This window comes from Python bivittatus, unplaced genomic scaffold, assembly GCF_059951505.1.
Source record: "Python bivittatus isolate LINGU-HERP-01145 unplaced genomic scaffold, Pbiv_v1 ctg000530_np1212, whole genome shotgun sequence".
Lineage (NCBI taxonomy): Eukaryota > Metazoa > Chordata > Lepidosauria > Squamata > Pythonidae > Python > Python bivittatus.
The window spans coordinates 6,663,082-6,939,004 of record NW_028277085.1 but is presented as its reverse complement, the minus strand read 5'-3'; the positions used below and the strand labels follow the sequence as shown (position 1 = coordinate 6,939,004).

The 275,923-nt window shown below is 40.6% G+C and overlaps 6 protein-coding genes and 1 long non-coding RNA gene across 24 annotated transcripts; 3 read left to right on the top strand and 4 right to left on the bottom strand.

Moving 5' to 3' along the window:
- Positions 1-1,090: 1,090 nt before the first annotated feature.
- Positions 1,091-39,163, bottom strand: ATOSA (atos homolog A). 3 transcript variants are annotated; one of them, XM_025176614.2, is made up of 12 exons: positions 37,621-39,163; positions 17,433-17,617; positions 16,431-16,633; positions 15,059-15,184; positions 12,980-14,816; positions 11,879-12,013; positions 10,030-10,109; positions 8,861-8,969; positions 8,075-8,233; positions 5,576-5,644; positions 3,318-3,517; positions 1,091-2,080 (listed from the first exon to the last, which is right to left on the bottom strand). In XM_025176614.2, exons 1-12 carry the CDS (start codon positions 37,634-37,636, stop codon positions 1,927-1,929), a joined length of 3,273 nt encoding a protein of 1,090 aa, XP_025032382.1. In that variant the 5' UTR covers positions 37,637-39,163; the 3' UTR covers positions 1,091-1,926. The 3 variants fall into 3 exon arrangements, with proteins under 3 accessions (XP_025032382.1, XP_025032377.2, XP_007422230.3); XM_025176609.2 differs by lacking the exon at positions 37,621-39,163 and adding an exon at positions 26,572-26,742; XM_007422168.4 differs by lacking the exon at positions 37,621-39,163 and adding an exon at positions 26,572-26,740 and having other exon boundaries at positions 11,879-11,989.
- A 26,445-nt stretch (positions 39,164-65,608) lies between these two features.
- On the top strand, positions 65,609-84,662 carry PKM (pyruvate kinase M1/2). Of its 3 annotated transcripts, none has more exons than XM_007428447.3 (11): positions 65,609-65,760; positions 70,950-71,107; positions 71,420-71,511; positions 73,862-73,993; positions 74,687-74,873; positions 75,163-75,433; positions 75,816-75,966; positions 76,905-77,057; positions 80,474-80,640; positions 82,412-82,593; positions 83,563-84,662. In XM_007428447.3, exons 2-11 carry the CDS (start codon positions 70,969-70,971, stop codon positions 83,667-83,669), a joined length of 1,581 nt encoding a protein of 526 aa, XP_007428509.1. In that variant the 5' UTR covers positions 65,609-65,760; positions 70,950-70,968; the 3' UTR covers positions 83,670-84,662. The 3 variants fall into 3 exon arrangements, with proteins under 3 accessions (XP_007428509.1, XP_007428510.1, XP_025022568.1); XM_007428448.3 differs by lacking the exon at positions 80,474-80,640 and adding an exon at positions 79,827-79,993; XM_025166800.2 differs by having other exon boundaries at positions 65,655-65,764.
- On the bottom strand, positions 84,510-89,822 carry LOC148214788 (uncharacterized). Its single transcript, XR_015797489.1, has 2 exons — positions 89,460-89,822; positions 84,510-89,341 (listed from the first exon to the last, which is right to left on the bottom strand). It is a non-coding gene; the product is annotated as an uncharacterized LOC148214788 (long non-coding RNA).
- A 21-nt stretch (positions 89,823-89,843) lies between these two features.
- GRAMD2A (GRAM domain containing 2A) lies at positions 89,844-133,401 on the top strand. 8 transcript variants are annotated; one of them, XM_088148515.1, is made up of 12 exons: positions 89,844-90,293; positions 117,541-117,636; positions 118,647-118,707; positions 119,827-119,899; positions 120,173-120,276; positions 121,492-121,590; positions 124,480-124,551; positions 127,155-127,217; positions 128,139-128,295; positions 128,533-128,662; positions 128,763-128,870; positions 130,395-133,401. In XM_088148515.1, exons 2-12 carry the CDS (start codon positions 117,551-117,553, stop codon positions 130,396-130,398), a joined length of 957 nt encoding a protein of 318 aa, XP_088004641.1. In that variant the 5' UTR covers positions 89,844-90,293; positions 117,541-117,550; the 3' UTR covers positions 130,399-133,401. The 8 variants fall into 8 exon arrangements, with proteins under 8 accessions (XP_088004641.1, XP_088004640.1, XP_088004639.1 ...); XM_088148514.1 differs by lacking the exon at positions 89,844-90,293 and adding an exon at positions 90,615-90,714; XM_025166808.2 differs by lacking the exon at positions 89,844-90,293 and adding an exon at positions 90,755-90,913.
- An 8,616-nt stretch (positions 133,402-142,017) lies between these two features.
- SENP8 (SUMO peptidase family member, NEDD8 specific) lies at positions 142,018-149,777 on the bottom strand. Of its 3 annotated transcripts, none has more exons than XM_088148519.1 (2): positions 149,528-149,777; positions 142,018-144,308 (listed from the first exon to the last, which is right to left on the bottom strand). In XM_088148519.1, exon 2 carries the CDS (start codon positions 144,261-144,263, stop codon positions 143,628-143,630), a length of 636 nt encoding a protein of 211 aa, XP_088004645.1. In that variant the 5' UTR covers positions 144,264-144,308; positions 149,528-149,777; the 3' UTR covers positions 142,018-143,627. The 3 variants fall into 3 exon arrangements, with proteins under 3 accessions (XP_088004645.1, XP_025022574.1, XP_025022575.1); XM_025166806.2 differs by lacking the exon at positions 149,528-149,777 and adding an exon at positions 149,051-149,519 and having other exon boundaries at positions 142,018-148,503; XM_025166807.2 differs by lacking the exon at positions 149,528-149,777 and adding an exon at positions 149,051-149,519.
- A 115-nt stretch (positions 149,778-149,892) lies between these two features.
- Positions 149,893-258,441, top strand: MYO9A (myosin IXA). Of its 5 annotated transcripts, none has more exons than XM_088148509.1 (43): positions 149,893-150,050; positions 176,020-176,933; positions 185,189-185,283; positions 187,508-187,570; positions 188,365-188,464; positions 190,014-190,070; positions 194,588-194,685; positions 195,052-195,178; positions 199,813-199,902; positions 204,093-204,209; positions 206,650-206,784; positions 209,662-209,783; positions 211,166-211,307; positions 212,333-212,528; positions 217,279-217,386; positions 221,568-221,643; positions 221,799-221,939; positions 222,924-222,963; positions 223,453-223,575; positions 224,259-224,339; positions 224,467-224,577; positions 225,784-225,906; positions 226,223-226,372; positions 226,944-227,263; positions 228,481-230,103; positions 230,854-230,941; positions 231,590-231,805; positions 237,279-237,391; positions 239,354-239,511; positions 240,189-240,397; positions 241,178-241,294; positions 242,125-242,313; positions 243,162-243,209; positions 243,657-243,768; positions 244,509-244,570; positions 245,303-245,495; positions 246,807-246,935; positions 247,645-247,750; positions 248,835-248,966; positions 249,236-249,359; positions 252,246-252,448; positions 252,657-252,799; positions 253,948-258,441. In XM_088148509.1, the coding sequence occupies exons 2-43, from the start codon at positions 176,091-176,093 to the stop codon at positions 254,427-254,429; spliced, it is 7,905 nt and encodes a 2,634-aa protein (XP_088004635.1). In that variant the 5' UTR covers positions 149,893-150,050; positions 176,020-176,090; the 3' UTR covers positions 254,430-258,441. The 5 variants fall into 5 exon arrangements, with proteins under 5 accessions (XP_088004635.1, XP_088004634.1, XP_088004633.1 ...); XM_088148508.1 differs by having other exon boundaries at positions 231,593-231,805; positions 239,351-239,511; positions 253,948-258,440; XM_088148507.1 differs by having other exon boundaries at positions 239,351-239,511; positions 253,948-258,440.
- A 1,486-nt stretch (positions 258,442-259,927) lies between these two features.
- NR2E3 (nuclear receptor subfamily 2 group E member 3) lies at positions 259,928-267,469 on the bottom strand. The gene is made up of 8 exons (XM_007428456.1): positions 267,412-267,469; positions 266,493-266,643; positions 265,305-265,408; positions 263,902-264,168; positions 262,709-262,890; positions 261,967-262,207; positions 261,417-261,522; positions 259,928-260,060 (listed from the first exon to the last, which is right to left on the bottom strand). Exons 1-8 carry the CDS (start codon positions 267,467-267,469, stop codon positions 259,928-259,930), a joined length of 1,242 nt encoding a protein of 413 aa, XP_007428518.1.
- Positions 267,470-275,923: the final 8,454 nt, after the last annotated feature.

The following is a 275,923-nucleotide window of genomic DNA, read 5'->3' as shown; positions in this document are numbered from 1 at the left end:
GAGCCATGTCTTTCTAGAATTTCAGAAAGACTGCGTAGGTCTAACAATGTAGTTTATGTCTGCATTCCTGGAAATGTTCGATTCTGTAAACTAAGGATTAGACCATGGGAAATCTGCAAAGGATTGTAGTCTTAAACTGTGGTGATGGTGTAAATCGGATTGCTAGCTGGCCTTGCTTTTAAATAAACCTGCCTAAAATTGGGTAATACTTACAAGTGACCTTAATTTGTAAGGCAATTCTCTCTGCTTACTCATGTTAGCTTTTTATGACTGAGTGAATCTGACTGAGGTCTTTCTAGTTTCAGTACCCAAAGGGACTTAAGACTTGATTTGAAGCATACATTTTAGCCTTTTTATAACCCCCTTTCCATTGTTTAGTGCCCAAAGTGGCTTATCAAGAATTAATTTAAGGCACCAAATCTTAGCCCTTTCCGTCTCTTAGATGCTTCAGGAAACAACTTTTAACTTTAGATCTGCTTGATAATTCAAATGCATGCCATGAAAAGAAAGTTTCAGTAATTATTTAATTACTCTTATTAAAATATTCTCTTCATCTCATTAGGAATGTTAAGATTTGTCAAAATGAACAGTAAATAAGCTGAATAGTTTGTTTTGTTACCTGCTTTTTGGAAAAGGATTTTATACCCAATTAAAGAAGGGAAATCCAGAACTTTGGCTGAGATAGAGATAACGGATCTCTGGCCTCCGAGCCACCCTTTCCTTTTCTGTATTGCGCTTTTGGGTCAGCTGTTGAGATAAACCTTTGCTTAACCAAGTTTTTTACTTTTCTTAACACGGCATTTTGGGATTGAATAGCAAAACAGAAATAGAATTATGAGCAGTAGCAGAATAATGCTTTTCTTAATACTAATTCTTTCAAAAATTAACCACATTAAGAGAATACTCTAAATAGCATTCTTCTATTAGAGCAGCTGCGCTAACATATGGCATGGGCAGTTCTTTTGCAATTATTTCCTACTGCAATAAAAGAATTAACTTTCTAGAGACACCCATGGAACAAAAAAGAGCCCCATCCATCCACTGAGCACAAAGACCATCTCAAAATAAAACCAGAATTCAAATATTGCTGTTTTCACATATATTTACGATATAAATACTACTTTGTTTTCACAGTACATCTTTAAAAAAAAACTACAGTCTGAGAAAGTCAGGTATGGGACAGCAGTGTAATGTCAAATGTGGATATCTATTAGGATAAAGTGAAATGCTTTGAGGAGAGACCTTTAAAGGGGAAAGGAGGTGCTAATTATGAGTTGAATCATGAGTAATCAAAATGTTTTTCTTTTGGTATGGTTTTATGTTTATCATGGGAACTAAGTGTGGGAAGAAATGAGCAATATAAAAGACATACATGACCCTCTCCTGTTCCCACATCCTTGCATAGTATGATAATGTAATGGAAGTTCAAAATCCCATCCTTATTCTAAGTGACTTAAGAATCACTGAAAAACACATCACACATCAAAGTAAAGGGTTCTGTATATATTTCAAGATTTCAATATTAATGTCAAAAATACGTAGTATGATTTTACATCAGATTTGTGCTACATTAGAACAGTAAAGACAAACATCACTTAAGTGAAAGGAACATTAAATATTAAATAGCCAAAAAATAAAATAAAATAAGGTGTAAACACTAAACTAATTTGGGAATCTGCTATTGCAACACATCCAATGAAGTGGTTTAAAACGAGTATAAAAAGTTTAGGACTAAGTGTGTTCCAGTCTATTCAAAATACACAAAGTTCATTCTAGAAGCCTTTTTGAACTGGTCCAAGAGCTCTGACTCCCATTTGACCATCCTTCTCACTACCTCCGTTATTCAACTTTTACACAGGATATTTTATTGTTTCGTCTTGAATAATAATCTGGTCATTGAGGAAATATTCTCACTGTTGTGTTTTGCTAACACCGGGGTGAAAACTGAGGATTCATTGGAGATTCAGTGTAAGATTTGAGTTCATATGCAGCGCCACTGTCCACTTCCATGGATTTTCGGGAAAACAGAAGTCTTACATCTCTGTAGAGGTAGATCTTTCCAGACTTGGAACTCTGGAACCTGGGAAGGGAACAGGTATCAAGAGCGGTCACTGATGAATGATCACATAACAACAGAACACCTCACAAGATGGGCCTCAGTAAGATTTAGCAATGTTTCTGCCTAGAAATCTAGTGAGCCTTCCCAGAATAACATTTTGTAAGGTCTCCAAGTTTCAGCCATTTTTAAAAGTAAATTATTTTTATTTCATATTACAGTTCTGCCAATATCCTTGGGTTTCATGAATTCTTTCGCATCACACAGGTAGTTCCTGTTTGCAACAATGACAATGTAAACTAGTACAAAAGGGACTGTTTTTCAGTTTGTCTGATGCTTGTTCCCCAAGGTTCACAGTTGAAATAAGAGCAAATTTTAAAAACTGATTGCAAACTTGCAATTATATATTCAGGCAAAGCACCATAGCATAGCACTAATTTGAAACAGTGGCCTTATTTTTTTCTACTTTGTCTCTCTCTCTCTCTGGACCGTCTTCTGCAATTCTAAAGAACAAGCTGGACTTTTAGTCCAGATGCAAGTACACCCATAAATTAATGTTTGGATATTACCTTATTTGAATTAGCTTTACAGAAGCTGGTTTAGTCATTGAAGAGGTCTAATGAGTTCAGATGAAAAGTTGCATTATTGACCTCTTAGGTTTTACAAGGCAACTTTTGTAAAAAGTAAATGTCAACTTTAGTCTGGTTCAAATGTTTTTGCTGACCACCACTTTCTAAGGTAGCTTTGCCATGGAAGTGTGACCCATCCTTAATTAGGGCCTCCCAAGGAGATTCAGCCATTAAACAACTGACCATTCTAAGACTTAATTTCTTTTGGAGAGGATGTCTATGATTTCAGCAGCTAAACTTGAGTCACTAATACCAAATCTATTGTTACAATAAGGAGAAAAAAATAGCTTCTTAAAGGTAGGGGATTTCTAAATGATGTGGAAAAGGGCTGGGTAATGGGTACCCAGGGACATATACAGTCCCTAAATTCCCTTTATATATCCCTTAAAGGCCCCTTTTGACCATTACTGATGACAAGTGACAGCACATTTCCTATTAATTGGGGAAAAGTATAGTGCAAGCGTAGTGCTGTAATAAGTGTATCACCACTGAAAACCAAGGAACCTAATGCCAGCTCTGCACACTTTGTGACCCTCAGTACAGCCCCCTGGCACGTCAAGTGCAACCCTTGGACCCCCAGAGGTCACGCCAGGGAGCACCTCAGAACTTTGTTTCCTTAGCCGGTGTCTCACCTCAGATGAATGAGGTAGCGTAATAGTCTCTCTTCAGTATGTCGAGTATTTTCTTTAATAATGCTTTTTTTTGTTTCTCGCTTCACAGGGACAGAAAAAGTTCTTTGCCGCAGGAATGTTTGATGATTGGCAGGCATCTCTCTTAAGTCATATATCACCACAAACATCTTCACCACAGTCTTGTTAGGATTAAATAAGGTCTAGAGGAAGAAAGAACGGCCAGGTGTTTGAGAATGGTATGAGTTCAATGAAATCACTGAAGCAGATAAAAAGAATTAAATATATTTATAGAGGTGGATCCCCTCCAGAAAACTTTTTCATCCAATGGAATGGAGGAAACTGTGGTTCTGGCCAACCCTAATCTAACACCAGACTCAATTTTCTCACTGGTGCTTCTTAAGTTGCAAAAATTAATTTTAACATATTTTCCCCACTTCCTAGTGCTTCTTTGGACGGACAAATACAGTTAGCAATCTTTATTTTAAGCCACTGGTCAACATTTCTCTTAAGTACATTTTAATTTTATCAGTTACTATTCCAAATTAGAAATCAATTTAAACAACCTCTGAGAGAGAGAGGGAAAAAAACCTCATTACAATGTCCAAGCTTGGTTTTATGCCTTTCTGTTCATAATTTCTTGTAGCAATATACTTTCATTTGTTCAGGGATGGTATTCCAAAGAATTACTAAATATTTTGATTAGAGAGCTAGGTATGTTAGTGTATTGCGGCAAAACAATATATTCCTTAGCACCTAAAACTAATAAACGTATTGTAACATCAGCTTTCATGAACTACAAATTATCTATGGAGTTGTAGCCTGAACAAAATTGACTAACAGACAGACACACATCCCTGTGGCTGGGGGAATGACAAAACTGAGGTTCAAAAGGAAATGAAATACTGAAGATGCAGACCCCTGATACTTGCATATTGATTACTGCCTTTCACAAAACAGTTATAGGTGTGACATAGACACTCTTGCATTAATGAGCTGATTAACTCAGTGTGATAAAAACCTTTGCCTTGACTTAATCATTGCTTAATAGAACTGATTCTATTAGGAATCACACTCTGCAAAATCTCTGTATTTTGCAAAAGGTTTAATTTCTCAACAGGAAACAAACCAGCTCCTTTGAACATTCAACTTATCTTTAGCTGACTTGTAGTAAGAACCAAAAGCAAACATTTAGACTTTGTCACCAAGCAGGATTCCAGGTTTCATAGAAATGAGCCCTGTCCTCAGTGGAAAAAAATAATGAAGAGTAAGTTTCCTTCTTACTCTTCTCAACCTAAAGCAACATGACTTCTGCAATTAACCATGTATCTTCACAAACACTATCTCCCTATTTCTCAGTTAGCCTAAATTGACTTGGTATGGTCAGAAGTGTACTCCTTCACCCAAAACAATAAAACCCAGCAACAGATTATTTTCACTTTCCTTGTCTTGGCCAAGATGGGCAACTAAGAATATCCTCGTAAGTCTAATGTCAAGCTTTCTTCAGAAGCAAATGTTTAGCTGTATATTAGAATAAGGCTTTACCAAAGCATTTCTATAGCTTACTGATTAGCAAGCTAGTTAAGTGTGGGTGTGAAAATTCAGGGGATGTATAGCTGACTCGAAAGAGATTTCATGAATGGTGCCTCATCAAATTGGAGAGTAGTATCATGTGAGGTGCCACAAGAATTTGTCCTGGGTCCTCTACTCTTCAATATTTTTTATTAATGAGAAGTTTAATGAAAAATGAATACATTAAAAGCAGTTTTATTAATGAGAGAAACTGGAAGAGCACTAAGAAGGCAATTAAGATCAGAGCAGTAGAAACTAAGTCCCAGAAAGAGAGACTGAAGGATCTTGTAAGTTTAGCCTTAAGCAAAGATGCTTAAGGAGGGATAGGACAGAAGTCTTCAACTACTGAAAAGCATGTCACACTACAAGAAGGACGAGACTTATCTTCTCTCTTTCCAATATGCAAGATGCAAAATACTGGATTTCTGTTACAGGAAAGCAAATTCCAACTGAATATTAAAAGAAGCCTCCTAATAGTATGAGCAATTCAGTGGTGGAACCCTTTACACAAAGAGGTGGTATCCTCCCTTTATTAGCTGTATTCAAGCAAAGACTAGACAGCCCTCCATCTGAGATACTTCAATTTGGATTCCTGCACTGAGCAGGGAGTTGGGCTTCAGGGCCCAAATGGTTCCTTCCAACTCTACGATACCATGGAGTTAACGTAATATCTGCCACACAGTACGTACCACTTGTATTGTTCCTGAAGGAGGTACCCGATAACCCCTTTTACCAAGGGACTCTAAAGCAATTACACCCTGAGAGGGAAGGAACAGAAAACAAGAAGCATAAGATTACAACTAGGCTTATGGACATAAGCATTAGCACATCAAAGTAATTAATTCACAAAATTACACTCAAGAGAAACTGATAAGTATTTTTGCATAGTCGCAACATTCAAGATTGTAATTAGTAAGAAGCATTACAGTCCTGTCTACTGTCTCTATTGGGGCTATGCAGCAATATTGGATTTAAAGGGGAAAATGTGGCTCAGACCAAATGCATCTTTTCTCAAAATCATGTGGCAGCCACATGAAACTAGAAGATGTAAGATGCTACGTATGTGCCCTTGCACACTTGGAATCATCCTTTGCCCTTCAAATCCAGAACTCTGCACAACCCCAATCCCCATAAGATAAATATTAGGTGAATGTTTAGTTTACAAATTGCATTTGCATTATTAGTTGCCAATGATAGTCACATATTTTTAATACTGAATGGCAGTTGCAACCCACTGAGAAAATAACAGCATATTAATGGCTGTGCTTATAAGGGAAGAAAAGCAACCTGACTCAACAGTACACTTTAAATGACTGTGTCAACACTCTTATTTAATCCAAAGGAGGTAATGTCCCAGGGTAGTCCCAGTAAAGGTATACAGGTAGTCCTTGGTTAATGACCACTCGTTCAGCAACCATTCAAAGTTATGACAGTGCTGAACAAGGAGGTCTGATGACCGGTCCTGAAGTTCCAGCTGTCCCAGCCTCCTCTCAGTCAATGTCATTGCAATCTGGACACTTGGAACCTGCTCACACTGACGACGGTTGCAGCGTCCTGTGGTCACCATTTGTAATCTTCCCTGCCGGCTTCCCACAAGCAAAGTCAATCGGGAAGCCAGCAGGGAATGTCACAAGTCGCTCTGGTAAGTCCCTCGCACCTTCCCTTGCCCGGCAGCAGCAACCCCCTGCCCTGCCACGCTCACACTGCACCCTGCCTGCTTGTGAGCCACCTGGGACTTGCTTAACTTGCAATCCTCACTTAATGATGGCAACAGGGACTGCCTGGATTGCCATTGCTAAGCAATGCAGTCCCATGATATTGCACTTTATGACTGCATCACTTAGCGACAGAAATTCCAGTCCCAATTATGGTTGTTAAGTGAGGACTACCTGTACTGAGGTTTTGTCAGCTCTTGGGGATGGAATCTACCTTCCAGTAATTATTTTATAAATACCTTTAAACATGCATATTTTTCCTTTCGAGAACAAACAAAATGGCTAATAGGTAAAAAAAAACACAAATCCTCTCATTTTGATTAACCAATGGCCATTACAGAGTACCTATTTATGTACTGTCTATCCTAGGATACGGGTAGAAGATCTGTCACTCAAACCACACTGATATATGAATTTATGTGACTCCCATTAATAAGAGTAATAGTTTCACTGGATTAGGAATTGGCAAGAATATAATACTTTTAATTATTACTTGTAATTCTATATGTCACAAGGATTCTCAAGCTTTGCAGTACTGTAACTGCCCCCTGGCACTTTTTCAGGCAAATTGAGGAGCAAAGCCTGCATGTTTTCAGTTGCGTTTGAACACTTCCACACTGCCTGTGGAAGGCTGATTAGGTTTTTTCTTAAAAAAAACTGTGCCCCCCAAAAGGTGCTCATGAAACCCCTGGGCATCCAGACCCACACTTTGAGAACTCCTGATATTTGTTCATATGTGGGCTGCTCATTTCTTCATGAAAATTAAAATGTGCAATGTATGAGACAGCTTCTAAGAAACTGCATTAATTTCCCATCAATCTAAAAGGAGTCACAGCTGATTCATAATGTCTATTTTGGAGCCTGGAACTTTTGGAGTTTGAATGACAAGACAAAGAAGAGCTGTAATCATCATAAATATGTTTGCTCATTCACTCTGCAGAGATGCCAGGAAGGAATGAGTATGTACTTCCATGTCAACTGCAGACAAAGCTAGCAATATAAATGTGTGCTTTTTAAAGCTGATGGCATGACTGATATTTTTCCATTTTAAGTGGTGTACTTTGACACTTAAATACAAACATGTACCAGAAAAAGGACAGCAAGGGATATCTGTATACATTAGGACTGTGCATACATTGAGAAGGATTGGGAATTAGTGTTACACACCTTGTACAAGTTGCAGCATTCTTCTATTTATTAAAGTAGCCCAGTGTTTTTCAAGCTTCTGAGCAAGCATGAAAAAAATGTCTAAGGAACAGACTTCTTAAAGTTAATCTCAGATCATATGGAAGCCTGAAAACAGGCAAGTTGCTTTAATGAATAGCAAGGAGGAGCTGTGCTAGGGCAGTCTCTTTTTCTGTACCATTTTTGAGGCATGAAAAGCCCAGGGATTTGTTTACAAAAAACCACTTTTTTTCAAAACAGGAAAAAACCACCAAACAGAACAAATGCACAGAAAGCTCAGATATCTACCATATAGGGAGAGGGTGCATTGTCCTCAGAAACGCTGTAAAAAGAAACTTCAACGGGAAGAGTCATGTGAGTTGGACAGAAAATTCCACTTGCTCCCACTTCAGCTGTGAAGCCGTCTACAATACCCAGGGGATCTAAACGATAGTTCAGTACAGATTCCTAAAAGGACAAATGCAACTTTAAAAAATGCATGAACAGTTATGATTTTATTGGTCAATATAACCATCTGGAAGATCAAGGAGCTTAACCACCCAAACACAGAGGCAAAATCACTAAAATACATGCATCACTGTTAAAAGCATCTTAAACCCTGAAAATATGATCCGAAGAAACGAGTTTTGATTTGCCTTCAAAAATGGAAAGAGAGGAGCCAAGGCAACTCTTGAAGAACAGGTAGCAGCACTTTGGGAAGAACAGAAGTCTAGATCAGTGTTTCTCAACCTTGAAAGTTTTAAAATGTGTGGACTTCAACTCCCAAAATTCCCATGCTGGCATGCTTAAAGTTGCCAAGGTTGAGAAACGCTGGTCTAGATAATGGCTCAAAAGGAAGTTCCCCGATTAAGTCAGATGACTAATTCTTCTGGCCCAGGGCTGGCCAATCCAACTGGCAACGGCTTCCAAAATCTCAGGAAGAAGCCATGGATATTACTGCATTCCTTTAACTGAAGATCAGCTGCCTGAACTCAGAACCTCCTTCATGCAGACAAACGGATCATGTTACACATAACATAGGAAAGAGTCAGTTTGTCAGTTACAAAAAGGAAGTTTTTGGAATATGTAAGTTACCTCAAAGTTTCCAAGAAGGCTAAGACTTGTAACAGATGGTGCACTGGAACTTAGAAGTGCTTTCTCATGGATGTCAGAATCGTTCTCTTTGCTTATACATCGTTGTGGACTAGTTAAAAAAAAAATACAGAGGTCTAACTTTCTTCCTCCGGTTCATGTGCATTCCAGTAATTTGTTTTTAAGACACAGGCTTCAAATACTTAGGCTTTGAAGTAAAAGGAATGTACACAATTTCAGTACTATAATACTGATAAGGCTGTCTCAAAAGAAACGTAACTCACTGCACAGATAGTACTTTGAAAAAAATGCTAGCATGAATAACACAAGGCATCTTTCTCTGCAGTCCTCAAGAACTTCTAGATGTTAGATTCACCAGCATTTTATAGCATTTCGTAGCTCTTCAAGCCAGACACAACTAAGCTGCCAATCTGCTTTGTCTCACTGGTTAGATAACAATTACCTCAGGTCAAATTATGGAATCCGGGCACTGCAACATTTATTTAGTTTATTTATCGTATTTATTTAGCTGCCCACCTCACATAAAAGTGACTCTTATTATTTATCAATAATAAATCAAAAAGTTATGAAAGCAATTTCTTCTGCTATTATATTTAGGTGTTTGTAACATGATATATGAATTCGAGAAAAACATACACTGATGACTGAACATTTGTGAACCTTTTAGAACAGTGCTTTTTAAACTTGGCAACTTTAAGATGTGTGGACTTCAGCTTCCAGAACTCCCCAGCTAGCATCCTGACTGGGGAATTCTGGGAGGTGTCCACACATCTTAAAGTTGCCAAGTTTGGAAAACACTATTTTAGAACTATGTGTAATCATGCATTATTGAGACCTACAGCGTGATCTGATTTTCATAAACAAACACCCAATTTAATGTGCCATGTCATATTTTATTGAACACACTGAGCCAACATTCACTGTCTTTTTTGGAAAGTATATGAACTTTAAATTTAGTAGCAAGTGGCATTTCCTTTAGCAGCAATTTCAAAGTTTTCCTGGGCTCATTGATCAACCGCACACGTCTATCTGAAAGTATTCTCCTCTTTTCAGAACTGCTTCAACTCATTCATCCTTTATTCCAAAATACTAATTTGCTCCAAAGTATATTTTAGAATACACAAACATTAGAAAAAAAAATTAATAAATACCTTTTGGAGGAGAAACATTTCAGATGCAATAATGATGCATCAAGATCAAAGCATCCTGTTTGTGTTTTTCTTTCAGGAGCCTGAAAAGGCAGAAACACAGCATGTTTTTGCACTGCAAGAGAGTCTGGAATTTTAGTGCATACAATATTTATGGTAATAATTGAAATTAAACAATTGAGACTACCACCAATTGGCCAGATGAGACATCTGTCCCAGGTACCAGAACTGGAGTTTTCAAACAGATAACTTGAAGGCCAAATATGCTGGCTTGCTTCATCACCATCTCTACTGCCACTATCACGATTTGATACAGTGGTACATTTGTCACGATGCAGTGATTTCTTTTATTGAATTTAATTGGAATCAATATACATAAGATAAGCATATCCAGAAATATACATAAGCACAAATGTATTTCCACCTCAGTTTGTACAATAATTACTTAGTTTAATGAACAGCACTTATGCATCATGCAACCGCAAACTAATTCAAAAAGGGGTCTGCATGAAATGATGAAAAAAGGTGGCATGCGGTGGCAGGAAAAAACAAAGTCTTCCACATATAATGCTAGAGTATCCACAGTTGTCACAGTATATTTAGAGCCAGAGAGAGGTTCACATTCTAGCCAGCTGGACATTCCTCCATTCTCACTTAAGAGAACCAGCCTCTTCACCAGTTCATCCAGGATCCATGAGTAAGGTGGAGAAAGTCTCTGCCTTAAGAACCTGGGAGATAAATTGAATTCTAAAGGGGGAAACCAATCCAGCTGCTGAGATTTCTGTAACCTTATCCTATCCTCTTTCAATACATCTTGGTAAAGAAACCCTGAAAGAATCTTGCTTTCTGTGGAGGTGGCGCAGCCGAGAACTTGACAAAAGTACTTCTAAGCTTATGGGAATGTCATTTTGATCACTCAAACTGGTTATCAAACTAAGCATTCTTTTTTCAAAACTAATGTTTTGTTTATATTTGTAAAAAGCAGTAAAACATTTGTACCAACCCCTAGTTATTTATTTGCCTGCATTCTTTATATACTACCAAATAACCTCTGGGTGTTTTGCAGTATAAAAAAATGAATGCACAAACAAAACACAACATCTAAACCCAATTATGAAATTAGTTATATAAAGTGTTTATAGGCTACTAGACAACCCGTGACCCGTTGGGTCATCGTTTCAGATATACTTCCTTACCTAAACAGAGAAACAGAAGGACCACAGGTGGGCAAAAAAGCAGTGGGAGCAGGAACAAATTCTGACTTCCTGCAGACTTCCCCATTGACTTTCCTCATGGAAAATCGGCAGGGAACACCAGAAATCTTCCTTCCTTCCTTCCTTCCTTCCTTCCTTCCTTCCTTCCTTCCTTCCTTCCTTCCTTCCTTCCTTCCTTCCTTCCTTCCTTCCTTCCTTCCTTCCTTCCTTCCTTCCTTCCTTCCTTCCTTCCTCCCTCCCTCCCTCCCTCCCTCCCTCAGGTTTAGACTTCTTGCCAGCTTCCCCACTGATTTGTGGGAAGCTGTCAAGGAGCACTGGAAAAGAGGGTCACTTAACCGCAGTTGACTGCGGCAGCATGGTGGCAGTGCTGAAGCAGCAGTAGCATCGTGGCACTGAAGTGGTAACAACTTTTCCAAATTTAAATAGCATGGGAGTCATGGGTCCTGGATTTTGGACATTCTGTAAGTTAGCCCATCTGAAGTTCCTTGGTTGAAAAACTGTGGCCTTACAGTGCACGGTTTCACTCAATTGAAGGTTACAAACAATCAAACAGATACAAGAGTTTAGTAGTACATAGATTATTGAAAAACCTGGAAAACAAAGGAAGGATGGAGCATGGCTCTAAAATAGCAACTTACCGGACTTGAAAGGAGAGGCAATCCAGTTCGGGGGTGGAAGGCCTTAGTAGAAGTCCCATCCAAGTGGTGAAAATTACTTTTGCGCCACACATGTTTAAGTGGTATTGTTTTCTGTCCAAACAAGACGACAACATCCTGTTATAAAGAGTGCAATTATGACTCCATTTTCCTAAGTTCTTTTGGATGATAGCTGGGCACGGGTTCCTCATGGACAATCCCCATCCTACAGATATTTAATCTTTAAAACAAATTAAGAGGTAACTTATTCCTATTCCTCCAGTGATGGAACTATAGAACAAGGAAACTCAGGAAATGTTGTCCTACCAAAACACCTGCTGCATCTCCCTTGTAGATGTGCTTTCAATGGTAACTTCTTTTAAAAGGTGGCAGTTGGTTTCAGAGGGCTAAAGGGCCACAGAATTTATAAGGGAACTAATTTATATTTTGATTCAAATATAAAGGACATGCTGGCTGGCTCACTTTCTATTTTCATTACCACAGAAATAGGTTTTATTTTATGTTTTATTTGTAAAATCCAGTATCCATTTTATAGCAGTTTTTAGGACTGCCAAGTAAAGATGGAAAAATTCCATGGGCCAAGATGCTTTTCCTTGAGAACTGAAGCACCTTTATTTTATAATAATTTTTGACTTAATACAATAATCTTTCAGTAGCACAGTAGCCAAGTCATAACTTTCCTACATATACTGTACTCTACATGTATTATTACTAAACCCATAAAGCATTTATGGATATTCAGCTTCACGTACAAGAAAAATTTATAAGGTATAAGGATTTCAGACACCCACTTTACAGAATTATGTATGGTTAAAAATCAAGCCAAAAGGAAGAAAAATGCCCTCCAGCAAACAATTAACACTGCTTTGGCCAGAAAAGGGTGCCAAATGTCTGCATACATCTTTCTTGTTCCTCATGCTGCAATGGTTTGTTCTTCTGGGTGTTGATATATAGATACACACACACACACACACACACACACACACACACACGGCAGAAATTAACTTTTTTCTAAGTCACTTTCAGTGCTTCAGGGAGGAACATACAACAGAACTGAAGGCATGCAAATTAAGTATCACCCACCAGCACCTCTGCATTCTTCTTTTGTTCAAACGAAGCAGCCAAGGAATCTTCTACGGGCTTCTTCTGACAATGCTTCTGTACTTCATAGTATGTTGGCTCTTCATTCTCATCATTTGTATTTTTCACTTTGTCTTGTTTACTTTTGCATTTGAAAATTTCATGGTCTTTATGTAAATAGTTTTCAATACTAGTGAGCTGGGAGTTTTGTTCACAAATATTTGATTGTTTTGATTCTTTATTTAAGTGCTGAGGCTCATATTTGTACCAGCTGTCAGATGTCTGCATTGTAGTCACTTTAACATTTTCAAGTATTCTGTACTGACCCAATTGGGGATTATTTGAACAGTGTGGGTTACTATTTTCACAAGAAATCGTTCTGTCCTTAAATTTACTTCTACAAACCAGTTCATTACTACAACTGAAATGTGAACACTGCTTGGCAATGCCTCTCTTTGCTACTTGAGGTTTATGGGGACAACCAGAAAGCACAGACTCCAATTTATCTGTCAGTTCTGATTTATAACCTTCTTTGCTACATGATTGGGTCATGCAAGTTAGAGGACTTTTACTTCTACTGGAAGGAGACTGACGAAATGTGTTTTGGACTACTTCACTGGTCTCTACTAGCAGCGGTTTTTTTCTAAACTGAGAGTTGGGGGATACCTTCTGGTCTCCATCATCATATCTAAGTAAATGCAGCGGGGTTGTTGATGTTTTAATTTTTGTTTTGGGGTTATCTACTGATAAAGCCAATCTAGAACTAGAGAAGGAATTGGGAGAGACTTCCTTGTTTTTCTTCAGCAGGTTGTCCTCTTCACAGGAGCCATGAAAAGCCTTTGGATTCGCTGCACTAATGTCATGAAAACTGAACGCAGGCCGTGCAACTTGTGATATTGGTGGATCACAGTGAGTCAAATGTTGGGCAATCCTTGTTATAACCTCCTGCCTCTCTTGAAGTAAAGAGCTTATGAGAGGGTTTGTTTCCTCTCTTGCCTGCTGGGAGCATTGGGTCACGGGAACGTAAGAGTGAGACAAGGGTGTTTCTGGTATTATTTGGGCTTTTCCAACATTTTCTGAAGAACTGTGTTCCAAGTTAGCAGCAGAAGAGGACAATTCTCTTCCTTTCTTCAGCAAGCTTTTCTCTTCATGTGCATGATGTAGGGCCTTGGAGTTCGCCACACCTATTTCATTTGTACTAAAAGCCTTCGTGACAGGTGATGCTGCTGGATCACAGTGGATGAGATGCTGGGCGATCCTTGCTATAACTTCATGCCGCTCTTGGAGTAAAGAGCCTATCAAAGGAATAGAATCTCCCAATGACTGGCGGGAAGAGTAGCCATTACGTACATGGATATCAGTCAAGCAAGAGGACTTTAAAGCTCTCTCTGATGTTTCTTGCAATAGTGTCCTACTGTCCACAGCGGCTGTGTAGCACTGAACTTTAGATTCTAATGATCCAAAGTCAGATCCAAGGCCAGTTAATGGATAAAGCTTCAGGTTTCTGACGGCAGTACTAAACTCAGGGCCTTGTTTTATTCCAAGCACACTTTCAGCCCACATCAGTTTGCCACAAGAACGCTGTGAGATGGGCACACTGGATGGTTCGGTCTTAACAGAATCACAGTGCTGATGTACATTATCCTCTTCTCTTCTCTTTTCATAGAAGCCAAAGTTGGTATGAATACTACAAGTCAGGACTGGGTAGTTAGATTGTCTAGGCAAAGATTGGACACTGACTTTCAAGGCCACATTGTGAGAAACATTTGGGACAGGGAAAAGATGTTCTGTTGGTGTCTGCGAAAATGTCCACTGCAGATCCACGTGAGCCGCACTTACTCTGAAACATTAAAAGCAAGATACAATGTCAAAGCAGTTTGTGACTAAATTTAGTGCAATTAATGTTCTAGTTCCTGAGTCTTTGGGCACACAATCTAAAATAATTTTTTAAAAATAAAACAAAATCTCTCCTAAATGGGATCATGCAGACTAAATAAATCAAAAGTAGTATGTAAAAACATACTTATCATCATCACAGGCCTGCTAAGAATGAACAGAGGGTGCTTTTTGCTGAAAGCCTACCTGTAGAGAATATTACGAGGCGCTGCTCCATGTGAAACACTCAGCCAAGCACTTAACTGAGAAAAGAACACAAAAGAGCGGACAGCCAATAAGAGGGTCTTCTCTTCAATAAATCGATCACCACTTCTAAAAATATATCAAAAAGAAACATATACATATTGGTGAAAAATACACAGAAAGGGCAGAACAATGTAGTTGAATGCAATTATCCTCCCAAAATAATAGTAGTAGTATATTCCCCATAACCAAATCATTCATGACCATTTTCCCTTTCATATTATTGCCAACGAAACTGCATGGATGCATTTATGTAGTCTCTGAGAGTCCACCTTGACTCAAAGGAAACAATTTTAATCCAGAATATGTACTACTGACTTTTTTCCTTATGTGGCAATTGGCTTCTAGCAATTTCAAGACATGAATACATATTGCTGGAAAGTGGAAAGCACTATTTGCCATTCATGAATATACACAATTGTAGGGGGAAAAAAGATTCTGCCTTAGTAGTGCCTATTACATAGTTGATATGATTTGAATTCAGGTAACTGATGATTATTGATTTATATTCATTCATTAATCAACTTTCTAGGCTCCCTAATTCCAAAACGATTTTGGGAGGCTTCACAATAAAAACCTATAGAGATATTATCATAGAGGGAGCAAATCCAAAAAAATACTTGTGCTATCTCCAAACCACACATTAATCAAAGCCTGAAGGAAGAGTCAGGTCTTCAAAGCTTATTTAAAGGCAGGCAGAATGGGGGCCATCTGACTCTCTGAAGGGAAGCTATTCCAGAGGACAGGGGCAACAACAGAGGAGGCTCCCTTCGTGGATCCTGCTAAGGGATAAGTTGACAGAGTTGGATGATATGGGATGGGAGACAGGCAGTCCCTCAGATGACTAAGCCCTATACTATCTTGGGCTTTAAAGATAATAACTAGCATCCAGAATTTTATCCAGAAGTTTACTGGTAACCAGTACAGCTCAAAAAGCAGAGGAGTTACATAGGCATAGCAAGGCCAGCCCATCACTGATCGTGCCACTGTTTCTGGCCCAGAGACACCTTCATGGCAGCCCCATGAAGAAGACATTGTAATAGTCCATCTGTGTGATAATTTTTAACTTGCACCTGAATTTAAATGTTGAAGTTTTCATTCTATTCTGTTAGTAAAAAACGGGGAAAAAAAGAAAAACAGTTTTTATATCACTGTTACCCTCCAAATCCTTGCTTTAACCCCAATAAAAATCAACTTGCCTTGAAAATCAGTATCTTCTTTGCATGTAAGTAGTAAGAAATGTTACAAAACAGAAATTTCTGAAAGCCTGCAGTGAACTTCAGTCCAGACCAACTCTCATAATAAAAAAACTTACTGTCGTGGAACTGGCTCTAAAATCCACCTTTCCAACAACAGGGCGTCTTGCTTGATTGCAGGATCATTTAAGTCATTCCCTTCAGTGGTGGGTCCTTCATCACTATAGCAACAGTCTGGAAGTAGCATCACTTCTATCATAATAGGAATATTGTTCTTCCACAGCAATGCAACTTCAGATCGGGTATGCCTAGCTTGACGGCACTTGAACAAAAGAATCAAACAATCCAATATTATGTTTACATCAGCCTGCGTATAAACCACATAGATCTTTCCCAACTGGAAGTGGCAAAAAAAAGTCTATAATGCATTTTTGAGAGGTAACTCCATTTATCAAACCCTGTGGTTTCGAGTTAATCCAGCTGGCACCGTTATACTGTACAAGAACTTAATCTGGCAGACCCATGATCAAATGTACTTACTTTCTAAATACGATTGCTTGCCTAACATAAACAGGAGATTAAATATTGTTGGCCAAGCAGTGAGAGACTGAACCATGAATAACAGGGATTCAATCATTTTTTTATTAACAACACGGTATATCTTTATTTTTATAATACTGCCCTTTCTGTCTTATTTCCAATTCTACATTCTGCTGTTCTACACCCTATGCTCAGAAAGGGGGGATATAAATTGAAATAATCGTTACGGTTTTATTATTACTGAATGTTAGAGGATAAAATACAGCCCAGCCTAATCTAGAGATTTGAACCTGAATAAATCATTCAGGTTTTGTTGCTGGTGGCTTTCTATTTTTCTACAAGTTAGAGAATTCTTGTGGGCTGAAACCTCCTATCACATAACATCCATCCTTTTGACCAATGGGTACAACAAGGTTTTGAGAAGGTTAGCAAGTTTCTCAGTTTTATAGGGTTGTAATACATTCTCAGACAACAAGCACCAAAAGCATTTCAGCTAAATGCGTCAGTGATGATATGTTATAGTATTTAATGTTGATTTGCAGAAGATCCAACTTGCCAACAATCATAAGCATGGATCATACCTGAACCAATTTGTCACTGCATTCATGCTTAGTTGTTATTGGTTGACTTGACTGTGCTGGAGGGCAGTGGAAACCTTCAGTCCTGCCCTTAATCGAGTATTCTGGTGTTCTACCTTCAGTAATCAGCAAGGCCAAGTTGACGAGGAATTCCTCAGCTTCATATTCAAAGTATTCATCTAAGGTGTCTTAACAGAGAAAACAAAGGATCCAATTATATAAACACCAGTATAAATAGCTTGAAGTGTGTGTGTGTGTGTGTGTGTGTGTGTGTGTGTGTACTCATACATTTAATTTTCTTTGACAAACCCATGTTTTTTTTAAAGTTTATACTCCTACACGTTCTTTTTATCTCATAATAAATAAATTCTTGGTGACCACATGGACACATCTAGATAACAACAACAGTCTTAACAACAATAAGGAAGTAACCTAACCTGCTTAGCTTTCGAGATCAGCTAAGGTCAGCTAGGTGCTGCCTAGAGGTGACCTCAGGGATACAACCATGTAGATTTCTTGACAGTATATGGAAGTGATTGGCTCCTTCCTTCTTTCGGAATTTTTCTTCTTGACTTTTCAGGCTAGCCTACAATCCTGGGCTTTCTTGGCGGTTTCCCATCCATGTATTAAGCAGGTATGACCTTTTTCAAGATCAGGCAGGGTAGGCTAGGTCCTTTTATCTACTAAACCAGCTTAAACTATTTTCAGCATTGTTAATTAAAAGTTTACCTAATTGAATCCTCTGGTTTACTGCTGATCAAGGGATATATATTATCTCACAAAAGGATAAAGGTATCAGTTTTAAAAACCAGATTTGTATTCTTTCAAATGGATAAACTCTGCACTGTTTCAAAAAGAAACATGCCAACATTATTACCTGTCAATATGGGACCCTTAGATATACGAAACAGTCTAGCTCAAAGGTTCATAGAGCTCAGTATTCCTAATTAGCAGGACTGTTCTAAAATTATGTTTTTCCTCTGGTTTTTTTAAGATGGAACTTTCATTGTTAGAACACATGTGAATAATAAATTCTGCATTAAGTTTTGGTGCCCTGTTAAATTCAGAACATGTAAGAATGTAGAAATTGAAGTATTTTTTAGATAAGGTATATTTTCTTTATAAATATCATTTTAGGTAAGTTTTAGAGAACTTGCTCGCCTACCATTTCAATGATTTTTAAAAGCTTTGAATAATGGGCATCTTCTTTCCCAAGCTAGCTTTGCAAGGAACATAGCATTAACTGTTACAGCATAAGTCTAGTCTAAATTAGTACTAAGAAATAAAATTCAGCAATTCTCAGTAGATAAAACAGCAGCTGGCAGTGGCCTTCAAAAATTATGCATCTGCTGGAATTATGTAACGAATTCTGTTGTTTATCTTTTATGACAATCACCCCACTATGTAACACTGAAGATTACATTTGCATCCTGCTTTAGTGTCTAAGCATTTTTAATTATTATAAGTTTATGGTTTGTAGTGATTTAGTTACAGAAGAACACAATCTTTTAGGGCCTGCTTCTAGAACTAATTAAATTTGATTTCTAAGACTGTAAACCAAGGGACAGTATTGTGATAAGGGAATCTGCTTGGCAGGAGATTAAGAATCTAAAATGCTAGTATGCGAATCCACAACTATGTTAGAAGACCAAATAAATAGCCTTTATATTTCCCTTACATTATTTGATATTAACTTATTGCCTTGCAGGTGTAAAACTATGGACTGCATCCATATTTTGTTATATGTTTCTGAGTGGATCTACTGTAACCAATTGGATTTCAATCATATCTAACGCTTCCCATTGATTTTTATGGTTTTATTCCATAAAACTTTTATTCCATCTGACTAACTCTGGATTCCTCCATGTAGGAAAAATGGATTTCTAAATGATTCAGTTCTATTTCCCAGAGTACACAAAGTGTCTTACAAAACATTGGTTTAGTAACAAAGACACTCAGAATATAACAATCTGGAAACATTATCAACATGCTGGAGAAACAGCTGCAGAACTCTTGTTAAAAATAATGTTCTGAAGAGTGTCCTCTAAATAAAATGAGTTCTGCCACTCCTTAAAAGTCAGCAAGAGGCCAGGCATACCTTTCTTATAATGACAATTTCAAATCCTGTGTGTCATTCCTGATAATGCTGCCTATCATCTTGATCTTAGATAGGAAAGAGATTTAAGGGGATGGGAGGAAGGGAGAGGAATGAGAGGCTGTTAATGAATTCTGCTTCTAGCCAATCTCACACTTTTAAAAGGTCACAACCAGCATTCAGATCATACACAAATCCAAAAGTGACACAGATATCAGGCAGATCCTTCTTAGGATTCAAAATAAGATTGCATTGTGATGGTAATTCAAATCCAAACTTTGTATATCTACAGCACAATCCAATGCATGTTTACTCCTATTCCACAGGATTTCCTTTATTATCTAGTATATGTTTTAGAGTGCAGTTTTAAACAATACTGTTCTAAATTACAGAGAATAGAGCACAGATTTTGCATAGATGTTTAAAAAAACAGTGAAGTATGGAATATTTCTATTTAACACATGATGAAGGCTAGGAAAATCTGGAACAGCAATTTTGAACTGAGTAATCTGAATAGCCCTTTTTTAAAACTGGACATTGCTTCTTTGTTTAAAAATGTTTCAGAATTTACAATATTTCAAACTATTTCATTAGATTAAGAAATTCTGAATTTCACTCTAAGGCCTATTATATAAAATCAGAATCATAATATAATCCTTTCCCATCTAGACAAATTCATGCAACTGCCCAGAATCAGTTTTCACATAGTGGGACGTAACCAGGAGTAAACCTTGGTGTCATACAATACCTTCCAAATACATGGCAATCACTGTATATATGTGTTCGTGCAAATGCCTTCAAAGGGCAATCCATTTGACACAGAAAAATAAAGCAGACTCTCTTCAGTGAAGCTTGATATGGGAAATGTCCCTGTACGGGTAGTCCTCAACTTACGACCACAATTGGGACCGGAACTTCCGTTGTTAAGCAATGCAGTAATTAAGTGAGTCATGCCCAGTTTTCTCAGCACCATCATAACTTCAAACGATCATTAAACATCATAAGTCGAGGACTACCTGTAATAATATACATTCATGTAATTTTCTTGGAAGCAATATGCAAGTATTTTGCCATTGCTTTTGGGTATGTTTTGCTTTCTTCCAGCAAGTTTTGTTTTTCAACTTTCCAGTCTAGCTTGCTGCCCTGGTGTCTTCCCATCCAAGTATTAACCTGGTCTGCTTAGCATTTTGAGAACACACATGTTCCATTAGGTAGCAGCATAAATCCACCACCTTTATTTGTCAAGAATATAGAGTTTTTAGTTTTAGTTTTAAGAAATTCTGTTATTTATATTAACTGTGAAACCAGAAAACTATGGTCAAAAATTTATCATCTTATTCACTGAGCCAGTTAATAGAATAATGAATTCTATTTACAGATCACACTAAGCCATAATATGATCTGGTTTTACTCAATAAATCATGGTTAAATAAACCATAAATTAATGTGATACACAAACCAGTTACTATCATGAAAAAAGTAATGTATCTTCAAACTTAGACAGACAAGAACAAAATCTTTATGAACAGCGCACACAATATAGAGGAAACATCTACAAGAGACATTTAAGCTGCTTCCAAGGAATGCTTTCTTGCACTCTGTGGTGTGCAATAATTGAGGTATAAACCAGAAGAACAGGAAGATGAAACTGAAAAAGGAGGTACATCCCAAGTTGTGTAAGTGCTTTCTCAACAGTTTGGACAGTGTTGGTTCTATTGATCTCTTGCCTCACAGGGTCACATCAATCCTCATGTTGGTTACAATCATCACAAGAAAGCCATTACACGTAATAGATTATCTCCTCTGAACCAAGCCCCGGAAGGACGGAAACATACGTTCAGGTTTGTTTTCTGTTTAGACTGATCAACAAAGGCAGTAAATGATAAATCTTCTTTAAAAAAAGAATATTTCAAAGAATGTTCCACAAATCTCTTCAAATTTGGAAAGAACCTGAGATTTCAGAAATATGAACATTTAAGTAAGCAATACTGGCAGGATTTGGCCATTCTTATTTAAGGTGCCATTTCTTTTGTTTCATTAATAATTCCATAAAGTTTCACGTCTACATGTTATAGAATAATTTAAGATAATTTTCCAAAGTTCTTTAGAAAAAGAGGCTAGAAGACATGTACAAGAAATATGTATCTATCATGTATAAATGCATAATGAGAAAACCTTCTGTTTCCTTAAACAATAATGCTTATTTCTTGCACAAGCCCTCAGATAATCTGGGGCTCCCTATCAGGAAATCATACTATTATACTCTCATGATCAATATTCAACTAAAACAGGATAAAATTCCAAAACACAAGCTTTGACCTCATTAACGCTTTCTTCCTTCTCACTCTACTCATATCTGTGTGTCAATCAGGATTACATTGCATTGCATGATAAAGTAAACTCTGGTCCAGAAAAGTTTGTTGTTTTTTGTTACAAAAGTCTAGCATGACTACTTCTTTGGAATAACCTCCATAATGTCTGCTATCTGAGGCTTGCACAATTTGCAACTGACCAAGCTAAATCCATGCACTGTGCCCAGACATCTGCTTGGGGAATCTCTTCTTATCACCCATTTTTGGACACACATACATACATGCTTCTCAAGCTATGCAGGCTTAATCTAATAATACATATTCCCATTCCTGTCCCATCCATGATGAATCAAATTAAATATTACTTTACTATTGAAACACTGGAATTAAAAAACTTAACAAAGTTTCTCCAGGAGACATACCTTAAACATTCATTGGCCATATGTAGATCTTGTCTGATTTTTTTTAATTATCCCAAGGTAGTAAGAAAATATGTAGATACTATACTTCTTGGTTCTTCATACAACCCCCTATCCTATCAGAATAACCCTACCTTCTTGGCTATTATTCCTTCTAATAATAGTTGGTAGGAAGAGGACGATGTAAATGAAAATATTTGCATATTCTTCATTGCCTCTAGGTTTCAATAGGAAAGGCAAGTGGTGGTAAGTGGGAAACTATGGAATGTACTAATATTTTTAACAAAGGAACCAACCTGATGCAGACCTAATTCATACAATATACTTAATTCTAATGTGATTTGTTGATTTTTAGAGTGCAAATGAACCAATTAAATAAACCATGGTTTTATGTGATTTGAAGCCAATCTGCTAATACCAACATCTTCATAAAATAACAAGCACTGAATCTCTAGGATTTCTGACAAATTCTAATTCATATCTTATTTTTGGAATAATGCATTAATGCCAAAAACAGGAGGCTTTCATCAAAGTGGGAAGGGAGGAGAGCCAAACCATATTAATACAATTGGACAAACTGGAATTGAATTTCTTTGGCCAAGCATGGTTTTCTATCTAGCCTTTTGTTGCTGAATATTATATCAAACATTAAATGGACATTTTTAAGATAACATGCATACAGTATTTAAAATTATTACTGTATAACCTATCATATATAACATATCATGATTCAAATCACAGACTTCCATGAAATAATGGTTTATTTTCCCTCTCATTTTTTTGGACTATGAAAAATCCAGATGTAATTTTGAGTTCAGTAATCCAGCTTTGTTCTATTATCAGGGGCACAGGTAACTTGAGTTGGTGCAATCAGTTGGATGTAACAAAACTTGAGAGTCTATTTCAAATTCTGCAATGCTGTTAACACTAAACACAGACTTCTATGCAGCTTAAGCTCTTGTTCAACATCTTCACTGTGACACAAAGAAAATTCCTATAAGACATTATGTATTCACACAACATACTAAGCAATAGCTTCTTTAATCATGGTTTACTGAAAAAGTCACAACAGATGGATTCAGAAAATACTCTGAGGCACAAACAAATACTTACTAAGCATGTTGTGTAAATACAACCTAGATGTAGAACAAGCCCTACAGCATATACTAATATCACTTCAACATCTCATACCTTTGATGGATCTTTAAAAACAATGAATGCTAAGGTAAAAAAGAAAAAAGAAATTATTCCTTTTATGAAAGTTGATCTCTGAAGCCACAAAGTGCAGGATGATCTGCAAGAGGATCTTTGCATGGCTCTGACCTAGTTTCACCCTTCTTATCCCAGAGAGTTATCCCAGTTGCAAACCTTTCCTGCATGAAGGTTATTACTGAATATGAGTTTTGTAACAGCCAGGGCAGTATATTCTTAGAACACGTTTTCTGAGAGAAAGGATTCACAGCTCAAAATAAGCTTCTCCACTGTCTTTAGGCCCAGTAGCCTCTGAACCTACTATCATAACAGACTCACAGCTGCATGGCTTTTTCTAAACAACAGCTGCATTCTTCTAGTCCTGAACAAGGAAAAGGAAAGGAGACCCAGTTATAGTGTTAACATTAAATATAGTAAGAAATTACTAATGTTCAGAAAAATTCTATGAAGAGTTCAAGTAATGTGTTTCTTATTTACAGAGGATTAGGGAAAAAAACTTTAAGCTGGTTACTCTTTCAGATTTTGCTGCCAATGAATGAATCTTTTTCCAGCATATTCATGGACATGAATGGTTGTACAGTACTACTCAATCCTGATAAATGTTTTAGTCATTTCTTTTATCCAAACTGCTCATCATATTCTGATACCAAAGTCACTAAAGCGTGTCAAGAAATACAATTAAGAGGGGAATATTATAATCTTTTTTAGATTCTGTGACTGCTTCTCTTCCCTCCAGGTTATGCTTGTTTATTAAAGCCTCTTCTGAAAAAAAAAAAAAAGGCACTCCCTAAAGTTAAACTGGTTTTAAAACTTAAAAAAAAAAAAAGCCCTTGTATCTTGTCCCAAGCTTTATAGACCTATCATCAATATTCTGCCTGTATTGCATACCTGTGACTAGAAGACACATAACTGCTGTATTAGCATGACAGTCAACTAACCATCAATTAATGAACATATTGGGTTTGTACAACACACTGACCCACCAACTAACTTCATCAACCTCCATTCACTATTCTGCATCTCCAAAGCCATCCACTCCCAACTCCAGGCTGCTATAAAATGGTTGCAGATCCTTGTCTTCACAAAAGACACATTTAGACACCATGATGATAAAGAAGAGCACTGATCAATTACTCATGTTTGACATCTCCAGCTCTCCTGGAGAGCTCTATCTCTGGTTTACTCTTACAAACAAACCAAGAACTTTGGTTTGTTTTTTTTACAACTCTGGGTCAGAAGTCATGATTGCTCTCTGGTTTAGACTGAGTTTACCCATCATGCTCAACCATGCATTTCAAAGTTTAGATACCATGTTATGTGAATTAATTCACTTAAATTCACTGAACTATGGTTAAACAAATCACAGTTTAGTGTGTAAACACAGTCATTTTGACTGAAATTCAAACTGAATCAACATTACAAAGAAGAAATCTAACAAAGGTACTTTACACACAAAATATACTTATTTATATATAGTATATATATAATAAACATTTGGTTTTAAGACAAGATAGCATAACAGAAATATCTAGTGTAAGTAGTGCATATGAAAACACCTTAACTCAGCCTAGCAATATGGGCAAGCAATATGTATGTAGAAATAATTCTTATTCCAGTCTACTTCAACTCATTTATACAGAAGCAGCAGCTCTATCCATGGAGAAGAAAAAGTACACAGAGTTGCAACATCCAAATGAACCAAGAATGTTGCTACACTGGTACGTATAGGAATAATATTTGGCCTCCAAATGTTATTGAACTACAACTCCCAGCATCCTTGACTACTGACTATGCCAATGACATCCGGACGGTGACTAATTTCTCACCATTGTATTACTGAATCTTTACATTGCACTAGAAAGATTTCAGTAATGTGATACTACCTACAATGACCAAAGTTAAGCATTCTCAAGTTTTCCATAGCTTATCTCCCCACCAACTGTAATTAAATGTTTGGTATGTTTGCAAAGCTTCCTGACTGCTAAAATTGAGAAATTCAAGCCCATGAATTTGTTTCTACAACAAAGACATGTAGATTTAAATTTTCTAAACGTGAAATACAAGAGTCCAATAGAAATACTCCCACACTCTCTCCATGAAGAATGTAAACAGAGAGTACAATGATTGTTTAAATCAGATGTCTGCACCTTCTGAGCTACTAAGATATTGAATCTGCAGTGAAAATTAGCTAATTGTTATTTTTTCTATTTCTTTGAAAACCTTAAGTCTCCCACACAGTGCAACAGTGAACGGTGAAGTGTTAGTTTTTTATTTCTCTACCTCCCCCACCCTTTGTTGAGTAGTAGCTTAAAAAAAAAAAGATACATATCACCAGTCTGATTTCAAGTCATGACTGTTAATGTTTTAAATAATTGTATTTTCTTGCTTTAATACCAAACTGTGAATTCACCACTATGACACATGATTTTCAGGAATCAGTAATAATTTCTCCAAGCTTTGAAAGAAATTTTACCTATACACACAAAAGAATACAGTCAGTTAACCTTACATTTTAACAGTGAATAATAAGGCAAGCACGGCTATTACCTGCTCTGTACCATAAATCCGTATTGCAAAAAAGGAGGTTTGATATTCCAAAGCCTGTGTATTTGAACAGGTATATCTCTAGAACACCACAGGAATAGAGAACGTGAAGCAATGCAAAATTTCAACTTGGTATGTGATGCTATCGTTTCAGCGGTGTTCAAACAACTGTAGGCTTTGAGATCAATAATGAGGCTGTTCAATAATCAAAACACACAGTTCAACTTCACCAAAGTGTTTTATTCCTTTGTGAAATGCTACTTCTAGAAGAATTTGACCACATCTTTGCCCTCTTATCATTCCTCCTTCTTCCTTTGTTCAGAATCAACAATATTTAACTCTTTTCAATACTCTTTGTCCTCAGAAGTGAGCTTAAAAACTGTTAAAATCATCCATGTGTATTATTTTCACGTAGACAAAGAAACGGCAGCCTATGGTTAACACCAGTTCACTGAAGAAGAAACACACATACACACACACACACACACACACACGTTCGGGCTCATAAACAACCTAAGAGCATTTAAGCATTTAGAATTATTTCCCTTTTGATTACACACCTTCTCTGTGCAGCCCTTTGTTTCCACTGTAAACCATACTGGAATCGTGGTGGAAAAGAAGTGCCCTGGCCGCAAAAGGGGCTACACTGTCAGTATCACGAGGATCCAGATGTCTGCAGTAGCGAACACAAAAATGTTCAGCTTTGGGTACATATTCAGCCTTTCTGGGCAAGACATTTTTTCCACAAAGAAGGCAGAGTAAAGAGTGCACATAGCAACAGAACTCGCAGCTGATTGGCCGGCAGGCGTGCTTCAACCCTTCACTGCTCACAAGGGCTACTACAGTTTCCTGTCTGTTTGGCAGAAGTATCATGTTTTCTTTTCGCCTCTTGTGAACCCAGCTGTGTTTGGGCAAGAGGAGAGGAAAGGAAAGCAGAACAACAAGGAGCAGGACACCCTCAATGTGGCGCTGAGGGTTGCTATTATTACCCTACCCCTTTAAAAAAAAAAGGCATCTTCCTCTTGAACATATAACATAGTCATGCAAGGCCACTTAGCTTGAAAAACTGTTTTGCTGGCAATCGGCGTCATTTTACAGGCTTTATTAAAGAACAGAAACCACCGAGAAAGGCCAGCTGATACTTCGGCTACTATTTCTGTGTCTACATAAACAGAATCAAGCATAACCCGAAGACGGGCAGGAAGCCACCCGTTCCAGGCATTCGCAGCCAGAAGGTATGAGGGGAGAAAATATTCAGCATGCAGGAAAGTTCTGAAGCCAAGTGCAAAAAAGGAGTTTGAAGAAAAAGGAATTAAGAAGCCAATGACGGTGCTCATCTTTATTGAGAAGAAATGGACTGGAATTCTTCTGCTTTTATGAAGCGGGTTTCTTTCTGGTGCAATGAAATATGTAGACATTACACGACATTGCATAACACCTAAGATACAGTTTGCTTAACCATGACTCATTGAATAAGCTGCAATTGGTATGGCTCACACAACACACTGAACCACCAACCATAGTTAATCAGCTGCAGTAGTAAGGGTCACACAACATGTGAAGCCATGACTAAAGAAAGGCACACTAAGAGTTAGGATCTTTATGTCACTTAGTTACTTTCTTGTAACCTCACTTTCATACTGCATTTTTTTTTCAGTCAAGAGAGTTTAACAGGCTTTAAAAATGTAGGTATCTATTAATGATTTTTTACCATATAGGTTCTTTAAAACAATTTCCTTAAAGAGAAATGTGTTATTTGTCCTTAACCCCCTAAGTTTTTACCTCTACCTCTATCTGTATTTTAGAGAATCTAAAATATATCTATTGATTACTTGCCATCAAGTCAGTGTCAACTCTTAGCAACCACGTATTTTTTCCCCAAGGTCCTTCAGCTGGTGATCTTCTTTTCCTTCCACCTTCCTAGCATCAGAGGCTTCTCCAGAGAACTAGGTCTTCCCATAATATATGCAAAGTAGGATAATTTGAGCCTGGTCATTTATAACTCGAGTAAGAACTCTGGGTTGATTTGTTGGATGATCCATTTGTTTGTTTTCTTGGCTGTCCATGGTATTCTCAGTAGTAAATATTTCTGTACTGAAGTTATGTATGTTCGTTCGGGCCTTGAAACTGTCATCACTTTCCCATCTAATTCCAATTCTTTTGGATTCTGCAAAAAGAATCCTCAGACACATATGGCCAAAATATGGCATGTGATCCTCTCTTCTTCAGTCCCAATGCCACATGTGAATGGCAAGATGGAATTCTCTGCAGAATTCAGGCTGGCCTCCAACTCAGCCTTTGGCCCGATCCCACCCCCACTGCATTCACTGCCTAGATCCTCTGAAACATGGAGACTGGGCTTCCCCAGTCACTGCAATCACCTCTGCTGAGCAGAAGAACAGAGTCCCCAAAATATCAATCACATCTGCGTTTCACATCACTAAAACCTAAACAAAACTCAACTCCAGCTGCTGATTGACAGGATCTGTAGCACAGCACTAAGTGCCTCCACTGCCGTCAAACAGTGCTGTTACTGCTCTACCGCTAACTCCTTGGTTGGCCCAGGCTATTGGACTATCTTGTCCAGCTCCCAAATCCTTCTTGGTTGCAAGTCTAGCAGGAAATACCTTCTGTCCAGAAGACCCTGCATGTCCTCGCCTCCAGCAGCCCTTGCATACTACCTCCACACCTACTAATAGTACAAAAGGATGCAGAGATCTTCTGCCCCTTCCTCAGCCCACCACGTCCACACACAGCCTACCACATGCTTCAGGAACAAACTCCTGTGGCCCATCATCAACACTTATTCCACTCCATTGTTATTACAGGGGGAAGAAAAAGATGGCATCAAGTCAAATTGTTACAAACACCTAATTAAGGAATCCTGCTTCCTTTGCATACTCATTTCAAACTGTTTTATATTTCACATATCAATAAAGCAATGGTAAGGGATGCTGCTCTGGCAGATAAATGCTTTTATTAATTGTATTAATTGCCATATGAGCAAAGTTTTGTTATAACTGATGTTACAGGGATATTGCAAGCAGACAAATTAGCAAGAACAGTTACAAATGGAAAGTAACAAGAGTTTAGGATTTTTTTCATTCCAAGGAGTCCAAAGAGCATATCTGAGCAGCTACAAATCTTTCACGGTATGCATGCATCTGCAATTTGTCAGTCTTATCCTGGAATAGTCTGAGCATTATACTAAAGCAGATAGCAGTTACTCTGCTCCACTTTCCCTAAATATAATTCTGTAGTCACGTTCAGTGTTCATTTCTGCTCCATTAAGAACCATCACTGGCAAATAATTGGGGTTTTATTTATTTAATTATGGGAAACCCTATTTCAAGCCAGAAATGCTGGAAACAGAGATGGCCCATCTGCAAGTTTCACTGTAGAGAATACCAAAATGTTTGTTAATACTAAGTACTGTACAAAAGGCATAATTTGGAAGGCTAGATAGTTAACATTTAAGGTTTTCTAAGATTCTGAAAACAGACAAAAATGGTTGGAGACTAAATGTCTGAAATTGGAGCCAACATCATTTGATTCATGTTCCACTTGATCTCAATATTCCTTGATCAAAGGACTGCATTATGCCAAAACCATGATGTTAGTTAATAATTTCATTCACAATTATTTAAAAAAACACACCACAAAAACCACAATTGGATGGGTTCATACAGTATATTAAGCCATAAACTGTGTTTAACACTCAGTATGTTTTACAAAACAAAATTAAATGATGGCTTAACACAGTGCATGAAGCAACCATACAGATCTAAAGGCTTGACACATTACAAAAAACAAATTACTGAAGCACATTTATCAACAAAACTCCTCAAAGGAATGTAATGATACAGCTGGGAAACATGGAAAATTGAGATGCTTAAATCTTTGGAAGAAAGCAAGCTATGAATCTCCACAGTATCTTAATCCAATATATATATATCCACAGCTCTCTTCAATCTTGGACTGATTATTGATAGACAATTTATTTAACACAGTTCTATACTAAGCTATTATTTTCAGTGACTCAAACCAACTCTGGCTTCACTCTCCTTTCTGTAACAGTTACGTGCTAAAAGTGTATCCAATCACATCCTGAAAACCATGAATTTCTCCTGCCTCACTCAATTTACTTCTCTCCCATTACAAATTGGCATATGCCATCGGGACTGGGCATCAATGTTTCATTCTTCACTTGTATTAGGACACTTTCAAAATACATCAGAACCGATTGTGAGAGAAACCTTCAGAGGAAGAAATACTTGCCATTCAAAACAGGCTTCTTTAACAATATTGCTTTAGTTCAACTTTGCCAACCTAAGACTCTCTAGGTACGTTCATCTATAGCGGACTACACTGGCAGCAAACCCTGAGTATAATACCCCAAAACATCTTACTGGAGGATATTGGATTCAGGAAAGCTGCAAAAAATAAACAAACCTTAAATATAGTGCTTGCCATCTTATTCTTGAGCATGCCTGACTTCAAACTTTACGGTAAATCTTGTCTTTTCTCCTCTCCCTTCCATACTGAAACTGGCTTCCAATGCCCACAGTACAGCACTAAGTTTAGATTTTCTACACTCCGTTAAAAAAAAACCCTGTCGTTTATACTACACATTAAAAAAACCCAATCAGAACTCATTTTTATGTAAATTATATACTAAAAGCTATCGTTTAAGAGACTGATGGTGAACCTATGACACACATGTCAAAGGTGACACGGCACAACATTTTGGGTGACACGCCAGCATTCACCAACACCCGACAATAACTCTTCTCCCTGGTTGAGTTACCAAAGAAACTGTGTTTGTTTTACTCATATTTCATTTTTGTAATTATTCGACATTTTTTTATACATGGAACATAGCACCACATGTAATTGGACTGTATTTTTTTTAAATGAATGAGTATGTAAAGAATTGTTTCTCTTTTGTTCGGGGGGATGACACGCCAGCAGAGTAAAGTTAGGCATTTTCCGAATTTTTGACACGAGAAGCCCAAAACGTTAGCCATCACCGATTTAAGATCTTTAAAAATGAGAAGCGCTGTGACACTCTATAGAGTTAACATCTATGCTGTAAATTCAAGAACATTTATTTGAAGTTAATAGGTATTTATATTAGAACCCATCATATGATATCAGAAAGAAGACAACTGTTTTTGAAATACATTTTTATCAAAGGCAATAGAGTTTAAATAATTTAAAAAATGAATCAGAAGACAAACATCCAGCTTACCAACACGACATGCAGGGAGTGACTTACAATATTTGGTAATAGTAAGTAAAATGAGAAAGATAGTGCATCATACTGCAAAACATTTTTTTTAACCTTAGTACAGGGTTACAGTGACCCCACAAAAAGGGCAAAACTGAACAGGAAATGCAAATAAGCAGGGAAAAAAATTATCAGATAAGACAACATCGTTCTCAAAACTTGACACCAGTGCTCAATTTAATCAACCATTTTTAATGGTAACTGCTTCCTTTCATATACAGCACAAATTCAGGGGTCAGTACATATTCTGTCAATTTATTTGATTAGGAAAATAGACCAGTTGCCCATTGAGTGAAAAAGCTAATTCACAGTAGGCAATACAGTGCAGAGTGTACATTAGTCCTTACCTAATCCAGGAAAAAATGCAACACCATGTCAAGGTCAAAGAGGCATAGATAACAATGGCAGATGCTTGTGCCTATGTGAAGGCACAAGTTAAGCAACAAGGTTACATTATTGGCTGGAAAGCTTATCATGGGGGCTTAATAGTTTAAAATCTCGCCTGTGTAATCCATCTCACTTCATATAGAAGTAAGCATACATCACAGATCTCTCCTCTATATTTATTTCTCAGTACAATTCCACAGCCAGACAAACAGTCAAAACAGCTTCCCTATACAACAGGAAACAGCATCACTTCCAGTCTTATGTCTCCTCCTTGCATTTACCTGAGGCATCTCTAACTAGAAGCACAAGTCTTTGCAGAAGTGTTGCCTGCTCAACAGGAAGTACATCATCTCCGACTCATGCACTTGTGTTTATTATTCATCTCCCAGCATCAAATCTAGCATCCCTTTCTGTGAAAATTAACCTCGCTGGCCTGCACTGGGAAATACATTCCCTTAGCTGCCTTCTCACACACATCGTGGCATACCAGAACCAAAACAAATTCTATTAAATAAGCAGGATTGGCCCACTTTTCTCTGGGAGCACAGGCAGGAAAACAGATGAGGCCTGTTCTATCCATGGTTTATTCAGCAGTGTGTGCAAAGCCAGGAATACTGATTTCTAGTAAGTCAAGAACAAACATAACCTTTTAGCTTACCTTGAAATCTGAATGGGGCTGCTGGATTTAGAATCTCTTACTCCCTGCTAAGAAAGTAAGGAGTGGCAAGTGTTTCATCTCTCTGTATCTCGGCACATTTTGTATCCCAATATTTTGTAATCTGTATTTTCCCAATATGGAATTTATGCTCCTAAGCATGAATAGGATAACCATATTATTCTGACAGCAAAACACTCTTAAATTGGCACTTTAAAAACGATGCATTTTAAGTATTAGACAAAATAAATCAGTACACTTCAGCAGGGAAATTCTAGTTAGTAATACAGAATAGTCACAGTTTGAAAATCATTGGGAAGAAGTGCTTTGGACCAAGTGCAAGCAGAGTTATTCAATAAAGCAGCCACATATTTTCTCCAGCTCACAAGGATTTCTTCCAAACCATTTTTAAGCATGCATATCATAACACTAACAGCTCATCTTTTGGGATGTCCAATTCTAAATGCATTTTCTTTAAAATCAATTGAAAGTACTATTAAGGAAGAAGCTGCAAAATCTATACATTTCTGTAACATACTAAACAGTGTTTTTTCTGCAACACTTAGAAAGAAATCATCTCAGAACCACAGTTCCCAGATGTGTATATTTACATTTTCTGCCCTTTAAATATTACAGTGTCATGGTTAATACAATGGGAAAATGCTGGATCTCATTTTCAGAGAATCAGAGTGCAATAATATTTATTTTTACTCAACCTTTAAACATCTGGTGATAGTTCTACTTACTGAAATCTAAGGGAAACTTAGAAATACTCAGCATTGGCAGGACCTGCCTTAGCACATATCCACACAAGGGCTCTGCCCAGTTTGACTTCACTTTTATATCTACCTAATCACCCATCATCAGCTGGTTTGCTGAGTTGATTTTTTTTTCCTGGATCCAGACTAGTTCATCTGAAAACCTATCAAAGCTAGTTTATTATTGTTTTGACAAGCTATGCATTTGTGGAACTTATGGACAGTCTTTTTTCTGACTGACACAGATATTGCCTCACCCTCCCTCTGGGGTCCTGGGCTAAACCCATCCCTAGAGCTTCAGAGGCCAGTGTTCCTAGTTCCTGCAGTTTAGCATGAATTCCTCCCCACCTTCTAACTGCTACAACTACTGGAAAAAGTGTCTCACTATAAAGATGTTGCTATATTGTTATTTCACCATCACGATTCACAGTGGATTTTACATACAATGGAATGATAGAATTTGGAGCTATACAGCTTCCCATTATATCAACGGGTCCAATTTTTCAATAAATGGCCCGACAAATGCACTGAAAACATGGATAGGAATTTAGGAGAATACTGACCATTGATTTTGTTCCCTTTCTGTGGGGACTAGAGAGAATCTCTGTGTAATCTGCAGTGGCTGGGGGTGGGCACTGATTTTTTTAATGTTTTTGCTAGCTGAAGAAATCCATATGGATCATGGTATTCTGACTTTTCAGAATTTTGAAGCTGGCAGAATGAAAATATCAGTTATTCAACCATTTAGTCACTTCCAACTCTTCATCATCTGATGGACATCACGTTGCTGGGACAATATGCCAATAACTGATTCTCTCAATTCTTGTAAGCTTATGTTTGTGCCATCAGGGGCACTATCTAGCCACCATATCTTCAGTTGGTTATTTGCAACTGCCAATTTTCCAAACATCAGTTTTTCCCAATGACTTTCCTTCACATAGTGTGTCCAAAATATTTAAGATTCACCTGCATTATTACTGCCTCCAGTAAGCCAATTAGTTGCACTTCATCTAATATTGAAATCTGTTGTTCCATCTGTTGGTGGACAAAAGTATTCTCAACCATTTTTCCAGCACCACAATTCAAAGGCATACCTTTTCCTTCATACGGCCTTTCTGGTGGTCCATATGTTATAACTGGGGAAACCATGACCTTGATGTATGTACTGCTGTCGTCAGCCTGATGCACATCTTTCTCCTAAGTAGCATAACTCTTTATTTTGAGCCATTTAATTATTCCATATTCCATTCAAACTGCTTCTTTTGCACCTTTTTCATTATCAAATGTTACCTATATGATATCAGGTGCATAAGCTTGCAGCTTTGTTAGAAATGTTTTCATTCACATTATGCCTGGATCTAGTTAGTGCATTAATTTGGAGAACCTTTTTGTATAGTTCTTCCATATTGTGCCATCTCTTCTTTATACCTTCTTCCTTCTGTAGATATTTGCCTTCTGTTGTACACATCTTTGCATGAAAGGGTCCCATGATTCTTGTAATTTTCTTAATTAAATCTCCCCTTCCCATTGATTGTTATCCTCATTTTGTTTGCATTGCTTATTAGATATAACTCATCTCTTCTTCCTCTCTTCTGGAACTCACCAATTAATTGGGCAAAATTTCCTGACTGTTTATTGCCTTTTGCTTTCCTTTTCCCCCCCCAGCTGTTTCCAATGTATTGGACAGCCATTTTTCCTTCTTGTTGTTCACTTTATCTTCAGTGATGTCACACATTTCAGAATTCTTCAGGCACTCTATTAATGAAATCTAATCCATTAAATCTAGTCTCTACCTTCCTCAGATAATCATATGGAACACTGCTACAATTGTATCTTGTTGGTCTGATTATTTTACTTTCTTTAGTGTAACTCACCAATTTAATTAAGATTACTAGTGAGCTACAAACCATTTTGTGAAGGATCTATGAGTGGAAACTAAATGAAAAGGTGCAGAAATGCTATTAGCTTTTACTTCAAAATTAAAATATATAGTGGCAATACTATATAACAAATAAAATGTATGTCACCAGAAAGTTTTCACCCATATATTTATATAATAATTGCATTAATGCACACATTAATGCAATTATTACATAATTTGTATTCCTCATACAAACTGAACATTTAAATTAATGCTTTTAATTTCATAACCATTATTTTGTTATACTCTAGCCCATCCATCTTTTACTGTTACCAAGTCTGAATCTTAATATGATTACCAATTTTCTATGATGACCAATAAACATTTCTCTCCACTTCAAAACAGGAAATCATTATATTCTCTCTCAAACTTAAAACCAAGAATTTGGCTCTACTATTTCTTCATTTTCTACCTAAAATCCTATTTGAAATAATCACTATGCCTGTACATTCAGATTTTTTTTTTTAGAATATTTATTATATTCGGGGAAGAAAGCAAAAAAGGAAATCCAGTGCCACTTCTACTTTAAAAGAAATGCTGAATTCAATTTAACTTAAGTTAGTCCTAATTAGTATTAAATCTGGGTCTAATCCAATGCAGATATTAATCACTAAGGTCTCCTTTATTAACACAGACAACAACAAAAACTTCATTTACAGTCTGATACTGCTTATTCCTGTTAGTCTGATATTAAACAGATTATACTGCAGTTTAGTTAAAAGCCCTGCTCATCCAGCATCCTTCACTATTAATTTGCAACTAATGAAAGCACTTGATGGCACACTTGACTGGTTGCCTGTAGTGCAGCTGCCTTGTAGAAAACAGGGCAAACATTTGCATGATTGTGCCTTCATAAGAGCATCTGTAGATTAAACGTGGCACTAAGGCCACACTTTTAACCCCTTGTGGTTGATGTGCAGCAGCAACATTGTTAAATTAAATAAACACAGTTCTTAATATAGCTGAACTTGCTTTTGAAAAAAGTAAATTAAAATACATTTTACATTTATTAACTCTTTGAACATCTTAGACATACTAAAGTTTCAATATGCTAAATATTGATTTTCCACAGGAAATGCTAACTTATACTTACTGCTTTACATGGACTACTTTAGAGATATCTAATTATAAAAGGTCATTTGCCTCACAGCTGCACATTATCAAAACTTCAAATATGCATCAAGCTTCTGGACTATGAAAGGAACTAGATGTCTAGCCTCCATTTATATATCAGTATATTTTATAATTTATTTTGTTCCTATGGGAAGCTTAGGCTGCAATACTAAGGGACACTGGAGGCTACAGAACTGGGGTGCAAAACTCCATATGACCACCAGCTGGCAGCAAAGAGACAGATACCATCTAGTAGCTGCCCAAGATGTCTGCACCTCAGATGGGTAGCCCTAAACATTCTTAGGGTATAAATCAGATTAACCTGAGTATATATTTAAAAAATGTAATGTTCATTTGTGCCCCATCAATGTCTCTTCATTTAAATTTCAAGGAACCTTAAAACAGTAAAATGTTTTTACTTGTATCCTGTCTCCTTAAGCAATTGTATATATACTTTAACTTATACATTTTTTTAAAAAAGCACTTTTTATACAAACACTATATTAAGCCAAGGTTTGCTTAACCAGGATTATTGAACAAACCATAATTAGTTAGCTTGACACAACATGATAATCCATAAATCATACTTTACAAACCATAAGGGCTAACTTCACACAAACAAGCACATAACAGCTTATGTGAACCTTGCCACAGATAGCTTAAATGCTCAAAATTACAAATGTACATTATAGCAAAAAAAACCCAGCCCATTGCTCCAATGTGGGGTATTATTAAATTGACAATGTAATCCTATTCAACAGGATGTCTGAGTTCTGAGAATTAAGTACTGTATGTTTTACCTGAAAATATCTTTCAGCTTGGTTAAAACAGTAAAATAGATTTCCAGCAGGAAATCCTTAACAGCTTATTTTTTACATTAGCAGTCATGATTTAGTTAATGATAAGGAATTTCTTAGAACAACTATATGAATTCTGAATTGGTGCATGTTTATCTTACTGAGCTTATACCTCTAAACACAATTAGAGATGAAACTGGAAAAGATCCTACCAGAATTCCTTACAGTAATTTAAATAGGTTTTAGCTGTTTGCATTAGTTTCAGGCTATTATATTTGTGTGTATTATGTAGAGATTGTTTTGCTACTTAATTCCTGATTATAATAAATATTGTTTATTTTCTAACTGTATGGTAACAGCTTAAGAAAAATACTTTTTAACAAGTAAAAAGTACACTCTCTCAGAAGGCAAAAGGTGTTTTCCACAATGAGTTCCCATACCCCAGCTCCTGACTGATGAAATAAACCAAGTTTATTCAACAGCCCTAAATAAAAACATGTTAGAACAATATCCTAATTATCAGCTCCAGGTTTTAATCCTTCCTGATCAATTCCAAATTCCTCCCTCTATTTCTTTTTAGGCTTAGGACCGCGACCCAACCGCTCCCCACCAACACTGCTGTTCCTGACAAAGCCACTTGCCCAATAATGAAACACCAGAAAGGGACATGCTTTTCAAACTCGTTTACCTCGATCCGGCTTCATTTTCACGCCAATCTGTTCTTCCTGGCAAGTCCCAGCAAAAGAGGCCTTGGGGTTGGTTCACCGGCTGTTTTCCTTCCCTCGCCTGGGTGCTCTCCCTGATGTTGCTTCCCACCAGGTTCCTCCTCCTCCTCCTTCCTTCCCGCTGGTGCAGTCGGAGTCCCCAAAATGAAAAACCCTTGGTCGCTCACGAAAGTCGGCAGCAGGCAGGCCGCCTCCTGGCATTCATTGTGGTGCCAACAAGAGTTTGATGGAGAGGGAGAAGCTCAAGGCAGTCCGTCTCTCCCTCGCGCGCCCTCCCGCCCTCCGGAACTCCCTCGCCAGTGTGTCCTCCTTTGACACCGCGTCTGAACCGATCTATTTATAACCTGCCGGGGCAAAAACTTAAGACGACAGAAGCCACCCCGTCCCCTCCGCACCCGCACCCAAATCAAAGGCTCCGAGCCCAGAGCCTCCGGGCAGTGTCACCCCAGCCTGGCGTCCATGGCGTTTTACCTGTTCTACCGCCCGCCGGGAGGAGGCTTCCCAGGCGCCCGACCTCCTCCTCCTCCTCCTCCTCCCCCCCCCGATTCCCTACTCGCGTCTAGCCGAAATCATCCTTTTTCAACAGGGCAGTCTAGCAAGAGCGGCGGCTCGTCATCAAAGGAAGGAGGGGGAGCTCCCGAGAAACCCAACGCCGCCCCGGCCGCGTCGCCACTTAATCCCGGCGGGAGGAAAACATCCCCGGCCAGTCGCGACGCGACGCGGCCCGGCTCGCGGCGGCGCAGCCCAACCCGCGTCCGAACGGAGCTCCCCGCGAAGTCGGGGCTGGAGCGGACCCGCGCCCCCGACACCGACCCGGCGGGCAGGGGGTGGAAAGGGACGGGGAGGCTCACGGCCTCATTCCTGCCCGGCCGCGGACGCCGCTCCGCTCCGCCCCGCCGCCTTCCCCGCGAGGGGCCCGAGGAGCTGCCTGCCCGCCCGCCTGCCCGGCAGCGCCCCCCGCGAGCGCCTGCGCCTGGAACCGTCCCTTTCCCCGCCGCCGCCGCCGCCGCCGCTTCTGCCCTCCCGGGAGGCGTCACAGCCGCGCCGCGCCGCCCGCCCGCCTCCTGCTTCTCCTGCTCCTCGGCGGCGGCGACTCCCCTCCCTCGGCCGGGTCGGGGCGAGACGGCGCGGCGATGGGCCTCCGTCCTCGGCAGGAGCCGCGCGGGGGCTTCAGCCGCGCCACGCCGCCCCTCGCCGCCCGTCGGGCTGGGGGAGCTCCCGCGGCGGCCGCAGGGGGTTCGCCATGGCTCCGCCGGGCCCGCCTCCCCCTCCTCCGCCGCGGCGCCTGACTAGCTCTCCTCCTCCTGACGCGCTTCGGGCTGCAGCCCAGTGGGCGCACGCATCCCAGCCCGCGGACCCCGCAGCGGCCGGCGCAGGGTCTCCGCCCCGCCTCTCATGCAGCGCCGCCGAGCCCCTCGCGGAACGCCGCCCCACCGCCCGGCTTGGCCGCCATCCCGCCTCCCGCCCCCCGCGCGCGCGGCGCCCCCGAGGCGGGTCGGTTGGGCTCTGTCAAGCGGGCTCACGCGACCGCGGTCACGTGGCGCGGCCGGGTCCAATCGCGGCCCCGCTCGCGCCGGAGCCCGGAGAGGCGCTCCGTTGCCACAGCAACCGGTGCCCCGGTCAGTTAGGCCCGGGTGAGGCGTCGACCGGACCGCGAGGTCCGTCGGGGCAGGCCGGGCGAGGCGAAGAGAGGCGCGCCCCCGGTTCTCTTGCGGCTTGGGCGGCAGCCGTCACAGCGCGGCAATCGGGGGCTGTTTCTCGGCCTCCGACGGCACTGGTGCTGAACTCCTGTTCTCCTCGGGCGTCTGTGGAAGTCGCCTCCAACGTCCTGTGCGAGCCGGGCTTGCGAATGCAGGTTTCCTGACGGGAGGCAGGTGCTCTTTTATTGATTCCTTTGTTTGCAAGATTTACCTCCCTCCTTTTCGCCAGGAAGTCAAGACATGGCGCACAGGCACTCTTGGTTTTCACCCACGGCAACCACCCCCCTGTGAGGTAGACTGAGTTGAAAGAGAAGGACCGGGCCGAAGGCACTCCGTGAGCTTTCCTATCCGAGGTTGAACTTGAACGTGGGTCTCCCCATTTTCGGCCTGACGCTTAAATCACTGCCCACTGTCTATTATTGTTGTTGTTATACATAACAACGTGAAGTCACAGCTGCCAGTTCTTTAGCTGGTGTTGGCTTTAATTCACATCGAGTTCTTCCCAAGAACCTAGGATGTTGTAATGTATCAACATAGTATATGTGCAGATCCAAGCAGTGTGGCCTTTTGTAACTGACAGATGGAAATTTTGTCAAAGTGCAGGTTTTTAGGTGCTGCCCAACGTTTTTGGAATGGCACCCAGTGTGCAGATAACCATGGGGACCACCACTGCCAGTTTATGCCATCCATAATCTTTCAGCCTCGATTTTCAGATCTTGATACTTTGTGATCTTCTCCTATTCTTTGTCTTCTCTTCTACTAACCCCTGGTATTGCCACATCAATTATCCACACTTTGTTCTTTTCAACCACAGTTAAATCTGGTGGATTATGCGTCAAGACTTTATCAGTTTGCATTTGGAAATGCCACAATGTTTTAACCTGCTCATATTTTTTCAACTATATGTGCCCACCAATTTTTCATTACTGGCAGATGATAATTTTACAGATGTTCCAGTGAATCATTTTGGTGACTGTGTTATGTCATTATTTATACTCTGTGAGATCTTCTTGCATGAGCTGAGTATATGATCGATTGTTTCTTCTGCTTCTTTGCACAATCTGTACTTTGAATCATTTGATGATTTTTCAGTTCTGGCCTTGATTGTATTAGTTCGAATACCTAGCTCTTTAGCAGCCAATATCAAGCCTTCTGTTTCTTTTTTTAATGTTCCAGTTGTAAGCCATTGCCAGGTTTTATCTTTATCCACTTTCCCCTCAATCTTTTGTGGAAATTGACCATGTAATGCTTTTCCTTGCCAGTATTCTGTTTGTGTTTTTATTACATTATTTTGATATTCATGTTTTGTTTCCAGTACATTAAGTTCCAATTTTTAACTTGCATCATTGCTTGTTCTTGACTTTTACATAATCAGCCAATACATACTTTTTATTATTTTATTTTATTTTATTTTTTATTATTTTATTATTTTTATATTATTATTATTTATTAAATTTATATGCTGCCTGACTCTCAGCTACCTTTGGAAGTTTACAAATTGTTAAATTATATTTATGCGTAATTATAAATTACAAATACAATTATATTTATATGTCACCTTTCCTCCAGGAGTTTGCATGCCCTCCTATTTTTCCTCACAACAACCCTAGGAGTTAGGTTGGGCTGAGAAAGCATGACAGGCTCAAAGCCACCTAGTGAGTTTTCATGGCTGAGGGTGGACTTGGCGTTCCCTGGTCCTAATCCACTCCCCCAACACACTTGCCTTCACAATAGGAGGCCGAGGACGCCATGAGCAGGCTGGCAACTGTAGTGGAGCAAAGGGCCTAATGAGTTACACTACCTTTAATTTCCTTGCTTTTATAAGAGGGCTAAGTTGATTCCAATTTCCCATTTCCATCCCAATGTTAGAGTTCTTTAGCTTTTTTTTACAGATACTGCCAGAATCTTGGCAAATATACAAGGACTTTTGTTAACTGCCAGAATGGCAATTGTCACATTCTTAGACATGTCATGATCGGTGCTTGTACTAGCTGTAGAAGCAGGTCTGTGAAAACACATTTTAAAAAATCTCCAAATCAAACTGGTGATTTTGTGGACACGTCCATGTGGTTTTCTTTCTGCCATTGTCTTCTGATGGATCTTTTTACAAGTTCCCAGTCCAGCCTGTAACTCTGTGATTTCCTTGTGGTCTCCTGTTCAATAATAACCAAGACTGACCGTGGTTACCATACTGATTGCAAAATCGACCTAGATCTCAATTCATGGAGGAGCAATTAATGTAACTGTTCCTGGGCTGTGAGTGTATTCTAGAAAAGTTTGGACTGAATCAACATGGTAGTGGGAGGGACTGTTAATCTTGATCAGTTGATACATGGAGGTTTATCTTTCTCTCCCCAGGTACAACTGGGACAGAAATCAAGGCTGTCAAGTTCCCTGCAGAAGCCTGATTCTGAATCCTCCTTTATCATCTGTAAACCTTGAGAGGCAGAAGCAGCTCCCTGACTTTGAGCCTGGCCAATAAAACACTTATTCCTTAGAAAAGGCCTGGCCTGACTAGCTCCAGGGATGCTTTGCAGGACCCTCTGGGCAGGCCTAGGATCAGTAATAGCAGAGGTTCCCCTGTCAGATTCTTATGGGAGAATTGAGCTACCTCTCAGTCCACAGTAGCCCAGACAGAAGGGTGTGTGCAGCTCATGAATCCAGAAGAAAGTAATTCCTTGAGAGTAAAGGGTGATTCAGGAATATTACTTATTTATATTTATATATATATAAAAAGAATTTTATTTGCTGCACTTCTATCCTGCCTCTTCTCAGAGAGCTCCAGATGGTCTAAATCAGGGCTTATCATACCGTGTTCCATAGAACCTTAGGGCTCTGTGAGAACTCAGTGGGATTCCCTGAGATACTAAAAGAAAAGAAATACCCCAATGCAGTCAAATTTCTATCACTAGAGCTTTGCCTCTTGATCAGGGGTTCCGGGTACAGTATATTTTTCAGGCTCTGCAATCTGAAAAAGCTTGAAAAACCTGATCTAGTTAAAAGTCTTCTCTCATTTTATCCCCAAATCAACACCCTTAGTAGATAGGTTGACATGTGAGAGAGAAGTGACTGACCCCAAGTCATCCACTGGACTTTGTGATCAAGTGGAACTTGAACTTGGGGTTCCTAGTCCCAATCCAGTACCTTAGCCCAGCAGCATCTCTCAGGGATGGGTCAAAATAGTCAAGGTGGTGACCACAGCTGGGCAATCAAAGCCCTGCCCCTTTTTATGTGCCTTAACCTGCACCGCCTAGTGGCTTTTTTTTAGTTAAAACTTAGCAGTGGTTGCAGCAATGTTTGCCTTTACCTCCCAGTGCTATGCTTAATTACTTTGTACCTAGAATTCTTGGGCTAATAACTAATGGACTTCTCTTGGGGACATTGCTACCTGGACTTTGCTTATTGCTAAACAATCCCTGAACTTTGACCTACATTGGTGACCTTACTTTTGGACTACCAGTTCCATTTTGCTCCCTGTTATAGCTGTTTCTAATATTTTCCAACCTGGCCCAGATTTTGCACAGACTGGCAATTGGAATTGTTTCATGCAGGACTAACTTTAAGCAGTTTCTATTAGTGACACTGGATCTTCTCTCCCATCCCCCCTTTTTTCTTGTTTTGATATGATTTCTTTATCCCTGTCTCTCAGTCTGTTCTCTCTCTGCACTGTTGTATGCTTGACTATAGTTTACTGAATGAGCAACAGTTGGCTGGGTTTCCACAAGCAAACCTCATTTGGGCTTGATGTCATGTGAGAATTAATCCTTAGGGAAAAAAGTGGGGGGGGGGGTTGAATGGTTTTGATTATGATATTAGTGCTTTTCAAGAAGTTTAACATTAAATATAGATATTAGCCAATAAACTGTAATGGGAAAAACTCTAGGTAGAATGTTTTATCTCAGAAGAGCAATATTGGTGTGCCATTGGAGAATGTCTTTTGACCATTGTTCATTTTCCAGTTTTTGGGATTTTTGCAAGGTGGTTGAGTCTATTTGTTCACAAAGATCAGGTTAATGACCATGCTATTGAGTAATGCAAAATAAGCAATACTATCAAATGTCCCGAAATTTTGGCTGGCCTTAATAGCTCCCCAGATACAAGTTCATTGTAACCTTTCACCTTTCCCAAGATACAGAGTCTTGCTTCTAATATCACACAGGAATCTTGTGAATGCGAGGAAAAAAATCAACTCCTACAAGTAGTTTAATGTGTTGTATGAAGCAGACGTTGCAGTTTGGAAAATATATTGGATGCATCAGTGTGAAGTGACTTAGTGATGCAGCAAACTGTGCGACCAGAATTAAACAAGCTTAGCATGATGTGTAAACCCAGTCTAAAAATGTTAGGGCAGCAGTGTAATTTTTTACACTAATGTCTCTCAGCCTTGAAAAATCTTTCTAATTCCCTGCAAATTTTTTCTGTACATGCAGGGAAAAAAACACATAAATCAACAGCTGAAGTGTACAACTGAGAAATGCAAGTTAGGCCCTGACCATCCAGAGAAAGGGAGAAACTCATCTTGTACTTAGGATTCTTCTGTCACTTATCACTGCAAGTACTGACAAGTCATAGAAATCACAGTAGGGCAGGAAAGATTTATACCCTTGCAGTCGTAAGTCAGACAGAAAGGGGAAAATGCTCTGTGTTTGTAGCACCTCTTAATCTTCTTGGAAGTACAAAGGGGATCCCTTTTTATAGTTTTCACTGTCACAATTAGGGTAACATCAGTGTGTGTAACCTCACAAGCAGCCTTATAAGAATGAATGGAAAAGTAGCTACACAATCACTTGTTACAGAAGCTATAGAGCTGTGGTGATGTCATCCCTTTGGAGGGGGAATTCTCATGGAATGACAAGTGATGATAGAAGGCTTTATTTTGCTACAAGTCCTCTTTCCGACTTGCCTATTATCTATTGGCTCAGGGCCAATTGTTAAAACACCACACACATACAGTACTGAGATAAACATTATGTGCTTTCCACTCCAGTCTTTTGGCATGACTACTGATTCAAAATGGAAAACTGACATCTAGTCTGAATGAAGGGTAGTGTGTGCTTGATATCCACTGAAGTAGAGAATATTGCAGACACAGCAGCTGTCAAGTTTGGACAGATTTTTTTTTCCCAAAGGAGGGGTAACCTACCTGTTGCTCAACTATGAAATCTGGGTGGGATTTCTCTCCTGTAAGTTGGCATCAGTCTTACTGGCCATGGAAGCCATTCAAGGGACTATAGTAAAATAATGCACTAATGAAGTAAAATAACTTCAATCATGCAATCTGTCATGCTTTTTGAAACAACAAGTAGGACTGTTGCTGCTCCCAACAAAAGGAGCTCCTAGCAACCACTTAAGGATATTACAACGTGAAATCATCAACACTGGGCCACATCAAAGAATAATGTGACCAGAATTGTTAATATTTATTTGTGCGTGTGTATTTGTTCAGGTAGTTTTATAAGCAAATGAGAGACTTGTATGCCATATTAATTTGGTTTTCCCGATTAAATGTGAAGTGTTCAAAGATGCATTGTTCTTTCATTGAAAATGCATCTTTTTTAATCCAGCAATTCTTTTTTGATCTTGGAATTCTAATCAAAATAACGAAGTTGATTTGATAAGCCTAACGACTGGCCACCCTTGCTTTAGCCTCTGATTTCCCACTGATGATATTGGGCTCTCCCTTCAGTTATGGCTTCCGGTGAAGGAGTATATCTGCTGTTTTAGTAACACTCTCTCCTGGGGTTCCCGAAAACCCTTAAGACCTGGCTCTGATCCTAGGTCTGGTGTTAATGTCGGTGGGGGGGCGGGCTGTGGTGGTTTCTAGTTATTGTTATGGTGGTTTTAGTCCAGGCTGCCTGTGTTGTTTTACGTTTTTAACTGTTTTTACCATTTTCTGGAATTTGTAAGCCACCCAGAGTCTGCTGGAGTGGGTGGCTATAACAAATTTAAATAAATAAATTTAAAAAATGAGAATTTTCTGAGATTACTGTTCCATTGTAACTTTCTTATAATAATTTCAGTTTGATGGTGGAATATAAATACTCTTCATCTCCACTCTAAGAATAGCCTCTGGTTTCAAGGGCATTGATATTATGTGGTTTGGTTAAGCAGGGTTGGGCCTGGTTTATACTTGGACAGGAGACCTCCAGGAACAAAAGAGCTACAAACTAGTCTGAAGATTTGGAAAAACATCCTGAAAAAATACAATGGCTAACCACTTTATTGCTACCAAGGAAACTATGTGGGGGTCTTCATAGTCACCAGGAGTTTAACTTGAGTTGAAGGAGACTTTATCTTAGTTATATTTTTCTTCATATTTCATCCATACGTATACTGTGGTTTATTTAATTATGGCTTAGCATGTTGTATGAAACTAAAGTTTGTAGACCATAGTTTATGGCTTAGCATGTAATATCCTTGTCAGAAGTTATTTATTCAAGGTGGTTCAGCAAATCATGGTAGGTGCTGTGGCTTCTTGGAATAAGGACAGTGAGGGGGGAAAAGGGCCAAAAAGAAGGAGGAACAAAAGGAAAATTGTCCCCCTCAGTGACCTCTGACAAACTTGAGAAACATACCACCCTGGAGAGCATTTGATTCCCAGTATTATAGTTGCACAGTAGTGCTTATTTAAGATCACCAAGAATTATATTAAAATGTGATGTGTCATGCTGTGGGCACGTGCATATGCACACCCATATGCACCTGACGTGCTTGTTCCATTTCTCTCAGGAAGAAACAACAAAACTTTTGACCAATGAGCACTAATGTTGTTCGTCCTTCACTGTGACTCATAGTCCTATTTAAGCTTTTTAATTTGCTCTGAGGCTATATCTCTTTCATACCCTAAATGGCAGCCCTTGGCAGCTCCTCAGGAGAAGCTTCATTTGCCTACAGACTTTCTCTGTTCCCCATTGACCTTTCATAACTATAGCAGTGTAGTTGTAAGTGCACACAGGCACACAAAGAAGCAAGTCTAGTTCAGTAGAACTTGCTTTCTTGTAAACATGGATGTAGTCAGGCTAGAAATATCCTCAAAGCTTTACACACCACATTTAACTTGGCTTGCCTCTGTTCTAATCTACAAAATGACTCCCACATGCTCAATCTCATTAATAATCTTACAATTACATATTATATCTCTGTAGACACCACTTCTGCTAGTTTGTTTCTTCTGTTCAGAGGAAGGCTACTAAAACCTATGCACGTTTCAGATTATATGGAGAGGTTTAAATCAACCCTGTGAATGGGTTCACACAAATCTCCCTTTGGTGTAACATGATACTGTATATGAATCCTCAGTCTGTGTAAATGTCCTATCAAGAAAAGGAAGGGAGGGACTGTGCAAAAATATCCCATGTTAAGTCCCCAGATAGATAGACTAAGAAAAATCTGCAGTCACTGCCAATCAGAATAAACCAATGTGGCATCTTCTGGACTTCTTAAACCACAACTTCCATAATCCCTAACCAGCAAGATACATGGTAGGTGGGAGTTGTAGTCAAACACTTCTGAGAAGCACCATGTTAGGAAAGGGCAATATAAATAGATTTAGCTGCATGGGTCAATGATTGGACTCTGTAGAATGCTGAGTCATGGTTTATTGAGTAAAGTACAATTGGCTGGGCTCACCCAACACCCAATGCAACCCAGCCACATTTTCTGTCTTGGAAAATTTATCCTTAGAGCTATCTAGGACAGCAAGGATTAAGTGGAAAACAAGTAGTCTAAAAATGAGACTAGTCCAGTCTCACAGTTAAGGATTTAGGAGGAGTTAGAAGAAATATGTAAGCACTGGCTATCATTATGGCTGGGCTGCAAAGAGCATTAATTCATAATGTCACGGAATTTTGCCAGAGTAAGGAGCGCAACACTGAGAAGAACTGTGTTTATTGCAATGATCATTGGGTGCCTGCTTTAGAAGAAAGAGGGACCCAAACAATGGAAAAGCAAAGATTTTTATAGAAGTTGAGGGCTACAAGGCGGGAAATTCTAGGGATCTGATTGGTTGGCCAGTTTGGGGAAGCTGGGCAGGTCCCTGTACCTGGGGCGAGTTCTATTGTTAGCCAAAGTGGGCCTTTCAGGAGGGCAGCAGAGCTGGGTAAGTCCCTTGTTAGGGAGATGGAATGTTGAGGTCATCAGCTGATAAGAAGATGGAAGATCAGGGGTTCTCTAGGTTGCAATTTCTTTGTAAGGTTTGCTCTTGGGCAGTGCTGTGAGCTGGTAAGGAAGCTTCTATTCTTTGATCTAGATGGGATTGCAGGAGGATTGCGGAGCGGGGGCTTTGTCTGGGCAGGGAAGATCAATTTGATGGGATTAGGCAAAGAGGAACTGGGTTTGACCTTGGCTATATCCAAAAGATGGGAGTGGGAGTGTGTTCAGTCTCCATTTTGTTTGTTAGATTTATTTTTTCCACTACAATAATGCAATTTGTTTGATTTTGGCCTAGCATGTTGTTTGGGTTATTGATGGTTTAGTGTGACTTAGCCAGTGTACTTAGCAAAGCATGATTAAGACAAACTACAGTTAGGCAATATAATATAATGTAGCTAGGTTCCAGCAGCACCAAGGCTTCTGTCCAGTGGTCCTTTATTTCTGAAAACCCTGTTGGACTCCATGGGATTTGCTTCTGAGCAAACCTCTCCAGGATAGCTGTTTATTTCTTTTTTCAAATAATTTTATTAGATTTTTAAAATAAAGAGATAAAAACAAACAAGAACTAATAATTAAGATAGAAAGTATAGAAGAGAAAAAGGTAAAGAATGAAAAAGAAAACAACATCAAAAATGCAGAAAGGAAAAGAAATACAAAAGAAAAATGACTCCCAACTTTCTTTTATAAGAGATATAAGTATAATTTTTCTTTAAGCTCTTACTCTAAGTTTACAACAGAACCTTCATTTTTTTCTATTATGTACTATTGTTTCTAATGTCAAATCCATATATCATGATTTCATTTTTTTTCTGTTTCACACAAAAAGTCCAAAAGGGGTTTCTAATCAGCATTAAAATTAATCAATGTCTTTTCTCTAATCAAAGCTGTCAATTTTGCCATCTCAGACAGCTCCATCCATTTCACTATCCATTCTTCCACTGTAAGTAACATCAAATCTTTCCATCATTGTACATATAAAAGTCTTGCTGCTGTTATAATATATAAAGTCAAAATTCCATGGGTTTTTTTCCCAACTGTTTATCCATCACTTCCAATTCCCGCTCAGGTAATGGAGAAGGGTTGCATCCCCTATTCTGCCAGACTTTCTTCTATGTTTACACAAGCTTACCCAGAATAGTGTTGCAACAAGACTAGCCAAGAAAACCACAAAGGAGTTATTTTTGCAGTAAGATTTTATGTCTATAACATATATGCAAAAGGAACATACTTTTAGACAATATCCTTAAAAGCAAAGTATTCTAACATAATTTTCTAATATAATTTTTATATGAGGTATAATGTTATATGAGGTATAAAATTACCTCATATAAAAATTATTCAAAGAAATAAGATCAAAAGGAATTAATTATCTTTGGGTTAAATAATCCGAAAGAAAACTGGAAGAAAGAACTTGGTCCAATGCTCAATAGATGGAATCCAATTTATTAAAAAAAAATTCTTTGTTCTCAGAAAATGAAATTGATCTAGCAATAACTTAAATACTCATTTTTTTACTATCTTCATTTAACTGAATTAATGGTTTTCACAATTTACCATATACAGTACAGTTTGCATGCTATGACCCTACAAACAAAATAACCCATTTATTTTACCAAAAATTATTATAAAAATTGGCTTTCATATTCTAAAATCATTCTTACAAAATGGCCCAATCTTTTTTCTCCAATTCTTCTTTGTTAAAAGACCAAGTTGTTTTATTCCCTTCAGTAAAGGAAAAGGAATTATGATTGCTTGTTGATTACTAGAGGGCTTTAACATCTTGTACTAGAACAGGATGACACTCCCAGTCAATTTGGCTTTGCTCTGATATTAGAGACTCCAATCTTTGAGGCTTGTAATCACAGCATTAAATTTTTGCTACATATTTCTCCTCCTTAAAAGTTCTACTTCTATATCTTTTGATCACTGTAATGAATCAAACATGTAATCAGCTCCACACTCAAGATATCCAACCACTATAGTTACACATTGTGCTAAGCTATGGTCTGTTTAACAATGTTTTTGGTGGTTTAATGCTATGTGTGAATCCTGCTAATATTTGTTTCATATTATTAAGACTGGGATTCGAGAACAAGGGGTACTTGCATGATATATTTGCAAAAACATGGTTGTCATATATGATGTACTTATTTCGATAATGCTACCATGATTGTTAAATGGGTAGAAAGGTGGGATATAAACCCAATTACAAAGTAAAATAAATAAAAGATCTAAATGTTACCTTCTTGGATATATAGAATACACCTTAAGAATACAAGTAAAATATAATTCACAAACAGTTTATTATTCCCTTTAAATATTCCTTATTTGTTTATTGGAGGTTAGAATTTGATAATTATTGTTTTACAGTATAATGTTCCATAGTTGATGTATGTGGAGAAATCATTTATTAGGCTGAAATTAAGTCTTGGATAATATATTCAGGGAAGTTTGAAGAGGAATCATGAAAAGGCAGGAAATGATTCATTGCACATGAAAGGCATTTCATAACCTAATTGAATAGTTTTTCCAATTCTGCTTCCAAATTATTTTCAGTTAGGTTAACAATTATTCATGAATTTTTCCCCACTTCTAATGGAAAGTATTAGATAAACTAGTCTCTGATCTCATCTTTCTGCAAAGACCAGCAGAAACCTGATGTGCGCATTGGATTAAGCCATGATTTAATTAAATAAACCATAGTGGGATGGACACAACACAGTAAGTCATAAATTATGATTTATAAACCACAATAGCTGGTCCACAAAACATGCTAATCCAAAGCTAAACAATACTTATGCTTTTACCAGCAGCATCTGCAGCAATGTCAAAATGATGACACCCATGTGATGATGTCATAATGCACATGACATCAGTATATACTTGCATCCCACTATCTGACACATGTATAGGCACCTGCTGCCCCCAGCTGATACCCATGGTTTTAGCATATGAACACAGCCAGATTCCCAAAATATTATTCCACTTGATAGAATTAAGTGATCTTGGACACTAACAGATTAACCACTCTTGCTGTTAAGAAATTAATAGGTATTTTTAAATATAATTTAAAATGTAGGCTATCAAGGCCTACACTGTGGCGATAAGAGCGGTGAAGTGCCAATACTTCTCCGGCCTTATCACGTCCGCAGAGTGCCGCCCGGCAGCCCTGTTTGGGATCACTAGATCCCTCCTTGGTAGGGGGGATCCGGGGATTCATTTGCAGGGCCACGTGGAGGAATTTTCAGAGCATCTGCAGGATAAAATCACTCGGATTCGTTCCAAGTTAGACTCCGAGCGTGGCACAGGGTCTGGGGAGATACCAGGGGATCGTTTTTACCCAGTTATCTGGGAACAGTTTGATCCTGTTGTTCCTGAGGAAGTGGACAGGATCCTCTGGACTGTGAAGGCCACCACTTGTCATCTGGACCCATGCCCCTCCTGGCTGGTGAAAACAGCTCAGGAGGTGACATGCAGTTGGATCCAGGTGAGTTAATACATCCTTGTGGGAGGGAGTGTTTCCAGCTGCCTTTAAAGAGGCATTGGTGCACCCGCTCCTCAAGAAACCCTCCCTGGATCCTTCCATACTGGACAATTTCCATCCAGTCTCCCACCTCCCCTTTTTGGGGAAGGTGGTTGAGAAAGTGATGACATCACAGCTCCAAAGGGTTCTGGAGGAAACGGATTATCTGGACCCTTTTCAGTCAGGTTTCAGGCCCGGATATGGAACGGAAACAGCATTGGTTGCACTTATGGATGATCTCTAGCGGGAGTGGGATGATGGATGTGCGACCATCCTTGCTCTCCTTGATCTCTCAGCGGCTTTCAATACCGTCGACCATGGTATCCCATTGGGATGACTCAGGGAATTGGTGGTGGGCAGCACGGTCTTGTGCTGGTTCACCTCCTTTCTTCAGGACCAATCCCAATAGGTAGTGATAGGGAGTGAGAGGTCCCATCCTCGGCCCCTCCTTTGTGGGGTGCCACAGGGTTCAGTTCTCTCTCCGCTTCTTCTCAACATCTACATGAAACCGCTGGGTGAAATTATCCGCCATCATGGGATGAGGTAGCATCAATATGCGGATGATAATTATACATCTCCATCCCAGGTGAAGTAAGTGATGCCATGACTGCCCTTTCGCGGTGCCTGGAGGCTGTAAGGGTCTGGATGGGGAACTACAGGCTTCAGCTGAACCCTGGTAAGACGGAGTGGCTGTGGGTTAATGGCTTCTTTGTATCCGGGACTTCGTCATCTTTGGTGCTTGATGGGGTAGCACTGCCCCAGACAGACCCAGTGCGTAATCTGGGGGTCCTCCTGGACTCATGGCTCCTGTTCAAAGAGCAGGTGGCAGCCGTGGCCAGGAGGGCCTTTGCACAACTTCGGGTTGTACACCAGTTACGCCCTTTCCTGGATTGGGATGCCCTTCGAACAGTCACTCATGCCCTTGTTATCTCCCAGATAGACTACTGCAATGCTCTCTACATGGGGCTACCCTTGAAGAGTATCCGGAAGCTTCAACTGGTCCAGAATGCAGCTGCGCAAGCTATTTTTGGAGCCCGAAGGACCCCCATAATACCGTTGCTCCGTGAGCTGCATTGGGTACTGGTTTGCTTCTGGGTCCAATTCAAGGTGTTGGTTATCACCTTTAAAGCCCTATATGGCATGGGACCAGGTTACCTGAGGGACCGCCTCTTCCCCATGACTTCAACCCATCCCACCCATTCACACAGAGAGGGCATGCTCCATACCCCCTCGGCAAAAGACCCCTGACTAGCGGAGTCCAGAAGGTGGGCTTTCTCTGCTGTAGCCCCCGCCCTTTGGAACATCTTGCCCCTGGAGGTGAGATTGGCCCCTCACTCCTGGCCTTTTGGAGGGGTTTGGAGACCTGGCTCTGCCATCTGGCCTGGGGCAGGGAGGGAAGTCATCAAGTGTGGGGTTGGCTAGCCCCTTAGAGGCCTGGTGTTGCTGCCCTGAACCATCGGCCTCCTGGACTTTTTTCTTTATCTTTTGTAACTGTGTATATAGGCTTTTAATTGTATATTTATTTATTGTTTTTAATGAGTTGTGAGCCTCCCGGAGTCCCCCATTGAGGGGAAATGGGTGGGGACAAATTTAATAAATAAATAAATAAATAATTTGTGAATTCCTCAGTCTTAAGTAAAAGCTTGACACTGTATATATGATCCTGAATTTTAGAGAATATGTTGGTTTCCTTCCACTTTCTTCTGAACATTTTGCTGTACTATGTGTTGCCCAGAAGTATACTTGAGAACTACACTTCTAGCTAATTTTAAGAATTGTGCATAAACTTGCTTTTTTCTGCTTCCCTTCACATTCATTTTTCCTTCTGTGTCATGTCTTTTACATAAATGCACATTATATGCAAGCCTTACGGAGAGTCTGTTTGGGTGAAAAGAAAACAAAAGTGCTATAATAAAATTAATATTGTACATGGAAACCCAGTTAAAAATCTCCCAGGCAAAATGGATCTGGGAAAACTTTATCCAAGACTATGTATAGCCATTTTCCATTGTATACACAAATCTCAATTTTTAGTGCTTGTTGAGGAGCAACATTGGGAGAGGTTTTTTTTTTTCAAACCATGCTTATAAAGTCCTGTTTCCTGAACCATTGTATGCCATATATGACATAAATACCAATCAATGTCTCTATCCCACTAACCCCTATTCCATTACTGCTAGATTTACTATTGGGTAGAAATAAAGTATTAATGTTTATGATTTCTTTCCCTTTTTAGTTTTGCTAAAAGCTTCTTTACTACAAGATTGCAACTTGCATTTCCTAATATCATAAAAGAAGATAAACATGTTGCAGCCCTAGTTGAGTATGCACACACCAACTTCACTTAACCTTTTAACCTAGGAGGGTTACACAAAGTAGGCCGTGTCGAATGATTAGCAGAAATATTGTTATATAGCTATAGCTTATTTCCTATTTGAGTAAATAAGTTAAGAAATCTACTCAGAAACTTTATTTAAAAGTCCACAGAGATTTCTTTTCAATCTGAGTGTTACATAAATTATCCAACAAGAAACTCAGTTATGTCAACCACAAGTATCAAGATACTACTAAATGGTGCAAATATCCTGCATTTGCACAATACAATAAATCACAAATGAGCCACATTTTAGCTAGTGTGTTGTATGAACCTGGCTCAGATAATTCATGATTCAGTGTAATGTGTTAACTCAAAAAATTGGCTTGAGTAAACTGTCTAAGCTAATCATAGCTTGGCATGTTATGTGAACATGGACAATAATATAAGATGGACATTAGATTTTACATGGAGAAGCGCTTAGAACGGCAGCTGTGTGTGATTTCTTCCCTTTTCCGTACAGCGTAGAAAGCCACCTGTCAATTTTTGTTTTTCCCCTCAACTGTATTACTCAACCCTTCTTCCCACCAGTAATGGGGTAACAGTAGGGCAGTACTGTACAGGGGAACACTATTCATACAGTGTGCTAAGCCATACATAGCAGCAACTTCTAGGACCTCAAGGGCAACAGTAGCTTTGCATGGCATATCTAAAACTGGCTGAGGCCAGGACCTGTTTTTGTTAGAAGTTCAGGAGTCATAAGGGGTGAAATCATTGCCTTAAGTCTCTGCAAGTCTTCTGTGTTGTCCCATAACCTTCCTCATAATGTCCCCAAAATACAAAAAGAACATTTGTGACCACACTCAGTCTGAGGAACAGATTTTCTATACCTGACTTGGAATCAAAGCTAAACAGGATTTTAAGCTTGTAAGGCATGTCCTTTGCCACCGTGGCATTACCCTGCCAAAAAAAATAAGCACTGTCATACTCATTACATTATATTAGTAACAAGCCACATTAGGCAAAGTAGTAATTGTTGAAGCAGCCATGCATTTTTTAATTGGATCTCACCTTCATAGTTGACTAACAACGTGTTTTCATTTATGGAGGCAGGAAATAGGAAATGAAATGACCAAGCAGGGCCAGCACACATACCATGTTTATTTTCTTTGTGATCTTTGTTTTCTCCACCAACTCATTTGGGAGATGCTACTAGAAAAGCTGGGCTAAAGCCGCCTCGAAGCTTCATAGTCAAGCGGAATTATCTAAACCAGAATTTCCCACATTCAGGTCTGACTGCCATGTCAGAGCATCCTGCAACAGTACCTTTGATAGAAAGAATGCAGGCAAATTCCATGCACACCATTAAGCAGAGGTGGAGCACAAAATTTGTCAGGGAATACTTTATATCAGTAAGCAGGTCCAGAGCCAAAAACTCCTTTTACTCCCTTTTTCTGATTTTCCCTCCCTCCCTCCCTCCTCTTTTTCTTCTTCAGTTTTTATTGGAATAAAAGCTATATGAGAATAGTGGGAGGAAAATGTGTACAGGAATGATCATATCTTTAAATGATCTGATTAATTGCATTTTGGAAACACACCACCAAAGCACCTAGTTTGTTTTTTAAAAATCTGCTTCCTCTATCCTCCCCGTATTCCTAAACTTGTGTATTTGGAAATAAAGTTCAGCAGATATCCACTGGGGGTTTTTTCCTAAGTAAATAAGATTAGGAATGAGGCTTTCATGCTTATTAATTACATACTGATATACAAGCTTGATTCAGGAACAGAACTTTGTCCTCTTTTGTTGTAAGATGTGCTGTACTGAGTTTGCCCTCTACTGGGCAAACTACAGCTTGCAACAAAAGTGCACGTTTCTGACTTAGTTCTAAGCAATGAGTACCTGTTTGTCTCACCCTCTGGAAATTAATCCTAAGGCTTTTTGTTTTCAGAAGCTGAGATGTGCAATGATTATCCTGTGTGACTCATGTTGCTCACATTTATTCTCATCAGCTCTCTTCTATAACAGTTGGATATCTCACTCATTGTCACTTTGCCTAACCCCAGATTTTGTGTGTGCATGCATGACAATGATCTGTTGATTATGCATACTATAGAAAAGCAGTAGCTCTGTAGCAAATCTCATATTTGACAGGCAGGATTGCCCCAAGACATGACCTCACACCCCATTCCACATAGGGCTGGGCTCTTACGCTAAGCCACTATGTGGTTTGATTTGGGCTTAGCATAACCTAGCATACAAACCAGCCTCCTGGTTTGTAGACTATGGTTTATAGTTTAGGGTATTGTAGTTCAGCAAATTACATTTTGATGTAATCCCAGTCATCCCAGTCTTGCTTCCAAAGTCATAGAAGGGCCATATGATTCCCATGCAGTTCTCAGTTCTATAAGCTAGCTGCCACAAACCAGGGTGGCTAGTGGTGTGGTGATGAAAGTTGTAGTTCAACACATCTGGAAAGCAACAGTGAAGATTTCAAATTCTGAGCTTAATGTTAACCAGAAATGGTGGCTGCTCCAAATTCAGATGGCATACTAAGACAAGGAAAGCCATCAATAGGGGTTCAGGAGGCATGGGGGATGAGAATTGGGGGAAACAGTTGTACAGTCATTCCCATTATCCAAATAGAATGACTTGGTGAATCTCTGACTTTTTACACAGTGTGCTTAGCTATAAATCTCAATTAGTGAAAGATTGTGTGGCATCACTTTTACTGACTCCCTGTACACATTCTTTAGCTGAGGGTTTAATTTATTGCATCATGTTAACCTGAAAGGGCCATCCTCTTACTTCTTTTCAACCTAGATGAATTATTGTAGGGTAAGTCTGAACCCTCAATTATAGACCCAGAGGTGTGGAATGGCACTGAGCACTTGCCTTAAGTGAGGTTTATTGCTCAGGTTCTAGGCTGATAGAACTTCTCTGCTTTTGAACTAGGTCCCCTCTAGAGTTTGGAGAAGTCGTCTTCAGCTGAAAGTAGGGGACAAAGGCAATGGAACAGCAATTGCTAGATTTGGAAAAAGCAGAGAGAGGTAGAGAGCAAAGACTCCCCCTCCCATCAATCATTTCTTGAACCAGGGCAGGGAGGTACAGCTTTGACAAAGCCACCCAAGATGTCTTCTAAGGAGTTGCAGACTTCCAGGAGTGTGAACCTGTTTGGCTTTGTTCTCATTTATGTATCTATAAATAATATTGCCAAAATAGTTCATGTTTTCCGCATTTGCTACTACTAGGTTCCATTAACCTAGCACTTCTTGTCATTCAGATATGTGGAAAGTCCATGACAATATTTTTTTTTTTTAAATCCTATGCACCTATACTAAATATTTAAGAACCAGTACTGAAGTCTGAGTATCTGTGTAATCAGTGCTACCCTGTAAGGAATAGATGACATTTTCCTCATAGTTACATCCTTAAGGTGTTCTTCGCCAGATTCTAACAGGACAGCCTTTTTGTTTGTTAAGAATAATACTAGGAGACAGCATCAATATTATTTTTTATTCTTTAAAGATGGGGCACTTTGAATTTCCCAGGTCTAGAAATTACCTTCAGCTTTCCTCCATTCTGTGACTTTTGATTGCTCATTTTCCTGAGTTCAGTCAACTAGAAATCTCCTTATTACCACTTCTACAAGAATAAGTTCCATTATTACAGTATCTACATGTTCCTTGGGAAACTAACATCATTATGATGCATGGACTCAGCCGTTGTGCCTTATTCAGCAAATCAGTTAAAACTGAACAGTTTTCCTATATGATACTGAGCCAAGTTTATTTTAACCTTGTATTATTGAAAAAAACCTCAGTTGGCTGTTTGCACAGCTGTAAGCATGATTTAGAAGTCACGGGGTATATTTGTACAATATGCTAAACCAAAACAAACTACAACATGGCTTAGTGTGACATGCAAGCCAATCAATACATCCAGTGTTATGCTTCCATCTTACGTTTCCTTCAAGGAATATATAAGATCACAACATTCCTGTGAGGTAAGAAGGCACACTGGCTCAGTGGCAGACCATTTTGCACACATTTGCTTCAGCTTGTGCATTCCCAGTTAAAAAACAATTTGGATAGAAAAAGATATTTTGGATGGACAGTGTGGCTAGGGAAATGTAACACTGACCCAACCCTATGCAAGACCAATGTTCATTTATATACCACATTTACATCCTGTTAACAGTTGTAAGTAAGAACTAAACCTGACTCTCAAAGTCCTATGGTACAAATAGCTGATTAAACTCTTCATAGTTACAGCAGTGAAATTAGGCAATTCTAGATTCTGAACTTTACTATAAGCATTGTATCATTCACATTTTTGTGTTTTCCAAATTTGGTTAAACTAGCCCTGCTATTTGAATTCCCTAGCTCATTCTGCTGAGAGCCCCCCCCCCCCAAATCTTGCATTGGTGAAAACACCACCAATAAAGGAATCCATGGAGCAATTTTATTGCAGGGAATTGTCCAAGCATCTCAAAATATATCTTCAGTGTATTGGACAAAAATCAGCCACTTTATATCCAAAGGTCTTGATATCAAGCATGTGCGTGCCTCGACAATGCAAGCAAGCTGAGTTTTTGGCAGGAAGAAGGCAGAATGTCCAAGGAAGCCAGCTGTAGAGGGAAAACAGCAGTAGTCAGAATGTATCAGAACAAGACTTGAGGGAAAGGATGTGAAAGTGAGTCAGGGAGGAAAAGAATGACTGTAAGCTCAGGAATATTTTAAATCTTCATTATCCTGCAGTGGGTTTTAGGCAGAATCAAAGAAAACATAGACAAATTGGATTGGTGTCAAATATCTGAACTTTGGTTTTGGTTTTTTTGCTGCAGACTCAGGGAAGAACTGCGTACTCGCATAGAACATTCAAATTGTTGAACCATGAACATGGGTTGAGGCATTTGTACGGGGCAAGCAGGAGGGAGATGGATAGATTTCCCCAATCTATAGGCATCCCATGATTTATTCCTTATTTAAACCATGCCTCTGTGTTCATATCACATACCAAACTATGGCTTATTTAACTATGGTTTATTAAACTACAATTGTTACACAACATACTAAGCCATAAAACCAAGAGCTTGATGACCGGGAACTACTCTTAATGTTTTTCTTGGTGGCTGGAGAATTTGTAACTAAGGCTTCTTTTAATTCTGTTTTTGTAAACTCAGTATAACAGCCATAGTGAGTTCAGCTAAAATGATCATTTCAAGAATCAGCCATATATGTGTCCATATAAAATAACTTATTAGCAAAGCTTTTTGCTTGGTAAGTTACGCAAAAGCATCCCATATCTTCACTTGTTCCCTGGCCTTTGCTGCAAGCATAGAAGGCATACATAAATGCTGCTGTACCCACATGAGCTTGATTGACTTTGGAAAAAAAAATCACGGTTAGATGTGGTTAATATTTGGCTGGCAAATGTCAAGGAAATCTCAGGGCTGGAGGTGAGATTGGGAAGTAAAAAAAAATAAAATCCTGAAATAAGCAAGATACTTCTATATTGCTGCCAAGAAAATTATGAGCTCATGAAGACATCAGGAGCCGAGCTGGAGTCAAAGGAGACCCAACTTTCTGCTGGCAAGAGGGCAGAGCTACTTACAAAATAAACTCTTGGGGAATTCAAAAGCTTAAATGTTCTTTGATAGCTTTTAGATTGCCCTCATCAATCTTGCTTAACTGGATTTTCCCTTAGTTTTTGGTATGCCCACCCCAGGGATCCATTCACCATGTTCTGAAGGATGGCAAACTCCAAAGGTTCTTCAAAAATGGAGGTAGAAGTTGGCTGCAGGGGTTTTGGAAGATTGTTTACATCAGAAGAGCTGAAAATGGTCAACCTCCTTTTGGCAATTGATTCCTTTGTCTTGCTTTATTTCACCAAAGCAGGACAGAAGTCCTGATCTGACAGCAGGAGGGCTACTCCTTTCTTAGGCAGATTATTGGTTGATGGTCCAAGAAGTAAGGCCAGTTTCCAAAATGTGTAAATGTAGTTGCCACTTGATCCAGCTAAAGAAGAGGGATACATTTAACAGAGTGGCAGAGGTTGGGTTCACACACAGCACTAAAAAATTGCTTGCTTAACCATGGTTCACAAAATAAACCACAACTGGCTAGAAGTACACATCATGCTAAGCCAAAAGCCATGTTTTACAATCCACTGTGGCCGAGTTCACAAAACACTTAAATGCAAACAAATCACATAATTCTGTTCACTTCACATACCTAAGCAGGTCAGGTGAAGACCTAACAGATGCATTCACACACAAGTTAAACTTTTATAGTTTTGACTTTGCAAGCTTCTGTTGGATGAGCATGTTGTGTGAACCCAGACTTTGTAACTAACTAAGCAGTTTGATTGGTTTATCATTCCACGTTTTGTACAAATTCAGAAAGGAGGTTAATTCTACAGTCAAACATACTGTGCAAATGCAGCTTATGACTTAACCCATCCCCTAAGTCAGGTGTAAGCACTCTCTCTCTCTCTCAGACACACACACCATGTTGTTGTTGTTTAGTCGTTAAGTCGTGTCCGACTCTTCGTGACCCCATGAACCATATTGCGCCAGGCCTTCCTGTCCTTCACTGCCTCCCTGAGTTTGCTCAGTTTCATGCTCATTGCTTCAGTGATGCTATCTAACCATCTCATCCTCTGCCGTCCTCTTCTCCTTTTGCCTTCAATCTTTCCCAGCATCAGGGTCTTCTCCAAAGAGATCTCTCTTCGCATTAGGTGACCAAAATATCTGAGCTTGAGCTTCATTATCGATCCTTCCAATGAGCAATCAGGGTTGATTTCCTTTAAGATTGACTGGTTTGACCTCCTAGCAGTCCAGGGGACTCTCAAGAGTCTTCTCCAGCACCACAGTTCAAAGGCATCAATTCTTCAGCGCTCGGCCTTTTTTATGGTCCAGCTCTCACAGCCATACATTACTACTGGAAAAACCATAGCTTTGACTATGCGGATCTTTGTCGGCAAGGTGACGTCTCTGCTTTTTAATATGCTATCTAGGCTTGCCATAGCTTTCCTCCCAAGGAGCAAGCGTCTTTTAATTTCATGGCTGCTGTCTCCGTCTGCGGTGATCTTGGAGCCCAAATAAATGAAGTCTGTTACTGCTTCCATTTCTACCCCTTCTATTTGCCAGGAATTGATGGGTCCAGATGCCATGATCTTAGTTTTTTTAATGTTGAGTTTCAAGCCAGCTTTTGCACTCTCCTCTTTCACCCTCATCAAGAGGCTCTTTAGTTCTTCTTCACTTTCTGCCATTAGGGTGGTATCGTCCGCATATCTGAGGTTGTTGATGATTCTCCCTGCAATCTTAATTCCGGCTTGTGATTCTTCCAGCCTGGCATTTCTCATGATGTACTCTGCATATAGGTTAAATAAGCAGGGTGACAGTATACAGCCTTGTCGTACACCTTTCCCTATTTTGAACCAATCGGTTGTTCCATGACCGGTTCTAACTGTTGCTTCTTGGCCCGCATACAGATTTCTCAGGAGACAGGTAAGGTGGTCTGGTACTCCCATCTCTTTAAGAATTTGCCAGAGTTTGTTGTGATCCACACAATCAAAGGCTTTTGCATAGTCAATGAAGCAGAAGTAGATATTTTTCTGGAACTCTCGTGCTTTCTCCATGATCCAGCGAATGTTGGCGATTTGATCTCTAGTTCCTCTGCCTCTTCGAAACCCAGCTTGTACATCCGGTAGTTCTCGGTTCATGTATTGCTGAAGCCTAGCTTGTAGGATTTTGAGCATAACCTTGCTAGCATGTGAAATGAGTGCAATTGTGCGATAGTTTGAGCATTCTATGGCGTTGCCCTTCTTTGGAATTGGAACGTAAACTGACCTTTTCCAATCCCGTGGCCACTGTTGCGTTTTCCAAACTTGCTGGCATATTGAGTGCAGCACTTTAACACCATCATCTTTTAGTATTTTAAATAACTCAGCTGGAATACTGTCATCTCCACTAGCTTTGTTGTTAGCAATGCTTCCTAAGGCCCACTTGACTTCACTCTCTAGGATGTCTGGCTCAAGGTCAGTGATCACACCAGCGTGGACATCAGGGACATTAAGATCTTTCTTGTATAGTTCTTCTTGTATTCTTGCCACCTCTTCTTAATCTCTTCTGCTTCTGTTAGGTCCCTGCCTTTTTTGTCCTTTATCATGCCCATCTTTGCACTAAACGTTCCTTTCATATCTCCAATTTTCTTGTAGAGATCTCTAGTCTTCCCCATTCTATTGTTTTCCTCAATTTCTTTGCATTGTTCATTTAAGAAGGCCTTCTTATCTCTCCTGGCTATTCTCTGGAAATCTGCATTCAGTTGCTTATATCTTTCCCTTTCACCCTTGCTTTTCGCATTCCTTCTTTCCACAGCTATTTGTAAAGCCTCATCAGACAGCCATTTTGCTTTCTTGCATTTCTTTTTCTTTGGGATGGTTTTAGTTGCTGCCTCCTGTACAATGTTACGGACCTCCGTCCATAGTTCTTCAGGCACTCTGTCTACCAAATCTAATCCTCTAAATCTATTCATCACCTTCACTGTGTACTCACAAGGAATATGATCTAAGTCATACCTGAGTGGTCTAGTGGTTTTCCCTACATTCTTCAATTTAAGCCTAAATTTTGCAGTAAGAAGCTCATGATCTGAGCCACAGTCAGCTCCTGGTCTTGTTTTTGCTGTCTGCATAGAGCTTCTCCATCTTTGGCTGCAAAGTATATAATCAATCTGGTTTCAGTATTGACCATCTGGTGATGTCCATGTGTAGAGTCGTCTCTTGTGTTGTTGGAAAAGAGTGTTTGCTATGACTAGCTTGTTCTCTTGACAGAACTCTATTAGCCTTTGCCCTGCTTCATTTTGTACTCCAAGGCCAAACTTGCCTGTTATTCCGATTACTCCTTGACTTCCTACTTTAGCATTCCAATCCCCTATGATGAAAAGGACATCTTTTTTTGGTGCTAGTTCTAGAAGGTGTTGTAGGTCTTCATAGAAGCGGTCAACTTCAGCATCAGTGGTTGGGGCATAGACTTGGATGACTGTGATATTGAATGGTTTGCCTTGGATACGCACTGAGATCATTCTGTCGTTTTTGAGGTTGTACCCCATTACTGCCTTTCCCACTCTCTTATTCACTATGAGTGCAACTCCATTTCTTCTAAGGGTTTCTTGCCCACAGTAGTAGATATAATGGTCACCCGAATTAAATTCACCCATTCCCGTCCATTTCAGTTCGCTGATTCCCAAGATGTCGACGTTCAGTCTTGTCATCTCATGTTTGACCACATCCAGCTTGCCTTGGTTCATAGATCTTACATTCCAGGTACCTATACAATATTGTTCTTTACAGCATCGGACCTTCTTTTCGCTTCCAGATACATCCACAGCTGAGCGTCCTTTCGGCTTTGGCCCAGCCGCTTCACTCTTTCTGGAGCTACTTGTAATTGCCCTCCGCTCTTCCCCAGTAGCATATTGGACACCTTCCGACCTGAGGGGCTCATCTTCCGGCGTCATATCTTTTAGCCTTTTAACATTGTCCATGGGGTTTTCTTGGCAAGGATACTGGAGTGGGTTGCCATTTCCTTCTCCAGTGGACCACATTTTGTCAGAACTCTCTGTCATGACCTGTCCATCTTGGGTGGCCCTGCACGGTATAGCTCATGGCTTCACTGAGTTACGCAAGCCCCTTCGCCACGACAAGGCAGTGATCCATGAAGGGGACACACCATGTTACTGAATTCTAATTCCCATCAACTCCAACCACCATGGCTGAATATGGAGAAATAATGCAAATTGCAGTGAATAACATAGAAGGTCACAGGCTGCCTCGTATTCATCAGCCTTCTCCAGTTTGGCACCTTCATTCTGGTGGGGACTTTGAGAATTGTAGGTCCAGCCTTTCATGCTCACCTTTAAGTCTCGCATTAGGGAAAGATACCATTTGCAGCTTCTTACTCAGAATATATTCAGCTGTTGTTCCGCTGCTCAGTTATCGCCCTGTCTTGTCCCTTTCCAATGAATTGCTATTCTGGTTTTGACATTTCACTGCCCCAAGGATTTAACAACTGCTTGCTGCCATTCATTACTGCAATCTAAAACTTGCACTGCAGCTGGAGTCTGGTATTTGGCAAAACCCAGGACTGAGCACATGATACCTTGAGGCTAGAGTAACTTTTTAGTTTCCATTTGTTTTGTTTTTTTACTTTTGCTTTGTTATTATTTGTTAACGTTTAACAGTCTAAAGGCCTGCAAAGAGATAGATCTCTCCCTCCCAGGATAGATTGCAGTTGGCACAGTAATGGAAAAAAAGGATAGGGAAAGAAAATACACACTTTCAAATACCAACTCTTACAGCTTGAGAGTCACATCATAGCTTGCTGGAATAGCTTCTGATATGGACAAAGTTGGGGAGGGAAGGAGGGGTATTTGAAGGCACATAGCATGTTATCACATGAACTGTTTAAACATCAGTGATTTAACAAGCTACAGCTGGCAGGATTTGTACAACAAGCTAAGTCATCAACCATTGCTCAGAAACCACAAGAGTTGGGTTCATACAACACACACATCCCAGAGCAAACAAGCTGTAGCTCTGTGTCTGAATCATGGTGCAGAAGGCTTTCAAATTTATTTGAAACTGTTTTTCATATTGGGCAGGTGGGAGTGGTAAGGAAAAGTGAGAAACAGAAAAAAATGATTATTCCTCTTTCTAATCCTGATGGAGCAAAATCTGCTTAAGTCTGCCAGATAAATTACAGTAACAAAATGTATATCAACCATAGTTTAAATTTAAGCAGGAATGGCTCTCTTGTATCACATAGCAAAGAAGACTTAGACATATGGAATATGGTTTTCAGAATGCAAATAGAAACTAACAATTACTAATGCTTGATGCAAAGTTCAAGTATCTAAACTGTGGCTCATGGTTGGGGATATGAAGGGAAGAATGTATCACTAAAAATTTACTTTTTTATTATATTAAAAGGCAAATGTAGCAGTCTTTTTTTGTATTGTCTTGCTTTTTTCCTACTGTACTTTGTATTTCAATATTTTAACAAACATATGGATTTTTTAAAGTAACTATTTATTTTAGGGTAATTTGTATTAGACCAATCCAAAATCAGAGAGTCCAAGCTCCTGACTTGGCTAAAATTCTCCATCCAGCAACCCAACAGAGGCCAGAAAGGTGGAGGCAGGTGGGGAAGGTGCAGAAGTGTCTCACAGCCACTCCCCAGACTTGGCACTTAATTCTGTGCTTGATGTGGGAGGAGGCTGCAGTCATTTAGATCAGGCTTCGTGCGGCTGAGGCAGTTTCAGGCTGTAGCTAAGAGGGAGCCCTGGAGCTCCTGGGATGAAGAAACAGAACTGGGGAAAAGGTGGCCTTCCCCCTCTCAAAAATAGCTGGTAGCTTCAGGCTACTATGTTATGCAAGTTCCGTTTCTTAAAGAATGGGGCTTAGTTCTGTGTAATATTTGAGATTGATGCCGGCATCATCAAAACCGCTGTTCAAAGCCGAAGGCCCTGTTAGGGCGGGCTGGTTCAGGGCAGCCCTGCTGCGGGTCATCCCTCTGCTTAATCCACTCGATCAGCAGAAAACGGCCCGGATTAATGCAGGTTTGCACGTGGCTGACAGGTGCTCCCTACACAGGCTCAGCACGTCCCGCATTTGCTGGCTTCTTAAGCTGGAAGTGCAGAGGAATCCAGAGCGCCCGTGCTTAGCAAAGGATCTCTTTTGCCAGGCCGCTGGTTGGCGTGGCTTGGGCTCGGCCCTTCAGGCTCATTACTTAACTCGGCCCTTGGACCGTCCGTGGTTTTTTCCACAGCAGGCCCGGGGTCCCCCACTGCGCTGCCCCGGCGAGGTGGTCTTGATTCTGGGTCCGCCCTGCGTCGGTCCTGCTTTCGGTCTTCCCGAAGCATCCAGGGTCGCCGCAGAGAGCAGGATGCCACCTCGGAGGGCTCTTCGCCAGCGCCCAGCAAGGCTCCTCTTTCAGTCCTGACCCCGGACTACAGTTCCCATTTCGTCTCCTCGGCTGGCTGAAGATGATGGGAGCGGCTATCCGGGACACTAGGAGAAACTCCGGCGAATGCAGATGGCCCCATGTAGAGAAACAGAGGAGGGGGTGCCGCTCAGGGGCGATGGGAGGCCCTCCCTCAAAGGCCGTATACGTGCTCGACCGTTGCGGAAGGGCTCTTCGCACGAGTCTCTTATCACTCCACTCAAGGAGGAAAAAAGTAGTCCTCATGCCCCGCCCGCAGGGCACGCAATCCAGATTGGAAGGGGCGGAGCGACGTGGCGGAGGGGTTCGCGGGGGCGAGGACGTGAGGCGGCCTTGAATCACCTTGAGGCTGCGCTGGGCTGGGCGCTGCTCAGAGAGGTGGAGACTCTCCGCGGGAATTGACCTTTGGAAGCCGGGTAGGTGAGGAAGGAAGGCGGGCGGGCGGGGACGACTCGCCGCGGATCATACCTAACCCTTTGCTGCTGCAGTCTTTCGCCTCCCTGAGCGCTGGGTCCCACTGACTACCGCTCCCATCATCCCCTCCCGGAAGCGCGGCTTTTTCCCTAGGGCTGCCCCTGCACAGAAGAAATTGCAACTCCACGTGCTGGGGGAGGAAGAAGGGCCTTAGAGTCCCGTGACTGAGGGGCGGGCTGCTGCATTTTATTTGTCACATTTGTGTCCGATCCGTTGTAACAGGAGCTCAAGGCGGCGTTCCCAGCGCTCCCTCCTCCTATTTTTCGTTTGCGACACATGCAAACTGGCAGTTTTTCCGTGTTTTAAGCCCGTGCAAGAAAGGAGTCTAATTCTGCAACCCAAATGTTGATTCACATAGTACCGCATCTTCAACTAGGTTTTTTTTCCTCCCCCTTTGCAAATGGGAGGGCGGAAAGCGGCGAGGCTGGACTTTTTCCGTCTCTTGACGGAGCTGCGTGTCCTGGGCGTGGGCGGGCCGGGCGCTGAGGGCGAAGGAACGGCTTGGCACGCGGTCCTTTGTCCGGGGCAACCGCCTCCCCATCCCCGGAAACGAGGGCGGTTCCAACGCGCGGGCGCGGCTTTGGAGGCGCGCTCGGCCTTGCCTTTTCTCCGCTCCCGGCGGCACCGAATTCAGCCTCGCGGGTTCTCAGCCCCCTGGACTACAGCTCCCATGGGCTTTTCCCAGCACCGGCCGAGGATGCTGGAGAGTATTCTGGCCCCTCCCCGCCGAGCGCAGGCTGGGGAAGGCTAGCGCAGATACAGGGACTGGGGAATGGGCTGCACGCGGAGAGCGCGTGGCCGGAGGATGCTCCCTTCCCTTTCCCCCGCCCCCAGTCTCCACGTTAGCTTTGTTCCCCCAAACGCAAAACTTTTACCCTGGGGAGGGTGTAGGAGCCCATTCCGCGCATCTCTTAAAAGCGGTGTGCAGGGCCAGAAATCTGAGCGAACCGAGAAGCCTTGCGTCAGCATGTCTGCCATTCCAGGAGCTCTTGGTTCTCTGCCGGGGGCGGGGGGAGGGCAGAGATGGGGCAGGAGAGATCTGGTTGCACTCTGCCCCCTCCGGGCTGCCTTTTCTCCCTGGAAAGGATTTGAGGAGACAGTACCAGATCACAAATCAAGGCAGCCAGAGTCTTTATATATCTCTCCCTGCGGGTTTCCATGCACTCCAGTCCCCCGCAAGTGTTACAAAAGGCTTACTCATGAAACAGGCCTACAGTTAGCATCCTTGTTCTCATCTGCTCAAGGGGGGAGGCGCTTTCCCTACATCCTTCTTAGCTTCATGAAGGTGAGAGCGCTCCTTCAGACAGCGCCATTTGACCATGATGTGGCATTTCCTGGGATGACCTTGGTTACTGCAGCATGCAGCCCTGTGCAGGACAAATGTTTAATGAACAAAGGGAGCTTTCACTAATATTTGCATCTGTATACTCAGATAAGGAGCATCCAGGGATCTCACAGAGTGATGGTAGTAGCAGCATTTGGCCTTTCAGTGGCCACGTGCCAAGAATCTGGGACAGAGAACAGGATGGCGATGGGGGGATGCCTCATCACGCCAGTCAGATTTTCCTACCCATGCAAAGAACTTGGTGTGCCTTCTTTGTAAGGGAGAGCGCTACTGAGAAGCTACAGATGCCCACATTTTCATGAAAAATCAGATTTTTTTTCCCATCTCCAAGTCCTCCAAATGTTCCTAAAGACTCAGAGGGAGAAGTCGGGGTGAGCATTGATGCAGGCCAACGGTAGAGATGTGATGCAATGCTCCTTACTCAAAAGAAGGAAATGACTCTGCAGAATGGTTGATCAAAATAATTTGAAGAAATAGATCTTTGGTGTTGTGTTTTACCTGTCACATAAAATAGCATGAGAATTGCTGTTAGCCAGTTACAGTGCTGCATAAACTTCCCAGACACACCTTGAGCTGCGTTAATATCATAGATTAATTTTTGGCAAATGTGAGATCACCCATATTTGAGGAAAGCTTTCTCGACCAACTTCTGGCAGGCATGCTTAACCCCCACCCCCAATCTGGTGCCCTGATCTCATACTGAGTACAGATTTATCAAGCGTCCTGGGAGTGCCAATTGAAGCAATGCAAGTTCAGATGAAGACTGATGTTTCATGCTAAGCTATAAACTATGGTTTTTTAACAGAATACTGGGTTTAGTATGGTTTAGTGCAATGGTGGTGAACCAACTCCACACTAAGCTCATACACAGAACTTTGATGACTGGGGAGACAAATGATAAATATACTCAAAAGAACAACAGCTGTCTGCTTCAGATGTGTTCAAAACCTGAGTTTTCTGTGATGCTTTTGGTTTCTACCATATTGCTGTGAAAACTGGTGCATAGGATGGAAATAAGATGTTGTAACAACTGGCTGCCGGTATACAGTAGTTGCTTTGCGCAGTAAAGCTTCAGATACATGATGTAGCCAACGGGTCCCTAAAATTAGCAAGAGCTTGTTACGTTCAGTTTGATGTCACCTGTTTTCATTTGACTTTCCGAGTAGTGGTTTTAATTAACAAAAGAAAAAGTGCTACAAATAGATAAGGATTAATTACTTCAAATCTCAGGGGTGGTGGGCACGTTGCTTAAGAAAAACCCATGCATTTCTAAATTTGGAACCACCCACTTTCCTTGTGTGGAAGGTCATATGGAATTGGAATGTTTACAGACATGTTTTATAGCATTACAGCATTTAATCTGGAATAATATTGTTCCTTATCTAATCTAGTATTTCAGTAATAACTCATAATGTATGATTCTGAAGATTATCACATGATTGCTACTTTAATAGATTGCATATTTTGGCCTGCAGACAAAATGTGTCTCTCAGATTAAGATTTGTATTGTGGCCTCAGGACTGTTATTTGTGGTAGTAACTGTAGGTATCTCTTACATATTCATATTCCCAAAATCAGTTGGGCAGTGTTGAAAACCTTCTGTGAGAGGCACCCTTATGTTGCAGATTGCAGGAAAGAAAAATGATGAATCTGTACCGGCTTGCTCCTCAGATTTGCTAAACTGACAAAAGTTACAATTTTAAGAATTGCAGGCATCCCCAAATTGCAATAAAAATGAACCTGCGTCTTTCCTACTAGAGGGCTTCAGTGCATTTGTATAAGCCTTTCTGTTAGAACTGCTGTATATCAAAGTGAGCATAATGAGGCCTTAGTAAGTAAACCCTGCTTCTTTAAGAGCTCTCTTGACTACAAAGCCTTAATTGTAAATGCAGGCATGTGCCTTTTGTTTCCCCCAAACATGAACTGTTTGAGCTTAGTGATAGATATTGTGAACAGCTAACATCAATTACTTTCTGTAAATAGTCGAAGCAAGCAGAAAATATTTTATGCCTTGCAGAAAGCTGCTTAGCTAGGAATTCAGCTGCATGGGGTTTTCCTGCATTGTATGCAGAGAGGATGCCCACGTGCAAGAGAAGTCTCTATTGTCTGGTACTCAACTGAAAGCAAGTAGCCTCTTCAGTGATGTTAAAAAGCTAGTTTTGACTCAGGCCACTGGGGAGACTGGGAATGTGCTTGGGGCTCTCCCTGCTTGAAAGCCATGCTTGCGAGGGAGGGAAGCTGCACGTACCACAGGGTGGAGCTTCTCTTCTCGGGCTGAAGAGTGGCAGGCAGAGTCAGTCCAAAGCCCCTGGAATAACAGAGGTGCAGAACATTCCCCCAGATTCAGAAGCAAGAGCAGCCTTCATTGCAGCTTGTGGAGCTCTGATAAAACCGAGAAATCATTATTAAGTGGTGGCTGTTCTTTTACATGCTAAACTCCCCCAAATTGAAATTTGGTGGTTCATTCATTACACTAGGAAGAGTGTAATGTAATGCTTAAGCATGTCCTATTTAAAAGTTGGGTGGTCTTCTGAAGTAAATAATTAGACTGCTATATATAATGTGTGCATGCATATGTCCAGATGTATACAAATTTGCAGTTTGCTGTAAAATAATAGGAACTTCCAGCCTAGAAGTAAAACATTCCATAAATCTAGGGAATTGCTTTTCTCCATTTGTTAATTCCAGGGCTGAATGGTGATATCTCTGGCTGTGTACCAAAATGCAGTTTTATGCTTGAGCCTGCTTTGCCATTGAGGTGCATAGAGTTAGTCTTAAACCTGAATCAGATCAATTCATAAAGTTAAGTGAATTTCCCAAATGCTTTGAAAGCAATACATGTTTTATTATTAGATTTATATCCTGCCTTTATTTTGTACAACTTGATATGGCAAGTTTAAATATATAGCTTGACTCTTCTAATTTTTCCTAGCATAAAATTTTCCCAAAATTTAGCAGCATGTACTCATGTACTTACTCTTTAACTTCCCCAACTTGCTATTCTTTAGAATTTGTAGCTACTGTTGGTCACACCAATGGGAATTTTAAGAATTCTTGGCATAATATTATTTGCATAGCCCTATGAAGATTATTTATGCGCACTTAAGTGCTGCCTGCAATAAACCTGCTGCAGTGCTCCCTTGGAAGTGGTTCAGTTTGTATTTTTGCCATAAACAAGCTACTTTTGTATGCCTGAGTTCCCTGCAAGTTATGAATCATCTTTCTGGAGCTGACTGCCTCAACTGCCCTGCATTCAGACAGAAAGGCCTCTGAAGCTGGATCCATGCTTGCATAATCTCTAGTCCCATCTGGTCTTGGATCATGGATGTGGACTGGTGCAATGTGGTGCGTGGGAAGTAACATGGAATTATAATTCAGAGGAGTAGCTCATTTATGGTTCCCCCAGTTCAGTTATGTTAAATAGTGCTCCGCCTCCTTCCTGAGCAAGAGCGGAAGAAGATAAATAATAGGAAACAAGTGTACGATGAGTTGGGGAGGCACCTTGTTACTTCTTGAAATTTCATAAAATGTTTTATCCTTGAATGCAGAACTGCTGTTACAATGGCAAAATGGAGTGCTGAGAGTCCAAAACAGATATTCAGAGCTTAGACTACTGTTTCAGGTTGAAAACGCCTCCAAAATGCTGAAAGTGTCCGGTCTCTCACCCTTGAAATGGAGTATTTCTGAGAATTTTGTGCATGGAATGTTTAGAAATGGAATATTTTGTGTACCTAGCATCTGCTCTTGAATGTTACTTAATACTGTAACTTTGTATTCTTGCTTTAGATACCAACTCTCAGCAACCATGTCTGCTAATGATGCTTTCATCCAGACCCAGCAGCTGTATGCTGCCATGGCAGACACATTCTTGGAACACATGTGCCGACTGGACATTGATTCTCCCCCAATCACTGCAAGAAACACTGGTATTATCTGCACCATTGGTAAGTAGGGATGAGTCCCAAGATTAAGGTTGGCTGGGGAAATTCTTGTGTGTTGGCTCAATTCATATAATGAAGGTCTGTTTATCTAAGTGGCTCCCTATTAGAATCTCTTTCCTGGAATATCTGTAAAATGAACAATTGACATCCCTCTTCTATTTCTTCATGTATTTTTTTTTAATAAATCTGACACAAGTAAAGAAAAGTGAGTTACAAACCTGTGGAGGAAGTGTAAGGTCTAGCTTGATAAGGAGCAGTATTGTAGGGATTTTAAAAATGGGCACCTGCTCATAAAGTTTTGTCTCTGTATCTTAGGTCCGGCTTCTCGGTCAGTAGAAATGCTGAAAGAAATGATTAAATCTGGAATGAACGTTGCCCGTCTCAACTTCTCTCACGGAACTCACGAGGTACAAATAAATTGGGACAATAATGTTGCAGTAATTGATGGAAATGGAAAGCCGCTTTCTGACATACAAGTGAAATGGCATATAGCTCAGTAACAAATAGGCGATTCTTATTCAGTAACATTGATTGTATTGCAGACTAATCTTGACCTTCAGACTTAGGCTTAAAGTTTCAGGTGTCCTGCTTGATGAAACAATGTCCACCTTTATAAAATAATTCTAATAAATGTAGATGCTAACGTTCCTTGCCACGTACGCATGACTTAAAGCACTGTTCTTTCCCTTTTCTGGTAAAATGAGATTGAATTATTTCTTAAGGCTAAGGGCTCCTGCTACCTCCTACTTAGTTAACTTAAATGTTAAACTTTCATAGATTGAATTACTTCTAGTTTCAAATGGCAGCAAAGCTCAAATGCCTTGGTTAAACAAATAGAATTGCGTAAATGGAATGTGAAATGAGCAGGCCTGAAGAAACATCACATAATAAAGTCCTGACTATCTTGAAATAGACAGTACTTGCTTACAGGCTGTGTACAACTTCTGGACTCATAGAACAAATGTCAGAAGGTCAAACAAATCCACCCTCCTTCAAGCATGGACTGTTTCAGTACTGAAAGTTCAGCCATCATTCCCTGTTACTAGATCCTGTTGGTGCATGCCTGGCTTCTAACCAAGATCTTGAAACACTGATTTGGTTAACTATAAGTATCACTGCAGATTTCAGGTGGTTAAACCAAATTTTTATGTCTGCGTGATGTTTGAAAGCTTAAGGAGGTTTTGCTAAGTGCCAGGCAGGATATGTTAACTCTGCTCCCCAGGACGAGGTCATGAAATTTTAAAGGATCCAAGTAATTTCTGAAATGAAAAGCTTTCCAGTCTGATAAGGTAGTGTATATGTTCCAAAATAAGGTTTGGGAACCCTGCCATGGGGATCAAATCTGTGGCCTTTGAAAAGCGGGGCACTTTGATTAAGGTCACAAGAATTGTGGTACTTCGCAGGAGAGGACAGTCCCTCTTCTATAAATAAAGTAGCCTTCTCAGCATTACAACTGGGTTAGGAGACACTTTTTTTCTCATCTACATCTTTCCTTAAAGGCCACCAGGCTGGCTGCTGTTAGCTTCTAAAAGGTCAAGCTACAGACTGAACCATCTTCCTAGTAGAGTTTCAGTTTAGCACTCAAAATACTGTGCCTTTTTTATTGGCTTTTCTTTTTAAAAGGAGCCATCTTCAAGTGCAAGTAAAAACCTTCCACCCTCTTAAACCTGATCCTAACTTAATAGGCTCTCAAATGCCGTATGTACTTGCGGACAAGCTGAGAATGTTAGGTGCCAGAATATACCCCCAAAATTGGATTTGGCTTATCTACACATGGGCTTATCTGCAAATATATATGGTAATAACTTTTTTAAAGTACTCGTATATACTTGCAGATAAGCCCATTCATGGATAAGCTGACCCATGAATTTTTAACCAAAATATCATGAAAATGCACCACTGGCAGATAAGCCAGTTGTGAAAATTAAACCAACTCTCAAAATTTTCATGTTTTATCTGTGGTTGGCGCAATCAGTGATTAAGTAATTGCTTTAAGTCTTCCTTTACTGACTTGAACAGAGTATTGGTGCCCCAGTAGTCAAATGAATAGTTCTCTAGCTTAGTGTTTCTGTTCATGGAAACTTCTCTTGTGGCATCTTAGCATGATCTCTAACCCAGAGTTACACCTAAGGTTTGGTCAGTAAGTTCAGAGATAGACAAACCAATCCCCCCCCCCCCCAAAAAAACCTCAATCCTGTTGCTTATCGCTTTGTGGTATGGGTTAAATTTTATGAAATCTTCACTGCAAACTATCCTAGTCATCTCTTGCTACTTGATTAAGAAAAGCAAGCACTTCTTGCACGGATAATCTATGAAGTAGCCTTTGATACCAAGGCTAGAATTGCTCTGACTAAACATGAAGGATTTCTCTGTAGTGTCTGAAGCTAAATTATGGTACCGGTTAAGATTCAAAGCTTTGGTACCAAATGGCATGCTTAATTTTGGTAGAAGGTATTCATGTCTAAAAACTGGGTTTCATGGCTTCCAGATTAAGTTAAAAGGTGTGTCTTGTGTTCTTCCTCGGGCTTAAAACATAGTTGTTTGGCTGAATTAAAATTGCTACTTAGCAAAGTGTTAATAGGAACTCAATGATTTGTTGTTTGGCAGCCTTCCTGGACACAACAGTCTGGCAATAAGGCAATGAACCGAGATGTGGGTTTAGTAGATGCTTCTTAGCAACTTAAGGCAGCAAGATCACACTAACCAAGCAGGGTTACTCTTGTCATTATGTAATGTTTGTACGTTCTTCTCTTTTAGTATCATGCAGGAACAATCAAGAATGTACGAGAAGCTACTGAGAGCTTTGCTTCTGATCCTATTTCCTACAGACCTGTCGCTGTTGCACTGGATACTAAGGGACCTGAGATTCGAACTGGGCTCATCAAGGGGGTAAGTGTGTTTCTGTCTTTGTTGTGATGCTCATTATTGCAGTTTGGATTATTGCTATTTATAGCTCCTTCAGGTCCTGTTGTATTCTCATCTCCCTTCCATAGTTGTATGCCCTTCCATCCAACGGCAGTAAGAGGCTTTCTGGGGGGAAGGTGTTGAGGTGCTTATTTGTAATTATATACAACAGCTTCCTGCTGCATTGCTTTCAAAGTGTAGCAGAACATGACTTCTCTGAAGCCATCATACAAGTATTGTTGTATGTGAAGTTATTTTTTTCTAAATCGGCTTGAGATGTACATATCCTCATAACTGGATACGTGAGTTATCTACCAGAAGGTATCCAGTCCATCAAAGTGGTGGTGGAAGGAATGGCTCAGGATCTTGTTCTGCCAGAACTTCTTGAGGTTCCGTTTTCAGATTGTTCTTGTTCCTGGATTGAGAATCATTGTTCAAAAGAGCATTTCTGCATATCTTCAGTGATAACAGTGGATCACTGAGCAGTTATATAGTAGAGTTTCCAAGCTTCTCTAAAGCAAGGAGCCATGCAGAAAGGGGAGAGAGTATCAGTGTTGGCTTTCCACACCTTCTGGAGATGTTGCTTTTGGAAAAGTGGCAGCCATCTGGGTAGTCTTTGACGTGGGGCAAGAGAATCTCTTCAGGTAATACTGTTAATAACTTGATTTATGCTTCTAGAGTGGTACAGCAGAAGTAGAGCTTAAAAAGGGTGCAGCTCTGAAAGTGACCCTCGACGATGCTTTTATGGAGAAGTGTGATGAGGCAGTATTGTGGGTAGACTACAAGAATCTCATCAAGGTTGTGGAGATTGGCAGTAAAATCTATGTGGACGATGGCCTTATTTCTCTTAAAGTTAAGGAGAAAGGTAAGTTTGGAAGGCATTCCAGATAATGTACCCAACACCTTAAATAGAAATATATAATTCAACCCACCTTTTGCAAAGTTCTGCCTGTTTTGTGTGGATCCTACAAACTTTTAAAAAATTACAGTATCACCACTTAAATCACTTGTAATGATGTAACATTACTTGATGATCCTCTTAACTCAAAGGCTTATTTAAAACTGGTTATCTATACTGTAATATATGTAATAGCAAATTTGACAAAAGATTTCTGGGTTAAAGTCACCCTGTTGATTTTTCAAATCCTGTTTAGGCGCAAACTACGTCATGACTGAAGTTGAGAACGGTGGGATGTTAGGTAGCAAAAAAGGTGTGAACTTACCTGGTGCTGCAGTAGATCTTCCTGCTGTTTCTGAGAAGGACATCCAGGATCTCAAGTTTGGTGTTGAGCAGGATGTGGACATGGTTTTTGCTTCCTTCATCCGTAAAGCATCGGATGTTCATGCTGTCAGGAAGGTGCTGGGGGAAAAGGGAAAGAATATCAAGATCATCAGCAAGATTGAAAACCATGAGGGAGTGCGCAGGTGAGCTGGCCGGTATACCTGAGGCTCATTCATTCAGGCCTCACTGTCTTTCCTTCTGGCTTTTGTTTCATGATAGGATATTTATTCTAAAAACCGAACTGCATGAAGATGGGACTTCTAAAATTGCTTGTCACTCTGCTGCCCTTCCTTTAAAATGTCACAACTTCCCTGCTGAAGGGTGGAAATGAAATGCTCAGCAGACTTTTTTTTTTCTGTTTAGATACTAACGGATGAATATAGTTAAAGCAGCCTTGTTAACAGGACTGGCAGCTCTGCCTTTTTTCCCCCCACGTGGGTGTCCTTGGCTTCTCCCCCAGCATTACTGTCTCCTGTCCAACCTTACTTTCCCATAGCATATAATCCTTCCCTCTTTGCTTTTCAGATTTGATGAAATCCTGGAAGCTAGTGATGGCATCATGGTAGCCCGGGGTGACCTTGGTATTGAGATTCCAGCTGAAAAAGTCTTCCTTGCCCAGAAAATGATGATTGGCCGTTGCAACAGAGCTGGCAAGCCTATTATCTGTGCTACTCAGGTATTTGAAGAGTTGACTCTGGGCAAAGTCAAAGCTGCGCAGCGTGAGAACATTGTCCTGATCAGCAATTCTTATTCTGGCATCTTGTGCCAGTATCGCTAAGAGAAATTAAAATGGTCAGTTTTTAGTGGGATGCCTGAAATGCCAAAAAAGTTACTATGAAAGCTTGACTGAAATTGTTCTTGCTTGAAGTATCCTACAGGCTAGCGTAGAACTAAAGATTAGAACTTGGCTAGGAATTGGAATTGTTGATACTGAGGCTCATTCAGAGTATCCTTAGATTTTACAGTCTGTCCTAAATGAGTGAGTTGAAAAGTCTTTGGGGAGAAAGTCCACCTATTTACAGCAAAATGTTGAAAAAACCTGAGGGCACTGGATTCCTATTCTGCTTAATAGTAAACTGTTGGGAGGTGTCGTGGGTTTTTGGGGCTTTGATTTTTGTAAGCCGCCCCAAGTCACTGTAAGTTGGGCAGCCATATAAATTCATTAAATAAATAAATAAAATATTGGACTGGCAGAGAAATACTGCTTGGATGGCAGACCACCAGGACACCCCAAAGCTGGAGCCTAATTCAGGAATTTAAAAAATCTAACCTTGTCCCAAGGTATCCATGATGTTACCAGGAGCTGCAACTCAACTTCAGAGAGGGGTCATAGTAAAGTAGTGATTGCATCTGGGACATATATGCTAACAGGTTTAACAATATAAAACTGCTTGGAATAAATCCCGCTGTTATAATAAGGCGATTTGCTCTAAATTTAGTTAGAATTGCAGTTGTAGCTAACGGTTCTTAGATGGACTATAAACTTTGAGATTGTATTTCTTCAGAACTTTATGGTTGGTTTGAAGCTGGATAGCTTACACCTTTCATTGCAAGATAATTTAAATAAGGTGATTTGTCCTGCAATGAAGCAAGTTACTTCTGTTTTTCTGCCAGATGTTGGAGAGCATGATTAAGAAGCCCCGCCCCACACGTGCCGAAGGGAGCGATGTAGCAAATGCTGTGCTTGATGGAGCTGACTGTATCATGCTGTCTGGAGAAACTGCCAAAGGAGATTATCCCCTGGAGGCTGTCCAGATGCAGCACCTTGTGAGTTTCCCCTTCAGTAGTAATGCTGGCCTCTTTAGCAACATTGGCTCTTTCTCCCAGTTGCCCCTTCCAGCAAGTCCTTTTCCAGGCTAGTAGCTAGCTTAGTAATTTATACACAGCAAGTGGTCGGCTCTTCCCCTGGCCCACCTGCCCAGCTTAGTGCCCTCCAGCTATGTAAAAGTTGAAGTAAAGCTTATCTGGAGAGCACCATGTTTGGAGAAGACAAAGGCTTTCTTATGGTCATGCAGGTGTAACATCTGGACTGGGGATCTAGTAGATTTGCAAAGCTTGAGATCTTTTCTCCTGTCCCTCAGGTTGCCTGAGGTGTCCAGATCCCTTATGTTCACTTGTAAGATCTTTCCTGGGATCCCCCTTGGAATAAGAACAAAATTGGCCTGGTGCCTTGCACTTTACTTCCACTGTTCCATTATGTGGGGCTTAAAAGTAACTTGGCTTCCTTCTCTTGCATGGGGAAAGGAAAGCCACAGTGCGGAACCATGTGAGTCTGAATCCCAAACCCAGTTTCAGCAAAGAGCCAAACATCTGTCTTGGCCCTAGAACATCCTGGTGGCGGGAGGACTGGGTGGTCCCTTTGTGGTTCTGCTGAACTATTGTGCCCTTGGATCGTATTTAATTTACAAAGTGCATGACTGACCTTATAAACTGCCAGCGAACTCTCTGATCTGCTTTGGATTCTGTAGTTTCCCATTGATAACTTAGCACCGAATATCAGAATTAAAACACTGATTGTGTTGGCTGTTTGCTGTGGATTACGACAGCCTTATAACCTACTAGTGTCAGCTGCAGTTCAGGTTAGTTAGCTTACTCAAGAGCTCTCCTGTACTAGAAGGATGCTAACGCTACATCTTGGTTTGGGCTTAATTCCTTTGGTAACATCATGTCCATCGTCAGACCAAAGAAAATGGTTCCTGAGGCAGAAAAACACGATTATATTGTCATACTAATCCTCTAAAGCCCTCTTCATTTGAATGAGCAAAAGGACTGATTGCACTCTTCCCCCAATGGCTTTCTACAGCACCAGTCTTCCTGTCTACTTTTAAACCATTTAGAGCCAACAGGCTGAATAAAATTAGTCAGCATCCACCTAACTGGCACAAAAGGACAGTTCTTCCAAAGCATTGGAACGTGAGGATTGATTCAGACCTCTGAGAAGGCATGTTGAAGACATTTCTCACACTGCCCAGAAATATGCACATACAGAAGAGTAGATCCACTTTCTAACAGTACACAGAGATAAAATTTAAAATCTAGCCTTCCTGTTCATCTCTACTTTGATTTGAGAAATGCACGTGAAGATCCTAAAGGTCCTCCACATTTGTCAGTGTATGTTAAATTTAACTGACTTTTAAACGATTTAAAAGCAGCGTCCTAGTTGGCATAATGTTTGCTGTAAATATTTTAGGAGAGTTGCATGTCTGCAGACAGTTCTTCCTCATGCCTTCATTCTCAGGATGTAAATGCTCACAAGCCCTCAAATTATAGTATTTCGAAATAAAGGCGCGGGAGACCAGCCTGATTTTGGGGCTTGAAGCATATTGAAACCCTTAGGCTTCCGGGAGCTGTAAAAGCGTTCTTGAATTGTAATCAGAACATTTCCTAGGATAACAGTCTTAAATAGACAGGAATTTTGTCTTTGTGGGGGAGTCTTCCCTCCTATTAGCCTCCATTTGTAGTCTGGAGCCAGACACACATTTATGACCTCATCTTTGAGAACAGGTCCGCTGCTGTAACAGATTCCCAGAAGAGTTTCAGGTTGCATTTAAATACAGCTTCCAAGATGCAGCTCTGCGTCACTGTTCTGCTGAGACTAACCATCTATATAATGGTGGGTTTCTGGCTTTGTACCGTCTTCTCCGTCTACTGATCTTTGTAAAATTCACATAATCTTGCTTCTTGGGGGCTAAGGAACAGGAAAATGTGTAATTTTAAAAATTGGAGTATGTTGCTTTCGCTAATGTATCATGTTGCAAATAATTCCATCGGATCTTACCTTAACTGTCTAGCTGGAATGGGTAGCGCTCTGCATGCTTAAAAAATGCTACCCAAGTCTCACCTTTGGCTGGGAAGAACACATATAGGCTAATTCCTGAAATGGGATGTACAAATTCTGCACATCTTTGCTTGAAAATGAGTTGTCTTGGGTTTAACTTTTATTTTCAGGGAAGCCCACATGAGCATTTTAAGCATGGAATTTACATGCCATTTGAACTTGGGGGGGAAATGATCATTTGAATGCTGCACTGGGTAACCTAAGGAGAATATCTGGGTTTTGGCAAGTTCTTGAACAGCAGCTGGTAGATCGTCTGTAAGTGGAACTTCTACAGCCAAGAGAGACTTGGTTTCCTGCTAAAAATTAGGGTGGTGCAGCAGTAGTGCCACCAAACCCCAGGAATTTTTTAAAAACGTCTATTTCAGTGGCACACTAACGTTCTGCAATCAGAGCTGAGCATGCATGCCCTGAAACCTTCTGATTTAGTTAATTTCTTTGGTAGATATGAGCAACTAATCTCTATTCAATTTGGCCTGAACTGTATCCCACTTGTGAATGCTGATTGTTGCTGTGGTGGTGGTTTTAATTTGGGAAACTGGAGGCTGCCTCACCCTAATTGTCACCATGCATGCAAGCCTGTCAAATAAGCAATTAACTCTCTTTGCATATTAACGTGATCATATTACTCGGTATATCTCTTTCCTTCTTTCCGTGTTGCTCTTCCTCCCTCCCTCCCTCCCTCTTGCTCTGGCCTACAGATAGCTCGGGAGGCCGAGGCCGCAATCTTTCACCGTCAGCTGTTTGAAGAACTTTTCCGTCACACTGCTAGCAGCAGGGACCCTTCTGAAGCCATGGCTGTAGGCGCGGTGGAGGCCTCTTTTAAGTGCTTAGCTCCAGCTGTGATAGTTTTGACAGACACCGGCAGGTAGGGCTCAGTTAGCCAGATGAAGCAGGGTTGGTAGAGAATTCGTAACTCCTGGTAGAGGTGCTCTGACAAACCAGACTTCACACCAGTAGGTTCTCCCACAGCACTCTTACACGGTAAAAAGCACCAGCCTGTCTCCATCTCTCTAACCAAGCAGGACTGGAGGTAGATCGAAGCAGACTCAGAGAGACTCGCGGTTGCGCATTAATGAATGCACAGGTCACCGGCAGAATGGAGTGGGGTGATGTGGCCAGTCTTCCACCAGCTGAGTCCAGGCAGTGGATGCAGACCAAGGGGGCCCAGGCTCACCTTGCTCTTGTCGAGGATGACTGCCCCTCCAGCAAGATGCTTGGCTGGGTTTGTTTCTGCCTTGGCTGCTTCCACACTGGCGCTCCGCTCAGCCCAGCATCCCACCTTACTTCTTGCCGCGAGCGATGCCTGATGTGACCGCCGTCATCCGAACGCGTGTTGCTCTTGTAGATTGCTCGCGAAGCAGAAGCAGCCATCTTTCACAGGCAATTGTTTGAAGAGCTCCGCCGGCTGGCCCCCCTGAACCGAGACCCTACGGAAGCCGCCGCCGTGGGTGCCGTGGAAGCCTCCTTCAAGTGCTGCAGTGGGGCCATTATTGTGCTCACCAAATCTGGAAGGTAGGAGGTGGAAGGTGCTGACGCAAGTCGTGCGGACTTACTCAGATGGCCAGATAACTGAGACGCACCCTGCTTCCAAGTCTCTCTCTCTCTTTCTCAAGCACAGTGTTTTCAGACGCTGGATGGAAGCGTTACTAAGGTAGCCTTTGACTAAGTCTTTCTGGGCCAGGAGCTGCACAGCCAGCAGTCCTCCGGCTTCACAACACCACGCTGAACTGAATATGTTTTTTTTTTATCGCACTATACATGGCAATGGCTGTGTAATATACTCTAAAGAGTATAACTGAAACTTACCTTTGTTTGATCTCATTCTTACCAGCACACAAGCTGGGTTTGCACACTAAAACAAGGTGGGTTTGCTTGTGATTCAGTGTGTCGTGGGAACCAGGCCATTATACTAAGCCATAATGTTTACTTGAACATAGCGTGTTAACATGAATACACCAGTGGCTTTGTTATCTCAGGTTTTAGCATACCGTGCAACTGACGGCAACTCTGCAGTTTGTTTATGTATCTGTTGAAACTGCAGAGCAAATTTGTTTTCTGCAGATCAGACCAGCATGCCTGCGCTATTTGCAGCTAGAATCGATGAAGAGTTCTAAATCTATTGGCTCTCCAAAGGATTATTTGAAAAAGACATCATTTTTGCAGCTGCATAATACGCATTTGGAGGAAATAAAGGAAAAGAAGCAACTGAAATGAGCGGGCCATGATATGGACACCTGCTTAGAATACCCTATGAAATTAGAATGTACTTCCTGCTAAATCTTTCTTACTGTTTGCTCATAAAGGGTTCCTACCTACCGTTGGCTTGGCAGTTCTGAAATACTGTGTTTTGCAAATGTAATTTAATTCTGAATTGTATTTCACCTAATAGTACTCCTGTAAATGCCTTCAACTTCATAGATTTCTGATAACAACTTGCCTCGTCACAAAGACTGAATGCTTAGTGTTGAGCACCACAAGAAATTAGAAAGAAAAGCCAACAATATTCTGCTTAGGCCAGATATTTTATTGAATGTGCCAATAGATTGTTTTGTTCTGGGAACTGATAGTTTTAAGTAATACTAGAATCTTTTGAAACCATGATGTGCATATATTACTCTCAGGATATATCTACTTAATGAAAAGGTAGACTGCTCCCTTTTTAGGGGCCATAGGCTCTCAACTATGTCATTGTTCTGGCCAGTACTTTGAGGTACTTAACTGCATGTCCCCTGTTAAAAAAGGGCTGTCTACAAGAGTTCGTGAACATAACCATTTTACAAATGGTTGGCGATGTTAATCGCATCAGCTTCCTAGATCCATCTTTTTAGTGCCTTATTGTCTCTATGCTCACAAAGTTTGGTATGGCAGCCCTGCAGAGCAATTATGTTTCTGCCCCTAGTATTCATGTTTGCTAATTCCAGTGACTCCCAGTAAACATAACTTAATTGTTCTGGAGGAATTTCTAACTCCGTTCTTGTCAGTTCACAAGAACTTGTGATGACTTGCCCTTCGGGCCATCGAGAAATCAAGCACAAAAAACCCTTCAGTTGATGGCAGAGCTTCCTGCTGTCTTTCTGTGTGGATGACCTCCTCCTGGAACTCAGGCTGACAGCCCCACCAGTAGGGCCTCTGAAGGCAGCACTGCAGACTCTCAGGGGTTTTTTTCCCCATCCTTTGTGTTCCCTGTTTTAAAGCAAAATTGGAAATTGAAAGCAAAATTGTGTGTATTAAAGTCAGCTAGCAGTGATGAAGATGATGGTGAAGCCTCCCAAATCTTTTCCAGATCTGCTCACCTGGTGTCCAGATACCGGCCACGTGCCCCCATCATTGCTGTGACCCGTAATGCTCAGACAGCCCGCCAGGCCCACCTTTACCGTGGCATTTTCCCTGTGCTGTGCAAGGAGGCAGCCCTGGACGCTTGGGCTGAAGACGTTGACCTCCGCGTCAACTTGGGCATGAATGTTGGTAAGAAATCATTTGGGGGCTGGGCTTCCTTCCTGTAAAATTAGCATGGAAGTTGATGTGAGATACTGTTGTGCAAATGCATTTTCAAGAAATCGGTAACATTTGATGCAGTACACTGCCATAAGCACACTCAGATATAGAACTGCTGCATCCGACCTTGGATGTTACAAGTTCAGCTGTTCCTATCAGAGGGGAATATCCGCTAGATCAGTGTTGTCCAAACTTGGCCACTTTGAGTGGACTTCAACTCCCAGAATTCCCCAGCCAGCATGAGTGCTAAGTATTCTGCCTTAAACTCTAGGAGGAAAGCTGGGGAATAATCAAATGAGTGAATGGATGAGTTCCATTAAGCTGTAATTAAACTAAACACTATGGATTAATCATTATACACATCTATCCTCTGTGGTATACTATAACTTTGGCTTTAGCATAGCAAAACTGGCCATTATGGCTTATTCAACAACCCAAGGTTAAACCACACGTTAATGTGATGTGTATGAACCCTGTCACTCTTAATAATATAAGCGGTAGGGTTTCCTGGTGGTCTCCCATCCTCATATGAACCAGTCTGAACCTGTTTCACTTTCAGGGAGCTTGATTATGTTAACAATATCAGACTTGCCGGAAGGCAACCTGCTGTGTTTCAATGGCAAAGGGCAACTGGAACATTGTGCCCCAAAATTATTTACATGCATTACAGACATTCCCCTGTGGGGCTGTATGCTTGTTTATGCCATAAAACAGGGTTCCTCAACCTTGGCAACTTTAAGACGGGTGGACTTCAACTCCCAGAATCCCCCAGCCAGCCTTACCGGCTGGGGAATTCTGGGAGTTGAAGTCCACACATCTTAAAGTGGCCAAGTTTGGACAACACTGCACTAGGTTCTACGTTAGCAGCAATATAAGCTACTCACTCTTTAGGGTCATGTTTTCTCACTTTTTTTTTGTTTGTTTTTTGGCCCCCTCTAGGCAAAGCTCGTGGATTCTTCAAGTCAGGAGATCTGGTCATAGTGCTTACTGGTTGGCGCCCTGGATCTGGTTACACCAACACCATGCGTGTTGTGCCTGTTCCGTAAAATGGATCCCAGTGATGACCACCCCCTCCTCCTGTCTCGCCACCTTTCCCTCTTGCATTAGACCAGTAACTGCTTGCAATATTGTTCTTGTCTGTAGAGCGGATAGTGACTGCCCTAAGCCATCAAGTGCAGTAACTGGGGGAAAAGAGACTTCAATTTAGAAATACTTGAAATAGTTTGATAAGTGGAACCTCTCCCGTTTCTTCTTTGCCCTGGGCTATCCTGCCTTATTTTGTTAGAAGCCAGTAGAATCCAGCGGCCTGGGTTGCCCAGTTTCTCTTCTCTAGCTATCTACTCTGCAAAGAAACTAGGAATCTTGGTTTGCTTAACTGGTATGGCATTTTAGGCAAAGGCTTGATGTCATACTTGCCCTAAATCCCACCCTCCCAATCTCTCTTCTTTCTGTAAGTCTGTGTTGTCAGCACTCCGCCAAAACACTCCACTTAGGAGCTCTCCTACATCATAGCTCACTCGAACTTGTAGCGCCTCGCTAGTTCTTGCTGTGTTCCTGTGATACGCAGGAGTGCTTGTTCCATCGTAATCCATGACACACATCACTTGACTAGATCAACACACTCCAGTAAGGGTTGACACGAGCAACCTACCCTGTCCCTTGGAAGTTTTAGAAAGCAAATCTAAATCTCCTGTTTCTCCTTGCCAGTAGAACTGAGGGACATCAGTGAATATTTTTTCAGAGTTTAGGAATAGATTGTTCTGGTTTTGACAACATAGGAAGAATTGGGAAAAACAGATTTTGCTCATGAAACTTACATAGGCGAGCCAAGCCATTGAAATTGTTCCCATCAGCGCACTCCACACAACTGAAGCTACCAAGAGTTGCTTGTGCTCCTGTTGTTGAGCTGTCTTGTGTTCAAGTTGAGTCATGCTTCCTTACAGCGCACTCTGTAAGTCTATGTACATTACCTGCTGTTAAGGGATGTATCAGGTTGTCAGATGCCACTTTATACATCAGTAAAGCAGAGTTCAAACCTATCGTTTTGTGGTGGTCTTTCAAGTTTACAAACCCACAGCTGGGTGGTATGGTTCCTAAACCCTATGCTGGTGTAAGAAGGGTGAATCAGGGAGGGACTGGAAATGGTACGGCTAGCTGATTAAGCAGATACCATCCTCCTGAAATGGCCTTCATTTCAAGTGATGATATCATTAAAATACTACTTCCATTCTTCTGCAATAATGGTAGAAATTGGGCCCAATGTTTTTCCTTTCACACGTCAGGTAACGATAGGTACGAAAATACAGCTTGTAACAGTTGCTGAAAAAGGAAAGGGTTTATCTGTTTTCAGCTGCAATTGGCAGACGAGAGTATTTTAAAAAATAAATTAAAAAACCCAATACAAATGCAGCAGAAATATTTCAATAAAACTGATTCAACAGACACGTTGACTCCAAGCTCTGGAGTGCAGCCATGGCATTAGGGCCTTGCAAAGGATGTCTAAACATATGTATCGTATGAAAAGTTGTACAATCTTTTGTATTGGAAAGGAGGCATGTTGAGTACATATCAATGTTACTAAACACTATTATGGAGCTAGAATGTGCATGAAAATTGCTAGAAAGGTACCGCAGTTCTGAGTGCAGAATACCTGATCAGAACTGAACCTGTTCAGGACTTGACATAAAATGGCCTTCCCCCCACTTTTCTGTGGAATGCAATTTAATTGCTTGGCATTAATCTGTAAACTAGGTTTGTCTAGATGGGTTGTGCAGTGCTTTGGATTTGAAGGCAAAATGGTATGATGGAAGACAAAAATATGTGCAACCCTGTAAAATAGCCACAGGTTTTACAGGAACCACATGGCTCCCAAAAGTTCTGTGCTGCACTATTGTTTAGTATATAAAAGATGTGTGGCTTTGTTTTGCATATAACAAGTCAGGTTGACTAAGGTTGCAAGCTTAGAAGGTACTCTGTTATTCCTGTTACTCCATCTTGGTTTATAAATGTTCTTAAAATGCATAGTTATAAACATGGAAATAGTTGAGCCTTATGTTGCACGCACACAGGTATGTATTGAAACCCTGCTTAATCAACTAGCTTTCTAAAATACAACAGACCCTTAGTCACCTTGTTTGTGAGTGAGGCACGTTCTGAGTGTTACAAAGCCATATTCAGACCCATTAGTGAACAGAGCCTCCAGCAGAGGTCCCCAGACACTATCTAGTAGAAGCGGTCGCCGTGCATTTGAGCAAATCAGCACAGCAGCCAGTTCACAAGTTAGCAGCCTGTAATAGCCCATTTCTTCAGGTATGATATGTTCAGACTGCAGAGATGGTCAGTAGCTGTTTGCTTAGGCTACAGAGATGTGCAGGTGCCAAGCCTGTTTTATGGTGGCAGAAGCACAAAGCTGTTCTGCTAGGGGTTTGCTCCACTGGAAGAAGCACGTGGAATTCTAAGCAAGCAAGCATAAGATGCCTCATTGCTATATTCCTGAAGCCAAGTGCATTTGATAATTTGGACATCTCAAGCACTAAGGGAAGTGGGGTTTGCTTTAGCTGGTCTAAGGCTCCGTTGGCAGTGTTCATCTAATATACCAAGCCAGGGCTTTTCAAACTTTTTCAGCCCATAGAACCTATTAGTTTAAAAAAAAAAAATTGGAACTCCTGCCAGAAGCAAAGCTCTAGTGATAGAAAATTGGCTGAATTCAAGTGAACTCTCATATGTTAGGGTTCCATGGAACAGAGTTTGAAAAACCTGGCACTAAGCCATGATGGTTTACAAATAAACTAAGATTATGGTGCTACCATGCAGTCCCATTTGCTGGTTAATGAAAACTCTATTTTAGTAAAAGTATCAACCACATATTCCACTAACCTGCATTACGTTGAGCTAGTATTTTATTCCACAACATATCTCAAGTCTATCTGTATATTCCCAGAACCTCCTTTAATACAAGTAGTCCCCAATTTAAGAATGAGTTCTGTTCCCAAGGTCTGTCCTTAAGTCAAAGTTGTATGTAAGCCAGAACAGTATTATTGTATAATACTGTAAAAGTAGTAGTGTGTAATGAACTCAAACCATTGTGCATTTAACTCAAATTTTGCCACAATAGACTCCATTCTGAACTATGGGTCATCTGTAACCTGGGCTTTCTTAAACTCGGGACTACCTGTATATCCCTCCTTCCCCTGAAAGGGGCTTTTATTTTTATTTTTTTTGCGAATTTAACAAAAGAGCTGCCACCAGATTCATCTGATTTAACTTGTGACAGCACTGAGTAAAGGACACCTGAAACAGAAAACCAATTCTTGGCAAAAAATCTGGCAAGAATTCCTGCTACAGCTCCCGGTGAGGTTTCTGACAAGCAACAAAATGGCCCCTGGGATTGCTCTTGCAGAGCAGGAATTTCTCTGGGGATCTGCTAATGAGGAGGTTCCAGTTTGGTAGCTTCCGCCAAAGCTGACAATTTGTCTTGTAAAGACAGCGATGATCTCCCTTGGGCCTGAAGGATTTGGCGGAGCACCTGCCCGTCGCAAAGGAGTTGGGAGACTTGAGTATCCATAGGCAACTGCTTTGGATCAGGGTCTATGTGGGATCTTGTGGGTACCCCTGGCCAAGTGCCTGCTGAGAGGAAGCTGGCTTATTCCCAAAACCATGCTGTGCTTGCCCCCCCCCAAGTTCCAAAACTCCCTGGTGAGCTTCCTCTTTCTCTGCTACCTTCCTTTCACTCAGATGCTCTGTCCCTTTGTGGTGGCCTTCTGAGCAAAGCCCTAGGTTACAGTATCCCATTTTTTTTTATTTTGTGGGACCCAAGGGGCTCCCAGAGATAGAAACCATGGCAGAAGTTGGAGCTTTGCAATGCAACATGCCAGTTTAATTTTTACAGAATTAAAAATGAAGGAAGGTCAACAGCTTGGCAGTTCTGGACATATTAGGGCTCCAAAGTAGGTTGTCTCCTGCTTTAGAGGCAGTATTTACCATCAGGCACCTGCTGCGTAGGTCATCCTAGCTCGAATTCTGCACTTCAATGCAGCAAGAGAAGAATCAGCTGTGTTGGGCAGAGAGAACAAACTTGCTAGAAGCAACATCTGGACAGACTGCCATAAATTCACATTCAGATTTAGGGACCATTTATTGCAGCTGCCCTGATTCTCCTCTTCTAGAAAGGAGCAGAAAGACCTAGCAGAAACCCCACCCCTCAAACCTATGGCCAGATCAGAACACAGGGTCCAAACTATATTCTGATTTGCATTGGAATGAATAAAATATATAAATTCGATTCATAAATAAATCGGCACTGCTTGTGAAAGGATGCGTGAATTCCTTGAGAAAATACAGGGCTGATGTCACGACGTCTGTTGAGATTTAGACAAGCATTAAGTGCAAAAATGCCTATATTGAAACAAATATGGAAGAAAAAAATATACACGTTTTACTCAGTTAAAGATGTAACGGCAGATTTTGTGCATACTGAAAGAAGCACTGTCATGCAGGAAATTCAGGGGAGGAAAAGACTCCTTTAAATTATGCTTTCCAATCCGCAGGCTTTGCAGAGTACTCAGTTTTTGAACAGTCTAATCAAGTTTATTTTTGCTCTGAATACATCCATCCATCCAAAGATGCACATTCTAAGGCCCCAAGGCCTAATAGGACCCTCAAAAGCCATGGATGCAGTCCTTGGAATTCCTCCAAAAGTTACCAGCAAAGTTTAATTTTTGATTCTATCCCCCCCCCAAAAATGGAAAATTACAATATAGATGGGAATAATATTACCTTGCTTAATCCAATGTTCATGTATCACAGTTCGTTTGCCTTGGGCACTGCCTCCTTTGGGGCGTATGACACCCCATGCCACCAGCACAACTTTGCATGCCAGTGAAACATCAAGTGCAATCCATCTTCCAGGCTCAAGAATCGCTCTTTTAATCCTTTTTACTTCTGAAACATCGGAAAACGTTCAAATGCACAATGCAGATAAAGGGAACTTCTGGGAGGAAGCCCACAGGAATGTTTATGCTTATATAGTTATAGTATCCTCCTTCAGACACATTATGCAAAGACCTGGAAAAGGCTCTGAGGCTGGGAAAGGTGGAAGGAAGGAGCAGAAGAGGACGACCAGTGGCAAGGTGGGGAGGCTCAGTTACAGTGGCCATGGGGTGCCATTGGAAGAGCTGAAGCCTGATTAGGGACGGATCGTCTTGCAGAAAATCTATCTCTGGTCATAAGAATTGACACCAACCTGATGGCACATAATTAATCAACATGAAGATCTAGCTCCAAGCGTCTATAATGCTGGGAAAGGTGGAAGGAAAGAGAAGAGGAGGATGTCCAGCAGCAAGGGGGGACAGACACAGATACAGTGGCGATGGGGGCTCTGTTGGAAGAGCGGAAAGACCAGGCTAGGGACAGATTGTCCTGGAGAAAATCTATCTGTGTGGTCACTACTGGACAGCAAAAAGACCACGAAGATGGGAAGCCTTGTACGGACTTTTTGCCGAAAGAAAAGACTGGCACGTTTATGGATTTGGGGATTGGAAAGGGTTAAAAGGGGAGGGGGGAAGAGTAAGATGGCACTTACTCAACAGAAAGAAAGGCGGAAGTATAATGTTTATAAAAACATTTTTAGAAAAAGAAAACCAGCTGATGGCACATGATCCATCAATTTATAGGATAGGCTACCCTGAGCTCTTTCCAAGCGAGAGGAGGGTTCCTCAACCTTGGCGACTGGAAGATGGGTGGACTTCAACTCCCAGAATTCCCCAGCCAGCTGTGGCTGGCTGGGGAATTCTGGGAGTTGAAGTCCACCCATCTTCCAGTCGCCAAGGTTGAGGAACCCTGTTGTACAGAACGCGCTCCGCAAGGTCCCCCGGGCTGCCGCCCCAAAACCCAGAACCCGCGGCCCTAAAACCCACGCTGCGTGGCCTGGTGGGAACCGCAGTTCTCAATGCCTAGAAGGCTGGAGGTTTTCAGCCCAGCAGGACTCCGAGGGGTGCGTTTCTCTTCCAAGGGTGCCAAGGGGCGAGCTCCCGAATCTCCCGCCGCAGCTCGCGCCTGCTGTTTCGGTGCCAAGGGCGTCCGCCCAGCGCGCGTTTTCTCGTGGAAGTTCCCAGAAGTCGCTATAGGGAAGAACGTGGGAAGATGATTAACGGCAGGCGGGGACATCCGGGAAGCCTTTCAGCCGGTGCCCAGGGCCGGGAAGGGGGATGGAGCCAGCTGGGGTCGGCTCGCTCCGGCCGGTGGCCACTCCTGCCGGGCGTGGCGACGGGACAAGACCTCGTCTGGCCGGGAAGAGCGGAGTATCTACGGGAAGGAGGATGCGACAGGCCCGCGCGCTCCCACGAAGCAGGCGGGCCCGGGAGCGGCGCCTTCCACTGACCCGGCCCGGCGCTTCTCCTCCGAGCCCAGACGCGGGGAAAGCCCGCGGCGAGCGCCTCGGGCGAAGGCGCTTTGGCTGAGCACGTGTCGAGCCGCGGGACCATTAGCCGGCGACAAGCGCGTCGTGGGAACCCAGCCTGAAGTATTCTCTTAATCCCCTTTCAGGGGCGCGCTTAAGGGCAGTTCCGCGCCTCTCCCATTGCTGGGGGAGAAACCCCTTCCTGCGTGTTAGGAGCGGGGGCTCCTGGATGCGCTTCGCTCGCGGGGGAAGAAAGCGACCGCCCGGCGTCCAGGTGGGTTTGCTCCCGGGTAAACGGCAGGGAGATCTTTGGCCCGCTTGCCAGGGAGCGAGTCCTGCGGCCCCGCAGAAGGGCCTCGCTGCGGCGGGGGCTCTGCCCGAGAAGGAGCCGCTCATCCAGCTCCGGCCTCCGGAGACCCGCCCCGTCCATGGGAGGCAGCGGCCCCTTTAACAGCCAAGGATCGGTTTTTCCCAGGCTCGCCCTCTTTCTTGCTGGTGGGCGGGGCCTTGCAGGGCCGGCGCTCGAGGGAGCCAATCGGAGCGCGCGGGCGCAGCCGCGGGGCCCGAGCCGCCGCCGCTAATAGGCTGCCGAGGGGGCGGAGCCTGAGCCGGCCGATCGCGAGCCGCCGGGGATGACGGCGCGCCGGGGGGGGGGGCGATCGCGCGCCGCCGCCGCCGCCGCCGCCGCCGGGCAGGTATGCGAATGACCTCATCCGCGTGTCGCCCCGGTTCGTGGGAATGGGGTGGCATGCGCGGTGGTGACTCGGGACCTGGGAAAAGAGCTCCGGGGCTCAGCCGCGCCTCGGGATGGCGGGTTGGAGGGTCCTTATCCTGCTGTTGCCCCGAGAGAGCTGAGGAGCTGAGGGAGCCGCCGGCGCGCCTGCCCCGAACTTTGTATGTACGTCGGAAGAGGCTGAGGAGGGAGCAGCGGGTGGATCTAATTCGGGCAAACGATCTCCCTGCAGAAGCTCCGCAGGTGCCTTGGCTTTTGCCGTCGTCGGAACCCGGTGGGGCAGACGCGTGTCCGGCAGAGTGGGCTTCCTCTCTCGTGAGAAAGGAGCGCGGGTTACCCGTCCCTTCCTGATGAAGAGAGGCTCCTTTTTTTCTATAAGCGTTTTTGCTCTGACTTGGGGTGGTTAGAAGAACTTGAGGATCGGCTGGCGGGTTGTTTGAACGCAGCCGGTGAGGCTGCCGAGCAAGAAGACGGAGCAGGCAAGGAAAGGGGGTGTGGTGGGAAGAGGAAAGAGAGCCCAAGCGTTAGTCCCGTTAAGGGAAGACCGGGAATGGTGGCTTCCCGCAGTGTCCTCGGACTGCACTTCCAGTTATGCCTGGGCAGCTGATGGGAGTTGAGTCGAGCAGCGTCCGGACAGCCTCCTCCTGCCCCAATTCCCTGTTTAATGCTGGGCGTGCTGGGTGGGCCCCTTGCGGCTGCTTAATCTGACCCACCTTGGAGGGTTGTTGTGATGATAAAATTAGAACGAGAGTGTGGAATTGAGACATGGCATGCAGGGGGGTTAATGGGCATGGGGTGCCGTTCACAGCCGGTTTTTGACTGGAGCACCTTTTTGTCGTCGCATGGGTCGCATGGGTTTTTGTGCCTTTGAGTCAATGTTGGCTCCAGGCAACTGCCTGGCCAAGTCCCTCCAGTTTTCTTGGCAAGGTTTCAGAAGTGTTTTGCCTGGCCTTTTTCTCTCTAGGGCCGAGAGGGAGGACTGGCCCAAGGTCGCCCCGCTGGCTTCGTGCCCCAGGCCAGACTAGAACTCCTAGTCTCCCGGTTGGTTTGTGGGCTGGTGCCTTCACCACTAGACCAGACCAGCTCGCTCACAAGCACCTTATAAGCCTTGTAAAATAAATAAAACTTAGTTTGCCTGGTCCTGGGCAGGCGGGTTGGGGAAACAAAGGTTGCCAACTTCCCAGCAAAACTTGACTTCAGAGCCCCCATTTGCTTTGCTGGTTCTAAGGGAGAGAGCTTCCTTCCTCCTACCCCCATTGGCAAGACCGTGATTTTGAGCGGCTCTTTGCAACAGGTTTCCGCAGTTTAAAGCTGTCCGGTTGTGGGGGACTGTGACTCCCTCCCAGGGAGCGTTAGCAAACGTTGAGGGATGCTGCGTCTCTGCCAGCTACGCGGCCTCTTTTTTAAAAACAAACAGGCAGGCAAAAGAATGCCCAGCTCTTATTAGGTCCATCTCAGCCAGTTTTAGATGCCTGGCGGGGGTATCTGCAGGGTATGGTCAAAAAAGGCAAGATGGCAGCCACCGTGGCCTCAACAAAGCTTTGCCTGTCTTTTTACGTGCGTTGCAAAGGTGGCTTTATTGGTGGGTCTGTATTTTGAATTCTGGATTTGTGTTTTATTGGCCTGAGACTGTAAATAAATTCAGTTCAGATATTATGAATGTACTGTACTATCCCCAACTCCAGCTCCAGTAGTTAAGAAAGCAAGGAGTTGCAGTTCAGCATCTGGGGGGGGTTCCCCACCAGTCCCCCAAATCCTGCTCTTTTTTAATTTGCTGTATTGCAGTCAAAGGCGCATGAATGTGCAGGCAGGAAAAAAAGGAAGTTATAAAGTGGGGGACCTTAGCCTCCTCCTTTGAGCTGACAAGGCCCCTCGAATCTGAATGACACTGATAGGCATCTGACAGGTGTTGGGTTTCACTGCAGTTGCACCACAGTCACAGTTGGTGCTTCTTGGTCCCTAAAAATGGCATCCTGTCGCTGGGTTGGGTGAGGGAGAGAGGGTGAGACACAGAATTGGCACGAGCCCCTTTCTTGCCATGTCTCCTTTCACAATCCCTGCTTTGTCCGCTGCACAATTATCAACATGAACAAGGGAAGGGGGAAAGTATCCTGTTCAAGTTTTGGGGAGTTCAAATCCCTACTGGGGGAGGGACCCTGGAGGGACCCTGGAGCCGGTCGAGCTGTTGCGGACATGGAGGGGCTCCTGCAAAGGGTTGATGGGGTTGGGGGGCTCAGTTGCTCTGCTTTGCAGCGGTGCGCTTACGGCCAGCAATGCCTGCTTTTGCCTTCTCTTGCTCCTCTCCTGGGGAGTTTCCCCTCCTGGCTGAAGATGCTGCTTGCTCCTGGCAGACTCCAGAATAGGCTTTGTGAGTTGGTAGTGGGATTGGCCGCTTTGCACAGGACTGGTGTGGCGGGGCTTTGTTTTGTGATCTTGCAACTCCATCTCTGCCAGTTAGGACAAAATGTCTGGTTCTTTTTCTCTCCCCTCTCCAAATGTTCTCCTGTTGTGCCACGTGGACATGTAAATTCGTTGAGGCTGGTTTGTCTTTTTCCTGTTGGCAGAGAGATCTCTTTGGAGCAGAGATGCTGTCCCTGAGAATACCAAGAATATGAGAAATTGGGACATCGTGCAACCTTGAAATTCAGGGCTGGCTGTGCAGGCTGGCATCAGCTTTTCAGCTTTTCATCTGCCTCGAAACATCTTGGCCATTTGTCTCTGTGCTGAATGTAGCTTTGTCTCTGGCACCGCGCACAGAAGGGGCCGCAGCTTGGCTCAGATGCTGCCCGTTTCACAAAGTAAACTCTTCCCTTTTGACCAGCCGGATTTGATTCTTTGATCCTGACAGGGTGGGAGGGTCTTGTGCCATCTTTCCCCTGACACCCTTTAAAGACAGTCAGAAATTTGGGCTAAGAAAAGGGCTGGGTCCCTCTGGGAGAACACATGTGCGAGCCAAGATCGCAGTGCAATGCCTGGACCATGGCTGTTAATGGGTGGGAAGTACAAATAGAGAGTCTTTACATAGTGTGCCAAGTCCTAATGTGGTTTTAGCTTCATGCAATGTGCAAACGCAGGCTTTGTGGCATGGTCGGCAACCCACAGTTAAAAAGGAATCATGGCTTGGTGTGAAGTATGATCCTAGTCAGTGTGTAACCATGGGTCAGTTCTCTACCCAAATAGCTTGGGATGTCATGCTCAGCCATAATGTGGCTTATTAGTTTTTTGGGCTTATTATGTTATTGCAAATCACAAACTTTGCTTTATGGCTCGGTGCAAAGCTAGCCATTGTGGCGAACTTCAGTAACTGTGGTTAAGCAAAGTATGGCTTACTACAGTGGGTGAGGTGAGCTAGTTGACTGTTCTAAAGCCTAAACAAGGATTTCGTCACAAAATGCATTAGACATTTGATCCTGCCTTACCGTTGTGGGTCTCCCAGTGGTAGTGGTGTCTCCAGGGTAAAGGCAACAAAGTCAAGATGGCAGCCATGTGCAAAGTATTGCACGTAAAAAGCGGGCAGAGCTTTGATTGCACCATCGTGACGACCATGTTGACTTTGTTGCCCATACCCTACAGCCACCTCTACTCTGGTAGCTTAGATTTTTCTTCTGGTTCTCCTTGTCCCCCTTCATTCTCTGCTGCCCCTTTCCAAGCCTGACTAGAAAATAAGCATGTAACACTCCCTAACTGGGTTTAGGGCCATTCAGTGCAATCCCAACATTTTACTGCTCCTGTCTGGAACAGCGTTTGGCAAAGTCCTGTGTTTGGCAGTGTCCCCCCGTTGCTCTGCTTGCTCTGCTATAAAAGGAGCTTTTTAAGGTGGCTTCTCCAAACTTGTACAAACAGTTTTAAGTGGGCACATCGCTCGGGCCAAACGGCCAGGCCAAGGGCGAGGGGAGGAAATGAGATCGCTCTGAAAAGGGGCTGTGTTGAGAGGAAGTGTGCGTTGGCAGCAGGGAACGTCGGGAACTGCGGGCAGCTTGTAGCCCTCCTCTGTGAACTTGGTGTTTGCAGACTGCCATCAGCCAAGTGGGTTGCAGCTTGGCTGGGACCATTTGGGGCTGGGCTGAAGTCAGTTGCCTGCCATGTGCCTGGAGAGGCCAGAGTTGGGGGGGCTTTTTCTGAGGAAGGACTCTTGCACCCAGTCCTCTGCGGGTCACAGACGGGGAGCAGATAGGCTTCCCAAGGCTTCCACCCAGCCTGGCTCAGACTGTGGGCTGCTGGGAATGGTAGTTTAGCAACCTCTGCGGGCCCCCAAGTTCTTACTCGTGACCTGAGCTATCCTCCCAAACCTCTCACCCCCTAAACCATTATGACTTAAAAAAAAAAAAATCGAGTATCACCAATAGAAAAATACTGTGTACATGAGTAGGAAGAGTTTTGATCTGGGGATTGAAAGGACAAGCTTGATCTCTGGAAGGCGGGGGGGGGGGTCTGTGCGAAAGAGGGAGAAACAGATGATCAAGGTTATGCTCCTGGTTATGCTTTTAATCAGCTTTTCCTTCTCTGGGGCCTCGAGATGTGTGGAGTTTTTAACTCTCAAAGCCCTGCTGAGTGGTGGAGCAGAAGCTGAGCACATCTGTGGGCAGCAGGTTGTGGATTGAGGAGTGGGGGATTGGCCAGATTCCAGTGGATCCTCCAGATTTGGAAGTAGAGGGAAAGGAAGTTTGAGGTGAAGCATCTCCTTGTGCACAGACTGTTAAATGAGTAGCTTTGAAACCTCACTGGGCAAGGGTTTCTCAGACTGAACAAACCAGCCTTGTCCTCCGTTATGAGGGGGAATGAGGTCAACAGATGTTGGTCTCCTAAATCAGGATGAACTTGCATTCTAGCGGAAAAAATATGTCATCATTTAAGCCTTGATATCTCTCTGAAATATTCCATGCCTTGTTTGGTTTAGGGTAGGATATAGAGCTGACAGCAAAACAGAACACTGGTGCACGGCTGTCCTTTTGAGCTCGTCGTGTGTATGTGCTCGTAAAGTACATTTGATAAGTTCAGTTGAAATGGTATCAGCGCTGCTGGAATTATTCAGAACCCCTGTCAAAAAGCCTAGGTTTGAAACCAGCTACATTCAGGATGAGTGGCCTTAACCATGTGATTTAACTAGAATTTTAAACAAGTCTTTGTGGAATAAGCCCCAATAGCTTGTTTCACATACAACATGATGCTAGAAGTCATGGTTTACAGATCACAACAGCCAGTTCTCACATCAGACTAAGCTAAAACCAAGCAAACTGTATTAAGGTTTAGTGCACTTCATAAATAAAGATGGTTTTGCAAATGTGAGAATTACACTGTTGTGATACTTTTTCCCCTTTTGTTATTTTCCCTTTTTGGTGAGCTGTTTCCATCTGAGTATGGCTAATTATGATTAGTAGAAATCATAGCTGTGGATTCAGTTCAGGTCTTGATCCTGGCTTGAAGATTGATCAGTTTGCAGTGAACTGAAGGCTCATCATCATCTCCCAGAAACGGGGAGAAAGAGGCTTGGGAGCCAAAGGTTTGTATCTCTTGAGACCACAACCCACTGTTTGTCCTTGTGGAAGTGAGCACCCCCGTGTATATTCACGTCTTGTCCCAGGCTCTGAGATTCATGGGGTACAATGAGGTCACCAAAGTATCTTTGGTTGGTATGCAAAAAGAGCTGGCCCTGGCTAATAAAAGCAGAGTGTGATGAGGCAAAGTTCACATGAAAGTGTCAGGCAAGAAACTAAAAATATGCCATGTGGGTGAAAGAATCAGTGTGAGGCTTGGAGAGGGAATCTAGTTCACATTGTGCTGCTGAAGAGAGTCGGGAGCAAAAAATTCTGGAGTGTTTTGAGTGGAATATGCTCGGCACTGAAAGACCAAGGGACTGTGTGTAAAGTTTGGGTATTTTTACTGAAGAATCTTACTGCAGGTTAACTTTTTGTAGGAATGTATTGATATCCTATTTTCCTTCCATCATGGAATTCAAGGTAGGAGAAATGAACTCTAAGTTAGGGTTCGTTGATCTGGGAATGATCTGGATTCACTGATGTCAATCTCTCTGTTTTCCTCTGGATCATGCTGAACCTGGACTGTTCATTCCAAGGCCTGTTTGGTTCTTTCTAGAAGTAAACTCTCCAGTTCAAGGGGCTTGGGACAAAGACATCTGTTCAGGGTCCAGCTACCCTCAGACCATTCATAAGCTGGCAGTGCTTCCCCAGATGTTTTAGCGATGGTCTTTCTCATCCTTTCCTGCCTTGATCTTCTTCACTGGAGATTCGAGGAATTCGGGCTCACGCTACATGCCGACCTAGCGCTCTGCCTCTGAGCTATGGTAACTATGCAGTCTGTTTTGTTTTGGCTTAGTGCACTGTGTCAAGCCAAGCGTGGGTTTTCTAAACCATGATTGATGGTTTGGTATGATGAATAACCCAGGTTAGTGTGGTTTGTGCCGACCATGACTTAGCAAGGTGTGTGCATCTGGTTATTAGGGCCTGGTTCAGACCACACATGAAGCCATGATATGCTTCGTTGGGTCTGGATGAGGGCACAGTGTCAACCCAGACCCTGTGATTTATTAATTAAGCCTCAATCAATCAAAGCATTACCTAGCAAGAGGCCTGAGCATAGCCTGAGTTCTCCTGGGGCCAGCCTCCTTCCTCACCAGCCTACTTCATTTCCTGGGTACCAACCCAAGTTCAAGGGCGAATGCAGGTCCTCACTTTAAGTGCTTCCTGTCCACCCCCAGCTTTGGGGCCCTTGCTTAAAGATCGGGCTGCCCCAGATCAGTTGGGACCTGGTGAAAGTTCCAGGTGGAAGGAGAACCATTGGGAGCCTCTGGTGGGTGCTGCCAGGGCAATGCAAATATTGTCACGTGGATCTTCTTGGGATAGAAGTCTGGTGTCAAATCCTTCTTCCGCGTTGGCTGGCTGCCTAGGAAAGGAGCAATGGAACTTTTGTGGCCAGGGAGCTTACTTATAAGAATGCCTCTTTGTTTAACTTTCTTCTAAAAATACAAGGAATGAAGGTGCCATGAATAGGCTCTAAGAGCTAAGCAGCAGGAAAGCAGCCTTTATGACCCGCTCTTGCTCCCCTCCCGGATTTAAAGCTGTAGAATGGGGATAAGCAACCTTTTTCTTTCCTTCTGGGGGCTGAATTAATTTTCAGAGGCTTAGCACACCTTTTTTTTTTTCCTTACCTGCCCCCCAAGGGGAAAATTGCACCTCCCCTTATTTCCTGGCTTCGGCAGCACAATCTTGGGGGGCTCCACAAAGCCGTCACCCCCTCCCTGTCCTTTTTGTGGCTTTAGCTTCTCTGATTATCTTAAACAGCTTCTGGAATTTGTGCAGCTTGCCTGCCTTGTTGGGTGCATAGGGATTGAGAAAGAAATCTGTTCCACAACTTTGCTTCCTTTTGCTTTTAATGAGAAGTCCCAACAATGAATGTGGGACCTTGTTTATGCAAACATGCGCTCTACAGCTAAGTTGTCACCTTCCCCGTTGGCTTCTGAAGCTTCAGAAATGGGTAGGAAGGAAGATGGATTGGTGCAACATCAGGCCTGAAAGGGCAAACTGAGAAATCATAGATTTAATTTTTTATAGTAATTTTATTAAAAATTACAATTAAAAAGATAAAGAATAAAAGAAAAAATAGAAAGTGCAGAAAAGAAAATAGAAAGAAAAAATAGAAAAGAAATAAGAAATAAGAATATAGTAAAGAAAAAGAAAAGAAATATATAAAAAATGACTTCTCCTTCATAAACAATTGTATGTATAAACACTTTTAGTAACTTATTACCTTCTCTTAAAATACAACAAATAATCTCTTCTTCCCATATCCCATCTCATATCTATAAACAAATCCTTAAAGCCTTGTCGTTCAGTCCTGATCAGCAAAAGTCCATCATGTTGTAATATTTTAGGATCTTCATTTGTCCCTGAAATATTACAACATAATGGACTTTTGAGTGTTGAGTGTTATTTTGGTGGGTGGTCTTTTATTTTTATTTTTAATGGCTCTGGATTCCCTGCACCCCCTCCCCCAATAACCTGCATATTATTATAATTAGATGCTATGTCCAAACCCAGAATTGAAATATGTCTCATGAACTAAACATTATTTCCATATGGGTGGATTCAAGACATGGATTGTCAGTTGCTGGCTGTCCCTGTCAGACTTTATTCTCTGTTGTCTGTATGTAATGAGGATATTGGGTTTTTATAACTCCTCAGGTGCGTGTTCTTAAGCTCCAAGTTTCCTCTTGACGAAAGCCGGCCCACCGGTGAGCAGCTTAAGGAGATCACCTTGGTGCTACAAAGCTGCTTCAACCTGCTAAGAACGCTTCCTTTGTCAGTTGCCAGCTTCCTGATTTGCAGCTTGTCTAACTAACTCGGCTTCTTGGCTGTGGCTCGAGCAGTTGAGTCCAGGGACCAAGTGAGGGATGGCAGTGCAGCGTGCCTCAATGTGGGGCCGGTAAGAATCGGCACGTGGAAGGGGACCTCTTCAGCCCCTGCGTGTTTCCAAAATTCCTGAGGGTTGGAGAGGCTGCAGTGGCTGAATGAAGGCGAATCAGAGCCCGCTGCAGCGGGAGAAGGGCAGAAGACCAGGGGGGAGTGGAGGGCTGACTTTGGGCAGGATGTTTGCAACACACTAGACTAGGCTAAGGTGAGATTGCTTAATCTGGGGTTCAACGTTTTCTGAAAAACCCAGCCAGGGTTTTAGTAGGCTATATGGGCCGGTCATTCTGTTAGGCGAAAGCACTGGGTTTTATTATGTGCGAATGCAGCAATTGACCTGGGTTTATGGGTAAAGCATTTTGTGTGAACCCAAGTTTCCTGTTGCACTTTTAAAGTTGTACTAAGAGCATCTTTTTACAAGTGCTTAAGTTGTGCTTAAGTATTTATGGGGACAGATGTTGAGAACTCCTTCCCTGCACTGGCACAAGATTCAAATGTATTAAGCGCATCTTCACCCTTGATGTGATTTTGCTTGTTTGGGGTACAGGTTTAAATAACAGGCAACTGACTGGTGGAGCTTCCCCCAGGCTAGGCAACCATGGCAGTTGTGCCTGGTTGAGGATTTGTCTGTTTTTTTTAAACTTTAAATCTTCCTTCTAGAATGGAAGTAGCAAGGCACATGTTCTCTTCAGTTCCACATGTTCTCTTCATTTTTATTGCTGCGAAATCCATCTCTGGCTGGGCTGGCTGTTCTCTCTCCTGATCTGCTCTTGAGATATACCAACTTAAAATGCACTCAAGCAAATCTTGCCCTTGCGTGACGGAAGCCAAAAACCCACTTAAGTCTGAGCAGGACTTCTGTTCCCACATGGCTCCTGGCAACGGGGCTGAAGTTCGACTCTCTCAAGGGGACCAGATTGGGAAAGGCCACCCTAGCCTTCTGGGTCCTGGGGAATCCTTCCAGAGTCTCCACCGAGCGTTCACTGGGTTTTTCTGCAGGTGGGTGGAGTTTTTATGGGGGGCTGGAGACAAACCGGTTGATTTCCTCCATCCCCTGTTACTTCAGCACGTAGTCTTTTTAGTGTGGCTGAAAACAAACAGTCCATAAAACAATTTAAGGCAGAATAACAATAAGAAAATGGAAAGGGAAAGTGAGGGAGAAAATAAAGCCAAGGGCAGCGGGAAGAAAATCTGGGAGATGCAGAGAGAAGTCAGAGTGACTTTCTGCAACGTGCAAATTAATTCAGTGTTCTGGATTAGAAGGGCCACCCCCCCAATCTTGGTCCTCTTGGGGTTCATCTTCCATCTGTCTTCCTTTTTCTACTTTTACTTGACTATAGGTTCCACACTAAGAGTTCTGGCACCGAACACAAAACAGTGCCCTTCTGAATATGATAACAGTAGAGGGTTGGGGTTTTTTTTAAGCGTCGCACGGGTCTCCTTGGTGCTGTATAGTGCAAGGCTATGACAGAGAATCCGTTCTGTGCCCCAGGAAAAGCTGCTTCAACTCCGAATTTTGGCAGGCTCCTTGTAGGGCTTCAGTCCCCGGGGAACGTGAACAGTATTTGATAGTGCCAGTTGGTATGCAAAAGCCCTAAAATGAATTTGTGAAGCGGCTTTTTTTTTTTTTTTTTTTTTTGCGGTCCTGGCTTTCTTTAGCACAGGGCGAAACAAAAATATGAAGGGACTCTTCGTGTCTGGCGGAGTTTCATCCAGGAATAGCCCAGGTTCTTTTGTATTTTGCAAAGGAGGAAGCGGAAGAGAAAACATTTATTGGATTACGGTGGGATGGGGTGCTGAGGCTGAGTTGCACAGCGTTGGCTTTCGGTGATTTTCGTTCCCCGGAAACACATTCTTCTCCTGGAGCTGACAATCCAAACAAAGCGTCCAAAAATAACTAATACACATCAAGCTTCAGGAAATCAGCATGAAACCACTGACTTTTCCCCTTGACGCCATTTTCCTTGCCTCCTCACAAGGTCACATTTGTGAAATTCTGGATCTGTATTTCTCAACCTTGGCCACTTGAAGATGTGTGGACTTCAACTCCCAGAATTCCCCAGCCAGCATGGCTGGCTGGGGAATTCTGGGAGTTGAAGTCCACACATCTTCAAGTGGCCAAGGTTGAGAAACACTGGTTTAATATTCTTTCCCTCCCATGCTGCAGCCCCATAATCCTTAGGAGAAGGAAAGAAAGATGTAACCTCTTTCCCTCAAAAAGCTACTTCCCCCCCATTGCGATTAAACCCAACTTTCACCTATAAAAGCACTTTTATAGGCTCACAGCTTTCCATCTGTTGTCCAATTCCCAGTTTTCAGCTGTCTCACACCTCCTTGATTCCAGTCCTTTGCTCACATCCTGGCCCAGGAAAACGGACTGAACAGGTCCAGCCCCATCTTTTCTTTCCAGCCTCCCTTTACAGGATGAGCTGGGCTTTTCCCATGGATGTGAGTAGCTAAAATTAGCAAAGAGGGGGGTTGACCCCAAAATAGCAGCCAGGGTTTCAAGAAGAGGCTCACTGCTTAAGATCAAAAGCCTTTTGACCTGCTTCCTCTAACCAACTCCTATCCAAACCCACATTTTGGAGATTGTATCTTATATCAATGAGTTTCCTATGTTATCTTGAAATCGGTGCTCTTTTTTTAATTGCTTTGCTAAATAATCTCTGACCTCCTAGCCGAGGTGGCGCTCCATTTGCAATGTTTTGTGGGCTGCACAGTGGCGCCTCTAAGTCTTGGCTGCCCCTTGCATATTGCACTTGGGATAGACATCAGGAATTACGGCAAGCAAACAAAAAGCATTTGTTTTCTTTTTCCTTCCTATCCTTGTTTTCCTTTTATGTCGTGCCATTTTTCTTGATCATGAACCTAAGGGCAAGGGACGTTTTCTGTAGGAGAAGGAGTCTCTTTGGCTGAGAGGTATACTGTCATGCATTTGATTGTAGAAAGTGGTGGGTGCCTAATACTTTAGATGAAAGAGAGGAGACTGATTATGATCCAGGCAGGCTTGAGCAGTGGGTGAAACAAATAGAATGGAATGTAACAGGGAGAAATCTGAAGTTCTGCCTCTGGGTTGGAAAAATGTAAGGCACAAGTATAAGATGGGGGAGACCTGGCTTGGCAGTAATATATATGAAAGAGATCTAGGTGTCCTTGCTGATTACAAGGTAAACATGAGCCCACAGTGTGATGCAGCTGCGAAAAAGGCAAATGCTATTTTGGGATATATTAACAGGAGCCTAACAGTCCAAAACACTGGAAAAAAATCAGAACTCTAGGAGCACCTTTTTCAACTGACAACTTTTATTAAAAGGCATATGTTTTCATGAGCTTCAGTTCACTTCATCAGATCCAGAGCTCATGGAAGGAAGTTGTTCCTCACTGCTCTGCCCTGGTCAGATCCCACTTGGAATACTGTTTCTGCTGCTGGCTACCACGGCTGGAAAAGGACAGTGACAAATTGGAGCAAGTTCAGATAGGGCCACTTAGATGGGGAGTGGCCTGGAATCCAAGGGTTGTAACAGATGTTTAAAGAACTGGTTCTGTTTAGCTTACAGAAAAGCCAAGGAGATAGAATAGCAGTCTTCAAATCATCTGAAGGGTTGTATCAGCAAAAGTGGGAACAGAATTACTCTCTTTTGCCTCAGAGGACAGGACCAGAACAATGGGTTAAAACTAAAATTGCAAGGAAGAAGTTTCAGAGTAGAGGGACTTAATGATTGCATGAGCTTCCAGCCTGTGCTTCAGGCTGCCGTGTGAAATGGTGAGTTCTCCTGTTGGATGGTTATCTGTCAGAGGTACTCTAGTGCAGTGTTTCTCAACCGTAGCAACTTAAAGATGTGTAGACTGCAACTCCCAGAATTCTCCAGCCAGCCATGCTGGCTGGAGGATTCTGGGAGTTATAGTCCACACATCAAGTTGCCAAGGTTGAGAAACATGGCTCTTGTGAATCCTGCATTGAGCAAGGGGTTGCACTACATGACCTCTAAGGCACCTTCCAACTCAGACTCTGATCCTAACAAAATAAGGATGGAGTACGTCAGGTTGTTCCCCATGCCAAGCTGCGCTGCTGAGAACCGACTACAAGTCATTCCTGCCTGCCACTAGTAAGAGGATGAAACTCTCCAACCCAGGGTTTCTCAACCTTGGCAACTTTAAGAGAGCTGGACTTCAGCTCCTAGAATTCCCCAGCCAGCAATTTCCCAGCATTCTGAAAGTTGCTAAGGTTGAGAAACACTGCTCCAACCGTACCATGTGGAAAACAGAAAAGAGAGTCGGTTGTAAATGTTGTGGCACGAGGCTGCTTGCCATCCGTTCTGCCTTCTGCAGTGGCTGATTCTCTGAAGCGCTCTTCTGCCCTCTAGCATGGTGCATGCAGTAAGCATGATTCACAGCACACACACGCACCCAGCTTTGTTCTCCCCAAGGTATTTATTCGGATCTCTTTGAACTCTCTGAAGCTGCTGCTGCTGCTGCTGCTGCTGCTGCTGCTGCTGCTGCTGCTGCTGCTGCTGCTGCTGCTTGAGTAATGGGGCATTTTGGCTTGTGGGCTGAACGAGAGCCATCCTGAATATTTGGTTCATATCACAGTCAGGGTTGAACAAGCGGCTGTGATGCATTGCGAGGGGGCATCGTTTACCCTCCAAAAGTGTGTGGGGGGGTGACGTCTCTCCCTCGGATGCCTACCTAGAGATTTGTTTAATCAGGGCTGAGAGAGCTGCATTCCTCCCCCACACACACACTTCTATCTATGCCCTGACCTAGTTTGAAGCACAATGCAGGGAGGGTTGGGAATGTAGGAGGAAAAAAAGAGGAATAAGGTTATGAGCGTGCCGTTGCATAGACAAACAATCCAAGGAAGTTTATAAGGGGCAACTTTGAGTATCCTGTAAACACTACTAAACTTTTGTGATAGCTGAAGGCGTGGCCCTGCTCTTTTTCTCGGACAAGCATGTATGCGTGCATGTATGGCGAGGGGGATACAGTGGGAGAAATGCACTTGGAAGAGTCAATGTGTCTGGTTTGAGAAGACTCGGAGAGAGGGGATCTGTGATCCGCAGACTCAGAAACTCCCAGGGTGAGTTTAGGCTAGTCCCTTTCTCAGTCCAACCAACCTCACAGGGTGGTTGTTCTAAAGTTAAAATGAAAGGAGAGCCCCCCCATCTGCATTCTCATGAGCTGCTATAGGTAAAGCGGGATATAGATATGTTTAAAGTCGTAAAACTGAGACCGAGCTTAAAATACTGTAGCATCGAATCAGCCAGCTTCGATGGAGAAAAGCTGGATTCACCCATGACACTAAGGCTTTAGCCAGGCTTTGCCGAGCATAGGAACCCAGGTAACGCAATTCGTAGGCCGCATCTTGTGGCTTAGCCGTTAGGTGTGAACCCAGCCAGAAGCCTGGCCAATTGTGACTTCAACAATGGTGAACACAAACCATAACTTAATTTACAAGAGCAGCAGGCCATGTTTTCTCATGGCAGCCCTGCGGAGGAGGTTGGGTGCAGATGGAGGAGAGCTCTCGAAAAATCATGCATTTGTTTAGCAAATAGATGTGTGTCTGCACCCTCATGGACTCTGGATGATGTTCTTGGCTTTGAAGGCCTTCAAAAGGCTTTAGAGCAGTGTTTCTCAACCTTAGCAACTTTAAGATATGTGGACTTCAATTCCCAGAATTCCCCAGCCAGCCATGCTGGCTGGGGAATTCTGGGAGTTGAAGTCCACATATCTTGAAGTTGCTAAGGTTGAGAAACACTGCTTTCGAGCCTGCGCAGATGCTCACCTAGCGCCTGTGTGCGCCACCCCTGGGGTGAGCTGCCCTGCGTCATGTGGCTCTCCTGCTCTGCTCTGTTCTAGGCCACTTCAACAGTATTCTCAGCTAATCCAATGATAAAGCTCTTATAAAAAAAAAAACTATAAAGGCAGGTGTGAGAGGGTCCGTTTTGAACTCCCTCCTGAATTTTAAGGAGCAAGTGTCTTGCCTCACCTGTAACAGCAGCTTTTTCCATAATACAACCCCCAGCCGGGCAAAGCAGCCTTGTTAAAATTAAGGTGGTCTGTGGCTGAACCTGGAAACCTTTAAATAAATGGGATTTATTTATAAATATTTATTTATAAATGGGATTTATTTAAAGGTTTGTGGTCTGTTTTTATTCCTGCTGACATAGTATCAAGGTTCCTTAAATCGGTCAGGTTGGATTTCCTCCCTGAACATCTTGCAACGGAGGTCTGTCCTGCTGCGTCATGAGAAAAAGCTGTTGGGGACAAAGTCAGATTTCAGTTGCAGTGTTTGCAGCCAAGGAAGCCCTCCAGCCATCTTTCCCAGTTCTTTGTCTGAACCACCACTTACCACACCTGTGACACTGAGGTCACCCTGTTTTTGTACGTAGTTGCTTCTCCGCCTATCATTGTCTTCTTGCTTTTTGAAGACATCCCCCTAGGAAGAGATTTGGAGTCCTCCAAAGCTTACCCTTGATTTTGCACACATCTTGGGCCCCGATAAAAATACTGCCCACTGGTGAGTTTGGATGCAGCCCAAAGTAAATCTTCTGTGAACCGCATGTCGGCCATTTCTGACTGGGAAACCCCACCAGCGCCAGTGCTTTCTGACAGAAGTTATGGGAGCTTTCAACTCCCCGCCAGAAAGACAACTCTTCTTTGAAGTGACTCGACTCCAGATGTCCGGAAGTGTCCTAAGACCTTTCTTGCTTCCTCCACGTTCCCTACTCCTTTCTTGCCACTCCAACAACGTTGCACAAGCAATTCAAAGATGCCACCTGGAAGTACCCCCTTTCTGCAGATGGGCTCCAACCATTGGGATGATCACAGGAGAAGATGGAGGCAGATCCTCAGCTTCTTCACCTGGAGGGAAAAGAGAAGCTCACGGACAGTTCTAGACAGTGATTTTGATCACAATGCAAAAAAAAAAAAATCAAAAATGTTTGTCATGCCTTCTTCTGGGTGAAGTTTTATGCTTAGTGCTATGTTCTTGCTACGGTTGAGATTCCTTGGCAGATAATGATTAGGGTAAAATAGTTCAGCTGTCCTTGGGGTGAAGTTAGGATTAGGATATTTGAAGTGTACTGTAATGTTCAACATCAGGGTTATCTTTGGGTGAAATTTTATGCTTAGTGACACCTTCCGGCCACCATTCTGGCTGGAATTCCTTCCGGATAACATTTAGGCTAAAAACATTCAAGGTAGGGTTAGGCACAGCCTTACATGAACGTTCTGTGTGGACCTTGGGGTAAAGTGTTATGCTTGATGCATTCTGGTTCATGGGATGGCTGAGATTGCTTGCTGGATAACACTTAGGATTAAAAATAATAATTAAAACTAATTAAAATAATTAAAATTTAATTATTGCTTATAGAGTAAAGCTAGGTAAAGCCTTGGTAAAATTAAGAATTGGAATAGGCTTATGGAGAAATAATACGTGTACTGGTATCTTTTGGTAACTATTATGGCTGGAATCTTGTGGGGTTTTGTTGTTGTTTTTAATTTGCAATCTAGATTTCGGTCCTAAGTTTCCCAGTGGTTTCCTATCAAACAGTAATCGGTTCCAACTCTGTTAATTTTTTTTTTTTTAGATCAGCCAATTTGGCTGAGCACACTACCTGTAGAGCGCATAGGGGATGGCCTTGAAGGACAGGAGGATAAAGTGAGGGTGGGGGACGCACATTCAGACTTGCAAGATTCTCTTGCTATAGCTGTTTCAATAAAGGTAGTTTTAGATCAATATGGCATTGGTTTTTTGGTTTGGTCTACCTTACAGGGTTGATACCACCTACCTGTGTGTGCTTATGGCAGTGAAGTCTGGACAAGTGTCCTTGAAATCAAAATGCATTCTTTTCCTATTTGCTCCTGGCATCTTTGAGCTCATCCTGGGGTTTCCTCTGGGTTAGATTTTGTACTTGGGCCAGAAGGCCTGTGGTCTTGTGTTACCTAAAGCAGTGTTTCTCAACCTTGGCAACTTTAAGATGTGTGGACTTCAATTCCCAGAATTCCCCAGCCAGCAATGCTGGCTGGGGAATTCTGGATGTTGAAGTCCACACATCTTAAAGTTGCTAAGATTGAGAAACACTCATTTAAAGCATCATGTTGACTGCACGCGGTCTCATACGTGTTTTACAGCGGTGCTTATACGTGATGTTCCCCTTTCACATGCTTCCCTTCTTTGGGACGCTTGCTGTGACTTGAACACTGGCGCCGAAAACTTCAGATCCGTAAGCGAGCCGGCCGCCTCGGAACTAGACCCTACGTCACCTTCCTTGCGTTCACACAATCTGCTCCTCGTTTTGGTGGAACGGTTTCCTGTTTGCGTCAGTGGAAAATCCTTGAGGCTACTGATATATATTGGCGTCCAAAAGTGTGTGCGTGAGTATGTGTGTATTTATAGGCAGTACACACACACACTTATTTTAAATGAAAGAATTAGAACTCCCTGCAGTGCGTGCCTTACACGCAGATCTTTTCAAAACCCACCAATACGAATGGCAGAAATTTTAAAGATTTGACTTGCGGCCGCCGCTAGTCGAGCACAACTCTTCCAGCTGCCCGTGTTCCCAACCTATTTCCACCTGCAAATCAAATGGCTGTTTCTCAAAATGGAAAGAATCTGCCATAAGATCCTGCTTAATCCAGAAAGTCTGCTGAAGAAGCTTTCTTTGGGGTCCGTCCCTATCTGAAGCACGTGCGTTATTTTTACTGCAGTTATTTCTTTTCCACTTTACAGGCAGTTTTCCCAAAGCAGCTTATAAGCAGTACTGTATGAACAATTGCAAATAAAAATGCAGTATTAAAAAAGCCAGGCTTCTGGAGTCCTTTCTACAGGGCACTTGCCAGGAATAGCCCTGCTTGGAGGTGTGGATGAAAGAACCCAGCTTAACGGTCTTGGGGGTTGATCTTCACCCACCTTCCTCTTCATTTAAGCAAATGGATTTCCCATCGCAGAGAGCCCCATTCCCAACCCTGGGAATTCCAGCCTTGTATCTGGCTCACTGCATCGGGGAATGGAAACAGTTTCCAGGGTGGGTGGGTGTTTGGCTTCGCTGAGCTTCTGGTCTGACTCAGCTTGACTATTCATTGGCCTCTCCTTGGTTTTACTTATCTTGAAGATTTTATCAGCTGCCCTGGCTTTGTTTAATTGTTGCACTAAAATGTTGTCTTAACCACCTTTTTTATACGTTAATCAGGAAGTTAAGTTGTTAGCCAAGTTTCTCCAAGTTCCCTCCAGATCATTGGGCTTAAAATGGAGGAGAAAGTGTAAATGCATGCTTTCATTTGAGATCTAGGGGAGCCCTAAGCTTTTTCAGCGCTGTTTTCTATCAAAGGTGATTCATCATTGAGGTTTTGAAGAGAAGAAAGCAGAGGGAAAAAAAGAGAAGTTTGAAACCTTTATCTCTTATCTTGAACTCATTTACAAGATATTCTCATGTGTGCATTGGGGCAGTTTCCAGAAGTTTGCATCCGCCAGATAAGGGGACTTAAAACAGGGCAGAGATAGGAACCTGGTTTGTGAACTAGTTTATTTTTAGATGCTGGAGATTCCAGATCTCTCCAGTGCTGTTTTGCCAGCAGAGAAGCAGAGCTGTTTAGCCCTGAGATCTAGGAAAGGGCAATTTTATCTCTTATTTGGAATTCCTTTCCAAGATATTCTTACATTTTATAGATCTGTACAGCTTCTGTTAGCCCTGTGCTTTTAGGTCTTAATGTGTGTTAAGAACAATCTCTGCTGGCTGTTTATGCCTTTACAAAAGGTGATTGATTGATTGATTGATTGATTGATTGATTGACTGATTGATTGATTGATGCCTTCGAGTCAACTGCTTAAACTAGTCCCTGCAGTTTCCTTGGCAAGATTTTCAGAAATGGTTTGCCATTGCTTGTTTCCTAGGGCTGAGAGAGAGTGACTGGCCCAAGGTCATCCAGCTGGCTTCGTGCCTGGCAGGACTAGAACTCATATTCTCCTGGTTTCTAGCCCGTTGCCTTAACCACTATGCCATACTGGCTCTCTGCCAGGTGTTACCCATGGAGTAAAGGTGCTACTCATGGAGAAAATCTATCTATCTATCTGGTCGCTGGACTTGATTATGAGCCATCAATAGGTGCTACACACATCAAAACATTTCAAAACTGCCAGTTCCTACATTCCACTTAGGGATAACTTGCAAGAAAAAAATGACTGACCCATGGTACTAAGCCAGACAAACTACAATGTGGTGAACTCGGCCTCTAGGTCAGCTTTTCTCAGTCATCTGCCATGCTGTAGATGAGGATGATGGGAGTTGGCATCCAGGTTGGGGAAGGGCAGGAGCAAAATAAGATGGATAACGTTCTTTCCACACATCCCAGTAGCAACCTAACTGAAGATTACTTGCTGTTTTGGGGCCTCTGGTGGTTTTATCCCTCCATGTCCCTCCATTTTTTGTTTGCTGGCCCTGAATTCTTCATCTCCTGGGTCTTCCATTTTGACTTGAGGATAAGAGTGTGAAGCAGAGAGAGACAGAGGCAGCAGATGGCAGTTTTGTGTTTAATGTTAAAAAAAAGTTGCCAGAATGGGAAATCGGGGTGTACACAGCAACATTATTCCTGCTCCATGGATTTTGGATGCAAAATTTTTGATCTTTTGCTCTCCATGTGCATCCAGAAAGCAGAGCCATCTCTTAGCATCCGGGAGTGGTTTTTCACGATGCACTAATTCAGGCAGGCTGCCTTGCCCCTCATGACACTGATGCCAGACCCAGTGGCTTCCCTGAGTGATTAAATGTGTCTTCCAAACTTGGAATGATTACCCTTTCTGGTTACCCTGAGCAGCAATTGGAATCAACCTCTGATGAACATTCACCAAAAGTGGTGGTTGCTTCAGATTCAAAGGTTGTATGCTTGACCCTGGAAAAGCCATCAGCAGTTGGTTATGGAGCTATGCAGATAATGGCTTGCAGATCCCTATTACTCAGCCTGGGTGGCTTAGTGTGTCTTACCTATTGCTTAGATGGAGCTAGATTTTGCAATGGGAAGGTACAACAAGAGATGGTAGCAAGGTGTTGGAAGTGAGAACTGGGTTTTTTGCTTCTAGGTGTTGTGGAGGAGAATGTCTTACTGCCAGCCCAAGAGGAGAAGACAGCTGTCCAGCCACCACTTAAACACCTTTAGAGGGAGGCCACCTCCACCTCTCGGGTCATTAGCTTCACTATCAAACTGCTCTTATCCGTAACTTGAACTCTGGAGTGAATGAGACCCAATCACATCCTTTCAGGTATTTGAAAAGTCCTATCTCCATTGTCTTTTTTCAAGGCTCCACACACCCAAATCTTTCAGTCTCTCTTCACAGAATCCAGATTCCAGTCTCACGAGCATCATTGCCCTTCTCTGAACCTATTCTGGTTGCCCTGAATTCTTTTGGAGGATCATGGGCTGTCTTTGAGCAAAAGGGCAGGAAGAGCAAGGGATGGGGTCTCTTTCTCCTTCTCTCCCTCCCTCTCTCTCCATATTCTGGACATTTTGCAGTCTCAGCCCTTTTAGAGACCACCAAGTATGAGTGACTGTTCTCATCTGTTTTGGCTAACCTGGGGGACTACTGAGACTATTACTGGCTCATATATGGCCTTTGCAATGATTGATTGATTGATTGATTGATTGATTGATTGATTGATTGATTGATTATGTGCCATGAAGTAGTTTTTGACTCCTAGCGACCGCATAGATAGATTTTCTCTATGACAATCTATCCCTAACCTGGTCCTTCAGCTCTTCCAATGGCACCCCATGGCCACTGTAACTGAGCCTCCCCACCTTGCCACTGGTCATCCTCTTCTGCTCCTTCCTTCCACCTTTCCCAGCCTCAGAGCCTTTTCCAGAGAGCTGGGTCTTTGCACAATGGGTCCAAAGTAGGATACTATAACTATATAAGCATAAAAATTCCTGTGGACTTCCTCCCAGATGTTCCCTCTATCTGCATTGTGCATTTGAACATTTTCTGATGTTTTAGAAGTAAAAAGAATGGAAAGAGCAGTTCCTGAGCCTGGAAGATGGATTGCACTTGATGTTTCACTGGCATGCAAAGTTGTGCTGGTGGTGTGGGGTGCCATACGCCCCAAAGGAGGCAGAGCCAAGGCAAACAAGCTGTGGTTTAGTTTACATGGACATTGAATTAGAATTAAACAAGGTAATATTATTCCCATCTATATTGTAATTTTCCTTTTGGGGGGGGTAAAATTAGAAATTAAAGTTCAATTGGTAAATTTTGGAGGAATTCCAAGGACTGCATCCATGGCTTTTGAGGATCATATTAGGCCTTGGGGCCTTAGAATGTGCATCTTTGATTTGATGGATGGATGTATTCAGAGCAAAAATAAACTTGATTAGACAGTGTGTCCAAAGTAGGGTGATTTATGTTCTCTACCAAAGAAACCTTCCGTTCTGCTTGTGAGATGAGGGGCGGGAGCTTCCTAAATCTTAAGCATTATTCCAGTTCTACAAGTGCTGCTTGATCGATTTGATGCCCAGCAGATCTGTCTTTCTACTCTCCTTCCCCCTCCTATGCCCACCTAGTTGTTAGTTTTCCTGTGTTGGCTATTCTTGTTTTTTCTCTATCTGGAATGGCGTGTCTATTTTGGGCCATTTCTTGCTCCTTTGAGCCTTTGAATTGCAGCTCTTTGGCTATTCAGGATAACCTTTAGCTCAAGGGCTATTTACTTTGGGTTTTCCAAAAGCCACCTGCCAAGCTGGTATCTGATAAGCCAACTATCTGTGCAGATAAGGTGACCAGGCCAGAGGCCAAGAATGAGCCTGAAATAGCTTATTTGCTCAGTGGAAGCTGTTTGCAAAAGATTTTCAGAGAGTTGCAGGCTGTGTTTATTATATGGTCAGAAATTGGAGGCGTGTATACACCAAACACAAATTCTGTCGTATGTGACTGGGTGCCGAGCTCGCAGCAGTTACGTGTTTCTGATACAAGTAGAAATCCCAGATTTGCAGGTTTCAACTTTGCATGCATCCAGTATGAATACTGCCTGCAGAAAAAAATTATGGTGGAACCTTTGGGTGGGTTGACTGCTTCATTTAGCTGCATGAAATAGTGAACCATACTCAATACTTCGATGTGATTTTTTTTAATGTTATATTTAACTTTGGATGACAAAGCCAAATACAGTGGTACCTCTAGTTACGAACGCCCCTCCTTACGAATTTTTCAAGATACGACCAGCTCCGGCCCCAAAAATTTACCTCGACATGCGAACTCTGCCTCGAGATACGAACCGGATCCGCGGCCATTTTCCCTGCTGCCACGCGGTCGCGGCTTCCTGTGGGTGAGATCACGGTAGCAAGGAGACGTTCGGTGACCCTTGTGGTGTGTTTTGTGGCGTTTGGAAGGTTTTTGTGGCATTTGGAAGGTTTTTGAGGTTTAAAAATAAAATGCATATGTTTCAGAACTGTTTAGCCGTATTTACATTGAACCTTATGGGGAAATTTGCCTCGTGGTGCGACCAAATTCAGAGGACGGAACGGATTAACCATATTTACATTGAACCTTATGGGAAACTTTACCTCGACTTGAGACCAACTCGAGTTGCAACCAGAGTCACGGAACGGATTAAGTTCGTAACTAGAGGTACCACTGTAATTTTATGCTTGTAATATTGACATCCTAAATTATAATTAATACTGATAGAATTTTTTCTTTCTTTTCTCTATTTGCAATATTTTAAGCCAGGGTTTTTCAAACTTGCCAACTTTAAAATGTGCAGATTTCAACTCCACACATTTTAAAGTTGCCAAGTTTGAAAAACGCTATCTAAATAATATATTAATAATCTCTAATTATATCATGTAAACATGATAGTACTGAAACAATACAATGTATGAAGATGTATAAGAATATGATAAAAAGGAAAAAAAGAAATTCTAAAAAAAATTAGGTATCTGTCTATTTATCTATATCTTTTGAAATGCCTGTATGGAGAGGGAGAAAATCATCAAGAAAGTGGGGGCAAAAGTCATATAGAATGTAGCAAGTAAATCAGTAGTCTATCAAGTAAGTCTCTGGCCCATTTCAAATACGTTACAGGTAACAATAATGTATAACAACATTTTAAAGCAGTACATTATTATTTAAATCTGAAACTACCGAATTGCAAATATTAAAACGTCGAACTAATGTCTTTTAACCTAGAGGACTTAATGCTTTGAAATGGTAGCAAAGTAGAATCAAAACTTAACTATTCCAAGTCAAACTCCTAGAAGGCTGATAGAATCTAAGGCAACCATCCCTTTTATGCATAAATCTCTGTAAAGGGAGGTATTCTCTTACTGTTCAGGGAGGTATTAGTAGCTTATCACTCAGTTGTGCAGGACTTGTTAAACCTTGGTTGAGTTTACCCATAACCCTAAGCCAGAACATTAGCAATGGTTTGTTCAACAACCTTTACACAATGCTAAATACGTTTTAGTTTGTTGATCACTACGAAGCCACACGCAGTAAGTTCATACTTCCTTCTAAGCCAAAAGCAAACAAGACGCATTACTGCTTAAGACATATAAACCATGAATTTATGATTGTGTGTGTGTGTATATAAAAATATATATAAATCATACATACACTGATGTATCAATACGTGATTTATGTATAAATAGCAGTAATAAAAACAGTAATCATATTATTTCAGTTGTTATGGGATGGTCTGTGACCTGAGCTTTTCATGGGATCCAGGTAAAGAGACTATTTACATCCATTTGATTTGGCAAAACGATGCAAGGTGATGCAATTGCATACCTCTGATGGGAGGTGAGACAAGGCTCCTGTCCTGGGACGCATCATGCATGCGTATTTTGCGGTAGGGCCTGTCTGCCTGCCTTAAGCAATGCCATGTTCTCTCTCTGGAGAGCACCAGCTGCAAACCTGGCATCTGAAGCAAGAGGATGCAAGGTAATTGTATCCCATTGCTTCAGGTGCTGCTTTTGGGGAAAAGAGAGGGGCCTAAATAAAAGAGGAATCTTTACATGCCTCAGTTATTATGGTACTAGTAAATAAAGTTAATTACAAATTTTTGATAGCTGTGACTTTTAAAGCTAGGGTGATTTTGTCTCCTTGAATCAGTGAAGGAAGAATTTATCTGCAGAGAGCTCTGGAAACTTATTCTGGTTTTGCTAGATTATGGAGCCAGAATCCACAAAACCAATTTAGTTCTTGGCTACTGGAAGTAGGTGGGCATGCAACTCTTGGGGGCAGCCCTCTTCTTTCCATCGCTTCCCATCTTGTTCTCTTGCCTCTCTAGAAGTTTGCGGGCCTTCAAAAGCAATATGGGCCTTTGTTTTTCTGACCCCTTTGCTTTGCTATGCAGTAATGCCCTTGAAGCCGGAATCCATTCCTTAAAACACAAAAACATGCTAGCTATAAAAATGTTTAAGCATGCAAAATGCAAAACTTTAACCTTAGCATCTGCTTGAGTGCCAAAGTGTGAGTCACAAATTGGAAGAACCAGCTGGATGTTCTGGGTTGTTTTAAAATTCTAGTATTTTATAACCAGATTTGCATCTTTGCCAGGGGGGGGGGGGCAATCAGTAAATTGCTGTAGGCTCCCCAGTGGGACTGCACTGCCAGCCACAGTAGGAATTTTTCCTTCCCAAAAAAGTTTGATTTATTTATACATAAACAGCTATATAGATGGAGACAAGCCACATGGATTCCTATTATATATCAAACCTTCAGTGAAGGATCTTTGTACTTCTGCTTTTATCTCCTCTACCATCTGTTCCAAAAGTTTTGTCTGTGTTGGCTGTACACACTTAATATCAGCTCCTGCATCTTAGTTCAGGTGAAATATGCTGGCCTTTTCTGGTTGTTTGTAGTTTGCATTGATAAATGCTTTGTAAACAGAGCTTCTTTGTGACTAAGAAAGCTTTTTTGAATAGTTAACACCTTCCCAGGTTATTTTAGTGAAGAAGTTATTTGAGTTGCAATATTTACTTACGGTTTGCTTTCTGGATTGTCACCTTACCAGTTTAAAACAAACTCTCGAAAAAGCAGGAGGGTAAATTGTATCTTTCATATGCCTAGCACAGTGTTGTCCAAACTTGGCCACTTTAAGATGAGTGGACTTCAACTCCCAGAATTCTGGGAGTTGAAGTCCACTCATCTTAAAGTGGCCAAGTTTGGACAACACTGGCCTAGCATCAGTGGCACAGTGACATAACTTTAGACCTTGGACCTGTCTTATGAGTCTCTTCCTCCTCCCCAGCCTTGGAAATAAGCGTCACATTGTTTTGGGTATCTTCAAAGAAAAAATAATAAAGCAAACACTTGGAACTAGACAGATGGCCAACCCAGAAAATAGAGTCTAAAGAAGCAAGAAGAAAAGCGGTTTCGGTACACACCATTAGTTCCTGGTGGGCCCCAACATAACTGGGCTGACCCATGGCCTTCATTTGTTGGGTCTTCTCTTGGGCAATAGGCTCTGGATTTTAACCACAAGATCCAGCCCCAAGTACCTCTGAGGTTATCCTTTCCCTAATGCATTTTGCCACCCTCTGTGTCCTACCACCCTCATACCTATAAATAGGTGCTGGGAAATACTCCTTTCCAAGATCTGATAGAGATCTCATTCAGACATCAGTATTTTCCCAAGATTTCCCACCAGTTGGCTTCCATTGCTGGTAGCCACAGAGCAGTAACATGCATAATGAGAAATGGGTAATAATTCAATACAATAAGCTATTCTTGAATTACTTTTACTACTGTACTTGCTTTGATTGAAGATAGGACAGAAATTAGATGCTTTAGCATTTGAATTATGGTTGCTCACATTCAAGGTTTGGGTTTGGGGGGCATCTACTTTTAATACTGATGTTATGGTGGAAGTCCTGCAGGTTTTGTATTGTGGAGAGTTAAGTTTTTCTTAACTTTATATCTGAGTATCAAAAAAAAATCCAGATGGGCAGTTAACCAATAGTAGCTATCTCTGTTGTTCAGATGACTCAAGAGTCACACCTAGCTTCCTCATTATCTTATCTCTTACTGTTTGCTCAAATCAGTCTACTGCCAAGACTACTAACTTACCTCTACTTGCGTCCTGCTGGAGAACAGATTATTCAGCCCTGTTGTTTTTATGATGTGCTCCATCTGTGTTGTGGTTTACAGCAATACAATCTAACAATCATGGCATTCAAGGAGAAAGAGAAGAGAGCAAAGCAAGCATTGAAGAAGCAACTCCTTCTTTATACGATAAAGGAGGCCAGACTGGTCAGTTCAAATTGTGCTTTTTTGAAAAGAAGAAAGGAAGATTCCCTGCAATTTCTCTTGCTAATCTTTAGGGCCGAGTTAGTCTTCTCCCTGCCATGATGTTCTTCTAGAAGAAAGAAGGAACACTTTTTCAGCATGGTCCCTTAGCTCTACACTGGGGAGAGAAGGGTTGTGTGCTCTTGAGAACCATCAGAGCTGCGATATGATCTGTACTTCATCTAAATCAGTGGTCCTTAATATGGGGATAATTACCCCAAAGGAGGTAATTTGGGCATATATTGTGAGTTAAGGATCCAGTTTGGGACTGCTGTTGCGAAGACACTTCTGTAAAACAAGAGACTGGTTTTTTCGGGGAGGGCGGTAATGAAGTTATTCAAGACTGGGAAAAGATAATTGGGTCAAACAGTTTAAGATACACTGGTCTAAATCCTATTCATAGATAATGAGATTCTGGTTAATCAAACAACACCCAACGTAGCATACTGTGCCATGTATGTCTTCTATATATTGAGCCAATATTTGCTGTCTTTATTAAAAAATATATATGGAAAGCCCTAGATATTCAACCCCCTTAAAGGGGTAAGTTGAGTCAGATGCTTCAGCCAATGAGATGACAGTCAGGTGTGGGTTTTAGGGACCTTCCTCTGTTGAAACACAGACACCCAAACGTGGTGGATGCCGCCATCAGCATCTGCTCTTCATAATACAGGTTTGTGGAAGTGAACCGTGAGGCACTTAAAAGAGATTTCTGCAAATTTCAGAAAAAGGGTTCTTGATGCTCAAGAGGCTGGAAAGGGCTACAAAAACATTGCTGGAGACTTTGACCCCCATTAGTCCTTGGTCAGGCAGGTAGTGTACAAATGTAGATAATGCAACACCATTGTTACCCTTCCCATTAAAAATGTCCCCAAGAGCAAAACAAAAAACAAAAAAAAACCCAATTTTTTCATAACCAAACCTGGTTTTTTTTCCTTCTTTAAAAATTGCTCAAGAAAAATGTTTCTCAAGGAGCACATTTTTGACTAAGAAAAGATGAAAGAGAAGGTGATGATGAGCTTAAATAAGACTGCTGAAACCCACCTTTCTTTTGGTGTGTGTTCTCTCACCCTTTTCCATTTGTCTGCAGCTCAAAACCAATGCATGAAAAATCAGGGCCCATGCACAGCCTGGACAAGCTGGAAGCATGGCACAAGGAAAAGAGCTTGGATTCTCCAAATGGCAGGTGAGCATGACGTCCCTCATGCTTGGCAGAAAGGCCAAGCGCCTGGAACAAGTTCCACCTTATCTCAGGAGCATCCGCTAACGGCTTTTTCCAGATGATTGCAAACTCGGTCAGTTCGGTACAAGCTGCAGTTTGAAGGGCGAAAGACCTACTCCTGAGTAAACACACAGAATGGTGCTCCTCAGAATGGAATTTTGAGCAGCTTGGTATTAAATCTTCGGCTGTTTTTAAGTCAGCATTAAAGACCAAACTGAATACAGCGCTAAATGAGCTAAGGCGGCTTGTGTGTTTAGCATTTGTGTGTTTAACTTGCATATTTCTTTTTTGCACATATATTTTTCAGTATGCATGTCTGATGCTTTCTCAGCATAAATCATACCTACAGGGAATCTAGGCAGATCACGATTATGGCATACTGGGAAGGAAAATTCTTCTTGGAAATCGCTTCTTTCCCCCTTCAAAGTTCCCTGTTAACCTAGGAGGGCTTACAGCAGTTCAGGGAAGATCATGCCCATTGAGACACAAGTACATAAGAAGCAGGTGGTAGATTGTCCAACTCAAAAATGCAAACAGTTGAATGTTTTCCCTCCATAATTCTGAAGACCTTCCTTTCAGTGTTCTGTATAATGAATCGATAACTACCTTTTACTGAAAGAGGTCCAAGCTGACCACCCTCCCCAACCCCATTGCAGTGACAGCCTGCAATAAATCTTCCAAAAGAAGGGGCCGGAGGAAAGGCTGCCGTGTTGATCTTGACTCCCTGTATGGTGACTTCATGGACACGTCCGTGTCGTTTTCTTATCTGGAAGGGCAGAATTCAGCAGACATCTGCTTCCTCCACTTGGGAGCTAGCGGCATGAATAAATCCCTCTCCAAAAAAACCTTTCTGCTAATGGATATCAGCATGAGAGAGAGTCTCATTTATGAAGAGTGATGTATAGAAATAGAGACCAAGGGTGTTCAACAATGAAGTCTCTCTCAATCTCTCTCTCTCTCTCTTTCTCTCGCAGCCTGAATCTGAATAATGCTGTAAAGAATGAGGAACTCAAGAAATGTCACCGAGAAGTCACGGTAAGTCAGGGAGAGAGGGTGGGCATAATTTTGATGGACCTCACGGCCACTTTCCTTGATAGCCGTGTTGGGAGGGATGGGAGGGGGGCCTGGATTCATGGATTCAACTTCTTTTTCCCTTCAAGGCTGTCTGCCCTGCTAACCTGAGATCACTCCCCTGCGCGCACTCCCTTCCTGGCCTTGCTACTCTTATCTTCTGCCATTGGTTTGACATGGGCAGGAATCTTAGTGGCATCTGCTACATTTTACATTTGGGGAAGCTTCTACCTTTTGTCTGGGATTGAGCAAGTAAAAACAAATAATCACAGCATGCAAGGGACAAGCATAGATGCTGTAGAGATAAATCTTCCTTATTGACACCGGTGTTTTTCAGACTTGGCAACTTTCAGATACTTCTCCAAGTTGAAAAACACTGATTTATATTCTCAGCCAAGAGAGCTTTATAGCTGTTGGTTTTGTCTAGGCCTCATATTAGAGGCCTCAAGACTCCCCCAACCCCCCAGGGGAGTTTAGAGCTTGTCCTTGAGTTTAGTGCTTGTAAGTTGTTATATTTATGGCTGACCACTAGGAAGCACTGAACAGGAGGTTTCATCCTTGTGTTGGGGCTTGTCAGGTGTAAGTGGTTTTCATACATTAGTTGGTTCCATTATATGGAGGCCACCTATGCCTGATGAAGCCCAAACGAGGATGAAACCTGTCCTATAGTGCCTCCTAGTGATCAATAGCAAATATAACAAGGAAGAAGCATGATTGAAGCACAGCAAGTCCATGGATTATAGCAATATTTCTCGACCTCAGCCGCTTAAGTTGAAGTCCCCACAGCTTAAAGTGGCTGAGGTCGAGAAACACTGGTTTACGGCTTCATGTGTTATGTGAGCTCAGCCAACTCTGGTTTACTCATTCAGTAACAGTTAAATGAACAAGGGGGTGCGTGAACCCAGTAGCATCTTGCCTCTTTCTTTCTGATCTGGTTGCAACGTGGTCTGCTCTCCCTGCCTTTAAAAAAAGAAAAATGAAGTGAAACAGCTGCTAAAATGGTTGAGGCCACCCGGTTGCTCCAAACCTGCATTTTGCCAGTCTTCTGCATGTCCTTGATGCTTGGGTCTGCTTTCTCTCTAGGCTCTAAATAAATACAACTCTCAATATCACAAGTTATTCAAGGACATTCCCACGGAAGAGAGCGTGCTTAAAGGTAAAGAGGAAAGGACCGTTGAAAAGCAGGTTGGGGTGCTGTGAGTTCTCTATTCCAATCTTTCCCACCCTGGTACCTGTCAAATGTGCTGGACAGTTTCAGGAGGCAACAAACTGGGATTAAAATTCCATTCCCTCATCTACCTTTTTATTTGTAAGGCTGTCAGCAGCCTCCCGTGTCTTCTTGGACATCCGTAGATCCCCTTCTTAATGGAGGACCGCTTTTGAGGTTAAAAGCATTCCTTGCTATGGCGTCTGTCTGTTTTATTTCCAGTCTGCTCCTGTGCCCTTCAGCGAGACATTCTTATCCAAGGCCGTCTCTACATTTCTCCAAACTGGCTGTGTTTCTACGCAAACCTTTTTGGGAAGGATATCAAGGTGAGTGTCACACACAGAAGGGAAGAGGCAGCAAAGGTGGGACACTTTGGGCTTGTCCTTGGAAAAGTTTGTCTTGATGTATTGATTTGCAAGTATTGATTTGCAGGAAAGCAGGGCAGTTCTTAGTTTACAATGTAGAACAGCTCAACGCCTTCCTCTAGTTACCCCTGGATGTAACTGCTTTTGAGAAATTTTCCCACCTAACTTTTATTGCTTATTCCCAGTCTTCCAAGATTGAAGCAACTGCTAGAACAAGTTTAGATCTGAATAGGCTAAAAAAGAAGAGTGTTAAAAGCAGATGAAAGGAAGCTGTAAACACTCTCTTCCAAAGGCTTGAAGAAGCAAAAGAGTCTTTGCTAGTTTTCCAAGGCTCCTGATGTATCTTCCTCCTTTTCTTTTAAAATTGTTTTTGGGGCAGTTGGTGCATTTGGGAATTTTGAGAGTGTGTACTGAGTGCTCTCACAAAATGCTCCCATAGAGGGGGTGAGGGTTGCCTGTTCCCAACCTGGCTGCCATGACAGGCATGGCCAGTCCCAAAACATCATTTCTCTGAAGATAAGTTGGGGAGATGTCTGAAGCTGGTCTTTTGTTGCCTGCCAACTTCTGATTTTTTTCTACATTGTTTTTAAAGACAGGTATAGGATGAAACTGTCTTGGAAATTTCCCCCCATTCTGGGACACTGCTCGTGGACCAGTGGAAGGAAATCAGCATGATTGCAAGGGAAGTTCTAACTCAACAGTGTGGCCTCTACCTTGTTGGCTTTGACCCCATTCACTGCTGGCATGTTTCCCCAGCAGAAGAATGTAGTCCTCCACAGAAAGGGTTTCCCTATCCTTGGTTAGAGGATTTGCCTTCTCAGTCATGGCACCTGCCCTATGGGGCAGCCTCTTCCCAGAGGGCCCAATCCTCCTGGCCTTCTGGAAGAATATGAAGACCTGGCTCTTCCACAAGGCCTTGGGCCAGGATGTTAGCTGAGCCCAATACAGGTGCAATTGGTGTCGGGAGTCTCTTAGATGATTGTGATTATTTTCATTCTGTTTCTGTAGTTTGTTGATATTGGTTTTATTATACATTTTGTGGATTGTTGTTAGCTACCCTGGGTTGAGTATGTAAAATGATTCTTATTATACATTTCCTAAATCAATCCAAAAATCAGTTTATAAGCTAAAATAAATTTAACAAATTAACATTCTACAACCTTTTTTTCATTTCAGGTTGTTATTCCTGTGGTCTCTGTCCAACTAATAAAAAAGCACAAAACAGCCCGATTGTTGCCAAATGGACTAGCGATCACCACCAATGCCAGCAGAAAAGTAAGTATTGCTGGCCATTGCTCTCACTCTGGGCAAATCCCAGGGCATTACAGATAGTCCTTGCTATCCTACCACAATAGGGACCAGAATTTAGGTTGCTAAGCGATTTGGTTGTTAAGCAAAGCAGAGTTGATTTTACGACCTTTTATGACAGTCATTAAGTGAATCTTATGGTTGTTAAGCAAATCATGTCATTAAGTGAATCCAGCTTCCCCAATGGACTTTTTTTGCTAGAATTCGCTTAACGACCACATGATTCACTTAACAACTGTCGTAAAAAAGGTCGCAAATCGTGATTGTGTGACCACAAGGGTCATAAAGCACTTTTCCCAAGGCCACCGTAACTCCAGACCATTGTTAAATGAATGGTCATTAAGTGAGGACTACCTGTAGTTTTTCTGCCAGGCTGAGATTAAAGCTTCAAGGATTTCTGCCCCTAACAAGTCATGAGTGGCTGGGGGATTATGGGAGTTGCAGTCCATTGCATCTGTAGGCTATCTGATGGAAGAAGAGCTGCTTTAAGGTGATCTGAGGCAGATGGGAGACTCTGGAAGTTGGGCAGCAGATAATGATGATCTTCGTATAGCTGGAACTTTCTACATCCTATTGCTATGTATCTTTTGGAAATCTTTTTCTTATTATTTTTTTATTATACCTTATGGTGAGATTAACAAATAAAAATAAACAGTGGCAATACAATTTAAAACCATAATGGTGATTCAAATGAGGCAAAACTTTAAAAATGGAACAAAAAAGCTATTAATGTAATATTTATTTAATATGTAGTAATAATAATATAATAACATTTCATAATACAGGTAGCTCAGTCTTTTAACAGATTATTAAAATCTATCCTATACAGAAACATCCTTCTCCTCTTCTCATTTCTACACTAAAATGACATTCCAAAAATTGACAAAGAACACATCCTTTGAATCCGCTGACATCTGGAGTGTTGTTTTATTTCTGTCTACCTAAAATAATTCTCATAGCCAAACCCCAGGCTCAGCAGAGCCAGAGTTCTTCATAAAATGTGATTTCATATTTTGGAATGTAATTCAGCATCACATTTACATTTTTAGCTATTCTGATTTTTCCCCCAAGGCTGTATTAAGGCATGTGATGACTTGAACCTTGCAAAGAGCCATATCAGAACAGTCACCCTGTGAAAATCATTTTGGGATTGTTTTGGGACTGACACTAAAATGGGCTAAGTTGGTTCACATTATCTGGTCCTCTTTCCGTCCTTCTGTCTTGTATAGAAGGTTTGCCACCTGTCCTCTGTTGACATTTTCTCCACCAGGCCCTCCAAACCATTTTTCTGCTAACACTCGTTACCCCTAAATATGAGTAACTCTCATGTATCACTGTATACAAATATCTGCTTTCCTTTTCTGGCACCACTTTGGCTGGCTTCTGACATGGTTCTAAGGCATTGCACATGGTTTTGGCTGATCATGTTATGTGAACCCACCAGATCAACCATGCCTAAATAAGCCAGGGCTTAGCATGATGTTTGAAGCTCAGACTTTCTGCTCCATTTCATATCGTACTTGAGATTTAAATAAGTTCTGGAGCCCTCAGGAACAATTTGATGACTGCTTTGGCAGTGAATTGCCCCAGGCAGAGGGAATGGGGCAGAAATGCCAAGAGTGAGCGCTTGGCAGAGAATAGTCCATATCAGGGAATTGATAGCTTTTTCAGTGACAGATTGCAGACTTCATCACAATATCAACCTTCATTAGAACTTCTCCCTTCTGTCCTTCAACATTGGAAGAAGTTGTGTAGAGTCTTACAGTTCAAAGCAATTGCAGTCAAATTGTGCAGCCACTTGTGGGCAGGATGTGACAGTGCTGCTGGTGGTTGACATTCTCAAAGGGCCAGAGTGGGAAGGAAGACGGCAGCAGCTTTTGATGCTCCAGCCAAGTAAATTTGGAACAGATGAATTTCCATTTATGGGCTTCCCGAAAGTGAAACCCACAAAACTTTCCAGATGCATTGATCGCTTCCAATCCAAACCATTGATGGGGATGGAAGGGGAGGAGGTTCACAAGCTTAAAGGGGGGAAATCTTCCCTTTTGACTCAAATCCTGACTTCCATTATTAAGCCCTCACAAGGTCAGCACGGGCTACGCTGCACTCTTCCACCTCTTCCTGAGGTCGATCAGGTTTCTTGAGGCAGCCTTCCCAGACAGTTTACACTATAGCTCCCATTGGAGCCCTGGCTGGGCCCAGTGACAGTTGTTCGCCAGCACATTTGGAACCTATCTGGAGGGGCCCCGAGCTGGGGGGGAGGGATTTCCCATAGGTGACTCTCCTGCTGAAGTGTTGCCCTTGGTCTCACTTCAGGCTTGGCCCTGGAGGGAAGGAGATGAAGGTAAGGAATGTTCACCGACATTCCTGCTTTCCAGAGTCCAAGCTCTCCAAAAGAAGGTGCCTTTGCTGAGAAGGACTTGCAAGTCCAGAAGCAAAAGATGTCCTCCCCTCCCACTCCCTTCTTTGCCTTAAGTTGCAGGCTCAGCCTTTTCCAGATCCTCCTCTTACTGGACAATAACAGCCAAATTATTTTATTCTCTTTCACTATTCATCCACTATGGGAACAATAACAAGCAGCTGTCTCTTCTGGTCACTGGGGGAATGTGGCCTCAAACCCACTCGCCTCCCGTTGATGCAGCTGTAAGTCCTCAAGCACCATGTGTGCTGCAGATGTGTGCGAGCATCTGGGGCAATCACTTTTCAAGATGGGGCCCCAAATATCCGTCTTCCAGAACCAGGTCTTGCGTCTGGAGAGGAAGCACCTGGCCTGCCTCTTCTCCCAAGCCCCTTGCTCCAAACTTGGTGGCCTGGACTTTCCCTACTCATACGTCCCGTGTTCCCTTTTTCTTGCAGTACATCTTTGTGTCCCTCATTTCCAGAGACAGCGTCTATGACGTCTTGCGGCGTGTCTGCACCCACTTGCAGGTACTCCCTTCTCCTCTCTGAGGTCCGCAATAGGCGTTCCGGGGCAGCCATCTGGCCCGTTGCAGCCAAAGGTCAGAAGAGGGGAGGTTGCCTGCAGGTATGCGATGTGTGCAAAAATGGAAAGACTCCGAAATACCCACAAGAGAGGAATGGTTGGTGAAGATGACGGAGCTAGCAGAGATGGCAGAATTAACTTGTTTGCTTAGAGAAAGATCGACAATTCCATTTATTAGTGATTGGAAAACCCTTGTGGACTTTTTGCTTAAAAAAGAAAAAAAAAACCAAACTTGGTGATTTACAGGTTTGATGATTAGAAAGGGTAGATTATTGAAAGAAGGAAATTATGAAGTAACCTTAGTGAGAGAGGGTAAAATATAAATGTACTTAAAACTGCTGTTAAGATCAGAAGCGACTTCTTTATTATGTTTTTCTTCTTTTTCTTTCTTTTCTATTTCCTTAGCTTTATCTCTTTTTCACCTTCTTATTCTTATTTTCCCTGTTCTTTTCTTTAATTGAAAACTTGCATTGTTTTTATTCTGTTGAAAACTTCTTTAATAAAAATTATTTCAAAAAAAAGAAAAGAGGGGAGGTTGCAAGGCAGTATTCTAGGACCAGCAGAGTAGCGATTCAGTTGGTGGACCAGGGAGGCTCTGTTCAAGTCCACCCCAGCACAGAAGCTCTCCAGGAATCTGGATCCTGTCCTTTTTCTCTGAGACCGGCCCACTTCACAAAATTGTTGTGGGGAAAAATTGGAGGCTGGTGTGTTTTGTACGCTGCCTTGAGTTCTTGGAGGAAAAGTAAGGTAGCTGTTTTAGGGCTGTGCAGCTCCTTTGAAAGAGGCACTTTGGGATGCGCAAGAATATGTACGAAGCATCTCTTTTCCCAGAGTTGTGTGGTTACTTCCGGCTGCCTTCACACATGTGTGAATGTGCACTTCTGGAGTTGTATAACGTGGCTGCTGTAATGATTCAAAAAGACATGCTTTGTGTATACTCCCATGTCTTCTGAAGCATCTTTTTCAAAGGATTAGCGCTGCCCTGGTAAATCTAACAAAGAAATAAAAACCTTGATAGTTTAGGACAGAGATGCCCATAAATTGATAGCTTCTTTGACCCACCTCATTGCTGCAGCTTTGGAGCCCTTAAACTCTATGCAAGGAGGGTTTTTTTTTTAAGGGGGGGGGGGAAATCAGGCTGCGTGAGATGAACTGGAGTGGGGAGGGATTTGAAAAACTGGAAAAATATTAAGATTCCCTTAAATTGGTCTGCCTTTGGTTTCTTCTGAGATGTTTTTTTCAACTTCTTTATCTAACTGAAGTCTTCCTAGTGATCTCCCATCCAAAGAAGACCCAGGTTTGAACTGCTTCAGCTTTTGGGGAGCAGCTTCCCTTTTGATCTTTTCTTTAAACATAGGAAAGTCTTTTTATGGCAGGGTTCTTCAACCTTGGCCACTTTAAAACGGGCGGACTTCAACTCCCAGAATTCCCCAGCCAGTAAGGCTGGCTGGGGAATTCTGGGAGTTGAAGTCCACCCGTCTTAAAGTGGCCAAGGTTGAGGAACCCTGTTTTATGGCATAAACAAGCATACAGCCCCACAGGGGAATGTCTGTAATGCATGTAAATAATTTTGGGGCACAATGTTCCAGTTGCCCTTTGCCATTGAAACACAGCAGGTTGCCTTCCGGCAAGTCTGATATTGTTAACATAATCAAGCTCCCCGAAAGTGAAACAGGTTCAGACTGGTTCATATGAGGATGGGAGACCACCAGGAAACCCTACCGCTTATATTATTAAGAGTGACAGGGTTCATACACATCACATTAACGTGTGGTTTAACCTTGGGTTGTTGAATAAGCCATAATGGCCAGTTTTGCTATGCTAAAGCCAAAGTTATAGTATACCACAGAGGATAGATGTGTATAATGATTAATCCATAGTGATTAGTTTAATTACAGCTTAATGGAACTCATCCATTCACTCATTTGATTTATTCCCCAGCTTTCCTCCTAGAGTTTAAGGCAGAATACTTAGCACTCTGTTTTCCCCAGAGCCTTGTCGAGTAGAGTAAGTCAATCTGAAAGAGAGCAACTGGTTCCACGTCACCTTCTTGAGCTTCCAAGTTGAAGCATGGAGCTGAACCATGTCCCCTTAGCTGAATTACGACACCACACTGGCTGCGCCGTGTGCCCCCATCCACTGTGGCTAGCAGACCATGGGTTATGGCTCTGCATGGCATGTGAACCGGGCCATTGTGGCTTGTCCAACAAACCATAGTAAGGACGCTCTGGCTTTCCTTGCCTAAATGCAGGCAAGGTCCAGACCCAGCCACCGTCCGAAAGCATGGTCTGCGTTCTCCAGTGGAATGATTGAGAATTAACCTTTGATAGGTGGAAGAAGTCTTCTACCACGGCTTTCTTTGCTTCCGGGAGGACCAAAAGGAAACTAATTTAAGCATCTGAAGATGTTTTCCTGGTTGAACTTAGCTAGAAAGGGGTTAGTTTAGCAGAGCTGAGTGACCTTGGAGGCTCCAGACTCCCAGCTCTTGAAGCATCTTGGGTTCGTTTGCTTTTGGTGGGTAATCCCAACCCTTTTCTTTTCTCTCTAGGTCTCAAGCAAAAAAAGCCTGAGTTTGAAAGAATTCACTGAAGAGCCAGATACTGTGTCTTTGGTAAGACAGATTTTGGAAAGAAGATCAAAGTAGCCAAACTGCACAATACTCCATAACAGTCCTTTGGTCATCCAAAGGCCTGGAGTAAACCTCTGTGTGAAAACATCTGCTTGGTCAGTCTTCCCATCACTTGTCACCCTGTCCAGAGCAGAAATTCCTCCAGCTTTATCTAGGGCAGCTTTTAAAATATGAGAAGGAAATGCTAAAATGTTTTTACTTACTGCTATAAATGGGATTCCTCCCTGTTTCTGTTGACACCACCATTCCCTGAGCGACCGTGTTAGTACACAAATCACACTGGAGACCAAGCTCAACTTAAGTGGTAATTTTTTATGTTATTGATTGCATCCATTATGTTTGGCAGAAAATCCCCCTCCTGTGACTTTGGCTGAGAGACAGTTACAAATCCAAGGTCAAGAAATAAATCAGGAATTGAAATTTTTCCTTACAGGTCTTAACGCTCTAGACGTTGACCACCCTGCCTCTCTTCTGTCAATATATAACACTGATGGTCTTTTAACCATGGTCAGGAAGTGGGAAAAGCTTCCCAATTCCTCAGTTTAGTGACAGTTCCACACTAGCGGTGCATGGACTTCAAGTGCAGTTAAAGCAAACCATGATTCCTTAGGCAGAGATATGTGGTTTGCATTGCACAATCTGGGGCAGAGAAAGACCTCTTCCATTACTCATTACTCTGGTTCTTTGCAAACTGAAGGTAGCAAAGATTGGACCTAGGACTTTCCACAAGCAGGGCATATGCTCTGTGGGTCTTTTCATGAAGCATTACCACTGGTTTATCAGGAGATGGTTCTGTGGTGGAAGAAGAGCCAGAAATGCTTCGCTGACCCACTTCTGGCCCACTAACCTTGATGTCCCACTAAAAATTCAGGTAGTTGATGCTGCATTATATGCTTTCCACAGGAGGTGATTGTCCCAGAAGTGAAGTGGAGGAAGAGGTCCTCGGCATCGCTCTCACTTGCCCTCCCAGATGCTGGCTTCCAGTGTATCCACCAAGCATCAATCAGCAACCTCAGTGCTGAGGAGAATTCCTGCAACTTGGAGGAGCCCCTTGCGTCAGGTACAGGGAATTCTGAAAACCCTTGTGGGATGGGGGGCAGCATCTTCCTGGGCTGGCACAGATTGTGTGGTGCTCCAAGGACATCAGTTCATATGGAAGGAGTGGTTGAAATGCAACCGGAAGGAGCTCTTTCAACGGACCCTTTGATAAACAAAGGGCGTTTATCATTTTTGGATTCTCCAACTCCAGTTGGTGTTTTGAGTGATCTGAATTTCTCCCTATGTGCTTCTGTTCCAGAAAGTACAATAAACTCTGAGGAGGAGGAAGAAGAGGAGGAGGAGGAGGAGGAGGAGTTAGGCGTGGACCGCAGCTTCAAAGCGGAACTGAGAGCAGCTGATTATCAGTTGCTGAAAATCTTCATAGTGTTGTAAGTCTAAGAGATGAGTTTTCCAATCTTTCCTATGGCGTTCTGATTCCCTCGTGGCTCAGATCTAAATGGGACCTCTCTGTGGGGTCTTGATTTGCAGAATCTGCCTTTTGGTGTTGTCCTCATTGTACCTGGCCTTCCGAATCTTCCGGCTGGAGCAGCAACTCTCCTCTTTGAACCAGGATTACCTTTCCCGAGTATCTCAAAGGTAAGAGATGTTCTGAAGTTCCTCCAAAAAGGAGAAAGTTGGCACTGGGGCAACTAGACTCTTGATTCTGCTGATACCATTTAATTATTTCCAATGTTTGTCTTGCTCGCTTTGGGGCAAGGAGTTTCAAATGGTGTACCTCCCTACCTTTCTTTTAACCCACTACATCATCTGGGATGGATTAGGCTGAACCCAGTGGACTTCATTGCAGAATGTAGACCTGAACTGGGATCAATCTGGTCCCAAACCTGCTCTCTAACCACTGCACCAGACCAGCTTTGTTACTGGAGGTGCCTTACTCAGGAAAGATAGGTTAATGAAAACGCATCTCTCATGGGCCCATTGCTGTAACAATGTGGACTTTGACGAAAGCAGAGCAAAGCTTGAGCTCAAGCCTTTGAAGTCCAGGGCTCAAATACCTCCAAATCTGTTTACAATAAATTTTAGGCATTTCTCTGGATGTATTTTATTTTCCAAAGATTGCTTCTGCATCTGAATCTGGCTTTCATTTCATGGAGTGGGGAGGAGATGGGATGCTGTTTCTGAAACATGAGGGAAAAGAATTGGGACAGCAAACATAAAATATTGACAAAGAACTAGTTGCATTACGAAAAGTAGCAATGTATTCACTCCCCGTTATCCTAAATTTCTCATGGTAATTACTGTAAATACCCTCTTTTTTTAAAGATTTATATCCAACTTTATGTTCAAAAGGAGCTTAAGGTGGAATACAAAACAGGAAATATAACATGATACACAATAACATGTCTTGTGCTTTTAATTCTTTGTGAAAATAAAACTGCAGCATTAATGTGATAGACTGCCATTTGGGGGGAAACAGTCAAAATAAACCAGGTTAAAAAAATTAGCTAAAGGTTTCCTAGAAATTATGGTGTCCCTGCCACTTGTGTAAAACAGGAATGGGTAGCTTGCAGTCTCCACATCCCTTTATTATGGTCCCTCATTGCTGAAAGCAAAAGGTTTGCCCAGTATTTTGAGGGGTAATGAGTAAAGTGGTGTAATCCCTTAACTAGGCCTATCACGGTTAAAACACACACGCGTGCGCACACACGCACGCGCACACACAAGAAATCCCCCAGGCTGTCACTAAAACCCAGCCCCACTGAAGTGTGATATGAGCCCACCCACTTGGCAGCCCTTCCAAGTGAAGAATCTCTCTTGACCACTGGAAGATGGCCCATCCCTGGCCTGAACAAGGAATCCTTTGGTTCTGCCAAGCCTCATTCAGTAGAGTGTTTTGTAGTACACAAAGCGTGATTTGCGGTCTTTCTCAAGACCAGAGGAACTTCTACATCCTTGCATGATAATGCAGGAGGGGATGGCCCTTAAAGTAATCAGCTGGAGAATCTTTCTGTTCTGAGAAGTCACACATCCTGATGCTTGCATACATGGATTCTGCACCAAAGGTTGCGTGTAGGTGACATTTCAGTGAAGAAGTTCTCACTGTTTTCTATGTAACCAGCTTGGACTGGCAAACTTGGACTTCTTTCTCTCTTTTGACAGGTGATTGTAGCACAAGGGAGATTGCAAAAGATCAGGCTTCACCTTAAGTTGGGTCCAAGTAGGTAACATGGCTGCTATGAAGACGGGGCAAGTGGAACTCTGGTTCTCTCTCCATTCTTGCTGGACCAAAGCAGTGAGGAACACTTTAGGTGCTTCCTCACTTCCAAGAACCCCGTTTGAGACTTAACATGTTGCATCAACTCTGCTAGAGCATCTTCCAGGCTGCTGGTGGTGCTTATGACCATCACCAAGAAAGGTCCTAGCTAGGCTTGTCCAAGAGGGGCAGTTCCAGCCACAGTTTCAGAGGTGTCCTGAGCTATGAGGATGTTACAGAACTTACTCTCAACAGTGCCAGCAACATTGGAGATTGCATTAGAGGACTTCTCCAAGGTACCCCCTTGCACTTTGGAACTGCAGCATCTTGTGGAGCTTGGCTTTAGAAGGACTTGGCTGCTCTTACCAGTGAACTGCATGGCTCTTTGGTCACCATCCCTAAGGGGCTATTTGCAAATGCCAAATACGCAGCTGGATTCTCCTTTGGGGAGGGTTCCTCCTGTGTGTGGCTGCTGTCAGGACTCATGGCCTCTTTTCCTGTGGAAGGGGGGTGGGGGATCGTTTTTCTTCCCGCAGTGAAACAGTCAGTCAGTGAAGGTGGCTAGTAAATAATATTTTACCAAGGATGAGTAGGAGTTTGGAGCTGTCCCTTCTCTGCCCTTTCACATCCCGGTATTGTGAGTTCCCCTCGAGACCATTCTTCTTGCACTAACAGATTCCTCTGACCCCAAACAATGCTGCTGAAGTGATTTGCAACCCTGCAGAATTTCCAGAGCCAAAGTGACTTTGAGTGGACGAGATGGAGGCCTCTCAGCTGCCAGGCAAGCCCTACATTCTTATGGACCGGAGCCAACGGAAAATGTATTCCTTCAGGGCAGGGCTGTTGGGCAGGCAGCCACACCAGGCTCCTTTGGGAAAAGAAAAAGTAAAATAAGTGTCTCAAGCGTTGACTTGGAGCCCAAAATGCACTTCTGGTCGGTCTCCCTCCTTAACCTGAACACTGCAGGTTAGCTTTGATGGGCTAAAAAAGCATGGGGAAAGGGGGTGGCAGGGGGAAGCAAATGTTGCTGTCAGCCCCACTAGGCAGACTAGACTGTGAAATCAACCCTACAGGATGGTTACAATTACTTTAATTGAGATTGGCTATACTAACTGTACCTCCTCCCACTTCTTACAGTTCAGTGAATTAGGGAGGTGTCTGTCTGAGCCACTTCCAAATGTTATCTGGACGTTCTGGAGTTAAAAATGCTTTGGCCCCTTGGTCTCGGCCCCGAGCCTGCACATCTCCATCAAGGACCTCTTCCTTACTCTCTACAGTTTTCAGTCAGTTGCGTCCCAGCACCAGGCTAGGGAAACTTGATTGTGTGGCCCTGGGGGATTTGTTGGTGGCCAAGTGGGGAATTGGAGCAGGGTAGAAGTTCCATCAGGAAAAGGAGCTGCTGAAAAGAAACGGTGGGGTTGGAGCAGGAGACAAAAGTCCCATTAGATGGGAGAGTTGGGTCTGCAAGTGAAGGTCTCCTAAGAAGGCTTGGAGAGGGAGGGAGGGAGGGAGGATGGATGGATGGATGGATGGATGGATGGATGGATGGATGGATGGATGGATGGATGGATGGATGGATGGCTCTCATTTCCAATGAGTGGATGGTCTCCTGGCATACAGCAAACCCCTCTACAATCCTCCCTGTTTTTCCCACAGTGCTGCAGGGGGACCTGTGGGGGGTATTGTGGGGAGGCAGAATGGCAGCTCCTGTTGGCAGCTGCTTGGGGCTGAACAAAACCTCCAGAAAGTGGGGCATTGGTGGAGAGGCTCTGAGGGTTCTACCAGGTCTGCTTCTGGATGAGCAGGGGGTTTCAGCCTGGTCCTGAAAGCAGCTTCATCAGCATCGTTGGAGAGAAGAGCCCATCTATGGCTTCTCCTCTTTCCCCTTTCCAGGGGCTGCTGGACAGCTAGTCGGTTTCTTCCTTAGCAATAATGTCTCAGGTGTTTATGCAACTTGTTTTCACGAGAACCTCCCACCTGGCAGGTGGGTATATATAACGTTGATCTTTAAATCGGTTATTTTGGGGGAAGCGCTGCTAAGACAAAGGCGCTTGACTGGCGAGCATGTTTGCAAGACTGAAAAGCTACAGTCAGCAGGCCCAGCAAAGACTCCCCACGTAAGGGAAAGCAAGCAGACTCAGAAAATGCTCAGAGAACTTGAGTAATGTCAAGAACAGCTTTGCTGACCTGATGTCTGGAGATGTTCTACTTCCCCATCCGAATGGGGAAAGACAACTTAGGGTGGCTCTTGGCTGCATTTTTCTCTCATTTTTGCATGTTTGTGCTCAAACCGAGATTAAGCAGGAATTAAGAGCCCAAAGTCCCAATACAGTTTGCACTTGAGCTAAAAGCTATTCTTTTAATACATGTCTATCTTACAGGGTTATTGAAAATAACTATTCGGGGCACTTTAAATACATTGGAAAGGCACGTTATAAGTACACTGTATTGTCCTTAATGTGATTGTCATCACTTTTATTTCTTTTTCTGAAAAATATTCTGGATAACTGCTTCAGAACATTTTTGGGCTTTGTTCTCTACGAGACCTGTGCTAACTATGACAACAAGGTGAATACCAAGAATTAGAAGAAGCTTAGCAAGGCTTCAGACCTTTTTGACATCCTTGGCTGTAGAATTCTGTAAAATGGCTTGCCTTTTTGGCTGGAAGGCCATCAGTTTGTGACAGGTACTGGAAGCATATAGCCAAAGGCAAATCTTTTAAGATCTGACACCACGGATAAATTTGATGGCAAGACCCCCAGGCAGCATGAAAATCCATTTTTTTCCCATGGTTATGTTGTTGGTACTGATCAATACTTCCCATTTTGCCTAAAGAATGGTGGGAATTATTTAAAACATGGAAAACCATCATCTGAACGATATTTAAGTTTAAATTAAAGTTAAGGTATCACCTTTTGGTGTTTGATTCCTGGTGTATCTGGCTCCAGAAGATCGTCTGGCTCTGAGCAGGGCAGGATTGAATGGCTGGGTTTATATGTTGTGCTACGTTTTGAGTTGCTTTAACTGTGGATTTTATTAGCAGCAAGGCCTGGAGTCATGCAACATATTGAGGGGAGACCAAAATAACTTAATTAGGACTTAGTGCAGGCGTTCATATCCTACAGTCTGGAGACCTGCAGTGTTATTGCAATGGTCTCTCGCAGGCGGGGGCAAAATGATCATCTCTTCTAAAGGCCAAAACCTCAGAGATCATCAAACCTTGTGAGATGTTAGTATTCTTTAAAATATTAATATATTTAATTCCAGAGGCCCACAGATGCCACCCGAGGAGGACTTGTATGTGTGCCATGGTGCCCAAAGCACTGAATTCGTGCCTGTGGCTTCTGTGTGATCCTCAAGGTTTTTAAGCACGGTGTAGTGAACAGTGCTGGCTTCCGGTAATGCGAAAACCCGGTTGATATCTTCTTTCATTTTCTCCCTCCCACCTAAAAAAAAATAATAATAATTTTTGTCAAATTCTGCAAGTTAGAATTGAAGTGTGAGGAGAAATTATGCCAGAGAGAATCCTGCTCAAGGTTTGCCTCACTTGGTTTATTATTAGATTTATATCCTACCTTTAGCATCTCAAGGCAGCATGTGTAATGCTCCTATTTTCCCCACCACAACCACCCTGTGGGATGATTGTTAAGAAACAAGCTCTCTAAATTCCTCTGATAAGGTAATTGGAAGGTCCAGTTTTAAAATGCTCTCAACATTAAAGGGATATTCCATGAGGTTGATCCCAAGGGAAACTATTTTAATCTAGCTAGCCCTCCAGGATGTGGGAGAACAGCGTTGGAAAGAAGTGTGTGTAGAATGACGTTCTTGGCTAAGGTCACTGACATCGTTCTGGTTGTAATAATAGGATGCTGAGAAAGTGGGAGTTAGGGCCCTCGGACTCCCAGACACCAATTGCAGAGAGGTGATAAAGCAAGAATCAAACCCCTATTAGGGAACCAAAGGGAGCGTGTAAGGCAAGATCTCCTTCAAAGAGATCAACAAGCTTGTCTGCAACTAGTCACATACAACTGCCTGGAGTTCACTCTCCAGCTGTTGAGATTGGCATGGGGACTAAGCTAAGAGCTGTCTCCAAGATCAGGAGGAGTGGACTGTTGGTGCTTTGTAAGTTCACTCTTTGTTCACAGAATGTCCAGGTAGGACCATAACTAGTTCCTTATGCTAGATGAGGATAGGGCCCATCCTGCCCTATTGCAGCGAATGCAGAAGCTTGGTCTCCCGTTGCTTTTAGGTAGTGTTAAGAAATGGGTGATGATGGGAGGGCAAACACTTTTTTCCAAAAGAGATGGAATTGAGAAGACTCATTAGCTTTTTGTACCAATGCATTTGCTGAACTCTGCCTCTTGCACTGAGCTGTAAGCCTTATGTCATCTACCTAATCTCTGCTCGTGCCCCCCAACATTTTGGCCATACATCTGAGTTTGTCAGCTGCCACTGGCCATTGAGTGCAGATTCAAGTGTAAAAAGCCAAATCTGTTTCTTAAATACCAGCGTTGGGGTTTGGGTGGTGGTTCCTGATATAGGGGAAGTGGGAGCAGTGTGATGTCAGTTGCCAACAATAACTTCAGCCCTCTTCTTTAGTTTCTGCTAGACTTTCTGCCCTGACAGACGTATTAAAATATTAAAAATAATCTCTTTAAAAAATGGGGAGCTAACTTGCTGCAGAACACCATCCTCTGGCACAATTTCCAAGAATAACTCAGAGCTTTACAGAGCATTTAACGCCAACCGCTCTCTTCATTTTCTAAAAATACCTCTGGGGCAGCATGGCTGGCTGGGGAATTCTGGGAGTTGAAGTCCACTCATCTTAAAGTGGCCAGGTTCGGACAACACTCCCCTGGGGGGTCTTTACGGTGGTTGTTTCTGTGCACAGCGTTCCCCAATACACAACCTTTCTGCATGTGATTTCTGAGCCAAGATCTGCCCTGCAACATTTGGGAAGGGCAGTCTGGACTCTGATTTGCACACTTGTCCAGGAAATGTCAATTACATTGATGTGTTTAAAATGTGGAGCAAATGGATTTCCCTTCTATCCCTATCTGGCACTTGATTGCAAATTGGAAAACCGCCATCCTGATGTTCCCTGTTCTGTTCAGGAAGACTTAATCGGCTTAGCTTTTGCTAGGCGAGTTGTGAGCCAGGATTAATAGCTTTCTTCCTGCCATCCTGTTAGCTAAACAACTGGAGATTTCCCTGACTCTCTTCTGAACGAATAGCTCCAGATTTCTGCCATTTCAAATAGGGGACATCTGTTGCCCTGGGTGGTGGCATAAAAGCACTCTGGGCACGCAGCCATGTTTGCATGTGCTCACACATGTGCACATCAAGCTCAGAATGGGGAAGGCCTGTTCATAACATTTCAGTACAGAAAGAAACTCAGAGTGTCCCATATGTCCACGTGGTGTATGTGGTAAAAGCATTCCAGGAGGCCAGTGCTGCCAATAGCCCTCTTCGTCTCAGACAACTTAGGGTGTCCTTCCAATTGCCATGGTGAGAATAGCCACTGCTATTTAAATAGCTCTGGGAGAGAAGAAGCTGTGGATTTCTTGCCTCCTTCAGTATCAGCTTTATCCCGTGCTTCTGTTACATGGCTCTTTGGCGTGAGGGATGCCCAGCTAAAACCCAAAGCTCTGAAATCTGGCCAGTAATGTTCATGCCCATTTGGGGAATCTGGGTGTAAGGAAGAGGAGGATATTACAATCGTGCGGTTGGATCCTTTGCATTTTCGCGAGAGAGCGAGCTGATGCCCAGGCGGGCGCTTTTGGATACCACACCTTGGACCAGCACCAGCAAGCATGAGTGATCCGGAGACAGAGGGCTATCCTCAGAAGTATTTGGGGGGTGCCAGTTTTCTCCCCAACACTAGCAGTTGCACTGGAAAAACCCTACAGTTGCTGACACCTATTAAGAACTCTGTGTGAAGGGTCCAGAAAGAATGGCTGTTCATTTTTTAAAGATACGTATAACCCAGCAACATTCTGATTTGTGCCACGTTTATTTCTGTGTGCTGCGTCTTGGATATTCTCAAATCCATGCTCCGTTGCTGTAAAAACAAACAAAAGTAGGTGAGTTTCCTTAGAATCAGGCTTCATTTTGGAAACTCTGTGGGTGTGTCATTCTCTTGACAAGAGGATGTGAAAGCTTGCTGCTGCCTTTCTCTAAGACTTCCAGCTTCCCACCCTAGCCAGGGCCCTGTGAATTCATAATAGTTTCCTACCCAATCACTAAGCAGACCTCCTCCCACTGAGCACTTTGACATCAGCCAAGATCTCTTGATGCTGCCCCCTTATCTAGCCCTCATGTGGTATGGCATATGGCACTTAATTGTTTTTCTTAAATAAGTAAATAAATAAAAATGATTCAGAATACATTTTGGGGGCCTTGTCTGACTACGTGCTTTTCCATTGTTCCTTAAAGCAGCCTGATTCTCCATGAGCTTGGGGGGGGGGGGGTTGGAATTGTTTCTTTTCCCTCTCTTCTGGCTTCACTTGCCAGAAAGAAGCCCTATCAGATTTCCTAAAAGGAGGGTAGGATGGGGAATTATTAGTCTAAAAATTAGAACAGAATTTATACAAAAGTAAGCCGCTTGGAAACGCAGAGAGCCCGGTTTTTATTCAGCCTTGTGCATGAAAGGGTGCAGTTCCCGCTTGTGCACACCAGAGGGCCCCAAACTCCACTAACCTGCAGGAAGGGCATGGCTGCCGTTTGAACATCCTGCCTTCCCGTGAAACGAGCCCTTTATTTCTTCTGCAGCCCGAAGTATTTGACAAGGGCAGCTGTCAGAGACCCCATCTTTTTAAAATGGGATCCTGTTCTCCCCGCAAGCAGCTGGGATTGTGATTAGCTGCTGCACAGCCAAGTCCAGATCATTCAGTCTGGAATATCGTTGGAAGCTTCAAATGCCTAGAAATAAGCGAATTCACAAACCAGTTATTCTCTCCCATTTTTTTTTTCATTCGTTAGACTTCCTGCAAATTGCCTAGAAATGAGTGAATTCACAAACCAGTTCTTCTCTTTCGTTTTTTTGTTTTTGTTTTCCATTCGTTAGACTTCCTGCAAATTGTGTACTGTTTCCCCACAGGAATATTTCCTTTGCGTTGCAGTCCTAGAAGCTAAGATACAAGCCTAAATTTGTTGCCGCCGTTGCAACCTTTCCTTCTGCTATCTGTCAGGAGATATATGCAGAATTTATTCATGAAATGAGAAACTATATATTTGACGAGTGTTTTTCGGCAGGGTGTGAGCTGCTTTTGTGTCTACGTAGCTGGCTTCACATCTGCCTACTTCTCCTGCAGGAGCTGGCTGGGAGTGGACGTGGAGACGGTCCTGCACAGAGCTGAGACATGGAAAGTAGCTTTAGAGGAGGTCATGCTATTTCTTGCAGGTTGCGCTGTCTGTCCAATCCTTTTGAAACCTGGTTTCTGAGCCTATATTTAGTATAAGTCCTAAGGCACCATGGTCATTGTGAGGGATGCTGGGAATTGCAGTTCAACATCTTCTGCAGGACACAAGTTCTTTGCCCACCTTATGGAAAACAAAGGCCTTCTAAACTAAACTTTGGGTAAAATATCCCTTTATAAATTACAGCAAGCCCACATTTTGCAAAAACTCAGCATAATTTTGTTAAATCTTAAAATGCGATTCATAAAGCAGCGATAGATGCTCCGGAGTGGATACATGTTTTGCTTTTAACATTCAGAACCACAGCAGATGTGCCTGGAGTCACAACATCCACATGAATCCCAATTTGATCGTCCACTGTACCATAAACACACAGGTTTTGTTGGGTAAACAAACAGCCAATTACTGTCTGAAAGTGGCTTGGCTGCAAATCTTCAGTTTTCACTGTAGAAAAGTTCCCTGGAGTTCATTAGGAGGAAGAATTCTCTGCTTTAGATGCATCATGCATCAGATAGCATGATACATTTATTAGAGTGTGAGGCAGCCTACTCAACTCCTTGCTTAGGAATGAGAGGAGATTGATTGATTGATTGATTGATTGATTGATTATGTGGCATTGAGTTGTTTTCAACTCTTAGTGACCGACCACATAGATAGATTTTCTCCAGGACGATCTGTCTCTAGTCTGGTCCTTCAGCTCTTCCAAAGGCACCCCAATCGCTACTTTAACTGGGCCTATCCACCTTGCCACTGGTGGTCCTCTTCTTCTCTTTCCTTCCACCTTTCCCAGTATTACAGTCTTCTCCAGAGAGCTAGGTCTTCGCATAATACGTCTGAAGTAGGATAATTTGAGCCTGGTCATTTGTGCCTCAAGTGAGAACTCTGGGTTTATTCAATGATGCTTTTGTTTTCTTGGCTGTCCATGGTATTCTCAGGAGTCTTCTCCAATGCCAAAGTTCAAAAGCTTTCATATTCTTCGTATCTTGCTTCTTCAGAGGGAATACCATGGTTTGCACAATTCTGATCTTTGTAGGTATAGACACATCAGGATCTATGGTAATCTAATATAATTGGGGAACAAAAAAACTGCCTGAGGACTGTGTGGATTCTTGACTTCAACTTCTTTTTTAGTTATAAAGTTTGTTAGTCATCTGTGGGCCAGCTCCACCTTCCAGAATGAATGTGAGGTCATGTGCAATCTTCAAATCTTTTTGAAGTCCAAACAGGATAAAAAATGATATCTAAATATGTATTTGAAGTACTGCTGAGATGGTTAAGAGTTCCATTTCTCTCCTTTTCTGAATTCTCAATTTAAAGTTTGAGATTCCTTCTAGAGTTGCACCCTTCCCTGAGTAGGTATTTGCTTTCAGCAGGCTTTTCTTGCAACGTACAATACAAGAATTACAGTGTTTACATATTAGGGTTTAGCAATTCATTCACAAAAATTGGAACAGGCCAAAGGCTAAGAAGGTGATTTTACAGCTTCCTGGATGACAATCCCTTCAGATTCACGTGAGTCAGTTTGGTCTAGTGGTTAAGGTGCTGGCCTAGAATCCAGGAGACCGTGAGTTCTAGTCCCACCTGAGGCATGAAAGCCGGCTGGGTGACTTTAGGCCAGTCCCTCTCTCTCAGCCCAATTCACCTCACAGGGTGGTTGTTGTGGGGAAAATAGGAGGAGGAAGGAGTATGAGGTAGGTTCGCCACCTTGAGTTATTTGTAAAAATAATAAAGGGGGGAAAAATCTAAAAAATATATATGTGGCAAGACAAGGTTGTAGAGGTGCCTTCAGGAAGAATATCTGTACAGATGGGAAACTGGAAAAGCTTCAGAAACTAACTGGATTGTCCCAATGGATTTTGGCTCCCCAAAACTCAGAAAATATTGTGGAAACTTGATTTTAAAGTATGCAGACTGAAGTTCCCATTTCACTGTCATTTTTAGAAAACAGAACTATTAAGGGAATTTTCAACCACTGGTTCTTTGAAGGGACACTGTTCCTCTCATGTTAGTCATGTAGAGATCTTGTCTGTGAACTTTGCATACAACCCCAGAACTGGGAGACACCAGTGAACTCCTTAACAAAGTCCACCCTGAGCTGGCTCTTAAATATTTTGAGTGGTGGAACAAAAGGCATTATCATTCTAGTCTCCGTTATGTAGCTGGTTCTTTTTATAGCTGTGCGTTCTAGATGCCCAAGGCCAGTCTGGCTTCTTGTTTTGATGGCTGATGCAGGGAATCTGGGAGCATATTTCCATGTTGGGATGGCCTATTGCCACTCCTGCAATCCTGTAGATAGCTGCCCATTTTTCCTTCAACAGGTTTTCATAATCCTTCTGAGCAGTATTTGCTTTGTCTAAGAAAGGCCCCATCCTGTAAGGTTCTTATTAGCAAGGTGGTGTGTTGCAGGCTACAACTGCAGCTGAATCTGCTGTTGCTCCCTCTTCCCCACTGACGTTTATTTGCAAAGCTGTTGTTATTTATCCTGCCTTTTTTATATATAACTCAAAGTGACAAACGTGCCTTATACGCTTTCCTCCTCCTACTTTCCCCACAGCAACTCTGTGAGGTGGGCTGGGCTGAGAGAGAGGGATTGACCCAAGGTCACCCAACTGGTTAACCGATTAAGTCTTCCCACCCTTCGTGTTGCATTTGGACTATGACTTTCAAAAGTTGTAGATAATCTGGTGCCAAATGACAGAGCCCAGCCAGATTTTCCACAGACCCACCCAGCAATGGTAATGGAAGGACTGGGGTCACACACTGACTTAGCTTTTTTTTTTTTTAAGCTTTTGTGCATGTGTCGGAGCTTAAGAGATGCTGCACTTGTCATTTGCCTAGTTCAGCTTTGCACAAGAGAAGCATCTTGCACTTTCTTTGGCTGCTCCAAGGCTGTCTCAGCTTCAACTACAGCTCACAGGCTGTTTGGCCATTCTGTCACATAAAGACTACAGGCCATTATATGTTTTTGGAGAATCCCTGTTGCCTCACCCGCTGAAATGAGGAGGATAGTTGGTCATTTAAGAAAATAAAGGTAAAGGAAAAAAGGGTGGGAAGCCTTAGAACTCCTTGCTGGCATCTTACAAAATGTTTGTCTTTCTCTACCTGGAGACGCCCTTGGCATTTGAAATTGTTTGCTTTTCTCTGTACCTAAAGAAAAGCTGTTGCATTTGGACTACTGTACTAAGCCTTTCGATTAATAAGACCACAGTTGCACTCAGTCAATCTGCAGGGAGATCCTGTGGAACTTGCTTAGAACTACATGACTTCTGATAGGCCCAGAAATGTGTGGAAGGCCTCCTTATGCAACTGGTGCAAAAGGACATTTGGGGAAATGCATTTCCCTACCATCCAGAGCCATATAAGGGAACACAGCTCAGAGCCAATAACGCTTCCAGCAACTCAACAATGATCCAAATTGCGCTTCATTGATCATTTCTAGTGTGCTGTCTCTGCTATTCCTGTCCTCATTTTAGTGGATGTAAAGACGCTCAATAGCAGGAGCAGCAACTGAAATAACAATGTGCACAGGGCCTCAGTTACTTCTTGAAACTTTCCCTAATCCCAAACTTTTTTATTCTGAATTCTCTGTTTACTGAGCTCAAAGACCCATTTTCTTCCATCACCATGGCTTAATTCTTCAGTTTTCATGCTGCTGCACCACAAGGAGATTGACAATTGTCTTTAAGGTGAAGGTTGCATACCCAGATGGAAGGTCCTGGGTTTTAACAACAGTAGATCGCTACCAAATAGTTCCTAGTGAGCTATTAAAGCCTTCCCTTCCTAGTGTCATTTTGGGGCAAGACAGAAACAGCAGTGGATAACACAGAACAGCTTCAAGTAGAAGACTTCATCTTCTAGTGTTGTCCTAGAATTCCATGAATTAAGGTACTTGCATCAAAAAAAGTCTCATCTGAAGGCATCCTTGATTTTAATGAGATACAGCTTTGTACACTCTTGTAAACCTAACAATCCATCAGGGTCTGCAGAAGCTTTGTCATTGTTCAGAAAACATCTCTAGAACGAAACTGCTGTTTCCCTCTCTCTTCTAGCTGTGTATGTATTCCACAACTCAATAATTGTTTGGAAGCAAAGAAAACAAGACTACCACCATTGAGTATCACTGTTCAGATGGATTTTTTATTATTATTTTTGGCTGAAGATTTTCCCAAACATAAATTATGCAATTATGCAAATAAGAGAAATTATGAAGGTGCTTCTGCCCAACAATTTCAACATATACTAAAATAACTGAACATCTTGTTACTTAAATCCTGTTGAAGATGCTCCTTGTGCAGCACTTAAAAAAGGATTGTTGCTAAGGCAGCATCCATCAGGAATCAATAAAACAGGATTTAGCAGATGTGGGAGGAGAGATGATATAGGCTTTATGGCTATACCACCTGGCTTGGTATGTTACCAAACAAGATAGGTTACTTTCTTCAGCACAAAAGTTCAGCAGAAGGAAGCAAATTTACATCACACAACAGCAAAAGAACTTCAGTTGCAGCTGGTCATGATTCTACCCTCACTCCCAAATCCCACATATTGTTCAGCAGTTAGAAAGGAAGGAGGCTTGAGAAATAGGTAAGTTCCAATCCTGCTTCTTCCGTCGCTATTACAATTTTTCTCCTAACGTGCTCCTGAAAGACTGAACCTCTGCAGCAGAACCACTAACACAGCAGCCAGCTGTCTGCATCTGCAATTCTCATGGGACCTGAGCCAACTCCAGCTCCCAATCGGCACAGAACACTCAAGTCCTCCTGCCTTTACAAGCATACCCAGAAATCCTAGGGTACAATGGTAGGTAACAGAACTAAACCTTACTGGACTTCACTCCAGATGAATATGTTTTAGGGCAATCGATCCAGTGCACTATTAAGGCACTTTCTAGGTCAAAGTGCTCAAAGTGATATACAGAAATTACAGTTTCTGTAAATAAATATGCTATCTCCCCCCCCCCCCCACTGGTCTATATAGTGGAGGGATAACTTGAATTCCTTTCACTCTTTTATCAGTTTCATCGTAGCATTCTTTCAGAAGTACAGCACCTTAAAAAATTCTTATTGTGTTAAATAAACAGCAGGAGGAGATGGGGCTAGAAATAGAGAAGCCTACTCTCCTGCCTTCAAGGTTACTGTACTTTATTATAATTTGGTTTTGTCATACTACAGTAAACTCTATAGTTACCGGAGACAGGAAAAACACTTCACACAACAAGCAGCTTTTTCCCCTTTTCCAGAAGAGCAGGAATAAGAGAGCTCTCCTTCCTAGCCCTAAGACTGAGGGTTTGGATACCAGCGATACAGTAATTTACAGCAGTATAAAATCTGACCTCAATTCCAGACATTCAGGGATGTTTCTGAAAGAGAGATACTGAAAGCTGCCATAATTAAATAGAAGCAGTGTCTCTGCTGCTGACATCACTGAAACTGGATCACACACAGGCATACAAAGAACTTGAACGTCACAGGAATCTGGGGGGATACAGGGGTGGGGGTGTAACGGCTAAGCCGCAGCTGCTCCGAACTGTAGGGAAGATGCATAGCCATTTCCCAGGGCTTAGCACTATTCTGATCAATAGCAGAATAATGTAGTGCAGAAGTGCAAAGATAAGTACATTCTTTCTGTAGGGGAAAAAAAAGTCTTGTGCACAAGCTTCTCCTCTCAGGCACAGGGAAAAAGACAAAACACAAGAAGACCAATGGCTAGAAAGTCACAAGTCACTTCTTAGAAAGTCTAGCAATGAGTTTTTTCCATTCTTCTCTCTTGCCTGTTATATATGAAGGAGTCAGGAGCTGAAGCACCGGTTCCTGCTGCCCCTTGAAGAATTCCTGGCAGAGGACCTCTGTGTTGCAGATCACGTACATCCCACAGTCATAGCTATTCTGCTGGGCTGGAGCCTTCTCCTCCACAAAGGCAACTTTGCCTCTTTTGCCAAGAAAGGACTGCAAATTCCTTGCTACCTGTTTGGCATGCACCGAGTTACACCTGATGTGGGAATCATAGTGAGCAAAGCAGTTTTTATCTTGGAAATATACTAGCAAGCTCCAGTGAGTGCCACCAGCTGCCTGGTTGGAGTTGTCATTGATAGCCAGGAACACAATTTTCTTGTGCAGGAGGTCCAGTGGCTCAAGAAACAGGGCCAGCTCCTCCTGGTTGGTGGTGCATTTGATGAACTGAGCCACCTCAGGGCCCACGAAGCAGATCTGATCAGAGAAGTCTTGGAACTGGTCGTTGGCAAAATACTCAAAAGCAAACCCAATTATGTGGTCATTCAGCCAACAGGGAGGATCTAGTAATGAAACATCCGATTGTCTCAGCAAACTGTCCATGTAACTCAGGACAATGGGGTCCATTCTGTGCAATCAGGACTGGAGAAAAGGCTGGAGAAATCCCAACACCTAAAATGATCAAAGATGCAAAGAGAAATTTACTACAGAATGGCAGGTTAGATTTACTGACCCCATTGTATGGATCAATGTAAATTTATCCACAGGGTATCAAACATCACAGCCCTCTAATAGTATCAGTACTAACTCCTCCTTTGTTGTGGACTGAAGAAATACAGTATAAAATAATTTTTCTCTTTTCTTCTGGAGTAGAAAAAAGGCAAGAATCAATAAGAGAAGGCATCTGCCTGCCCCCTCCTATCTAAACCTCAGCAAGAGGGAAGAACCTGAATCTCTTTTAGGCAATTTGGGCTTGCTGAGATGCTCCAAGAAGAACTTTGGTTTTGGGGGGAATGTAGCAAAATATTGGAAAAGAATGTTGTTTCTTACCTTCTCCATGACTCAGCATTAGTTGAGAATTTAGGGGAGAAGATAGGAGTTGCTGGGCATCCTTCTCCCAGATGGCCAATAATATTCCCCACACACACCCACAAAGTTATGTGGGATGCCCACAATTGTCTAACATAATGAGAAAAATCAAGTTGCTCAACTACAATCCAAACAAGAGGGACAGGTTCATTAAAAGTCAATCTCTCAGCCTAAACATCTTTATAAGGTGGTTGTAAGGAGATTATGGGAGTAGGGAGAGAATTTTTCTTTAGGGAGGAATGGAGGGAAGGAGGAAGTATCTGAGATAGAAAATGGAACAGCAAGCAACTGCTCTTCCATCACTTCCATGTTATTTGAAGAAAGCTGAAAGGTGCTGGATATCATGGAGTCTCCAGGGTCAGAAACATTCTCAGGTATAGATAGGATTATTCTGTAAATTAAGTCTACTCTAGAATTCCAAGGGCATGTCTGTTGATAAAATTTGTGACACTTGGAATCAAGTATCAAATACAGTTAGGCCTTTCAAAGTCTGCTTAAATAGATCTACCTGAATATCAGTATATGGTTCCCTTAACAATCCAAATAATATGAAGCCAGAGTGATAGAAAATAATTGTACTACAGAAAATATAAGAGCAATCTATATCTTGCAGTTATTCTTTCCTGAACAATTGCAAGGGAATATCTGCCTTTCTTCTAACGAACCCATTCTGCAAGACAGAGCATTCCACAGCTGTATTTCATTTGATTCAATCAACTTTTTCAGGGGTTTCCTTCTCTCTTTAACTAGATATGATGCTAGATGACAGATTGCCACTAAAAACAGTCCTTTACTTGCAACAATTCCAATATATGTATTTTTCCACAGTTTTTTCCCCCAATTCTTGCCAGAATACTCAGTGATAACAGATTCAGGATAACATAATGATGCCATGCATGTAGGTGAAGGAAGGAAAAGTTCATATTTGGACACAATTTTTAAGGAGCAATTCTGTATTTGGCATAACCCCTCATTTGCCTGCCTCCTTTCAATAAACTGCATTAGGGTCTCAAACACAAAGGATGTGTGAAGTGCTTTTGCATCGATAAAGCTGAGCTAGAGAATGAAAAAGGTTGAATGTGAAAGCTAAAGAGCACACTAACATTCAGTGTGCAAAATGGGAGCATGGCAATTGATCAGATGTTAACGGGATTTTAAAATATTTTTCTATCTCATGCTATCAGGAAAATAAACTGATTATTACTGTAGTCTTGCTCTTGAAATCAGAGTCAAAACTGCAACGTTTTCAGCCTGATCAGATTCTTGTTTATCTAGAAGTCAGTGCCACTAAAGCTTTCTCAAGGAATTAAAAAAACTGATTGCCTTGAAGGTATTTGATGTTCTGTGTTCTGTAAATATTTCTGAATATCACTCAGGCTCTGATCCAGCCTTCTGAAAGCACACAACTAACAGTGAGCACTCTCCTCTTGGCATGACTCAGAGAAAACTGGAGAACACCCATTCATTGCAACAGGAAAGAACTTGCATGTGCTGATTTATTTACTCATTAGGAAGGAATGGGAAACTTCCCTGTGTACGGTTAAAGGACAGAGGAAATTCAGTGATAACCTTGTTTGTGTGTGTATCAATAAACATTGACATTTTTAAGGGCAATAACTAAACAGCATTCTTTTAAAAGCTAACAATGAGAATTAAAAGTGGCATACATGAAATGCATATAGTAGACCTTCTAAAGTGAACCAGTACTTGCTTTTTTTTGTGGATCCAGAGCTTCCCACTCTTGCAAAGGAAATATCTTATGGACTAAGATACGTCTTGCTGATCACCATAACAGGAAATAATAAGATGGAACAGGAGCATCTATGGTTACCTGAGTCAACAATCTGGACTTACAGAGACTAATAGCTACACAATGGATGCTGCATCCTTTTCTTTGCTTAACCTCCAACTATCAGTAAGAGCAACGTGGTGGTTTTCAGCATTGTCCCAGAGCACGTAATTGTTCACGTCCTGACTGCATTTCTTTTCTTCCCAATAGCAAAGTATTGCTCATTCTACCTATTAGCTGTTACTTGAAACCTCTTGACAATGACTCACCAAATGAATTCTGTATCTAAAGAAAATCTTTCTCAGATAGCAACTCATTTTCTTGGGAGCTGCAACAAAGCACTTTTAAGTATACTATACAAAGAAAAAAATAGAACCTGCAATTATGAAGGGATAGGCATACATGAATCTTTTTTTAGGCCAAGTAACTTTCCAGTGGTGGAAAAAAAATAGAAAGATGGCCTTGGAAATTGCAGAGTAAGAAGAAAAATCTTATGCACAACCCCTGGTGACTTCATGGAGATATCCATATAGCCTTTTTGGTAAAGATATGGAAGTGGTTTGCCACGGCTGCCTTCTGAGTTGCTTTTTAGCCTGCAGTTCTGGCATTTCCTAGTGCTGTTTCACCCAAGTATTAACCGTGTTCAGCCCTGTTTAGCTTTTCCAAGATTAGCTAAGGTTGGTTAGGAGCTACCATCTAGCCAGGCAGAATAAGGAAAGCTGTGATAACTACTAGTTCCTATAATTGGAATTTCCCTGAAGGCAAGATGATCTAATGTAATGTTTTATTTAGCCTTCTAGCTAATAAAAGTTCAGGGTGAACAAAACAAAACAAACAATGAATGAGGATACCAATCAACTTGAATTAGATCAACTGAAGCTTGGCAATTGACTGAATCAATCGTGAAAGCTACCTTACAGCTGGAGACTATCCTGGCTGGCAAAGGTTCACCAAATCATCAGGCAGAGTTCACTCTAGTGCCCTGTCTACTCTGTAAATGCTAGGATTTGACCCTGGAACCTTCACCGAATACAGGTTGGATTTTACCACTGAAATCTAAAAATTTTTTTTTAAAAAAACTGACCATTTTCCTAACAAGTAAATTGCAGTACTTCTAAAAGGTGATTGGATTACAGTCTTTCTATAGTGGATAACTATTACTGGATATGACTTTCACCTATGGAGACCCTTCCTAAAAGTGGATAGCTTGGCCATAGTTATCCTGTGACTTTTATCTTCAACAAACTGAAAGCAGCAGGGTTTCTTTGGGGATATTACCTAATCTTATATATGTGTACCTTAAACTTCTTGTTATACATCATGACGCAACTTGTTTCATTTTTGTCTATGTGTATGAACCCAGTCACCTGGTTTACTGCATTACATGTTGTATGGGCCCAGGCAACTGGGGCTTATTCAACAAAGCAAACATTTTAAAAAAATATAAGGCCTAGCATTATGTGTGAACCCAGTCATGAAATTGACTGTTAGTGTTTTGTAGAAAAAGACAAAAAGTATGTCACTTTAAAGGTTAACAGATTTATTATGGCTCCGTTTTGCACAGCAAGTCTATTACAATGAAAAGTGTCTCCTGTGCCCATCTCAGAGGCTTGTTTAATAAAAACAAAGACAAAAAACTTGGGAGATATTCTGGGTGAAATTCAAAGTGCTGGCTGGTACATAGCTCAGGACCTGGCTATCTTCAAGACTGCCTCCTCCGAAATGAATTTGCCTATCCTGTAAGATCTGGGAAAGAAGTCCTCTTGAGGGTCCCATTTCCAAAAGACATCTAGATCAGTGTTTCTCAATCTCAGCAACTTTTAAGATGTGTGGACTCCAACTCCCAGAATTCCCCAGCCAGCATGGGGAATTAAGTCCACACACCTTAAAATCGCTGAGACTGAGAAAAGGACTCAGGAACTGGGCCTTTTCAGTAGGGGCACCCTCCTGTGGAACAGCTTGCCCCCACCTTTAAGGATCACTTCCTTCCTAGAAGAGAACATTTGAGAGATGTTAGATTTTCTGTTATGATCAACCCCTGCTGATTAGTACTATTATATTTTCACTGTCTTGAGATTTTGGACTTCTATTTTTGTCCCATGCCACTTGGAGCCATTTCAGAGTAGAGGGGCATAGAAGTACCCAAAATAATAATAATAATAAAAAAATCAAAACTAGACATATTTAGAGCAGGAGCGCTAAAAGTGTCACTTTTGCCATCCCAGACCTGCCGCACTCCGTCCCTGTAACTGGGTGGGTTGGGCCAAAATTTTGGGACCCCTTCCCATTTCTCTGGGTAGGGAGTTCCAGGTGATAAAGGAATCCAACTCAACCAAACGGCCTGTGACACCCCCTCCCCATGAAACGTCTAGCCCTCAACTACACGAACCCTGGAAGGGCCCAAAAGCAAACAGAAGTCATGCCCCTGCGTTGGCCGAAGAGGAAATCTCCGGGGTCAAAGCTTCTTAAGTATAAACCAATGGAACCCAACAGTGAAAGGAGACCCCCTGGCCTGATCTTTTTCTTGCACCCCCACCTTGTTCTTGGGGGTAGTGATCTTCGGGGGAGGGGGCTTCCAGGCTCGGTTTGGGGCTCATCCCCCTTTCCTGCTTGTTCCGAGAGGATTTTGTTCCGGGACAGAACACGGATCTCCTCAGCAAACGTGACGCGTCTGGCCGGACCTCGCAAATAATACGGGATAAGGACGAATGAGTGACGGGACAGGGACGTTTCCTTCGCGGGGAAAAGACGGAAGGTCACTTCACCATCCAGGCGCACTCTGAGGACTGGGAAGGAGGGGATGACCGGCTGGAAGCAGCGAGGAGGTGGGTCCGGCCCCGCGGGAGCGCTGTGCAGCAGCCGCCTGCCCACAAAAGCCCCAGGGCGGGCGCAGCGACGCTTACGGTCCCCTCCGGGCTTTTCGGTAATTACAGCGAGGGCCACCGACGACAATCGCCGCCCCGAGGCCGCGTCGGATCTCCCTCAGAGGAAACTACCTCACGAGGCGCCTTACCTGCCACCGGGCCTCGTGCTGCTCGCCACTCTCGCCGGGGTTACCCGGGACGGCCGCCAAGCGGAGCGTCGTAAAAGCGGCGCTTTCCTCCTTTCCCCCGCGCTGCGCCAGCCGCGTAAAGAGCCGACGGGGATTGCGGCGGCGGCGGCGGCGCCGCCGCTGTGAGAGCGCGCGCGCGCGCGCGCCTGCCTGCCTCTCCTCCCGCCCCGCCCGTCCCCTGAAAAGAGGCGTGGGCGGGGCTTGGCTTGGGGCACGGCGGCCCGAGGCCTACGCCTCTCGCCGTTGCTGCTGCGCGCGAGGGCGCGCGTCACGTCAGCTCGAGGCGGGGAGGAAGAGGGGCGGGGCCCGTCCGGGCGCGTGCACGTGCGCGCGAGGGAGGGAGAGGCTGAGGCTGAGGCGAGGCAGCGTTTCCTCCCCACTGAAGCGGGGAGGACGCGGGTGGCCGTCGCGGTGGTGCCCTCGCTGCCCTGAGGGGAAGAGAGAGGCGCGGCGGAGGGATGCAGCGGACCCGCCCCACCCGCAGGTGAGCCTCGCCCCCCGCCCTCCGTTGGGTCCCCCGGGCTTCCCCACCTCCCCCCGCTTCTCCCCTCAGCGGACAGCCGAGGATGAGGCGACCGAGCGAGCGAGCGAGCGAGCGGGCGGGCGGGCGGGCGGGCGCTCTCCTCCGCCACTCCGCCCCCGGCGATCCCCTCGCTCGGAGGCACCTGCGGCTCCCTCGGGCAGCCCCAGGGACGCCTCCCCGCCGCGGCTTCCTCCGGGAGCTGGCGGCGCGCGGAGGGAGGAAATGGGGGAGGAACGGGGCCGCCGCCGCCGAGATCCGGACGGGAGGGATGCGCGCGTGTGAGACGGGCGGCTGTATACATTTACCTCATAAATCCGTACCATGAATGCAGGGGGAAGCGCCGGCTCCTCGCGGCCGCAGGGCCGGCTGGGCGCGGGGAGGCTTCATTCATTCGAGGCGCGGCGGCTCCCGATCCCGAGCGGGCGCGCTGGATTCGCTCCCGGGGGAGCCCTCGGTCGCTTGGCTGCGGAACGCCCGTGGAAGGTGCCCCCGCTGCCCCGCCCGCCCCTCTCCCCCCCTGCACCCCTTCCCATGCCTCCCTCCCTCCCTGCCTTGCAAGGTCACCGAGCCTCCACTTTCCTGCCCGCCCCCCTCCCTGCGGTGCGAATGTTACATGAGATCATCCATTTTTGGAGCCCCGGGTTTCTGTCAGCACCGGGTTTTGTGTGTGTGTGTGTGTGTGTGTGTGTGTGTGTGTGTTTTAACAAAAAAGCAAAAAACGGGGTGGGTTGGGGAGAGAGGGAGAGAAAGAGAGAGAAGGAAATGATGGTTGTGCTGTTGCATTGCGTGGTGTGCGAGGCTGCAGCAGCTGCATTGTGATCCCGAGGCTGAAGGATAGAAATAAGTTTTTTTCCCCTTTCTTGTCCTAAGGAGGCTTAGAGGTATTTAAAAAAAAAAAATGAGAGAAAGAAATGGGATTGCTCCGCATCCTTACAGGCTCTTCCTGTGTAAAACTTTCTAATGACAATATTTGTTTATCTCTGCTGCTGTATTTACTAGATAAGCCACAAAGGAAGCTTTTTTTTTTAATTTTGATTTTGAAGCCGAATTTGGGACAGCGGTTATGATTTAGTTGAGCTGGTGTGTCAGCTGGGCTCAGGCCTTCAGGATGGTAGGAATGCTGCAGTGTAGTCAAACCGGTAAATGCTCTCAGATACATTGCTGCTAAGTGTGGTTGTACTAAGAAACTGCACCACTGCATGCATTTGATAAAAATGCTCAATTTGCTTTGGTTGTTTTCTTCAAGGGTACTTTAAAGATGACACTGCATGGACAGTGCATCCAATCTCAACTGTTGCTGTGGAACACAACTCCTGTGATTGTTAATGACTGTGGCTGTTGGTCATGCTGGTTGAGGATGATCAGAGCTGTAGGAAAACATATTTGGAGGGTACTCATTTGGCAGTAGGCAATACAGAGATTGCAGTGGCTTTTGTGAATTCAGTCTTTGCACTAAATCCATCAGTCTTTGCCTTAATCTTCAGGATGGGGAAGAAGCATAATCTTCTTGGTTCCTCCATGTGTCACACAGAACGTTTATTTAAAATGTATTTTAAAACTGGGTTTTCCTGTACTATAGAATTTAAACATAGCATATATGTCTTTAACAGTATTGACAAAAATGAGCAGCTTCTAACTTCACTTGCATCCACTTCCCCTTTCAGTCTCTGCGCTCTACTTTTCTTGCACTGAGTGAATTATTTCTCTTGATTCTGTTTTTCTTTTTTAAGGAGCCTTACAATTTGGTTTTCAGACTTATGATGCAAATGAAGCAACAAAGAGGGAAAAAAATAATTGCACAGCAGTGTGGGTTGCTTTAGCAGGACAGTCTTCCTTTTTTTTCTCTCTATTTTGTGGAGAATGAATGCAGTATTTTGAAAAACTTGGAAGCGATTCCACAAAGGTGAATTGGGCATTTGATGCAAGATTATATGAATAAAACCTCATATTTTTCTTACTAGGTATTTGTGCAAATTTGTGCAAAATATGTTTGGCTAGTATGTGGCTCTGTGTTTATTGAACCTAGGCAGAGTGTTAGTTTTTGATTTTAAGTATGCATGAATTCAGCCATTTGAGTAAAGTAAGCAAATCATGAGTTAGTATGTTGTGTAGACACAGTTACATTGTGGTAATGATTACTGTAGTGACAAACTCGCTATAATGAATATATTTCGTGTTCATTAAATTTTTCGGGAAAATGGTGTCAACTTCTTTAAAACTGTGTGCATCTTCTGGATCTTATATAATAGTAATTTTATTCCACTTACTGTATGTTCTACAATATTTCTGTCAGTGGGTGAGGACAGCTTCATTTGGAATGTGTTCCCTAGAATCTCTTAAAAAGTACTATGAAGTCAGATATTGTATTAATTTAGGGAGATTTTAGTATACCATCTCACCAGTTATGTATTCAGTCTAAGTTTTTATCAGCCATTTTTTGGAGTCCAGGCATCAAAAATCAATGAAATAATAGAACATTAGGAAGATTCTATAAGTGTACAAGAGACACAACAAATACATACATTAGAAAGCTGCTTTGACTCACAAAATCATCAGTTCTCTTAAGAAAATGCAGTAGTCAAAAGTCATAATGCTCTATTAAAGCTTTATTTTGAAATTGCTATGGTAAAAGGAAGAGAGAGCCTCAGTTTGAGCTGGTGATTACATAGTGGTAACAATGCAGGCTTCTTGGCAACAATTTGGAAACTTTTTGCCCTTGCTGCTTTCTGCTTTTTTGTTTTTTGTTTTAATTTTTGTAGCCCAGGGATTTCCTCTTGGCCTCTCATCCAGGTACTAACCAGTTTTCACCTTAATCAGCTTTTTTGAGGTCAACCTGATGTAGCTTTCATTGTTTAAAGACAAAATTCAAAATCAACTAGGCCTTACAGTTGTGTGAACTTTTATCTGTATTTTTCATTAAGTTTAATAATGAAAATGATAGCCACATCTGGGCACTTGTATGTTCTGTTTGTATTAGTATGAAACCACAACACATATATAAATAATGTAATTTTTGTGGTTTCCTATTGTACATTTTAACCAAGACTGAATAAGCTTTGCTGATATTTTGAAAATGATATGTTATCAGTTTTCTAGTAATGAGCACTTGTTTGCCTTTAGATGTTGATATTTCTTCCCTGGATCTTAGTTTTTTATGGTGGAAAAAAAACTGATCATTTTCTGCAATGCACACTAACATAGTTGCCAGTTTAATGTTTTGTATTTAAACTTTTGGAAAGTTCATAATATGAACCAATGATTTTCAGTTAATTCTGGAGAAGTATTGTTTTACCTTTGTTCAGTTTTTATGGGAAAGATTGGTTAGAGAGAGATTTTTTCCTATCTCCGTCAGATTTTATACAATAGGAATTGTAGTCATACTTCACATTCATCAACTGCCAGTATGTATGGAGGAGGGAAGAAAGAGATAAAAGTAAACTATCAGTCTGGAAAAAAGTTTAGATACGTGTAAATATGCAGTGCTTTTGATTGACTTACCAATGCATCTTTATTAAGAAATGTTTTACCAATGCATATATTTTTTCAATAAACTCTTGAATATTATCTATTATGCACAAATGTTTATCAGACAGTATTCAAATGTACAGTTATTTAGATGTGCCAGTGGCTTATAATGTTTGAATGTTTGATTTTGACATAGCAATAAAAGGTTGGAAAGGGATTGAATTCCTTGCTTCCAATTTCTAGTATAAAATGGCTGTAAAATGAGTTGAACTGCTATTTCTGAAATTGTTGTGGGAATTACAGTTCAATTCCATCATTTTTATCTAAGGTGAAAAAGAAACATTTAATCTTGATTAGTTGGATGTGGAAATGAGAGCACATGATATGTATATTTTGAATACTGATAAGCATTTGATTTTTTTCCAATATGAGTTAAGCATGTCCCAAATGAACATTTTGAAAGGCATTTGAACTGGAGCTATCCTTGGCCAACACAAAACGAGTCTGCCCAGGATCCTCATAGGTTAGCATCTTTGGGGAAGTACACAACATACATTTATTTCAAACCTCTTTGGGAAACTAGTTTTTGTAGTTCATTGTGAGACTGCTTAATTAACAAGCAGTATTCATATTCATGTAATACTGTTAGAATTATGTGTTTTCTACAGCATTACTGCAATATCAACAATTGCCAGTTATTCTTGCTTTTCTTCAGAAAAGTCTAGAAGATTTCCATCCATTTTAATGTCTAATCCCACCTCTTTTAATATTTGAATTCATAGAATTGAAACAATATGAATTTTAGTTTTAAAGTTATTTTTCATCTTGTAATAGGTTGCCTGTAAAGTACTTCTTCTGAAACAAAAGAGTTGCCACTAGACCAGAAGGAAAAAAAGATCTGGCTGTTTTTAATAAGGTTTATCAGTTTGTTTGGGCTTTTTTTCTCCTAAAGGGGTTATTTCATATGTGTGTATTTCACACTGCTCAGGTTCACATATGTGAGATGGGCTCTTACATAAATTTGCCAAATAAATAACTTGTAGCTAACTATATGATATGAGAGCAGAGGAGTCTTCTTCGTAGGCATGAGCCCATGTAGCTTCAAATGTTTGAACAGTAATAATACAGGCAATGCAAGACAGTGGTGGTCTCTAAGATTGGTATTCTAATTTACTGCAATGTTTCTTGCATAGTAAGAATCATAGTAAGTATTAATGTGTATCTAGTTTTATATCATACTGATTAATGTATTTGGTCCAAATTAGATTTAGCTTTTTTGTGGGTGGAGAATATGATTCTTTATGTTGGATATGATTTCTGATCTAGTGATATGCCTGTGTATAATGTACAATGTGTCTAACAAAACAGGAAATGAAAGAATCTGCACTTTCCCTGTATGTTGTCTTCCTCCATCATAGGAATCAAGGTTGAATTGGGATCTTCTGTGTGCTGTTGTGAGATTACTATCCTAGTGTGCAGAAGAAATTATGTAGGATAATGTATTGCATTTCATATTAGAAAAAATTGGGGAATCATATCCAGCATGTGAATTGTGAACTTGAGCCCCAGTATGTGGAGATGTTCACATATTCTAACTTGAATTGTGGTCACATAATTTTAGATTTCATCCAGTTAGGGTTAAGGAACTAAGGAAGGTGTCTGGCCTAGGAACAATCCGATTGGGAGAACCTGTCTCAAGTGACTGTGTTTCTTTAATCAGTGTTGCTCATACTTGATTAAAGTTTTTTCTCAGCATCAGAAATATAGTTCTGTTCAAAAAGACCATTGATTCATTTAGGTAACTTAACCTCTGATCTTCAGCTGTAATACAGAATTAGGCATCGTAATGAAGCTGCTGTCGGCTTTCTTGATTAGCTGATACTGCTTGTTGAAAGGTCCTCTTAAATTCATAGTGTAAGTATGAATGAATGATCCAGAAAAATATTCAGTTTTTTTTAATGCATGCATCATCTAATACAAGTGAAACTTTTTTAAAAATCTGGAAATGTTTTAACATTATTAATGAGTGTTTTTATTGGGCTCCAAAAGAAGATGCTTTACATAATTTCTAAAGTAGTCCCCGTTTTCAAAAATAATATTTTAATATTTTAGCAGCTCTTGGAGAAAATAGGAAAGAAGAAGAAGCACTTATCTGGTAAACACTCCATAATGAACCAGCATTTTCAAAGGACTCTAGTGATCAAGAAAATTTGACTTTGAAACTTTGTGTTTTCTTGGTTCAATTTTTTTTTAAACAGCATTATACTTCTCAGCTGCAGTCACATTTGCCCATTAGTTAGTGACTATTTAGTTAAAGTGTGACAAGAACCAATTGGAACTTGGACTTGCTGTTTCCATCATGGGATGATGAGTGTTTGGCTTTTCAGGAGATTCAGAAATGGGAAGTTTGCTAAAATCATGCTCTGGGATTCCCTTCATGAGGCTTATGACCCCAAGTGCTGTTGTCCTTATACAATTGGTCACCTTGCTTCTATGAATGATGAAGCAGTCTGAGCACTTCTGCTTGCATTGATGCAGACTGATTAGTAAGTAGGACTCATAGCTATCTCCCTAACAATAATACTATTTAAAAAGTTTCAAATGGAACATAGCTGTTAGAATTCAATTCAACTGTTTTCACCAGCTGTAAGATATTACACAAAGGAGCTGCTAGAAGAGGTATTACACAGGGTCACAATTTTATCTTATACAATAGCACTACTGATTTAGCCCTTATCTAGATCATGATCAGCAAAGGTTCCTGTGATAAGGAAAAAGCAGTGGTTTGGCAATATCAACTGAAATATCTGAATCCAAACAGCAGTCCTGGAATCCTTTTTATGTGCTTCTCTCAAGTTCAGGTTTGATTTGCAAAAGTAGTTTGTCTCCTGTGCCCCAGTAACTTCCAAAAATGGTGGCTGCAACTGACAAACCAGAAGGATACCATGGTCAATGGCCTTGAACCCTGCCCAGATGTCTAATAAGACCTGAAAGGGCACACTTGCCCATCCAGGTTCCAACGAAGGTCATGGTCAGAGCAACCACCACTGTTTCCATCCCATGACTGGGATGGGTCAGAGTCTTGACTGGAAGCGATCCTAACTGGATCTTATGTGTTTTTTCCCCTTTTCTTGCCTGCTCCTTCAGCTTATGCAGCTTCCTGCATGCATCAATCACTGTTCTGTTTCCTGAACATCTTACATGCTTCATGTGTAGCTAGTTCTATGCTGCTGTGGTTTGCAAACACTAAAGCTAATGTCCCTCTTCGTACCTACCCCTTTCACTTTCTGCAGGCTTTTGTTTTGATACACTGTTTTCCACATTACCAAGTATTCTTGGCAATGTTCCCATGGAGACTTAAGTTGGAAAAAAAAGGTTATATATGATTGGTCATCTAAATAGATTTTTCAGGGAAATCTGTAAGCCAGGATCTAATTTCCTGACAGCTTTCACTCATGTACCTTACTTGGGAAATCATAGGAGTGACCAATTTAATTCAGTATACTTTATTTTTGTCTGTATCTAAACAAGGAATTATTCTGAGCCGCCCAGAGTCACCCATTGGGGGAGATGGGTAGCATACAAATTTAATAATAAATAAATAAAATAAAAAAATTTCAGATGCATAGCTGTAGAAAGAAAATATTATTTTGAAAGAGATATCCTTGCTGATCGCAAATGGTTAAATGCTATATAAATTATAAGAAGGCAATTTGCTGAGATAGATTTAGTTTGATAAAAAAAAATAATGACCAGTGTTGATTGTGAAGTTTCTATTGCCAGACTGCACAGTTCATTAGCAGTGCCCAAGATAACCTCAATTGTGGTTACAGGCCCTAAGAAGTATGATTCAAAATATGGTGGATTTTAAACTGTTCTTTTCAGTATCACAGCGGTTTGTATTTGTTGGATGTGTGCCATAGAACTTGTGTGAAGTAGTGGATTACATAATCATGGAAGAATGCAGTCCCATTACTGTTAGAAAACTGCTACTATAATATGCAGCATCACTTGAACGACAGTATTTGTTTTGTTATTTTCGTCAGCTAATTTATTTTGCATTTGAGTGCACTATCACTGATTCTCATCTGAGGGAGGAGCTTGGTGTAACAATATTCCTACAAGGACAAAGTTTTTGATTTTTACATAAGTAGATCATGGGTCATAGAATTATAAAATTGAAACTTAAGTCATCAGCTTCAGTTCTCCATTCAGTGAAGAACTATTCTGCCCAAAAAGTTCCTCAGCATGAGTTCTTGGACTAAATAGAATAAAAATGGGAAATGAATAGACTTAGGATAACCTAATGTAACCCTCAGATCAACAAAGAAATGCAGAGCTAAGTAGCTACCTTTTTTAAAGACCCTTAGGGAGAAAGATTAATCTATTATAAATAAATTGTCCTACCATCAAGATTCCCCCCCACCCACTTTTTAATGAACATCTACTTTGATCATTTAAGCCCATTAAGGTTAGTTTTGCGATCTGAATGAGCTGAGAAAAAGTCTTTATCTGGCAAGCTGTGTATGACCTATACTTGGAGAAGGAACAAGGAGCTGACTATTAAAACTCTGGACTCTCTGCCCAGCAAAGTTTCGGAGGACACTAAGAGCTTTATATAATTGCTGTCTAGATTCACACATTATGTTACACAATAATTTTGTTTGTTTGCTTTTGGCTTAACATGATATGTCAACCCAGCTATTGTGTTTGTAAAATTGTGCATTACATTATGTATGGGTGAAGCCACTATGGTATTTTCAATGAACCGTGTTAAACCATAGCTTAGCACAAAGGTGCACAATCTGAAGCTGCAGAGTCACCAGTTGACCTCAAGTTCCTTGAACATGGCCCCAGAACCTCTCAAACACTTGCCACAAAATTTAATATGATAAAAGGGGGGAATTTTATCCATGGGGAGTAATCATATTAAAATAATTTAATTTTAGTTATATCAAAACTAGGTATGACTGAACTCATTTCTCTGCCCTGGCTTACCTGACAAAGTAACCCAGCTCAATTGTTTGTCCTGGTCAACCTCTGACAATCTCAAAGCAAAATTTAGCCCTTGGCCTGAAAAGCATCTCAGGGATGCAACTGTTCTCTCTCTTCTTTCTGATCCTTTGCTAGTTCATTACTTGCAGCTATATCAGTCCCCTATGTTAGAAATACATTGCTTCTTTCGAGTACTCATTTTATTTGAGTATAACCCTTGCAATAGAGTCTTGTAGGGCAATTTTACGATAAATCCACTGTCACTCTAAGATTGAAGAACAATGGAGTAGAATTAGAGATTATATGGGGCCCAGATTGATTGAGGTGTCCAGATGAGGTAACACTCATTAAGCTATCTGTGGATTGCTGATGTGGGTCTTCCGGACTGTGTGGCCGTGTTCTGGAACTTTTGTTTCCTAACGTTTTGCCAGCATCTGAGACCGGCATCTTCAGAGGACAGGAGCACAGACAGGAGCGGTTCTCTCTGTGCCCAGGATGATGTGACCCTTTTGTGGGTATTTATAGAGATAAGCGAGGGTGCCTGCAGGCGGGGGGTTCCAGTCACAGATGCTGGCGAAACGTTAGGAACCAAAACTTCCAGAACATGGCCACACAGCCCGGAAGACCCACATCAGCCATTGTATTCCGGCCATGAAACCCTCGACAATACCTGTGGATTATTGTCAGTTTCTCCAAACTTTCCATTAGAGGGGGATTTTCAAGAGAACCCCAAGCTCTTGGTTGCATGTGATTCTGAGTGAAGTATATTCGCTTCTGTATTCTCTAGACAAATATACTTAGTTTTTTCCACTTTTCATAGTTGCCTTTGTCTTTCATGCTCTTTACCATCTCTGTTGTTCCTTCCAGAGTACCTGTTGCCTTCTTTAAAAAATTTTGACCAGAATTAGAGAGGTAGACTGACTAGAGTAAAATAAAGCCATTATTTTTAGTAACTTGGAAACAGTGCTTCAGTTAATGTGATTTAAATCAACTATATCATACTGCTAAATAATGGACAGCTTTTGACTGGCAACAGTACTAAGGTCTTTTTCACATATGCCATTGCCAAGGTACATTTAATATTTTTAACCTAAGTGTTCAATTCTATATGTGTTTTTATTGAATTTCATGTTGTTAGTTTCAGCCCAGTTAGCAATTACTTTGAGATAGTAGACGTTTTTTTCTCTGTTTTCTGTGATATTAAGTATACCCCCAAGTCCTATGTTATCTACTAATCTGATAAGTATTTTCCTTGTCTCAACTCAAGTAAAGTTTTATTGATTTAAACGTGATGCAAGTGATGCATACCAAATGATTTTGAGGCTATTTAACCATTTCTGTCTTAAACAATTGATTTAGTTTCTGCATATCCAACAATAAAAATAATCATTTTCTTTCTTTTTTTTAACATTGTTTTAACTATTTCTTTTGAAGCATCATTCTTCCAATGTGGGCATTTTAACTAACACACAATTACTGTATTATACTGAAATAGGAGACTGTTGTAACTAATAGAGAATAAATGCATCTCCTAAAATTTCAACCTTGTTATCAGTCATGTGTTCCAGTTCTAAGAAATAATGTGTTTATTAGGTTTCTTCAGCCTTTCATCAAGCAATCAAATCTTCTGTGTTTTCTAAAATGTAGAAAAAGTCTGAAATTGGCAGTAATTGTTTGGGTGTGGTTCTGAAAGGGCATGTTTCTGGTGGTGTGTGCGGGCTGAATTAGGTCTAATTATAGATACCAAAAAAGAAGACAGGATCAGTTAGACTATCCAGCAGTGTTTCTGTTAGCTTATTACTTGGAATGAATATAGCAGAACAATGACAAATAGTTCAATTTATTGTCAATAGGCAACATTTACGTGAATGTTTACCATTTGCATAAGTGAAGAATTTGGAAATAAAATTGCAAATAATGCTTTCCAGAAAATTGTAATCCTCAGTAACTGCTCTCCCCACTTCCCTCCCCCCAAGTATTGCTGCTTATGTTGGAACTGCCTCATCATCTCACTTTATATTTCTCTTTCAAAGTCATTTTTAGTGTGCTGTTTTCATGGCTGTGGCAGCATCCCATATTTCTCTACCTCTTGCTAGTAACTCCTTCCTTCCTTCCTTCCTTCCTTCCTTCCTTCCTTCCTTCCTTCCTTCCTTCCTTCCTTCCTTCCTTCCTTCCTTCCTAAACTTAAGTTCTCTTTTCACCTTTATCCTGTCTTTCTAGAATGAATTTCATGCCTTCTCTCAGGGACTTTGTGATTTGTGTTCTGAACAACGTCTAGCATAAGTTTTTTTGTTAGTGTGCTTTTATATGCATCATGGAAAATATTTAGATGATAACTTTGAAGTAATGGAGAAGAAAAATATGGCAAATACATCTTTACTGAAGCTAACTGGATGTTTTTCTACATTTACGTATCTCATTAAGTTAGAGGAAAGTGTTTTTATTAATCTTCGGAAGTTTATTAATCTTCAGAAGAATTAGATTATATAGAAATAACTGTGCTTTTTAAAAATAATGGTTAGGAAAATAAAAATGTAAAACTGCTCTTGCTGTTGCTTTTAAAGAATGTAAGTGCTTTCTCAGATGACTGGTTTAGAAGGTTTCTAGACATTGGAGGAAGCTGAAGTGAGCTCTTGGCTGTAGCTTCTTGCTTTAACATTTATTCCTTTCTCTTGTTCTATTTACAAAGCAAGTAAGGGAAAGCTGCTTTCAGCAGCTTGGTTAACATGGCCATCAGTTTTCATGGCCACTTCCCATTTTTTCTGCTTTGCCCCGGTGGATTTGTCATGGAATCTTGTGGGTACCCACTGTTCTACTTCCTTCCCACATTATGTGGGTTTTTCCAGTGGTTAGCATGGATAGCTGTTTGGATCTATGATAACCCCCTAATCTATAGTTGAGATCACTCCTGAAACAATATTCTCTGTTTAATTTATGGGAAGATGTTCCCCATCCCCCCTAAAATATTATTGGAAATCCTAATTATAGTTCATTTTCTCTTCAGTGTCTAGGAATTGAGAGATTAAGCCTTGAAGGGCCAGTCATCAAAGTTATTGTGATGTGTGCTGATCCTCCTGGAGGAAAGAGTTTTTTGTCCTCATCACTATTTCAAAGACAGGGATCTCTTTGCTTGTTAATGTCCAGTCACATGCAGAAATAACCATTTGTGAGCTCTTGTCAAAGTGAGAATGTGATTGAAAGTTTGAGATCGGAAGATTTTTTTTTTAAAAATGACCCTGTCTGATTTCTAAATCAGATATATTCAACTAAAATACTTATAACCTGTCTCGTCATGTTTAAAGCAACATTAGGAACCCTGCAGAAACATTGTCAGAATACCCCCCATTCATCATTCCTAATCAACAGCTGGGTATAAGCAAATTACAGGGTCTGATCAATTTTCTTTTGGAAATTTTAAAAGGTAGCATCCACAGTTAATACTTTTAAAGCATCCAGGGAACTATAAGTCAGAACTAATGCCTTTGCATAGTTATTTGGCAGAAAGCAGAAGGTAGAATTGTGAGTAAACATGCTGATTTGAAGAATTCACATTGCTGCCTTTGTTATTGCATGCTAGAGCACTTTCTAACCCCGGGTAACCCAGCAACACTGCTTCTTCTTGTCACCATCTCCTGTTTTCCAGAAACCCTTGAGAAAAACTGCTGCTAAAAATTGCTAAGGAACATGTGTAGGTTTACAGTATGGGTTATGTTATAGCTTGATAAAATCAAATTTGCAGGAACCCTTTAATTCATGCTGCTGATCATGTCTTTTGTGCATACCAACTTGCCCCCTTCCCTTTTTGGACGGTGTTACTAGAGCTGCCTGCCTTGTCTTATCTTTTCTAATTGGTGTATCTCACTATTAAAAATATTCAGTGGTTTTTAGAGATGTGATGAAATGCTGTTCTGGATGCCAATCCCACAGATGTGACATTTAAGTCTGTCTGCACCAAGCTGGGTAGCATTCCATAAAAGCATGAATTTTGTTGCTAACTTATGTTAGACTTACTTTGAGTTTCTATTACAAAATAGATAACATCAGTTTTTGCAGATTGCAGTGCAATGCATCTAAAGGTTCTATCTTTTTTGCTAGCATTCTTGTAACTTGGAAGCATTTTAAATGCAGCAGGAGGAACACAAACAGAAGTGCAAGTAGCTGCGGTTTAGCTACAGTGGCAACTTCTTAAATCCATTTTAGGTAGATTGCTTTCCAAAAGTATATCTAAACAATGAGGCTTAGTGTTTAAAAAAATCCCTCACATTTAAACTGCATCACTTTGAAGATGACCTCAAATTATGAGGTCTGGTTGCAGACATTCTTTTTTCATGATCACAGAAGTTGGGCATCCTAATGGGAACACATTTTGATCCTGAATATTGCTAACTGTTTATCACCAAACATAACAATTTATCCCCTTCAAGCTAATTTTCTTGTTGTTATTGTTGTTGGGCAAAAGGAATAAAAAATGTCCAATGTAAGGCTGTGTTGTCTTGTTATGGAAAGAGTTAATAATTATCTTTAGCATATCATTTTTAGCATAACACATTCTTTTAACATTCTTAACCATTATTCAGTTCTGCAGGTTTATGCTCAATTTTTTAAATGTAAATGTGGGCCTCTCATTTTCTATTCTGTTTTATCTTCTTCCCAACTTTTTTGTGGGCAGTAAAATTAGATTTATTTTTGTAAATTCCAAATATCTTTTATTCTATTTTAAGAATTCTTAGCTGGGTTCACTGAATTCCAGAAACTGAAAGAATGGATGATACTTTGTGTTTCTGTTTGTTAGAATTGCTGCAGTTGGTTCTTCTTGTCTTCTGGGGATATGATAGTTCAGAGCTTTCCTTGCTACCTGGCAGAGCAATTCCTTGTGTTTATATAATTGACTTGTGAAGCTTTATTACCTTGCATTGGTCGATTTGAAATGTTGGCATTATAAGAATATTGTTTATAGAATTGATAAGTTGTTGCTCCATTTGTTATCCACATGATGATCTGTGTCTATCCAAACAATAATTTTTAAGCCAGAGCACCTTACTGATTTCCTTGGGGCATAATTGCGTCATTCTGTCTGTAAAGGAACCAAACACTTGACCCACTTGAAATGATAAATATTCCTGCTGTTTTTGAGAACAGAAAAGAGGTGAATCAGATTATTGCTTTGCTAAGAGTTCTAACAGATTGCTAATGTATCTCTTGACATGACAAGGAGTTGCACCTTATAATTTTACATTATTTTATGCTAGTAATTGACTGTAATTAATTAAGGAGTTATTGCATAAATATTGGTCAGCTAAAGGAGCCATTGAATTGATAGCTAATATTCCCTTCCCCCTTGTATCTACCTCTTTATCTTTGATTTAGCTTAGCTTGATATATTGATATGCATTGATATATTTAGATATATTCAAATAAATAAAAAATGACAACTAAGAAGAATATGATACTAACAGACATTCACTACTCTCACCTTGTGCCCAGCATCAGTCATCCACCAAGATGATCTGTGTAAAACCATATTTGGAACAATGCAGATAGCTGGCCTGATGCAAGAAAACTGGACTAGCAACTCCATCTCTCATGGAACTTGTAGCTGTCAGGCTAAAAACAAATCCATACAAAGACAAATAAGGATGGGAAGGTAAAGATAAAAGGGTATGTTTTTAAAAGATGTACAAATCAGCGCTGGGGTCCAATGTACTATAAAAGGGGTGTTAGTTCACAGAACAGGTTCCACCATAGATAAGCGCCATCTTGATATTAATGATAGTCAGCCAGCTGCAGCTTGGACAGCAAGACTCCAGGTGTCTGAGAGGACAGATTTAATCAAAGATTAGATCAGGTTACCCTTTTCAGTAACCTAATCCTACAGTACTTAAGGCTCTATATACTAATACCACATATTTGGCAAATGGTAGCAAAGTGGCAAACAGCACCCCAGTCATTCTCCTAGGCTTTGTTTTCTGCAATAATTGTAGCATCCAGACCAGTCTCAGGGCAACTCAAGGCAGAGTACATTTCAGTAATCCAATGTTGAGTTAACGGATATATGGATAAATGTGGCCAAGCTGTCATTTTCCAGGAATGAGCATAGCTGACGTACCAGATTCAGCTGGTAGTAAGTCCTACCTGCTGAGCCATAAAGAATCCATAATGGATTCCAGCAGCAGTGATGGGTTCAGGAGCATGCCCAGACTACAAATCTCTCTCTTCAGAAAGTGCAGTATCATCCAAAGCACACCGCTCCTCTAGTGTTCGTCTGTTATGGCGGTTCAGTCTCAGTTTATTGTCTCTTATCCAATTCAGGTTCATCTTGCAACAAAGACAAAACACACCCACACCCACACAGGCGCAAACACCTTACAAAGCTCAAAAAAGAAATTTAAAATTTTGAAAAAGCATTGAAAATTGAGTTGCTCTTTTGAAATTGCAAATTGGTCACTGCTGGGCAGGATTCATATAAAATTCTGGCAACTGGAGTACCAAAGTGGAGGAGGAGGAATTTCTGGTGGTCTTTTGGTATCTGATGTGACCCAGAGATGCTTGTTTATATATATTAAAGAACACAGCAGAGCATTCATGTGCACACAGCCTGAAGACAAGCTAACTGTATAACTATAGGTGTAGCTGTCACTTCACACTTGATTTTTGGCTGAATTTGGAAAACTCATCCACCTTTATTTAAGTTAATCTGCCGGAATTCAAGAATCCTCTTTTTTATTTTGTAACTATTAAAGAACATGGTAGTCTCTATCCAGATTTCATTTTAAATAATTAGTGGCTATGTTTGTAATGCCAATGTATAGCTGAGATATTTTATATCAGCACCAGGAACTTTTCATGCAAGGCGTAAATAAGGCTTTGTTTCAGAGATAAAGATCAAGCTGGATTAAAATGTATAACGTGTGGCTGTTCTGTTTGCAATAATGTAAACTATGTCACCCATGTGTTCTTGCTACTCTGAAAGTATGTGGAGTATGTGACACACAAACACACAAATGTATGTAGCAGGGAAACTGAACAGAGGGCAGTCTTTGAACACATCTAGTTCAACTAGGAAATTGCATTTAAAATCTGTATTTGTATTTAATTGCATGTTATCTGTATAAATAATATACACTACCTCAGACTGGTTTGGTGGGAATAAAACAGGGAATTCTTTCACTTCCCTTCTTAGTTACTCAGGTTCTTAAAGCAGAATGACAACCAATATAAATGGCTGTATGCAGATGATAGCTTTTGAACATCAACTTTGAAATTGGCAGGGTAGAACTGTCAGTGCTTGTTAGGTATACATGCATTCAATAAACAGTTGTTAGGCCTCTTCATTAAAAAAAGGTCCTTTTAACTTGGGCAGAACAGATTAGACCACTTTTTTAAAATGCGCAAAGTAGAAAATACGCTGAAATTTATTTTGCTACAGGGCTCATTTGCAGTTGAGCTGTTGACTTACTGCTGTAGTCCTACTTTAATGTAGCCATCTATATAAATGGGGATTTGTTTGCACCTTTTCTTAATGTCCATTCCTGTCTTGTCGGAAAACTTCCACCTTGTGTTATCAAACTCTTCTGAGCAACAACACCCACACTGTCTGCAGCTCAGATTTTTCTTCATAGCCATATGGTCCTGCTATGCTTCTTTGCCTGCCAAGCTTTTTCCACCATTTGTGCTGTTATTACTTTTCTCTCCCCACCCCCACCCCCCAAAAAAGATACTGGTGTACAGACTGATTATCTCACTACAAAAGGCTTTCCCCAGAACATTGAGAGGGGATTATGGTTCTTTCATATATAAGTTATATGTTGTAACTTGGACTGCTGCAGGAGGCAGATTAAGCCTTCTTGCTGACCCCAGGTTGCAGTTTTCTCTTTCCAGAGGACACATTTACCTCTTGTTGCCCTCACTACCAATTCTTCTGTCTCCCCTCTGTACCTCCTTCGAGCTTCTGGCTTATGCATTGGGCTTTGGGGAAAGAGAGAAACAAATTTCACACATCCATGCTGAAGTATGAAGCATGAAGAAAGGGAGCAACAGCAGCTGCTGTCCCTTCTGTTTTCTTTATCAAACTTGGAGACAAGTGAGTTCATTTCTGTCTTGAGAAAGAAAAATGCTGGAGTCTTCACCTCATTTCGCATGATGGAAACACTTGGAAAAATGCCTCAGCAGATAGCCTTAAGGTGAAGTTGATCTGAGAGCAGTGTACCTACTTAGCAACCTGTATGTGTTGCTTCATTTTGTGTGGCTATTGATGGGCATATTTTTGGGTTAATTATCTGAGCTGCGTGCATGGTTTTATTTGTAGCATGAAAATAAGCCTTCAACCTTACTGTAGTTTTGGCTGCCAATCTTATCAGAAGACCTTCAGAGTTCACACTGACACTGACAAATACCCAAGTAGTCAAGCGTCCAATTGAGGCTGAGAGGTAGCATCTGCCCTATGACTGACCCATTACTAGTGGACTGTGACAGAACAGGCTGCCCATTGAATGGATGGCTTGTTTGGTGCTTTCCCCTCTGGCAGTTGCCTGCTGTGTCAAATGCTGCTCGCCTGAGGTTTCTAATTCAGCCAGTGAAATGGAGAAAATGTAATTTAAAAAAACCAGTAGGCTATATTTCTTAGCATCTGATCTTTACCACCATGGCATTTACATAATACACTTGCTTTGCCTTAAGGAAAAACAGAGCTAATTTGGGGTTGGGGGTGGTTAAAGATCGAATCACCACTATTATGCTTTCATATGTTCCAGAAGTATAATTAGCAAGGGTTAAGCTTGTGAATAATAAATACCTTAGAACAAATATGATCACAGTGGTCTTAAAGACAAATTCTAGACCATCTTGAGTTGTCTTAGAATGTACAAATGATTACAAAAACATGAGTGCGTATTTTGTATTTTTGGAACAATCTATCATCTGAGATAGCACTGGCATTTATATCATTTCATTGATTTAATTTGCTTATTGTATAAACGAGATCACCAGTGAAGAGTCTTAATTGTGTCCATCTAGCAGTTCTAGTTATTAGTGTTTCATCTGAGAAATATTTCATTTTCCTCAATTTATTTAAACATTTCTTTCCTGTCCTCTGAACATGGCTTATGAAGTACTTTTCTCACTTATTTTCCTAGCCCTTTCTCCTGTGTTCTTATATTGTCCTTCTAATCCTCATTTCTTTTTATTCCATTCTTACCTGTTAAGAATGTTAAGATCTGTAAATATTTTGTTTTAGATATGCCTTGCCTTGTTGAACAGTCTGTCAAAAGAAGAAAAAATAACTTTATATGAGAAATTATTGCTTCCTGCTGCTGAATAGCTTCTGCGTGAAACTTAGTTTCTGATCATATGCTCTTCATTCGTTTAAAAATGTGCAAGGATTTTTCTTAAGGCCAACTTGCTCTTCAGTTTTGCAAGGAAAAAAAAATTGACACCTAGTTTTTTCCCCCCTATTCATAATAGCAGGTGTCATAAAAAACACTATCCTGGTATCTATTTCTCAGCATTGGAGTCAAACCAAAAGAAATATATATGTTTGTATGGGAGCAGCAGCAACATAGTGGATGATTCTCTAAGATATTTCTTCTCCTTTGCCATACGAGGTAATTAATATTTTTGAGACTGAGACAGAGTACTGCCGATAATTCTCAGTGTAAACTTGCTTAAAAATAAGCACAGCAATGTGTTGCTTGAGTCTTTCAAGAGATGAGGTTATAAGCTGTATGGAAAAAGAACATTGCCACTGTGCTAAGTCAAGCCTCGATGGATTTGCAACACAGTTGTAAGTTACAAAAAGTGTACTGTTTTATTCCCCCTTCAGTAAATGTATTTCGTAATTAATGTGTATTAGTGCACAAAATACTTATTCAAGATGTTCCTCTGTAAATGTAACCAAAAAAAGCAGTGACAGCATATTATTTGAATGAAATTACATTGGGGGGAGGGGGGAGGAAATGCCTGAATTTAGATACACTTTGCTTTGCTAAATAGTGTAGCAAACATATGACAGGAAGCATATGACTTTCAGAATTACATATACACACACACAGTATGGATGGTTTCTCAAGAACACATGATGAAGAGGAAATTAAACCACCCTCAAGTAAGGTCAATGTATAAGACTGAAGATAAAGGGTTCCCTTCATAGGATAGGAAACAACCTTAAAACCTGCTTAATTAGAAAAAGCGGATTAACCCTTTCCTGGTGACCAGAAAGGCACTTCGTGGTAAATCCAACTATCAGTCTATGGCACACATTGACATCATCATGGATTGACTGTATTGCTGAACAGATTATTATGTACTAGACAACCCTGTGACCTGTTGGGTCATCCTTTGAGAGAAAGATGACCAGAATCTATAGATAGGTAGTCCCAGTTTAAGAACGAGTTCTGTTCCCAAGGTCTGTCCTTAAGTTGAATTTGTATGTAAGCTGGAACAATATTATTGTACAATATTGTATAAGTAGTATTGTGTAATGAACTCAAACCATTGTGTATTTAACTTGAATCATTGTGTATTTAAGTTGAACTTTGCTACAATAGGCTCCATTCTTAACTATGGGTTGTCTGTAACCTGAGCATGCTTAACCCTGGGACTATCTGTACTATTAAAACTCCTACTGTGTTTATCCGTTTGTCTGTCTGTATCCTCATGTTAGCTCAAATGGTGGATTATACCATAACAATTTTTGAATCAAGGTGCCTAAAACCCACTAAGTTAAAGAATGTGTAAAAAATCTGGGACCCATTACTCCTGTGGAATTGAAAGGAATTGTGAGGAATATTCTAGGCATCTGGTGGATAAAGTTGCTTGGAACTGCTCAGAGTTACACTCTGACTGGGCAGGTTCTGTTAAGTTGGCCAAAATACGGGCTTGCTCTATTACCTAGAAAGTGTTTGGTCCTGTTGACTCCTGAGGAAGTGTACAGGATCCTCAGGACAGTTAGTCTGGCCACCTGCTTATTAGATCCATGTCCCTTCTAGTTGATTAAGGGAGATAATGTGGTTGGATTCGTTCAATGGTAAATTCATTCTTGAGAAAGGGGAGTGATTCCACTTGCCTTGAGGGGAGACAGTAGTGCACCCCTTCCTCAAGAAGGCATTGCTGGACTCAACAGTTTTGGATAATTTTCATCCAGATAAATTTCTTTTTGGGTAAGATTATTGAGAAAGTGGGCAGACTACAGTTCCAGAGGGCTCTGGAAGAAGCAGATTACCTGAATTCATTTCAGTCAAGTTTCAGGCCAGGGTATAGCATGGAGGCAGCATTGATCACACTTGTTGATTAACTTTGATGAAGCCAGGATGGGTGCAACCATCCTGGTTCTTTTTAATCTCGCATCAGCTTTCAATACCATTAATCATGGTATCCTTCTGGACCGACTACAGTGTTTGGGAATGGGAGACACAATTTTGAAGTGTTTCTCCTTTCTCATGGCCAGTTCTGGTCAATTTTCTAAGTGGGGAGAGGTCCAGCTTGAAGCTTTTGGCTTGCAGTGTGCCTCAGGACTCAATATCTCACCCCTACTGTTTAACATCTATATCCAACTGCCAGGTGAGGTCATTCATTGACATGGAGTCAGGTATCATCAGGTCTGCATGAGGATGAACAGGCTCAAACTCACCCCTGATAAGACTGGTTCTTCCAGTGCCAGAGTTTCTCCATCTTTGCTTCTCTATGAGGTGGTACCTCCCCATACAGAACCAGTGAGCAATTTGGGGATCCTCTTGCTGAAAAAGCAGGTGGTAGCTGTAGTCAGGGAGACCTTTGCACAGATTCATCTGGTGTGGCATTATTTTATTCACTTGTCTGTTTATTAGATTTATATCATGATCTTCCTCCCAGAAATTAAGACCATATATGTTGCATTTACTCTGTTGGGTAGGTTGAACTGAGAGAGTGACTAGCTCCAATGTCATCCAATGAGTTTCTGTGACTAAAGTTGAACTAGAACATCAGTGTCCACAGTCTTAGCCCAAAGCCTTAACTAATTTACCATATTGGTATTTCACTGGAATTAGGAACATTTCTGTTTCCTCATTCTCATACTTTTGAAGCAGGGATATATGAGAAACACACTGCAAATGTGAATGCATTATTTCAGTGCTTCACCTATTGTTACTTATTATTTAAATAGCAGAAATAGTTCATGTTAAATGAGTATAGAAGTTCTGCAGCAACTAGATGTATGAGCAATTCTGCAAAAAACTCATGAGAAAAGGAGCACTTGTTACCTTTTGTAACCCTGGAAATACTTCCTAGTTGATAGGTGTTTCTTAAAGGATAGGTCCAAAGGAGACAGAAAACTGCAAATTCTAAAGGAGAAGTTGTGGGTTTCCTTTTTTTTTAATAGTGTGCTTATGCATATCAGGAAGTGGAATAAATCCAGACTTGTCAGTATGCAGGACATGTGATTTAGTTTCAGTTGATATAATTCTAATATAAAGTAATTTCCCTTATCCACCATTTTGAGGTGGGAAGGAAATGAAGGCAGCCGCTCTTTAAAGCTGAGGAAAGTACAGGAAATAAAACAAAGATTCCTATTGGTATTGTGATAATGGCCGTAAATTGAAAAGGAGTGCTTCAGGACTTTTGCGTGCTGTTGTTCAAACTATTCTGATACCTCATTCTGTGATGTTGCCTTAATTACAGTATATGTTTAGAATCCTTTCATAATGCAGCTCCTTCAGTTCTTACGGAGTTTCTCACCTCTGTTCTTTCTCCAAAAAAGGGCAAGTTGTATTTCAGCCATTTTGGGAAAGCTAAAGAGGGTTTAATAGGTAGCCTCAGAACTTGCCTTGGCACTGATGTATTCCTGCACTTCAATCAGTAATTGTAAAGGATGATTGCTGTTGTCAATGTACCTTGAAAAAAATTGCAAAATTACTGGGAAAGGAAATTGAAAATTCCATCTCTTCTGTGTTCATGACATGACTGTGCCTAGTTTGCATGATCAGGATATCTGCTGCAACCCTTACCTCTTCCTGTGCTAGGTGTGATTCCTCAACCACCAAAAGTCTGCCCATTTCTTCTTTTAGATAAGTTTAGAATTGCATTGCAAGAAGCAGCAATAAAAATAGAATGATGGAAGGTGTAAGGATACTTCTGAAAATAGCAGTGGCTTGTTTCTTTTCCCCCACAGAATCTTAAGAATTTTGGTGGCAACAATACAGTGCAAATTTTCTACTCAGATCCTCCTTATTACTGGCTGCCATTAGCAGGATAATTTATTGTATGATATTGTGTTGCACAATATATTTCATTAGACATTACAAGAACTATATAGTGGGCTGCTGGTTTAGATAGTTACCACCAGTTGTTGAGACCAAGGTTTTAATCAAGTTATCCATCAGGTTATTTTGGAGTATTTCGTATATAAAATACCTTTTTGTTTTAGCTACCTAAATAATGTTACTACAGGTAGTCCTTGACTTGCGACCATTTGTTTAATGACCATTTGAAGTTACAACGGCACTGGAAAAAGTGACTTATGACTGGTCCTCACACCTATGACCATCGCAGCATCCCTGTGAACATGTGATCAAAATTCGGGCACTTGGCAACCAGCATGTATTTATAAAGGTTGCAGCGTCCCAGAGTGACATAATCTCCATTTGTGACCTTCCCCTTCTGACAAGCAAAGTCATTGGGGGAAACCGAATTCACTTAACGACCACATGATTTGCTTAATGGCCTTGGCAAAAAAGATTGTAAAATCAGGTGTGACTCACTTAACGACATCATCACTTAGTGACAGAAGTTCCGGTCCCAATTGTGGTCATAAATTGAGGACTACCTGTAGTGAATTTGGTCACCTCACTGCTATACTAAGCACAAGGTCATTTCAAAGAACCAGTTCTGATATAGGTTCTTCAGGGACTTACATGGTTTATCTCCTTTAATTATGAAAAAGTGAACTGTCCATATATTTTCATTGCCCTCTTCCTGTTCCCTGACCATTGCCAATGCATAAAATAACCTCATCTTCTCCTCCCAATCCTAATTTTACATAGAGACTTTAGTAAACTGTTTTGAAATCTTATCAACGTGCTTGTTGACACTCTCAAAACCCATCACAGTTAAGATAGTAGGATATAATCTTGCGAAGCCTTGCCGATTTGTTTTTTTGACCAAGGCTTGTCCCTCTGTTACCAGCTTACTCAGAACAGATATTAAGTGTCCCGTAATATTCCCATTGAATATGTTTTTTGTTAAATTATGTTTCTGTGAGTGCTTTTTACTCATCTGTTTCAGAGGGACATGTTACAATATGTATTTTGGTTAGAAGTTTACCCAGTTCACATTTGATTTATTTTAGAACTCTGGTATGGAGTGTTCAGGCATTCTTAATAAATCTATGCAAGGATGAATATCTATGATCCACCGAAATACAGTTAAGATTAAAGCCATTCAGCTTTTTTACAATATATTTCTCCTAGTAATATTTTAATTCCTGTGTCATTCAGTGATTCAATATGACAACAGTTGAATTCACTGAATTTTTAGAACCAAGCACTGATTCCCACATAGTGGCTTAGAGGCTTTCAAAGCAGAGAAGCAAGGTATAAATCAAATAAATTCCAAATTCAATTCCTGTCATCATCAGTTGAAAAGGACCTGGTACCAGATTATGAGTGAGATGTCTACCTGGGCTCCTGAAGAATTATTACCAAATGGGCTATGTTAAATTGGTTCAGTTCAGCATGTCATTGTAATAAAACATTCCATTGCCTTGAAATACTTAATTCAGTTAAAAGTAAAATACTCATTTGATGCACGAGCAATAAATAGCATGCATGCCATTTAAGCAGTTGTGTTGTATATGTATTTGTTAGTGGTGTGGGAAGCAGGACATTGCTATTCCTGTTGGGCTGCATATAAAGACTTCCTGTTTGGGATCTTGCAAGTTTGCCTCTCTAGCCATTTGTTTCTAGTTTGGTTTTGCTTTACAGGGTCGCATTGCTCCAGAGAATGCTCTGACTTATTAGACACTTCAGTGAGCCCCTAGATGTATTTGGGCTCATGCACAAATGCCTACTTACTTGATCCTTAAAGACTAGGGCACTAACTGACTTTCTGAGATCTCTATTTCATGTTAGTGGAAGAAGAAATTCAGAAATAACCTAAACATAACTACTTGTGTGCATGTCTGACTAGAGTTGAACATTAATATTATTTCATTCCATTTCATTCAGCCTTAATATTGATTGTGATATGATTCCCTAGGTTATTTTACTGGGTAGAGGATTGAAAATGTTAAGGATGTAACAGACATCAGTATTTCCATAGAATTTAATAACTAAACTGAAAAGCATCCATTGCAATCTGAATGGTCTTTCCAGATTGTCAGTGAGAAGTGTTCCCTTTCGTAGAAAGCCTGCTTAATTAGCTCACATGCTACCTATTTAAAAGTGTGGGGGGTGCTGCAAAGGGAGAATCACTGCAGCGTTCACTGAGAATATATCAAAAGCATTACTATTCTTTTGCATTACTTGAACAAACAAGATGTTAAGTCCCTCTCTACTTTGTGCACTGCTTTGGAGTTGTGGATACCTTATTAGAGGTAATGAATAAAATAGAGGCTTTTATTGTATCCAAAGTTAAAATATTTGCCTCTGATCTGTGCTAAATTTTTATGATTCAAGCACTGGCTCCTTACAACTTTTGTGGTGGGGAATAACTTGATTTCCTGTCTGACTATAGCCCCTACACACATACCTTTGCCTAAGCTAATTCATGAAATCATGGTCCCACCACTAGTCATGATAGGGTCCCTGCCTTAAATGTTGTTACAGGGTGAGGCCTAAAGCCAGTAGCTTGCAAATAGTTTTTAAAACTATCCATTTTGATCAATAAGTTCTGTCAGTGCAAGATCATATGCAGCGTGGGCAGGTCTGCAGGCAGGCTGGCACCAGTTCAGTCTGATTGAATTTCCTTCTCCTCTCTCTGTGTATGATGTGTTTCCAGGGTGTGAGAGCAAACTTTGATAGGGCTGACTAAAATATGCCAAGTTTCCTGTCTTCATGATTCTCTGTGTCATGTTCTTTTGTGTTGTAATAATTCTATGATAGGGACATTAGGAGACTGCCATAATATACAGAGTCTTGCCTCAGATGCATTGTGAAGGTTAAATTCAAAGTTTCTGGGCAATAACTCCTCATGGGAAATAGATTTCAGGGAAGTTTCATATTGTGACTGTATGTAAAAATATAATGGGTATGTGTATTGGATATACATTTCTTCTTAATAGGCATGCTGTGGAGGTGAAGTATAAGCAAACAAAGATAGCAGTTGTTACTGGAACATCACTACTGTATATGAATACATGAATACATGAATAGGTAATTCACAGTGAATGTAAAAAAATAATTCCCTCAGAATAATTTATGAATAAATTAGAATAAAGCTGGATTTTTTTCCATCACCAAATTGATGTTTGAAAGAAATATGTTCTCTGTTGGCACAACTATAGTTAAAAGTGTTTTGGCCTATATAACATTTATTTGGATGCCTGTAACTTCTAAGCATTAATTTGGCCCTTATCACACTATAGAACTTCAACATATTATTGAGGGTAGAATGAAAAATAAGTTGATCAGACCCTGCGTCTCATCATAATGGTCTGCTAAATAATTGCCTCTTTCCAATTTCTCCTCTCTAGAAACAGAACATGTACTTTCCATATACTTTCCACTTCTCTCCCAACTGTTTAAAAAAATCTGGTTCTGGAAGAGAATTTTATAATTGGCATCTGATAATCCAGATAAGAACCCTCAAAAAGGTGTTCGTATGGATAATGGGTTTAACCAGGAGTATGACAGTTGCTGACCTACAATATTGAAAATTTTGAGATCACACTGAGAAGATCTCATATACCAGTCAGACATTTTAAAATATTCAAGTTTGCTGTTATGTCATGCATGCAAATACTGTATTCTGTTTTTGATGTAACTAAGAATTTGTCTTGCTCTTTTAGATCCATTAGCAACTACCAAAGGAAATGCAGTACCGAATGTTTGAGTCATTTTATCAAAACCTCTTAAAGTATGAATATATCCTTTAACTATTCTTCAAATACAATCAGTTGTGCATGCATCAGAAGCTTATTCACACTGAAATCTAAAAATAAATTATATTTTTAAATTGGAGCTGAAGAAGTTGAATTGCAAATGCCAAAATGTTCAGTTATTTAAAATCATATTCTCTATAAAGTGATATAAGTGGACAATAAAAACTTATCTTAAAAATGAAGTTAATTTCACTGATTCTCATTAGGTTTTAATGTCTTTACTACTTTCCAAAAAATCTCAGAGAAAATTGACATTGCTCTTTGGGAGAATGACAGTTTATATTTTAACAATGGTTGCAGAGTTGTTTGAAACATTGAGTACTTTGGTTTGGCTTTGGAAAAATATTGCTCTGTAAATACTCAGTATCCCTAAAATGTTTTTTTTTTTTTTTTTTATTGTAGCACTGACGCCATGATTTCTTATCTAGCCATGTTAAAGATGGATTGCTGTTACTGATGGGAAGAAGTCCAATATGAGTGGAAATGATACTGGAGGAAGAAGACGCTTTGAAGACACAGAGCACACACTACACATATACCCTGGGAGCATTGCCGAAGGGACCATTTATTGTCCTGTTATTGCACGAAAAACATCTACTGCTGCTGAGGTGATAGACTCTCTGATTAACAAATTACAGTTGGACAAAACAAAATGCTATGTCTTGGCAGAAGTGAAGGAATTTGGTGGGGAGGAATGGATCCTCAACCCCACAGATTCCCCTGTCCAACGCATGATGCTGTGGCCACGTATGGCCCTAGAGAACCGCTTGAGTGGAGAGGACTATCGTTTTCTTCTAAGGGAAAAGAACCTAGACGGTTCAATACATTATGCCAGTCTCCAGTCCTGGTTGCGGGTGACCGAAGAACGGCGCAGAATGATGGAACGTGGCTTCCTTCCTCAACCACAGTACAAGGATTACGATGATTTATGCGCATTGCCAGATTTGAATGAGACAACACTCTTAGAAAACCTTAGAAATCGCTTTAAACAGGAAAAAATTTACACATACGTTGGAAGCATTTTAATAGTCATTAACCCATTCAAATTTCTTCCCATTTATAACCCTAAATATGTCAAGATGTATGATAATCATCAGCTGGGGAAGCTGGAGCCCCATATTTATGCAGTGGCTGATGTAGCATATCATGCCATGCTACTGCGTCGAAAGAACCAATGTATAGTCATTTCTGGAGAAAGTGGGTCTGGGAAAACACAGAGCACAAATTTCTTGATTCATCACCTCACTGCTCTTAGCCAGAAGGGATTTGCTAGTGGAGTAGAACAAATCATTCTTGGAGCTGGACCAGTGCTGGAGGTAATATTAAAGTCATACTGTAGTTTATGATAAAGGTTTTTCTCCCCAATGTGTGGTAAAACAATTACATTTTCTAATAATCAAATCATTATTCTTTCTTGGAACAATTGATAAAACTACGCAAAGCTTTCCTACCTATTGTAAGGATTCTGCTGGTGCGATACATGTGGAAAACATTAGGTTGGAATGCACTCTTTTTTTTTTAACGCACCAAAGAACTCTGAGTAGGATCAACCATCATCCTACTCTTACATCTTTTCTGAAAACCTTTATGGATTATATTGTAGTATTGTATGTTTGTCACCCCAAACTCTAACATTGTTGTAGAAGAAAACTTAAATTTTAGAATTAGAGGATTTATCTGCATCTTTATAAGTGAAAATGCTAAATATTGTTTGAAATAATTAGGTATTATACTCCATTCTTTGATAACCTTGATTTTTAAATCTCAAGAATGACAAACCAGTACTGCTGTAAATGGGCTTTTAGTTTGTTATTAGAGTTTTATTTTTATTTTAAGGGAAAATTTATCAGGAGTTAGGCAAATAACCCATTATAAGCTTGCCTGCTTTTGGATCAGCAGAGAACTTTTCTACTTCTTTCTCCCAAGTTCAGAGGAAGTAAATAGTCTTTATTCATTTGTGGATTTTTTTCCCATTTCTTTGAAGTGCATTTTAAATGACTTGCTCCATCTTATGGAAATTATGAACAACTCTCTGAAGAATTAGGACACAAAATCTAATATTGTCTATTTTATCACAGTAATTTGACATAAAGTAGAAATATATCACATTATAATCATTTAACACATTTATTTATAAAACAAACTTATTTAGCCACCCATCTATCAGAAGAAACTGACATGTATGAGCCTCCTATTCTATTCTAAGCCAACAATAAAATTTATGTTAATCTTACCCCTACTAAGTGTAGCAAATCATCCATTGTTAAAAGTTTAAACAATTACTTAATAGATGAATGCACCTACAAGGAAATGTCTAGAATTTGGCCTTACACAATATGATCGCTCCATAGAAACTTCAGTCATTGATCACTAATGAGGTGTGTTGTTCATCCCAATTTAATATATTCCTAGTAATATAAGTAGGTTGTATTTCTCTGTAAAAGTAGCAGGGCAGCAATACATGTTCTGCCAACTCAGTTTCTGCCACAAGGACAAAGGCACTGCGTATGCAGTATATTGAAGTCATCTGCTAAAATTGCTGATTTTAGCATTAAATATGATCATAGTAAAAGCTTGATGTGGGACAAATTGCTGAGATCCCAAATTCATTCACCTCTGAGGCTTTCTTCTAAGGAAAACTCACAAAGTGGTGTGGCTTTCATTGTTACTATCCCCATTTCTAATGGCCAAAATTGGGTAGGTTTGGGTGGACACCACATAAGAACATATTCAGAAAGGAATGCCCAATTTTACAAAGTTTTAGAGGTAATGGATTGAGGAATAGGTAGATTTAAGACTAAGAAACTTTGTGAAATCTTTTAATAAATAAACATAAACATATAATATTCCCAAGTAGCAGTTATTTTCCTATTATGGTTAAAATCCTTTAGAAAGAAATCTAAAATCATGGTAGAGTAATACCTATCTTTAAAAGTTCTCACAATCTGCATCATCTTTCAGGTTCACCAGAACTATTCAGCAGACTGAATTGCCTTTTCAAAGAATGTTTTTGTTACTTATGTCCCACTTTCTCACATAGCACTGTTTAATTAACTGATCATAACTTATGTAGAGACTGAGATGTTTCACCATGCATAGAAAATATTTTTATCTAAAGTGAAGAATAATTTTTTATGCTTCCTGTCTTCCCAGTCTCCCTTAACCATAGCTGACATTTGTTTTTAGTAATCACAAAAGTACTGTATGCTAAGCAAAGCTGAATGCATATTATAGAGGTAGATAGCTTGGTTGCTAAATTTAGTAAATGGTGAGCACTGAATATTGAAAATGTATTCTCCAAAAGTTTGTGAGAGAACCTTTCTTGAGGCAAATCCAGATAAGGATGGTGATATAGTTACTGAATAATAGTTTAAGGAAACAGGACCGTTAATTCTCCATAAGGCAGATTTATATTTGTTGGGAGGATTGGCAGTGGATAAGAAAATCACATTCAAGGCAGAGATTATTCTGTTTCTTTTGCATGACACCTAGTCTTTCAAACAACCCTAGAACTGCAAAGCAAATGACGACAAAGGTTTCACTATTCCAAGGCAGATCATACTCAGCTTTTGTAGAAATTGGGTAATGCTGATGTGTGGATTATTGCTTAGTTGCTTTCTGTATATCATGTGCATAAATCTTAGTTCTGTTGCTGAGAGGAAAACTTAGATTACTTTAATGCAGATTTCATCATACGTTGGAAAGCTCTTTCCCATTTGTCAGTTTGAAGTCAGCCAAGGTTGCTTACTTTTCCAGTCTTGCCAGATGCAAGTGGGGGCAAGACCATAGATTTTCTCCTTGATTCTAACTAAATCCTGAATATCAACACTGAATCCCTTTCTACAGTACTCCACACCTTTTCATCATTACTTTTACACACACACACGTGTGCAAACACACATATAGACACAAAGGATCTTTACATTTTCTTATAAGATGCTGAGAATCAGCTTAAAGGATAGTTTGGCCTCAGTATTGTCACTTCCTGTGAATTTTATTCCAGTGAAGTTAATAATTATGTTATTTTCATGTGTTATTTTGTAGGACAGCCCTGAGAAGTCAGTATTTGTTGTTGAACTGCCTTGATACTCTTTTCCATATATATTACATCCAACCAAATATTAGTTTGCTATTTCCAAAGCCAGCTACTATAGTTCTTAAAAGAGGAAAGTATGTCAGCTCCCCATAAAGGGAACATATAGCCATTGATTATCGTTTCAATATGTTAGGGTGTGTTAGTTGTAACAATGATATTCATCAGGAAATTACTAGGAGTAGATTTGGATCTTAGACATGTTTGGTCCTCTAAGGATGCAGTGGTCTTAAAAAAGCATATATGACTCCAACATCTGCACTTAGTTATCCCCTTTCCTGCTCAGCCAGCATAAATGAAAGTGAATTTCCCTTTTTTTTCCACCTCCATTCCAATTCTCTCCCTTCCTCCACTAATAAGTTTTTGTATCAGCTGTTTCTACCCAGATCCATTATCTTCCATCTTGCCATACATCCTCTGTTTGTCTAGGTTTCTTTCTTACGCAGTCTTGTTTGACAGCCCTTATCCTTGCTTAACATTTGCATGCTCCTTGGTCACTTTACTTGATTCAAAAGGATTCTGATAGCACTTTTTCTGACTAACAAATTTTATTAAAAGGCATACACTTTTGTGAGCTGCAGCTCCCAGAATTATTCTGATTTTTTGCCACCATACAATAACACAGCTCCTCTTGTACAGTGTTTACTTGTTTCAGTATTCATGCCTTTTCCATTTGTCTGGGGATTTGGGGAATTTTTTGAGCCATCAAAATAGAGGTAAAAATGTAGTGTCTGATAGGCAGCATCTGTTTCTGTCAATTCTAGCTATTAATGGAGATGCAGTGGACTTTCTCCAATATCCTTGCCTATTCAGACTGATTAAACCAAATGTCGGTGAATAAGAAACATTAATACTTGCATGAAACAGGGTGCATTCACCGTGATACTTGCAATCTGCTAGAGACAATACACCACTCTTTTTAGAGGATTCACTCCATCTCAGCATGAATCATTAGGATCAGCATTTGAAATTACTCGAGTTTGCATACATTAGTGACAGAGAGCAAAGGATTCATTCTATGAATAAAAGTTTATTTAATCTTTAACTACTTTTAACTACTCCTCAGTAACCAGTAGGGCACAATTGAATATCTGGATTCAGTTAGTGATATTTCTTCATACTTTTTTTACTAGAGAAAATGTTTGATATTTATAATTGTATCTCTGTTTGCGGCAGTTTTGAGAAATAAAATTATCTATAAAGCTGAGTCAGCAGAAAGCTCAACATGTAATATATAAAAGTAAAAATAGTCAATAACTCTACAGGAAGTAGAAAAATAAAAGATGTACGTTTCATGCATGTGATGCCTTTCCTTCTAAAAAAATTAGCAAATGTATTTGAATTGTATTTTCAAATGTGGTTAAGGCATCAGGCTAGAAACTGGGAGACCATGAGTTCTAGTCCCACCTGAGGCACAAAGCCAGCTGGGTGACCTTGGGCCAGTCATTCCTCTCAGCCTTAGGAAGGAGGCAGTGGCAAACCACTTCCGAAATCTTGCCAAGAAAACTGTAGGTACTTGTGTGGGCAATCACTAGGAGTCAAAACTGATTCAAAGGCAAAAAATAAAGTAAAAATTGAAACATAAGTATGTGTTGTCTGTGCACACTGGTGAAGGTTGATAGGACCAGGAGAAGTTCCTTCAATAAGAAATCCCACATTTGGGACATGCTACCGATGGTCCACATCCCTCTGAAGTTACAGATTTTGTCTCAGCAATCACAGAACATAAAATATACTTTGTCCTTCATTTTGGGGAGCTAGAAAGGCATGGAAAAGATGATGTCCCTGAGGTACTATGAACTGAAGTCATTTAGGGGTTTAAAAGAAAGTGCCAGTACCTTGAACTGGGCTTAGAAAAAGAGGTAATTGGCACAGAAAGCAGTGCGTTGGCAGTAGAAAGCAAAATGGAATTTGTCTGATTCATGCCAATTCCCTGTGGTTTTAAGGATTATAATGCCGAAGAATAGACGTTAATTTGATTCCAGAATATGAATGAATCCATCCGTTTTGGTTTTGTGCTCATTTTCTCATAAATTTGTTTAACTCTGTTTATAACAATTTATCTTTTCTTAATTAAAAATCTGCAGGTAGGTTTGTGCCCTTGTCTTTGAATCCCTTTTGTAGGCACTTTTTCTAATATATGTACTTTTTGGAAGCTGTCTCAGTGTGTTTCTCTAGTTTACATGCTATTTTTGTATAAATTTTATGACTGGAGGTTTGGAAAACTATGGTTATAATTATATTTTGTTTGGGAAATTTAAAGCCATACACGGCATGGGACTGGATTATCTGAGGGACCACCTCTCCCCAGTTAATCTGCCCGTCCCACCAGATCCACCAGAGAAAGCGTGCTGCGGGTCTCGTCGGCTAAGGAGCTACGTTTGGCGGATCCTAGGCGACAGGCCTTTTCTGCTCTGGTGCCTGCTTTATGGAATATCCTCCCCCCCCAAAGTGAAGCTGGCTTCATTCCTTTCGACTTTCCGAAAGTCCCTCAAAACCTGGTTGTGCCATCAGGCTTGGGGACCCCAGGGAACTGGTGAAATATTGAGGTGGCTCCATTGGAATTAACATCTGCTCTTCATCCAATATTTCTTCACTTTTAGCTTTGTGTTTTTAATAGTTTTAATATATAATAATAAGAAATGTTTTATATATATTTATTGTTTTGTAGCTCTGTTGTATGCCACCCATACTCACTTGTTTGTGAGATGGGTGTCCATATAAATTTGACAAATAAATGAATAAATAAATTTATATTAGATAAATTCACATCAAAATATGAGCTAATGCTCACCTACCCTTAATCCATAGTTGCTGCACATGAATAGAAGTTTGGTTTCCTTCCTTTAACATGAAGATGGCTGCTGACCAAATCTGTGGAACTTTTTTTTTTCAATATTGAACAGTCTTCACCTGTGTTTCCTTTCATTTTTGTGATTCCCTTTAATTTTAACTCTTTGTAATGTCTCAATATAAGCTAGTGGAGTTAGCACAAAAGTTAAGGGTAGGTAACCTGACTGTCTAGGTTCCCTCTAATCTAAGCAATGAAAATTGTTTTCATTGTGCTTATGTCTGTTTTGCTTTTTTTTTTTTTCCTGAGCAAGTTTCTGTGAGTGTATCATTCTTGTATAATTTGACTAGATAACTGCCTATTAACTTACACTGAAACTTCCTCATTCTAATAGCCCAGGAATTACTCTGGCCTATAGCTGAAATCTCTTCTTTGGCACCATAACAAATAGTTTTTTAACCTTAAAGAACACCCAGATAGTACGTGGCCAGCAATATTTAAACATAAGGAAATGGTAAGAGAAAAATGGTGCAAAAAGGAGCAAGCAGGCATTCAGTTTAGTTAACCAGTCCATTTTAAATTTACAGATATTCAGACACATTGTTTTATTAGGAGTAAGAACAAGAAGAATACCAACAGTAACAACAAGAATAATGTGCAACTTGGCAATTTTCTTTGGAAGGTTGCAGTCTTTGCAAATGCTTGAAGGAATCTGGTCCTAAAAGTATCTCTTATTAAGCTAGTCTTACAGCTCAAGCGGTGTTTTTTCTCATAATTATAGAAGACTCAAATGCATGCCTAGGAACTGCAGGTGATCTTTCAATGCATGTAATTTTCTTAGCACTGACCTGATTCCCACAGCAAAGTTGATACAGCAGTAGAAATATATTGCCTGATGAGCTGAAACTCAGCTAAACAGTATCCTAAATGTCTCTTTCTTGGTAAAAAGAGATGATACTGAATTACTGAAAAAATAGTATCTGTATATTTCCTGCTTTTTTTCAAACTTGCCTACTGGCAAATATAATTTAGCATAAAAGTTCTTAGATTCTTCCAGATTCCTTTGAAGTAGATTCCTTGTGATTAACAGGGAACTTTATTAGGGTCAGGTTTTGCAGAAAGAGGGCATAATCTGTTCAGGAAATTATAAAGAAACTAGTACAGTGGTACCTCGGGATACGAACTTAATCCGTTCCGTGACTCTGGTTGCAACTCGAGTTGGTCTCAAGTCGAGGTAAAGTTTCCCATAGGGTTCAATGTAAATCTGGTTAATCCGTTCCGCCCTCTGAATTTGGTCGCAACCCGAGGCGAATTTCCCCATAGGGTTCAGTGTAAATCAGGTTAATCCGTTCCGCCCTCCGCCCGAATTTGGTCGCAACCCGAGGCAATTTCCTCTTCAGAGCCTGACTCCCGCCAAGCCTGCTCTGCATTTTCTTTGGAGCCATGCTAACACGCACACCAAAAACCTTCACAAAACACCGCAAAACACACCACGAGCCTCACCGAACATCTCCTTGCTACCACGACCTTGCCCACAGGAAGCCGCGACTGCGTGACAGCAGGGAAAATGGCCGTGGATCCGGTTCGTAAGTAGAGGCAAGTTCATAACCCGAGGTAAAGTTTTCCTGCCGAAGCTGGTCGTAACCCGAAATGTTCGTTAGTAGAGGCGTTCGTATCCCGAGGTACCACTGTACTTGAGTTATCTTAATGTTGATGTATGACAACAACTTTTTTCTGAATTTCTAAGCCATAAGAACTGAAAGTTTATTTTACATACATACATACATACATACATCCCTCAGATGCCTGCCTGTTATGATAATATTAATGTCAACAGTGTGTGAAATTCCAAGAAGTGTTTACATCCAAACCATGTAGTGGTTTAATACTGGGAATGTTGACTACAGCTATGTTTGTGCTCTGGAGTCTCTTTTATGTTATGTTCCAAGCTTGTCACAAATATTTTTGAAGTCAGACTTGTTGGTACTTGTTATTTTTTCCAAACAGATGTTTGTAGGGAAATAAAAGATATGTGTACTTTCTATTAATAAGCGTCTTATTTTTAACCAATTATTAAATTGTATTGAATCTGGTCATGATTCGACATCAAATTATTATTGTTACCGAGGCTTTGCAAGTTGCCAAAGGCACTATCCCTTAGGTAACTGGATATGAGGCCTTGTTTGTTAATGGGGCTCGTTCTCCCCTGCTGCACAGCATCATCCTCCAAGCTGCTGGGTTGGTGATGAACCTGTCCAGACTTTTTGTGCTGGATGACTTCAGTTTGTCTTCCCTGGGGATGGCCAGCAGCAGATTGTGATTTCAGGGCCACCATGACAATCAAGGATTTATCCCAGGTCACCATGGGTATAACACACATCAGAAGCTCACATTAGGTCTGGTTTGTATCTCGAAGCAGTTGAGGCATAATTTCAGAGTGGGGATCTAGGCTTCATTCCTCTGTTGTGGTCAGATTATTCCCTAGCATCTATGAAACAGCGCCATTCCCATTCAACTCTGCTGGTCTTTGCCAGTTGCAGTGCCCTTGAATTGAACTCCGCTTCCGTTGGAGTACATAATGCAAGCCAGTGGCATGTAGGACATGGCAGTTCCTCATCTCCATAATACCTCTGCAGTGGATTGTCCTGGTAGGTTTTCAACACTTGCATCTCTTCTTATTTTGACAGGCATTTGGGAATGCAAAGACAGCACACAACAACAATTCAAGTCGCTTTGGCAAATTTATTCAAGTAAATTATCAGGAGACTGGCACTGTGCGTGGGTAAGTGGCAATGAGCAGTGACTAAAGAGCTTTAGGCATGAATGGTTTGCAGCTGTTAGTAGTTTTATATGCATGATTAGAATGTAAAACATCCTGTGTAAATCTGGGCTCTAGTTGCTTGTCTGGGAAAGCTGTGGGCATGTCATGTAGGAGAAATAATTGGCTTGATATAGGTATCTTCTGTTAAGGAAAGTAATTTCCTACATTCTTTTCATCACAACAACTTTTCTGTTTGATCACAAAGGAGATGGAAAAGATAATTATCTGAAATTTGTATTTTTAATTTATTGATATAATAAATTGTTGAGCAAAGTCCACTATCCACTTAGAAATTTTTCTCTGGACTACTTTGGCTCTGGTTTGGACAATAGACATCATTCACAGCTGACTGAATCTGAAACACATGTTTTTTTCAAGGTGGTTACAATTTTATGAAAGCAAATGAAGGACCCCTCACTTAAGGTACTTGCCTTCAGATCAGAAAATAAGCTATTCCAGATTGCTCCCACTAATGTTTTATTAATTAGCAGATTGAGCCCAGGCTTTAAAAATGAGAAGTAGAAACTGGTTTTCAACAGAAAATGTTATGCTCAATTACATGAATGACCAGCACAAAGATTTATGGTTGTCTGCAATCTTCTGGCACTGTTACAATTTAAAGTGTATTAAAGCAGAAAAACTTCTGAAACAGCTGAACATGTTCTGTGATATTACTCTGTAAAATATTTGGGATTGCAGAATTCTGGTTTTTGAAAGGCCAGTCTGACCACTGTGCTGTATTTTAAGCCATTTAGAATCTTCCAGTGCTATTAATTACCTGATAAAAGCTCTACTTTCCTGAATAAAGATGAGACAGAGACAGACATTTTTTCCCTTCTTCTCTGCTTCAGTTTCTTTAAATCTGTTGCTTTTCCTTGTCAGAAATGAGGAAACAAAATCAGTAGCTTACCTGGCCAGTATATTGTCATAGTTCCAGTTTTTATGTAGTCTGTTACCTTCCTGGAGTTCTAAACACAGGCAGGATGTAAGAATCCTGTTTTCTTTGTTGATGGCTACACCCGGTGCTCTTTCTGCTGTCAGGATCATCAAATGTGAACAGTTTGGGCCCACCAGTCAGAAAGCATTAAGACGTGAATCTTTCTATTTATGGCATAGTTGTTCATCTGAGATATCAAGAATAGCAGTAGTACCTTGATTTTGGCTCTGAGGAAGTTAAACTCATCTGACCTTTTCTTTAGTATAGAATATGTATTAATGAATCTTACTATGGTGTTGCAACAGGTGGGTAAATAAAAGCCTGTTAAGAATTTTATCTCCTTTACTGAAGGAAGTTTTGTGCATTCAGGACACTCCTGCTTTTATAGTGCCTTAACAAAATGCTTTTTATTTTCTTCATCTGTTAAATACATTTGATGGTATCCATTTAATAGATATTGCTACAAATTGTCCAGCCACGGTGGGGTGGAGGAGATATCCAATTCAGTTTTGTCACTCAAGTCATGTAATAATCCATTCAATGGCAACACTCATACAAAGTGACCAATATGGTGATTGCTGTCAACAGTCAGGTGCTCACTTTGGAATTGGACTCCAATTTAGTCTTCCCAATGTTCTGATACTCATTTGAAACATTCAAATATCATTAAGGATATCACTGAAAAAAAGTGAGCTTCTTGCAATATATGACTTACATTCCATGGTCTTCTGGGTACGTATGTATTTATATTAAAAATTATATCCCATCATGGATATAATCCATTATTATATCCATGATGGACATAATCCATACATGGATTATAAATGGATATAATTAGATATAATCCATATATGGATACCACTTAGAAATTGTGTCTCAGTAAAGATTTAAGAGTCTAGATGAAAAGCTATAGAATTAGAATGGCTCCAGGATGGATATAGTACTGATATGGAAAGACTATACCACCATGATGTAGTAAATCATCAATTCACCATATTTTGCAGCACCATCCAAATGAAGCCCAAATTTTGCAGCTATATTTCTCTGGGAAATGGAAAATGAAGCCATGAATATTAATTATTAATCTTAATAATAATTAACATAATATGAAGGTGAAGGAGATGGATACAACTACCTTTATGCACAGAATTCTTTCATCCCTTGTATGAATTAGGCTTTTTTTTCCCCCATGAAAATTAAACTAAGTGTTCTTCCTATGCAATGCTCTGCCACTACTTTTTCTTCTAGAGCTTACGTTGAAAAGTATCTGCTAGAAAAGTCCAGACTAGTCTATCAGGAACACAATGAAAGGTGAGTAATGAATGAAGTAACGCATATAAACTATTGGAACAAATAAAGGAAGGTAATCAAAACAATTTTTAGAATTTCAGAGGATAATTATTACACTGGGTTATAAACTATGTATGACTGCATTCCATATTTTGGAAGAGATGGTTCTCTCTCGTCCAAAACATGGAATGACATACTTATTACTGACTAATTCATGCCCTAGCTTTGAGGGTGTGTTCATACAATCCAGTTTTTATCTTCTTTGGTAATTAATAGCTTGCTCACATTATTTACTAATAAATGGTAATATGAAATCACTGGGCTCCTGGAAATTTATCTCCAGAATTCTCTAAGCAAGGATTGCAGGTTAAGAGCAGTTGCTCATACAAATGGTTCAGTTTGTTACTCAGAAATTACATTGTTCTTCGTAATGGATTGTCCTTGCAAACTGTTAAAGGTGCAAGGCAGTAAGATAATTATATATCCTGAGAAAAAAGTAAAAACCTGCTTACACATCTGTGTATACATCTTTCAGTGAATAATCTTGGAGCACTTTTTCCTATTTTGGTTGTTTATTGTTATTGTTCTACTTTCTTATATAATCAACTTGGATATGGAAAGACAAAGGACAAGTTAGTAACAGGTTTAGGTTTTATATTTGCAGCCATGAGTTCCAGTAATGCAAAGTATACCATGCTCTTGATTCATCACCTTTTTTCTAGTTCCTTCCTGATACGCCAGTAATGTTCATACTTCCAATTGTTTTCTAATCTAGTTACTCATTTTTACTCTAATACATTTTTATTTGTTATCAGGAACTACCATGTATTTTATTACCTGCTGGCAGGAGCAAGTGAAGAAGAGAAATCTGCTTTTCACCTTAAACAGCCTGATGAATATCACTACCTTAATCAGGTGGGAATATGCAAGCAGCTTTGTGGTGGGTGCATATGTTTGCTCTTCTGGCAACACTATTTTAAAGCTAATTTTAATGTAATCTGCTCAGAGATTTCATGACATAAGCAATTAATCAGTACAATAGTGAACTATATGAAATAAATGTTTTTGGATTATAGTTTTTCAAAAGAATATATAATGTTCCAAGCAAATTAAATATTAACAGCTAATAGAGTTTTATAATTTTATTTTCACAAGTTCATGCATCTTAAACAACTTGCATGTTTTCCTAATTCTTTCGTTTGGTAACATGATATTTTTATATTTTTACAAATGTCCATTAATCTCAACTGCCTGTAAATAATTGTGAAGATACTGCATTCTATACTAACAATTAATAACATTTATATAATTTGTTTTTTGAGTACTTGAGGGATTTGAATACAATAAAACCCAGATAGAAGAACAGTTAAGGTGGTAAAGGTGCTTCCTTTACCTATATGCCATTAGAATTACATAACATTATTAAATACAATATTTTTAAGATTGAATCCTAAATTACTTTCCTTCTACTAGCCAAATGGTACAAGGCACAGCAGATTTTTCAGTATAAGATAATGTGAGATCACTGCTAATGATTCCCCGCTAGGTTTGTGTGTTGGCTCAGTAGGAAAGAGATTATGTGTGGGAAAGGAGTGGGGAATGGGAATTAGATCCTTAGATAGTTTAATAGTGATTGAATTGTCACTGAAGGAGTGTTATAGGTATATTTGAAATTTTAAAAAGTAGAACTTGTACGTTTTGTTTTGTTTTGATTTCCTGTTTAAGAAGATTCCTAGGATGGATACCCAGAGAACCTGGCAATAGTTAATATCTGGCCTTTATGTCATCGGTTTAATGAAATGAACTGTAATTTTAAATTCTAATTTTACTTAAATGACTTATCATTTGGTCATAATAAGAAGTATTTGAGAACTTTTGTTGAAAAGCTTATAAAACAACTTTTAACAAGATGGGAATCTTAACCTTAATTCAGATTGCAGGACCATTAAATATTGTAGATGGTTTTTAATACTGGAAATTAATCAGAGCAGTGCTGGTAATTTTGTAGAGTACATATAAGGTTCAGCTTGGTCTTGGAGTCATTTATTTAGTTAGTTATTTTGCAGTATTTGTACGCCACCTGCGTACAAGAGACTTGCCTGCCTCTTCACCAGCACTTCATCAAAAAGGTTGAAAGATAATTGATCTACCTCACATAATTTTGGGTAGTGAATAAAATATATAAGGTGGAACATTCTTAAATGATGCAGAAGTGTTAAAGCACTGTATAGTGTACTCCAAAGTTTAATTATAAGTTGAAAAGGTTCTTCAGTAACATGATGAAGTTGCGTGGAGTATACTTTCTCAAAGCAAGGTAAACAGTACAGTAAAACAGAGGAACGTTGTTACACATTTCTGCAATGGGAAAGCTTGACATTTAATGTTTACAGACATGGAAGACAAGTAGAAAGAGATTGTTATGTGGGATTTGGAATGCTACTTACTCAATCTGCCTTGCTTTCAGATGACAAAGAAACCCCCTAAACAGAGCTGGGATGACTGTTACTATGACTCTGAGCCGGTCAGTACAAGTCCATCCATCCATCCATTCTGGGTTACTGGTGACAGGCCTTTCATGCCTTCAGGCGTGCAAAGCATATGCAAAATCACTTCCTTTTGCTTAAGAGATGCACAACAGTTGTGGGCCTGATAATTTCTTAGGTAGTTTTCAGGGTCATTTTTGTATAGTTAACTTTTTAAAAGTGAGGCGATATTATTATCATGCCATAGGACTTTGCAAGTACAGTTGATTATAATATCTTCCTTGGTCCTATTTTTCAACATAGATAATTAAACTTTGTCCAGAATAACTCTTCAAGAGAATATTTAGTATAGTATATTCTCTAAAGAGAAATGCATTTATTTAAAATCCACGTAGCACTCATTGAATCTTATCTGTTTTTGTTAGCCTGGTTCACCTGAGTTTTGTTTGTTTTGTTTGTTCTTGGTTTAGCAGGATGTGTAAATCCATCCATTATGGCTAAGCCTTATGAGTAAATCAGGCCACTTTGGCACTATATTCAGTTAATTATGGCTTAGAAAACCCTGGGCTATTATTATGTGAATACAGCCATAGACTACATCAGTAGAACCAGAGAGTTCCCTTGTTCATTAAAATAAATAAGTAAATCTATTTGACCTCAGATTCAGGACTATATTTTATTTTATCTATCTATTAAATCAATTTATATGGCTGCTCATCTCACAACAGTGACTCTGGAGGGCTAATATAAAACTATAACTCAGTTTTAAAAAACGCCAATAATAATAATAGCCTTGGAGTCAGCTCCTAGAGGCCTCTCCAAGTTGTAACCAAATTGTGATTTGTAAAGTGAAAGGAGAAAATGATTAAATAAGTAACTGGAGAATAATCATTTTAATTCTATTTAATTTGAATTAACTGTGCTTTGATCTTTTAATATTTGTATAATTCCATTTTATTATGGAAAGCATGATTATCCTAATTGCATGCCAACAATTCTAACTTGTTTACAAATAAACATATATGCACACTTAATGTTTTATTTCATTTCTATTGGGAATTTTTTTTTCATTTCCCTTTTATTGTATTGTTTACAGGTGGCTCAGTAAAATACTTGTTTTTAAGTCAGAAGAAGTAAATGGTTCAGTGCAAACCTATTAAAGATTTCAATTAATTCGACTCTCAGGAACTGAGTTGGATTTATTGCAGGAAACTACAGATGTGAAATCATCTTTTCTGTTAGCCTGGCTGATACTGAATATAGCTCAGTTAAGCAGAGTAATGTTGGAATAGTCTGTCCTATTGTTGTTGAAGCCTTATAAAACTTTTTCCTGCCTTTCAAACTTGGGATGCCTGGAAATTAAGATGACTACCCTTAAAGTATTATTTATATCAGCACAGTGATAGTAAATGCTATCCTTATCCTTGACCTATTTTGAGTTTTTCTATTAAAAGACTCTTGCCTGTAGTTCTCATCTTTTCTCTTCTACCTGTACCCCTACTGGTAGGACTTAGCTGCCAGCTTTGCTGTGTATTTCAACATTTTCTTCATGTGATTTCTTTTTGCTCTTGGTGACCATTTTTTTTCCTCTTCTCCTTAAGCATCAGCTTGGTTTATATCCTTGCCACATAAAATAGGGTCTCCTATACTCTAGCCTGCTCAGTGCTCACAGACTGAATAAAAAGCTCATACACAGCTCTGCAGAACTGCCAACCTCATAAAAGTATCTTTATGTTGTGTTTGGAAAATAATGTTTAGTGACCAGCTCACCTTCTTCAACCTTCAGATGTTTGGGAATATAATTCTCTTAATTCCTAGCCAGCATGCCTGAGGTCATGGTAAACTAGAAGTTGTAAACCATCACATGTGGAGGACACTAGGTTGGAAAAGATTGATTAGCATATGTTCTGGAATAATAATTATATCAATTAGGCTAACTCTTCCTCCTTTTCTTAACAGATTGTAGCCCTTCCATAAATATACGAAGCAACCCATTGATGCAGTCTATAAATTCACAGTGTTAAAATATTACCCAGATTTTTGCATGGAAGTGATTACGTTTGCTTAGGTTGATTGGTTTTAGTAGAATTGTTTTTAAACATTATTTTTATAATAGAAGAGAATATATGTAGTTCCGGGTTGAACTATGGAGTCCTTGGTGCTCTCTGAGCTTAGTTGTTGGCTTGCAGATGTTTCATTACCCGACTAGGTAACATCACTAACACAACCAAGCAAAGCAAGCAAACAGCCAAGCTCAGACAGCACCAAGGATTCCACATTATTTTTATAAATATTATGATGAGCAATCTAATGTTAATCTAGTTTAAACTTTATCTTGACAAACAGATGACAAATCTGCAAGGAAAAAAATATTCCAGTTAATTTTTTAGCACTTCAAAATAAATGTCTTCATTCTCTGGAAAAATAAAACCTACATATGCAAATAGCAGATAGAAAGAGGGTTTAAAAAATTTCTTCCAATCTGCATTTGGAATCCTAACAGGGAATAAAGGTTATGACTAATTTAGACAGGGCAGCACCCTAGCAGAGACCAAAATAGGTTTTACTGAGAACAACTTTCAGAAATGTAGTCCAACACAATAATAATACAGGGGCTCTCACAGAATTAACAGAACAGAAAACCGAATGTACATGGAAAAGGTGCTTAGGTGAAATACTTATAGTAAATAGTGGAAGCTCCAATGAATCCTAGAGCCCATTAGGTTTTTCTTCCTTTTCTTTTAAAAAAAAAAGATAGAAAGAAAGTGCTGCAAATCCCACACCTTCAGGAGGTTCAGGGCAGGTGGGGGGGGGATGAGGTGAGAAGACGCTGCTTTTTTATTGTAGTGGCAACACTCTGGAACAGCTTCCATGTGGAGATCAGGTTGGCCCCCTCTTTGCTAGTCTTTCAAAAACTCTTGAAGACCAAGTTCTTTCAGAGAGCCTTCCCCTGATTTGAGCTGAGTTGACTTGACTTGACTTGATGTTGCCATCTTTCTTTATTCTCTTCGTATTGTAATTGTTTTTGTATTGGCTGTTTTATGTTGTATTTTTTTTCTGTGTAAGCCACCAAGAGTGGTTTTGATTGCGGCAGTATAGAAATATGTTTAATAAATAAATGAATAAAATGAAAAAACAGAACTGCCAGTTTGTGTTATTCAAGTGCCAGGAGTCTTGTCAAGATAAAGCCAACTCAAGTTGAGTTAACTCCATAGAACCTATGGACAGTCCCCCTATAATCTTGGTGCAACCTAGAGGCCTGCCTATTTTTCTTTGCTGCCAAAGTTACCATTTTAGTCATGGGGAACACCTAGTTGTTTGTCTTTTTCTTATAGCAGCAGGTATAAGGAGAGTGGGAATGGGGTATGGAGAAGAAGCTTAATCTTGTTGCAACCAGGAGGAATATGTTTGGAGGTGTGTATGTTGGAGATGGGAATGTCTGGGATCATTCACAAGCCCTGATTCCCCCAATTTAAAAAGCTTGCCCATCCCTAATTTGTAATAAAACACCCTCCTGGAACACATGGACTCCTGCAGTCTTCTGCAATGGTTTTACCAAACTCTACAGAACAGGTTTTATAAAACCAAAAAAATCTGTCCCAGTGTTCATATAGTATATAACCACATATTAAACATGCAGAGCTGAAATGCTGCCTTGAGAAACTGCAGAGAATAGAATGAAGCTCACTTACCTTATGTCCCAATTAGCTTCGCATGTCTATTAATCCTGAGTAGAAAGGCAAGGTAGTAAGTAATATAAATAGAAATTCTCTCTGATATTTACATGTAATTTTATTTTTAAAAATGGAATGCAGTGCTAGGGTGGAAGTTGAGTATTGCATGGGCTCTGAAATAGTTCAGCTTTGTTTTAAAAAACATTTTACAGATTCTTCAAATAACTGTTGGTGTTCAAGCCCACTTTGTTGAATAGGAGGTTGTATAATATAATGTCTACTCTTGAATGATTAAAAATACTGTAGCCTGTAACTCTATAGATTGAAGCTTTGCAGTGATAGATGAGTCAACACTCTATAATCCCAAGGAAAACAATCCTGCATAATTCAAGAGACAGTCGAATGGGGAAGGATACTGGGAGCTTGTCTCCCCACTTGATTTTTAGCTGCAGAGCACTTAGCATATGTATGAGCTGTGTTTACTTTTCCATGTAGACAAACTGAATGGCAATAATTATTCCAAAGATGGAAGGCTTCTAAGAAGAAGCCCTAGTTGTTTTCTTCCTTTAGACCTACTTCTGCTTACAGAAGTTGTCCTCTCACAGCATGTATTTTTCCTTAAGTTATCTTAGGAGTCCTTTATTCAGTTGGCAATTCCTGCACTACTTATTTATAACTAAAGTTGCTTCTCATATCCCATGACATTGTGAAGCATGGTATGGAGAATGGACTTCAATACAGTTTGACGATTATTCTAATTAAAAATCTGCTAACCATCAAGTGTTGTACAGATTGAACTTTGTACTATATTGTTAACATTCATATAATTTTCTGATGCCTATTTTTTTCCTAATGATTCTTCCTTGTATTGGACTCAATAGGATTGCTTCTCTGTTGAAGGCGAAGACTTGAAGCATGACTTTGAACGTTTGCAGCTAGCTATGGAGATGGTGGGCTTTCTTCCCAAAACTCGCAAGCAGTAAGTTGTTATTTCTCATTAGAAGGACATTGTGAATTGACCTGGCAAACACCTACTGTACATGGCATTAAGTTTGTTGGTAACCATATTAACCATTTTTACCCTATTAACCATAGATAGCGTTTTCTAGTTACTCCCGTATAACAAATTATGGAAAAATGGGAAAATCTGCCTTGCTTGTGTATTTATCTAATTTATGAGAATTGATTTATATGTGATTTAAGGAAACACATGCATATATCAAGATGTAGCTTAATTTGAAGATACAAAAATACCAACTTTTTATTTATTAATATGTAATAACATTCTGGTGAACTTAGTTTCATTTAGTTTCTTCGATTTACTGTTCTTATTTTATACCCTTAGGATTTTTTCCCTTCTGTCAGCAATACTACACTTGGGTAACATCTGTTACAAGAAGAAAACCTACCGAGATGATTCCATAGATATCTGTAATCCAGAAGTCTTGCCTATTGTCTCAGAGTTACTAGAGGTAAGTTATGACATTTGGACAGAAGCCATCCACTTTTCTTCTTCTTCTACATATTCTTCTCTTTCAACATAACATATAAAGATAAATGTGAAAGTTACTGGATTTCATATTGGCAGTATATTCAGCTGCTGTTCCATAAAATAATATCTTCAATTTATTCATGGTTACTTTGTAGGAAGTTTCACTGACATTATTGGAACAACTTTTAATAAACATGTATAAGGTTTGGTTAATTAAGTGGGTATGTTAATTTAGAATATTAATGTTGATTCATGCACTCTGGCAAGATAGATAATTTAGTCATACACACACACATATATTATTGAAGATTTTTACATAAATAAAAGATAAACATTAAAATATATAAACAAAATTTAGAAAAAAGAAGAAAGATACAATAAAAGGAAAAGTGCAAAAAGCAATACAATTAGAAAAAGAAAATTAAAGAAGCAACTTCCAATCTTCTTTGCAACAACTACAAACAAGCTTATTATCCCTCCTCCCTCTTTAAATTATTTATTTATTTGTCATATTTATATAGCCACCCATCTCACAATCAAGTGACTCTGGGTGGTGTAAAAACAATACGTACAAATTAATATTAATATTATTAATATTTAAAATTATAAAAAGCACAAAACTCAAAATAAAAAAGAGATTGGGCAGAAAGTGTGTTAATTACGTGAGCCGTCTCAATATTTTGCAGTCCCCTGGAGTCCCCAGGCCTGCTGACACAACCAAATCTTGATGGACCTCAGGAAAGTTAAAAGGGATGAGGCCAGCCTCACTTCGGGGGGAAGGATGTTCCGTAAAGTGGGGACCACAACAGAGAAGACCCGCTGCCTAGGACCCACCAAATGAAGCTCCGTAACGGATGGGACCTGCAGCATGCCCTCTCTGCTGGATCTGGTGGGACGGGTAGATGTAATCAGGGAGAGGTGGTCCCTCAAATAACCCAGTACCATGCCATGTAGAGCTTTAAAGGTCAAAACCAGCACCTTGAATTGGATTACATTACAAAGATTATAAATTACAAAGATTACATTACATTACAAATTCAAAGATTAAATTACATTACAAAGATTACAAAGATCCCTTCTGTCCCATATTCAACCCTTTTTTCAATCAGCAAATCCAGAAAATCACCATTTCACTTTTTTCTATTTTCAGCAAAAAAATCCGTAAAAGGTTTCCAGGCTTTTATGAAACTACTTATTGTTTCATCCCTGACCATTAACTTAGTCATCCTTGATGGAGCATCTTTTTAATGGTTAGTGGATTTCAGCCACTTTGGGCATTCCCTGAAATGAGAATATATTAGGCCAACACTGTGTATTTGCTAAAGCAAAAGAATGAGAAAGTCTAATTTTCAAGCCATAAAATAGAATTCAGGGCATAAGTGAGGAATTGGCGTTTAAATATAGGATTGTCCTCAAGGTTGGTATTTATAGAGAACAGTAGTTTGTGTTTGAGTCAATCAAGAATAGGCTGGCAAAGTTGAAAGAGAAATTACAGTTCAGGAGTTAAGCAAAGCATAAACACAAAATCCAGTATAACCTGTGAAGATAAAACAATCTTACTAGAGAACAAAATTGGCATGTAAAAGAAACTCATGAATATGGACATTATTCTTATGTAATCTAGTTTAAATACACTAATAGCAAAATCAAAATTGCTCAAAATGCCATATGCATAGTTCTTCCAGGAATCAACAAAAATATGCATTTTCTTCAGCAAGTCTAAAATTATTTAATATTTTAGGAATGTCACAGAATCCTAATATTGGACTAAGGGATACATTTGGTAATTTTTATTATGGGAGAAATCCTAGTCTCTCTTCTTACTCCTAGACTTAACTCAAATAGGGTTGTTTTATTTACAGAAGATATCACTTAAGTTGGTAAGGGACAAACTACTTCTATCAAGTAGTTTTGGATGCAACTTTCAAAGTGAAGATCCTTGAATAAGGGCACAAGAGAACTCTAGTAGCAGGTTTCAAATTACTATTAGCTTTACAAAAAATTCAAAAACTGCATTTAATCTGCTTTTCTCAAATAACTATGTCAATCCTGGGGAAATAACTGTCAGTCTTTTTGGCTTCCTGTTGTATGAGTCTGGCTATCTGATCTCTGCTTTTCTGTCTGAAATAGTGAATATCTGTAAAAGAGGAGGTGTCTTCTTTTACTAGTCTTTTCATTTGCTATCATAATCTGATAAGTGTGGAGCCTCATTATTTGGGTTACCAAATGTTTAAAATACTTCAGTTTGGAAAGCTGACTTTGTGAAAGGTACATCTATGAAGTTGTCATTTAAAAATAATCTTTTTCAGTGAAGAAACCATCTAACAACTACTGTTCAACTGGTTTAATTTATTTTTAACAGTACTAAATGTTGGCAACTATACACTTCTTACATAGACCTGAGATTTCATCCACATTTCATCACATTTGTGTGTGTGTGTATATATATATGCATATGTGTGTGCTTTGGCAGTTTCATCTCCTCTAGAACAAAATTTTATATGAACAACTTGAATATTCTTTACCAGTGAAATACCTTATCCTATCAAATGGGCAAAATATGCTGCAGAAAAAGATCCGAAAATATGAATGGAGAGCTGTCTTAGTGCTTATGAGTGGCAAGAACTTTGGAGCTGATTCATATAGGAATGGGAATTAAGGAAGGGCAGGCATGGGAAAAATTCCAGCGCCTACTGTGGCTCCCCTCAGGGTGTGATACAGTACAGTTATCACATATATCTCAGTTCGGAAAAGCTGACTGCCAGTGTGGATAAATGTAACAATTGGGTACCTGTTATGGTTCAGCATTAGATCTTGCTGCATTTTCAAATTTGATGGGATCAGAATTTTAGAAATTTGCAAAAGATGTCTCATGTGATGGCCAACTGTTTCAGTATTGTTTAAACTGCCCATTTAGGACAGAAATCTTTTCACATCATCTGACACCAGAAGCCAGTTAATTGGTTGATCTTGTACCTACATTATAGCATCTTCTTTGTCACTAAAGCCCTTCACTACATATAGCTTATTAAGAAATGGTTTTCATTAAATACCTATATTAAATAATGGGATTTTTTTTTCCAAAGAACTATATTCATATATGCATCCTGGAGCTAGCTGAAAATCTCTTGCTCTGAAATATGCAATAATTTAAAGTACTGTGCGTTCATAATTGCCTTTTTGAAAGGGAATTCAAGGTCGAAGGTTCACAACATCTTCTAGTATGAGCCAGCTTGAAACTGGAACAAAACTGCAATCACGAAAGGGAGGCCAATATTCCTTGAGACACTATTTTGCATTTTATTTTACTAGCCAGAGAGTGTTGTAGGAAAGCAGTGTTTAATAAATGCTGTCTTTTACAGATACTGTGTTAGAGGAATGTGAATTTGTGTCCAACTGGAATGAAATCCTTTCAGTGAATCACAATTCACAAGGGAGTTTAACCTCTCCAAATATACAGTCTGCTCAATATTATCTGCCACAGACCTTAAGTGTATTTTTATAAGTGCCAGTAGTTTCACAGCAAGGGACAGCTGCTTTTTCTGTTTTGGGGTGCCCCACCAACCCAAAACTTGTATCTTTGCCTTTTGAGGAGACAAAGATGTTCTTGTGAGTCTGGTGGGCGCCAGTGGATTCACTTAGCATTGCTGACTCCTCTTGTATAGTCTCAGTGTTGCCTCTAGAACTGCCATTGCCTTGTTTGTGGTGCTGCAGTTTTTTCTGCTATCCACAAGTTAGCTGTCCACCCCTATCAGCCCCTCCAAGAGGAAATTGTTAGACGTGGTTTTATGTATGAGTAACTCTGTAGAAAGCACACCTGGACTGTTTCTTCCTCTAGTCTCACCTAAGATGTGCCATTTCCAAATTCATGAGGGTCATTAGCACAGTTGATAAAAAAGGAACTTTTAACATACTGGGTAGCACTCATCTTACATAAATGGCCAGAAATGCACCAATAAAAGGGTATACATTAATAACATTGTAAAGACCTCTTCTGTGTGCTGCACTTCTATTGTAGAACTACTTGTGTGTGAATTAATTACTTTGCTAGAATTACTTAATGTATAGTGAATTTGCGCCTTGAATGTTGGTACAATCAAGATTAGATATAGAATCATTATATGGCCTTGGGCATGCTTCCTCTTTCAGTTTTAATTTCTGATTTGTAAATAGTGACACACCTCAAAGAATTTGTGAGTATCAGCATGACTGCAAAGCAGTTTTTTTAAAAAAATCTGTACTGTGGAAATTAGGGGTACAAAATCTTTGGGCTGAGAGCTGCATTTGGTCATTCCAGGATATGCCAGTAACCACACTCAGAAATGTGGGCAGGCCAAGTTAAATTTGAATTAATTAAAATTAAGTTAATTAAATGAAATTGTATCATTATTCCTCTCATTGCCATGTTGAAATGTATAATACACTGGAAACTTTTGATGGTGTTCTGGGTCTTCAACTTTTCTTTTCCGCAAAGGCCTTCTGTACGTCTGTGGTAGTGAAAATATATGGTAATCCTCAAGTTACTTATAGAAAAATACTTATTCTATTTATTCTGTTTCCAGGGGTTGAAACCTTTATATGATTCTAAAATTATGGTGTTTTTTTTTTTTTTAGGTGAAAGAAGAAATGTTGCTTGAAGCACTGATTACAAGAAAAACAGTAACTGTAGGAGAAAAGCTTGTATTGCCATACAAACTGGGAGAGGTATGTGTAGCACTCATCTGAAGTGTGGAAAATTACACGAGATAGACTTTTTAGAAATGCCTGCATATTCTTGGAACATTGAGGGATGGTGGTGAAATGGTTGCAGATGACAAGCTGAAAAAATAGCATCAGACAATTCAGCATGGCTGAATTTTATAAATGGATTCTAGTCTGGGGAGTAAAAACTTGGAATTTGACTACAGACTTCATGTTTTATTTTCTATGACTGTTGCTCACTTCTTTGGCTTTCTTTGCTATATATTTTATGTGCATCTCTTTACTCATCATTCTGGAAATATGTTTCATTTAGCCAAATATTCATGTTATAGTTCCAATCTGAGTAGCATGTATTATTATCTTTTTGTTTCAGTGTCTTATGCTCAACTATCATTTTATTACCAAGTTATATTTATAATAATTTTATCCATGTAAAATATAACAAAATCTGTATGATCTCAGTTCCTTAAGTTGTTAATATGTTTAACAGAGACCAAAGTAAAATTGAAATTCAATTGAAATCCATTTGTAACTTAAAAGTACAGTGTTGAAGTTTAGGGAATAAGAGTGTCCTAGAATTCCATCCTCAAAGAAAAATATAATCTGTGTTTGGACTTCCATTGATACTGGAAGTTCTAATTATCAGATGGATTTTTACTTTTGTACTCTTAGCATTTCAGTTGGACTAAATAATCATTTGACCAGTTATTTGTTTGTTTATTAAATTTATATGCCACCCATCTCCCCAGTTATCATTTCTTGTATGAATCCTAGGTTTTTGAGTTAAGAAAGTCCTAGGTTTTTCAGTTGAGTATACCTTAGTATAAAGAATTGAATCTAACAAGCAGAACTTAAAACAAAATCTGTTGAATATACCCTAGTCAGGATTGCAGCCAGCTGGCCAGGCCCTTTTCTAAGATGTGTTCTGTCTTCTCTAGTACTTTCTTTTTCTCCTTCCAGTAATCAGTTGCCTTTCATGCCTATTGACCATATTCACTGAGCTGCTTTAGATGTTTCTCCTCTTTTTCTATTTTCTACATTTTTGCTGTGCACTCTTGGACATCCCTTAAGTCTGCTTGTATTCATTTATTCAGTGTATTTCTATCTCACTTCTGAAAATTCACCAAGAATTAAACGAATTAAATAGTGACTGACATTAGAACATCATAAACCGTAACATCCATCATAAAATATTTTAAAACACTGAAAGAAATCTAGATTTAAAAATGTACTGAGAGACTTTCTAAATGCAGAAAGATTGGGGACCAATCACCTTTTCAAAAAGACTATATTCCACAGTTTTAGAGTGACCTAGACCATGTCTTTGTACACATGAATGGGCTATGTAAAAGATGATATTCCTATTATTTGCAGGAAAAGATTTACAAAAAGATAGTCCATTAGATAGCCAAGCCCTCAACCTCATTTAAGCCTGAACATTGGAGTCCTGTGGTTAAGCTGCTTTAGTTTGCATTGTTTAAGAGTGGTCTTACACTGAACACGCCTTAAGTTCTACATGCAAATTTTCCTCTAGTGTGTTGATGAGTCATGTGAGTCATCATATAAAGTCAACCTCTTTCACTTTATAATTGCAAACAATAACATCTCAAATAAAACAGTAATGTTAATTAAACATCATGTGCCATTCTCACATAATTTGACACTGTAATACAAATGACATTTAATTTTTGTGAGCTAAGAGATATAGTAAAAATAGACAAATAAACCTTTGACTGAACTGGAATTCACTTGGAGTTCCAGTTGAACTAGAAGCAAACAACAAAACAGTGCTTTATTTCCCCTGCTTTAATCACTGCCTGCTGCTTTTTTTTCATGTTTATAATGGGCACTGAAAACACATGTTCTGCTTGATATTCCTGGTATTGTAATTCAGCAACATCTGGTAGGCCATGGATTCCCTATTCCTGTTGTATGATGCTTATACTGATTCTGTGTAAATTGCTCAGAGCTTATGGGAATTGAGTGGCTTAGATGCTTTAGTAAATAAATAAAACTATCAGAGAACCTAACAATATCCAGCTCTTTCAACTGGTTCATGTTTTGTGTATGAATTTTAGCTCTTTATTGGATAATTCATGCATCCAAATCTACACCAGTTAGCAGAGAGCTCATCCATCTCTTATCCTGAGATATTCCAGACAAGCTTCCAGGGAGAAATTTTTCTGAAATTGATTTGTTGATGCAATAGAGAATAGTCCCACTAAACTGCATATTTGTGATGACATAAATCATTGCTTTAGAATCTACAAAATATTTCCTGTCTTTTCTTTCTCCTAGCTCAGGGATGAATGGTGTACATCTCTTACCAGCCATAACCAATATGCCCAGAAGTAAAGGATTTTGCTTTATAAAACATTTAGGGAGCCACATATTACCCACGGACACACTCTATGCAGTGCATTACATTCATTCAGTTGACTTAGTGCTCTACAACATGTTGTCATTCTGGAATTTATCAAACCAATAAGGTGCTAAATAAGAATATGTACTTTTCCTAGTAGATGGTACACTATGAACAGTTGTATAGATTAGCTGTTCTTGGCCAGATGAACCTCTGGAATGAAGATTTGGTTGTTACAAAAGACATTTTGATACAATGCTGTCCTTTGAAATTAGACTTGAGGGGGAGAACTGAATCAGCAAAATGTAAAATACAGACTCTGTCCTCTAAGACTGAAAGAGGTTCTCGTCTGTATAGAAGCAAATGGTTTTGCAAATGGCCATATTAATAAACAGAACTGTATTAAGACATATTTGAGGCTGAAAAAGTGGTCACAACTCTTGAATATATTATTTATGACTCACTGTGGAGTCGTTTTTGCATGTATTTGGCCTTGGCCACTACATTAGCAACACATGTAAGAAATGACATCAGTGTAGGAAATGGAAGAAGTGACTGAGATGAAGAAGCAGGAGGGAGGAGAAGACAAGATAGCAACCATATGTTACTTTTTTTAAAAAAATCTGTTAATATTTTTAAGTGCTCTTTCAACAGTATAGCTAAACCACTCTGTTGGGTTAAGGTTGAGTTTAGTTGCTACGTATTTTCTGCAGGCTATGTGAAAACATGCCATTTCTGGCAACTACAAGACAAAAAAAAAAAAAAAGGACTGAAAGCACCACAAAGTATGGAAAATTATTCTCTAGATTTGCAAATATTCTGTTCCTGTCTTTATTTTCTTGCTTGTCAATGTGGTCGTGTGGGTTTAGATATGATTGGTAGAGAACAGGTTGTTCCACCTTCAGGGATTCAAAACATGAGAGAGGCTCCTCTGAGGAGATACAGGCAATAGTTAAGATAGTTGGTAAATGATTTCTGACCCATTCAGTTGTTTTAATTTTTAGGTACAGGGCTGTTTTCAGCAAAGCAGTTGCACAGAAAATGAGGCAACTCTAGGTTGAGGATGGGCTGCAAAGTCCTCTCGTTGCAAGCTTGATGTGTGCGTTTTTGTAGTAGTCAGCCCTTCCTGCATGACTTGTTTAGCTTATTGCTGTTCAGGGGGCTATTTTCCCAGCCACGCTGTAGCTTCCTTCTTTGAGCACATTGTCAGTTAGGGTGCACTCAGATGAACTGGGGCCTTCATACAGGACATTTGAAAGATTTCTCTGTTGGTGCAAAAAACCTGAATAAATCAAATTGTATTATGTTTGTAGCTGCTTGGAATCATTTTGTGTTAGATACTTTGAAGTTCTAAATGTCATTTGCTGTATCACAATTTAGGCAGTATCTAACAGAGGCAACATTTATATTGTATTTAATCACAATGAGAACTCAGTTCTGAAATCTGTTATTGTTAAAATGAGAGATACTTAAGTTCTTCCCTTCAGAGAATAGAAAACAATGAGGGAAGAGAGGGCACAGATTTCATCTTTTCTTCTATAAAATCAAAACTAAATTTTGCTAATAATATCTACCTTTCTTCTATTTTCCTTCCACCTTGAATACATTTGTTCCACTTCAAAGATACTATGACAACACAGTTTTAAGTGTCATTCAACCAACTGTGAGGCTAAAATGGAGAGCATAGCATATGCTACCTTAAACATTTTGGAGAAATAAAACTATGTGTGTAAATACTTATTGACAATAATCCAGGAGGGCTGGAAATAGTTGTTAAAACAATATAATTGGTATTTGGCTTTATTTCTAATGATTTATTTTGATTTTCTAGGCTGTTACAGTACGGAATTCCATGGCCAAATCATTGTACAGTGCCCTATTTGATTGGATTGTTTTTAGAATTAACCATGCACTTTTGAATACCAAGGACTTGGAAGAGAGTACCAAGGTATATCTTCATCAAGCACATTCCATGTGTAGTTGATATAGGAGGAGTTGAAATGTCATCTGTTTTAGGTTTGTGACTCAGGGTGGTTAAGAATACTATCACAGAGAAGCAGCATTTTTAGAGAATCAGGTATTTTTTAAACATCTGTTTGAGCATTTGCCCCTTAAAATATAAAACAGAGGCAATTATATATAAGCCCACCACTTTCTAGAGAAGTTAAATGACCTGACAGCTGAACATTAATGTTGAAAGTAAACCAGTGAAAGTAAACCTGTGAATTGTTTATAATTTGTAAGTTCCTTCTTGTTAAAAAGAAGCGACTTACAAATGAAAAATTACTCAATTAACAATTAAGTTGCTATCTACTATGGGCAAAATCTCATAGACACGGAGCTAACTGTTGATACAGGAAGCAAAATGTCTTCATAGAGGATCCATATTATGCACTGTTTTCATGAATACCCCATGTGATGGAAAGCTGGATGACATCTCCCCTCCCTGTCCACTTGGGGCAACTGTCTTGCCTCCATTGTCCACACTCTTCACAGAGGGGTACAATGCCCTTGAACCACATAGGTGCTGATACTGATAATATAGTGTATATTCTAGAACGGGGGTTCTCAAAGTACGGCCCGCGGGCCAGATACGGCCCGCCAGGGTCATTTATCCGGCCCACCCGCCTGATTGGCCGCCGCTGCTGTCTGTCAGAAGCGGAAGTGTCGGGGCTGTGTTGGGAGCTGCAGGCAATGCACGAGGAGGGAGATCGCAGAGCCAGATTATTCTATATGACAGGTATGCCGGGTCCAGCGGCTCTCCTCCTCTCCTCAAACTATAGTCCAGCCCCCCAACATTCTGAAGGACCGTGAACTGGCCCCCTGTTTAAAAAGTTTGAGGGCCCCTGTTCTAGAAGAATTCCACATGTTGGCATTTGTATACACACAACTTTAATAGTATTAGATGCAATGATGGCATTGAATGAAGGGAAAGGCTGTCTAACATATGGAAGTCTGTTCTGGTACAAAGCCATCAGTCCAACCCAGTCTCTTCCTGGGCTAAATAATGTAGATCACTTTTGTGCCTCAGTGATTACTGTTTGCTGAGCATGGTTTGAATTATTGCACTGTATTCTTGACATAGGATTAATTCCTCCATTTTCTCCAGTTTTGTTTGAAAGATTACAGTAATTATTCTCAGATGTCATAAGACTGTAAGCTCACAGTGTTCTTTCGCTGTTCAGTGTTTAATGCATAGTTTTTCTGCCTATACCAATCAAGTTGGGGTTATGCACTTAATACACCCCAAGCAGATAACTATAGTGTTCAGCACTTAGCAAACATCAAATAACTCCCAACTGCTCAAGTTTAGGGTAGGTCATTATTCAAACTTAATATAAAACTTGCATATATAATGCTGATAATGTTCTATGTCTCAGAAACCTGCTGTTTTGCGGAGTAAATTCTATATAGTATGCTCTGGTTTGATGTTCTTGTTATATAAGCTTTTATTGTATAGCAAAACATTTGGTTTTTTCACTCCACCCACCCAGCTGCTTTTCTCTTCTTAAAAGCTTTTATAAAATCACCAGTATACTTTTTTTACTCTATTATATCTACATTTTTTACATTAAAAGCTTGCATGCAGATTATAAGAATTGTTACCTTTTAATGTTGTCTAACTCATATATATTCTTTTGTGCCAGTATGTACCAGCTCCTTCATAAGTCAGAGAAGGTCATTTTTTTAACAGCTTATCTCTTTCTATGACAGGATGTACAAACACAAACATTCTAAATTAATTACTCAAAAAATAAATCTAAAGAATTCTGTTTGGTTCCAAAACACTTTCCCCTTAAATTACATAGAAATAACTAAAAGCTCAATCTTAAAATCTGGGCATGTGGTTGTTTGGGGACCAAATAATGAACCTTAAAAGCTTTTGAGCATCATAGTGGTGTATGATTTTTATGCTCAGTACAAATCCTGCTTTAGCTTGTCTTGGAAGAAAGCTTATGGCATGTATTATTTACATTTTATTCTGGGTGAGACTAGCTCCTGTGATTAGTAGGGCCCCCATCTATCAGCCATTAACAATCTATCTAGTAGAGTATGCTTTCTGGTAATTGCAGTTTCTCTTAGAAGTAGGTTAAAAGGCGTAATGCCAGAAACAGTATCGGAAGAGGGACAGGGCTGGTAATTAGTGATATATTTTATAGAGTATTGTACTTTCTTTCAAGATTAGTTAAAGCACATGGTCTACAGTGCTGAGGTTCAGAGAATTTCATAGGACTATGATCTATTGAAGGCTTTGGAAGGAATCTCTGACTTTTTGCAACCATTGGAGGCACTGACTTAATGGCTGCAAATGACATAGCAACCTTTTGTTAGATGGCCCTGGAGGTCCAAGTATTAAATGCAGTACGTCTGTTTTCTTTGTCTTGCAGACTTTGTCCATTGGAGTCCTTGATATTTTTGGTTTCGAAGACTATGAAAGTAATAGCTTTGAACAATTTTGCATTAATTTTGCAAATGAGCGTTTACAGCACTATTTTAATCGACATATCTTTAAACTGGAGCAAGTAAGCCTGGAAAAAACTATAGTTTTTATTTTTTCATGTTTGTTACTGGAATGTAACTTATCTGTATCTCCAGATGATGGTAATTTGAGTGTAGTGTTCTATTTTTGTTACACATAAGGTCAAGGGTAGAATGATTTAAACTCCATTTTATATACAGGTATTCCTTGTTTAGCAAGTGCCTTGGATTGCAACTGTTCCCTAATACAACAGTAATAAACAGTAATAAATCATTTTCCAACCAATGTGCACATTTAGGACAACAAAAGCCTTCAGTGTGAAACTGATTGAAGTCTGGTCAGTTTCAGGCAGCAGTTGCCAGCCCTTGGGAGGGTTCTAATCAACCAATTAAGGTCACAGAGCTGAGCTTGTTAACTTGCTGTTAGCACTTTTTAGGGAAGCACTGCACCACAGAGAAAGGCAGCTTAAGAAGAGATAGCTTGTTTAAGCAATCTCTCCACCCTGAGATGAGACAAAGGAAAAAAAAAAGGTCAGACACAGGACACTGTATGAGAGAACTTTATCTAAATGAGTTGGCAGCAACCAGTGATCTCTCTTTTTCTCTTCTCTCAGTCAAGTGGTTCACTTAGCGACCCTCTTGCTTAGTTACCATTTCTCCAGAACCAATTGCAGTCACTAAACAAAGACTATTCTACCTGTAATTCCTAGTAATTGGCTGTGCTGGCTGTAGCCTGTGAGAGTTGCTAGAACATCAGATCTCATGACTGCATGTGTTAGATACAAGTACACTCAAGTCCATAAAATTGCTTGCCCCATATGGGGGTGGTAACAATAACTTAGGGTGCATTTATGTATTTTCATCTTCCAGATTCTGTAAAGACTGTATATGGCAATCTAGAAACTTAGTTGCTTTGCTTCCTCAGTAAAATGACTGCCTGTAGTTCTCTTTGCCCACAGGGTCTGTGGGTCAGTTATAAGATACACATACAGTTCAGTCTCTGCATAGTTGCAGAATCATTTTTTTCACAAAGGCCAATAATTAAAATTAAATCATAGATAGAATTCAGCCATACATCTCCCTTCCCCCTCAAGTGCACATTTGCAAGGGTGAGAACACTTGAATTTTCCTCCATGATTCTTGTATTCCTGATCAATCCTTAGAATCAAGATTTGGCTGAGTACTTGGTTAACCTCTGGCCCTGAAATGAATTACAGAGCCTTGTCTTGTCTCTCAGTCAAGGGGCAATCATTTTCTCTTTTCAACTAGCTCTTCTGGCAGGCTCCAGTCAAATGACACCTCTTTATCCCTTGTGGGTATGGAAGGAATTGTTTTTATAGATGATATAGTGACATGACAAGTATATGAACAGATACTAAGCAAGTTTGCTGGTTCAGTACCAAGATCCAATATATGTTCATGGCTTCTTCAAAAGAGATGTAAGAAACCTCCCCCCTGACACAAATGTATGCTATTTGATATAAAAATTAGGTAAATTTCTATCTCACTATGGTGATAGTTTGAAAACCACAGCAGAGTAAACATAGACTCATAGAAGATAAGGGTTAGAAAGGACCTTGGATATCATCTAACCTAATCATTTGCCCCATTGCAGGAACCCACTACTGCAGCATCCTCAATAGATGGCCATCCAGCTTCTTTTTAAACACCTCACATGAAGGAGAATCCGCCATCTCCTAAAGCAGTCTGATCCATTCTTGAATAGCTCATACCCTTAGGACATTGTTTCTGATGTCCAATCAAAATTTGTTTCCTTGTAATCTAAACCCATTGTTTCTTGTCCTATCTTAGAGAATAACTAGCTTGTCTAGTACTTTTCTAAGGTTGTTGAAATTGGCTGTCCTGAAATCTCTCCTGTGATTTAGTGCACAAGCACTATTATATTCCCCTTTCTTTTCATGTAATAACTTGAACCTCAAGATGATATGGTCACTTGATCTCAACGTTCCTACTTCTTTTACCTTTTCAACAGCTCTTCCTATCAGTTAGGATCAGATCTAGGAGATCCTATATCTTTGTTTCTTCTTCAGCCCTCTGGAAAATGAAACAGTCAGCAAGACCACTGAGGAAATTGTGGGACCTTGCATTCTTGGCCAAGTTAGTTTTCCAAAAGATGCCCACATAATTAAATGTCTCCCATTATATGATGGAATGTTGGGTTGACTCAGAGAAGGAGGAGGAGAATGCCAAGCCATTACAGAAAAGATATTTGAGTCCTGAGGAAAAAGAAACAGCAAGAAGAAGATTTAAAACAAGTCTATCTTGATTGTGTTAGGTATAAGTTGAAGTAAGAGGGACTGTGACAGGTTTCAAGATCATATTACAATAACATAACTGCATTAAAGTACATTCCATGACTCCTAAAGACTCCTGATCCTGCCCTTGGCTACCTTGAAAGGCTGACATGTTATTATTATGTCTCTCCTCCCAGAAATTCCTATAATCGGTCCAGGAAAGTATTTTCCACATCTTCTGCCTGGCTTCAGTAGCACATGTAGCTGGACTTTTCACTGCATAGAATATGGATGGGCAACTTGAAGTCCAAAGATCACATGGTTACATTTGGAGCAGCCAAGAGCTTCCCACTGGCGAGCTTTTCGGCATGATCAGCTAGCCAGAGGGAAAGGGATGAATGTGTTTCTGTGGCCATTAGTGACTGGAACTAAGTTATGATTCTAGTCAACTAGCAGCAGCAGAAGACCTATGATGTGCAGTGAGTCACTGGTACTTGTATGCATATATATGTGGGACAGACAATGAAAAGGTATATGGATACATATGGGAAGGGGGCTTCCAATGCCAGATCAGAATTTATGTGGCCCTGGGGCCAAAAGGTCCATCACTTGTTTGTTTATTTTTGCTTGGATTTTTGGTTTAATTTGTCTTTCCCCAAATACCAGGAGGAATACAGGCTTGAAGGCATCAGCTGGCATAACATAGACTATATAGACAACTCTGGCTGTATAAACCTCATCAGTAAAAAGCCAACAGGGTTGCTCCATCTGCTGGATGAAGAAAGCAAGTGAGTCTATTCCCTCCCAGCTTTGTAGTTATCAAATGATAGATGTTGGAAGTGAGCATAAAACAGGAAAATAAAATAAGAGATCTCTTGAAAGCTATCCGTAAGGTAAGGTAGGCAAATTCAGATGATCAGACTAGGGGATGAGAGCAGGACCATTTGTTTATCTGTATAGGACAATTCAGAGCTGTGACAAAACATTTTAATGTGGACTATTTCAGCTCTGGGTACCAGTTTGCTTCTAGACTATGTTATAACTTATTTTGCTGGGGGGGGGGTTTAACCTACATACATAAATGTGCAAACTTGCATTTCCCCAGGCTTGTTAATAAGTCTTATCTTTTATATAAGATAGTATTATTTTGCTATGAAAGGAACCACACTGGCAATAATGAGTTTTTTTTACTCATATCAGAATCTGTAAGGAGTAGAAATTCAATTTAATTCAACTGAAATAAAGAAACAGGAGAAGCAGCCTTGGAGATTTGGCCAACTCAATAATCACAGTATTTATTTATTCCTGAGTTCTTCCATTTTCAGTCTCTTTCAAGTGTTGTGTTCCCCAATTGAATTAGTCAAACTTCTTTCCTTGGTTCATAAAGAGTTAAGTTTATGGTCTCTAGGTCCTATTCAAAGGAGAATAATTTTCATTTTGAAAACTTTGGAATTCAAGAGCTAATAAAAGAGTTTTTGTAAGCCAAGGTAAAATAGAAATGGCATTTCCTACACTGAATCAAAGTACATAGCATCCAAAGTTGGCCTTGCTATTTTTGTATTGGAGATAGAAAATCCCATAAGGAGTATAGGTTCAGTAATTAAATAAGTAGCAATTCATTGCCCTTTCATGAAAAGTTAGTTGCCTGTTGGATTTTACCCTTTTTCCTTGAGAGAACAAAAGATGGAACTGATGGTAATTTGTTAAAATTATAACGAGGCCTGAATAACATAGCTATGGTGGTACACTTACGAGGTTATGTGTGTAAACTAATGGGAAATGAGACCCAAGGGAAACTCCCCCAGTTGCAATTGAAAAAAAAATTAGTTTGAATAAATGAATTAATTTTTTCACTTGCTAACAGAGGCCTCAGGGTTGTTTTCATAGTAACCTTTTAGGCTAATGTCTATAACTTAGGTCTATATATACTCTATATATACTCCAATTAGGATTGGAAAGAAATTAATTCATGAAGACATGTTACTGTCTATAATAAAAGATATTACTTAGTGTGCTGTTGCAAATCATATTTTTCCAAAATAGTAATTAATTCAGGAACAGAATATGAATATCTGAAATTTGAACTTTCAGAAGAATGTGCACCTTTTTATGATAGATGTGATTTTGATTATGTGTCAGAGAAAAACATTACTGTTTCTCTTCCATTTAGTTTCCCACAAGCAACAAATCAAACGTTACTAGACAAGTTTAAGCGTCAGCATGAAGGGAATCTCTACATAGAATTTCCAACTGTAATGGAACCTGCCTTTATCATAAAACACTATGCTGGAAAAGTTAAATATGGTGTGAAGGTCTGTAACCTCATCTCTGCTAACAATTTATTTTAAAATACGTATGAATTCCTTTGGTTAACACCTAAAAATCATGATAATGCCTAGTGATTTCCTTGCTGATATAAGTGGTAGTTTAGCAGTTGGATGATAGAAGTATTGTTTTAATTGTTACAAGTTTTCAATTTGTACTTGTTCTGAGTTTCTGTGTTATTATACCTGGGCTTAGGAAATGTATAAAATACACTTTATTTAAACATCACTTGTTGCCTTTCTCCCACTTTATTTCCAACATAACATTATATTTAATTGCTTGCCCTTGTTCTGCTGGTTTGAACGAGACTGCTCCACATTTGAATGTGAGCAGCTTGGGAGATATAACTTCAAAATCTTAGGTCTTAGTTGAGCCCATCTACAGTAGCAAGAGCACACATCCTTCTTCCCATCAGGAGATGTCATCTGAACCTTGTTCCTGCAAAGCATGTACTTTACCACTGAGCTAATTATCCTCAGTAAACAATTATAAGAGTTGGTTGAAGACACAGGGGCTTGATAGTAACATAGTGAGAGACTACTACTGATCCTGAATGAGTTTAGTTCTCGAAAGTCAGCATCCAAGAAAGGTGATGAGATCTCCTTCATTGGGTAAGTTCAAGCAGAGGATGAAGAGGTATCTGTTGGGAAGCTTTAAACAAGATTTCAGCACAAAATAGAAGATTTAATTCAATGGCCTGAATTACCTCTTCTAGTTCTAGGATTCTTTAAAAAAAAAAATCAGGCAGGATCAGACCAGCTTAGTATTTGAACAGTTCTAGTGGGAGACTACTGGGATATTCCAAGATAGTAAGATAGACTAGGAAGTCGAAAAAGAATGTTCTGAAAGTACTGTATAAAATATTTAAAATAGATAAGGAAAATAATAAGTCCCCTTTGAGGTGTCTGATTATATACAGTAGTTCAATAAATAAGGGCTAAATTGAAAAGCGAAGTGGGAAGAGAAGAATAAGGTCATGCTATGTTCTGCTTCTCTTATTCTTTCTCATCAGGATTTCCGGGAGAAAAATACAGATCACATGCGACCCGACATTGTTGCTCTCCTTAGGAGCAGCAAGAGTGCCTTCATCTGTGGAATGATAGGGATCGATCCTGTCTCTGTATTTCGCTGGGCTGTCCTCAGAGCGTTCTTCAGAGCTGCGGTTGCCTTTAGGGCAGCTGGGCAGAAGTATATTGAGAAGAAAACGGGTATGTGTCAAGTGTCTCATAACTGGCAATCCTTTTTGGAGCCTTCATAGTTGCTACATGTTTTGAACAACTTCTATTTTCCAATCTACTACTTTAAGAAATAGCCAAAAGATTCTTTAACATATGTATTAAAAATATTCCAAAGAGTTTGGCATAAGAAAAAGGAGTAAAGTAAATGTTATAAAGTATAAAAACTTAAGATTGTAAAAATTCAGGGTGATTTTTGAGTATCTTTTTTGTTGAGAAGTACAGCATGCAGAGAACATTTTAAGCTGTAGAATATTGTTATGTTAGATTTATGTTATGTTAGATCTATGGTATTAGTTGGCTCGAATTTATTGTTTGTTGATTGTTTCCCAGAAAGGAGTTTGCTGGCTACTCTGAACTTGAGTATAGCCATTTCCTTTCTCAGGTTTTCCAGAAAACTCTTGTTATATTCTTTAATAAGCCCATTCTGTAGCCCAAAATAGATAAATATTTTGATTAGATGAATGGGGGAGAAAGTTCAGAAACTTTTTTTTTGTCAGTAATTGAGGACAGTTTCTTTAAGGTACAACAGCATTTTCTCCTATGTAGGCAAGTTGGTAAGTAACTTTTTTTCTTTTCAAAGCTGAAATCTAGTTTGAAACAAATGTATTTGTTTTAAAAATTGGTATTTGGAGAGAATCACACAGGATATATGGAGATCCTTTTGTATTGTACAGTTAGAATATATAAACATTTACACGAAAGAGAATGTTTCAAACAAATCTTTGGCATTTCCATAAACTGCATAGAATATAAAACTTGCAAGTCTATTTATAAATATATGTAGTAAAGTCTGGCAGCTGCTAATTTAGAAACAGAGTAATACATTTTTGCATGAACATCTGGTGGATATGTTATTTTTAATGAGTCTCAGTCATTACAAGCGTGTGTTGTTTGCCAGTCATGTTTAAGAAGCCATTGTTACAGAAAAAGATTTGATGGCACAGGTGGTCTGTGGGCTCAAAAATCAAGAACTAGGGCTTTGCACTACTTTCAGATTGGGATAAATATTCATGTACACTTTCTCTCTCTGTGTGTATGTACAGGAAATAGCTGTTTAGTTATCAGAATTTGTTGGAAATCTGCAATTGACCCAAGTTTCTTGGTGTGGGTCCAAGTAGTAAAATTGAGTTTTCTTTCTTCTTTACAAGTAATGGTATTCATGTTTTGTAGTTGTGTTCTCTTAACAAGAATTCTGGTAAGAAAAATGCCATATGAGAAGCAAAGCTGATTCTGCTTTTAGGAGTTGGCCCAAGTCCCACACATATATCTCTTGTTTGTGGAAGGTATTAATGGTGCCCCAGCCAATTATTTCCAAAATCTTATTTTTTACATACAGGGATGAGTTCACAGAATTTTGCATCCATCTATTGCTAATGGATATGGCACCTAATATTTCAGCATAAGTTGCAAGGATTTGCTCTGAAGCCGTACAAAATAGATAGATAGATAGATAGATAGATAGATAGATAGATAGATAGATAGATAGATAGATAGATAGATAGAGTCAGCAGTTTAGCAAGGCAAAATTCCAATATTGTATGCCATAAAATTATTTGCTTCTTTCATTTCATTTTTTCTTACTTATTCTTATGTGAACCCAACTAAGGATTGTAAAGTAGCAAATAAAGTACATAAGTTTTATAGATAATAGTTTTTTAATTTTTTTCTCTCACACACTCTTTTTTTTTTTTTTTTTGCACTGATCACTGGCCATAATAAAGTTTGTTCTGCTCTGATTTTGTCAATGATGCATTACAGGGAACAGTCCTTTTTAAATTCAGAGTTCCAATTGATAGATACTTTGGTTTGTGAGAAAATATATTGGATGTAGTCTTTAAAATGTGAATTGTCATTTACTAATTACTGTCTTGATCACAAAGGAACTTAGCAGTTGTGCTCTTCTCCTGTGGTTTTCTTATGCTAAGAACTTCTTTTTTAACTATATACAAAAATGCTAATATCAGAATATATATTGATGAAAGTTGCCTTAGGAAAGAAAAACAATTTTGGGAAAGGGGTAGTTTTCAACACAGAAGTGGCAAAGAATCCTTATTGCTTAATTCTTTCCCTTGCCTGCCACTTTTCATTTGAAAATTCTCTTCCTTCTAGAATTCATGTGTTTGGAATCAGAGATTTGTAAGCATATATTCTGCAAAGAAATGTAAAGGAATTCTTAACTATGTGCATGCATCTTCTCCACTAAAAACAGGCCTTCTTCAAGTTGTTTTTTCCTTGAACTGGCAGCTCTTGAAATTTAAATAAATGGGTTTGTATGTAGTGTACATAGGCATTGTTTTATACTTATATTTCAGTGTCCATGTCTAGAAATATCAGTGCATAATACTTGATGATGGTATCTCATTCCCATCTACTACTAAAAGAAATTACTTTATAGCCCAAGATTAATCTAGTTACTGGTAATGGTTCTATGAATAAATAAAATTGAATCTGTTTATAGCAGTGACTGCTCTGAAATCAAGAATATCTAAGAACTTTAAGTGCAGTTGAGAGAACTTGATTTTAGTTTTTGCATCTGAAGTTCTGATACGAACATCCTATATGCTGCTTTTACTATACATTTATCCTCCTCCTCCTTCGCAAAATGTGCATATCTGATTTTATATTGTGTCAATGTATTTGATATACATCATCTCAAGGTTAGACAACTTTGTAAAAGATTGCCTGAAGGCTTTTAGAATCCTCTAAAATCTACCTAAAGTAATTCAAAGCATAGAAGTATCTCATGCCCATGTCTAGTTTTGCTGTTATTGTTGTTGCTATTTATTGTGCAGTTGTGAAAACAGATTTGAGTTTAATGTTAATATTAATTTGCAATGCTGCTTCTGAAGTACTTGTGTTCTTATAGTATTCTTTTCATATTTGTGCATTTGTGGTAAAATCTGAGAATATTATAGAATCAATCAGATGTTATTGCCAGCAATGTGCTTAATCCACTGAGTTTGTAAATAATATAATATATTATATTGGCAGGTTGTATCTTGGTAGCCGAAGGTAAATTTTTCACATTCTTTTCTATTTAAACTTATAGTAAGAAGCAATCCATGAAAATTTAATGATAATTTCTCAAATAAGAGAGTCATATTCAAACAGGAATATCAGATGATTAATTCCATAATCACTAACTTTCAAGATTTATAATAATTATAGTATAAAAAATCATAGATTTGGGCTTGATTGGCACCACTGGGGTGTCTCTGATCTAGAATCATATTCTTTTTAAATCTTTTTGTCTTCAGTGTTTTGTCAGTATTATCCTACAAACCTATTGTCTTTGGTACATGGTTTGTCTTTCTCTTTTGGGCTGTGTTTGGGCTGCTTCAGTGTTTCTGCCAGTACAGATCTATTCCGTTACAAAGCCCAACAGCTGGATTTACATTCCATGCTACATCATAAATGGCTGCATTTCTGGCTTTATTGGATTATGTATTCTAGCCATTGTAGTTTGTAGTTTAAGATGATGTGTGAATCCGGCCTGTGATTTAACCAAGAGGGGGAAAAATGCTGGAATTCGTACCATCAGTTGCCATTTCCAAATGGTATTAATTAAAGAGGGATACTTTGAAGTATGTTATCTATCAAACATGCAGGACAAATATACAGTAATAATGTCAGAGAGAGCCAGTTTGGTGTAGTGGTTAAAGGCACCAGGCTAGAAACCAGGAAACTCTGAGTTCTAGTCCTGCCTTAGGCACAAAACCAGCTGGGTGACTTTGGGCTAGTCCCTCTTTCTCAGCCCCAGGAAGAAGGCAACAATGACAAACCACTTCCAAAAATGTTGCCAGGAAAACTGCATGGGCATCCAGGAAGTTGCCAGGAGTCAAGGCAGACTCGAGGCAATCCAAATGTAGCTTTGTAAAGCCCAAGGTAGCCAACATCAGTGCCCTCAGAGCTCATAACAATAACAGCTCCCTGCACTGTTGGGATCCTCTCTATTTTGGTCCCTAGATACGTGAGAATTGTGTACTTAAAATTGAAAAAGCCAGTCTTATATAAGCTGTACTGAAGGAATTTCAGTATTTTGTTTGCTGGCTACCATTTGGTCTACTTTTTCCAACTTGTCTTGGCTCTCATTTTGAGTCCTAGCTGAAGGATTTCTTGCAGAAAAGCATGCAGCTTAAATTAGTCTAACATTTTATGTCTCAGTTGCAAAATTTGGCCTTTCCAGTATAGAATTATAAGCTTATTGAATATGATTCTTGCAAGCCAAGAATTAACATGGAAGAGCGCTACTGAAATGTATTATTGGTTTTGATAATCAGAAATTAATGCATTTATATCTGAGCTAATCAACCCTAATAAGCATCAGAATGTATGATATACACTTACTTGATTAAAATAGTGGAAATATTAACTTTTATCATAGTATGCATTACAATTTGCAGCACTGTTTCAGTGTTGTTTCTAGCTTATAAAAACATGGAAGGCCAGGTAAAGCTATTTCAGCCACAGTGTTACCTTTTCTGTACTTAAATTGTACTTGAAAGGCTCTAGGGTTTCCTTTACATTTCTTCAACAAAAGAATAACACACCTTGTTTATTCATCAGAACTGCTTGAAACAGTGAACAGGCAGAAAGGAATCCATGGGTTTTGAAAAATTCTGTGTCAGTAAGGCATTGTCCGCACTGTTCTTGACTCTTCCTTGGTTTCTGCTTATGTAATCTTTCTCTTTTCTCCATGTTTTTGTTTTGCTTCCCAAAGGGCATGATGATGCGGTTTTGAAAAATGTGGATAGTTTTAGCTTTCTCCATCACCCAGTTCATCAGAGGAGCTTAGAGATTCTGCAGAGATGCAAGGAGGAGAAGTACAGTAAGGCGCCATATACCACCATCTCTCTGACATGACACTCACACACAGCAGGAAATGGAAACCAGGAGCAGGCTGTGTTAGCAAGGGTGGGCAGCCATGCTCAGGGCGTTCTACTGCAGACCTCAAGTCATGCTAAATGATAACCCAGGGAGAATGTGGAAGGTATTTTTAGTGCTACCCTACGGGGATTTTCGAGGCGTCATGAGTGTTAGAGATTAGCAGTAGATGCCCTGAACCTTACCTTAAACCATAAACTCATCTTCAGTATCTGAGCCATTTTGTCAAAGTAATTACTGATTGTTTCCCAGGGCTTCCCAAGATTGGCTCAAAATTCTTCTGTAGCAGTGGTGTTTAGAGTACAGGAAGAATATGCTGAAAAGCATTAAAACTTTACATGTAGCCAGAATCTTTTAGCAGAATTTGACCATATTTTCATTTCCTTTTTTTCTGTTATACAATAGCATTTACATAGGATTTTTTAAAATCCTTTAAAGACTTTAGTGCAGCTTATATGAACTGGTAAGCTGTCAGAGAACTCCTTTCATTCTAGAGAATGGCAGAGATGCCCTTGGTCTCCATTTCCTTCTCCTCACTTCTGTTTGTTACATAATGAACTAGTCCTGCATGAAAACCAGGCCCTTTGCCTTTGTTACTAATGATGGCTGGATTCCTGTTGTGGGAGGAGAAGGGGTCCAGCAGCATGAAACATAACACCCTCTGCCAGAAAGAGTAGCGCATGGTGTTTCAGTGTAACAACTACATTGATAGCCTACCAAAGGGTACCATGATGCTAGCTTGCTCATTAAACAGCTTTGCATATGCCATAACGAGATGACTTCATTTTAATGACCAGATGCATCATCGCTGCTCTTCAGAAAGGGGCAACTAAGTTTTATATCCAAAGTTTGCCTGACTCCTTGTATATAAACAAATTCAGATTTTTGATAAGCAATTAGATACATTGTCCCAGAAAGCCTGTTATAGCTTTCAGTTACTTCTTTGAGTATAAAGGTTTGTAGCAAATGACATATTGCTGCTTATATCAATAAAGAAAATGCTCATCTCTCATGTATATCTTGAATATATCCTGGAGTACCATCTCCCACAAAGATGGGTGCTCTGTGTGAAGACGATGTGGATGGTAAGTCCTTAAAAGGATTTCTTTGCTTTTGAAAGGGAACAGGGGCTGTGATTTGAGAGAGTAATTTTAGGGGTTTTACATAACATTTTCTGGCTATGTTTCTAATTCAAAAACAGGTCTGAGTGGAACTGCATAAGAATTGGTCTGCTAGTCCATATAAAAAGTCCATCTAATCCAACATGGAGAGCTTGAAACCAACAGCCTAGTCATGTTATTTTGTGTTTGATATTAAGTAAGATAAAATGTGAAGACCCAATTATCGCTATGGTAAATAGTTATTGATCAAACTATTCATGAAAGTAAACCAAGCATCAGAATTAGTAGCTATTGCTATATACTGTAATAACAAAATCCAGCAAATTGTACAATATTTCATCTGAACATGTACTTGTCTATCGAGTCTATTCCTAATTAATCATTGAATTCTGGGGTTCAAGATGGAAAAATTCTGTATCACTTTTCACTCTGTTCATAATCTTGAAAAACTTCACTGTGTCTCCCCATTCCTCAGTTTTTCCTGAACCAGAAATTCCCAGTATTGCTTCACTTACCTTAAAGGCTCAGTCTTCCCCGACCTGATGCCCCCCACCCCATCCCCCATCACTTTGATGACGCTTCTCAGCCCAGGCAGTAAGGATGTTGACTCTGCTGGCTTGGAGGGAAGAGAGTTGCTTAAAGGGTACCAATTTGTGGAAGACTTCTTCCATTGCTTTTTATTGTTTCTGGTTTTACACCATCCTTTTTTGAGGTAGGGCAACCAGAACACTATAGGTTTAGAATAACAGTATTAAGATACTGGCAGTCTGACTCTCTGTTTTTATACTTACACTGAAGTTCAGTGATTTTGATATTCAGTTTTCTAAAGTTGTTGGCAAGGAACATTTAGATACTATGAAGCTATTAATTTAACCATGACATTTCTATGTAACGTAATTACCTATTTTCTGCCAAGCTATGAAGCTTACATTTTATTTGCTTCTAGATTACAGAAAATTGGCTTTCCATGTGATTAAATGCATAGTGTGATAAATTATGGTTGACATAATGTGATAAGTTGCTACTCTATGAACTTGTGAATACACTTATGATTTTCTTTGGCTTTTACTACTTTGAAATAATCTCCTCTGCAGAGTTAGCTGTGTCACTGACCACCACTGATTTCAAGTCAGTGGACCCAGCATAAATATTTGTAGAGATCTTCCTTTTTGTTTCCTCCATGTAATCCCTTCCAGCTCCCCTGTTAATAGACACTGGTTGATAAGAGAATTTGTCCCCTAACTCCTGATTTTGAATTTTCTTACAGCCTGTAAATAATGTCCTTCATTAAAGTGTGCATGAGCTATATTATTCATGCAATAGATAATACATGTTGGTTTAAAGTCTACAAAAGAAAATTGAGGTTATATATTAATTTTAAGGTGTGAAAGTGAGTACTTGCCAAGAAAAACATTACTGTGCTGTTAGATGAGTACAATAAGATTTAAAGCTAATGTTTTAATTTGTTGAATCACTATGTAATATATTTTTGGTTATCACAGACTGATTTGTAACTTTTCAGTTGTAGTTGTTAAGAATGAAAAGCTTGAAACAGAGAAACAGTTACAGCTCTGTCTCAGTGTTTTGTTTTGCTCTTCCGCCCAAGATCTTTGTAATCAAAAATAAGCGGTAATGTTTGGCTGAAAAAAATTCCATTTCAGTTGATAGTTGTAAGCCTGTCCCATTTTACATATTAACTTAGCTTTGCTAATTAGTTGTGAGAGCAAGAAAGCTATATGAAATTCTCAAAATTATAATCTTCCACTTTTTAATGTCAGGAAACTCCTTATATCAACAAAATCTGAAAATAATAGTAATTGTTGTTACTGTGTAGTGTTGGGTGGTTTAAAGCATGTAATTCTTAGAAGAGTAAGTGGGATCACCACTATAGTCATTGTCTAGAAATCTTTACAGCAACCATGTCTTTTCCCAGAATCATGCAGCTGTCCTCTGCAGCTACTTGTGACCCCATGAAAACCCACAGCTACTTTAGAGTTACAGACAGGGGCTACATTAGCACCCTGCATTCTCCTAATCATGTTTATGGAATCCAGAGTACTGTTCATCCTGTGAACTACTCTACCAGAGTTAAGAAGGTGGCTTTCTTAAAGCCACCAAGTGAATTCATGACGGAGTTGAGATTGGAACAGAAGCTTGTGGCTTCTGTGGTCAGAGGGAACAACTATTAAACAACATTAAGATTGGTAGTGTAAGCTTTCAGATTATAAAAACATTAGTCTTTCTAAAGCAAGGAATACAGTATTTGTGTATTCAGCTATTTTTTAACCAAAGACAGAAGCTTTTAGACTGGAATAAGTATAGTCTTCTGTTGGTTATTGATCAAGCAGATCTCTGTTGAGATTTTGCTTCAGGCAGAAATGGAGAGACCAAAAATAGTGAAGTGTGCTTGCTAGAGTCTGGTTGCTAAAGCCATGTAACAGTTATGAATCATAGCATGTTAAAAAGGGACCACCCATAAAAATTGCTGCTATTGGTAGCAGTCAGAGGCTTCATTTTGCAACAGGTTATGATGGCCACATGGTCTGTATTTCCCAGATGATTAACAAATGTAGGTAATTGGGAGGGTGAAACAATTTTCAGATATTCTTAACAGTTTGGAACTTTTTTTTTTTTTTTTTTGGTAAATTCTAATTGTATCTTTATTATGATGGCCAATGCTTTTAATGCCAGGCGACTTTGACTGACAAAATCCCCTTGAGGTTTTTCCCCCTGAAAAAGAGATATATTGAACAAATTAAAATGTGGCTTGTATGTAGAATTTCAAGTACTTTTATGGCAACTGACTAGAAAATGGTTTCCCTTATTTTTAGAAGCCTGTCAAATATATCACTTCACCTCACAGCATATTAAAATCCTATTGTATCCCTGTTCCCAGCATGTTCCATTTTTAGCATATATTGCAACAGTCCTTTTTAAATTTGATCCAGTGAATTTCCTTCATGCAAAATAGAATATTACATTTTTATTGATGTGCTGCTTACAGGTATTGCTCGGAAACGTCCAAGAACACCCCTTTCTGATCTGCAGGGAGTTAACACTATTAATGAGAAAAGCCAGCGGTAAGTAGATCAGTGAGACTGCTGAAGAACAAGCTCTGTGTGTGAAGCTATGACCGTGCTGCCTGATATACTTCTCTTTTTAAATAACTGGCATTTTCTTTCCCATTCTCTGTGAAAACTAAAAAATAAACGTGTACTATTTCCATACATTGCAGCGATGCATACGGAGTGTGGAATAGCAGGATGGGCCTCAGACAGAGCCGACTCTCCAGCCCCAGCAGCTTCCTTGACAAAGATGGGATATTTGTGAATTCAACTAACAGCAAGCTTTTGGAGCGCGCCCACGGCATTCTCATGTTAGTGAATATTTGTACTTTGTTCCACAGGTGCTGTGGATAACAGTAGATACAGGACAAGCAAGGGTAAAAAAGGCCCCGGTTGGTCCTCAATATCTGAGTGGCATAGAATTATCAGTTGAAGAGCCTCAGCAGCATGGTGCATCTTAAAACAGAGTGAAGTTGTTGTTGTTGTTGTTGTTTAAATAATAAAGCAGTAACAGTCCTTGAGCTCTGCAAAAGTTGCTAATATATACACTTGGAATGCTAGAGGAAGGATGATCCAGATGTTGCTCTCTACATGTTGTCTTCTATAAGTCCTAACCAGAACAGGTAGAGAATAAGGGGAGTTGCAGTCCAACAATATCTTCAGGACTGCAGATTGCTCACCCCTGCACTAGATATTAATGTGGTAGATTTTGTTACCGTGGGATACTATCAGATGGACATGGAAGCTGCTTATGAGCTACTTCAGATTCCTTTCACACCCCTTATTCTATCTTCAGGATCTGCCCCCAGTAACTTTGATATGTAGAGGAAATCTTTTAATGTAAGCTTGATCTCTTCAGATTTAAATTGAAAAAAAACACAAAACACTGTCTTCTATAGTTTCTCACTGTAATGTCATAACTCTCATCACCTAAATTCCTTTATATAGTGTGATTTCCTTAAAAGATGCAAGTAACATAACTGGGTGACTGTTTAGAAGATTTGCTGATTAAGAAATATATGTTGTGTTCAGGATTTTAATGTAGCTTTTCCCATGATGTTCAGTGGTTTGAAAAACTTGGTATTTTTGACCATTTGGTATCTCTTTAAAAACAGTGCATGTACTTGCTCTTAGAAGTTAAAAGGTATATAAGAACTAAGATGTCACATGAGCCCAGAGCTCATTCCAGACTTGTTTTGAGGCTTGGTGTTACATCCAAATCAAGCCTTTTTGTTATGAAATATTTACAAATTAACAGTGTAATCCTACTCTTACTTGCCTCTTACCTTCCATAGGCGAAATAAGAACTTTAAAGTCAAGCCCAGCCTCCCAAAGGTAAGACAATGCAACTACTTGGCTGAAAGCACTGCTAATTGGGAGTTACTTGAGGCATGACAGTCCTTCCCCATGTGATATAAAAAAATACAGGAAATAGGTCCTGCAGTATGTATACAAACACCTATTGAAAATGTAGCATACACATTGTCTGTTCATTTGTTTACATGAGGATATTATCCATATATCACTTTATGAACAAAGAATGTTTTTTCTCATGTGGATGTAATAAGTGTGCATGCATATATATGTGTATAAATATTTGTTGAGTGTGCCAGAAATATGGCAACACACTTACCAACAAATAATAAAATGATAACTCTTATGCTGGTTAGCCTTCTTTGGGATCCAGGACAAAAATGTGGGATTGAAGTTTGTTTGTAGCCCTACACTTAGTTGTATACCTCTCTGCTGGGTGCTTTTTGTACTGATTTACGCTTGTGTCTCTGCAAGTTTCTCACAAAGTTTTCTGCTTCTCTACTTTCTTAGCACTTGCTGGAGGTGAAATCACTCAAGCACCTGACAAACCTGACTTTGCATGACCGCATCACAAAGTCTCTTCTCCATCTTCACAAGAAGAAGAAGCCCCCAAGCATCAGTGCACAGTTCCAGGTTACTGACTTGCAGCTGTTTGGTTCAGGAAGTGTAAATTCAGAAAAAAGCCTCATCATGTCAGTCAGAAGTTTTCAAACTTTTTCAGGCTGCGGAATCTGTTAGGAAAAAAAAAATCCCAGAACCCCTGATCAAGAGGCAGAGCTCTAGGGATAAAATATTATTATTATTATTATTATTATTATTATTATTATTATTATTATTATTATTTACCTTTACCTTTAGTTTCCCACGGACCCCATCAAGTTATCACAAAACTCTTAAGTTTGAAAAACCCTGATTTAGATATTTAGTCCTGGGTGGCTCTACTTTCAGAGAAAATGAAGGTTATTTTGGGGCTGGTTCGGTGACTAGATTTCGAGGAGGAGGAGAGTGACTGCCCCAAAGTCCCCCATCCGGCTTCCATGCCTAAGGGAGACCTAGAACTCACCATCTCCTGGTTTCTAGGCCAGCATCTTAACCATGATGCCAAACTGGCTCTCTAAATATGCTAACTAAAGCTTATGGTTAAGCATGAACAAATTTCAGATCCGCTATTGGATCCTCCCTCTTTTCTGCACTGTTTGAACACAGCAGCCACTGGATGGTTTTATTGTGCTGTCTGCTTCTATTCTCACAAACCAGAGAAACAAACCTAAATAGTGATTGCATTGGCCAATGCTATGTTTCATTCTCCACTTCAGGCTTCACTTACCAAGTTGATGGAGACTCTTGGGCAGGCAGAGCCCTATTTTGTCAAATGCATTCGTTCCAATGCTGAGAAGGTAAACCTTTCCCCATTTTTAAGTGATTTGCAGCTAAAATACATTCAACCCAGAATCGAGTCAAGTTATCCATGCATAACTGCTTCCATAGGTGAGTTGGTTCAAATTGTGTATTTTGCTTTTTCAGCTTCCCTTGAGGTTCAGTGATAACTTGGTGCTTAGACAGCTGCGGTACACAGGAATGCTTGAGACAGTGCGCATCCGGCAGTCGGGATATAGCTGTAAATATTCTTTCCAGGTTAGATTCTTCTTTCTTGGTTCTCTGAAAGGTTAAGTTGAGTTGGCTGGAAAATAGTTTTGTTTAAATAAAAAAAAAATGCGACCTAAATAAAAATATTCCAGGTTGTTGCTGGAGCTATTTATGAATCCACATCTACAGAGTTGTGTGTGGCGGTATTTTTTGTGAGCTGTCTCAGCCCATTTGTATTTCTTAAAGATTAAGAAATTGATAGGAATGTATGCAAATAAATGAATGAAGATATGGGAAGGTGGGCAACCCCTCTGTGGCTGTTCTTCTAGAGGAACGTGATCCTGAAACGTGTTTGTAGGAGATGCATGTATCTTGAAATAGATATACATCGCATTCACAAATCAACATGATAATCAGATGTTTTCACTGTTTCTGTTGTATGGGAGTTGGGCAGCCAATACATATAAAATAATAAGAGTAAGAATAATAATTTGTCCTAGGAACTGATCTCCTTGCAGAATGAGGGTCTCCACTACATGCCTTTGCAAATGAATGATCCAAACTAAGCATAAAATAGTCTGATTTTAAGGAGTTTTATTCCTTCATTTATTCCATATTTGTATTGATATTGGTATCTCTCTCTCTCTTTATATTGAAATTGTAATTCACCTGTGAAAGGCAGCTGTCTAACTGATCCTTCTAACCTTTCAAAATACTTGTTTCCATTTTTATCTTTTACTTCGTTAGCCTTCCAAAACTTTGTTCTTAATATTCTCTGAGCTACTTTCCCTAAAAATAAGATTATATTAAATTAATTAAGTAATTAAGTAATTGTGTAATTACTTAAAGCAGCTTTAAGTAATTACACAACTTGAACATCCACAGATATGGATCCACAGGGGAACATGGCAGCAAATGACATTAGAAATGCTTATGCTACCAAACCTTTTAATCCTCTTAATGAAGACATACAACTTTACAAAGTTTAGATTCTCCTAGAAAATTTTAATCTTTTCATGGCTGATCACATATCTGGAATATAAATCCAACTGGATTTTTTTTGTTTTGCTTTCATTGTTTTAGTCAGTAAGCTCATAACTTTTTTGGTCTCTGTAGTGACATTCTTTTAGGTTTGTTACTGAAAATGAGTTTATATATAGACAGATTACTAACATGAGTTTTTCTTTATAATAAACTGACATATGAAGAGTTTATAAACATAACAATATGGTGATGGTGTATCTAAATTGTCAGGATTTTGTAGACCATTTCCATGTACTTCTTCCACGAGGCACTGTCCCATCTAAGCAGAATATTGAAGGCTTCTTCAGAAAAACAAAGACCAACCCAGATAGTTACCAAGTGGGTCGAACAATGGTAAGTTCCAAATACTGTTTCCCAGACAACTTTGAAAGAGATATTTTATGATGTTTTTTTCTCTTATGCTTTTATTTTTTTTAAATCCTCTATAGACAGAGGTCACTTCTACAACATAGATTTCAAAGATCCTACCTGCTTTGGTCATTATATCTGAGAGATTATTAGAACTTAATTAATCTCTCTGTAAAGAGAGACTGGAAGAATCAGTGTGTTTCATGCACAGTTGCAGATATTTTACTGAAAAAAGCACATATTCAGGTTGCTAATTGGGAAAGTGAATGGCATTCATTGTGATTGTCCAATTATCCATTAGGTATTCATGAAGGAACAGGGGCGACAGCTTTTACAAGGACTGTTGCATGAAGAAGTGCTGCAAAGGATTATCTTGCTGCAGGGCTGGTTCCGGACTATGCTGTACAGGAGGCACTTCCTGAGCTTGAGGCAGGCTGCTGTGGTCATCCAGGTGGGTATCAATAGCATGCTTTTCGTAAATTTAAACCCTGAGGATATTTGACTTATTCGCAACATAGGAGCTGTTTCAGTGCAACATTTAGGTTGCCTTTACACAACACAGTTAAGCTAGTTATTGAATTTATCCATTTTCTGGATTCATACAATGCATCAAACCTTAAACCAGCCTTCTTCAGGAGTGGAGAAGATTATTCAGTGTATTCGTACCCTGTGTAAGAAAATTACTTTCTTTGTAAGGTTCTGACTAATCTTTAGTTGAACATCTTTTTTCATGGTTATCCCCAGTACAAAATTTTTGTATGGATTGGTATTTAGTCCTGTCTGCATTGAAACACCAGCTTTAAAATGCTTGTAACCTGTAAACATAAGATTTTTGTACTTAGTTGGAATATCATCATTTTATAAATTAGTATTTAAGAGTGGAAGATTCTTTTTAAGAGCTATTTCAGCTATTGGCTTCAGATGCAAGCTCCTTATTGTGTCAGTAGTGTGGCGATTCTACTAGATTGTTTTCTAAGGAGTATTGAAAAATATTTCCTCATTTTTTAAAATTCCCTGGGTAGCATTGTTGGCGTCGTTATCAGAAAAGAAAACAAGCTGAAGCAGAAGAATCCCTGAACAATTCAGCCTTTTTAGACCAAGCTGCAGTGGTTCTTCAGGCGTGCTGGCGAGGTTACATGGCAAGGCGAAGGTTCCAGCAGATGCGGCTAGCAGGCTTCATTATCCAGAGCTCCTGGCGGGACTGCTTAAAACGTAGGCACGCTGCAGCAACATCTATCCAGGCGCAATGGCGGAGCTACCGCATGAGGACTCTCTACAGGGCCAAGAGAAACAAAGTCATTTTTTTGCAAGCAGCATATAGAGGCTACAAAGCACGACAGAGGTAATGCATGCAATGTTTTGGAAAGGACATACATGTCTAAATGAAAGAAGACCTTGGGAATTATTGGGACTGAGTAGATGATAAAAGAGATGGGGTGTGATTTACATAAACAGAACAAACAAATGTAATTGCTTACAATTATGTTTCAGATGCTGCCACATAAAATAGCTCTTTTACTTATCTACATAACCTTTGTAACTAAATTTGAATGTTCTTAAAATCACTGGTTCACTGCCCTCTAATAACTCGGTTTCCAATATGGTAAATCTTTTATCTGGATTCATATGTATAAAATTTCCTTCACTATGGTGTGTAGAATAAACCATTATTGCCTGGGTTCACTTACAGCAAAGCCATAACTTATGGTTTATAAATCATAATGACTAGATTCACATATTGCAGTAAGCCAGAATCACACACAGTTACATTATTGCTTAGCACATGAACATAGCCCCTGTTAAATGAAGATTTGAGGAGAGATCATACCTCAAATGGTTAAACATATGCTTTGCTTGTGGGAATTTCCATGCTTTCACTTAACATTACTAAATAAGGATTCATTTAACAATGCTAAAGAGGACATGAGCTTATGAGCTACTAACACAGTAGACCAGGTTTCCATAATCTGCTGCTCTCAACATGTGTGGAACTGCAGCTCCCATAATCAATCAGTATAATCAGCCTTCCCCAGCCTGGGTCAACCACCACAGTCATTATCCATCAAGTGTGTGGATGAGCATTGTAGTCCATACAGCTTTTCCCAACCTTGGTATGATGGCCATTCTGGCTGGGGAATCCTAGGAATTGAAGTCACTCATATGAAAGGTACTTAAGCTGGGGAAGAGCTGGGTTAATAGATAACCCAGCTATACGTAAAGCTGGGTTCACACACTGCAGTAAGTCCTGCTTTGTTTTAACAATAGTTGCAGTCATATTTGTTACCTTTATATAAACTGCACTATAACAGAAAATATAACCTCTTTCATGATATACGAGGATATTTATGTTCCACCATGAATAAGATGTACCAGCTGGAGAACTGTGGGACGTGCTGAAAATATCCAAATATCTTTATGCATATTTGCTTCCTACTAATTAGGGGAAGTGGGATGGGAAGTTAATATTAATGGGAAGGGAGTAAGAGATCATAATGAAAGGAAAATTGACAAATTTTCAGTCATCTTATCTGCCCTCTTTACCTATTCATCTTTAAACAGGTTTACAGCATTAAAAGAGCAGCGATTGAGTGAAGCAACGCTAAAGAATAGACTAAGAAGTAAAGATGATAAATTAATACTAGGATGTAGCTCAGATATTAAAGATTCAGACTCTTCTGAATGGGAAGATAGTTCATTTGAAAACAGAGTGAAAGCTGTAGAAGACTATAAATCAGTTAAGGACAATAGAATAGATCCATCAGCTTTGTTATACAAACATCATGAGAGGGCCAACAGCCAGAGCGGAGTGAGCATGGAAGAGGAAGTTCTTGTAAGAGAAAGACCGAAGTCACTAGAAGATCTCAATCAAAAAAAAGGAGTTCGTGCAAAACGAGAGAGCCGGCGGATGCGCGAATTGGAACAAGCCATTTTTAGTTTGGAGTTGCTTAAAGTTCGATCCACTAGTGGAACTTCTCCATCGGAAGAGCATCAGTTGTCCCCTGAACTTGTTTCTGAAGGGATGCCCTCTCCTCAGAGAACTCTAGAGAGTAAAAGCTCTCAGGGAAGTCTAGAGAAGCTGAGCCAGAACCCCCTCTTATCTCAGGATCGCAATATACAACCCAGAGAATCACTACATGACAGTCCAAAATTTGATGATGATAAAGGCATCTCCAAATTTGCTGCTGCTGCTATAAATAGGAATGTGTCAGAGAGAAAGAGGTCAATCTCAAGTTCTGAATTACCTGACTGTCTTGCTGCTAAAGAGCAGTCAGCTTCTTATGGCATTGCCTCCAACATGCATACAAGGGAATCATTAATTTCTAGTAGTTTGCCTACATTTTATCTTCCGCCACAGGACAAGCTGAAAGTTGGCCATTCAGTGAGGGACAATAACCTAAGAAACAAACAAATGGAAATGGGGAGCAATTTTTTTTTCCCAGAAAACAAAAAGAATGCTCAACTGGAAAGAGCAACACAGAGTACAGCTTTACATGAGGGTGGTCAGATTTCATGCAGTGGAGAATTCCCAGTTCTTACAGCTGCAGAAGTGCATCTTTCTGATACAGTTATCCAAAAGTTGGAGAAGCTAAATGTTGAGAAAGAAGAACGCCAGAAACGAAAGCAGATGCAGAATGAAAAAGAAATGATGGAGCAAATACGACAGCAGACGGAAATTTTGGGGAAGCAGTGTAAAGTTTTTGAAGAGCTTCAGAGACAAGAGAATGAACAGAATAGGATTTGGGACTCTTGCCATGGAACCCCTCTCACATCACCAAAAAGAATGGACAAGGCTCAGTCTCTAGTCATCACAAATCCTCAAGACAAAGGAGAGCTAAGTCTTGCAACAAATGCAGAAGCCACCTCATCAGTGGACCTTAAATCGCTTACTAGCCCCAAAAAAGGAAGTCCCCCTACTTGCCAGATGGTCCAGAAGGAAAAGACTATCCTCATGATCCCAGAAAAAAAGGAAGGTCAGACTCCAGTCATCCGGGAATCTGTTGGAGCAGATTGGTTGAATTTGCAAATGGGTGCTGAATCTCAGGAAAATATGAGCAATCTACCTGCAAGGGAAAAGCGGTTCAGATTGCCTCGAATTCCTAGCCAGGGCCTGGAAAGCTCTTCTAAGGAAACCAGAGTTGGTTCCATTTTCTTTACACCAAAGGACACTCATTTGGGCAATACGTGAGTACAATAATGGATGTGTGTACTTTACATTTCCATGAAACTGCTACATAAGTCTTCCTTGAAAATAGCAGCCTTGGAAGAAAATCAAGAGAGAGAGAGAGAGAAAGTTCCCACAGTGTTAAAGCTTCATAGCAGGCATAATTGTAAATATCTCTCCCTCCCTCCCTCCCAGGTTAGATAAGTACCTTTGTTGCATAGAATTAGAAAATCATATATAGAAAGACATTCTGAATATAGTGGCATACGGGAAATCTGCCTTATATTTATGTCAGTCCCAAGGTTCGAATCCCAGGTCTCTTCCTCCTGTCTTTTCAAGCTAACAGACTTTTGGCTGTTCTTTTCTTGGCCTTGAATTTCTCTGCCATCCGCCCAGTGTTTACAAAACAGTTGACTGGCATGAAAAGCAGGGGCTCCCACTTTGCTGGCTTCAGCCCTTACAAACAAAAAATATAGATATAAGTATCGGTTGAATTCTCAGTAAAATACATACAGTATTGTGAATATCATATTAATATCCGATACAAACTGTGTGTACAACCTCTGGTTCCTTTAAGCTCAAAACATTGACCACCCATTCTCTAGATTATTGAACCAAATAGTAGCAAAATTACAAGATATTGTCTTTGCAGTTCTAAGGAAACCCAATACAGTATCTCTGTAGGAGGTTGATCACTGCTTTCCCACACTATTTATTTTTGACTATATGTGGTCTACTGCAAGACAGCCTGCAATCATTTTCTTTTTCAGTTTTAACAAAGAATCTTCAGCACCTCTGCTTCTCCCAAAAGAAGAACAGAAAAAGCCACTGAAGCTTCCCAGAACAGATAGAGGAGAGGTAAGAAATGTATTTTTTCACCAGTAAATCATTTATTTCTCCTAGCTATCTTCCAAAATCATCAGTACTGTTAACATGAGAAGAACATGTAGGAAGGAGTATAGGGTTTTATCAGCTGGAAAGCAGATGTAAGATTAAAGAGTGCTGCACCACAGTACATTTTTTGTACTGTTGACCTAGTTTTTATATGGTAGCAAACCTGTTTCTCAGCTGTACACTTCAGATTGTAGGCAGGGGTTCCCATAATTGAGTGTTTGTTCAAACAAGCACTGCATATAGAAAACTAGGGAGAATCTAGTTGAATACCTTCCCTCTGGCATCAGATTGTCTAGATTTTGTGCCAGGGGAATCTCCTGCCAGCTCAGCCACAGTTTCACCACTTCAGTGAGAACTAGGTCCATGTTCTGCCTGAACTGGCTCATCATTTAAACCATATTAAAGGCAATTATGGCATCATTTCTACTTTTCCTGTGTTTTCATTTCTGCTGTCCTTCATTTTTTGTTGAGAACCAACGTAGTATGTTGTTTAAACCAATGTTGCACTTGGAAGAGTTTTTTTTAATCCTTATGGTTCCATGTTCCTTATCCTTTGACTTGTGTTTTTTGTTTGTTCATTTCATATCATCTGTTTTATCATTTGGTATCAAGCAGGTTGCCCGACCAGTCCATAAAAAGAAAGCCCGCATGGCACGGACACGCTCGAATTTCTTGACTAGAGGTGCTTTTGCTGATTGGGAGGGGGATACAGAGGAAGAGGATTGTGATGACAATCTTGAGTTCCTTCTCTCCTTTGAGCATCCTCCTCACCTTGAGCCTGGTTGTGCAGTCAGGCTTGGGCAGCCCTGTCATAGTGACTCTGAAATGGTAATATATTCCACAAGCAGTTGTATGGGAGCATTTCTTGGCTAACCCTTAGCAGTACTGACATCTTCTGCTGCTGTTTCTCCCATCCTGTAATGGTACTATTGGATGGGTAACCTCTAAGAACACAGTCACCCAGTGCTGATGCCTCCCACTGTCAAGGTTTAAGCAGTGCTTTAGAATATCCTTAGCAATTGTTTCCTCAGTAGGGCCCTGCAGTTAGAACTCCCATAATCCCCTTCCACTGATGCACTGAATTAGAGGATGGAAAGTTGAAGAAGACTAAGTAACTATTGTATTTCTTAGTTTGCCAGTTTCTAACCTTCCATCCTGTTTTTAACATAGGTAGAAGAAAGCACCACCCTAGACTCTGTTTTGGGATGAACTGCAGTCTTGAGTAGGTCAATTAGAAATATGGTTGGTCTGGTAACACAGCAGATAATTTCAACAGTGATTTCTTTTTTTAATGTTAGTATCTGTTGCAGAAAAGGAAACCATTTTGTAAGCAGTAAATCTCTATCATTCAGTGGGAGTTGTAACTTCTCTGTGCAGGAGAGTGGAAACAGTTTTTTAAAATAGGTGAAGATAGTTCCCAAAATGTCTTTCAACTAAACAGAATACTATTAATGAGACACTGAAGCAAGCTCCCTCAAATAAGTATCTGGAATTCATTACCCTTCTTAATGGCACTTCCTGTGGAAGTACCATTGAATATTTTTCTGGATTTCCTGGAGCTCAGACTCATAAATCAGGTCCACAGCTGAAGCCATGGGAAGAATCTAAAGCTTTGAAGCGCATCTAAGTCCAGCAGAAAATATGTGACTGAACCTATTTCATATGAGGTTTCAGTGCTAATATTTTATTATGGCTATCCTCTTTCAAAATCCATATTAATGTAGACAAGTGTAGCTGCAAGCCTAAAATTCTCAAACCAGGTTTGGTTTTTGCTGGAATGTTCACGTAAATGTCTTGTTTTAGTTTGAGACAGCTGGTGCTCTGTCCTTTGCAAACGGTAAGCAGAGAGACTTAAGATTAAATGTTAGTTTGATATTGTTTGTACATCGTGCATCTCAGAATTCACACTGCCCTGCTTCAAAAGATTGTCCATAGAGTTTAGCTTATATACCTTATGGATATTTTCACATTGTTGTCAGGCCTCCCAAATAGAATAGCATTGCAAGCCAGGCATGCAGGACATTGATTGATCTACCATTTTTCCCCAATAAGGTACCCTCTTGCTGGATGCTTTAGATGGGAGTTGTAGTACAGGGCATCAGGAATAAAAATGAATAATGTCTTATACTGCCCATATAGAGAATATCTCAGAATCATATACAGTAGATCTCAACAGCAATTTATAAGGGATATAATATAATTATATATATATATAATATATATATATATACTTGATACATGTTTAAACATAGACAACACAGTTGCTGCCTCTTCCTTTTTGTCTTTCCTCCCCAATATGCAGACAAGAACAACTTAGGTGAAAAGTTTTAGCAGGTATTTCCTGGGTTTCATAATGGGTGAGTCCCTAAGGCAGTGTTGTCCAAACTTGGCCACTTTAAGATGAGTGGACTTCAATTCCCAGAATTCCCCAGCCAGCCATGCTGGCTGGGGAATTCTGGGAGTTGAAGTCCACTCATCTTAAAGTGGCCTAAGGGATGAGTTTTACTGGAACCACCCAGTAAGCAGGAGACGAGGAGCCAGTATAAAGCAGTGCCAAACCCACTGAAAAGATTCCACAGTCAGTGGTTTCAAAAGCCATTAAAAATTCAAGCAGAATCAGCAGTCATATTTATTCTTCCTCACTCCATTAAACGTTGGAGAAGGTTGCACTAAAGAACAATGTGAGGAAGGCCGAGTAAAATTTGCAGCTTACTACATGGGACTTTTTAATCTGAGTGAACTAGTTCACTTTCCTGCTTGCTTAAGAGATCTGTTACTCACATTGAGATGTTTAAGAACAAACAAGATAATGTTTGTATTGCATCCATTCTCCTTAGGAAGGCTACAAAAATCCTTCCATGTAGAAATGGTGAGGCAAGGGAGCACGGTTGCTTCAGACTGCCCAGTCAGAGGGAATGTGCTGTGTTCTTGGAGGTTACAGTGCTGTTTCTACCAACAGTAAATAGTTTCAGACCACCAATCGTGGTTGAGATGTAATGGTGCTGGGTTCACTGTTTGCTTGGAGAACTCCCTCCTCAAAAGGAGCCTCATTCCTGCCACTCTTCAAAACACTCTTTTGATTCTCCTGCCACCATTTAACAGATATCATTTGCATGCAAATAGCCCTAGATCCTCACTTATTTTGCATCCTTTCTCCTTCCGTGCTACTCTCAGTGCTCCATCAGCTTTTTCACTAGTGGTTTAGCACACCTACTTGCACCTGCATGCACATACAAGCTCTGCTTTTTAAGTTTATGCTGAATTTCATGACCACTGTTACATATGAATGGTAAATTATAGATGTCTATGTATGTATGCTTGGATATGTAATATTGCTCAAATGTGTTTAAAATTGTCATCTGTGTTTTCTTTAAGGGTTTTTTGTTGTTGGGTTTTTTGTGTTGCCTACCCATCTTAGTTGTTTGGAGCAGAATATAAACTGTGTTGTTAGACTGATAAATTTTCCTGCAGCTCATTACTGTTCAGAAAATTAATGGCTAGTATTTGCAGAGGCTGTTTTTAATCAGGTCACATTGGTGCATATTTTGAGCACATGAACATGAAGGTTATTTATTCTGAGCTTTCAGCACAAGAGGTACGTCAGTTAAGGAGCTCTCCTTTGTGCACAGGGCTGATTAATGTCGTGAGGGAAAAGAAATAGGTTATCACCTCCACACCAGTTGTTGGTGAACAAAAGCCCTGCAAGTCACTGTTTTCCCCATTTTTTGCACATTGCTCATTGTCTTTGAGTACATTACAGTACACTTGGCATTGATTTTTCTTTTTCATTATTAAATGTCAGCCACGCTGCTGTTGGCTAGCTGACCAGTTGGCCTGGATGAGGCCGGGCAGAAAGGTTGGAATGACTGTCACTATCCCAATTTGCTTGTACACAGGACTGAATATTGCAGAGCAAAGGGGCACAACATTTATTTAAAAAGAACCTGAAATATTTTGAATTCCTTAGCATTCTGGCAGGACCTGCTGTTATAACTTGTCTGGATTTTGTATTTTTTTTTCCAGTAATGTAACTGAAACAGGTCTCACATCCACTTGTTTAAGAGGAGAGAGACGGTACAGATCTTTTTAAAACAGCTTTATGGAGGTGTAGCTCCCAAATTATCTTCAGTATGCAGAAGAATTAGGAGATTATGCTGTCCTTGCTAATATGTCGGTTGAATGCAGTTAGAGAGAGATACATGCAGGGGTTACAATTCATCTTTGTGTTATGTGTGGAAATGGATTGTATTTGACTTTTTTTTCTTTTTTTTTTGCAAGTGAGCCAGGAAAATAAAAATAGCTATAAAAAATTCTCTTTCTTGTTAAAATAAAGAGAACAAAGGAGGTTTATCCAAGTTATAATGAGATTGAAGCATAGCTGCAAAAGATGTAAGCGTGTATGATAACGTGGTTTCCCAGATGGGTATGTGGAGCCAGATTCTTGAGGATGCTTTTTTCCCTTTGTTTGTCAGATTTATTTTTTTTGTGGTGAATTGTATTTTTCAAAATTTGACAAGTTTTAGAACTCTAAAAAGACTTTTATTAGAAGCTGTTTCCTTTGCATTAACCAATATTGCTTTTCCAATGGATATGTGCCAGTTTCTGCCATTTACTTGAACTGTCAGCATTCCCCACTGGCATGAAATTAAATCTGGAGGGCCGTAGCTTACAGTCCTCTTTCTGTTCTAGCAGATTCAGCATAACTTTTGATGTGAAAAATATATTTAGGTGAATTACCATCCTCAGTATTATCACTATATCCTGATTGTAAGGGACTAATTCCATTTGAAAGTGGAAAGCAATTGATCTTTGAGAACTGGAATATAATAGATCTCATGCTTGTTTTGTTTTTGAGCTGTCCTTTTTTCTGAAAGTTTACTACTCATGTATATTTTGAATGATTATGTACCATCAAGTCCATGTTGACTCTTAGCAACCACATAAATAGATTTTCCCCATGATGATCTGTCCCTAACCTGGTTCTTCAGATGTTCCAGCAGTGACTCTTATATATACAAATTTCCATATTATTTATGTTTAAAAATATCAAAGGATTGCCCCCCGAACATGAATAATTAAATGTTATAAAGAGATAAAAGGACTACCCTTCCTAGGCAAACTGAAAAAAGAATCTTGCTGGAATCTTTAAGACTAACAGATTTATGGTGGCACATATTTCTGTGGATTAGAGTCCAATTACTCAGATTTATATAATGTGTCAAAATAATGTAGAATCAAAAGGCCATGAAATTGCATAAAAATGACAAGTTTCAGAAAGCAGGGAAAGAATTCCAGAAGATCCTACTGCTAATCTAAAAATCACCATTCTCCCTTTATTGGTAAAGGGAGGGGAGAAACAGTGAACTTTCAAAGTATGAAATTAGGAGATTTTAATAGCAAGATTTATTTTAGATATGGAAAGCTACTTTATACCAAGTCAAACCTGTGGCTAGTTCAGTGTCACCTACAATAGCTAACAGCAACTCTCCAGGTTTTCATATGAGGTCCTTTTCCAGCCTTACCTGAAGTTACTGGGGTCAACCCAAAAGGCCTTCTGCAAAAGTAACCTGCCAACAAAGCCCCACTCTTTTTAAAGAAAAAAAGATGAAAATATTTATTTTGGATCTAGTGCTGATATAGGAACAGGAAATTCAAGGCCTTCAGCATAATTTGTGGACAGCTCCAGCTCTCCATTCCATTTCGTTATCTTCCTCCTTCATTCATTCTCAACCAAAAATATAATTTCCAATAAAGGCCTTATCTGTTTTCACAGAAAAGGTCATGTAACAAGTCTTTCTGTTGTAGCAGCACTTTTACATAGAGTGCGTGAGAAATTTTAAGTGGAGACAACATTCACCAACTGGCAGTTTCCATGAATACATCAAAGAGAATATTATTTTTAAAGAATGAAACAGTACTTCAAACAGACATTTTTTTTCTGAATTCCAGGAGCCAGGTTTCTTAGGAATACTTTCTATAACTGCTTTCAGTAATCACATGTTTTTATTCAAAAGCCAATTTGTTTTGCTTTTAAATTTTATATTAACGTCTTGCTATTCTTCCCAGTATTGATTTTCTGAACGAATAGTGACAGAATATTGTGCTGCATCTTGTAGTCTGCAGCTTTACTCTGTAGCAATCAAGCAGAAGGGAAGTCAATCAGGTTAAAAACATTTTCCATAGTGTTTTGCTTTCTAGCAGCTTAAATACTGAAAGCACTGTATAGGTTGGTTGTGTCTCCTTATAACATCAAATGATACTGTCAGCGTTAAAGCATTTGTTATGTTTGAAATTACTGCAGATGTTACAGCGTTCTGCATCAAGTGAAGGCCAAGCAAAGCTTCACAAAACAATGTCTCAAGGAGAGATTGGAAAACTGGCAGTTGCCCAGAAGATTGTAGCCATGGACGGAAGGTACACATTCTCCAACAAGAAAAAGAAGGGCAAGCCTGAATTAAACATGATTTGTTTTTTTTCTCAGCAATTTTTTTTTTAATTCACTAAACTACCTATTTTGCTAAAAATTCTGTCATGGGTTATAGACGACAGCAGTGCATATTTAAAATTCTTTGGGAAATAAATGGATTTCTCAATTTCTTGCAGTGATTGAGAGTGCAATGGTTGCAGAAAAAAGGAAGCAAGAGTTAGAATAGTTATTCAACCTGTGGCTACTAGGATTTTGCTCAGCATATATTCCATAAAATCGGTCTGAATTAGTATGAGATAGACCCAAATGAATTGAAATATAGAATGGTTTACCGTACATTTTATAATATGTCAATTTTATTTTTCCATATATAAACAAATATTTTTACAGTGAAAGTTTTCACAAGCAACTAGCATGTTTTTGTGGCTCCATTTCATGCAGTATAGGAAGCAGTTATGACAACTGAATAGCAGGCAGTCTTGAAAGATTGACAAGCAAGTTCGTGACTGCAGAGTTTGAACCTGGCAGCATAAAGAGATTTGAGTGTAGCTGTGTCAGGTCAGCAGTAAAATAACAGTGGCAATAGTAGTAGTGGTAGTAGTAGTAGTATAGTAGTAATATTGAAAAATAACTTTCCTGTAATTTTTAAAAACTCATAATAATTTTTGTAAGGAGAGAATTTCTACTCAAGGAGTAAGAGAAGGAAAAATACAGATCATTGGTGCTTAGTCTTGGATTGCCTGCCTACTATAATAGTGCTCTCACTAGGAAGGTAGGTATGAGTTCACACATATTACATCAACTAATGCAAAAATGTGAGATTAGTGCAAGTCATTTACATGATTTCTGCCATTATTTAAACTGCCTGACACTACTCTTAAGTGAAGCACAATGGGGTTGGCTGTTAAATTCTTCAGCACCATCTGACAATGTAGATAAGCTATTTCAGTTATAATGCTTGAAAGAGAGAAATTGTGGGGTGCGAAGAATAGGCAAGGGTACCCGTGCTGAATCCAGACACAAACTATGATTGGAAGATTAGGGAAAAGCGAATACATGGATCCTGGCCATCAGTAAAAGGACTGCATTTAATTCCAGGTATTATATAATACAAAATATTAGATTAAAACATTACAAGTAGTCCTCCCTTAATGACTGCCCTGTTTAGTGACCACTCAAAGTTACAGTGGCGCTGAAAAAGTAAGTTTATGACCAGTCTTCGCACTTACAACTGTCACAGCATCCCCACAGTGAAGTGATCAAGATTTGAGCACTTTGCAACCACTGGCCATTTACAACTGCCACAACATCCCACAATCACGTGATCACAATTTGTGCACTTCACAGCCGGCTTCCGACAAGCAGAGTCAATGGAGAAGCCTGCAATAAAATCGCAAGTTGTGGTCATGTGATATCTCATTTAATGACCGTGTTGCTTAGCAATGGAGTTGCTGATCCCAGTTGTGGTTGTTAAGCAAGGACTATCTATAGTAGCATGTAACAATTTGTAAGTGTGGGGTTTTTAAGACCTTCCATAGCCCTAACTGGCCTCATTGTTGAAAGATCTCCCTGCTGCTTGATGTTTTTATATTAGAGCCAGTTCAAATGCAAATAGACAAGGTTAGGAGACAAAATTACCTGCATTTTAAAACTAGTCCCAAAATGTAACCATACATTTTCCCTCTAATATAGGATTGTTTAAAAATGCGGATGTCATCAACCAAATCTCCTATTGAAAGTTGAAGAGGTGCGTCAGTCCCATACGCTCTGAATGATGCATCTTTGAAATGGATTTTCTTGATCCATTTGAGATAGTATAGATTGGAGTGAATGGAGTTAACTATTTTTCTTAAGGGGCAAGAGAGGAAACGTGCATGGCTGTAAGGAGACCTGGATAAAATAGTCATCGTGACTTGAGGCATCTTCTCTTTCCATTTGTCATTTAGTAGACCTCAAAGAGCCAAAATGAGATTTTGGGGAAAAGGAAGGCAGGGGGAGAAGAAAACAAGCAGGGAGAAGCTTGCTACCCAGTCAGAGCTGCTGGAATTGTATCCTGACCAAGATGCACCAGGAAGAGATATGATTTCAGGTCTGCAGCTTGAGGAAGGTAAAACCAGTGTTTCATTCAAATGTCAGCTAGAGAGCTGATAAGGAAATGTGTTGCTTCTGTGTGTCTTAGAAAAATTAAGTGGTAAATCGGGGCTTCAAAGGTATGAAGATTGGCTTGGCAAATCAGTTTTGTTACTTATTTTGGATATTATAGAATCAGAGAGTGGGAAAAGAGCTCAAAATTCAACCTTCTGCTTTGTGCACTGATACATTGTGAATACATAAAATATTTTATCAAAAACCAACTCAGTGCTTGATCAGTTGCTTGTCTTGACTGTCATGTTCAGTGTATGAATACTCTTCTGGTTCTTCCATACTTCATCAGAAATCCAGGAAAGCAGAAGACTAGTGAATTTCTCCTTACTTACTTCTCCTTACTGTTTGGCAGAAGTCATTGTTCCAACTGGTTCAGGCACATAGTGCAAAGTTGTCGTTTGAGAGCTGATAGTCCAATTTGCCATGAATCCTAAATTTCCTAGGATTTCCCTACAGTGCTGGGGGAATCCCATGCATGCACGCAGGAGCTGCTTCGTCCAATATGCTCCACACACCTAAAGAAACTATGGATTGGGACCTCAGTGTTTTCACGTTTCTTCTTTCCTGACTGGGAAAATAGCTCTGCTTGTTCTTCTCAAGGGAGCTCTTAATAAAACCTGTATTTCTTTGCACATGTAGAGCTGACTCCTCCAAGGAGTCCTGAACTGTCGGGCATTTATCGAAGGGAATGTAAAGAAAACAAAGAGCCATCTCCAAAGGTGAAGCGAAAGCGCAGCCTGAAAATTAGCAATGTAACTATGGAACCTGCACAATGGCAGAACGATGCTCTTCAGATCATAACAAGTGCTGGTGATTTGAAAAGCATGGACGAGTTCCTCTTGAAAAAGGTAATTTATATTTAGAAATGACCACGGCAAGAGTGATATATCCCATACTATATACCTAAATCTACAGCTTTACCAGCTAAGAATAATTATTGGCTTTTAGACTGAACAAGGGATAAGACGGTTGCCTTCATAAGTTGATTTTATGGACTTCATGGAAGCATCTGGCTGACCTTTATCTGCTGTATTTTTGTCCCATTTGTCAAGCAACTCCTGTATCTGAAGCAGCAAAGCTTAGTTAAAAGAGAAGTGGGTCCTGCCTGTTTGAAATGCAAACCAACAAAGCACACATAAGGGAAGGGAAAGCAACTGCAGAAAAAAGGGAAAGAACTCAGTTCTTCAAGGCTAAAATAGAATGAAACACCAGCCTTATGTAGGACTGATTTTTCCTTTGCCATTCTTAAATAGCAGTTCATAGTCCAGTGGTCTCCTTCCCTCTGAATAAGTCTAGAATGTATTGCCTTTTAGTCCTGGTGGAAATGTTTGGAAGGGTTTTAATATTCTGCCTGGCAGGGGAGAATAAAGTATGTTTGTTACTGCTGTGACTTCTTTGAGCCAACTTTGGCTCCATCTGGACTCAGGACAAAGTTCTGGACCCAGTAAAATCAAGCAGAATACTCCTTAGGTCATTAAACAAAACAGGATTGCCTTATAAAATAGTTACCTTAATGGTAGGGTAGCCATCTTACTACTACCTGGGAAATTGTGTGCTTGATCTGCATCATGGAATCTGTCACATGGTAAGTTTTGAAAAATAGTCTAATTTCATTCTGTGGTTTTCAGATGAATGATTTGGATACCGAAGACTGTAAGAAGGACACTCTTGTGGATGTGGTATTTAAAAAAGCTTTGAAAGAATTCCGACAAAATATCTTCAGTTTCTACTCTTCTGCTTTGGCAGTAAGTTACATGACTACTCATGTTTTAAAATTAAGTACTGCAGGTTGGGGTTCCTGGTGTGGCCAAACTGTGCAGAAACAACCCTTGATGTTTGAGATGATTATTTACTATGATAATATATTGGGTTTCATAGAAGAGAGAAGTAGATTTACTTCTGATGTTCCTGCTTCTCATTATCATTATCATAGTATATCATGTAACAAAAAGAACTTTTGTTTCTGCTTTTGTAAAGAAAGAAGGAGGAAGAAATACAGGGCCAGAAAGGTCAACTCTGTGCATTTCAGGAAGTTGCTTCTTCATGCAGTACCAACAAAAAATATTATCATCCAAATTACAGTGAATGAAAGAATGAAGGAATGAAGAATGAAAAGAAATGAGTCATTTGTTTAATAAAATCAGTAAGAGTGGTTCAAGCAAGTATCATAGGAAGTGTGATTATGACTATATGGAGATGGAGTGCATCAAGTGATACTCAGAGCTGTGCAAATAGGAGAGTTCATACAGTGCATTTTTATAGTGCCAACTTCCTCAAACTCAGATAAAGTAATGCATACACCAGGGTAATACTCTGAGTCCAGAATTATGGCACAACACCTTTCCTGCCTGTTCTGTCACCAGGCAAAGAACCAAAGACCCACGCTTGTGTTGTTGAGTGCTAGGCAATTATCCATTGTTACCTGCCTTTTCTATTATTTGATTTCAGTACTGTGGTTATATTTTTCTTTGGATTTTAATTTTTATTTGTTATAATGAATACTTATTTTTAATATATTTCTGCCTTGGTTGTGCAACTTTCAGACATCCCTGTTCATTTCTCCATGTTTTAATAGATGGGTGATGGGAAGAGCATCCGCTATAAAGACCTTTATGCGCTGTTTGAACAGATTCTAGAAAAAACCATGAAACTTGAACAGAGGAACTGGAGTGAATCCCCCGTGCGGGTCTGGGTCAATACATTTAAGGTGTTTCTGGATGAATACATGACAGAATATATGCCTTTGGATTATTCTGCTTCAAAGGTAAACTAGTCTGCCACAACCTCATATTACATCTATTTGCAGAAGGACAGCGTTCTGGATATCCTGTGAAGAACCAGGTGCCTCCTAAATTCTTCTTCTGCAGAAGGACAATGGTTCTTGCAACATTAGCTCAAGCTACTTGCATGATGTTTTTAATACTTCGTCAGAACATAATTTCCTTGCCTCTTCTTTATTAACCAACAGAATGTGAAAGGCTGGCTTGCAATAATGTATAAAACGTTTTATGATCACAAAGCATAATGTGCTATTGGAAATGAGCATTTCTTTAATCTGAATTAACCTGAATGCACATGTACCATTCTGTTCTAAAAAGGTCCACAGTGAAGAAAACGTAACCAACCATAATTGTATGTCTGTATATACATGCATATTTTAAGCTTTCTGTTCTCAAAGAAACTGAAGTATGTTGGAGAGAGCCGGCAGCTTAGAAAAATGTGCAGAGGTATAGTGATTAGTAATAAGCCATAGAGGGGACTATTGTAGGCCATTCTGCTAGTCACACAAAATAGGTTAATACCGCCTTTCAAATACCCCTGTTCCTCCCAGAAGCCATGACAGCAGAATTCTGACTTCTACTTGACACCTGATAGTTCTCTCAGTTCTGGCTCAGGAGTCCCCACATAATGAAATATTGAATGTTATAGGGGTATCTTGGGCAGGGGAAGAAGCAGTAGATGAGATAACAAAAATCTATCTGATTTTAAAAGCTCCTTGAATTGCTTTGTAAACAATTAAATATTATATAAGAAGACAGAATTAAACTTGCAAATGGAAGCAAAGTATTCAAAAAATACTGAACTGTTTGATTTTGTTTCTCATTGTTTTAGGTGACAAAAACAGAAAGGAAGAAGAGACGAAAGAAGGAAACAGATATAGTAAGTTGAAATACTTCCTTTTTTAATGTGAAAAGAGTTATTAGAAATTATATAGACATATGAATGTCTAAATGTTTGCAGCAAGTGCAAGAAGAAGTTATCAACTTCCTGATGCTTTGCCACTTTTTGAGACAGAATAAGATAGGATGGGACGGATCATGTTTCTGATTAAGAACAACATAATTATATGTTATATTTGTGATATCTGAAAATCACTGCAAGCGACTTTCATTGGTGAAACAGAAGATGGGATAGAAGTTCAATGAATGAATGAACTAATGCATGACATTCTTGAACCTTCTGAGAATCAAGCAGTCAGCAATTCCAAGAATGCCTTTTTTTTTAATTAGCAGCTGTATGAAATACTTTTGTGCAGAACAGTAAAATTTCAGATCTATTTTCAACTGCTGTTCAATGTCAGATTGCTTTTTCTGTTGTTGTTACTAGGTAGAAGAACACAATGGTCACATTTTTAAGGCTACTCAATATAGCATTCCTACCTACTGCGAATTCTGTTCCTCCTTGATATGGATCATGGACAGGGCCTCTGTTTGCAAATGTAAGCATGAACTGTTAACTCTCATGCCCTCTATTTCTTCCTATTCTTTCTTACGTTTTCTTTCCTTAGGAGATTGTTAGCTCCTTTAGTCTTCGTTCAGATGCCATGCCAAATATGGAAGGGCCAATAGTAACTGTTGCACTATAGTTTTAATTTTTAATTAAACCAGGGGAGCCAGAGGAAGGCTATATTATACGAAGTGCCAAATCCGCATAGAAGGAAGCATTGTGCTTTCTTAACATTTAGTCTGCTACATTCCACAGCCAGTTATGCCCTCACTCCTGCCTTGTCCACAAGATAGGCATGAAGTAGTTTAAAACTGGCACAGGTTCTACGATTCCACAAGAGTTTAACAGCTCTGAATGCCAGAAGGTGGCATTTAGCTTCCTGAACACAGCACTTCAAAGTTCTTCATCCCCAATTTGCCTCGTAATGCTAGTGTATTCAAGAACTGACAGGGAGAATGGGCTGCCCCACTCTCTCCTGGCCCAACAATGCTTCTTTTATCAGTGTTCCCTCTTTGCATCAACATTGTCCCAACACACGTAGGCTTGGGAACGTGTTTGCCATCTCTGTCACATGCATGGTTCCCCGCCTTGCCAGGACATAGTATAGTTCCTACCTCAACACAGCAAAATCCAGTTGAGAGTCTCCTTGTCAGCTCTTGTAAAGTTATAATGCAATAATATTTCACTGCATTTCATTATGTGCAACACTAAATACCTATTTCCTAATTCCAGTGTGCAAATATGCTTGCCACCGAAAGTGCTGCCTGAAGACCACAACAAAATGCTCCAAAAAGGTACTGTGTTTTTTCTCATTTCCATATGCCACAAGAAATGTTATAATAGCTGTGGAACATCTATGAAACCTAAGCAGAATGGTTTCCTAACCTCGGTACCTGTAATAGTTCTCTACAATGGAATTCTCTTTCCAGGACTGTGAAAGCGCTTCTTTGGGGGAAATGGGAAATACATCTGGTTGTGACAAGCCAAGCAAATGTCCTCCTTCAGCTAACCTACCTCCTTGCCAGCACTCCTTGTCACATATACTCAGTTGTGCAGAAAGTCATTCATGGTCTCTGGATGAGCCCTTTACTGTATGACTGTCTAGTTGCTGATTCTTAATTCATATTTCTACTCTTAACACATTGTGTAAAGCAGAAACCAGGGAAACAAGGGAGTCAGGAAACTCTGGGGAGATGGCAGAGTTAAAGGCCTATTTTCTGTTGCCACTCTGCCTGCTCCCCCACTGCTCTGAATTGAGGCTGTGGCCAAAATGCCAACCCAGCACAGGGCTATAAGCACAGGAGTATTACAGGGACACCAAGGACTTGGGGGAAAGTGAGGTATGTCTAGATGTTCCCACTACTCTAGTAATTGCTTTATATTTTGCATGGTTTTGTAATCTTAAAGCAGTGACCCTCTGATCCTTGCATTTTACCAGTCTTAGAGTAATGGAAATCTTGCTGAAATTTGGACAGTGTTGCTTTGATGTGCTTGCCACACTGATTACATTATCTCTGCCCCTTTAGTATGACCCGGAGCTTTCTTCCCGGCAGTTTGGAGTCGAACTCTCTCGCCTGACCAGTGAAGAGCGAATTGTGCCATTAGTGTTTGAGAAGCTCACCAGTTACATAGAAATGCATGCTTTGTATACAGAGGGCATTTACCGGAAATCTGGATCAACAAATAAGATCAAAGAATTGCGGCAGGGCCTTGACACAGGTGAGGAGGGAGGCTTAGAGAAGGGGAACTTGCATTATTGTGTTCTTTTCCTGATTTCTGTGTCACACAGATCCCTCAAAATTACCACACATTTGGCCTGACACAGCTTGGAGGCGAATATGGGTAGCTCAGGGTTGAACTGTGGAGTCCTTGAGGTTTTCTGAGCTTGGTTCTTTTCTTGCAAACGTTTCATTCCCTGGCTAGGTAACATCTTCACTGCTAAAATGGGATGAGGATTTGCTCTCTATTTATCTGCTGTGGCCTGCCTTGCCAGTGCTGGTGGGGGTAGGGGTTCTGTTTTGCTTTTCTGGTAGTTCATTGATTAGCGTATGTTGACTGCTTGATTGTGTGCCTGGTGGTGACCTTTGCTTATCTGGGTGATGACTGCTGGAGATTATTGCTACCACCAGGCACACAATCAAGCAGTCAACATACGCTAATCAATGAACTACCAGAAGAGCAAAACAGAACCCCCACCCCCACCAGCACTGGCAAGGTAGGCCACAGCAGATAAATAGAGAGCAAATCCTCATCCCATTTTAGCACTGAAGATGTTACCTAGCCGGGTAATGAAACGTTTGCAAGAAAAGAACCAAGCTCAGAGAATCCCAAGGACTCCACAGCTTATTTTAGAGATACTAAACATTTGGGCAGATGATGGCCAGAAAGTTCAGTATTCTGGTCATCAACAGTATTCAGTTTGATTCAACTCAGGATTTAGATAGTGCTGAAGCAGGGCTCATACAATAAATATAGTTAATTCTATATAAGGCTAAAGTTAATATGTACCTATGGTTTATGTCTGATTTATGGTTGAGAGGCAGTTTGGTGTAGTGATTAAAATGATGGACTAGAAACTGGAAAACTATGAGTTCTAGTCCTCCCTTAGGTATGAAACCTGGCTGGGTGACTTGGGGCCAATCACTTCCTCTCAGCCCAACCCATCTCACGAGATTGTTGTTATGGGGAAAATAGGAGGCAGTAGAATTATGCACGCTGTCTTGAGTTGCACAAATAAGAATATAGGATATAAAAAGGAGGAGGCAGCTGCAGAATAAAATCAGATAAGTCTATATCTTAAGTACAAAAATATTGAATCTGTCCTTTTCATTCAGTTATACTATATGGTTAAAGAACCTCAACCATGATTTAATAACAAAATCCTGGGTTGATATCTTTTAAGAATCCATCAGAATTCTCATTTGTATCCAGTTTTACGTTGGCACCAATGTGCTGGATTGTGTGCTGAAGTATCCTTTTGCTATTTCTTTTTTTGTTAATTTTCTTGCTTTCATTCTTTCCACTAACCAGATATTGAGAGTGTGAATCTCGATGACTACAACATCCATGTCATTGCCAGTGTGTTCAAACAGTGGCTAAGGGATTTGCCTAATCCTCTTATGACATTTGAACTCTATGAAGAATTTTTGCGAGCCATGGGTAAGGAGTTGTCATGTCTAGGCAGAAAGCTACCTTAGATGAAGTAGGACCCTGGGGAATATTAAAACCAAAGCTAAGAGGAAAAGCAAGACTCTTTCTGCTTGGAAAGTTGTGCTCTCCACTAGTTCATTATCTCCGCAGCTTGCTTTTCCTTATCCAGGGGAATATTTGTACACAGAATGCCTGTGAAAATTCTTTACCACGATGAAACCTAAAACAATGGTGATGCTTTTTCTAGGGATCTGCTTTGGATGGTGTTCTGAGGCATCCCACTGGGATACAATATATCCCCGCGATGAGACCCCAGACTAGACTAATATTTCCATTTCTATGCTAGTTGTCTTCTTTCTCTGCATTTCAGACTTTATGTCCTGATTTTTCACCTAAAAATTTCAGACCCCCCAATACGTAGAAATCATCTTCTGCCTTGAGTTGTGATGGGATTTCCCAGAGCATTCTCCTTAAGAACACCACTTGAATTGCAAGAGTATTTTGAGACTGGCTCATCGCTCAGAGACTCCCTTTCACTAAATCCTGAGCAGCAGTGGACTTGTAGAACATTTGTGTTTTGATGTGTGGAAAGCTAGAGTGAAGCTGGCAAATGTAATGTGTATAATATTTTATAAACTTAGCTTGATGTTAAAATACTCATTTCTAATACAGAGCAGGCCACAGTCCTGATGAATTGAATGAAATGTGTTTTCTGTAGGTTTGCAGGAGAGGAAAGAAGCCATCCGCGGGGTCTACTCAGTCATTGATCAGCTTTCCCGTACCCATCTTAATACCTTGGAGCGCCTGATCTTTCACCTTGTCAGGTATCAGTAGCCAGGATCAGATTATAAAGAGATTTCCTTGTGAATGCCAGCTTATCTGGCACCCACTTTCATCTTTGAGGATAGCTCCAATCTTTAAAGGTTTCTATATTTTCAGAGTTGTGTGCCAAGACAGGCCTGTTTGCAGAGAGCTTTGGAAAGTTAAGTTCTTCCTATCTTTATCTTGCTTTCAGTCATACAATCTCCCAGGAAACCCAGCAATTCTGCAAATTATTCTGGGTGGCAAAATGCTTTTCTTGAGTTTTCAAACCACACATCAGAGTAAAAGGACTTTTTATCTCATGATCAAGTTAAAGGGCAGATAGTTCTTTCAGTTTGTTATGTTGTTATTTTAATGTGGGTCATGGCAGTTCTGTTTTAATGGTTTTATTGAGTTGATATGAGTGGTGGCAAAAAGATAATATAAATAAATAAAATACTGTTATACTTGCCTGAGCAGTAGAATTGCTGCTTTTATCCAAAGAGGGGAGCTATAATGGCTTGAACATAACCAATATGAATTCCAAAAATGGCCCTTCTCCATGCCATCTGTTGCATGCAAAGCAAGTGAACTGGCCATTTAATTTTTAAGGAGGAATTTTTCCTGAGGACTTGAGAGGATTTTCCTGTAACATTTTCATCATTTTCCTTCGCACCAGGGCCAACCCAAGCCATTGCCACAAGAGCAAAAGACAAAATTGTATACCCTCTGTTTCACAAACAGAAAGTGACTATAGTGGCATATGGAACTTTGCACCATTGGCAATGGGCTAGAGACTGGTACTGTGGTTTGGACTAATTTTAGGAGTATGGGACAGGCTGTGTATCACACAGAGCTCTATCATCCAAGAGAGAGGAATGGCTGGGAAGGGCAGGAGGAACAGCTGGAAAGCTGCCGTTGTTGCTTCTCCCCAGCATCGGCCATTGACTGCCTAACAGTGTCCACCCTATTTCTTTTCCTTCTCTTCAGCCTTTGTCTAAGTTCTTAGGTTCCGGTCTGTGGGTTTGTCCCATCTCACAACAACTGAGGGTTGCTGCAAGTACCTCTAGTTAAGTTTCATTGCCATTCTGTTTTGATGCTGTTTAGGATTGCTCTACAAGAGGAAACAAATCGAATGTCAGCTAATGCTCTGGCCATTGTGTTTGCTCCCTGCATTCTCCGTTGCCCAGACACCACGGACCCTCTGCAGAGTGCTCAGGATGTCAGTAAAACCATCAGGTAATGGAAAAAAACTTGCTACCTGCCCTGACCAGTTCAGCTTTACTGATATGATTCCTGTCATTCATGTGGATTGTTTGGGGAGGAACAGTTTACAACAGAAATTAAAATCCCAGAAGGAGAAATTGCATGCACAGATTAATTCTTCCAATTTTTCAGTTATAACATTCACAGGAAGAAAGATCTCTGATTCATGTCTAGGATGTATAATTGCTTAGATTCTGGGCCTCAAGCCATCATTTTCCCTCTTGATAATTTTTCTCTTTCAGTTGTGTAGAGTTGATTGTTATAGAACAGATGAACAAATATCGAGCCCGTCTCAAAGATATCAGCAGCCTCGAGTTTGCAGAGAACAAAGCAAAGAGCCGGCTCTCCTTGATCCGCAGGTCCATGGTAAGGAGCAGGACAGATGGACGGACTGACTGACTGAATGACAGGCTGACCAAGTCCCTGGTCAAGAAGTGGAGACAATGCTCCATCATCTGATCTTCCCCATTTTCTAGTCCACGTTAATTGATGCGAGTGTTCTTGTTCAGAGAAAATTTGGGAGGAAGATCACCTGTGCTTGTCTCTCCTGATACCATACTAGTTTAATACATTAGATTCTGGAACTGAGAATCCATGTGTGTCAGTTAACTTATTTGGATTTGGATAGTAACTGAAAGACATCTGTCTTTCTCTTTTCTCTTCCCTCTAATCTTTTCTTCCCATCTTCCCAACTCCTTACACATCTCAAGTCCTTTAATATGTGATTTAGTCAAATGCAGAAGTTAAAGTTTGGCTTAATCACTAATATCTGGGTTTTCAAAGGTAGAGGTACTCACTCTCTATTGTTATTTTATATCAGTAACCCATATGGTCATTGGGGGATTTTTTTTTAAATTCCCAGATATTCTTAGTGAACTCGAGCCACTTTAGCTTGTGCGTAATTGCCTTTCCTCCATGATTAGTCTTTATTCCCCTAACTCTCACAGTATTCTCATCTGACACTGCTTATTACTGAGCAGGCTTTCATTCACCTCTCTTCCACATGCACGTGCCAGCGGGAGGCCCTGGGGTGACTGTATGGGCCTGTCCGAGCTCTTCGTAACAAGTGACTTCCTCTTGGCTCGCGACCTTTATGAGACGCAGAACGATTTGCATGCTTCTTAGCTAGGCTGCTGACTTGAAAGGCAGTTGCTCTGCTCAGCAATGACCTCTGTTTTCCTCTGCTCAGGTCGGCTGGTTCAACAGAGGTTGGGGCTTGGATGATCTTGGGATAAGAGGCGGAGGGGACCGCTACTGACAGCAAGCCGAGGTTGTGAGGGCCCACTCGGCACATTCTCTTGGGAGCCCCTCTGTGACTGTAGCCGATGCTTCTCCACCTCTTTTGCAGCATAGAATGGCTTGTAGCTCATTTGCACTTCCTAGCAGCTGCAGCAAAGAGCAAGCTTCCATTGCCATGCCCAGCAACTCTCAGAGTGAGCTGATGGCGTGTGCACACTAACCTGCTCCTTTTCCTTTTCCTGTCCTCTTTAATCCAGAAGCCTGTACTAATTGCCGTTAGATTTATGAGCATAACCCGCAGTTCAATCCCGGTATGTATCAGAATTGCAACGCACTGACCTGATGCCATAACTCTCCATTCATCCCAGTGCTTCTGCATGCTCCATGCTACAGCCCATATTTCATAATTGTGTGTGCGTGTGTGTTTGTTTATTTCCTCTCTTTGGGGGCTATCAACTTCTTGTGATACAGAAGGCATCAAAATGGAATGCATATAGGGCCCTTTTCGTCTAGACAGATTAGGAGGAGGAGGACAAGGAGCAATTAAGATAGAAGGGAGTAAGTTTATTTAAGTGTTTCTCAACCTTGGGAATTTTAAGATATGTGGACTTCAGCTTCCAGAATTCCATGGCTGGCTGGGGAATTCTGGGAGTTGAAGTCCACACATTAAGTTCCCAAGGTTGAGAAACACTGATTTACATGGTTTTCTGCAATGTTTGGCATAGAAGATGTCTCTAGAAGAGAGTCTTTGTTATATTGTGTCCGTGTGTTTTTTTTTCACCAGAACAAAGCAGTGAGTGAGGTAGGGCCTTCTAACAGTTTAAAAGCTAATGGAAATTTGGAATAAAATTGTTCACTTGAATACTTGTACTTTTCTGTTGAGCTCATTTCTGTATCCTCTCTTATTTTCCCCAGTTCTTTTATCTATATCTTCATCTTTTCCTCTTGCCTAGTCCAGTTTCACAGATTAAGACCATGAATGATCACTTGAAATACAACAGGAATTCAATATGTGGTTCTTTTCCACTCTAACCTTGCCAGTTTTCAGCAGACAACAAACAATTCATCTTCTGGCTCTGCCTTTGCTTGAATTTTCAAAAGGAAACACACAAAAAGAAAAAGTCCTGTTTAGAGTCAGACAGCACAGAAGAAGCACTAAATTAACATTAAAGCAACTTTGCTGATATCCAGTCATAGCCTCAGAAGATGGATCCATCAGGTTCTAAGATAAAAATCTGACTGTGATATTAAAAAAACAGCAACTCCAAAACACATGATTCAGCCAGAAAGGGAAACCTTGAAAATGATTTAACAATTCCTGGAGTCATTTATATAATAATATGATGCTTCTGAAAGTATGAAGTGGTTTAAAGTTCTGATTTTGCTTTTTCTGCAGTATCCCCCAGGACAGATATATGAACCATTGGTCTTTGAGAAACTGGATGTGCCTAATGGGCATTTATATATTTCTTGGCTCTGTGTCTAAGGAAATAAATTCTCACTGTCATAGTTACAGTGATCCACTTCTGCTGGTTTATTCACAGAAGTTTATTGGAAAATACAAGCAGCAGGATAGCTTGGGCTTTGTTCTCATTTTTTTCCTGCCTGGAGGGATCCTTTAATTAAAATAATGTTCAGTACTGTTCAGCATTTCCAACATCCTAGAAGGAAGTAATTTAAAATATGGTATGAATATTTTTTTAAATACTGTAATCCAGTTTCTTTCCTTGCACCACTTTTTGGTGCTGGCATCCTGAAATACTCTGTTATAAAGTAGATCCATAGAACTACCTCTTTAAAAGCTGGCTTACAGATCAGAGATATTTTTGAGGACCTCCAAAATGGTTCCTATGCCCTTGAATTTATCATTGCTTTCTGTCCTATCTGTCTCTACTGGCCATCTGAAGAAATTGTTTGTTTGCTCGTTATATCATGCACATACTGGAGATATGTTCTTCTAGCCTCAAAGCTGATAGAATGCCACATTCCTCATTAGCCTTAATTTACCCACAGGGTAAAGGGCGTCTGCGCCGAGGAACCTATCCAAGCCCTACATCACCAGCGGCAGTCCGATTGCCCTCTATGGCAGATGCTCCTGAAGAGGCCCTGAGCAGCGAGGAGGCCATGGAGATGGAGGTCACTGAACAGCAGCAAGTAGCCATGCAACAGGAAGAGAAGGTGCTGGCAGAGCAAATAGAGAGCCTGCAGAAAGAGAAGTGAGTCTGAGTAGCTGGACCAGTGAGGCGATGGGGGGAGGGGGTGTCCATCTGCTGCCGTTCAGAAAATGCATGACTCACATATATCAACTTGGGATGCAGATTGAATACTGTGGATATGACCTTAATATTCCTTTATTTCCTAGCTTATGCTGCTGTTTTTTCTCTATCCAATTCTTTCCATTTGTTTTGTGATTTGCCCCTGCAGGGAAGAATTAACTTTTGAGATGCTGGCACTGGAGCCTAGAGCCTCTGATGATGAAACGTTAGAGTCTGAGGCTTCAATTGGCACTGCAGACAGTTCTGAAAACTTGAATTTTGATTCTGAAGGAGCTATTTCAGACAAATCAGGTAAATAAAATTTGTTGGAAAAGGTGTCCTAAAGGAACAATCATTAGTATATGAAGCTTACCATTCAAAAATTTTTCACTATCCAAGACTTAAAGAAAGTGAGATTCTTCACTTATTGTATCAATGATATCGAGATATCTAAATTCCAGAAAATCCTGAGTACTACAGTTTTAATACTTAAAAAAAAAAACAAATTTCAGACCTCATGATTTCCAGACACATCATGCAGATGTTTATGGAAAATCCTAGGTGAGTTGAGGAGGAAATGACTCCTAGGTTAGGGGACACGTACAGGTAGGCCTTGCTTAACAACCCTAACTGGGACTGGAATTTCCATTGCTAAGTGAAGCGGTTGTTAGGAGAAACATCACATGACCGCACTGCTTAGCAACAGCAGTTCTGGTAGTCTCGGTTGCAGTTGTTAGGCGAGGACCGTGACATCATTGAAATGGCAAGACGTGGTTTCCGTACCCAGAATTGTAGAACATTGCAGATAGGAACATCAAAACCATATAAGATTGTATTAATTTACCCAATTTCAGCCATCAAAATTAAAGGTATGCATTTACTTAATTTTGTGGTCCACAGACATCATCGGGGGGGAGGCCATTGTGCCATGGTACCCAAATTGCCAACTTCTTGCTGTTGAGATGCTCCTCAAAAGCTTTCAGTGACTATGTAATGGTCTGCATGAAGGAAAAGATTGGAAGTTGCTGCCTCAGACCTAGACATTAATGATAACAGAAGATCTGAAGGTAGAAGGTATTCTGCAGAGAACACCTTCCATTCTCTTCTCTCTTGCAGCTCAGCATCAAGATGCAACAGGGGCAGTTGGGCACATGAGCATGAAAAGTGGCTATTGAGGAAGCTGCTCGCTTAATAAAAGATTAATACTGAGATTTACTAGTATTCAGTTAAAACTTTACACTTGTTTGAACAAACGGTAGCAAACTGAAACAGGGCAAGCTATATTTTGAAAACACATATTGGAAAGGCCCCCTCCAAGCAGTTAGAAGTAAGCCATAATGTTTGATTCCATGGATGGTAATCAGGACAGCTTCATTGGACTTTCCCAGGAAATATTGTCTCTTTGGCAGTGCATTCATACTGCCACATCTTAAGCATCCCTTGTATCTCTTCCCTACCAGGCAGAAGTTTAACCCTCAACTCAGCAAGACCTGTCAAGGCAGACCCTGTTGGTACCTCTAGGTCTCGAAGGCATCTGCGGAAGCAGCCCGAGTCTTTGGATTCAGTGGATTCCTTGGTTTCTTCTCCATCCCTGTCACCCTCTTCCTCATCATCCTGCCTGCCTCACGTGACAAGGAAGCGATTCCAGATCTATTCCAAATCGCCTTTTTATCGAGCAGCTCCCTCTGGGGATGCTGTGGCACTGGAGCGATCACCAGGGCATGCCAAGGTCTTGGATGATAGGCCACAGTTCACCACCAGAGGGACATTCAATCCAGAGAAAGGCAAGCAGAAACTGAAGAATGTGAAAATCTCCCCCCCAAAAGCCAAAGAACTCCCAGAGGGGTCTGCTGGGACAGGCCGGAAGCGTCACCCTGATGCTGCTGATTACATGAGCCCTCAGCAACTGGTGCTGCTAGGAAATAATGAGTTCATGGTATGAGTTGTCTGTGGCAGCAAAGCAAAAGCATCTCCTCCATAGTATCTTCCCTCCACTTCAGTGCCATCTGCTGCCACCTCCATTGTAGGACTACTGCGGTCCCCCAAGTCAGCATCTCCTTATCTGTTGCTTGGAATCCTAGCATCGCATTGCCAGTGCAGAAGTGGGGAGCCTCCCTCTTCCATAAAGAGTGAGCGGAGGAAAGTTCAGCTGTGGCCTTAGCTGGCTTTAGCCTTCGGAACTCTGTGATTTCTCAGAGAGTCAGGCTGGGAATTTGCAGTAAAACCAGTAGAACTGAGGGAATGATGGCTGGTGAACCAGGTTTGTGTGTTCCTTTTTTTAATGGGCCAGGGAATGTGCCAGCCAGCTGAGAACATCAGGAAGGCAGCTTGAGTTCAAGAGAGGTGTTCTTGATCTGGATGGTCAAAGCTTCTGACTTTGAGACTGGGTTTTTGCACTGGGACTGAGAAGCAATGAACCTTCCTCAAAGGAATTACAGTGAAAAGGAGACTGAGCCCTTTGTTCAGAACTATTTATAATGCACTCCGTGGCATTGTCAGATGAGGTGAAAAATGCTCATTTTCACTCAAGCACTTCTTAGACTACATCAGGTGCACCTCTGTTGTGAAAAAGAGTTATTTATCTATCTAGCTTTCTTGGTTTAAACTTCTTGGTTGATGGTGTCAGAATAACCAATGCCAGTTTGATTCCAGGTAGGTCAAAGCCAAATATTTGTGCCGAATTTCCAGTAGCCATAATCGCAACATAGATCCTGTCCTTGGGGCAGAAAATCAGACTCTAAGACTAGAAGAAAGTGTTAGGCAGTAGAACCGTTTACTTTTCTGACTGTTTCTCGGGCCCAACTCCATGCTGGTAGCTGAGCAGAAGGCTCTAAGTCTCTTGACAGGCCGAGAAAACACTACTCAAGGAAAATGCAAGCGTAAGGAAGGCTGCTGTTGAAATCAATCAGTTTAACAAGTGATTTAACATTGCTTTCTTTGGTAAACATCAGTATTAAAGGCGCAAATAAAAATGAGAGACTACTTGAAGCTCTTCGTTAGTATTATGGTTACTGAAGTTCAATGTAAATGTAACTTTTTATGTTTATTTTCTTTTTCCACAATGTGGGACTTTATTAATGTGGGACATTTAAGCCAGAAAAGTGGAAGGAAGAGCAGGCATGAGTTACTAGAAGTAATTCCGGGATCTTTTCAGTGTGGAACAATTAACAGTTGCCATGTTTTGCACCAGTATGACATTAGATCATTCCACCTGTGTGTTGTGATTAAATTGCTATGTTATAAATATAGAGTGAGAGCCCCTCCTTGATGACAACAGAAGGGTCTCCATAAGGATCTTCTGGAAGCTCCATTTTTCAGATAACCCATCTCTGATTTGTTTTGACTGTATGGCAGAAAAGTTAGACTGCAAAAACCACCCATGCTGATACAGCCAGCACTTAGTTGAAACGGTAGAACAAGGACAGTGTGCCGTGATCACATGCATAAACCTGAGGTAATTGATCCTCTTTACAAACCATGCACACCTTTATTAGTTGAATGACAAGCTGATCCTAATATTTCTCATTTTCTGTCTAAGAGGTTTGACCAACTGAGTGTTAGAACTATTAATGGTTTAAAACCACCTGCCCCTGCCCCAAAATAAATGAGAAGCTTCAAATTTATCTTGGAGTCTAAGTCTGCTGCACCCCACTGCTGAATCACAGTTGCAGCTGACTGGCCCTTAGTTTTTAATCTGGCACCATACAAAGCAAGAACCCTTGATCTCAGTAAGTATACAGACAGGCTGAGTTTTCACAAGTCAAAAGCTGTTGTAAAAATTAAAATTAAATAAGTCAGAATTCGCACTTTGGATGGCAATGTAACTCTCATAAGAAATCACAATATTTATAACAGTACATGTTACTATAAAGAGGCCTTATTAGAGATTTCAAACTCTTCTTTCAGTGACTGAAGATGGTGTTTACTATGTTGTTCCAGTTTTGTTTAGCTGTTGACAGAAGAATCTGTTGCGTTTTTCCAACTTCAAAAAGGTGAAATGTCCAGCAAAACTTTCAGCTTCAACCCTGCTGATGGATTCTTGTTTGCTCTTGTTCATTGGGGTTTGTTTGTTTGTTTTCTGTGCAGAGTAAATGCTCCTGTAGGACTCTTTGCAGACAGAATGTTCAATATATGGGTTCCAGCTTGCACTGTTTAGTTGGGGGATTTTGTATATATGAGGCATTTTACCCCAACCCTTCTTTTAATCCTGACTGCTAGCAAGTATAACTTGGCATCAATCTTTGTTCAGGTGTCTCCCATTCTGGAAACATCACAGCTATGCTTTTACAACCTGATGAAGATTATGTTTTTCTTACTTCCCCCTGGAGTCTTGGAACCCGCAGTGATGTACCCAGTAGCTTTAGCCTGTTGTTCTTGCAATGGTCTTTCTCATAAATTCTGTCCAGGGGATTGTGTAAGTCCAAGGAGCTCTAATAAAATAGAAAGGGAATTCTCAAGAGTTTGTTAGCAGGATAGTGTCAAGTTAATGGATCCTAAAGCTGCCTCTTCCTTATCCCTCTTTACAGTTTACGTTTATTAACAAAAAGCTACATGCATCTCCTCTCTCTCCCCCACTCCAACCACCCAACACAGACATCATATTTACCATGCAGGCCTTAGCTCTCCCTCCAAGCATGTGCACCAAGACCTTTTCCTGGCATTTCTTTCTAATCCTTCCCCCCAGATGTCAGTTGATTTTTGTACTGATAAATTCTGGGCTTTGCCCACAATCCTGGGGATTAATTTCCCCCTTTCTTCCAGTGCAAAGCTCTCTCATCAGGATTGGTCCTGGGGCACGATGGGGTAGATATCAAAGACAGAGTTTGGTTTGAACTATTTCTGAATTCAGGAAGCAAGTAATTCCTGTCTGTGTTTCTCCCTGATGCCTGTCTTCCAGGGTCTCTCAGTCTTTCCTAGCATCTCCATCCCAGAACAATCTCTAAGAGTGTGGACCACCCCTTTTCCCACTCATTAAGTGAATGTACTCACCACTAGGAAGGACATTGGCTGCATATAATTATTTTTAATGGAAATTTTTAAAGTAATTTATAAGTATACTGAGTGTACATTTTAAAAGCAGACTATGTATTGTAAAAGGATATACTGTCCTGTGTCATATTCTATAAATTTTACCTGTGAGAAAAGAATTCTATAAAGGAAAATGCTTTATTTTGCTCACTGAGCTGGATGATGTACAGTTAACTTGGTCAGCCAACACACCATTATTTCACATCTGAAAGTTTCTTTCCTTTTTAATGTTATTTTGGTTTCCCTTTTCTGGAACAAGGCCGTCATATTTGAAGTGCAATTTGTGTAATATTTCATAAATACAATACTATTCTATGGCTGTACAAAACAACTTTATGAGCAAATAACCCCCAGCTTATTAAAGAACAAAAGAATGGAAAATAAAGTGATAGTGGCAGATGTGTTTCCTACCTGTTGATGTTTGTAGACACCCAGCTACCACAAGGGTTGGTGTCTGGTGGACAAGGGGTGGGGAGGAAATTGGGAGCAACACAATATTAGGAGTATTCAAGTAGAAGCTTTTTAACAGCCTGTGCAGAATGTATTAAGGGCTGATTCAACATCAGTACAGCAGAAATTGAGTGCTTTTGGGATAGTATGATGAACATAAGGAAGCTGATGTTCTTAATAATCCTTCTATAGTTGAAAGAGTTCTCGTGCTTTTTTTAGAAAGTCTACTGCACCAAGAAGAAAGGTGTTTTTTTCCCCCCTAAACGCACTTTTTACATGATTGCTTCCAAAACGCGGGTAACAAGGCTTGATGCAGCAGTCTGTCTGCAGTCCAAAGTGGTACTGTTCCAAATCTGTGCAGTTTCTTTAATTAAATGGGGAATACAGGTTTTTGTTGTTGTTTGTGGTTAGGTATGAACTGTTTTTGACTCCATATTCCTGATAACTGCAGAAGAAGAAATATTCCTGGCACAGAAATATAACCCCAACTGTTTGTGTTTTGGGAATAAACTTCTCACCTCTGGCAAAATAAGGACAAAAAGTTAATATTTTACTGATATGTTCCTAGAAGAACACTATGTCAGTGTTTGTGCTCCTTCCCTGTATTCCAGGCACCAATAATTGCTTAGAAAAGTTTGTTTCTGATATCCAGGAGTGTGCCTGTTACACTGTCAATTAACACCCTTACCACTTTTCATTAAGAAGTGGGTGCAGATTCAAAAGAGTGCACTCCAAGAGGCCAACGACTTCCTCAAGCAATGATGAATATTAGTATGGTTCTCTGGTCTTGACCTGGAAACCTAAATCATCTATATCCAGTGTAATGGAGGGCCTATCTACAGAACATTCTTCCACTTCCCAATCCTGCCAAATAATTTTCATGTGATTATTTTCACTCCTGCTGACTGTAGTCCATTCAAAATAGGCAACAAAGCCCATAAGCCAGCATGCTTCTTCCAGATGGGAAAAGAGAACCCTCAAGTCCATTGAAACTCCATTCTTGAAAAAGGGAAATTTTGCTGCATGAACTGCACAATAGCTTAGTTGGAAGATAATCAACTTATCTCTTGAATGAGGAGAATGTCATGGAAACAGCAGGACAGCAAACCCTGCATCTGGAAGGGCTTCAGTCCAAATATAAACTTAGTCAGCAAATAACATTTGGTGATTCCTGTCCCTAAAGTGCAAGGAGTTCCAATCCCAAACAATAATACAAGGTACTCGTTTATTAACTTTTATACAAGATTGCTAACAAAGTCCTTTCTGCTCATGCCCACCAGCCTAAGAAGAGAGATTCTGCATTCAAAGTGGATCAGGCCCATTTTTTCCAAGCTAGATGTGCTTTTGATTTTTAGCTCATTTTTATATTGCAGCTTTTATTGTCAGGATAGGTTATGGAAAGGTGGCCTATGAACGCAGTTAAATAAAATAAAGGTTCAGGCTCCCATCAGAGGTTCCATGATAGCTTATATGTCTTGCATCATGTGGAAAGTAGCATAGCTGAACATTTCTGGGATGAGGTAAGAGCCTCAACTAACTTCCATGTCCAAGTTATCAAGTGCCTCAATCTGGAAGAAACTTCTGATTTTCTTAGCAAGAGGCACTTGAGCTGTTTTCTGACAGAAAGTTGAGCTTAGTCGTACTTAACATACTATTGATTTCATTGAGTGTACAATAAACCTGACTAAATTTGGATTCAATGCAATAGTTTCATACTACAGTTCAACATTATCATTCCCACACTGTTCTCTCTTGTAAAAGTGAGTCTGAAGCAGTTTTTGTACTATGGGGTGACTTTTATAGTTGAATGACCAGCACTGTTTATGATCACTTGGTATTCCAGCCCAAACCCCAAACATCTGAAGAGGTTTCTCTGTCTGTCCTCCTGCTTGCATTTCAGATCCAAGTTTTCAAGCAGAGGTACCTGCTTAAGGATTTTTCATGGCTCATCCAAAAAGCATGTTAATTTTTGAACATATCACACAGCAGCTTCTCCATAGGGGTGTTCCCAATGGTTCTGCGGAAAAATAGAACCTCGATGCGTTCCGAAGAAATAAATTTCAGAGAAGGGAGCAGCAGTAGCAACTTTCCAAACCTAGGGGACAATATAGACAGACATTTATAGCTATTTCACCAAATACCTGGCATCAGAACATGGTCCACCACCATTTTTTTTTCTGCTGCACTTTTTCCCCTTGCTGCTACTTGACACAACTTTGCAACCATTTTGCATCTTTCTTAATCTCCTGACCTAGCATTCTGGAACATTATAAAGGAGAAATGACAGCCATCACAAAAGAGATGGAAAAGAACAAGCCCATCATCGTGTCATTGTCCTGAAGTAAGGTCAGGCCCAAAGGATGCAAAGTTAGAAAGTAGTTTTCAAAAGCAGAGTGGAAGTTTTCAACAAAGCAAGACGCTAGAAGAGAATAATTTTAAAAAGCTGCCAAACAAAATAGTGCAGTAATAGAATAATATCAAAGAAGCAGGAGAATACCAAAAATCAAAACTAGAAGCCTTCCTTTGGTACCCAAAACTTAACAAGGGCATCATTGAAGCTCTGAAAAAGAGAGCTTCTCCTCAGAATCTCTCAGAAAATTGAAAGGACCTGTGGGAAGGCCCTTGACCAAGATTTTTACTTTGGGGTGAGTTTGGGGGGTTTGGATTTATTTCTATATGGAGCATCTCGTTTTGCTGAAATGACTTGTCAGGTTCATGATGGCGTCCTGCTTGTTCCTGCATCTGGGTTTCCATGCTAGAGGAGGGGTTCAACTTTCTTTTACTTTCGGTCATGCTACTATTGCTGAAAGAATCACTATCAGAAAAAAGAGGTGGTTGCTTTTTTTTTTTTTTTAAGAATATTATAAAATTAAGAGAGCCAGTTTGGTGTAGTGGTTAAGGCACCAGGCTAGAAACCAGGAGACCAGGAGTTCTAGTCTTGCCTTGGACATGAAGCCAGCAGGGTGACCTTGGGCCAGTCCCTCTCTCTCAGCCCTAGGAAGGAGGCAATGGCAAATCACTTCCAAAAAACCTTGACAAGAAAACTGCAGGGACTAGTCCAGGCAGTGGCCAGGAGTCAAAGACTGACTTGAAGGCACAAAAAACAAAGTTAAAATGGCTGGTGTGGGTCTTCCGGGCTGTGTGGCCATGTTCTTGAAGTTTTGTTTCCTAACGTTTCGCCAGCACCTGTGACCGGCATCTTCAGAGTGCAGGAGCACAGACAGGAGCAGTTCTCTCGGTGTCCCTGCTCCTGTCTGTGCTCCTGCACTCTGAAGATGCCGGTCACAGGTGCTGGCGAAACGTTAGGAAACAAAACTTCAAGAACATGGCCACACAGCCCGGAAGACCCACACCAGCCATCGTATGCCAGCCGTGAAAGCCTTCAACAATACAAAGTTAAAATGGCTTGTGAGTCAAGCTTTGAGGGAAAAGAGCAGACATCTAAAGGTACCTGACTGGCTGACTAGGGTAATGTATATGGCTGTGTTGTCCCAGCATCACCTGTGACTGATCCTGCAAATGTTCTACCTGGTCTGGATCCTTCAGTCCTCTTGTTTCTTTAAAAAAAGGAAAAAGGAAAAATTGAGACTTAAGCAATGCTGCTTTTATAAACAGATCTGATCCTTGATCCAAACTTTTATGTTCGAAGTCTGACAGTTGTATAAAAATGTTTCTAATTAATATAGATTCTTTTTTTCCCCTCAATATTTCAGCGGCTGGCTGAATACACACATTCATGCACAAATGCGCTTACATACGCACACATGATACATAACATTTTCAAATAAGAATATTATGCAGAGCAAGAAATATAAGCCAAGCAAAAGTCATGAGATAAGAAAAACAAAAGGAAACATAGCCTAATCGTATTTCCAACTGATGTAATCTAGACTGTCAACTTCGTATTTCTCCATGCAGTTTTGTATTTTGATTTTCACGTTTCTTAAAATTTGTAACTTTGCCTGTAACCCAAATGTACTTCCCCCCCCCCACTGGTTCACCTGGTTTAAAAAGAACAATTGCCTTCATACAGGCAAATTCAGTGGGATCCACTGCCAGTGTTTTGAAGCGTGCAATTATTTCCTGCAGGGCACAGATATCTGTTCCTCCAGATGCAGCCTTGGCATGGAAGGTGGAGGTGAGCTCTGACAAAGAGAGGAGGGGGCAGGTTTCCAGAGGCAAAGACCACTGGATAGCACAGAGCAGGAACAACTCACTCCAAGCTTCTTCCAATAAAATCACCTGCAAGCAACAGGACATGGTGTTGAGTCCCTGAAAATCTTTGGGACGGATCTGCTGCAGTAACTCCTGTTCCTTAAATAAACCTGTAAGTGTTTCAGCAAGAGCTTCTAGATTTTTTTCCTTTTATAATCCTACTGGTGGCACTTCATTTACAGTCCCAACTGTGACCAGTTTTCACCAAACTAATAACTGCTACATCCCCTAATCCTTACATAACATGCCAGTCACAGCTGAAGATACACAATATTCCCCATGTTGGTTTTTCCTGATTTATTTCCAGTGAATCGCTTTAAATAGATCGTTCTCTTTAAATATCATGAGCTCTAAATTCAACCTATTTATAGAAAAAGTTGCAAGTGTAAAGACTGTCTATATTTGGTTGTATTAATTACATCTTAAAAATCAGCCTCTCTTGAAGACTGCTTTTTCACTGGCTCAACTCCAAGGCTGTGTCCTACCCGCTAAAGCTGCCAGTTCCTAGGCCTGACTCAGGACGCTCACCTGATCACGAAAGGGTAGATTTGAGAAGACGGGAAGGTGTTTTGCCCATTTCACAGCCATGAAGAGGAGTCGGGCAGAGATTTCATAAACACTCTCGGGGCTGGTGGCCAGGTGTGAGGACCGGTGAGCCTCTGCCCCCGTGTGTTCTGGCTCGTTGCTTGTCACATCAATGTTTTCATCCGCTGCAAAGGAAAACAGTCCATCAGTGTTGTCTGCAGTGGGTTAGTAGGGATTGCAAGTGTGCGTGGTGTGGTGAAGAAAAATTGCGGAGAAGTAAATGAGCCTACTCAAAGCAGAACAGTCACCGTTTAAGCCCCAAGTATCTCTTGAAGTTCTATTTTCTATAGTGACCATTGCAGAGCTTAGGTAAGCATCTCCTATGAACTCCTCCTATCCCATCAGGCCCTCTATTTTGGGGAAATGAGTCTACATAATGGGGCATTTAGGAGCAGTGCATAAACCATCTTTGGCTCTGCACTAAGATTGTATGGCTGCAGGAATTTCTAACTCATTTAAATATGAAATATACCTTCAACAGTAAAGTATGAAACAGATGAATAGCCCAATATGATTAGCCCAATATTTGCTTTGGGGCCAGTTCTAAATCTGAGTCCAAATGTCAGAATACCTGATTCAGATATTTTCCTTGTCCCGAGTGCAATGTGGTGCCTTGTTGTCAAGCAGGATCAAGGAAACAAGAACCACACAGACATCAGTAAGGTATCTTTATACTAGTCTGGAGTAAAAAGATGATCTTGGAAACTGTAAGAGGAATGTCCCACCCTCATGTATAGTGAACTCCTTCCTTAAAGCAGAGATTCTGAATGCTTTGAAACGCTTCTTCACGGCTTTCTCGCCACCTGAGATGAGTTTCTATTTATGAGATCAGCTGCTGGTGGACTCACCTTCGATCTCCTGATTCCCCTGGCTTCCATTCCTTCCTCAGCCTCCCCACAATCCCTCTTGCTTGTCAGTAACACAAGACTGGAAGCAAAAGCAAGAGAGTGCTGATGTCTTCTCTGAATTCATTCTAAACATTAAGCTTCCCTGTGGGAGCTAGGATTGCACCAGCAGGGGGCGCTGTTGCTTGCAGCCAGATTACTTAAAACTCTGCAGGGTAGCTCACTCCCTCGTAAGAGTAACTTCAGGCAGATGTGCGCCCTTGTCCCTTTCTCAGAGCGCCAGCCACCTACCATCCTCCGGCTCCAACTTGGCACAAGTCTCCGCTGTCATCAAGCTGGCCATGAAACGGTGGTTGCTGGGGGGTGTTAGCCCTCGGGCCCGCAAGACCCCACTTACAGAGCAGCCAGTGGGAAGCCTGTGGCTCTGCAGGGAAGGGCGGGGTGGTGTCGGCACACACTGGGTGGTGGCCGTGTGTTCTGGCTGCTGTTCAGAATGCAGGTCTGTGGGGTCCAGGAGCACTTGTGCTGTGCTGCGCGGCTGGCGTTCGTTCTGAACCGCTGGAAGCAGAGAGAGGTCACGGTAAGCAGAAGTTGGAACCTTCCATTTCCAACTCTTGACCATGTTCAAATAACAAGAGCAGAGGGGGCTGATTGTCTCATCTTTGATTTCAACCCCCTAAGCTAGTGGCTTCAAAAACCACAGGAGAGAAAGAAGCTGACTCAAAGTCACCCTGGAAACGTCTGTGGCTAAGGAGGAACGAGAACCTGGATCTCCCAACTCCTAATCCAGCACCTTCGCTACTATTCCACCCTGGCTGTTGGGCTGAAAGAGAGAGAATTATTGGCCCAAAGTCCCCCAAGGAGTTCTCATGCCTGAGGAGGGACTAGAACCCTCCTAATCCAAAGCCTTTTTCCAGTAGTAATGTATGGCTGTGAGAGCTGGACCATAAAGAAGGCTGAGCGCCGAAGAATTGATGCCTTTGAACTGTGGTGCTGGAGAAGACTCTTAAGAGTTCCCTGGACTGCTAGGAAGTCAAACCAGTCAATCTTAAAGGAAATCACCCCTGGCTGCTCATTGGAAGGATTGATAATGAAGCTCAAGCTCAGATACTTTGGTCACCTAATGCGAAGAGAGGACGCGTTGGAAAAGACCCTGATGCTGGGAAAGATGGAAGGCAAAAGGAGAAGAGGACAGCAGAGGATGAGATGGTTAGATAGCATCACTGAAGCAATGAGCATGAAACTGAGCAAACTCAGGGAGGCAGTGAAGGACAGGAAGGCCTGGCGCGATATGGTTCATGGGGTCACGAAGAGTCGGACACAACTTAACGACTGAACAACAACAACAATCCAAAGCCTTCACCCCTGGTTCTTGGAGCTCCTGAGAGACTGAGTTCTGGTCCTTCCTTAGACATGGAAGCCAGCTGGGGGATGTTAGGCGAGTCCCTCTCAGCCCAACCCACCTCACAAGGTTGGTGTGGTAGGGAAAATTGGAAAAGGGAGCATTACATACACTGCCTTGAGTTGTACCAAATAAAGGTGGAATATAAATCTAATATAATTTATTAATTCACACATCTACAGGGCACCAGGTGGGGAAAGTTGTCTTATAAGATCTGCTTGCAAAAGGCTTATCCAGTCCAGTGTTTAAAGCTCAACTGAGAATCAGCCCCTTTTCCCAGATTCATGTTTACCATCTTTGTTCATTCCCGCCTGAAGGCATTTCTTCAAGCGGCAAGCTTGGCACTGGTTTCGGTGCGCTTTGTCCACTGGGCACATTCCACTGCCAGCCTGGCACCTGTCAAGAGGACAAGATAATGTTGTATCAGATGCATCTACCAGGGATTCTAGATTTTGGGGGGCTGAAAATTGCTGCAACAGGACCATTAAATGTTTATAGAAATCAGGTAGTCTACAAAAAGTCTTCTTTAAAATTGAAATTTGCCCTCATGAGGCAAAGAGACATACAAAGCAATGATGTCACTGATAAGAAAATCAGTGTCTCGGTTTTGAGATTAGAGCAGGAAATGTCCCATCCACATCTAAGGACTAATATGTTGGGGGGGGGGGATTAAGATGTATCCCAAAACTAGCACTCACAACTCACAGACTCCTGCTTGGAAACCCCAATTACAGGATGCGCAGAGCTCTGGTGGAAAGTGGGGTCAGTGACATGGATGCAAAATTTAAGGATTACCCTTAATCTCATCCCCAAAGTCTGCACATTGCATTGTGTGGAGGCACTTTCCCACACAATACTAGAGGAATATAAAGAGGAGGCTGAGCAGATGTAGGACAGAAGATGAAGCCAAGAAGTAAGTTTGGCCCAATTAACTCTCCAAAGGCTAGAAAGGGTTTGTTTTGTGGGTTCACTGATTCCTCTAAAACTAGAAACAAATTGAAGAGACCAAGAGTGGACCCTTCAACCTTTATTTTCTCTTCACCTGAACAATGATCTCTTCCTGCCAAAAGGGTTAAGGTTAGGGTAGCCCTACAGCAAAGCCAGAAACTAAAGACCCAACTGTTAAGTCAGTTGCTGCTACTGAGTATAATTGGACATCCTTTCCTTCTCTTCTACCCTAAATGTCAAAACATTGCAGTCTGCTTTATGTCCTAGATTTCTCCCCCCCCCCCCCCCCCCGCCTGAAGATGAGTCTGAACAGGATAAAATGTAGTGGAGCGGTTGGGTTTAGAGAGACCAGTTCTGGCGTCTTGCAGATCTTCAGAATTAAAAATGAAAATGTACAGAATCTGACCATAGGCTTCCTGTCTGACATGCAGTTTGTCCCAAAGCCCCTCCATGTTCTTGCAGCTTAGACCCGGTAAACAGTGCATGACTGGTTTATTTGTCCTTCCTCTACTTCAAGAATAGTATCCATTACCTATAAATGAGCTTCCGGCGAACGCTGCGTTTGAAGAAACCGCTGCAGCCATTGCAGGCATAGATGCCATAATGCTTCCCACTGCTGGTATCACCACATACTTTGCAGAGCAACAGTGGGCTCCCTGCTTTGCCAGGAGCCAGACTAAGCTCTGCAGAGAACAGAGAAGAGGACAGTTAGAGACTGGACAGATGGCACATACAACAAAGAAAGAGAGACCAACGAATTTTCAACAGAGAATGTGAGGGGACAAAGACCCCCCAATTGATAGTTCATGTCTGCATTGCTGGATCCTATGTTTGCCCTGAAAAAAGCTACTTTTACTTTGACCTACTTTATAATAATTGACAAATATAGATAAAAAGCAATTTCAATCTTCAATCCATCCAGAGCAGAAGTGGGAGAACTTTTCGTGGTTTACCCATATCCTTCTCCCCATTTTGAGGTAGATGGTCCATCCACCCTGTCCCCTAACTCGTATCTGCCTGAGGATCCTCCCAGATGTACCAAGACTGTTTTGACACTGTCTAAGCAACTAAAAAAATAAATGTACCATACAAGATTAAAATGTTCAGCATCTAAAATAACCTAATAACAGACTTATCTCAACCAGTTCCTAAGTAAATTCACACACCTCATGGGTTCTTCAATAATAACCCAGTTTAATAACAAGACACTATGACAAGTGTTGTGTGGGAAGCCCCAGATAGGTCTGTGCTCCTCAGAATGCATATCACTACCTGTGATACTGGAAGGAAAGATGACTTGATGCATGAGAAGCAATTTCACTGCCAACACTTAAGGACATCACTGAAGTCCCAGCAGTATTCCAGCTTCCTGCCAATTGCAGTTGGGTGAGCTGCTTATGGCCAGAATGAAAGAGAAACATGGTCTGAAGAGTTGTGACACCACCACTTACCTAACTGGCTGACCTCCATTCCTCTATTCATCACCGACTTCACAGGGGAGGCAGTCATAACAGTGGCTGATGATTACTAGGACAAGAGGTTCAGGCTCACTGGTTGCTGCAGCCTCTTCTTTGTGGAGAGTTCTGTTTCTCCTTAGGCTTTGAACTGGAGGCCCAGCTGCAAGAAAAGCAGATGTGCTCAGCCTTGTGGGCTGGCCAGTTTTCCCCAGATGAGTCTGAATACGTTGCTGGAAGAACACCTTCAGTATAAACTAGACTCTGTCACTGAAAAACTCATTCTGCTGCAAACCTCTTAAGGGACCCTTCTCCAGACCATGACCACCCTTGTTCTTCTGGATACTTCATGTGTGTTTGGTGTGTGCTGTGCCCATGTGCGAATCCTTTCTCTTCGGGGCTCCTGTAGTGTAGCAGGAAAGATTAGTCATTAACGCTGTGTAAGCAGTTGCCTGTCTGTCATCCTCTTAATCTTTAGTTTCTTTCCAAAGGTGGGACCATCAGCCACATAATAAAAGAATGAGAAAGATGCTGAAGGTCTAGCAGCAAGCCCAGGATGATGCCAGTAGGCAATAACCCCCATCTTGACAGTGACTCTGTGTGCACCATTTCTACCCCCTCTGGCTTCACACATCTGCCACTATGTCGTGCTGTTGGAAAGATGATTAATTTCTGGAAGGTTTGTTTGTTGAGTCACCAGCCAGGCAGGATGCAAGCTGCTTGGGTTCTCTAGACATTAGACCTGCCTCTGCTCTGACTCCACCACGTTGTCCTCAACTTTGGCTCCTACCTTGAGACCCAAGAGCAAAGGTTTGGGGGAGGAAAAATCCAGTCAACCTACAAGGACAGCTGCTGATCACAACTGAATATTTTATAAGGCAGATTTTTCAGAGAGAGAAACGTACTACATTAGCAACCAGGTTCTGTATTATTGATGAAGGGAAAGGTGAAGCAGAAGCAGAGAGAATGTCGGCTGGTGGGGCCAAGGAGGAGAGCCTTCTCTGCTGTTGCCTCCGCCCTTTGGAACATTCTCCCCCAAGAGGTGTGGCAGGTCCCAACCCTCCCGGCTTTCTGAACAGGATTAAAGACCTGGCTCTGCTAGTGTGCATGGGGCAGTATGGGCTCTAACTGTCCTTGGGGGTGGTTAGTGCCTTGATGACGCTCCCTTGAACTAGTCGTCAACTCTCCATTTTTCCTGGAAGTAATTTGTTAATAAGACTTTTGGATTGTATTTGAATGAATTTTATCTCTGCTGTAAACCACCCAGAGTCATTTCAACAAGATGGGCGGTGACAAATTTGATAAAATAATAATAATGATTAATAAATAATTGTGACCCAGAAGTCAGAATATAAGGCTTCTAATTCCAAGGTTCTGTGATCTCAGAAGGCATGGCAGAAAGAGGTGGGCTGAGGCTGAACAGTGATATTGGAACAGCCCATGAGCTGTCAACCAGTTTTTCCCATCTGAGTGACAAAGCCACCTTGGTTGGAGATGATAGGGACTGTAGACCACACATCTGGAAGGCAAGTGGTGGAAGTGATCTGTGAATTCTTACACCAGGAGGAGGAAATCATTTGCCTTACCCCATTTGTATACAGTCAGAAGTTGCAATACAGTGTTCCTCTGGCCAGGATTCATCCAATTATGCCCTAAGTCAAGGATATCCCATTCCATCCTGCCCTCTGCAAGTAAATCATCATTTCATCATTGGGCCATTATGTGATACCTCTTCGTTTAGGCTGTTTTCTGGTGAAGATTTATTGAACTTCAACAAAGCTCTGAATCCTTCCAAGCTCGCCACTGCCTTCTGCTCATGCCATTTTGACTATATAAGCAGTGCTATTCATAGCCCCAGTATTGAAAGGAAAGAGAATGACATTGGCTGTCTCCCACCGCACAGATGGGGGAGGCAGGATGTATATGGTCTGATTCATGTGGGCTTTGCAGCAACTTTCTGATTTCCAGCGAGGCCGACATGCCTTCTATTGTTTTACTATTTTGGTTCTATCAACCTGCTTTCAGGAATCCCAAGGCAACCACAAAAGCATCACGAAGCAGCTAGCTTTTGAATTCTCCAGATTTCTTTTTATAGCAAGCTGTTAAGCAAAGCTTTGCAAAGAACTGAGGCTGCGGAACAGTGGCGCTGTTGGAGGCCCTGATTCTGCCTGCTGCGCTCTTTTTAAGACAATCATAGGCAAGTAGGCTTGAGCAGATTCTGATGGGTGCAAACCCAATTTCAGGATGGAGCAACAAGAATGACAGGACCTGCACTATCGTTTTTGAAAAAATAACATCAGTTAGCAATTGGACAGGCGATTCTTCTTGCTGAATCTATTGGTCTAATGGCATTTAAGGCTGGGGAGATTCCTTTTTGCCTTGGGCTTAACCAGGTCCTTAGAACAGTGTAAGATGCTGGCTTAGCTACATGATGTTTCCTCGCTGGGGACAATATTTCATCCTTGTTCAGGGTTTTAGTCTCTGATGGTGTAAGAGAGGAAGGAAGAGGTATCAGGGAACTGTCTCCTGTCTGACTGCCTCATATTGAACCTACAGCTACAACTGTGTTCAGATATCTGCTCTTGGCAATCTTTCAGCTAATCCCTTTCACCCTGTGCAGGCAAAGGGGTGGGATGGGGGGAGGGAGATAGCCAAGCAAGCCACAAGGAATCTGCTAGTTGAACAAAAACAATTAGCTTTGGGATTGAGATGGCAGCTCTGAGTCACCCAATCCTGGTGGCGAGTCAGAGACAGATGGTGATGGATGTTTGATCAGCCATTAGCACTAAGGTCATTAATCTGCAGCCCTGATCTCTCTGTCTCCAGGAGGCCCTTTCTAACCAGGAAGATGGCCAGATGCACACTGCTACTGCACCTCCCCTCCCCCCCTGAAATTAACCCTGGTCCAAAACCATCCTCCCAGTTGTTACGTTTAAATCTTGAGTAGCAAGAAACACAGTCATTCAGATCCAGCTTTCTTCTTCTCCTTTTTGTCCTCTGCTTGCCTGGTGCAAATTCAAAGTTTCCATTTGAGACAATGGAAATAAATTATTATGCTAAACATTTCTCATTAAGGCTTTTGGTCCTGCTGCTGCACATCAACCTGCCCTGACCCCTGTCCACTCAGGATGACCTATAAAAGAGGTCATGTTTGGGCTGGGATCTAACTTGGGGAAACTCATCTTGGCTTGTGAATCTTTGACTCCATTGAAATATGAGTATCCATTCATAACTTTATCGGTCTGTATCAAGGAATAATTTGTCAATCATTAGCTCCTCTTGAGAGTCTTCTCCTATATTCCTAGATGATTTACAAACAATTTACTTAGCCAAAGATGTGGTCAGGCTGGAAGAGGCGACATTCACAGCCCGTGTGCACTTTTTTCCCTACATATTACAGAAAATCTTCAGGAGTGTGGTAGCACCTTTTCTAATTTACACATTTTATTGGAGGCATATGTTTTGTGATCTGCAGCTCCCTTCATCAGATGCATAGGGTGGCATTCAGTGTTTTGTGATCTGCAAACTCAGTCTTGACAAAGACAACTCAAAGCCAAGGAATTTGGCTGCTCCTTCTTAATCTCTCACAGTCCTGGGCTCCACCTGCTTGCAAACAGCATTAGCGTTTATTTCCCAAAGCTAAAGCTGTCAAATCTCAAAATGTGCTAGGCTGTCAGATTGAGGGTTACTGTCATAACCTGTTACATAACTGCCACTGACATTGAGAAGAAGCAAGAGTGGAGGAGAAGGACGAGGATCAACTCTGAACTAAATGCTGGTATCAGCACTTTGGAGACAAGGAAAGCAGTCTATATATACTCCAGCTTAATTCCGTGAGATCCGTGGCTCTTGGTAGAGATGAAAGATGACTATCAGTATAATGTAACTGTGGGATACCATCAACCTTCCAGCTTCAGAAGGACTGTTCTGATTATTAAACTTCCTTTTTAAAGAGCCTGATAGAACAGGGGTGGTTAAAAAAAAAAAAGAAAAAAGACTGATTTTAGGAAAGACTCCTGACTGAAACTTGTACTGATTTCATTAACACTTAGAAGCAAGAGTCTATATCCCATTCAGCATTATGACACTGACCTTGTGCCTCGCTAATATCTGCATGTCCCCCATCTCACTTTCCACTGTAGCCCTAGATCCTTCTTGAACTACATTTAGGGCCTCCTGACTCTGGCCCAGGTTCCAAAATGGAACTTTTGGAGATGCAGTCATCAACCCATGGCAAAAGGAGGTTGGTGAGTTAATGCAGAGAAGAGTTACCTATTGCTTCCAGTCCCTTTGAAGAGCTTAGAGATCATTACAAACGTCAAGAGATTCTCATTCCTTGTTTTATTCTGGTGGGGTCACAGGATTGGATGATGTGAAGTGGTGCAACTGTTTCTCCTGTGCTGGTGTTAGTGATTATGAGAGGACATACCTAGAAGGCTGGGGAGGCTTATCTAAAGAAGAAATTGGGGAATGAAAATCTAGATATATATTAAAATTGTTAAGCAGCAATACATGCCTGGGTCACATCTGGGCTTGTTGAAGGGAGTAGGTTCTTCAGAAGGTAGGACAAGAAACCAGAATAATAATGGTAATTGTAATAATTAAATTCCAAGGAAGGAGATCTTGGTTGGAAATCAGGAAAAAATTCCTAATGGAAATGAATGTACGACAGTGGAACAGACTCCCTTGGCAGGTGGTGGAATCTCCTTCATTGGAGGTATTAAACAGAGGCTGGATGGCCACCTGATGGATGCTGTAATAGTGGATTCTTGCACTAGGCAGCGAGCTAGACTAACTAGATTATCTTCATGGTCACTCAGGGCCCTTACATTCTGTGATTCTATGAAAGCACATCTTTGCCTTTTCCACAGCCCCTGAAAATAGCAAGTAACCTCACTCCTCTAACCTCTGAAGAGATGGCCTCATTCTCCCTAAGGGATGGATGTGAATTCAAGAGTGTTGCAAACATTCTGCTGGTAAAATCTCTTCTGCTAAATTCCTCTCCTTAATGGAGAAAACTTCACAAAGTCAGCTTCGGCTTGTTCCATGGGTGCTGAGGAAAAGAAGTGGAATCTCTTTCCAAGAAAGCAGCCTTTGGAGAGATCTAGACTGGTCCCAGTTTCCTCTTCTGAACCTGGGTCCCAAACAGCAAGTCTTCCCTTGACAGAGATGCTGACTCGGATGCTTTTTCTCCACGCTGGTCTTGTGTCCCCTCAGTTGAGAAAAAAGCTGACTCTCCAGTGGGGATTTGAGGGGGAGAGGGTGGATTAGCTTGGCCCACCATCTGTCATTAGGCCAATAATCACTGCCTGAAGCCAATCTAATTGCCACTGAAGTATTTAAAGAATAAGGCCATTCTTTGCCCCCCAAATCGTTTAGTTAACACCATTAAGCAGAGAGACTTAAAGTGGAGTAATCTGGTAAGGCAAAAATGCAAGCAGGGCAATGGGAAAGTTGAATGGCTGGACTGCACATGGCATGTCTCTCTCACTCTTCCCCATGTCCCCTTTTAGTAGAAAAAATAATAATAACCAAGGGACAATTTTCCCAAAGTGCGGCTGTATCAAGGTCTGCTCAAGCTCACACTCGAACTCTGGTTGAAGATTGCCAACGATATCTTAGGGAGATCAGGCTTCTAATAGAGGCCATAACGTCTTCATACATGTGGTGACATCATTACACAAAAGGTGGAATTGAATTTTTAATAGTGAAATACAACACCAACAGAATGCAATACCACCACAATAGGATAAATAATGGTTATATGGCAGAATTTCTTCATAAAACTCTAGCGCTGGTAAAACAGCTTGGCTGCACCTTTTACCCGAAGATGATTTTTAAAAAGGTAAAGCCTTTTAAAAACGTCCACTGGCTTCTTAAGGTTTTAATCCTATCTATTGCTCGAGAGTAGTTGTTTTTGTTTACTAATTGTAGTGTATTAAAACTGGCAGTGGTAATGCTGCTTCCATTCGGGTAAGCACAGAAGAGCAAATAGAGCTGCCTCCTCCTTTGCCTCCTGTCTGAAACATGGTCACACCCTCAGTGACCTCCACCTGGACAACGTATTGCCTGGCTCCTGTTTCATAGGTAATTAGGTTTCCCAGAGAGTGAGGAATATTTTTCCTTGTTCTGCAACAGGAGTTTGCTTTCAGGCACTTTAAGTGGGGTGTCCTCCATTCCATGGCTGGTAGAGAAAAGAAGGGTGACAGGGACTGTCAACTTTGCTCCTGAGATCATTGGCGGCCAAAGACAAGGGCTCTTGGGATGCCTTCCACGCGTGGAATTAAAGTTTCATGCAGTCCTAGGCATGACCAAGCTTCTGATGGCAAGAGGACCCTTTCTGCAGCTCCTCTTCTGGCTGTCCAGCTGAGCCTTGTATGATGCCAACACTCTATTGTCCTTGCAGCTGGGAGGCCGTGCAGGGTTTTTACCGAGATTTCCAGTAGACTGTTACATGTAGAAGATCCCAAGTACAGCCCAGGTAGGACAATGTCAATCCAGCAGACATTGGTGAACCCTAGGGCTCTTGATTTCTCATTCTTGGCCATGCTGGTGAGACTGATGAGAGTTGGAATTCAGCATCTGGGGTCACATGCCAATGGCCAGAAAACAGTAAACCCAAGTCTCTGAAAATGGCTGGATTTGGGAAAGTTGTTTTAAGTAGAACTGAGCTAGAATCCAGCCACTTCTGTTCCCATTTTGTCTCGGGATGAACTGAACCCATTTGCTTGACTGCCTCAGCATACCCAAGCAGCAAAGGATGAGTTTCAAGTCACTTAAGTAGGTCAGGAGGGGACTTTTGCTTTTATCTGCATGTATTCTTCTCACAGGTCGTAAGACTTTAAAGAATCACTTTATGGAACATGGCTGACAATTGTGGTCCAGAGGCATGGCTGTTCACTTAGAATTAGTAAATATGGTACCTTGGAAAATATGCTTTAAAAATCCCAGTTGTTCTAGTGGGGGCTGCTATTGTGCATGATTCTCTTCCACTGAAGTCTTCGGTCTTAGAAGTGCTTAACTTATTTTGGAGTTTTGCCTTCAGTGCATTTACTCTGATCATATTATCCAGCTGTCCTCAACCAGTTGCCTTGCAGCTGTTGGACGTGTTAGCTTGAAATTCTGTAGCCCCCAACGTATCTGGATTCTAGAGAGCATCAGGTTGGAGATGCGTGCTACTTTAAGCCACAAAATACTTCTTAAAACTTCAGTATGTTTTGGCAGTGATTACAGTTGAAAGCCATTGTCCAAAATCGAATACAAAGAATGTTTAGTCACTTGACTCCATCTGCAAGATGGAATGATCTGAGTGGGTCCAGAAAGAGGACAGAGTTTCTCATCCATCCCCTTCTTCTTTGCAGAGCTTGAACATCATCAAAGTATGGTTTGCTCAAGTTTACAGGCTGTAGGTACTCTGTCCACAGAAGGTGCCACTGACTTATTAGCATGGAAAGATTAGCCAAAAGTCCCTGGTTACAGTACAGCGGTGTGCAGCTCCCTCTCTTGTTTGAATTGGAAACTGCCATAACTATTGGATTTGCGCTGTGCGTGCTTTCCAATCGCAAATTCGAGAGAGAGAGAGAGAGAGAGAGATATCAACATTTGGACCAATTTGGGCAAGGAAATGCAGCCTGAACCTCTCCGTTTATTTTTGTCTGATTGCTAGCTCGAAAGTAGATTAAATGATATAATACAGTACAATACAAGAATATAATATAATGAGGTAGCTCTATTGTCTGTAAGTTCTGATGCTGTTTTCTTGCCTTTTAATCATATATTATTGTTCTTAATTGTTGATTGTTTTTTATATTGCTATTCTGTAGTTTTTTATTGTAAGCTGCCCAGAGTCACGGTCCGTGACATGAATGGCTATATAAATATGATAAATATAGTATAATATAATATAAATTGTTCATGTTGAAGTATTTGTTTCAGGCCATGTGGGCCAAAGACTGTATCCTCAACACCAACATGTAGCAAAAAGAGTGGCTTGAAATCCGCAATAAAATCATAGAAACAGCAGTTGGAAAGCATGGTTGAGTTGCGTCCGAACAAGGCAACTTATTTTTAGCAACGGACACCCCGAAACAAATTTTAAAAGGCCAATGTGCGCTGCAGACCAGTTTCCCAATGGACACAAAGAGCTGATGGTCTGATCTACTCAGAACCTACTTTCCTAGGATAACCCTAAGGAGTGCCTGTTTTTTCACTTAAGAACTGGATTACTATGAGTCAGTACATATAAAGGGGTATATCCCTTAGTTCCTTCTGTCAGCAGTAGAAAAGGGTTTTGTCCCTGAAAGACCCTTGGTAGGAAAAGCGGTTCTGCATTTCCGGGGTTGGGATGAATGGCAAGGATGAACCTTGGACCTTCTACCCACGGGATCCCTACAGCAGACCAAGCATTGAAGGAAGAATGGGAAGTGACCGTGAAGATCCCACGCGTGATCCTCCGTGCCTCGCCCGCGACGTTCTCGTGGAGGCTGGGAAGGGGGTCCTGCTCCAGGCC

Bases quoted from the DNA above. Each gene is read 5' to 3' on its own strand.
- ATOSA (XM_025176609.2), bottom strand. From the start codon at position 26,608: ATGGTTTACAGTGGAAACAAAGGGCTGCACAGAGAAG. The intron at 17,618-26,571 runs GTGTGTAATCAA...TTCTCTGTTAAG, and splicing joins CAAAGGGCTGCACAGAGAAG to ACACCTTAGATGAATACTTT. The intron at 5,645-8,074 runs GTAGATATCTGA...CTTCCCTCTCAG, and splicing joins ATGCACCCTCTCCCTATATG to GGTGTAATTGCTTTAGAGTC.
- PKM (XM_007428447.3), top strand. From the start codon at position 70,969: ATGTCTGCTAATGATGCTTTCATCCAGACCCAGCAGCTGTATGCTGCC. The intron at 75,434-75,815 runs GTGAGCTGGCCG...TTTGCTTTTCAG, and splicing joins AACCATGAGGGAGTGCGCAG to ATTTGATGAAATCCTGGAAG. The intron at 80,641-82,411 runs GTAGGAGGTGGA...AATCTTTTCCAG, and splicing joins GTGCTCACCAAATCTGGAAG to ATCTGCTCACCTGGTGTCCA.
- GRAMD2A (XM_025166808.2), top strand. From the start codon at position 90,768: ATGCGCGGTGGTGACTCGGGACCTGGGAAAAGAGCTCCGGGGCTCAGC. The intron at 120,277-121,491 runs GTGAGTGTCACA...TTTTCATTTCAG, and splicing joins TTTTTGGGAAGGATATCAAG to GTTGTTATTCCTGTGGTCTC. The intron at 124,552-127,154 runs GTACTCCCTTCT...TTTTCTCTCTAG, and splicing joins GTGTCTGCACCCACTTGCAG to GTCTCAAGCAAAAAAAGCCT.
- SENP8 (XM_088148519.1), bottom strand. From the start codon at position 144,263: ATGGACCCCATTGTCCTGAGTTACATGGACAGTTTGCTGAGACAATCG.
- MYO9A (XM_088148507.1), top strand. From the start codon at position 176,091: ATGAGTGGAAATGATACTGGAGGAAGAAGACGCTTTGAAGACACAGAG. The intron at 224,340-224,466 runs GTAAACCTTTCC...TTGCTTTTTCAG, and splicing joins TTCGTTCCAATGCTGAGAAG to CTTCCCTTGAGGTTCAGTGA. The intron at 226,373-226,943 runs GTGGGTATCAAT...TTCCCTGGGTAG, and splicing joins AGGCTGCTGTGGTCATCCAG to CATTGTTGGCGTCGTTATCA.
- NR2E3 (XM_007428456.1), bottom strand. From the start codon at position 267,469: ATGACTGCCTCCCCTGTGAAGTCGGTGATGAATAGAGGAATGGAGGTC. The intron at 265,409-266,492 runs GTAATGGATACT...TCCTCTTGACAG, and splicing joins CGCCGGAAGCTCATTTATAG to GTGCCAGGCTGGCAGTGGAA. The intron at 261,523-261,966 runs GTGAACCAGTGG...CTTTTTTTAAAG, and splicing joins AATTGTTCTTTTTAAACCAG to AAACAAGAGGACTGAAGGAT.